We start from the raw sequence: 285972 nt of genomic DNA on the forward strand, positions 1-285972 counted from the left end.
TCTCCTAGAACACCACAACAAAATGGGGTTGTAGAGAGAAAGAATAGAACTTTACAAGAAATGGCCAGAACCATGATTCATGAAAACAATTTACCAAAACATTTTTGGGCAGAAGCAGTGAATACAGCATGCTATGTTCAAAACAGGATCTATATTAGACCTATTTTGGAGAAAACAGCATATGAACTCTTTAAAGGAAGAAAACCCAATATCTCTTACTTTCATCAATTTGGATGTACATGTTACATTCTGAACAACAAGCTCTACCTAAAGAAATTTGATGCCAAGGCCCAAAGAGGAATCTTTTTAGGTTACTCTGAAAGGTCAAAGGCATACAGAGTGTATAATTCAGAAACACTCTGTGTTGAAGAATCTATGCACGTTAAATTTGATGACAAGGAGCTTGAAGATAAAACTTCAAAGCAAGGTGAAAGTTTTGCAGAAATACAGGTTCCTGAAGCTACTCCAGAACCTGATCAGATAGCTGAGTCTGAAGATAGTCCAGAAGCTGAACCCACATCAGAAGCGCAAGATGAAGCTGCTTCTGATGAAGCACAAGATGGCTCACATCAAGCAGATCCTCCCAGAAACACATTCAAACACAAGTCTTCACATCCTGAGGAGCTAATCATTTTAAACAAAGATAGTCCAAGAAGAACAAGATCACATTTCAGACAAGTGGAGTCAATGATCGGACTAATCTCAATGATTGAACCTACAACAGTTGATGAAGCACTTTCAGATGATGGATGGATCCTAGCTATGCAAGAAGAGTTGAATCAATTTCAAAGAAATGATGTGTGGGATCTGGTACCCAAACCTCAGCACAAGAACATTATTGGAACAAAAGGGTATTCAGAAACAAGCTGAATGAGCAAGGTGAAGTAACAAGAAACAAAGCCAGGCTTGTTGCACAAGGGTATAGTCAACAAGAAGGCATTGATTACACTGAAACGTTTGCTCCAGTTGCAAGATTGGAAGCAATCAGGTTACTTCTTTCCTATGTAGTTAATCATGGCATAATATTATATCAAATGGATGTCAAGAGTGCATTTCTAAATGGTGTCATAGAAGAAGAAGTGTATGTCAAGCAACCTCCTGGATTTGAGGATATTAAATATTCTGACCATGTTTTTAAACTGAAGAAATCACTATATGGCTTGAAACAAGCTCCCAGAGCTTGGTATGATAGACTAAGTAATTTCTTAATCAAGAATGATTTTAAAAGAGGACAGGTTGATACTACACTCTTCAGAAGGACCCTTGGGAAAGATATTCTTGTTGTGCAAATATATGTTGATGATATAATATTTGGTTCTACTAATGCATCTCTTTGCAAGGAATTTTCTGAGTTAATGCAGGATGAATTTGAAATGAGCATGATGGGAGAGCTGAACTTCTTCCTTGGCATTCAAATCAATCAATGCAAAGAAGGAGTCTATGTTCATCAATCAAAGTACACAAAGGAGCTTCTGACGAAGTTCAAACTTGAAGATTGTAAAGTGAACACTCCAATGCACCCTACGTGCACCTTAAGCAAAGAAGATGAAGGAGCTAAAGTAGATCAGAAGCTGTATAGAGGTATGATTGGTTCTTTGTTATACCTCACTGCATCCAGGCCAGATATTTTATTCAGTGTATGCTTGTGTGCAAGATTCCAATCAGATCCTAGAGAATCTCATATGACTGCTGTCAAGAGAATCTTCAGGTATTTGAAAGGAACAACTAATCTTGGACTCCTTTATAGGAAATCCTTAGATTATAAGCTAGTTGGATTCTGTGATGCTGATTATGCTGGTGATAGGATTGAAAGAAAGTCAACCAGTGGCAATTGTCAATTTCTGGGTGATAATCTTATATCCTGGGCTAGCAAAAGACTAACAACTATTGCTATGTCTACAGCAGAAGCAGAATACATTTCAGCTGCAAGTTGTTGTACACAACTACTTTGGATGAAACATCAGTTGGAAGACTATCAGATAACTGCTAACAGTATTCCCATTTATTGTGATAATACTGCTGCTATTTGTTTGTCTAAAAATCCAATTTTGCATTCAAGAGCTAAGCACATTGAAATCAAACACCATTTTATCAGAGATTATGTTCAAAAAGGAATTTTAGATATACAATTCATTGATACTGAAAATCAATGGGCTGATATATTTACTAAGCCTTTAACTGTTGAAAGATTTGATTTTATAAAGAAAAATTTGAACATGCATTACGTGTCTGATTAGATGTTTGCTTGCTCCTAAATAGGATTTTAGGTTCTGAAGTTAGTTCAGAAGCAGTAGTCCATTAGAAGCTCTTTATTGAGGTTCTGAGGAAAACTCGTTTCTGATGATGACGTCAGCATCTGAAGTCCAGAAGCTGGATTTATTGCTTTCGAATAGTTGAATTAGTGGAAACGTTGGGTGTTACTTTTTAAAAGTAACTTCTGGCCCACTAACTTGGTAGTTACTCTGTGAACTTCTTACGTGGCCTGTATGTGTTGGTGTATAACTAAAAGGGCAATGATGATTTAATAGCTTTGAAAGTACTTTTCACGCGCCCCCAATTTTGTCATTAATGTTATGTTTGTTTGTCTCTTTTGAATTGCAAACGTTTTACTTTTAACACTTTGTCAATTCACACACTACTCACTCACAACAAACACATTTTGCTCTCAAACCTCTTGTGAAGTAAGTGCAAAAACCTTAGAACCCTAAATTCTCTAAATCTTCTTCAATCATCATCAAATGGCATCATCAAGCTCGCTACAAGAAGTTTCAGTATCTACTTCACGGATGGTCCCTGAATATGACTACAAAGGAAGAAGCATGAAATTGGAAGAATGGGAACTACAAGTTCAGATAGAAAATCCAGTGGATTTCAATTCTCTGACTTTTCATAAGTGTTGGATCAGGAATTTCTATGAAGAGCAAGGACTCATGCATTACTTCAAAATGTTGAATGGACCAACATATGAAGCATTGGTCAGGCACTTCTGGGTTAGAGCAAAAATTTATAACAAAGCTGCATCCATAGCTGAAGAAAGTCATATGGTTCTGCTCTATCCAGAACTGGAAGGAAAATCAAGAGAAGAAATGGGTCTTGCGCCGTTTGTTGAAGATGAAATCAGATCAAGCATCTGCGGTATTCCAGTGAGAATTGCACAATGGCACATAGAGTCTGTTCTTAAGGCTGAAGCTTCTGGATATTACTCTGGAATTGATCTTTCAGGTGCTGCTGAAAAACGCATTTGGAAAAAGCAAGCTAACTTGGTGATATACAATTCTGAGAAGGAGAAGAAATATGCTGAATTGAGCATGGAAACTAAGATGCTTCTGAAGATTCAGAATGAGAACCTGTTTCCATGTGGTGACAGTGTGAAACCAAATTTAGCTCAGAAGGTCCTTCTCCAGCACTTCATCAAGAAGGAAAAAGTGAACGTGCCCAAATATATGTTCAAGTACCTCATAGAGTGTCTAAAACAGAGTCAGCTACTGGATAAACCCTTGGTTCCTTATGGAAGACTCTTATCAGAGATTTTCTATCAAGGAGGTGTCTTGGATTGTTTAAACAGAACTCAAGGCTACACAGATCAGCTGCTGGATACAAAGACTGGAGCATTCATAAATGCTCAAACTCTCAAGAATATGAAGCTGATCACCAAGGTCACCAAGCTTAAAACTGATCTAAGTGAATCTCTTGTTGTATCTGATCTTATGAGAGATTTTCCACCCATCTGCAAACAGGATCCTATTGAAGTGCAGATGAGGTACATCAAGGAACACTATGAGGCAACCAACAAGGTCATCAGGTTGGATGAAGTACCTGAAGAAATGTTTGGTGGTGCAGTGCCTCTAGCAAAAGGCAGAAGGACTAAAAGGAAAATAACTGCAGAAGAATATCTGGAGGTTGAAAGGACTGTTAAGAAGGCAAGAGTTGCTTCTGACAAGCTCAAGATTGGTGGATCATCAGTACCATCAATTGAAGAAGCTATTGAAGACATGGATTCCAGGATGATCATGGATGTTGGCATTACTCTTGATCAACCTGCAATACCAAAGAAGAAAAGGAAGCAAGCAGTAAGGAGGACCAAGAACTTTCCTCATGTTTCTAAGAAGACTGAAGCTGCTACTAATGTGTCAGAAGCTATTGGAAAAGCTATGGAAATTGCTTCTGAGCTTCAAGAGAGGGTAATAACAGAAGCATCACAACTTCTTAAAATTTCTGACGCTGCTAAAGATGATTGCTCAGAACCCTCTACTACAGGTAATATTTTCACACACTCAGAACCTGTAGTACATGAGATATCCAATGACTCTCCTTCACCTTCTTCAAAATCCTCATCATCATCTTCAGATTCTGATGATGATATACCCATAGCTCAACTTGTTAGAAAACCAGTAAAACGCCAGTCAACATCAACCAATACCAACACAAAGCCATCTCAGTCAAACACTTATGAACCAGTTGGTCATATAATCAATGAGAAGTTGACTGAATTGGCTGTGCAGAGAGATAGAGTCATCAATAATATCTTTCGCCTTAACCCTCAACCTCTTAACATTCAACCCCTCAACATGATTATACCAGAAAATGTTGAGACAACCTCACATAAAGCCTCTGAAATGACTTCAGAAGCAACCGCTTCTGATAACGTTGTTTCAGAAGACCCCCCACAACAAAAACCTTCATCAGACAAAGCCTTTTCACCCCCTCAATCCTCACCCCCTACAACTTCATCACCCCCACAACAACAACCAATTGTTCCTGAATTATCTGTTCCTGAACAAGTCACTCCTCAAAAGACCGTTCCTGAACATTCTGTTCCTGAACAACCAGTTACTAAACCCACTCCTGAACCTGAACCTGAAACTGCCGCTCCTGAACACATTGTTCCTGAGCTAACCTCTGAGGATGATCAAAATGATCATGCCTCTGATATGGTAGTTGACCCCACTCCTGACCAACCATCAACCAGCCAATCCGTAACTACAAATGACCAATCTTCACCAAACCTACCAATTATTCCGTTAGCCCCTCAACCCTCTAAACAACCTTCACCTCCCACCATATACCTGGATTCTCAAGTTCTAAAGGATGTGTGGGAAGATATTGCTTCTGAAGTTCTCAGACTGATAGCAAGTAGAAATGACCTGGGTCATACAATAAGCTATCAGAAGCAATGGAGAGGGATCAAGGAAAGGGTCGTCAACCTAATTTCAGCGCTGCATGATTCCTGTATTGAGGCTCAAGAGCAAGCCAAGCAGAAGCTGGAAGATTGGTTGAATGGCATAGAAGAGAATACTGGAGATGTTGAAATTCTTGGTACTTGGGTGAAGAATCCACTCAGTATCAGAGGCAGAGCACCTGATGAATTCCTGCCTAAGGAGCTGCATCTGAGTATTCCTTCTGAGATCCTATAGAAGTTTGATGCACCTAACCTGGCTCTAGCTCAGGAGAACAAAGTGCTCAAAGAAGAAAATGAGAGGTTGGAAATAGTGCTAATAGAGCAGAAGCTGAAGATATCAAAGTTGGAAGCTGAATGAGCAAATAAAGAGCAAAAGAAAATGAAGCTTAGATGATTCTGAAGGCAATACGCTCCTGAAAGTAAAAGCGCTCCTGAAGTCAAGCTGCTCCTGAAGAAATAGCGCTCCTGAAGTAAAGCTGCTCCTGAAGAATAGTGCTCCTGAAGACAAGAGGTCCAGAAGCCACATCATCAGAAGCTGCACCATCAGAAGCTGCAGAAGCTGCATCATCAGAAGCTGCCTCATCAGAAGTCATTTCACCAGAAGCTGAAGATCAACTGGATTTGCAAAAGACTCAAAGATTGAAGAATCTACATTGCAAAAGCTGTCTATTGGATTCGAAAACACAGCAGAAAATTAGTGGAACATTGCAACGGTCATCTCAAAGGTGTTTGAAGGCATGTGCTTGCAATTTGGACGAAAGCGTTGACATTGTACTTTGAACGAATTGTACAACCACGTTTTCCACTACTCTGTTTTGTGTCCACGCTACAAGACAAGAAAACAGCTCCAGAATACGGCTTCGCCTGCATAGATGTTCCTTTGGATAAGGAATGGATTTCAAATTGGTTCTTCATAGGACAACAACCAAATCAGGCAAAATATCATTGGTGAAAGATCAAGCTTCAACAACGACTCTTTGGTGCGCTGGCAATTTCACAACGTCTCTTTCACACCTCTATATAAAGGAGTGAAGACCTAGAGATCTGGTAATGCAAGAACGCTGAACGAAAGACTCACAACCTTTTTTCAAGTGCCAAACCTCTGCTGAAATTGTTCTGCATTCACTTAGAATTTCTGTGTCTTAAAGTCATATCTTAGAAATTCTTAAGTCCATTGAGTCTGTATCTGATTTGTATTGTGAGCACCTCTGATTGTATATCAAGTGTTCAACCTTAAACAATTTTCTGTGTAATTTTGTTTAGTTAGGAAGTCTCTTGCAATTGTGCTTGAGCAGGAAGTCTCTTGATTGTGTTCTTGAGCAAAGGAAGTCCCTAGCTTGTGTGCTTGAGCAAAGGAAGTCTCTTGCTTGTGTGCTTGAGCAATTGTAATCAGATATTACTCTTAGTGAAATCTCCTTGGAAGTGCAAGGGGGACTGGACTACTTCCGGATTGTGGAAGGAACCAGTATAATTGCTTTGTGTCGTTCTTCTTCTCTCTCTCCGTTTTATTCCGCTGCATTTAGATTCTGATTATCACTTCAGAAGCTGTCTCGCTTAGCCTCTGATCAGTGTGTTCAGTTTTTAGGAGAAACGAAGAATTTTTCTAAAACACAATTCAACCCCCCTTCTTGTGTTTTTCTCACCTTCACACAATTGTTCTTTGAATCATATTTGTTGTGAATTCGGTAACTTCAAATCTCACATCAATGAAATTTATATGTTTTGTAGCAAATATAATGACAACAAATAACCAAAATAACCACAAACAACAAGATCTAGATCTAATCAAGCAATCTGGCGTAAAACAAAATCACAATCGAACCAAAGAATAAACACGATAAAGAGAGTAGAGAAAAGAGAACATCACCAAATAATTTTTTACCCAATTCGGTCAAATAATGACCTACTATGGGGGAGAGAGATCTCTCCACTTCACTATCAATGAGTTATTTATAAAGAGATACAAAAGGTTACAAGAAATTAGTTTCAACAAGTTCTCCAAGAACAAACCTAATTTCTACATGTTTCTCAATCTCCTCCTATTAACAAGAGACTCAATGATTTCACTCACCAAGATGTTTCCCAATTGTTTTCCAACTCTAGAATCTAACCCCCAAAAGTAACCAACCGCATTTGATTTCGTAAGGATCTTCATTTTTGGTTTCTCAAGATTCACCCAAGTTGCTCGACTCTGCACTCATGCGTTTCTCAATCATAACCTCTGCCTAAAGACACCAACGCTTTCCCAAGAGCCCCCTCTTTTGGTTCTGTATGATTCACATTTGGACACTTTGAATCTAACCCCAAGACCCTGAACTCTTAACCTCTAAGTTCCCTAAAAGTTCTCTACTTTGATTTCTATGAGATTCACAAACTCACTCAACAAATGGTAAATTGCTTATATACTCTTCAGATCCAGGAAAAATTGTGCCACGATTTGTCTGAATCGTGCAATGATAAAGCTCGTACACATTACAGTACTACACCCTTATCCAAAATTCGCGCCACGATTTTTTTCCCACCGCGCCACGATTATTCTTCCAATAGCTTCCTTGCAGCCTAAGAAATCGCGCCACGATTCATAAATTGTGTCACGATTGTTCACTCCACCACAATCACAATTTTGAGTCATTCAACAATATTCTTTTTCCTTACTGTTTCATGTTAATTTTATGGTAGGTCCTTTCCCCGGTAGCTAATTGAATTAGCAAAACTGATTTTGTTAGCGAAATGTTCAGTTAGAGTAATAAAAGTAACAGATTATCTTATTTCAACAAGCTTAAAGAAATAATTATAAATTGTGACTTGTTTTTTATTTATAATTTTTAAAGAAACATAGTCGATATTCATAACCAGAAAATTTAGAGTGTGCTTGGAAATTGAGATTTCCACGGTGGAATCGTGTGGTATCCCTGAAGCTACACCATGGAGTGGCTAGTTGATGCAGAGTGGAGGCCACTAGACGTTAATGAACTAATTGAAGTTGATACAAGGCATGGCAATGGGGTGGGGTGGGGACGGGTTTTAGATTCCCCGTCCCCATACTCAATTCTCATATACTTACCCATTACCCTACCCATACCCAACGGGGATGAGAAATTGAACCTCATCCCCGACGGGTTTGGGTATCCCCGCCCCATCCCCGTCCCTGCATTGAATAATTTTTTAAAATAAAAAATAGAAGTTTTTTTGCAACCCCTAGAGAAATGTTGTAATGCATTATCCAACAATATGCTTACTTTAACATTTGTTAGACCGATTGATTTAGTTGATCCTTTCAATATCAATGTTAGTTTTTATATTTAACATTTGTTAGACCGATTGATTTAGTTGCTCCTTTCAATATCAATGTTAGTTTTTATAACATGACAATTATCAAACAAAATAACATGGCATATCAACACAAAGTAGTTTTCTGCATTTGGGACGGGTTTGGGTATGGGTTCGGGGTGGGTACCTATATACCCGTTACCCGTCCCATACCCGTGTTTTGAAATCGGGGAAAACCCAAACCCATACCCCAACCCAGTCAAAACGGGGAAAACCCGTCATATTGGGTTTGGTTCGGGTGGTTAACCACGGGTATGGGTTTTGTTGTCATGCCTATACAAAGCAAGAACAAAAATTTGATTGGGGTCATCAATTTTAGATGATGTCCCAAATAAACTTATGCATGGTGCATTTACTTATGCTTGGTACTTTTCTTTGGTTCTGAAAAATATATTTAACTCTGCACTGACTATTTATATCATTTTTACTGTAAAATTTATGAGGACATACAAGTCTACTTTTTTCCCTTAGGAAAGTAGATTGCTATGTTTTCATGATGTTTGAATTGCGAATAGCGCTCTAGTTGTAATTGATTAAGTATCTGAGCTCACTGTCAACACAAGAAAAATATATGAAAATTGTTTTTCTTTTAATTTAGATAACTATTTTTCTCTATTTCCCATGAAATGGTATCATCTTTACATGTTAAAAAATATTCCTATGGTACAAAATGTCTCTACTAATCTATCAGTATGCTACAGTGTCAGATTCATAGCTCATTCAAGCGAGAAGTTATGTGTCGAAAGACATCTTCAGTACAATGAATGGTGAGTCCACCCATGGGATGATCATATCCAAATTCTTCTTCCGCTTGATGTAGCAATTCTTGAAACAATGGTTGGTTTAAGTATGATATTGGGACAACAAACTGCTTCTGTTTCTCTCCAACATACACTGCAACATAACCCTTTGGAACTTCTGCTGATTTTAGTGCTGCTTGGCTAGCTGTGAATGATGCTCGTCGAATAACATTTAAACGGAAACCCATATTTGAGGGAGATGAACAAACTCAACAAAGCAAAGATCTCAAAAAATTTAGAAGAATGTAACTAATACTTGAGGATGCCAATGTTTTCTGTTGTGTTTGAAGCCAATTTGTAAGTATATTTATAGTTACTGAGATTCTTTGCAAAACTAATGCCAAGCTAAATTATTGTTTGAAAGAGTTAAAGGATAAGATGATATAGCATATGGGTTGTCTAAAGATTGTACACCACACTCTCAATTTCAACCTCATATTTGTTCATGCATTAAGTATCACTTCATAATTGTGTAAACATGTTTCAGGCATGTTATCTTCATTATCAAAGTGTTGATGTCCAGCGTGTATCGACCTAAAGAACGGATAGACTAATCTGCATTATTTCAAGGGGGTGCATTATCTACCATGAAATTAATTTGATGTTGACCCATGTGTAAGTCCTCCAAAACAATACCATGTGATCTTTCATATGGACTTGTCTCCCATAGTTTTCATGACTCTCATCCATCTCGTGGCTCTCCTACAAGTTGCCGACTGTGTGTTACATATCCTTTCATTCGTCTATATATACGAGCATTTAGGACCAACACAAAACCATTCACAACCAAAAGCATTTGAAATTCAGAAACTTGAGCTTTCTATTTACTAACAAGTCTTTCTTTTTAGACCAAACTTCTCTTTTAAACACAAACATACAACAATGGGTTTCCGTTTACCAAGTATCATCAGATCAAGGGCATCATCTTCAAAAGGTTTGGACGTGCCAAAAGGGTATCTAGCAGTGTACGTAGGAGAGAAAATGAAGCGGTTTGTGATCCCTATATCATATTTGAACCAAACCTCATTCCAAGAATTGTTGAGCCAAGCTGAGGAACAATTTGAATATGATCATCCAATGGGTGGTCTCACTATTCCTTGCAGAGAAGACATTTTCTTAGATATCGCTTCTCACTTGAAATTGAATTAGATCTTTGAAGATATCATCGGACTGACGTACATATGTGACCCATTTTTGTAGCAGTTTAGTTTCTCACCTTCAGAAGATTAATCTTTTGTTGTTATCATACTTGGTTGTAAAAATGTTCATCTCAATGAGAAATTTATTAACATTATTTTTCTATATTATTTCTCCATAAATATAAATCTGTAACTCAAAGCATCTATCGGCTATATGTCAGTTTAGAATCTTTAAACGATATAATGGAAGATTCAGTTATTCAAATATAAAATCAATCCTCCATTTTGCAAAAAAATAAATAAAGTTAAAAGTAACTATCATGATTTAACGATCATAGATTGTATATATTGCAAAAAATAATCGGCAGAGAAGCACATAATTATTGGATAAGAATTGATTTAGCAACAAGTCGCTTTGGCCGAGTGGTTAAGGTGTGTGCCTGCTAAGTACATGGGGAGGCGACGAATTGTATTTTTTTTAAGAACAAATTTGATTTTGTAAAAAAAAAATTCAGTTAAAAATAGTTAACTCTACATTTTAAAATCAAATTCTTTAATGATAAAACTCAAAAAAGAAAGACCAATTTCAATTTGTGAACCCATAATTTCTTTAATGAATTTTTTCTATCTATGCTCCATCCTTGAATGATTTACTCAATTATATCAATATCAATATATAAACATATTATATTCAATAATTTTGAATTCTTTTATTTTGCCTCAATTTTCTTGTAATTCTTATTTGTATGATTTTTCAATTTTAAACTTAATGAATGTAATTGTAATGATCCATATATATATATATATATATATATATATATATATATATATATATATATATATATATATATATATATATATATATATATATATATATATATATATATATATATATATATATATATATATATATATAGAGGATGTATACTATGAGAATGACCATCTTATATGAGAATGATGAGAATAATGTATCCTCTCGTTTTTTATTTGCTCCACTTTAATATATACTGACTTTTCAATTAGAGAAAGGCGCTACAAAGGAAAATAACTTTGAAGAGCATATGCAAAATAATCTATGACTTTGTAATATGATATCGGCAAATATATAACATATATTCATTGAACATTGGCCTAAAGCCCCAAAAAAAATTATAATCTTTGTCCATGACTATCTCCCTCAAATCCTTTTTCACTTGCAAAGGAGGAAGACTGAAATGGAAATGAGAAAAAAATTGTCTTTCGTACAAATTAAGTTAAATAATCTATGTCAGCTCCTTCTACCAAAGGGATCAACACCTACTCAAACGAGAAGTGATATCTAAGAAAATGTCTTCTCTGCAAGGAATAGTGAGACCACCCATTGGATGATCATATTCAAATTGTTCCTCAGCTTGGCTCAACAATTCTTGAAACGATGGTTGATTCAAGTATGATATTGGGATCACAAACCGTTTCATTTCCTCTCCAACATATACTGCTAGATATCCTTTCGGAACGTCAACACCTTTTGAAGATGATATCTTTCTGAGCATACCAGGTAAACGAAAACCCATTCTTGTATGTGTTGAAAAAATGAGATTGATATAAACAAAGAAAGACTCAAGTTTCTGGATTTCAAATGCTTTGGGATGTAAATGATTTTGTGTTGGTCCTAAATGCTTTCAGCAATGAATATATATAGATGAAAGGATAAGTAACAAACCGTCAGCAAATGTAATTATCAGTGAAGTAGGGCCATAAGATTTTAGCCATGTTCAGACAAGAGCATATGAAAGATCACATGGTTTTGTCTTAAGAATTTAGAGGACTTTCTCAATGATCAACGTCAAATTTTGTCGTAGATAGATAATGAAGGTCCCACCTTGTTAAGCAGAGGCCAACATATAATTAATGGAGTTGAAAGTATAACCACAAACATGAAGAACGGTGTATGATGATCTATAATTATACATTGCCTTATAATCAATAACAAACTAGACATCGACATTTTCATAATGAAGAAAACATGTCTAAAGCATGTTTCCAAAATTATCAAGTACCAATTAATGCATGAATAAATATGATGTTGCAATGTTAAGACAACATCACATGATTTCTTATCCTATGTTCTCTATTATGTTACCCTTTCAAACAATCATTTTTGCTTGGAATTGGGTTTCAATTTCAAGATAACCTCAATAACTATAAATATACTTCCTCATGTTTTCACAAACAACACAAATCCTACGCTTTCTCAAGTATTCAGTTACAGTCTTGATTAATTTGAGTCCTTTTCCCTGTTGAGTTTGTTCTTCCCTCAAACAAACACAAAAATGGGTTTCCATTTACACAATATTCTAAGAGCATCAGTAACTGCAAGACAAGCAACAACAAAATCTGTCGAAGTAAGAAAGGGATATGTTGCAGTGTATGTTGGAGAGGAACACAGACGGTTTGTAGTCCCCGTGTCATACTTAAACAAACCATCATTTCAGGATTTGATGAATCAAGCCGAGGAAGAGTTTGGATATGATCATCCAATGGGTGGCCTCACAATTCCTTGCACCGAAGATGTCTTCCAACACGTAACTTCTCGCTTTTATGGGGTGTAAACTTCAACTACAAGAGACTGACATAGTTTACAGACTAGAGACATTTTTGTAAAGTAGGCATGTTATGAAATTGTAAAGACTGGAAAGAAATGAACATTAGATTCAAAAATTTGTGGAGTATTTACTTATTGTTTAATGACAATGAATCCAACTACTAAAACATCTGTATTTTTGGTTTATTAGTTAAAATATTCACTCCTGCCTTCACTTAAGGACCTGCGAAATATGAGAAATGTTACTTGCGATATGTAAACACAGATTTGTATTCTGAGAACACATGGCTCCTAGCAACATAGCAAGGGCAGAGCAAAAGATAATTTTCGATCAAAAGCAATTAATATTTTTTGTTTTGGATTCGAAATCTTGATCATACATGATGCACCTTCCCTTCCTAGGCATATTTAGAAATCAGTGACTTAAGATGAATCAGTGTGGTTTGTCTATAATTCCATATTCTTAGATATTTTAATATACTTGCCAATTAAGATGACAAATTTTTACAAAATGTAACTAGCTAGAAGAAAGGATGCAAAATACAGAGGGATAATAACATCTTGTTCTACATCTTTTAATCGACTTAGCAAGATGAAAAGTTCTTGCACATTAGTTAGCAATTGGATGCATGTTAGTAATCTGCTAGGAGCTTAAATTCAATATTGGTATTATGGTACAATGTCTGCAGTCAAATCAATGGTTTTCTTTTTTATAATACTCCATTAGCAAAACTTAGTTGCTTCGTTGTGCACGCATGGTCATGACTAAATATCTCATCATATCTTAAACAAAGTCCATTTCTTGCAATTCTGCATATGTCAGTCTTCTAAACCCCCTTCCTTTGAATGAAGAAGTTTGCCTCCTGTGTTACTTTCTTTCCCCACTTAACTTCCACCCGTAGACTGTCTAGGGGTAGACATAGACTATGATTGTGTTGAATATGGCTCATAGTCACAGTTGAATGCAGTGTAAAATAATTGTATTACTAAATCGAGATTTTGAATGAGAACGATGAAGGATGAATTAGATCTGCTTATTTCATTTTGAATGAGATTCATCATTTTTGGGTGAATGCTTCTTTCTAAAATTTATGGAAGCTTCTTTCTAAAATTTGGGGAAAACTACTAAAGGAGATTAATCAAGTTAGTGAAATTTGATTTTATTAATTTTTTTTTTTTTGTTTTGTAATTTGATTTTGAAGATTTTTTTTTAATGATCTTGAGTTTTAATTTTTCTAGGCAAGATTATGAAAATGAGGATGATGGAGAAGATGAGGAGGGACAAAGAAGATCGAAGAATTACTATTTTTAAATTTAAATTTTCCAACTTCTCGTTTTTTGGTTGTGGTCCCTCTACGAATTTTGTTATTTGGTTTTGGTCAATCTTCTTGTGTGACTCATCATCCAGGTTGCCACGTTAGCGTTGTCAACCGCGGCACATCATCCTCTGTTAGCCACGTGTACATTTTGTAATAGAAACTAACGGAAGGGATGAAAAGCAAAACGATTACAACTTACAGGATTGGTTTTGAAAGAAAAAAAAAAGATACAGGGACAAAAAAAAATATGCCAAATTACATAGACAATTTGCATGCATGTATTGGATTAGAATTCTAAGGGGTATAAAAGACCTTTTAATTATGAAAAAGTCTTGTGTTATTCAATCAAAACTCTTTGCAGCTTAAAAAAAATCTTGTGGTATTCAATCAAGAATCTTTGTCATTTTAAAAAAGTTTTGAGGTATTCAATCAAGACTTTTTATCACTTAAAAAAAATCTTATGGTATTCAAAATCATTCAAATTTTGAAGGATTGTTGAATAAATTGGATTTTGATGGATTTTGTGGGATTTTACAGTGAAATTTTAGCATAAAAAGTCTTTCATGAAAACATAAGATTTGAGTCTGTATTAAGAATATTATGATGATATAGAATGTGGTGTAGCAATTTCTTTTTAATGAGTCCATAAAATCATTTCAAATCCTTTAAAATCTTATAAATCCATAAAATCATTTCAAATCCTTTAAAATCTTATGATGTAAATTCGTTAAAATCAAATTGTAAATCCTGATAGTATAGTCATTAAAATCCTACAAAATCTTTTAAATTTCTCTAGACTTTTTTGAATTAAAATTGTCTTTTAAAATCTGCATCCAATACACCCGATAAATCCAACTAAATAAAAGATCCCAAGCTTCACCAAAAAAAAAATAATAAAAGATCCCAATAGCCCCCGCTAGCTGGCAATATATGCAACAAGGAAAATGCCAAACACGCACTCACGGGGGACAGATGTCATGTTTTTATAAGTTTGACTTTTAAATCCACCCAACCAATATGCTGAAAAATATATCTCATTAATTTTACATATCACTTTTAAAAATTTCAATCCTGAAAAAAACATTTGTCTAATTATATGTAAGTGAGGTTTAATCTTAATATTTTAATCAAATCATACTTTTTTTAAAAAAAAAATATTAAAAATACTTGACATTAAACCTCCTTCTCTTCCTTTTATTCATATTTTTCAGCTTTTTTCAATCTCACCTTTTAAATATATCTAATATTTCATTAATGTTTATGACCCAATACAGGTTCGAAGATTCTTTTTGTAGAGAAGATTCAGCTCTTGGAACACCATGTTGATATATGGGATTCCATGATCTTAAATTAACTATAACATTCAAGTCACATGAGACATGTATAAATCCTTGAGCTGTGTAAATTAAGGACCTACCACCGATCTCATTAAGTCATGTTTTATGTATTAATAATAGGAAAATGCTATTTATCTAGAAAAATAGCATCAAGAATTTTTCAAGACACATGTGGCAAGTTTTAATTGCATGATTTATTTGTCTACTTCCTATTTTTCAGTCACACCTCCTTGAATTGTGACAAATAGTGCATTGTGATTGGTTGCTCTTTATTATTGAAGAATTCTTGATGTTTTTTTTTCTAGATATATAACATTGCTCTTAATAATATCTAGCTACTTTTGTACTTAAAAAAAAAATCTAGCTACCTTCGTAAACAAGTAATTTGCTATTATCTAATAAGAAGGCAATATCTATCCATTAATTAAACCTTGATATGTTTCCCTTCTCTAGAGGAAAGTTCCTGCATCTACGACCAAATTGTTAGGCACATGCTTTACTATTTATATGTCTAGTCTCTAAATCACACAGTGGCGGATCTTAGTTGAGACCCATGGGTGCCATGGCATCCCCTGGGTTTTCAATATATACCATATTAGGCATATTATTTCAGCATGTTTTCAGTTGTTGCAGCGGTAAGCTAGCCTTACGGTCCCCCCAGTGGTCGCGGGTTCGACACTCTCGCCACCTTTTTTTACATTTTTCTCTCGTATTTACGTTTTCTATTCAAAAAAAATATGCTAGCAGGGATTCGAGATTCGAACCTGCACCCACTTGATGCTTTCAAACAATTTAAACCACTATGGCAGATTATTATTTTTTCGAATTCTTGAAACTGATTTATATATATTTCATGGTTGTTTGGCACCCCCAAAAAATTTACTCAAGATCCGCCACTGAAATCACAACGAACTTCTTAAAAATATATTGAATTTGAACCACAGAAACATGATATTATATGTCTTGTGAACCACAGAAATATTATATGTCTTGTCGTCTTTAACTAATTTGATTCTTTTGGTTCCAAAATTTATCTCTATATATATATATATACACATGTAACATACCAAAATTCTTCATTAAGTTTTCACACTTCCCATGAACTAGTCATTTTCTTCAAAGCTTGTTATCAACTTCTCTTGAAGGATAATGGCTATTCGTTTGCCTTTGATAATGCAAGCTAAGAAGCATATCCTCTGCCGCACGCTTTCAATCCGGAAAAAAGTGTCATCAGTTAATAATATACCAAAAGGGTATTTGGCTGTATATGTTGGAGAAGAGAAAAAGAAGAAATATGTTGTTCCAATATCATACTTGCATCAACCTGCTTTTCAACAATTGCTTGGTAAAGCTGAAGAAGAATTTGGATTTAATCATCCAATGGGTGGTCTCACCATTCCTTGCAGAGAAGATATTTTTGTTACTGTCACTTCTCAATTGGAAGTTTAATCATAGCATCAAATAAGTAATTTCAAATGGAAATGGACTATGCAGGGTTACAGATGACTAGAACTTTAGAAGCCATTCTGCTTTGAAGCATGTAGAATAACATAGGGCATGCATTACATGAAAATAATTATATAACATAACATAAGGCATGTAGAATAACATAGGATGTTGTCTTAGATGGAGTCTTACTAGGTTGAAGTTGCGTCCATGTTTATACTATGAATGGTGTTGGAATCCCATTGGCGTCGTTAGGGGTTTTGGGCTGCTGTTGTTATCGACTGTAGGGCTCCCTTTGTTGCTGCTCTTTTGTTTAATTTTGTTCAGGGTGTTCTCTGCTTTTTTAGCAGCCATGGGGGTCTGTCTCCAGCTATTTTTCCAGCAGTAGCTGCTGTTTTTGTGGGTGTGTTTCGGTAGTTTCTGTTTTGTGTTCCTGTGTGCTGTGATCAGTTGTAGCAGGCTTGGTGTTTGTACCTGAGTTTTAGTGTTTTGGTGCGCTACAGTATGTCTTGTGCGTGTAGTTGCGAGTTTTAATAAATATTAACCATTTAAATAAATAAATAAATAATTTCATGCTTGAAGAGTTTATCATATCTGGTCTCACCAAATCACATGATGACTAAAATTACTCAAGAGAATATATTCATAAAAAAGTTGAAGAAAGCTCTTCTAGTTATCATGGATAATGTAGTATGACTAGTCCGTATATAGACCAAATAGGTATGTACATAAAAGTGAAGATGTGAGTATTGAGCATGGTATGTCTTGAACATAACAATCAAGGAGATTGATTAAACAATAATTAAGTTCCTTTCTCAAAAATATAATATCTTCCATTTGAAGCAAAAACTATGTGGGTGATTCATGGGCCCTTGTCTCACACTAGACCACATCAAATAGAATCAAGTTAACATTTCTTTTCAACTATGCAATTATAGTCATTTATTTCAGGAAGCTAATCTGCTGGCCATATAATCTGATAACTAAGAGACTCTAAGCAGTACCATGTGAATATGTGATCCCTTGGACCTTACTAAACCCTATCATAGAGTCCCTTCAAAATTTATCAATTCTGGAATTGGTTAGCAAAGGCCCTTAAAATCTAAGAATATGGAATCATAAACAAACCATAACCAGTCGTAGGAAAGAAAGCTTATGCTGTTAGAATTAGGCTTGTGCCGTTCAACTAACTTATTAAACCTCATTTAAGAATGTGTTTTTCATATCAAGCAATATTATTAACATTTCCTAAGTACTTTGATAGACGTTTGGCAAGTGCACCAAATACTATCGAAGTAGTAAAAATATCGATCCCACGAGGACTGTGTTAATCTCAATTCAGCAATAAGGTAAATATTTAGGATGTGTAAAAGTTATTTTGTTTGCCACTAGGCAGTAGATTTGATTTGCGTAAAAAGTAAATAAACATAAAATAAAGATTTGGTTAGAAAATAAGAGAGAAAGATGAGATCAGATCCGTCGAATCCTCTAAGTTCCCCTAATTGGTCTACTGCACCTATTTGTTATGAATCCTTTTCTAATTTACGATGATTAACAAAATAGCCCTAATCAATCCCTTGAGTTAGGACCCTCTTCTTAAACTACAGCCCCTAATTCCTTAGGTGGTCTAATAATTCTTGAAGGTTTTACCGAACGTTAACCTATTATCACTAACAAACGATTATCTATTCCTAGACTAACCCTGTTTATTAGAACAATTCAATTAGGTCTAAGTTGAGAGCCATGATCAGTGGTCATTCATTCTCACGAAATCAAGTTATATGTGATCAAGATATAAAAAGCATTAAGAACAATTGAATTGAATAAACTAGAATTGAATTCATAAACAAAATAGAGTTTCACAGCAACATGTGTCAATTAGGGTTACAAAGATTCATCTCGGATCTAATCTCTAAGAGATTTAGCTACTCATAATCGAGTTTACAAATAGCATAATCAATGAAATAATTAAAACATACATGAATTGGTAAAAGGATGAAGAAATCGCCCTTCTAGCCGTCTCCGATGTCTCAAAATCGCACTTTGCTCTCCAAAATCGTAACCCTTGTTCTTCAGATTGAGTGCAGTATTTATAGAAGTCATGGGCCTGACCCATCAAAATCGCGCCGCGCCTTGTATAATGGCGTGCCGCGATTTCCCTCAAACAGGGAGGATGTAATTTTGCTTCAAAAATCGCAGCACGACTTGAAATTGGCGTGGCGCGATTTCCTTCGAACAGACTTCAATATTTAAGCTTTTTGCACTCCAGAACAGTATAAATTGCATGAGAACTCTATCAAAATGTCACAATAAGTCCCTAATATTACGTAATGACAGGATGTCATCACAACCCCAAACTTAAACCATTCCTTGTCCTCAAGGAATTTGCTTGCAACAGTGACAAACGACAGTAAAATAACAGTTACCTGACAAAACGATAGTACCCAAAAGTTCATTCTCCTTCTAGCTAAAGATGAGCTAGCTTGACTTGTTCGCATCCACCAATTCACAACTCCTCGCATCAAATTGAAACAGGGTTCTACCAGTCGACATGCAGGTCTACATATTACCATACGCTTGAAAAGTTTCTAAACATCAATCAAAGTCAATATCATTACACACTTTTGAGGTCTTTAGGGTTATAACGGGGCTTAGGTGAAAGGTGGGATATATTTGGATAAGTAGGCTACACAAAATTTGAGTTAGGCATTCCTACGGAAGTTAAAGCACAAAATTCAATCCTTCAATCATTCACCTTGTGGAAATACAATTAATGCAAAGGTACTAGAGAACATTTTTAACATTTAGGGACAATCTAGTTAGAAGTTACTCGGATTTTCAATGTTTTATCCCTTTCTTTTCATCATTCATTTTTTTTTGATACACCATTTTTGTGTGTATTTTTCATGATAAAGTTCGTTCTTTTGTTCTATTATTCTCTAGTACCCCCACCCCAAACTTAATTGGTTGCAAATTCCAATAGCAACCCCAAACTTAATCTTTAGCAACATTCTACAATGCCTTAACTCAGAAAATACATTAAGGGACAAGTCCTAAAAGTCTCTAGGCTTGTAATGTGGTTTGTCACCGAACAAAAAGTTCTAATCCTACCGGCTCACAATTGGTTAAGAAAGGATAAATTCAACAAATTAAAACAGGGTAGACTTCAAAAAGGCTCACAGGACCAAGCACTTTTGCCTCAGTGTGTAATTGACAAAGACCAATCAATAATAGAGAAACAATGCAAGTTCTAGAAATGTAGTTGCATGGAAAACTAATCTAAATATAAGTAAATTGAAAAACAAGATTTGGCAATGAACCTTATGGCTGAGATTTCTGGGAGTATGTGACTACCTAGCAACGCCGTACACTTCGCCTTTGAATCAAGTCACCCCTCCTTTAGAACTTTTGGAATACCGTTTCATCAAACAACTGTTACTAAACTGGAATAGGTCAAAAGAAACAAAACAAATTCATTAATAAAACAAGTGCAGGAGCAATTACAATAGGGAAATAAGTTCAATGGACTTCGACATAAAAAGAAAATAAAGAAAATACATCAAAAGAAAAATGACTGAAAATAAAATACAAAGCAGAAAATGCTAATCCATCAGTAGATCAGCCCATGTTCACATCATCATCCGAGTGTCCAGCCCCCAGTGTCCTCAATCCTTCAAAGATGCCATCCCCTTGATCTTGCTCGGTGGTATTGAAATCATCAGTGATTTCCCTCCTCATGCGCAAAAACTGAAAATTAAATAGTGGGTTGCCTCCCACCCAGCGCTTCTTTACCGTCACTAGCTTGGCTGATGACTATCCCTAAGGATCAGTTGATGTCTCTCCCTCTTCATTGTTTGGGAGTCCTCCTTTACGGTACCGTTTCAGCTTTTGTTCCTTACCCTTGAAAGTTCCTTGTGCACCATACTTCCTTAGATCCACAGCTTCATCAACAGGCTTGTTCCTTACCAACCCTTTGTCACAGTACCTCCTAACTCTTTCTATTGTATCAGAGAAGATAGAAAGCATACACCATTGAAAAGTAGCAGGCCCATGACGCATTCCAAATGGGATCTTTTTATAAGCAAATACACCACAAGGATTAGTGAAAGTAGTCTTAGGCATGTTGTTCCAGGTTTCCAATCCCCCATTCTTATTGTCAAGGATGTCTTCTGATGATTGATGTTGCATAAGTTCTGTGTTTGCTTTAAGTTGCTTGACACACTCTGTCACCCCCACATCTTCAACCACTTCCTTACTTTCAATAGGCTTAACAATTTCTCCTTCCATAGGGTGAATAGGTTGAGATTCAAGGGAGTTCTTTTCGACTGTTTCTTCAACAATGTCAATCCGGTAGCACTTGTGGTTCTCATCTTGGTTCTTCATTGCCTCAAAGATATTGAAAACTACCTGCTCCTTATGGAACCTCAACATTAGCTCTCCACGTTCAACATCAATCAAAGCACGACCAGTTGCAAGGAAAGGTCTTCCTAGAATGAGTGGCATGTCTTCATCTTCAGCCATATCTAAGACCACAAAATCTGCTGGGAACACCAAGTCGTTAACCTTGACTAGCACATCTTCGAGCACACCGAAAGGATAAGAGATTGACCGATCAGCTAAAGTAATGGTCATTCTTGTTGGTTTTGGTTCCCCACACTTAAGCTTCTTCATCATTGAAAGAGGCATCAGGTTGATACTTGCTCCCAAGTCACATAAAGCTCTTCCAATGTCTACCGGTCCAATTGAACAAGGGATAGTAAAAGCACCAGGATCCTTCAGCTTAGGTGGCAGCTTCTTTTGAAGAATAGCACTACAATTTTCAGAAAGTGCAATGTTCTCATCATCCTTAGGCTTCCTTCGTTTAGTCAACAAGTCTTTCATGAACTTAGCATATAACGGCATTTGATCAAGAGCTTCGCCGAAAGGAATATTCACCTGAAGTTGTGAGAAAAGTTGCATGAACTTCTTGAATTGACCTTCATCCTTTTCTTTCTTCTTTGAAAGGTGAGGGTATGGAAGCTTCACATATGATGGAATAACTTGTGGTTTGTCTCCATCCTTCAATATTTGACTCTTCGTCTTCCTCAAGATTGAATCTTCATCAATTAACTTCTCACTTTTTTCTCTCTCTATTTTTTTTCTTCCTTTCGTTTTCAACTACTCCATGATCATTGTCTTTTTCAACTACATCCTCATCATTTTTTTCAACTACATCATTCTCCTCCACCTCAACTACTTCATCAACCTTCTTTGGAGCTTTTGGAACTAAAGGTGTCAAAACCTTTTTGCTCCTCAATTCAATAGCATTACAAGACTCATTCTTAGGGTTGTCTTTAGTGTTACCTGAGAATCCGCCTTTACTTTGTTCAGCCAATTGCTTAGCTAATTGCCCCAGTTGAGTTTCAAGCATCTTCCTAGAAGCTTCATTGTTCTTTCTTTCAGCTTCTTGACTCTTCTTCATCTCTTCAAAGTTTCCTTGAGTCATCTTTATGAAGTTCATCATAGTTTCCTCAAGAGCTGATGGCTTCCTTTGTTGTTGTTGAGGAGGAGTGAGCATCTGAGAGTTCAAAGCATTGTTATTTGAGTAGCTTAGATTTGGGTGCTTATTGATGCCTGAATTGTAGTATTGATTCTGCCTTTGATAACCTCCCATGAAGTTAGCTTCTTCACTTGATCCTTCCGGAACACATTCACCGTTGGGATGTTCTTCACCACATAAGTCACATTTGATTGCAGCCACTTGCTGTTGCTTATGAGCCAAAGTGAAGCCTTGAAACTCCTTAGTTAGAGCTTCGATTTGTTTGTTCATAGCTGCTTGGTTAGCAAGGATAGCAGTTTGTTCACTCACCCCAAACACTCCTCTTTCTTTCTTTTTCGCTTCAGCACGATACTCATTTCCAGCCATGTTCTCAATTAAAGCTTGGACTTCATGATCAGTTTTACTCTTGAGACTACCTCCCGCGGAAGCATCTAAGAACATTCTAGTGTTTGGTGTTACCCCCTCAGTGAAGATTTGGAGGTATTGTTTCTCGGTGAACTCATGATTAGGGCACCTCTTAAGAAGCAAATTGAATCGCTCCCAAGCATCATACAATGATTCACCTTCTCCTTGCTTGAAGTTAGAGATCTCCATCTTCTTGTCCCAATACTTAGACATAGGGAAATATTTCTCCAAGAACTTCAGCTTTAACTCTTCCCATGTTTGGACAGTTCCGTTTGGTATTGTTAGCAACCAATCTTTTGCTCTTCCCGTCAAAGTGAAAGGAAATAGCCTTAGTTTCTTTTGTGCTTCAGTCACAGTGGCTGGTTGCACACAAAACTCGCAAGTTTCAGCAAAGCGGCTCAAGTGTTCATGAGGACTCATAGCTTCAGTCCCATCGAATTGCTTGTCCCTCAAACCGTTGAGGACAGTTGTCTTGATGTCGAAAGCTACGGGGTTAGCTGGTTGAAAAGTGTGGGTCAGTTGACCGTGATGAGTGGCTAACCCGTAGTCTCCTAGCTTAGGCCTCGGTGGTACAACACCTTCTCCTTCCATAGTTGCAGATTTAGGAGAAGAGATTGTTTCAGATTCAGTTGAGAGTGGCTCCGGTATTTGTTCTCGAACACCCGGTGGAACGGACTGAGCTAACCTTTGCGATCGGACAGCTTTCTGAAGTGCTCTAGCAGTCCTTTCAATTTCCGGATCGTACTCTAAGTCGTCTGAGCTCTGTTTACCTCGCATAAACAGCAAAATACCTTAGTAGCACTGCACAACGCAAAGTAATCAAGTGAATATGAAAACAGAAAAATAAAAAATTAAAAACAGAAAATTAAATTGCAAAAACCCTAAATTATAACGTAATTGCCTTGTTGAAATAATTCAACAGTCCCCGGCAACGGCGCCAAAAACTTGATAGACGTTTGGCAAGTGCACCAAATACTATCAAAGTAGTAAAAATATCGATCCCACGAGGACTGTGTTAATCTCAATTCAGCAATAAGGTTAATATTTAGGATGTGTAAAAGTTATTTTGTTTGCCACTAGGCAGTAGATTTGATTTGCGTAAAAAGTAAATAAACATAAAATAAAGATTTGGTTAGAAAATAAGAGAGAAAGATGAGATCAGATCCGTCGAATCCTCTAAGTTCCCCTAATTGGTCTACTGCACCTATTTGTTATGAATCCTTTTCTAATTTACGATGATTAACAAAATAGCCCTAATCAATCCCTTGAGTTAGGACCCTCTTCTTAAACTACAGCCCCTAATTCCTTAGGTGGTCTAATAATTCTTGAAGGTTTTACCGAACGTTAACCTATTATCACTAACAAACGATTATCTATTCCTAGACTAACCCTGTTTATTAGAACAATTCAATTAGGTCTAAGTTGAGAGCCATGGTCAGTGGTCATTCAGTCTCACGAAATCAAGTTATATGTGATCAAGATATAAAAAGCATTAAGAACAATTGAATTGAATAAACTAGAATTGAATTCATAAACAAAATAGAGTTTCACAGCAACATGTGTCAATTAGGGTTACAAAGATTCATCTCGGATCTAATCTCTAAGAGATTTAGCTACTCATAATCGAGTTTACAAATAGCATAATCAATGAAATAATTAAAACATACATGAATTGGTAAAAGGATGAAGAAATCGCCCTTCTAGCCGTCTCCGATGTCTCAAAATCGCACTTTGCTCTCCAAAATCGTAACCCTTGTTCTTCAGATTGAGTGCAGTATTTATAGAAGTCATGGGCCTGACCCATCAAAATCGCGCCGCGCCTTTTATAATGGCGTGCCGCGATTTCCCTCAAACAGGGAGGATGTAATTTTGCTTCAAAAATCGCAGCACGGCTTGAAATTGGCGTGGCGCGATTTCCTTCGAACAGACTTCAATATTTAAGCTTTTTGCACTCCAGAACAGTATAAATTGCATGAGAACTCTATCAAAATGTCACAATAAGTCCCTAATATTACGTAATGACAGGATGTCATCATACTTAAGTGAAGGGACGAGTGAACATTTTAACTAATAAACCAAAAAAATACATTTTCATTAAACACAGAGCAGATGTTTGAGTAGCCGAATTCATTTTCATTAAACAAAAAATACACTGTATAAACTTGTCAATCTAGTGGTAATTTCTTTTACCATCATTACAATTTGATTAGATGCCTAGTTTACAAAAATGTCTCTAGTCTACTAAACTACGTCAGTTCATTCCATGTGAAATTTATAGCCCATTCAAGCGAGATGTTATATGTTGAAAGACATCTTCTGTGCAAGGAATGGTGAGTCCACCCATGGGATGATCATATCCAAACTCTTCCTCAGCTTGACTCAACAAGTCTTGAAACGATGGTTGGTTCAAGTATGATATGGGGATCACAAACCTCTTTTGTTCCTCTCCTACATACACTGCAACATATCCTTTTCTCACTTCTACAGATTTTGATGATGCTTGTCTAGCAGTTACTGATGCCCTTAGAGTAGCATGTAAACTGTAACGCCCTCCTTTTTATTTAATTATTTTAATTAGTTTTAGAATATATTTATATGGTTGGTATGATTTACATGATTTATGTGATATTTTGTTATGTTATATGTTGGTATTTACTAGCATAATATAATTGTTATTTGGTGTAGAAATATATTTGTTATTTGTTATGGATATATATTTGTTATTTGGTGTAGAAATATATTTGTTATTTGTTATAGATATATTTATTATTTTGTGTAGAAATATATTTGTTATTTGTTATAGATATATTTGTTATTTGGTGTAGAAATATATTTGTTATTTGTTAGAGATATATTTGTTATTGGTGTATTATTATTATTAAGTGGGGGAGAGATATATTTAATTTAGAAATAAATAAGATTATGAGGAATAGAGTAGTTTTGAGGTGTAAGAGAAATAAGAAGGGGGTTAGAATAGAAAGAAGAATAAGTTGTTGGGCCTAAATAGATTTAGGAAGAGCGTTTAGTATTATAAATAGAGAAGCTTAGGTTAGAAAGAGTTTACCGGAAACCGTTTTTTGGAAAAGAGGAGAACAAGAAAGAAGAGAAGAGGAGAGAAAAGTCAAGAGAAGAGGAGAAGACCTTAGGAAAGAAGAACGCTGCCGCTGATTCAGGAATTAATCTAAGGTGAGGGTGAGACTATCTTGCATTAATATTAAGTTGTTAAATCATTAGATTACATCTAACAAGTTGGGGAGAGTTTGTGAGAATTTAAGAATTAGGGTTTTGAGAGAGATTTGATGATTAGATGATGAAAACTTGTTGAATTGATGTAGAAATTGTATACAGTCCTTAGATAACCCATATGACGATTATTGGATGTAGTTTTGAGGTTAGAACCATGGAATTGGATGAGATGTTGGTGAGTTTAAGAATTAGGGTTTAATAATTGTAATAGGTTGTTAATAGATTTGAGAACCCTTTGAATTTGCATACAGTAAGTTGATGAATAATTAGTGTTCTAATGATAGGGAAATCATAGGGTAATGATTAGGGTCAAGTTTGGAGAGTATTGGATCGAATAAGAAGTGGAAAAGATTTCCCCAAAGCGAAATCGCAGCTGAACTGCGATTTTGCTGTCAATGTGCAAAACGCGTTTTTATTGTCTCAGTTTGACAAGTTTAAGTTCCGAACTGGGTTTAGGTCTAAACACAAAAGTTGTAGGTATGGATGTTAGCTTTCTAATGTCGTTGGTCTCACGTCAATAGGATTTATAGAACTTGAGTTATGGTCAAATTACTGCACGTAGGTCACAGTGAATTTTTATGGACTTTCAGCACAACTTTTCCGAATTTAAAATAAAAACTGGTACTGATCGGTACAGAATTGGTCTTAGCCGTAAACATGAAAGTTTTAGATAATTTTGTTAGCTTTCTAGTGGCTTTGGTTTGACGTGAAAATGATGTTTAGTCTTTGAGTTATGATGAAAATACTACAGGGAGGTCTTCGCGAAATTGTACGGTGACAGCCTTCTCCGTTTCATATTTTTTTGCGTTTTGTTCATATGTTTCTGTTTTGAATTGATCTTTGTTGTAAACATGAAAGTTGTTGATATTTGTGATATCTTTCCAATAGCTTGGTTTGACATGAAAATATGTTGTGGATAATTTATTATGTTTTTACAAAGATACATAGTGAATTATTGTTAATGTTTAAATACGATGTTATATGAAGTTGTTTATGATTGATGAATATGATGTTTTAAGATGTTGTTTATTATCATTTGATTTTGTTATATTATGATATGACATGAATTATTTATGTGATCCATATGTTGTCAAGATGTTAAGATGTTAAGACGTTAAGATGATAAGAGTTGTTAAGTCGTCAAGTCGTTATGAAGTCATCAAGTTATTAAGATGTTATGTTGTCAAGATATCAAGATGTTAGGATGTCATAGATGTTCATGAAGTTGTCTAAGTTGTAGGAAGTTGAGTCCATTGCATACTCATTAAAGTTGGGGGCTTTAGGCCCGACAGCCTTGTGCTCATTAAAGTTGGGGGCTTTAGGCCCGGCAGCCTTTGTGCTCAAACTACGTTGGGGGCTTTAAGCCCGGCAGCTTTATGCTCACATGTTGAAGAGCCTAATTACGCTCATTTATGTTGTCGAATGGTACCACATGCATTTGCATATCAAGAAGTTTTAAGATGATTTAAGATGTGAAATTGTCGAGTTGTCAAGTTGTTAAGTTGTCAAGATGCTAAGATGATTTGAGATGTTAAGAGTTACATAGTTGAGTTAAGTGAGGTTTGATTATGAAGTTTGATTGTGATTTGATGATTATGATTTAATGATGATGTTTGTTTATGAAGTTGATTATGAACTTGATTATGAAGTTGCTTTCGATAAATGCTATGTTTTGATAATGATACTTATGTGAATTATATGATTATGCTTACGATTATATTTGGTGTTAGATATTGATGCTTATGATCATGATTTAAGATAAGACATTTTATGAATAATAATTGAGATTACTTGATGAAGTATATGACTAATGTAGGAAGGATAATGACACTAGTTAAGGAAGTTTAAATTATTAGATATGATTAATGAATTATAAGATGTTTAAGTTGTTGAATGTACTTTATATGATTTATAAGCTTAATATTATTGTTTGAGAAATCTCACTCCTCTGCTTGGAAATGTTGCTTTTCGTATGGGTAACTTGCAGGTAACCAGGATTAGTTGCGGTCGTGAGTGGACTCCTCACAAGTGTGTCTTAGGTGCTCTGATACGTAACGGGATGGGATTATGTCTTTACTTTCTATTCCTTACGTATTACTTTATGAATCTTTCAAGAATTGATGTTGAACTAAGTTTTATGAAATTTTATATTGAGGCCCTTGTGCCAAAGATTATTTTTATTGTTGAACTAATTTCCGCTGCGAAGTTTTGAATTACTTATGTTAAATGATTTTGAAGAATAAATTGTTATTTATTCAGTTTATGAATTTTTAAGAAGTGTAGCATTCCGTTTAAAGTTGAAAAACTCTGATTTATTTATGGAATTTTTACGTTGGGAAACGGGGTGTTACAATTGGTATCAGAGCAGGTCGGTCCGTCCGGCCAAGTAGAAGAGTCGTTGTGTCGTGTCGTCATGTTTTCTAGTTAGTAGTTATGTTTTATTATGTGATCATGTTTAACTGACTAACATTGATTTGGTTTTGTGTTTTGTTTGAAGAAACAATAATTAAATTTATTTTCTCTTGTGCTTGAATTTCGAGGACGAAATTCTTTTAAGTTGGGGAGAGTTGTAACGCCCTCCTTTTTATTTAATTATTTTAATTAGTTTTAGAATATATTTATATGGTTGGTATGATTTACATGATTTATGTGATATTTTGTTATGTTATATGTTGGTATTTACTAGCATAATATAATTGTTATTTGGTGTAGAAATATATTTGTTATTTGTTATGGATATATTTGTTATTTGGTGTAGAAATATATTTGTTATTTGTTATAGATATATTTATTATTTTGTGTAGAAATATATTTGTTATTTGTTATAGATATATTTGTTATTTGGTGTAGAAATATATTTGTTATTTGTTAGAGATATATTTGTTATTGGTGTATTATTATTATTAAGTGGGGGAGAGATATATTTAATTTAGAAATAAATAAGATTATGAGGAATAGAGTAGTTTTGAGGTGTAAGAGAAATAAGAAGGGGGGTTAGAATAGAAAGAAGAATAAGTTGTTGGGCCAAAATAGATTTAGGAAGAGCGTTTAGTATTATAAATAGAGAAGCTTAGGTTAGAAAGAGTTTACCGGAAACCGTTTTTTGGAAAAGAGGAGAACAAGAAAGAAGAGAAGAGGAGAGAAAAGTCAAGAGAAGAGGAGAAGACCTTAGGAAAGAAGAACGATGCCGCTGATTCAGGATTTAATCTAAGGTGAGGGTGAGACTATCTTGCATTAATATTAAGTTGTTAAATCATTAGATTACATCTAACAAGTTGGGGAGAGTTTGTGAGAATTTAAGAATTAGGGTTTTGAGAGAGATTTGATGATTAGATGATGAAAACTTGTTGAATTGATGTAGAAATTGTATACAGTCCTTAGATAACCCATATGACGATTATTGGATGTAGTTTTGAGGTTAGAACCATGGAATTGGATGAGATGTTGGTGAGTTTAAGAATTAGGGTTTAATAATTGTAATAGGTTGTTAATAGATTTGAGAACCCTTTGAATTTGCATACAGTAAGTTGATGAATAATTAGTGTTCTAATGATAGGGCAATCATAGGGTAATGATTAGGGTCAAGTTTGGAGAGTATTGGATCGAATAAGAAGTGGAAAAGATTTCCCCAAAGCGAAATCGCAGCTGAACTGCGATTTTGCTGTCAATGTGCAAAACGCGTTTTTATTGTCTCAGTTTGACAAGTTTAAGTTCCGAACTGGGTTTAGGTCTAAACACAAAAGTTGTAGGTATGGATGTTAGCTTTCTAATGTCGTTAGTCTCACGTCAATAGGATTTATAGAACTTGAGTTATGGTCAAATTACTGCACGTAGGTCACAGTGAATTTTTATGGACTTTCAGCACAACTTTTCCGAATTTAAAATAAAAACTGGTACTGATCGGTACAGAATTGGTCTTAGCCGTAAACATGAAAGTTTTAGATAATTTTGTTAGCTTTCTAGTGGCTTTGGTTTGACGTGAAAATGATGTTTAGTCTTTGAGTTATGATGAAAATACTACAGGGAGGTCTTAGCGAAATTGTACGGTGACAGCCTTCTCCGTTTCATGTTTTTTTGCGTTTTGTTCATATGTTTCTGTTTTGAATTGATCTTTGTTGTAAACATGAAAGTTGTTGATATTTGTGATATCTTTCCAATAGCTTGGTTTGACATGAAAATATGTTGTGGATAATTTATTATGTTTTTACAAAGATACATAGTGAATTATTGTTAATGTTTAAATACGATGTTATATGAAGTTGTTTATGATTGATGAATATGATGTTTTAAGATGTTGTTTATTATCATTTGATTTTGTTATATTATGATATGACATGAATTATTTATGTGATCCATATGTTGTCAAGATGTTAAGATGTTAAGACGTTAAGATGATAAGAGTTGTTAAGTCGTCAAGTCGTTATGAAGTCATCAAGTTATTAAGATGTTATGTTGTCAAGATATCAAGATGTTAGGATGTCATAGATGTTCATGAAGTTGTCTAAGTTGTAGGAAGTTGAGTCCATTGCATACTCATTAAAGTTGGGAGCTTTAGGCCCGGCAGCCGTGTGCTCATTAAAGTTGGGGGCTTTAGGCCCGGCAGCCTTGTGCTCATTAAAGTTGGGGGCTTTAGGCCCGGCAGCCTTTGTGCTCAAACTACGTTGGGGGCTTTAAGCCCGGCAGCTTTATGCTCACATGTTGAAGAGCCTAATTACGCTCATTTATGTTGTCGAATGGTACCACATGCATTTGCATATCAAGAAGTTTTAAGATGATTTAAGATGTGAAATTGTCGAGTTGTCAAGTTGTTAAGTTGTCAAGATGCTAAGATGATTTGAGATGTTAAGAGTTACATAGTTGAGTTAAGTGAGGTTTGATTATGAAGTTTGATTGTGATTTGATGATTATGATTTAATGATGATGTTTGTTTATGAAGTTGATTATGAACTTGATTATGAAGTTGCTTTCGATAAATGCTATGTTTTGATAATGATACTTATGTGAATTATATGATTATGCTTACGATTATATTTGGTGTTAGATATTGATGCTTATGATCATGATTTAAGATAAGACATTTTATGAATAATAATTGAGATTACTTGATGAAGTATATGACTAATGTAGGAAGGATAATGACACTAGTTAAGGAAGTTTAAATTATTAGATATGATTAATGAATTATAAGATGTTTAAGTTGTTGAATGTACTTTATATGATTTATAAGCTTAATATTATTGTTTGAGAAATCTCACCCCTCTGCTTGGAAATGTTGCTTTTCGTATGGGTAACTTGCAGGTAACCAGGATTAGTTGCGGTCGTGAGTGGACTCCTCACAAGTGTGTCTTAGGTGCTCTGATACGTAACGGGATGGGATTATGTCTTTACTTTCTGTTCCTTACGTATTACTTTATGAATCTTTCAAGAATTGATGTTGAACTAAGTTTTATGAAATTTTATATTGAGGCCCTTGTGCCAAAGATTATTTTTATTGTTGAACTAATTTGCGCTGCGAAGTTTTGAATTACTTATGTTAAATGATTTTGAAGAATAAATTGTTATTTATTCAGTTTATGAATTTTTAAGAAGTGTAGCATTCCGTTTAAAGTTGAAAAACTCTGATTTATTTATGGAATTTTTACGTTGGGAAACGGGGTGTTACATAAACGAAAACCCATTTTTGGTTCTTGTTTGGGAGAAGAAGAACAAAGAAAAAATCTCAAATGTAACTAAATACTTGATGATTCCAATGAATTGTGTTGTTTGTGAAGGCAAGAGGAAGTGTATTTATAATTATTGGGGTTCTCTTGAAACTGAAACCCAATTCCAAACGAACATAGGGTGAGATATCATGTGGTGTTGTCTTCGATTGTACCCCACCCTATCAAACAATCTCCAATACAAATGCAACCTCTTATCTGGCCATGCATTAATTGGTAGGTACTTCATAATTTGTAAACATGCTTAGGACATGTTTTCTTCATTATGATAATGTTGATGTCTAGCTGGTAAGTGACTATAGGGCAATGGATAACAATAGATCAACATAAACCATTCTACATGTTTGTTTTATCTCAAGTATTGATATGCTGGTCTCTGCTCAACAAGGTGGGACTTGCAACATCTGATGGTGATCCTTGAGAAAGTCCTTTGCAGACAACACCATGTGATCATTCATATGCTCTTGTCCAAACATGACTCAAATCATATGGCCCTCCTTTACTGATCACTATAATTGCCGACTGTTTGTTACATATCCTTTCATCTATATATATTCATGGCAGCAAACATTTAGGACCAACACAAAATCATTCACAATCCAAAACATTTGAAATTCAGAAACTCGAGTCTTCTATATTCAAACAAGTCATTCTTTTTTCAAGACCAATCTTCTTCTTTTTCTCAACACATACTAAAATGGGTTTTCATTTACCAGGTATCATCAGAAAGACATCATCTTCAAAAGTTGTGTACGTGCCAAAGGGATATCTTGCAGTATATGTAGGAGAGGAAATGAAACGATTTGTGATCCCAATATCATACTTGAACCAACCATCGTTTCAAGACTTGTTGAACCAAGCCGAGGAACAATTCGAATATGATCATCCAGCGGGTGGTCTCACTATTCCTTGTAGAGAAGATGTTTTCTTAGATATCACTTCTCGTTTGAGTAGGTGCTAACGGCTAACCCCTTTAGTAGAAGGAGCTGGCATAGATTATTTAACTTGAGGAAATTGTACAGCAGACACTTTTTTTTCTTTTCCATTTTTGTATTCCGTTGTAAGTCAAAGGTACATGAAAAAGCATTTGAGGGAGATTGTTATGGAAAAAGATTAGAGTATTACATCATGAAGATAAAGAAGAGAATGATGATAACTTGCGCAGCAAGTTACCTAACTAGATAGCTTCCTTTGTTGTTATTAGTTAGTTAATCTAGTTTCTATATCCTATGTGATTACCATTGTAATAATTGTGCACCTACACAATGCCTATATAAGTTGTAATCACTCTCATTTGATAAATAACAACAATATCATTTTCTCTATTATTCTCTCATTTCTTCTCTCATAATATGTTAATGGTGGAACGTAAGGTTGAGATACGAACACGATCAACCTTTGCAAACCTTTCCTTCAGATCAAGCCACGCAGAAATAGCAGTATCATGGAAAACGATAGTTTGAGCAATAGAATCTGAAACAGAGCTCAAGATCCATGAATGAAGGAGATGATTGCAACGTTCCCAGCAACTACGAGTGAGATCATTAGGATCAGGAATTGGAATAGAACCGTCAATGAAAACAAGCTTGTTCTTGGCCCCCAAAGCACGCTGCATGGAACGACTCCATGCAAGATAATTGGAACCGTTTAACTTTGGTGAAATTGTGAGGGAATTAGGTCCTTCACTAGGATGAACGTAGTATGGTGAATCAGACAATTTATTGCGTATCAGAGCACCTTCTATAGGAGGAAATGTCTTCATAAAGAGGACTTGAATCATTATGAAGCTTGACTGATGGATCAAAAGGTGTTGAGACAGGTTTTGAATATGTGAGACCTGAATCATGCAAAAGATCTAAACAATATTTCCTTTGGCAAAGAGAAATACCCTGCTGTGAATGAGCCACTTCTAAACCAAGGAAATATTTTAATTGACCTAGATCTTTGATTCTGAATGAAGCATGCAAGATAGAATTTATGTTTGTAAACTCAGACATGGAGTTGCCAGCAAGAATAATATCATCCACATATACCAAAAGAAGAGTGAAAGTATCAGAAGTGGATTTGGTAAAAAGGGAGTGATCTGAATTGGCATGTTTATATCCTTGAGCTAGTAATAAAGCAGTGAGCCTTTCATACCATTTTCTGCTAGCTTGCTTTAAACCATAAAGAGATTTGACCAATTTGCAAACTTGATTAGGTTTAGAAGCTTTGACTCCTGGAGGTAACTGCATGTAAACATCTTCTTGTAATTCACCATGAAGGAAGGCATTGTTTACATCAAGTTGATGAATAAACCAATGATGGATAGAGGCCAAAGCAATCACCAATCTGACTGTAGTGAGTTTTGCAACAGGAGAGTATGTGTCAAAATAGTCCAAACCTTCAACTTGAGTGTATCCTTTAGCAACCAATCTTGCTTTAAATCTCTCAATAGAGCCATCTGCATGATGTTTAATCTTATACACCCATCTGCATCCAATTGGTTTGATGTTTGCAGGTAAATCAACAAGTTTCCAGGTACCAGTTTGTTCAAGAGCAGCAAGCTCAGTCTCCATGGCCTTGTTCCAACAATCAAATTTACTTGCCTCAGCATAGGATTTTGGCTCAGTATGTGTTTGAAGGGACAAAACAAAATGAAGATGTGAATTAGACAATTTATTGTAAGAAAGAGAATCTGTAATGGGATAAGAAATACTATCAGAAGTTGCAGAAGATGATTGATTGGAAATCTGGCAAACAAAATCCTTGAGATGTGGTGGTGGATTTCTGCTTCTGGAGGATCTAGGAAGAGCAGGAGGAGGAGTAGGAGATTGAGCAGAAGGAGTAATGTTGGAAGGAGGATCCAAAGAAGGAGGGTCAATGAAAAGAGAAGGTGATGCAGGAGCATCAGGAGGAGTATCAATGGAAGAAGAAGATTGAGAAGGAAAGTACTCCCATTGGGGAGCATGGGAAGAGACATAAGGAAGAATGTGGTCATGAAAAGTAACATGTCTTGAAATGAAAATCTCTCTAGACTGTAAATCAAAAAGAACAAAACCTTTGTATCCTGATTTATAACCCAAGAAAACACATTTTCTTGCCCTAAGGTCAAGTTTGGTTCTATGAGATTGAAGAGTAGAGGCATAACAAAGTGAACCAAAAACTTTGAAAACATTGATATCAGGAACTGAATCATATAGAAGTTGATAAGGAGAAAAGTTATGTAATAAAGGAGTAGGAACTCTATTGATTAGGAAGGTAGCATGATGTACAGCATAGCACCAGAAGCTCTTAGGAAGTTTAGATTGGAACAAAAGAGCTCTAGCAACATTCAAGATGTGCTGATGTTTTCTCTCAACTCTCCCATTTTGTTGGGGAGTTTCAACACAAGATTTTTGATGCAAAATACCTTTAGAGGCATAAAAACCAGGAATAAGAAATTCAGGACCATTATCTGATCTAACAGTTTTAGGAACAATGTGATATTGGTTTTCAATCATAGTGATAAAATGTTTGACATGATCAAAAACTTCATATTTATTTTTAAGCAAAATGGTCCAAACAAATCTGCTAAAATCATCTACAATGGTGAGGAAATATTTGTGATTGTGAACAGAAGGAATGGCAAGAGGACCCCAGATATCAAAATGCAATAATTCAAATTTAGAATGAGCATGAGAAGAACTAGAAATAAAAGGTAACCTTTTGTGTTTGGCAAAGTGACAAACATCACGTATAGCTTTATTATCATATGAAATTGATGGATACAATGTTTGCATGGAAACCAATCTCTGATGAGAGAGGTGACCCAATCTAAAATGCCAAATGGCTGAAGCAGGAATTACATTGAAAGTTTTATCAGAAGGAAACAAAGAACTAGTTGAATTACAAAGAGTAGGAGAAACTTTATTGGAATGAAACAAGTGAGGGTGACTTGAAGCAGAAGCATTCACCACCAATCTGTATAAGCCATTCAGTTTTTCACCCAAACCAATCATCTTCCTTGTATTCAAATCCTAAATGACACAGCTATTAGAGGAAAATTGCACATAACATGATAATGATTCACATAGTTTGAAAACAGAAATGATATTCAATTTGAATGCAGGAGAATATAAAACATGGTTAAGATACAAGTTTGGTGAAAATTGAATGTTACCAGCAAAATGAGCTAACACAGAAGTGCCATTTGGAAGGTTAACATTAACAGGTTTAATTTTGTAAAATGAGGTAAAACTAGACAAAGAACAACAAATATGATCATTAGCACCTGAATCTAAGAGCCAATAATCAGAATCAGTTTGAATGGAACATGAAATGACACTATATATACCTGTCTGAGAAGCAACACCAGATGAATGACCTGGAGAAGCAGTGGTAACATGATTTGAGACAGGTCCAGAAGGAGGTGCAGCTGAGGAAAGTAAATTTGCTTGTTGCAACAAAGACACAAGATGATCATACTTTTCTTGAGTCAAACTGAAACTGGAACCTGTTGATACCACATCAGAAGAAGGTGTAGGCTTGCTTGCATCAGAAGTTTCAGCATTAGCCACTTGTGAAGAGGAACCACCCTTGTTGAAACTAGGGTGACCATGCTTTTGGTAACAAAATTCTATGGTGTGATTATAACGATTGCAAAAGGTACAAAACCTAGTATTGCCTTTGTTACCACCATTACCAGTCTTGCCCTTATTACCAGCAAATTTTCTAGAATCAGAAGCATTAACAGAGATGCTTGATTCATCAAGAGAGATAGGAGAAGGAAGTAAAGCATTCTGACTTTCTTCCTGAACCACTAAAGAGTATACTCTGTTGATTGATGGAAGAGGATCCATGAGTAATATCTGAGTCTTAACAACAGAGAAGGATTCATTCAATCCAGTCAAAAATTGAAGAATTTGATCCTCAACACGATAGGATTTGGCAATACGAATAGAAGCACAACGGCATTGATGAACACAAGTGCAATTAGGTATAGGCCTATGAGAATCCAATTCATCCCAAAGAGAACGAAGCTCAAGAAAATATTCCAAAACCGTTTTGTTACCTTGCTTGAGGTTATTAATGGTGGAACGTAAGGTTGAGATACGAACACGATCAACCTTTGCAAACCTTTCCTTCAGATCAAGCCACGCAGAAATAGCAGTATCATGGAAAACGATAGTTTGAGCAATAGAATCTGAAACAGAGCTCAAGATCCATGAATGAAGGAGATGTTTGCAACGTTCCCAGCAACTACGAGTGAGATCATTAGGATCAGGAATTGGAATAGAACCGTCAATGAAAACAAGCTTGTTCTTGGCCCCCAAAGCACGCTGCATGGAACGACTCCATGCAAGATAATTGGAACCGTTTAACTTTGGTGAAATTGTGAGGGAATTAGGTCCTTCACTAGGATGAACGTAGTATGGTGAATCAGTATCAGAATTGGGAGAAACATTGCGAGGCGCCATGAAAACAGAGCACAAGAAATCACAAGAGAAGATTTGTGAAAAGAATGCAAAGAGAAGAAGAAGCAATTGCGATAATACGCAAGGAAGAAGAAAGAAGAAAAACCAGCTTCACGAAGGAAGCAAAGAAAGGAAGAAGAAAGCTTCAAGGTGAAGCTTCAATGGCGGAAGCACCGTAACTGAATCGTAACTAACTTTCTCAACCAATGGAGAAAGTTATAACATCATTCTCAAAACTAGATTAACTAACCAATAAAGAAGAGAATGATGATAACTTGCGCAGCAAGTTACCTAACTAGATAGCTTCCTTTGTTGTTATTAGTTAGTTAATCTAGTTTCTATATCCTATGTGATTACCATTGTAATAATTGTGCACCTACACAATGCCTATATAAGTTGTAATCACTCTCATTTGAAAAATAACAACAATATCATTTTCTCTATTATTCTCTCATTTCTTCTCTCATAATATGGTATCAGATAACTTTCTCCATTGGTTGAGAAAGTTAGTTACGATTCAGTTACGGTGCTTCCGCCATTGAAGCTTCACCTTGAAGCTTTCTTCTTCCTTTCTTTGCTTCCTTCGTGAAGCTGGTTTTTCTTCTTTCTTCTTCCTTGCGTATTATCGCAATTGCTTCTTCTTCTCTTTGCATTCTTTTCACAAATCTTCTCTTGTGATTTCTTGTGCTCTGTTTTCATGGCGCCTCGCAATGTTTCTCCCAATTCTGATACTGATTCACCATACTACGTTCATCCTAGTGAAGGACCTAATTCCCTCACAATTTCACCAAAGTTAAACGGTTCCAATTATCTTGCATGGAGTCGTTCCATGCAGCGTGCTTTGGGGGCCAAGAACAAGCTTGTTTTCATTGACGGTTCTATTCTAATTCCTGATCCTAATGATCTCACTCGTAGTTGCTGGGAACGTTCCAATCATCTCCTTCATTCATGGATCTTGAGCTCTGTTTCAGATTCTATTGCTCAAACTATCGTTTTCCATGATACTGCTATTTCTGCGTGGCTTGATCTGAAGGAAAGGTTTGCAAAGGTTGATCGTGTTCGTATCTCAACCTTACGTTCCACCATTAACAACCTCAAGCAAGGTAACAAAACGGTTTTGGAATATTTTCTTGAGCTTCGTTCTCTTTGGGATGAATTGGATTCTCATAGGCCTATACCTAATTGCACTTGTGTTCATCAATGCCGTTGTGCTTCTATTCGTCTTGCCAAATCCTATCGTGTTGAGGATCAAATTCTTCAATTTTTGACTGGATTGAATGAATCCTTCTCTGTTGTTAAGACTCAGATATTACTTGTTATACCCTAATTTTGGACCTAAAAATACTTGTTCAATTCTTCTTTTCTTGCATTATAAGTCATTTGATATGTCTATGATCAATTGCATCTTTCTCTGCATTTTATTTCAATGTTATTTGCAAAATCCACATAAAAGGGTATTTTAGTCATTTCCTGCATTTAACTCATTTTTATCCTTGAAAATTGTTTGAGTCTGTTAAATTGGTTTGTATAAGTCCTTGTTTCAATCTCGTGTCAAAATTCATTTCAAAAAATATCAGTTGGATCATTTTTTAGTCAATTTAGCCCCTAGGGGCATTTTAGTCATTTCCTGTGTTAAGATTTCTTTCAGTCTTTTAAAAATTTGGTTGAGTCCTTTCAAATAGTTTGAATAAGTCTTTGTTTCTTTCTATGTCAAAACCCTTTCCAAAAATTGCATTTGAAGTCATTTTGAGTCAATTTTGCCCCTAGGGGCATTTTAGTCTTTTCATGTGTCAAAGCCCTGTTTAAATTCTAAAAATTGTCTCTGAGTCTTGTATAAGTTCTTGCTTTAATTTCCTGTTAAAAATCCATTTTAAAATTTCATCTGAGTCATTTTTAGTCGTTTTTAGTCCCTAGGGGCATTTTGGTCATTTCACATAATATTTCTGTTTCATTTTAATCTGCTTTGTTGTTTTTAATCGTCTCGCTTTATGTTAATTTTCAATTTACTTTTTCAATTCAATTTTAGTTTTAATTTTCATTTTAGTCCTCGTACTTTTGTTATTTGCATTTTAATCCCTTTTTAAGTCAAAGTCAAGGTTTGTTACAAGTCAAGTGCCACATGTCCCATTCCCATTGGTCCAAGCATTTCCACATCACCTATAAATAGGTCAAAGTTGGTCAAGGTTCATACAACCAATCATTTTTTACACCAATTTTATTTTTTTCCAATCATTTTTTTACACAAAATTCATAATTATTTTTTTCCCACCTTCTCTCTCCTCTAACTAACTTCTCCTCCTCTTCCACCACCCTAACCAACCTAAACCACCACTCTAACCACCCTAACAACCTCCAATCTTCATCCCTAACCTCCATAACCACCACAAACCACCACCATTTTCACTACTCAACTTCCATAACCACTAGTATTCATCACCAACATTCATCCATTCAAACAATTCCAACACAATTTCATACGAGTTCACTCTCATGTTGCTGGTTTTCTTTTGATCGAATCTGCACCCAACAAGCAAGGTTAAGCTGCGGCTCATAATACAAAAGAATCAAAGAACGAGAGGAAGAAGAAAGAATGGGTCCGGCGTGAAACCACCGTAACAACCAATCGGCCTCCGCACAAACTCATGTTATCAACAATCAACACATCCTAATTGATCCAAGCATCTCACTCGCACAAAGAATCCGAACCTGAACACGAGAAAGAGAAGGAGTGGAGTAATTCCGTCGCCGGTCCGAAACTTCCCGTCACCATCTCGTATTTTTTTGATCTAAAACTAGAGGTATCTCGTTCTTTCTCCCTTTTCTGTCGCATGTGATCACTGCTTGCTGTTCATCCACGTTTTTTTGTTAAAATTTCGAATCTGTTGGTTTAGATCTAGGTATGTATATTGGTTGTTCGGAAAATTTAAGCCTAGAAATGAATAGAGGAGGACGAGAGGATTCGAAACATGTATTTTTTTCTAAATTTGGCGGAGGTTTGAAACTCCGGCACGGTGGTGCCACCACCGGCCACCGTGCCGGAAAACTTAAGCTGGCCGGAGAAGAAACAGGGAGGAGGCGCTGCAATTTGCTACAAGAGAGAGGAAGAAGGAGCATCACGTTTGTTTCCTTCAGGAAACTTAATATATACTTCTTTCATTTAACTCTCCAACCCATGGATCTTGCTCCATACCCGCTCCAGTAACCCAGCCCATTTTCATTTTCCTGAGGCCCAATTGCCATGGCTATGCTGGCCTGCTGCTCGCACCCCCCTATGTCTGCTGCTTTTGATGATTTTCGCTGTTTACACCCCCCACGCATGTAATTTTAACGCTAAAAAATTCCAAAAAATGCACGTTTGTTTTTTTCGTTACTATTGTGAATTCTTGATGTCTATTAGTAGCTTTTGCATGATAAATCTTGATCAAAATATGTGGGAATGTGTTGTGTCCTTGTTAATGCATTTGTGTTAATTTTTTTTTTTACGTGTATTTTTGTTTAGAAATTTTCTAGGTCTTTGCAAACCTTTTCTTGTGGTAATCTTGGCCTTGTAAACCTATCTTTTGGGATGTGGTTTCATGCCAAAATTCACTCCAAGAGTATGTGTGTTTTTGTCTTGCTTTTAGTTCACTTTCTTGAAGAATTTGGAAGTTTTAATGTGATGTTGACCTTGAGATTTTGGTATAAAGTTGTGACATTTAGACATGTAATTTTGTGGAATGAATTTGCCTCTTAATGTGGTGTTTGCTTGCTGTTTTGGTTTAGTTCTTGAGGACCTTGTGTTTGGCAAATAATGTGGAACTCTTTTGTGAAATAAAAGTGCATAAAGAGCTTGAAAGTCTTATAATTTTTGGCATGATAATTTCCCTTGGTTCTCATATTTGTTCCCTTGGAATGAATCACTTGAAATGTCTTAATATTGTGAGAATCTAGGGCTTGAGTTTGCTTTAGGATTATATTGAATTTCAAGTCCTTTTATCATTTTTTTTGCTAAGATTGCTAGTTTACTTTTCCTGCAAATTACAAATAGCTTTACTATGCTTTTTAATACTAGTTTCTATATCATTTGTGCTACTAACCCTTTCATTTCATGTTTCATTCATCCATGAGCATTTCATCTCCCTCTTATATTCTTAGTCCTTACTTTCTTGCAATTTAATTTGTACAAAGATTTAGAATGTAAAACTTAGGAAATTTTGTAATATTTTTTTCTTATGCTTTTAGTTTCTTGGCAAAGAGGCCATAGAATGTATCTAGGGTGTGATGTAAAGGACAATGGACTCTAATAATGTACACCGACACAAGCACCGACACATGCACACACACCACTATAGCTAGAATATGTATGTTTAGATGTATGTTTAGGATTGTATGCTTAGATGAATGCCTAGGACTCATACTTAGAAAAACCAATTTTCCAAACAAATGTGAACAACTTCACTCAAAGCTTTTCCAAATAAACCTTGGGATCCAACATCCCATTGTATTTTCTTTTCCATTTTCTTAATCAAATTTCAAATGAAAATAATCAAACTTTGACCATATTTTGCAATTCACTAATTCAACCTCACTATTTCCTAATCTCATGCCCTTGAGGCCTCTTTCTATTCTTCAAACTCCATTTTTCAAACTTAAAATCAACCAACAAAAACAAAAACATTTTTTTGAGAGAGAACTACGGTGGATTTGATCCCTTAAACGGGTACGTAGGCAAGGAACAAAATTCCTTCAATTCAAATAAAATAAAAATTCAAAAACATTCTTCTCCCTCCAATTCTTCACTTAGCAAATTTTAGGTGTAAATAACATTTTCAAATAGCATTTAAAAATAAAGCGCGCGCGTAGAAATTAAAGACGGTTCCTATAGGTTACTATAGTCGTTATGGGTGCCTAACACCTTCCCGTAGCGAAAACAACTCCCGGACCTCGATTCTCAAGGGTTTTGCTTACTTTTTCCCTTCCCAAGAAAAAATAAGATATCACCGGTTTAAAAGGTTCGAACGTAATCAATGTTTGACACCCGAAAACCAAGATAAAACAGCTGGCGACTTCACTGGGGAGATTCGAGAGTTACGCCTAGTTTTTATTTCCACGTTTGCGCTTGTATTTTTACTTGCTTCTTTTACTTGCTTTCTTATGTGAATAAATGTTTAATTTCTTGCAAACGTGTGGGGTGAGAATATCAAAAGTCCTGCACCCGGGCTGAGTGAACTTAGGATTTAGGAGGGATATAATCGACAATTCATTCCGGGGGTTGCCTCGTGTTTTGGATTATGCGATCAATCCCACATAGCTGAGGCATTTTGGGGGTGATGTTGTCGGCGCGAGTTGTCGCGTTTAGGCACTTTGCTTCTAATTGTTCTATGACGCTATGAACCGTAGATAACCAAACCCATCCATGGCCATTTTCTAGGATGTAGTGCGGAGGCTAAACCGGGTGTTGTCTCGAGTTTTAGTCGTCACGCGATACTACACTCAAGTTAGACCTTCCACGTATAATCATGGAGCGAGGGTTGTCTCGTGACACCATGAGATACGTCGGAGAGGTTGCAACTTGGGAACCTTTTTAGAACCCGGTTACTATTATCCTAAAACCCTAGTTTCACCGGACACCGTGTCCACCCATGACTCCTCGACTTTGAACTTCAAACCCACCATGTTTTCTCCGAACTTGAACATAATCATGCATTCATGCATACATGCATACATGCATAAACTTTTTCCCATGCATTTATCGGAGGACTTAGACAAGTCATCTTTTGAACATCACGGATGTGAACACCAAGTGATACCATCTCAACTAAACCTCTAGTTTTGCTCAAGATCTTCAAATAAAACCGTGTTTCTCCGTGATGTTCACAACCACTTTGACAAGTCTTCTGACAAAACAAAAAAGAGTCTTTTCGCATTTTCATATCATGCATCATATGCATCATTCATCGGTCACAAATGGCTTCCCGTGCTCATTGTCTACCTGGTTTTGTCCGCCGCAGTCTGAAAAGTGGCTCGTGTTCGCAAAGTCTACCAACCAGATGGAGTTTATCAGACAAGATTGTACAAGAGAAGAAACATGGCTAACCTTGAGGAAGAGAATGCCAGCCCCTCCGGCCAGCCCATCGAAGAGTCTAATCTGGACGAGATTTTGAGGCTCATCAAGAAGAGCGATTATAAAATTGTTGACCAGCTGTTGCAAACTCCATCAAAGATATCCATCTTGTCTCTGCTCTTGAGCTCAGAAGCTCACAGGAAAGTGTTGATGAAAGTACTGGAACAGGCCTATGTTGATCACGAAGTCTCTGTGGATCAATTTGATGGGATAGTGAGTAATATTACTGCCTGCAACAACTTGGGATTTGGTGACGACGAACTCCCCGAAGCAGGGAAACACCACAACTTGGCTCTACATATCTCAGTACATTGTGGATCTGACATGATATCCAACGTGTTGGTGGACACTGGGTCGTCTCTAAATGTAATGCCTGAATCCACATTAAGACAATTGAGTCATCATGAAATCTCTCTGAGGGGAAGCTGCTACTTGGTTAAGGCTTTCGACGGATCTCGCAAGGATGTTCTTGGGGAAGTGGATTTGCCAATTACCATTGGTCCTGAGACCTTTCAAATTACTTTCCAAGTCATGGATATCAATGCCTCTTACAGCTGTCTCCTCGGAAGACCATGGATCCATGACGCTGGAGCAGTAACGTCCACTTTGCATCAGAAGCTCAAGTTCATGAGGAATGGTAAGATTGTCACTGTACACGGTGAAGAAGCATATCTAGTTAGCCAGGTATCATCGTTCTCTTGTGTTGAAGCAGGATCCGCAGAAGGAACGTCGTTTCAAGGATTGACTGTCGAGGGTGCAGAACCCCGGAGGGCTGGTGCTAGCATGGCCTCACTGAAAGACGCCCAGAAGGCTGTTCAAGCAGGGCAAGCTGCTGGCTGGGGCAAGGTGATTCAGATCTTGGAAAACAAGCGTAAAGAGGGCCTTGGATTCTCCCCGACATCTGCTGTTTCAAAGGGAACTTTTTACAGTGCTGGGTTCATCAACGCTATTGCTGAAGATGCTGCTGAAGGAAGTCACGTGCCTACATTTGTTATACCAGGAGGCACTGTGAGAAATTGGGAAGCCATTGATGTTCCTTTAGTCATGCATGCTTCCATGTAATGTGTTTTGTTGCTCATGTTTTCTTTGTTTTCAAAATAACAATCCTTTCGCTCTGCCCAAGGCGAAAGTGACATCATTGTAAGGGCGTGTTTGTTTCGGCATTGCCGTTATCAATAAAAGTTGTCGTCTTTCTCACGACTCTTTGTTTTTTACTTTTTAGTGCCTTTTTCTTGGAAATAATGGTAATGCCAGAAAAAACCAAAACATCTGTATTTTTCTTATTAATTTCAAAAATCTGCATAGAAAAACATTTTTCTAAAATCATCCCAATCATATTATGCAGATTGAACCATAATAAACCCGTTGAACACAGTGACCCTATGGTTCATCCAAATTTTGAATTCCCTGTATATGAAGCTGAAGATGAGGATGATGATGAAGAGATACCATATGAGATCACTCGACTGCTTGAGCAAGAAAGAAGAGCCATTCAGCCTCACCAGGAAGAGATTGAGCTTATCAACCTGGGTACTGAAGAAAACAAGCGAGAGATCAAGATTGGTGCTGCACTCGAGCCAGAAGTGAAAAAGAAGATCACTCAGCTTCCCCATGATTATCCAGATGTCTTTGCATGGTCTTATGAAGATATGCCGGGTCTAGATCCCAAGATCGTGGAACATCGGATACCGACAAGACCTGAATGTCCTCCTGTCAAACAGAAATTGAGAAGGTCTCGTCCAGACATGGCTCTTAAGATCAAGGCTGAAGTACAAAAGCAAATTGATGCGGGCTTCCTCATGACAGCTGAATATCCTGAGTGGATTGCCAACATCGTACCAGTACCAAAGAAAGATGGGAAAGTTCGAATGTGCGTGGATTACAGAGATTTGAATAAAGCTAGTCCAAAAGATAACTTCCCATTGCCTCATATTGATGTGCTTGTTGACAGTACTGCTCAATCCAAAGTGTTCTCCTTTATGGATGGTTTCTCTGGTTATAATCAGATACGAATGTCACCGGAAGATAGAGAAAAAACGTCCTTCATCACTCCGTGGGGAACGTTCTGTTATAAAGTGATGCCGTTTGGCTTGATAAATGCTGGTGCTACCTATCAAACAGGTATGACCACTCTGTTTCATGATATGATTCACAAAGAGATTGAAGTATATGTTGATGATATGATTGTGAAGTCAAGTAATGAAGAGCAGCATGTTGTGTATTTGAAAAAGATGTTTGAAAGACTAAGAAAGTACAAGCTGCGGTTGAATCCTAACAAGTGCACATTTGGTGTAAGATCTGGAAAGTTGCTAGGCTTCATTGTCAGCCAGAGAGGCATTGAAGTTGATCCTGACAAAGTCCGAGCCATCAGAGAGATGCCGGCCCCTCAAACTGAGAAGCAAGTCAGAGGTTTCCTCGGACGTCTGAATTATATTTCAAGATTCATATCTCACATGACTACCACCTGTGGACCAATTTTCAAATTGCTCAGAAAGAATCAGCCTGTTGTATGGAATGATGAATGTCAGGAAGCTTTTGATAGCATTAAAGAATACCTGTTGGAACCACCTATCCTTGTCCCGCCAGTGGAAGGAAGGCCTTTGATTATGTATCTATCAGTGTTAGATGATTCAGTGGGTTGTGTTCTCGGTCAGCAAGATGAGACTGGTAAGAAAGAGCATGCTATCTACTATCTGAGCAAGAAATTCACCGACTGTGAGACTCGGTATACAATGCTTGAAAAGACTTGTTGTGCTTTAGCTTGGGCTGCCAAACGCCTGCGTCATTATATGATGAATCATACAACTTGGTTGATATCCCGAATGGATCCAATCAAGTACATCTTTGAAAAGCCTGCTGTTACTGGAAAGATCGCACGTTGGCAAATGTTGTTGTCTGAATATGATATTGTGTACAAAGCTCAGAAAGCAATCAAAGGAAGTGTCCTCGCTGAGCATCTTGCTTGTCAACCTCTTGATGATTACCAGCCGATTAAGTTTGATTTCCCTGATGAAGAGATTATGTATCTGAAAGCAAAAGACTGTGAAGAACCACTGATCAATGAAGGGCCGGATCCCAATAGCAAATGGGGATTGGTGTTTGATGGTGCTGTTAATGCTTATGGTAAAGGAATTGGAGCCATCATTGTAACTCCACAGGGGCACCACATCCCTTTCACTGCTCGAATAACTTTTGAATGCACAAACAACATAGCTGAATATGAAGCATGCATCTTGGGCATTGAAGAAGCCCTTGATCTGAGAATTAAGCACCTTGACATCTATGGAGATTCTGCACTTGTTATCAATCAGATAAAGGGTGAATGGGAGACTCATCATGAGAAGCTGATCCCATACCGTGACTATGCAAGACGTCTGTTGACATACTTTACCAAGGTTGAGCTGCACCACATCCCTCGGGATGAGAATCAGATGGCTGATGCTCTTGCTACTTTGTCTTCCATGTTTCGAGTCAATCACTGGAATGATGTGCCCGTAATCAAAGTGCAGCGTCTTGATAGACCCGCTCACGTGTTTACTATTGAAAATATGCCAGATCAAGCTGACAAAGATGTGAATGATAAAAAGCCATGGTATCATAATATCAAGCAATTCTTGCAGAATCGTGAATATCCACCTGATGCTTCCAACAGAGATAAGAAGACCTTGAGACGATGGGCTAGCAGATTCTTTCTGGACGAAGAAATCCTATACAAGAGGAACTATGACATGGTCTTGCTGAGATGTGTGGATAAACAAGAAGCTGAGAAACTGATGCATGATGTACATGATGGTACTTTTGGGACCCATGCTTCGGGTCATACCATGTCAAGGAAATTGTTAAGAGCCGGCTATTACTGGATAACCATGGAGCGTGATTGCCACAAACATGCTAAAAGATGCCACAAATGTCAAATTTATGCTGACAAGATTCATGTGCCTCCACACGCTCTCAATGTTATATCTTCCCCATGGCCTTTCTCTATGTGGGGCATTGACATGATCGGAAGAATTGAACCGAAAGCGTCCAATGGACATCGTTTCATTCTAGTGGCAATTGACTATTTCACCAAGTGGGTTGAGGCTGCTTCCTATGCAAATGTGACCAAGCAAGTGGTTGTGAAGTTCATCAAGAATAACATCATCTGTCGATATGGTGTTCCTAACAAAATTATCACTGACAATGGTTCCAATCTGAACAATAGCATGATGCAAGCCTTATGTGAAGAATTCAAAATTGAACATCACAACTCTTCTCCGTATAGGCCTCAGATGAATGGTGCAGTTGAGGCCGCTAATAAGAACATCAAGAAGATTGTTCAGAAGATGGTCACCACTTATAAAGACTGGCACGAAATGCTACCTTTTGCCCTGCATGGTTACCGTACCACAGTGCGCAGTTCAACCGGGGCAACTCCTTTCTCTCTTGTATATGGTATGGAAGCAGTTCTCCCTCTGGAAGTGGAGATTCCATCTCTTCGAGTGATCATGGAAGCAAAGTTAACTGAGGCTGAATGGTGTCAAAGTCGGTATGATCAATTGAATCTGATTGAAGAGAAACGTATGGATGCTATGACTCATGGACAGTTGTATCAAGTGCGAATGAAGAATGCTTTTGACAAGAAAGTCCGACCTTGAGAATTCAAGGAAGGCGAACTTGTACTGAAAAGAAGAATAAGTCAGCAACCCGACCCAAGGGGCAAGTGGACACCTAACTACGAAGGTCCTTATGTTGTCAAGAAGGCTTTCTCTGGTGGTGCTTTGATTCTTACACACATGGATGGTGTTGAGCTTCCAAATCCTGTTAATGCCGATATAGTCAAGAAATACTTTGTCTAGAAAGAAAAGAACAGCGTGGTAGGTCGAAAACCCGAAAGGGCGGCCTAGGCAAAAATGCGCTTCCCGGTGGATCGAAAACCCGCAAGGGCGATCCAGGCAAAAGTTAGGGACAAAAAAAAACGAATATGAAAAAAGCTCGCTGAGATTGTACGCAACTCAGGCAAGAATGAGCGCCTCGATGAGCCGAAAACCCGAAAGGGCGGTTCATGCAAAAATGAGGTTGACAATAAAGACAAGTAACTATATCTGGCAAATCACCATCACCCCTTGGGGCATCTGCAACTGTCAATGGTCGTCTTCATCAGAGGCTTCTGTACCTGTGAATTCAAAATTTCTATGAAATGTAGCGGTCATCGTGTTCAATGTATCACCAACCAATAAAATTACCATTTTCCAAGCTTTGTAAATCCGTGAAGCCATGCCTTTGGCTGACTTTCACTCTTCTACATCAATTTGAGCCTTTCTATTGTTTGAAACTCTATTTTTCTTTCTACTTTCAATGCTATATGCAAAACATTTTCTGTCTATTTTGATAATGTTAATGTCTGAAACAAACATTTTTGAAAATTGAAAAATCTTTTTCTGTCTATTTTGAAAGCAAACCTGAGCAACAGGGTACATTTCAATGAAACATGCATGAATGAATGAGCGTCAATGCCTATTTCAATACATGTTACAAGCAGGTTACTCCCCAGGATGATCTGTGGTCAATGGCAAGAATGAAAAAATAGAATGAAAATGAAAAATGAAAAATGAAAAGCTCGCTAAGTTGAAAACCCGAAAGTGCGGCTTAGGCAAAATGAGCACCCCGCTGATTGACAACCTGTGAAGGCAAATCAGGCAAAAATGGGGCAATGAAAAGAATCTTATTCCCCGGTGAATCGAAAACCCGAAAGGGCGGTTCAGGCAAAAGTGAGGTTTGGAAATGAAAAATGAAAAGAATATTGAAAAGTATTGACCACAGATGCGAACATCCAATGATTACCCAGCACTGACACGCCTAGCAACGGCGACCTGTATCCAAGAACCTTCCAAGGGTCCTCCTTTACAAGTTTTATTGCCCTCAGCCATGGTTTTAATACGTCTCGCAACGACGGTCTCCCCAAAGAGGTTTTTCCCCTGTGAATATGTCGCAGCACGAGCCACTACGTGCCCAATCTTCCAACGTTTCGTCTATCTCTGTGAAACTTTCTCTGTCAAGTTACAAACCAATCATGCATTTCAAGCATTCATACATGCATAATCATGCATTTTATGTGCTCATATATCCAATAATCTTGCTATACCATACATACATGTTGCATATCCAACTGTCAACTGTCAAATTCAATGTCAATGTCAAATGTCAATGTCAAATGTAAATATTCAATGTCAAATGTCAATATTCAATGTCAATGTCAAATGTCAATGTCAAATGTCAATGTCAAATGTCAATGTCAATGTCAATGTCAAATGTCAATATCCAATGCCAATGTCAATGTCAAATGTCAATGACAAATGTCAATGTCAAATGTCAATATCCAATGTCAATGTCAATGTCAAAATGTCAATGTCAAATGTCAATGTCAAATGTCAATATCCAATGCCAATGTCAATGTCAAATGTCAATGTCAAATGTCAATGTCAAATGTCAATACCCAATGCCAATGTCAATGTCAATGTCAAATGTCAATGTCAAATGTCAATGTCAATTTCAATTGCCAAGCCAATGTCAATGTCAATGTCAATTTCAATTGCCAAGCCAATGTCAATGTCAATGTCAATTTCAATTTCCAAGCCAATGTCAATGTCAATGTCAATTTCAACTTTCAATTCAGTTCAAATCAATGTCAATTTACTCTCAATTTACTCTTGGGCCAACAAAAATGGTCATGTCTATTTGCAAATCAGGTCAATGACAATTTACCCTCAATTGGTATCTTGTTAAACCAGACTCTCAATTTATATCTTGTTACTGGTCAAGTGCCAGGTTCGATCCAAAAAAGAACCACTTGTACCTGCTTATATACCTATGCTTCCGGACAAACGGCAAGTTCGATTTGAAGAACAGTTTGTACCCAGCTTATGCTTTGTTATCGGTCAAACGACGAGTTCGATCTAGAAAGAAAAGTTTGTACCCAGCTCATGCTTTGTTATCGGTCAAACGACAAGTTCGATCTAAAAGAACAGTTTGCACCTACCCCCCATGATGTGGTGATAATCCAACGGCAAGTTCGATCCAAAGAACAGCTTGTATCAACCCTTTTTGTCTATAGCTCCAGCCAAACGGCCAGTTCGATCCGAAGAACAGTTTGTGTCTGTCTATCCGTTTGTATTTTCAATCAAGTGTCAAGTTCGATCCAAAGAACAGCTTGTATCTGCCTATATGTCTATGTTTTCAATCAAGTGTCAAGTTCGATCCAAAGAACAGCTTGTATTTGCCTATATGTCTATGTTTCCGGTCAAGTGCCAAGTTCGATCCTAAGAACAGCTTGCACCTATCACTTGCTTTGTATTCCTTGGTCAAGTGGCTAGTTCGATCCAAAGAATAGCTTGTACCTGTCTATTTGTTGCCCGTTCTTTCTACCTTGACGTCTATAAATCCCTTGGTGGTGTGACACAGCCCGTAGATTCCGGTTCGATTGTCTTGCATTCATAAATGAAATGTTGCATGGCATTCATGTTTTTGAAAATCTGAAAGCGTATTTTTATGTCCAAAAGCAGTGCAAATGTTAATATTTAAGTATCTTCGTCCCGTCAATTCTAAGACTTCGTCTCTTGACCCTCCGGACAAAGAAACTTAAATAGGGGCAGCTGTTATACCCTAATTTTGGACCTAAAAATACTTGTTCAATTCTTCTTTTCTTGCATTATAAGTCATTTGATATGTCTATGATCAATTGCATCTTTCTCTGCATTTTATTTCAATGTTATTTGCAAAATCCACATAAAAGGGTATTTTAGTCATTTCCTGCATTTAACTCATTTTTATCCTTGAAAATTGTTTGAGTCTGTTAAATTGGTTTGTATAAGTCCTTGTTTCAATCTCGTGTCAAAATTCATTTCAAAAAATATCAGTTGGATCATTTTTTAGTCAATTTAGCCCCTAGGGGCATTTTAGTCATTTCCTGTGTTAAGATTTCTTTCAGTCTTTTAAAAATTTGGTTGAGTCCTTTCAAATAGTTTGAATAAGTCTTTGTTTCTTTCTATGTCAAAACCCTTTCCAAAAATTGCATTTGAAGTCATTTTGAGTCAATTTTGCCCCTAGGGGCATTTTAGTCTTTTCATGTGTCAAAGCCCTGTTTAAATTCTAAAAATTGTCTCTGAGTCTTGTATAAGTTCTTGCTTTAATTTCCTGTTAAAAATCCATTTTAAAATTTCATCTGAGTCATTTTTAGTCGTTTTTAGTCCCTAGGGGCATTTTGGTCATTTCACATAATATTTCTGTTTCATTTTAATCTGCTTTGTTGTTTTTAATCGTCTCGCTTTATGTTAATTTTCAATTTACTTTTTCAATTCAATTTTAGTTTTAATTTTCATTTTAGTCCTCGTACTTTTGTTATTTGCATTTTAATCCCTTTTTAAGTCAAAGTCAAGGTTTGTTACAAGTCAAGTGCCACATGTCCCATTCCCATTGGTCCAAGCATTTCCACATCACCTATAAATAGGTCAAAGTTGGTCAAGGTTCATACAACCAATCATTTTTTACACCAATTTTATTTTTTTCCAATCATTTTTTTACACAAAATTCATAATTATTTTTTTCCCACCTTCTCTCTCCTCTAACTAACTTCTCCTCCTCTTCCACCACCCTAACCAACCTAAACCACCACTCTAACCACCCTAACAACCTCCAATCTTCATCCCTAACCTCCATAACCACCACAAACCACCACCATTTTCACTACTCAACTTCCATAACCACTAGTATTCATCACCAACATTCATCCATTCAAACAATTCCAACACAATTTCATACGAGTTCACTCTCATGTTGCTGGTTTTCTTTTGATCGAATCTGCACCCAACAAGCAAGGTTAAGCTGCGGCTCATAATACAAAAGAATCAAAGAACGAGAGGAAGAAGAAAGAATGGGTCCGGCGTGAAACCACCGTAACAACCAATCGGCCTCCGCACAAACTCATGTTATCAACAATCAACACATCCTAATTGATCCAAGCATCTCACTCGCACAAAGAATCCGAACCTGAACACGAGAAAGAGAAGGAGTGGAGTAATTCCGTCGCCGGTCCGAAACTTCCCGTCACCATCTCGTATTTTTTTGATCTAAAACTAGAGGTATCTCGTTCTTTCTCCCTTTTCTGTCGCATGTGATCACTGCTTGCTGTTCATCCACGTTTTTTTGTTAAAATTTCGAATCTGTTGGTTTAGATCTAGGTATGTATATTGGTTGTTCGGAAAATTTAAGCCTAGAAATGAATAGAGGAGGACGAGAGGATTCGAAACATGTATTTTTTTCTAAATTTGGCGGAGGTTTGAAACTCCGGCACGGTGGTGCCACCACCGGCCACCGTGCCGGAAAACTTAAGCTGGCCGGAGAAGAAACAGGGAGGAGGCGCTGCAATTTGCTACAAGAGAGAGGAAGAAGGAGCATCACGTTTGTTTCCTTCAGGAAACTTAATATATACTTCTTTCATTTAACTCTCCAACCCATGGATCTTGCTCCATACCCGCTCCAGTAACCCAGCCCATTTTCATTTTCCTGAGGCCCAATTGCCATGGCTATGCTGGCCTGCTGCTCGCACCCCCCTATGTCTGCTGCTTTTGATGATTTTCGCTGTTTACACCCCCCACGCATGTAATTTTAACGCTAAAAAATTCCAAAAAATGCACGTTTGTTTTTTTCGTTACTATTGTGAATTCTTGATGTCTATTAGTAGCTTTTGCATGATAAATCTTGATCAAAATATGTGGGAATGTGTTGTGTCCTTGTTAATGCATTTGTGTTAATTTTTTTTTTTACGTGTATTTTTGTTTAGAAATTTTCTAGGTCTTTGCAAACCTTTTCTTGTGGTAATCTTGGCCTTGTAAACCTATCTTTTGGGATGTGGTTTCATGCCAAAATTCACTCCAAGAGTATGTGTGTTTTTGTCTTGCTTTTAGTTCACTTTCTTGAAGAATTTGGAAGTTTTAATGTGATGTTGACCTTGAGATTTTGGTATAAAGTTGTGACATTTAGACATGTAATTTTGTGGAATGAATTTGCCTCTTAATGTGGTGTTTGCTTGCTGTTTTGGTTTAGTTCTTGAGGACCTTGTGTTTGGCAAATAATGTGGAACTCTTTTGTGAAATAAAAGTGCATAAAGAGCTTGAAAGTCTTATAATTTTTGGCATGATAATTTCCCTTGGTTCTCATATTTGTTCCCTTGGAATGAATCACTTGAAATGTCTTAATATTGTGAGAATCTAGGGCTTGAGTTTGCTTTAGGATTATATTGAATTTCAAGTCCTTTTATCATTTTTTTTGCTAAGATTGCTAGTTTACTTTTCCTGCAAATTACAAATAGCTTTACTATGCTTTTTAATACTAGTTTCTATATCATTTGTGCTACTAACCCTTTCATTTCATGTTTCATTCATCCATGAGCATTTCATCTCCCTCTTATATTCTTAGTCCTTACTTTCTTGCAATTTAATTTGTACAAAGATTTAGAATGTAAAACTTAGGAAATTTTGTAATATTTTTTTCTTATGCTTTTAGTTTCTTGGCAAAGAGGCCATAGAATGTATCTAGGGTGTGATGTAAAGGACAATGGACTCTAATAATGTACACCGACACAAGCACCGACACATGCACACACACCACTATAGCTAGAATATGTATGTTTAGATGTATGTTTAGGATTGTATGCTTAGATGAATGCCTAGGACTCATACTTAGAAAAACCAATTTTCCAAACAAATGTGAACAACTTCACTCAAAGCTTTTCCAAATAAACCTTGGGATCCAACATCCCATTGTATTTTCTTTTCCATTTTCTTAATCAAATTTCAAATGAAAATAATCAAACTTTGACCATATTTTGCAATTCACTAATTCAACCTCACTATTTCCTAATCTCATGCCCTTGAGGCCTCTTTCTATTCTTCAAACTCCATTTTTCAAACTTAAAATCAACCAACAAAAACAAAAACATTTTTTTGAGAGAGAACTACGGTGGATTTGATCCCTTAAACGGGTACGTAGGCAAGGAACAAAATTCCTTCAATTCAAATAAAATAAAAATTCAAAAACATTCTTCTCCCTCCAATTCTTCACTTAGCAAATTTTAGGTGTAAATAACATTTTCAAATAGCATTTAAAAATAAAGCGCGCGCGTAGAAATTAAAGACGGTTCCTATAGGTTACTATAGTCGTTATGGGTGCCTAACACCTTCCCGTAGCGAAAACAACTCCCGGACCTCGATTCTCAAGGGTTTTGCTTACTTTTTCCCTTCCCAAGAAAAAATAAGATATCACCGGTTTAAAAGGTTCGAACGTAATCAATGTTTGACACCCGAAAACCAAGATAAAACATTACTCATGGATCCTCTTCCATCAATCAACAGAGTATACTCTTTAGTGGTTCAGGAAGAAAGTCAGAATGCTTTACTTCCTTCTCCTATCTCTCTTGATGAATCAAGCATCTCTGTTAATGCTTCTGATTCTAGAAAATTTGCTGGTAATAAGGGCAAGACTGGTAATGGTGGTAACAAAGGCAATACTAGGTTTTGTACCTTTTGCAATCGTTATAATCACACCATAGAATTTTGTTACCAAAAGCATGGTCACCCTAGTTTCAACAAGGGTGGTTCCTCTTCACAAGTGGCTAATGCTGAAACTTCTGATGCAAGCAAGCCTACACCTTCTTCTGATGTGGTATCAACAGGTTCCAGTTTCAGTTTGACTCAAGAAAAGTATGATCATCTTGTGTCTTTGTTGCAACAAGCAAATTTACTTTCCTCAGCTGCACCTCCTTCTGGACCTGTCTCAAATCATGTTACCACTGCTTCTCCAGGCCATTCATCTGGTGTTGCTTCTCAGACAGGTATATATAGTGTCATTTCATGTTCCATTCAAACTGATTCTGATTATTGGCTCTTAGATTCAGGTGCTAATGATCATATTTGTTGTTCTTTGTCTAGTTTTACCTCATTTTACAAAATTAAACCTGTTAATGTTAACCTTCCAAATGGCACTTCTGTGTTAGCTCATTTTGCTGGTAACATTCAATTTTCACCAAACTTGTATCTTAACCATGTTTTATATTCTCCTGCATTCAAATTGAATATCATTTCTGTTTTCAAACTATGTGAATCATTATCATGTTATGTGCAATTTTCCTCTAATAGCTGTGTCATTCAGGATTTGAATACAAGGAAGATGATTGGTTTGGGTGAAAAACTGAATGGCTTATACAGATTGGTGGTGAATGCTTCTGCTTCAAGTCACCCTCACTTGTTTCATTCCAATAAAGTTTCTCCTACTCTTTGTAATTCAACTAGTTCTTTGTTTCCTTCTGATAAAACTTTCAATGTAATTCCTGCTTCAGCCATTTGGCATTTTAGATTGGGTCACCTCTCTCATCAGAGATTGGTTTCCATGCAAACATTGTATCCATCAATTTCATATGATAATAAAGCTATATGTGATGTTTGTCACTTTGCCAAACACAAAAGGTTACCTTTTATTTCTAGTTCTTCTCATGCTCATTCTAAATTTGAATTATTGCATTTTGATATCTGGGGTCCTCTTGCCATTCCTTCTGTTCACAATCACAAATATTTCCTCACCATTGTAGATGATTTTAGCAGATTTGTTTGGACCATTTTGCTTAAAAATAAATCTGAAGTTTCTGATCATGTCAAACATTTTATCACTATGATTGAAAAACAATATCATTTTCTCTATTATTCTCTCATTTCTTCTCTCATAATATGGTATCAGAGCTGGTATGAGAATACCAGCTCTTGTGATTTCTCTTGTGATTCATAACAAGAGAAATTTATTCTCAAATATAGAGCTTGTTTTGGACTTTAGGCCAATGTTCAATGAATATATGTTACAAATTTATTTGCCAAAATTATAATACAAAGTGACAGATTGTCTTGCATATGCTATTCAAAGTTATTTTCCTTTGTAGCGCTTCACTGCTGTACAAAAAGTACAAACTTATCTTCTAATAAACAGGGTAATATATGTTACCAAAAAATTGTGGTGATGTTACTAAATCAACTCTTAGAATATTCAATACAGAGTGTGTTTTTAATATGAAACAGAATTTTCTTATTGCTCATTAATTAATCTCAACAGATATTGATATAATTGATTAAATCGTACAAGTATGGATTGTAGATGGATAGAATTCGATCTCAGGTAGCATAGGTCTTGTTACAGTGACGACCTTGTTTAACTAGCTCAGTGACTAGCACACATTTGATAAGGATGATTCACAGTTTTTAGACTCAAGAAATAGTGAAGAGTGAAACTATGATTTAACAGTGTTTGGATAATATACCATGAATATTAGATAAGATGTCACCATTAGAGAGAGTGGGGGTAGCAGCTATAGTAGAAAAGTTGGTAGAAAATAGGCTTAGATGGTTTGGACATGTAGAGAGAAGACCCGTAGACGCCGTTGTAAGAAGAGTAGATCAAATGGAGGAGAGACAGGTTAAGAGGTAGAGGAAAACCTAAGAAAACCATTAGAAAAGATTTAGAGGTCAATGAGTTGGATCCAAATATGGTTTTTGATAGAACACTATGGCGTCATTTGATCCATGTAGCCGACCCCACATAGTGGGATAAGGCTTGGTTGTTGTTGTTGTATTAGATAAGATGTCACGAGTTTTTTCATGCCTAGACAGAGGTTTTGACTCGAGAGTTCAGATACTCGATTTATAAAAAAAATGGAGATGGTAAAGTATGTGGCTAGTCATATGCTTATAAATTGAAATTAGTCATTTTTACCGAAAAAATGTAATTAGTCATTTCAAAACTAAAGAAAAACACTTTTGTTATTAAAGAATTTGACTAAAAAATGCAGAGTTAACATTTTTAACTCAATTTAACAGTTATTATTATGTTTTACTAAACCATGACTTTTGTTCTCTAAATTCTTAACCAATAGCGTGCTTCTCTGCATATTTTTTTTTCGCAATATATTGATCACCAAGTCATGATAGTTAATTTTAACTTTCCTTTTTTTTTTTTTCCAACATGGGAATCAATTTTATAATTGAAATAACTGAATCTTCCATTATACCGCTGAAGGAGATTATAAACTGAACATATAACAATCAATTTTCATATTGATATTTAAGGGGAAGATATAGAGAAATACAGTAATAATGTTAATAAATTTCTCATTCAGATGAAGTTTATACATCCAAGTATGATCACTACAAAAGAAAAAATCTTTTGAAAGTGAGAAACTAAACTACTGCAAAAATTGGTCATACATCTATGTTAGTCTTGTCATATCCTCAGAGGGTTAACAGGTAATCAATTTAAGTAAGAAGTGACTTCTAAGAAAAGGTCTTCTCTGCAAGGAATAGTGATACCGCCCATTGGATGGTCATATCCGAATTGTTCCTCAGCTTGGCTCAACAATTCTTGGAATGAACTTTGGTTCAAGTATGATATAGGGATCACAAATCGCTTCATTTTCTCTCCTACGTACACTGCTAGATATCCCTTTGGTACGTCCACAACTTTTGCAGATGATGCCCTTTTGATGATGCTAGGTAGACGAAAACCCATTGTTGTATATGTATGTGTTGAAAATAAGATTTTGAACTCTACAAGCAAAATGACTTGTTTAAGACTCAAGTTTCTAAATTTCAAATTATGTGGGATGTGAATGATTTTGTGATGGTCTTAAATGCCTGCAACCATGAATATATATAGATGAAAGGATAAGTAACAAACCGCCGGCAGCTACAATGATCAGTAAAAGAGGGGCCATGAGATTTGAGTCATTGCCAGACAAGAGCATATGAATGATCACATGGTGTTGTCTTCAGAGGACTTACTCAAGGATCAACATCAAATGTTGTGGTAGATAGATAATGCAAGTCCCACCTTGTTAAGCAAAGGCCAACATATAGAATGGTTTATGTTGAACTATTGTTGTCCATCACCATATAGCTAGTCACTTACCAGCTAGACATCAACACTATCATAATGAAGACAACATGTCTAAAGCATGTTTACACAATTATGAAGTGATAGTTAATGAATGAACAAATACTAGTCTTTGCCCCGTGCAACGCACGGGCAAAAAGTGGTATATTGTAGTGTGTTGAATTGTTGACACTTAATACAGTAACAAAATATATAAGATACATTGACATACATATATATTTGGGCTAAAATATGGTATTGGTCCCTGCAAAATGGGCCAGTTTTGGTTTTAGTCCCTGCAAATTTTTTTTATAGTTTTTGGTCCCTACAAAAATAGGCCAGTTTTGGTTTTAGTCCCTGCAAATTTTTTTTATAGTTTTTGGTCCCTGCAAAAATAGGTCAGTTTTGGTTTTAGTCCCTGCAATTTTTTTTTATAGTTTTTGGTCCCTGCAAAAATTTTTGTTTTTGGAAATAGTCCCTGACCCCAATTATGTGATGATTTTTCACTTTTATGCATATGTGGCATATGTGTTTACTTAATAAAAAGAATATTATTTTTTATAATTTATATAACAATAATTATTATTTAATTAAAAAATAATAATAAAACAGATACAATAATTATTTTTTAATTTATAAAAGTGACAAATCATCACATAACTGGGGTCACGGACTATTTCCAAAAACAAAAATTTTTGCAGGGACCAAAAACTATAAAAAAATTGCAGGGACTAAAACCAAAACTGACCTATTTTTGCAGGGACCAAAAACTATAAAAAAAATTTACAGGGACTAAAACCAAAACTGACCTATTTTGCAGGGACCAATACCATATTTTAGCCTATATATTTGATTATATAGTTATCTTTTAATAACTAACAAATTAAATGAATACCACATCTACCGCACCATTTTAGTTCAGTACCACATTAATGTCTTTTAATCATAAAATGAAAAAAACAATGGCTCAAAACAATTATATAGATAAATAGAAGAAAAAAGTAATCAAAATAGGCCCTTGTAGACAATGCATTTGCTCCCCCATAATAACTATAAAATTATCTGCAAAATAAATTTAAGATACATCTATTTAATTTGTATAGCTTACATAATGATGAGTTAAACCTATAATATTCACATTTTAATAACTATTAATAACTTGAAAGGGTGGGGCACAATCTTAAAACAATACCGCATGCTATCTCATCTAACCCTTTAACTCTTTCAAACAATAATTTAGACTGTAATTGGGTTTTCAGAGAACCTCAATAACTATAAATATACCAACAATTTCCTTCAGATTAAACACAACACAATTCATTGGCATCCTCAAATATTAGTTACATCCTTCTAAAGCTGAGTTTTTTCTTCCCTAAAACAAGTACAAAAATGGGTTTCCGTTAAATGTTATTCGAAGGGCATCACTAAGTGCCAACCAAGCAGCAACAAAACATGTAGAAGTTCGAAAGGGCTATGTTGCAGTGTATATTGGAGAGAAACAGAAGCGGTTTGTAATCCCATTATCATAGTTGATGTATGTAATACCCCGCATATAAAAATTCAGTATCGATTATTTTATCTTTGCAATTTTTTTAAGGGAATGACAAAATGGTAATTGTGCGTAAGACTTTTCAGGGCTGAAACATAATTTCAATGGACTATGGGGAATGAAATATTTCGCTTAAAACTTACCATATTTTATCGGATATTTTAGTTTGAAGAGTGTAGAAAAGGCCATTTTGGTCATTTCTTACCTAAGGATATAAATAAGACAAAACATGAAATTTCTACACTTTTCTCCATCTTTCTCTCTCTCCCCAATTTTCAGATTTTTCTTCTCTCTTCCTCTCTAGCTCACGCCCTCTCTTCCTCTCCTCACCCAATCCACCAAAAATCATTAATTCTTCATGAAAATAGTTTAAGAGTGTCCCTTGTAGTGATTAGACCAAGAAATAAGCTTCAAAATTAATCCCTCTTCCTTCAAATCAGCCATGTACCCATCCTTCTAGACTTTGGGAAAATTTCATTTGCAAGCAAGAGGGAAAGAGTTCAAGAGAGGAAATTCATGGTGGTGTTTTGTTTGGTTGCTTGGTTCAAGGTTTGAAGTGGAATCTCAAATGGGAAGCTTATTCTAGTTAGAGTTTATTTTAAACAAGGTGAGAATCCTAAATTAAGCTTGAATTTGAATTGTTATAGATTGAATTGTTGATTAAGTTAATGGGTATGTGAATTGTGTGAGAAAGTTTGAATTTCTATGATAATTTTCATGTTAGAGTAGCTTGGTTCATGAAATGAGATAATTAGAGAATTGTTGTTGAAGATCATTGTTAATGGTTTGTTGTTGATGTAAGAAAGATGAGTTGGTGATCAAAATGGTGTATTGTTGTTAAAGGTGATTGTACTTGAACCTTATGAAAATTGGGTAAAAATTCGTATAGCATATTGGTAGTATATTCGTCACATCTCTTTCTGAGTAATATGGAATTAAGTAATTGTTGAAGTTTCGGATTCTACGCTTATTTCCCTTCAGTTCGGATATAAACTTTGCATGATTCGGATTAAGAATGGACTCAGAAAACACATTTAAAGTTTGTAAAATTCTGCTGAAATTTACTTACGGGTTTGACATAGATTTTTCCAAAATAAGCTAAAATGTGAATCTAAGTTGGGTGAATGACTCCAGAACTTAATATGTATGTTCAAAGGGCTGAATAAGTGTTTGTTTTCAAGTTGAAATGCAGAAAGTTAAAAGCAGAAAAGATAAGCCGAAATCAGTCATTTTGAAGAAGCGTGATTATGGAGCTGACAGAAGTTATTTGAGACCTAAATGGTGTAGAGAATTCAGGAAAATGCTAAGGTGAGTTCCTGTAGATAGTAAACCCTCCATTTTGGATAGTGAATTATGTCACATGAATAGTATAATTATGAAATAGTTAGAATGATTGTTCATAATTAGGCACCCTTATTAATTTGTTATAAACCCCTTTATGTTAATGTGTATGTCTTTGCTAGCACTAATGATGGAGGATAGAATCAAGGTAAAATATCCGATATATATATATATATATAATTTTGGAAAAAATGAATTTGAAACTGTGTTATTTACTTTTACTCAATACAAACGAGGTTTAAATGGTTATGCAAAGTCATGATAATGTGAATGAAATTTTATATGATATCAATGTTATAAAAGTGTTGATCATGTGAATCGGTTCTAGCAATAAAATGCTAACCAATCAAATTAATATATATCCTTATAGTAATGATTTGAAAGAAATTTTTTTTTAAAAGAGTAACACGCTAAAAAAAAATGAAAAATCTCCGTTTGCTACAACGAAGAGATAATGTAGCCTATGAGGTACGACTCATAGTAACAAATGCGAAAATGCCCGTTTGCTACAACGAAGAGATAATGTAGCCTATGAGGTACGGCTCATAGTAACAAATGCGAAAATACCCGTTTGCTACAACGAAAAGATAATGTAGCCTATGAGGTACGGCTCATAGTAACAAATGCGAAAATCTCCGTTTGCTACAACGAAGAGATAATGTAGCCTATGAGGTACGGCTCATAGTAACAAATGCAAAAAACACCATTTGCTACAACGAAGAGATAATGTAGCCTATGAGGTACGGCTCATAGTAACAAAAATGAAATAGTTACCGTCGCCACAACGAAAAGATAATATGATCTATACGCACATAGTGAAATATATAATTAATGACATGAACTTTAAGTCAAGAATTATGATTATGATTATGATTATGAGTATGTGTATGAATAAGAATATGACATTATGATAGAATCGTGATAGTATTCTAGGTAGCGATCCTAGTTATCCCCGATCGCTCAGTTGTGTAGGATAAAGACTGTATGAACCCGAAATGGGTTGAGTTTAGAACAAATGGCGATCCTAGGTTCCCTGAGATTGCCTACAACCTAGGATAGGTGGAACTCACTGAGACATCTTGTCTCACCCCAATCCCTTTTATTTATTTCAGATATTCAGGTTACTAGACAACAACATGGTTCGTGATGAAGAAGCAGAAGTCGCTGGAAGTTCACGTCAATAGTGTTATTTCAGAGGTATAAGACGAGAATTTTTTATATCTTATTCAGAGGAAATTTTTTTATTATTGTAATTTTAATGTATCCAATGCCAAGTTTAACACACATGCTAGATATCCTAGGTAATTTCTAGTAGGGGTGTTACACTTGAACCAACCATCATTTCAAGACTTATTGAGTCAAGCTGAAGAAGAGTTTGGATATGATCATCCCATGGGTGGACTCATCATTCCTTGTTCTGAAGATGCCTTTCGACACATAACTTCTCGCTTGAATGAGCTATGAATCTGACATTGTAGCATACTGACAGATTAGTAAACACATTTTGTACCATAGGAATCTTTTTTAACTTGTAAAGATGATCCCTTTTCATGGGAAATAGAGAGAAAAACAGTTATCTGAATTAAAAGGAGAACATTTTTCATATTTCTTCTCGTATCGACTGTGCGCTCAGTTAGTTTATCAATTACAATTTAAACTCTATCTGCAATACGGACATCATGAAAATATAGCAATCAACTTGCCTAACGGAAAAAAAAGTAGACATGCACTAATAAATTTCACAGTAGAAATAATATGAACAGTCAGTGCAGAGCTAAAATTATTTCATAACCAAAGAAAAGTACCAAGCATAGGTTTATTTAGGGTACAATTTAAATAACTTTTAAGTTTTATACACAGAATCAGATTTTTATTCTTTCTTTGTATACAGTAACGAACCATCTCAGGGAGATTATGGAGACATATTATATATATTATTTATCAACTTCAATTAGTTCATTAATGCCTAGTGGCCTCCACTCTGCATCAACTAGCCACTACACTGTGGAAATCTCAATTTCCAAACGCACTCTTAATTTTCAGCTTATGAAGATCAACTCTGCTTCTTTAAAAATAAAAAAATAAAAAACCAATACCAAGTTATAGTTATTTCTTTCAGCCTGTTGGATTAAGATAATCTGTTACTTTTATTACTCTAAATACTAGCAAAACTAGTGTCATTGTTGAAGTCTAACTGAACATTTCTCTGTGACAAAGGAGAATATTTCCATGGTAAGTTAAAATGTTACAAAAATTGGTCAAGTGGTCAACTATCTACGTCAGCCGTCTCTAAGTTATCACCTATTCAACCGAGATGAGATATCTAAGAAAATCTCTTCTCCACAAGGAATAGTAAGACCATCCATTAGATGTTCATATCCAAATTCTTTCTCAGCTTGGGTCAGCAATTCTTGGAATGAAATTTGATTCAAATATGATATTGTAAACAAAAACCGCTTCATTATCTCCTACATACACGGTAAGGTATCCCTTTGGCACATCCAAGCCTTTTGAAGAGTCCGTCTGATACTAGGTAAATGAAAACCCAGCCTTCTATGTCTTGAAGAAAATATTTCTCTAGAAAGTAATAGAATACAAGATTCAAGTGAATTTCAAATGGCTTAGAATGTGTAAATTTAAACTAATAAACCAAAAACACATGAGATGTTTGAGTAAACGAATTCATTGTCATTAAACATAAAATAATACTCTACAAAATTGTCAATCTAATTCTCATTTCTTTGCTCATCTTTACAATTTGATAAGATGCCTAGTTTACAAAAATGTCTATAAACTATGTCATTCTCTTTTGGTGTTAGATTCATAGCCCATTCAAGCTAGAAGTTATCTGTTGAAAGGCATCTTCTGTGCAAGGAATGGTGAGGCCACCCATGGGATGATCATATCCAAACTCGTCCTCAGCTTGGCACAATAAGTTCTGAAACGATGGTTAGCTCAAGTAACATATCCCTTTGGCACTTGTAAAGATTTTGATGCTGTTTGGCTAGCAGTTAATGATGTTCTTCGAATAACGTTTAAACGGAAACCCATTTCTTATGATTGTTTGAAGGATGAACAAACTCAACAGAGAAAAAGACTTAAACTTATTAAGGATGAAACTAAAAACTTGAGAAAGCCACTGACTTGTGTTGTTTGTGAATACAAAAGGAAGTATATTTATAGTCAATAATGCTGTCTTGAAATTGAAACCCAATTCCAAGCCTAAAATATTGTTTGAAAGGGTAAAATAATAGAGAACAAAGGATAAGATATCATGTGGTGTTGTCTTGGTGTTCCGACCTCATATTTGTTCACACATTAACTGGTACTCGATAATTTTGTAAACATGCTTTAGACATGTTTCTTCAATATGATAATGTTGAAGTCCAGCAGATAAATGACTATAAGCCAAAATTATAGATCATCATACACCATTCTACATGTTTTACTTTCAAGTCCATTAACAATATGCTGGCCTCTGCTCAACAAGGAGGGACTTCCATTATATATCTACCACAACATTTGACGTTGATAATTGAGAAAGTCCTCAAAACTCTTAAGACAACACCATGTGATGTTTCATATGCTCTTGTCTGACCATGACTCAAATCTTATGGCCTCCTTCACTGAAAATTATATTTGCCGACGATTTGTTACTTATCCTTTCATCTATATATATTCATTGCTGCAAGCCTTTACAACCAACACAAAATCATCAACATTCCAAAACATTTGAAATTCAGAAACCTGAGTCTTTCTTTGTTTAGATCAATCTCTCTTGTTTTCCCAACACATACAAGAATGGGTTTTCGTTTAGCTGGTATCTATTACTCAGTGATCATAATATCACTTAGTTTACAATTCCTTGCTGAGCAAGTTACAGCTGTTAGGGTTCTTATCATATATTGCATGCTTATGATAGGTTACCATGCACTTACAGTTTTGTATATATACCAGTTGTAATGATCAATTCATCAATAACAAATCATTTTACTCTCATTTCTCTTCTTTCCTAATATGGTATCATGCGCCTCTTCTCCATAGGAGAAAGGTTGTTACGATCCAATAACGGTTTTGTAACCGTTTTTCTCCGCTGCATTTTCTTCTCCGATCATCATTTTGATCGTTGATTCTTGTTCTTTCCGGTGTTGATTCTTGTTTTCCACCGTGATTTTTGCTTCTTGTGGTTGTTTCAACCTTGTTACGCCGTTGATTTTCACAGTTGCACCAATTTCTTGCTTATCTTCATCTTCTTCATTGAAGCTTCTTCATACTCTGTTTTTCTGCAACTTAAATTCTTCTCTGAATTTCCATGGCGCCTCGTAATTCATCTCCTGATACTGAATCTGTTTACTTAGTTCATCCTAGTGAGAATCCTAATTCTCTTTCTATTACTCCTAAGCTCACTGGTTCTAATTACATTGCATGGAGCCGCACTGTTGAGCGCTCCTTAGGAACGAAGAACAAATTAGGTTTCATCAATGGTTCAATTCCAATTCCTGATGAAGATGATTTGAACCGTTCAGCTTGGGAACGTTGTAATCATCTGGTTCAATCTTGGCTCATCAATTCGGTGTCAGAATCTATTGCACCAACTATTGTGTTTTGTGACACTGCTCTTGAGGTATGGCTTGATCTGAAAGAAAGATTTTCCAAAATTGATCGTATTCGTATTGCAAATTTGCGTTCATCAATTAACAACTTGAAGCAAGGTTCTAAGAGTGTTTTAGAGTATTTCACTGAAATGAAATCTCTTTGGGAAGAGTTATCTTCACACAGACCAATCCCTAACTGTGTTTGTGTTCATCCCTGTCGTTGTGTTGCTTCAAGAACTGCTAAGTATCATAGAAATGAAGATCAAATAATGCAGTTTTTAACTGGTTTGAATGATCAGTTTTCTGTGGTGAGAACTCAAGTTCTTCTTCTTGATCCTCTTCCTTCTTTGAACAAGGTTTACTCTTTGGTTGTTCAAGAAGAGAGTAATCATGCTTCTCTCACTTCATTAAGTGTTTCTGAAGATTCCTCTGTTCAAATTAATGCTTCTGAATCAAGGAAACCTCAAGGGCGTGGTAAAGGTTCCTATGGTAATAAACCAACTAGGTTTTGTACTTTCTGCAACCGTACAAATCATACTGTGGATTTTTGTTACATGAAGCATGGTTACCCCAATGTTAACAATAGATCCATGCCTCGTGCCAATGCAAATGCTGCTTGCCAAGAAGATGTGGAAACTGGTACTTCATCTTCTCCTAGTTCAGGTGCTTCTGCAAGTTCTTCATCTGCTGGTTTCTCTCAAGAGCAGCTTGCTCAGCTTGTATCCATGCTACAACAATCAAATTTAGTTGTTTCAGCATCTCCTCCTTCACAAGCTACTTCAAATCATATCACTTCCACCAGCATTGCAACACCTGATGCTTCTGCAGGTATATCTGCTTCTGTTTCTTCTTCCACAAGTAAACCTTCCTTTTGGCTCATTGACTCAGGTGCCAATGAGCATATTTGTTGTGATCTTTCATATTTCAGTTCATTTTATAGAATCAAACCTATGTATGTCTCTTTACCTAATGGTAATTTGGTATTAGCTTATCATGCTGGTACTGTCTCTTTCAATTCCAAGTTTACCTTGCATCATGTTCTTTATTCACCTCATTTTAGACTCAATCTCATTTCTGTAGCCAAAGTATGTGAATCATTGTCTTGTTTCTTTCAATTTTATCTTGACAAATGTATCATACAGGACACACAGTCTTTGAAGATGATTGGTTTGGCTAAACAAGTGGATGGCTTGTACAAGTTTTATCCTTCATGCAAGGCTTCAAATATTGAGTCACCTTCTGTTTCTAGTGCTTCTTGCAATGTTATTTTACCTTTCAGTTGTAATAAACATGATCATTTTGTACCCAATGATGCCTTATGGCACTTTAGACTTGGTCATTTGTCTAATCAAAGACTTTCCAAAATGTCTCTTTTGTATCCTGATATTACTTTCAATAATAAAGATACTTGTGACCTTTGTCACTTTGCCAAGCATAAGCATTTACCTTTTATCTCTAGTTCTTCATATGCTTCTACCAATTTTGAGCTTATACATATGGACATTTGGGGTCCTTTATCTGTCACTTCTGTGCATGGACATAGGTACTTTCTTACTATTTTAGATGACCATAGCAGATTTCTTTGGGTTATTCTTCTTAAAACCAAATCTGAAGTATCTAGTCATGTCCAGAACTTCATTCTCATGATTAAAAATCATTTTCATACAACCCCCAAGTTCATAAGATCTGATAATGGTCCTGAATTCAATTTACCTTCATTTTATGCAACTCATGGTATTATTCATCAAAAATCTTGTGTTGAAACCCCACAACAAAATGGTAGGGTTGAAAGAAAACATCAACATATTTTAAATGTTGGAAGAGCCTTATTGTATCAATCCAAACTTCCACCCTCTTTTTGGTCTTATGCTATTCATCATGCAGTTTTCCTTATTAATAGAGTTCCTACACCTATATTACAAAATCACTCACCTTATTTCATGCTTCATCATAAACTTCCTAACATTTCTTTGTTTAAAGTTTTTGGATGCCTTTGTTATGCTTCCACCTTACAATCTCATAGAACAAAGTTACAGCCTAGAGCTAGAAAATCCATTTTCTTGGGTTACAAGACAGGTTATAAAGGCTTCACATTATATGATCTCCATTCCAGAGAAATTTTTGTTTCTAGGCATGTGACTTTCCATGAAAATCATATCCCTTATCCTCATTCACCCTCTTCTACTTCACCTGATTGGGAGTATTTCTCTCATCATTCTCCTTCTCCTTCTGTTGATACTTCTCCTTCACAACCTCCCATTTTTGATGACATTGTTTCTCCACCTACTACTACTTCTTCTTCACAGCCATCTCCCATTGTTGAATCTGTCCCTTCCTCTTCAACTGTTGTTCCCTTTGTTCCCAGACATTCCACCAGAAATATTATTACTCCTTCTTATTTGCAAGATTATGTTTGCAATAACATTCATGCATCCACATATCCCATTTCACATTATGTTTCTCATCACATGTTATCTAACACTCATTCTTCTTTTGTTATGTCCCTTCACTCTCAATCTGAGCCCACATCATATGCTGAGGCAAGTAAATTTGATTGTTGGAAGAATGCTATGCAAGCTGAACTTCAAGCTCTTGAGAAAACTGGTACTTGGAAGCTTGTGGATTTACCTCCCAATGTCAAGCCTATTGGTTGCAGATGGATATATAAAATCAAGTTTCATGCTGATGGTTCAATTGAGAGATACAAAGCTAGGCTTGTGGCCAAAGGATACAATCAAATTGAAGGCTTGGATTACTTTGACACATATTCTCCAGTTGCCAAGCTTACAACTGTGAGATTGGTCATTGCTTTATCTTCAATTCATAACTGGCATATTCATCAGCTTGATGTTAATAATGCCTTTCTTCATGGTGAACTTCAAGAAGATGTATACATGATAGTTCCACCTGGCATTAAGACTGATAAACCAAACCAAGTTTGTAAATTGCAGAAGTCCTTGTATGGTTTGAAACAGGCCAGTAGGAAGTGGTATGAAAGATTAACTTCCACTCTCATGCAACATGATTACATTCAGGCAGCCTCTGATCATTCCTTGTTTGTGAAGAAAACATCATCCTCATTTACTATTCTTTTAGTTTATGTGGATGACATCATCCTTGCAGGCAATTCTCTTCAGGAATTCACTCGCATTAAATGTGTTTTGGATTCATTGTTTAAAATCAAGGATTTGGGCCAGTTAAAATACTTCTTAGGCATTGAAGTTGCACATTCCAAATCAGGGATTTCTCTCTGTCAGAGAAAATATTGCTTGGACTTACTTGATGATTCAGGTACTATAGGTTCCAAACCTGTATCCACTCCTTCAGATTCATCAGTTAAGCTTCATCATGATTCTGGTCCTCTCTATGATGACATTCCTGCATATAGGAGATTAGTAGGTAGACTGCTATATCTTAACACTACCAGGCCAGACATTACCTTCATCACCCAGCAACTGAGTCAATTTCTCTCTAAACCAACTCAAGTTCATCACCATGCAGCTCTCAGAGTTTTAAAATACCTCAAGGGTTGTCCAGGCAATGGTTTGTTCTTTCCCAGAAACACTTCTCTTGACCTCCAAGGATTTTCAGATGCAGATTGGGCTGGCTGTCTTGACACTAGAAAATCAATTTCTGGTCAGTGTTTCTTTTTAGGAAGCTCTCTCATTTCATGGAGGACAAAGAAGCAGATCACTGTATCCAGATCTTCTTCTGAGGCTGAATATAGAGCTCTTGCATCTGCTACTTGTGAGCTTCAGTGGATTCTGTATCTTCTCAGAGATTTGCATGTCTCTTGTACCAAGCTTCCTGTGCTTTATTGTGACAATCAGAGTGCCATTCACATTGCCTCTAACCCTGTGTTTCATGAGCGCACAAAACACTTAGAAATTGATTGCCATTTGATCAGAGAGAAGCTGCATTCTGGCATACTTAAGCTGCTACCAGTTTCTTCACAAGACCAAGTAGCTGATTTCTTTACAAAAGCTTTACTTCCAAAGACATTTCATGCCTTATTATCCAAGTTGGGCTTGATTAACATCTATCAACCTCCAACTTGTGGGGGGATATTACTCAGTGATCATAATATCACTTAGTTTACAATTCCTTGCTGAGCAAGTTACAGCTGTTAGGGTTCTTATCATATATTGCATGCTTATGATAGGTTACCATGCACTTACAGTTTTGTATATATACCAGTTGTAATGATCAATTCATCAATAACAAATCATTTTACTCTCATTTCTCTTCTTTCCTAATAGTATCCTCAGAAGGACATCATCTTCAAAAGGTGTGGACATTCCAAAGGGATATCTAGCAGTATATGTGGGAGAGGAAATGAAACGGTTTGTGATCCCAATATCATACCTCAACCAACCTTCTTTTCAAGACTTATTGAACCAAGCTGAGGAACAATTTGAATATGATCATCCAATGGGTGGTCTCACTATTCCTTGCAAAGAAGACATGTTCTTAGATATCACTTCTCGTTTGAGTAGGTGCTAACCCCTTTGGAAGAAGGATCTGACATAGATTATTTAACTTAATTTGTACAGAAGACACCTTTTTTTCTTGTCCATTTCAGTCTCCTTTGTAAGTGAAAGGCACGAGAAAAAGCATTTGAGGAAGATAGTTATGGATAAAGATTATAACTTTTTTGGGGCTTTAGGCCAATGTTTAATGAATATATGTTATAAACTTATTTGTAAAAATTATAATACAAAGTAACAGATTGTTTTTGCATATGCTCTTCAAAGTTATTATCCTATGCAGTGCCTTTTTGTACCTTATATTGAAAATTCATACTATATTACAGTGGATTAAATAATATTTTTTTGAAGATCTATATATATGGATCATTTACATTTATTAAGTTTAAAATTGAAAAATCCTACGCAATAAGAATTGCAAATAATTTGAGGCAAAGTAATAAAATTCAAAATTATTGAACAAGATATGTATATATTTATATAATTGTAGAAATCACCCAAGGATGGATCATGGAAGAAAAAATTCAATCTTTGGTAGCACGAGTCATGTTTCAGCGACGGCCTTGTTGAATGGCTCAGTTAATAGCACACATTAAATAGGGATGTTCTGCCATTTTTAAAATTAGGAAAAAGTAAAGTGCGAGACTGTAATTTAGGAGTGCTTGGATGACATGCTATGAGTACTTAGATAATGTGTCAAAATTTTCCTCCTGAGTAAATAGAGGATTCGGCTTCGAACTATGTGAGTGAAATAATGTTAAATTTTTTTGGAAGAGTTTTGTCATTTATGTTGTTTTATTAGACTTGACAGCTGTGATACTCGAATTATAAAAAAAATTAAAAATTAAAAAAAGCAGGAGGTTGTAAAATATTTGGCTAGTTCTATGTTATTATGATTGATAAATTAAGAAACTGTTATTATGTTTGAAGAAACCATGTTTTTGTCATCTAAATTCTAGTCCTGTAATTATGTGCTTCTCTGCAGATTATTTTTTTGCAATATATACTTAATTTATGATCGTTAAATCATGTAGTTACTTTTAACTTTCCATTTTTCTGCAACAGGGGGATTAATTTTATAATTGAAAAACTGAATTCCATTATATCCTCTAGAGATTCAAAACTGAAAACTTAGCAAATAGTAGATGCATTGACTTTCAGATTTATATTTAAGGCGAAATATAGAGAAACTTAGTAATAATGTTGATAAATTTCTCATTGAGATGAACATTTTTACAACAACAAAAGATTAATCTTCTGAAGGTGAGAAACTAAACTGCTACAAAAATGGGTCAATGGGTCAGATATCTACGTTAGTCCTATGATATCTTCAAAGAGCTAAATTCAATTCAAGTGAGAGGTGATATCTAAGAAAACTTCTTCTCTGCAAGGAATAGTGAGACCACCCATTGGATGATCATATTCGAATTGTTCCTCACTTTGGCTCAACAATTCTTGGAATGATGTTTGGTTCAAGTATGATATAGGAATCACAAACCGCTTCATTTTCTCTCCTACGTACACTGCTAGATAGCCCTTTGGCACATCCAAACCTTTTGAAGATGATGCCCTTGATCTGATGATACTTGGTAAACGAAAACCCATTGTTGTATGTATGTGTTGTAAAGAAGAGATTGGTTTAAAAAAGAAAGACTTGTTTGTAAATAGAAGGCTCAACTTACTGAATTTCAAATGCTTTTGGTTGTGAGTGATTTTGTGTTGTTCCTTAATGCTCGTATATATAGATGAATGAAAGGATATGTAACAAACAGTCAGAAACTTGTAGGAGAGCCACAAGATGGATGAGAGTCATGAAAACTATGGGAGGCAAGTCCATATGAAAGATCACATGGTGTTGTTTTGGAGGACTTAGACATAAGTCAGCATCAAATTAATTTCATGGTTGAAAATGCACCCCCTTGAAATAATGCAGATTAGTCTATCCGTTCGTTAGGTCGATACTAGCTGGACATCAGCACTTTGATAGTGAAGAAAACATGTCTGAAACATGTTTACACAATTATGAAGTGATAGTTAATGCATGAACAAATCTGAGGTCGCACTTGAAAGGGCGGGATACAATCTTTAGACAACACCACATGCAATATCATCTTATCCTTTAACTCTTTCAAACAATAATTTAGCTTCAAATTAGGTTTGCAAAGAATCTCAGTAACTATAAGTATACTTACAAATTGGCTTCAAACACAACACAAGTCATTGACATCCTCAAGTATTAGTTGGAGTCTTCTAAATTATTTTGAGATCTTTGCTTTCTTGAGTTTGTTCTTGACCCTCAAACAATCACCAAAAATGGGTTTCCGCTTAAATGTTATTCGGAGGGCATCATTCACGGCTACCCAAGCAGCTCTAAAATCAGCAGAAGTTCCAAAGGGCTATGTTGCCGTGTATGTTGGAGAGAATCAGAAGCGGTTTGTGGTCCCAATATCATACTTAAATCAACCATTGTTTCAAGAATTGCTACATCAAGCGGAAGAAGAATTTGGATATGATCATCCCATGGGTGGCCTCACCATTCCTTGCACTGAAGATGTCTTCCAACATATAACTTCTCGCTTGAATGAGCTATGAATCTGACACTGTAGCATACTGACAGATTAGTAGAGAAATTTTGTACCGTAGGAATTTTTTAACTTGTAAAGATTATACCTTTTCATTGGAAACAGAGAAAAATAGTTATCTGAATTAAAATAAAAACAACTTTCATATTTCGTTCTTGTGTAGTGACAGTAAGATCAGTTACTTTATCAATTACAATTTCCGCAATTTGAACATCGAAAAAAATAGCCATCTGCTTGCCTAAGGAAAAAAGTAGACATATATATCCTCACAAATTTCACAGTAAAAATAATATGAACAGTCAGTGCAGAGCTAAAGTTGTTTTTCAGAATCAAAGAAAAGTACCAAACATAAGTTTATTAGGGGACAGAATTTAAATAATTTTTAAGTTGTATCCACAGAATCAAATTTTTATTCTTCCTTTGTATACTGTTGAGAACCATCTCAGGGAGATTAAGGATGGCACACGATTCCACCACGAAAATCTCAATTTCTAAAGACACTCTAAATTTTCTGCTTATGAAGATCGACTCTGTTTCCTTAAAAATTAAAAGTAAAAAACCAGTTACAAGTTATAGTTATTTCCTTAAGCTTGTTGAAATAAGATAATCTGTTACTTTTATTACTCTAACTGAACATTTCTCAACTTCAATTACTTCATTAATGTCTAGTGGCCTCCACTCTGAATCAACTAGCCACTCCACCGTGGAAATCTCAATTTCCAAACACACTCTTAAACTTTCTTCTTATGCAGATCGACTCTTTCTTTAAAAATTAAAAATAAAAAACCAGGCACAAAATCAGTTTTGCTAATTCTAGGCAGATATGCAAAATTCCTGAACTTAACCTTAGTCATCCGAAGACTAAAATTTTCCCATTTAGAGGAAATTTTAGAGGACTTCAATTAGCTAACAGGTAAAGGACCTTCCATTAAATTAGCATGACAGAATAAGGAAAAATAATATGATTAAAAGAACAAGTGTTTGCTATTAATGCGACTTCGATAATGCCTTTGAAGCGTTATTTGGAGCAACATGCAGATAAGATGATCCAGACGATTATAACTTTTTTAGGCATTAATAGAGTGAAATTAAAATGTTGTTAGAGTGCACTTGTAGAGAAATGTTAACATGGACAATTTCTTTTCGAGAGAGAAACAATCTTTTCATTTAATGATCATCTAAAGATTATATACTGAACATTTATCGTATTGGAGCTTTTGATTGTCAAAAAGACTGTTGAGGGGAAAATTTAAGAAGATATATTCATAAATTCCTCATATATTCAGAAAGACTGTTGATAACAACCAAAGAGAATATTTCCATGGTAAGATCAACTGTTACAAAATTTGGTCAACTATCTATGTCAATCTAATCTGAGTTATCTTCATAAGATGTTAGCACCTACTCAAGCGAGAAGTGATATCTACGAAAAGATCTTCTCCACAAGGAATAGTAAGACCACCCATTGGATGTTCATATCCAAATTCTTCCACACCTTGGCTCAGCAAGTCTTGGAATGAAGTTTGATTCAAATATGACATTGGAATCACAAACCGCTTCATTTTCTCTCCTACATACACTGCAAGGTATCCCTTTGGCACATCCAAGCCTTTTGAAGATGACGCCCTTCTGATACCAGGTAAATGAAAACCCATTCCTGTATGTCTTGAAATAAAATTACTGCTATAGAAAATACTAGTAAACAAGACTCAAGGTTCTGAATTTCAAAGGGCTAAGAATGTGAGTGATTTGTGTTGGTTCGAAATGTTTTGCAATAATGAATATATATAAATCAAAGGATACATAACAAGTCGTCGAAAATTGTAATAATCAATGAAGGAGGGCCATAAGATATGAGTCATGCCCAGACAAGGGCATGGAGTTGTCTTAGATACTTCAAGTGTTGTAGTAGATAGATAATGCATAATTCTTTAACAGAAGTGGCGTATAATTGATAGACTTGTCAGTAAAACCACAAACATGTAGAATGATTTATGTTGATCTATTGTTATCGTTGGCCTCATAGTCACTTACCAGCTGTACATCAGCATTATCATAATGAAGAAAACATGTCTGAAGCATGTTTACAAAATTATGAAGTATAGCAATTAAATCATCAACAAATATGAGGTAGTACTTGAGCACATCTCATTTGGTAGCAAGTGGTAGCTTTGTATTGGACATTGTTCAAGAAGGTAGGGTACACTCTAAGACAACACCACATGCTACCTTATCTCTATGCTCTCTATCCTTCCACCCTTCAATAATAGTTTCACTTGGAACTGGGTTTTGAGATAACTTCAAACTCTATAAATACACTTCCTCTCTCCTTCACAAACTGCACAACTCATTGCATCATCAAATACTTAGTTACATCCTTCTTACTTGTGATATTTTTTCTCTGTTCTTCACTTGAACAATAAGAAAAATGGGTTTCCGTTTACATACTATTCTAAAGGGTTCAGTAAAATCAAAATCTATAGAAGTGAGAAAGGGCTATGTTGCAGTGTATGTTGGAGAGAAACAGAAGCGGTTTGTAGTTCCTGTGTCATACTTGAACCAACCTTCATTTCAAGACTTGTTGAGTCAGGCTGAGGAAGAGTTTGGATATGATCATCCAATGGGTGGCCTCACCATTCCATGCTCCGAAGATGTCTTCCAAAATATAACTTCTTGCTTGAATGGGATATGAATCTTACATTCTATCATACTGATATACGCTAGATTAGTTGAGACATTTTTCAAATAGGCATTTATTTGATTTGTGAAGTTGTAAATATATGACACTTTTCATGAGAAATGGAGAAATATTACCATCTGAATATCACATTAAAAAATATACTGTCCTCTTTTTTCTTATTTAATGACAGTGAGCTCAGTTATAACTTCACTTGTTATAGTTAGTTCTTTAGTATAAGCCTGCTTATGAAGAATAACTATGCTTATTTAAAAATTAATGCCTATCACAAGCTATAGTTTATTCTTTTATGTTAAGTCTGTTCAAATGATATGATCCATTACTTTTATTTCTCCAATACTAGAAAAATTAATGTTATTGTTAGAATCCAGATTAACTAAACCGGTTTTGCTAATTCCAGGTAGCTTACTAAAATTCTTGAACTACAATAACTTGATGATTTAGCTAAATAAACATGGCTTCGCCTGTCCTTGGAAATTGGCTTTGCGCCTATTTATTCTATAATAAGAGCTAGCTAGTTTGATGAATTTTTTTACAAATACTCAAAAACGAAAAGTTGAACATGGTTATTTTAACTAATCGTATCACCTAAATAGAAATTAACACCTAGACTTCAATTTTTCCCGAGGCTCTGTCAGACAGTTTGTTGGTAAGCACCTTTAAACTTTTAAAAAATTTCAAATCCTTTCAGTAATTAGAAGTAGATTCAAACTGACTTGCTGGTAGAACTTATCAAAGTCTTTCACTACTAGTTTTTCCCACACATTCCAAAACAGAAAAATCGCAAATATTTATCTGCAGTTACTCTACCTTCTAATGTTTGGCGTTGTCAAAATTCACTGTAGCGTGGTAGTGTCAAGTTAGTATAAAGAATCACTAATAGATCTATACAATAGATAGCATTGAAACTCAATGCTTTCACCTGAGTTGAACCACTCTTAGCACAAATCATAACATGGTCATCAGAGCCAGGATGAAGTTTCTACCACTTAAACTACCTAATGAATTCATGAATCTATCAGACGGGGTTTCATTGGAGAATCCAAAGAAACCACCTTCTTGTATTAAACATTGACGTTTGTGTCAACTTGATATTAAAAGTATCTTCTTGTATGAAGATTTAGAAGAGGAGATTTATATGGAGTAACCATCTGGCTTTATTGTTGAGGGGGAGTTTGGCCTTGTTTGTAAGTTACAAGATTCATTGTACGGTCTAAAGCAACCAGCTCGAGCTTTGTTTGGAAAATTCAACAATGTTATTCAACAATTTGGCAAGATTTGTTGTGAAGCTGATCATTTTGTATTCTTTAGACATTCATCTTCGAACAAATTCGTTTTTCTTATGTTGTATGTAGATGATATTGTTGTTACCAGTAATGAACAAGAAAACATTAAAGACATAAAATATCGTTTATTCAGCCACTTTGAAACCAAATATTGTTATTTCTTACAGAAAATATGTCCTTGATATCTTGGAAGAAACAGGGATCGGTTGTAAACCAGTTGATACACATATGGAAATGTGATGCTTTTACGAAATCAGGGAGAGTCATATCCATAGCCCAGACATATTTCGGAAGTTAGGTGGGAAATTGAATTATCTCACTATATGAGATTGAGACCATATATTTCGTTTGATGTTAGTGTTGTGAGTCTGTTTATAAATTCACCTTGTGATACACAATGTAATGCCATGGTTTTATAGAGGGACACCTGGGAACATATTTGTTTATTCAGGCGAAGGTCATACCAATATTGTTGGACATTCAGATGTAGATTGAGCAGGTGATATGAATGATAAAATCTCTACTTCTGGTTATTGTGTTCTGATTGGAGGAAATTTAATTTCATGTAAGATTTAAACAATTATTGTAACTTGTAAGGTCAAGTACGGATGCAGTGTATCATGTTATAACCCACACTACTTGTGAACTTTTATGGTCGAAGCACCGGTTACAAGAGTTAAAATTTTATGAACTAGACCTTATGAAACTTATGTGTGATAATCACTCGGTTTTGTATCTTCATCAAATCCAATTTTTAATGAGAAGACTAAATGCATAGAAGTTGATTGACATTTCACAAGAGAGAAAATCTTTTCTGGCATCATTAAAACATCTTTAGTGAACTCCAATAAGTAACTGTCCGATATTGTCGGTGACATCCATGTACAGGCTCAACTTGGCCAATGAGTAAATTCAAATAAACCATTGATATTTACAAAGCAACAACAGGATGAGGGACACTAAAGACAAAAATGACCACAAATAAATCAATATAATTAGACTGTGTTTTTCTCTGAATATTTTTTTCCCCGCAATATACACTTCATTTATGATCACTAAATCAATAAAATTACTTTTAACATTCTATTTATTTTTTGCAACAGGGGAAGTCGATTTTATGTTTGAAGTAAATGAAATTTTCCTTTTATGATCACATAGAGATTCTAAAATGAACATTTAGCGATCAATTTTCATGTTGATATATAAGGAGAAGAATTAGAGAAATATGAGAATAGTGTTCATAAATTTCTCATTCAGATGAACATTTTACATCCAAGTAACAACAAAAGTAAACATCTTTTGAAGGTAAGATGTTGGTGATTTCCAAAATAATGTAATCACTTTAGAACCAAAAGTTGTAACTCTTCATGGGAATCATTCATATACATTGGAACATTATTATTGATTGATAGATAATGAATCATGACATTGATTCAAGTGTATATGGTTATAACATTTGGCAAAAGGGTGCTTAATGAACCATAACATTGATTCAAGTGTATATGATCATAACCTTTGGCAAAGGGGTGCTTAATGAATCATAGCATTGATTCAAGTCAAAGGGGTGTCTTCTCTCATGTGAAGAGTCATATAATGCACTATAAATGCTTGTCATTTGGGTATTAGTTGGATACACAAAAAACACAAAAAAAGAACAACAACATAATTCTCCATCATTCTCTTACTCTAAATCATCCATCAATTCTCTAATGCATGAGTGAATTGCTGGAACCATAAATCTGTAAAATACTGTTAGGAGATACGCTTGGTGTGGTTGTGCAATACACGTCAAGGAACTCATAGTATCCTGAAGGGGATTCGCCGGTCATTCCTTATTGCATCCAATTACAGTTATTGGTGGGGGCGAATCGAACCTAACGGTTAGTATGGCAACCCCATACGCTTTGAGTTTACATGCATAACTATTAAACTTTTCAGGTTTCAAGTGCAGCAGCCTCTTCTCAACAATCAAGATATACAACAATCTTCGGAATTTATGTGCACACTTCATCGTATTCATCTTCGTCATCTTCTTGGTCAAGTTATTGCAGCAGACCCCCAACACAAGTTACAACAATCTTTAGGTTCGATTCATGATTTACTTGTGATTAATGGCTGCAATTTTGGGAGAGATGAAAGCTTATATTTTCATCCATGACTACGGTGAACGGTAAACAAATTCCTTTTATGAACATATGTTGTGGAAATTTATGGATAAATATTTCATATGTGATGTGTTTATGTTAAATTTACATGTGGTTGTCGATAATATATGCATGATAAATTTTGATATGTATAAAATTTATCGTTTGAAATCTTTTTGATGTTAATTTGAACATGAAATAATGTGCATATAAGTGATTACCTATTATGAAATATTTAGTGTTCTAAATGCATGTGTATAGTATCTAAGTAAATATGAATATGTTAGATTTAACATGTGGTGACATATATATACATGATTTAGAAATTGTTCAAGTGTATGAATTTTGATGAGTATAGTAATATGTTAAGAATGTTTAAACACTATTTTATTTATGAAAGTAGTGTAGATAAATTGTCAAAATATCAAGTGGTTGCTTTAATGATATTATTTACTTTGTGTAAGAGATTATTATCATTAGTATTGTGTTGATATTATATGTACATGATAATATGAAAAGTAATGGTTAATTTCTTGTTTATCATGATGTTAAAATAATTTGGGTATGTTTTGAATTATTGTAAGTTGATATATGTTCATGGAAGAAAGTCATAGAAAATATTAATGATTTTGGTTCATTGTTTATTCTTCTATGTCATTGTTTATTGAAATTTAGTATTGAACATATTTAAACATAAACTTGAATTTAACACAATGAATTTATGATATATGTATTAGTTATATGATAACTAAAATCAAAATGTTTGTGTTATATTTAATTTTATGTGGAGTATATAACTTGCATGTTTAATCCCATCTTACGAAGTTTGGTTACGACATTCTTTTATGATCAAGTTTTATTTTGCTATGTATGTTTAATGCATTCAATGTATGATATATCTTGACTAGATATAAACGAAAAGTTGAAATTCAAATTGAAATGCATGTTAAATATTGTTATAGCAAAGGTGTAATGACATAAAAGTTTGTGCATTATTACAATATACTCAATTGACAAAAGTGTGTCATGGTTTGATGATAGTTGGTGAATACTATCAAGAGTATATAAGTTGATCCATAGACATAGCTATGAGAATACAAAATCTATGTGAAGAATTGAATATTCAAAGTTTATAAAAGTTAAAAGAAAATCTTGCAATTATTTGACGAAATGATTGACAAGGAATGATGTCTTTGGAAATGATGTTGAATACATTGAAGACATTATTAGGGATGTGGTACAAACCCAAATCTAATTGATTACCAATGGTGGAAACTCAACCCACACTTGAGTAGTATCAAGTCTTGGGTTCAATGGTGAAAGTACACTATTAGAGTGATTGAAGTACTTGACGATAGATAACATCCCAAGGGGTAAAAGTACTTGGACCATAAGAAGAAAAAAGGTAGGATGAGGTTTTCCTCTTAATGGACATATAGCATATATTTGCTGGAATGCATACTTATGGGGCATTCCCGATATAGTCTACCTATGTGAGAATGAAGTTTGGCCGCTTCACGGAGTTCAAGGGTTTGACTCTTAAATTCTCATGAAAAGGGATATATGACACAAGGCCTTTTTAATGTGTCATTTTACAAGTCTCTTTATCAATGGTACCGAGATTCTATGTGTAAGTTATGCACACTTGTACTAATGAATAGTTGGTTCAAAGCTTGCCTACCATACTATTTGGGAATGAGCGAAAACTTAACTTACTAAGTAATGGTTCAAATCGCGAGATACCATTATCTGAAGGCATGGAATTTCCGGATTTATGTGATTTAGTATTTTGAAAATGGTGGGGGATTGTTGGTGATTTCCAAAATAATGTAATCACTTTAGAACCAAAAGTTGTAACTCTTCATGGGAATCATTCATATACATTGGAACATTATTATTGATTGATAGATAATGAATCATGACATTGATTCAAGTGTATATGGTTATAACATTTGGCAAAAGGGTGCTTAATGAACCATAACATTGATTCAAGTGTATATGATCATAACCTTTGGCAAAGGGGTGCTTAATGAATCATAGCATTGATTCAAGTCAAAGGGGTGCCTTCTCTCATGTGAAGAGTCATATAATGCACTATAAATGCTTGTCATTTGGGCATTAGTTGGATACACAAAAAACACAAAAAAAGAACAACAACATAATTCTCCATCATTCTCTTACTCTAAATCATCCATCAATTCTCTAATGCATGAGTGAATTGCTGGAACCATAAATCTGTAAAATACTGTTAGGAGATACGCTTGGTGTGGTTGTGCAATACACGTCAAGGAACTCATAGTATCCTGAAGGGGATTCGCCGGTCATTCCTTATTGCATCCAATTACAGTTATTGGTGGGGGCGAATCGAACCTAAAGGTTAGTATGGCAACCCCATACGCTTTGAGTTTACATGCATAACTATTAAACTTTTCAGGTTTCAAGTGCAGCAGCCTCTTCTCAACAATCAAGATATACAACAATCTTCGGAATTTATGTGCACACTTCATCGTATTCATCTTCGTCATCTTCTTGGTCAAGTTATTGCAGCAGACCCCCAACACAAGTTACAACATAAGAAACTAAAGTTCTACAAAAATTGGTCAAATATCTATGTTAGTCTTTTGATATCTTCAGAGAGCTGATTCAATTCAAGCGAGAAGTGATATCTAAGAAAACGTCTTCTCTGCAAGGAATGGTAAGACCACCCATTGGATGCTCGAATTCAAATTGTTCCTCAGCTTGGCTCAACAATTCTTGGAATGAAGTTTGGTTCAAATATGATATAGGAATCACAAACCGCTTCATTTTCTCTCCTACGTACACTGCTAGATATCCCTTTGGAACGTCCACAGCTTTTGAAGATGATGCCCTTCTGATGATACTAGGAAAACGGAAACCCATTGTTGTAAGAGTGGATTGGTTTAAAAAAGAAAGAGTTGTATATAGAAGACTCAAATTTCTGAATTTCAAATGCCTTGGGATGTGAATGGTTTTTTGTTGGTTCTAGTTGCTTTTCCAGCCTTGAATATATATAGATGAAAGGATATGTAACAAACAGTCGGCAACTACAATGATCAATGAAGGAGAGCCATGAGAATTTAGTCATGGCCAGACAAGAGAATATGAAAGATCACATGGTGTTGTCTCTAATGAATGGATATACTTCAAATGGTGTAGTAGATAGACTTGAAAGTACAACCACAGACATGTAGAATGGTTTCTGTTGATCTATTGTTATCCATGGCCTGATAGTCTACTTACCAGCTGGACATCAGTATTATTATAATGAAGAAAACATGTCTTCAGCATGTTTACAAAATTATGAAGGACACCAATTAAATCATCAACAAATATGAGGCTGCACTTGAGTACACTCTAAGACAGCACCACATGCTACCTTATCCCTATGCTCTCTATCCATCAAACCCTCCAATAGTAGTTTCTCTTGAAATTTAGTTTTTAGAGAACTTCAAAATCTATAAATACATTTCCTCTCTCCTTCATAAACAGCACAAATCATTGGCATCATCAAATATTTAGTTACAACTTACATCCTTCTTACATTTGAGATTTTTTATTTGTTCTTCTCTCAAACAATAACAAAAAATGGGTTTCCGTTTAAACTCTATTCTAAGAGGATCGGTAACAGCTAGACAAGCAACATCAAAATCAGTAGAAGTGAGAAAGGGCTATGTTGCCGTGTATGTTGGAGAGAAACTGGCGCGGTTTGTAGTCCCTGTATCATACTTGAACAAACCTTCATTTCAAGACTTGTTGAGTCAAGCCGAGGAAGAGTTTGGATATGATCATCCCATTGGTGGCCTCACCATTCCTTGTACGGAAGATGTCTTCCAACATATAATTTCTTCCTTGAATGGACTATGAATCTTACACTGTAGGATACTCACATAGACTAGATTATTTGAGACAATTTTCATTATAGGCATCTTTTTTAATTGTAAATATTACCCTTTTCATGGGAAATGGAGAAAATTTACTATCTGGATAACAAATCCAAAAAATTACTGTCCTCTTTTTTCTTGTTTAATGACACATTGAGCTCATTTACTTTTTCAGTTACAAATTTCACTAGCTATAGTTGGTTCTTTAAATTTAAGCCTGCTTATGAAGAATAAATAACTTTGCTGATTTAAAAGATAAAGCCTACTACAATAGTTAGTTCTTTAAGTCTGTTGAAATAAGATATTCTGTTTCTTTTACTTCTGTAAAATCCAGCTAAATCTTCCTATGCAACAAAACCTGTTTTGCTAATTCCATGTAAGTAATTAAAATTCTTAAACAAAATCAATAACTATTGATAATTTAGCCAAATTAATTAGGTTCGGCCTATGTCTTCAGAAACTGCCTTTGCTTCCATTGGTTAGTTTGGTTAAATATTTCACATTTATTCAGAAGGGCTCTTTCAACTCCTATAGTTTGAAGTTGATTCAAATTTCAAACTGCCCTGCTGTATCTTATGGCTCTTTAGTCTTTAACTATTTAATTTTCTCAAAACATAAAATCACGAATTCACTTCTAATGTTTGGCATGGAGTTCTGGTAATTTTCTCCTTCAAAATAATTTGAAAAACTAGATGTTATGAAACATGGCATCCATGGAAGGAATGGGAGAAAACTCAAATAATCTTTGTATTGATGATAAAATGAATATTACAAATGAGTGAATTATTCCACTATAGTACTAATACTACTTGTAACTAAACTATATCTCTAATACTAGATAATTGGCAACTGTCTGAAATTGTAGGTGACAAGTAAATGGAGATAAACCATTGTTTTTTTACAAAACAACAACAGGATCTATGACTAAAAACACAAAGAAAACTACAAATAAATCAATATAGTTAGATTCAGTGTTTTTCTTGAAGTTGTTTTAAGTTTCTATTTTTTTTGCAACAGGGGGGGATTCGATTTTATATTTGAAGTGAATGAATTTTTCATTTTATCAGAGAGATTATAAACTGAAAATTTAGCAATCTATTTTCATATTTATAAATAAGGGGAAGGAATAGAGAAATAATGTAACAGTGTTTAAAAATTTCTCATTCAGATGAATGTTTTACATCCAAGTATGATAACAACAAAAGAGAAAATCTTTTGAAGGTAAAAAACTAATTTGCTACAAAAATTGGTCAAATATCTATGTCAATCTTCTACTATCTTCAGAGAGCTACTTCAATTTAAGCTAGAAGTGATGTCTAAGAAAACTTCTTCTCTGCAAGGAATAGTGAGACCACCCATTGGATGATCATACTCAAATTGTTCCTCACTTTGGCTCAGCAATTCTTGGAATGATTTTTGCTTTAAATATGATATAGGGATCACAAATCTCTTCATTTTCTCTCCTACGTACACTGCTAGATATCCCTTTGGAACGCCCATAGATTTTGAAGATGATGACCTTTTGATGATACTAGGTAAACGAAAACCCATTGTTGTTGTAAGTGTTGAAAAGAAGAGATTAGACTTGTATATAGAAAAGACTCAAGTTTTTGAACTTCAAATGAGAGTTGGAATGTGAATGATTTGTGTTGGTGCTAAAGGCTTGAAGCCATGAATATATATAGATGAAAGGATACTTAACAAACCGTCGGCAACTATAATGATCGGTGAAGGAGATCCATAGGATTAGAGTCATGTTCAGACAAGAGCATATGAAAAATCACATGGTGTTGTCTTTAGAATTTAGAGGACTTTCTCAATGATCAACATCAAATGTAGTGGTAGATAGATAATGCAAAGTCCCACCTTCTTGAGCAGAGGCCAGCATATAATTAATCAACTTGAAGTATAACCACAAACATGTAGAATGGTTTATGTTGATCTATTGTTATATATTGCCCTGTATAGTTTAGTATCTGGACATCAAGACTATCATAATAAAAAAAAACATGTCTAAGCATGTTTTCACAGTTATGAAGTAGTAGTTAATGCATGAACAGATATGAGGCTGCTCTTCACTTGAGAAAGTCTCAATTGGTTCCAAGTGGATGCTTTGTATTGGCCATTGTTTGATAAGGTGGGGTACAATATTAAGACAACACCACATGCTATATTATCTTATGCTCTCTAACCTTTAACTCTTTTGTTAAGAGTCCCACATCGGTTAGGCGTTGCCTTACAATTTGTTTATAAGTGGGGGCAATCCTCACCTCACAAGCCGGTTTTGTGGGGTTGTGTTAGGTCCAACTACGATTTCTAATATCTTTCAAATAATAATTTAGCTTGGATAATTTAGCTTGGAATCGAAATTAGCTTGGAATAATTTCTTGGAATCATTTCTTGGAATCGAAATTAGCTTGGAATCGAAATTTCAGAAATAATTTAGCTTGGATAATTTAGCTTGGAATCGAAATTAGCTTGGAATAATTTCTTGGAATCATTTCTTGGAATCGAAATTAGCTTGGAATCGAAATTTCAGAGAAGATGAAATTAGCTTGGAATCGACAGAGAAGATGAAATTAGCTTGGAATCGAAATTTCATAGAAGATCAATGACTAATATTATAATAATTTAGCTTGGAATCGAAATTAGCTTGGAATCGAAATTTCAGAGAAGATCAATGACTATAAATATTATAAATATATTTGCTATTGCCTTCAAAAGCAACACAAGTCATTGGTTTCATCAAGTGTTAGCTACTTCCTTCTAAATATTTTTATGCCTTCAAAAGCAACACAAGTCATTGGTTTCATCAAGTGTTAGCTACATCCTTCTAAATATTTTTATATCTTTGCTTTGTTTTTCTTCTCCCAAATACGCACATAAAATGGGTTTCCGATAACCTGTTCTTCTAAGTGTTAGTTACATGGCATCCCACACCAGTCTAGTTGTCCGCACACACCACAACAAAATGGTGTCGCTAAGTGAAAATATCGTCATCTAAACGTGCCTTATTGAACAATTCTCATGCACTTTGAAAACATTGAGGTGATGATGTTCTCGCAACATCTTATTTGATCATGTGTATGCCATCCTTGGTATTGGATAATGAGATTCCACATTCTCTCTTGTTTTCTAAGCCCCCCTGTATTTTGTACTTTTTCGAGTGTTTGGATCCACTTATCTTGTTCATGTTCTATCTCCTGGCTGTGAGAAATTGTTTATAGGAGCTATCAAGTGTGTGTTTCAGGGGTACTCCAGAGTTCAAAAGGGCGATCAGTGTTGTTGTCCATTTACACTTCATTTTTATGTTTCGACAGATGTTACTTTCTTTGATGATACACCTTTCTTTGTGACACCAGGTACATCAGATTCTAAAACATACGTTAGTAATCATGTGGTGCATATTCCTCTATTTGAAAGATCTATCTCTACTCACGACCTCCATAGTCACATAGTCGTCCCGAGTTTAAGTGTTATTGTACTACTGATCAACGTCAATGTTCTGATGCTCAAGAGACAGTCCCTACCTCTTCTGGTGATTCAGATTTTGTTCATATTACTTCTAACCGTCATTATATATATAAATTTTTGAGTTATCATCGCTTGCCTCCATCTATCCCACTATGTTTTTGTCTCTATTATATCCGCTATCTCTATTCATAAGTTCATCCAGAAAGCAATATCACATCCAGGATGGCGACAAGCAGTAATTGTTGAAATGAATGCATTGGAGTCTGTGTACATGGAAGTTCGTTCCATTACCTCCTAGAAAATCTATTTTTAGTTGTCAGTGGGTCTTTGCTATTAAAGTATGTTATCATGAACAAATGGAATGGATCATACAAAAGGTCAATTGGTAGCAAAAGTATACCCTCAAATTTATGGTTTGGACTATATTGATACCTTGCAAAAATGTTTTATGCTCATCTTTCTTGTTAGTGGCTGCTATCAAACATTTACCTTTGTATCAACTTGATATTAAAAATATCTTATTTCATGAAGTCTTAGAAGAGGCGATGTATATGCAGTAGCCATCTGGCTTTATTGCCCAGGGTGATTCTGGTCTTGTTTACAAGTTAGAAAAATCATTGTACGGTCTAAAGCAATCGGCTTGAGCTTAATTTTGAAAATTCAGCAAGCTTATTCAATAATTTGGCATGATTCATTGTGAAGCTGATCGTTCTGTATTATTTAGACAGTCATCTTCAAACAAAGTCATTTATCTAGTGGTATATGTGGGTGATATTTTTATTACCGATAATGATTAAGAAGACATTAAAAATATAAAACATCATTTATTCAACCACTTTCAAACCAATTATTTAAGCCAATTGCGTTATTTTTTTGGGAATGAAGTAGCACAAACATATGAAGCTACTGCTATTTCTTAGAGAAAATATGTTCTTGATATCTTGGAAGAAACATGGATGCTCGATTGTAAACCAGTTGATACTCCTTTGGACCATAATTTGAAGCTTTTACAAAATCAGGGAGAGTGATATCCTGATCCAGACAGATACAGGAGGCTAGTTGTGAAACTGAATTATCTCACTATTCATTGTTTCACTTTGCTTGTTTCCTCTCCTCCTCTGACTCATTTAGCAAAGAATTGAATTGAATGCAATATAGCATGTTTTTTCTGTTGCTAAGGGCTTGTTGTTCTTGTTTCTTTGTAGCTCATCATAGCATGTTTTGCGGAGGTTTTATGTTGACACATGTAAATTTAGGTTTTGTACATGCTAAGGTAGTAAGCTGTGTCAATAATAACGTCGCAAACCCAAAATCTGTGAATAAGAATTTCATTATTGACATAAATGCTAATCCAGTTTTATAAATTAAAAATCAGCCAAATCAATCTTGGTTCATACGTAGTTTAACGGTTAAACCAGACTGCAAGATAATCGAAGTCAAACCAGCCGATGAACAAATGTAAGGATCTATAAATATAGATTGGTTCTTCTAGTGACAACCAAATGCTACTACAAATGAAAACATACAAGCTTTTTCCAAACTAAAACAGAAAATAAACAAAAGTGATCCACCCCCAAGGAATCAATTAAGCATACTGATTCTTCTAGACCAACTTGTAGTAACAATTGTTTGCACAGATTAGAACCTCATATCCCTTGCCACATGGACACTTGAAAGTAAGGCTTAAGCACTTATCAACCCATTCCACACTAACAGCTTCTTCATAATCATTTCCCAAATCATCCTACAAAAACAAAAATCAATTGTTCAGCTTAAAAACTATTAATCTGAAAGTCATGTATATAGTTTTAACTTGTCGTCGCCATAACTGTAACGCCCTCCTTTTTATTTAATTATTTTTATTAAGTTAGAGTCTATTTATGTGATTTATTTATTTATATGAGGTGTTAGTATTTTATTATGTGGCATTATTCTATTATTTATTAGAATATGAGAATTATTAGAGTAAGTAGATTTGAAGGTAGTTTTGAGATTAGATGTCTTTTTATGATTTAGTCGATTTATTTTGATGAGTGATATTTTGTTATGTTATATGTTGGTATTTACTAGAATAATATATATTTGTTATTTGTTAGAGATATATTTGTTATTTGGTATAGAAATATATTTGTTATTTGTTAGAGATATATTTGTTATTTGGTATAGAAATATATTTGTTATTTGTTAGAGATATATTTGTTATTTGATGTAGAAATATATTTGTTATTTGTTAGAGATATATTTGTTATTTGGTGTAGAAATATATTTGTTATTTGTGAGAGATATATTTAATTTAGAAATAAATAAGATTATGAGGATTATTAGTGTGAGTTGAATTGGGGGTTAGAATAGAAAGAAGAATAAGTTGTTGGGCCTAAATAGATTTGGGAAGAATATTTTAGTATATTATAAATAGAGAAGCTTAGGTTGGAAAGAGTTTACCTCAAACCGTTTTTTGGAAAAGAGGAGAACAAGAAAGAAGAGAAGAGAAGAGAAGTCAAGAGAAGAGGAGAAGACCTTAGGAAAGAAGAACGCTGCTGCTGATTCAGGAATTAATCTAAGGTGAGGGTGAGACTATCTTGCATTAATATTAAGTTGTTAAATCATTAGATTACATCTAACAAGTTGGGGAGAGTTTGTGAGAATTTGAGAATTAGGGTTTTGAGAGAGATTTGATGATTAGATGATGAAAACTTGTTGAATTGATGTAGAAATTGTGTACAGACCTTAGATAATCCATATGATGATTATTGGATGTAGTTTTGAGGTTAAAACCATGGAATTGGATGAGATGTTGGTGAGTTTAAGAATTAGGGTTTAATAATTGTAATAGGTTGTTAATAGATTTGAGAACCCTTTGAATTTGCATACAGTAAGTTGATGAATGATTAGTGTTCTAATGATAGGGTAATCATAGGGTAATGATTAGGGTCAAGTTTGGAGAGTATTGGATCGAATAAGAAGTGGAAAAGATTTCCCCAAAGCGAAATCGCAGCTGAATGCGATTTTGCTGTCAATGTGCAAAACGCGTTTTTATTGTCTCAGTTTGACAAGTTTAAGTACCGAACTGGGTTTAGGTGTAAACACGAAAGTTGTAGGTATGGATGTTAGCTTTCTAATGCCGTTGGTCTCACGTCAATAGGATTTATAGAACTTGAGTTATGGTCAAATTACTGCACGTAGGTCACAGTGAATTTTTATGGACTTTCAGCACAACTTTTCCAAATTTAAAATAAAAACTGGTATTGATCGGTACCGAATTGGTCTTAGGAGTAAACATGAAAGTTTTAGATAATTTTGTTAGCTTTCTAGTGGCTTTGGTTTGACGTGAAAATGATGGTCGGTCTGTGAGTTATGATGAAAATACTACAGGGAGGTCTTAGCAAAATTGTACGGTGACAGCATTCTCTGTTTCATGTTTTTGCGTTTTGTTCATATGTTTCTGTTTTGAATTGATCTTTGTTGTAAACATGAAAGTTGTTGATATTTGTGATATCTTTCCAATAGTTTTGGTTTGACATGAAAATATGTTGTGGATAATTTATTATGTTTTTACAAAGATACATAGTGAATTATTGTTGATGTTTAAATACGATGTTATATGAAGTTGTTTATGATTGATGAATATGATGTTTTAAGATGTTGTTTATTATCATTTGATATTATTATATTATGATATGATATGAATTATTTATGTGATCCATATGTTGTCAAGATGTTATGATGTTAAGACGTTAAGATGATAAGAGTTGTTAAGTCGTCAAGTCGTTATGAAGTCATCAAGTTATTAAGATGTTATGTTGTCAAGATATCAAGATGTTAGGATGTCATAGATGTTCATGAAGTTGTCTAAGTTGTAGGAAGTTGAGTCCATTGCATACTCATTAAAGTTGGGGGCTTTAGGCCCGGCAGCCTTGTGCTCATTAAAGTTGGGGGCTTTAGGCCCGACAGCCTTCGTGCTCAAACTACGTTGGGGGCTTTAAGCCCGGCAGCTTTATGCTCACATGTTGAAGAGCCTAATTACGCTCATTTATGTTGTTGAATGGTACCACATGCATTTGCATATCAAGAAGTTTTAAGATGATTTAAGATGTGAGGTTGTCGAGTTGTCAAGTTGTTAAGTTGTCAAGATGCTAAGATGATTTGAGATGTTAAGAGTTACATAGTCGAGTTGAGTCGCATTGTCGAGTTAAGTGAGGTTTGATTATGAAGTTTGATTGTGATTTGATGATTATGATTTAATGATGATGTTAGTTTATGAAGTTGATTATGAACTTGATTATGAAGTTGTTTTCGATAAATGCTATGTTTTGATAATGATACTTATGTGAATTATATGATGATGCTTACGATTATATTTGGTGTTAGATATTGATGCTTATGATCATGATTTAAGATAAGATGTTTTATGAATAATAATTGAGATTACTTGATGAAGTATATGACTAATGTAGGAAGGATAATGACACTAGTTAAGGAAGTTTAAGTTATTAGATATGATTAATGAATTATAAGATGTTTAAGTTATTGAATGTACTTTATATGATTTATATGCTTAATATTATTGTTTGAGAAATCTCACCCCTCTGCTTGGAAATGTTGCTCTTCGTATGGGTAACTTGCAGGTAATCAAGATTAGAGGCGTCGTGAGTGGACTCCTCACATGTGTGTCTAGGTGCTCTGATATGTAACGGGATGGGACTTGACTTTACTTCTATTCCTTACGTATTGTTTATGAACTTTTATGAATGAATATTGAACTAAGACTTATGAGATTTTCTGATGAGGCCTGCGTGGCAAAGACTTTTTATGTTGAATGAACTAATTCCGCTGCGAAGTTTTGAATTACTTATGTTAAATGATTTTGAAGAATAAATTGTTATTTATTCAGTTTATGAATTTTTAAGAAGTGTAGCATTCCGTTTAAAGTGGAATTACTCTGATTTTTAATTATGAAATTTTTACGTTGGGAAAACGGGGTGTTACAATAACTACATCGCAATTGCAGCCGCTTTTTCGAGGATTTTGAGGTCTCTACAAGGGCGTCACAAACACAATTTTAGTCACATCAGCCGCATTTCCCCACAATGTAACGGTTCACAACGTGACCACAAATGCAACTGCAATCGCAATTCATTCTTCAGTATGTTCCTGTCTTAAAATTTGTCTTAAAATTTAGCATTTTTACCCTTCAATATGCAGCCTCTAACTCTAACATATTACCCGCAAAATACTTGAAAAGAAGAGTATTTATTCTTACCTAGATTCGGTAAATTAAAAACCAAAGGAAAAATGCAGTGGAGGGAGGCACAACACACAGTTGATCAAATAATTTTTTTACTTCAGACGATATGTATATGTCGATAAGGGAAAGTCCAGATCCTATATAATTGAGCTGTTAAAATTACTGCACATAAACTACGATTACAAATGCAACTATGATCAAATTCAATACCTTACCATAACCCCCGGATTCTACGTAATTAAGCAAGTGCAACTAGGATATACAAAAAAATAAGAAAAAACTTATAAATTTATGAGCATAACTTGTAAGTACCAATTAAAGAACCAAACACATTGAAGATTACAATAGAAAAGACAATGACAGTTGAAGATTCAAGACATGTACCTGAGATATGACTTTTTCATCTTCAACAACAAAAGAGTCAAGAGAGTGCTCTTCTTGTTCTTGTTCTTTTTCATCCTTTTCATCTTCAGCATCAGGAGAGGGCTCTTCCCTTTTCATCTTCAGCATCAGGAGAGGGCTCTTCTTCTTGTTCTTGTTCTTGTTCTTGTTCTTTTTCATCTTTTTCATATTCAGCATCAGGAAAGGGCTCTTCTTGTTGTTCCTTTTCAATTTCTTCCTCGTCTTCCATAACTTCATCCCACACTTTCTTCATTTCTTTTAACCGATCCTTCATCCTTTTAAGCCTCTACAAAAAACAAACAAAACCCATCATTCCAAATCAAAAAAAGATTACTTTTTTAGCAAGAAACACAAATTTCAACACATACCATTGAATCAGATTCAGGGGTGGATTTTTCAGCAGAGTTCAAATAACGAGCAACTGCTTCTTTAACCTCAGAAGGATCAATAACTTCAGATAAACATCTGCTGATCGGAGGCAGAGGCTGCAAAGCAGTTGACGGCCCTTTTACGGGTATGGATTGATCCGGAAAGGTGCATGGATCAGAAACACAGCGGCTAAGAGCATTCCCGCGGAGACCGAAAGGAAGTGTAATGGCGGAGAAGCCATTACGGGTGAGATTGCTTGCGTCAAAAGAATGCTTCTTGGATGATGGTTGGTGAGCAGATGATGATGATGGTGAACGGCGTTTGAAAAAGTTGTTGTGAGTGTGATGATGAAGCATTGATGATGTTGGAATAATCATGGATTGTTTCTGTTTGTGAGGGATCAACATGGATTCTTGTTGAATCTGTAAATCACTCATTCTTCTGAATTGTTTTCTGTTTTGTTTTTAGATTTGAATTTGAACTTTGGTTGTAAAGTAAGTGTGAGTGGCAAAGAGTTATGGAAAAAGAGGGATGATTTGAGTATATATATAGGAGATGGTATATGATGATTTGTTGAGGTTTTCAAGGGTAACTGATTTTCTGTCTTCAAAATCCAATCAAAATGTTTAAAAGAAAATAAGTTTTACATAATTTGTATTTGAGAGATACAAACCAAAATGGATTTCTGGCTTGTCATGACATTTTATGCCCCTTCTGTCCACATCAGTGATTCGAAATTGATTTTTACCACTTCACAACTAGGAACATTCATACAAAACAGTCATTTTATTAAAAAAAAAAAGTGTTTCACATTTTATTAGATATGACTTGGAAATAAGTCTACTGAAAAAGAGATATCAGTCATTTGTTTTTAATGATACACACCGAGTCTAGAAATCAATTTTACCGGGGTAGACTTATTTTTGCGAAAAAATGATCATAAGATGCGAAAATCTCAACAAATTATACTTAGTTATTTAAGCCTATTGAAATGAGATAATTGCCACTACTGTCTCTCTGAATACTAGCATAATTAGTGTCATTGTTCATCCAGTTTTGCATATTGACAAGGCTCGGCCTATGTTTTCAGAAATTGCATTTGCAGTGGTTATATATTCATTAAGAGCTAATTTGGTTAAATTTTTCACATATACTCAAAAATGAAAAGTTGAACATGATTACCTTAACTAATATCTTATCTCCTAAGAAGAAATAAGCTTCTATACTTCCAATTTTTTCAGATCTCTCTAACTCAGTTTATTGGTAAAAACGGCCAGAACTTACTGGTAACACCATCAGAGTTCAAATATTTCTTTCTCATACAAGTTTATTCGCATCAGTATTTCATTTATAGTGTGAAGAACAATAAAAAAAACAATGCTTAATATATGTAACAAAAAAAGAAAGGACTAAAACAGAGGACTCAATAATGCATGCTATTTTTTAGAGTTGGGAAAAAGTAAAAAAATTCAAGAGTGCTTGGATGACATGCCAGATAAGATGTCACAAGTTTCTTCCTATCTAAATATAGGTTTCTAATTCTAACTATGTGAATGCAACAACGTTAAAATGTTCAGGGAAAGTTTTGCCATGGTTTTATTGGACTCGACAATTGAGAAACTTGATTTGTAAAAACAGAAGTAGGAGATGGTAAAATATGTGGCTAGTCCTATGTTTATAAATTGAGATTAAAGATTTTTTACAGCAAAATTGAAATTTGCCTTTCTTTTTTGAGAGCAAAATTGTTTAGACATTTCACAACAAAAGAAAAAAAAATATTATCAAAGAATTTGACTATAAAATGTAGAGGTAACTATTTTTAACTCATTTTTTTTATTAAAAAAAAAAACTAAATTTAATAATATGATTGAAGAAACCATGTTTTTGCTATCTAAATTCTATCCAATAATTATGTGTTCTCTGCAGATATTTTTTTCGCAATATATACTTCAATTATTATTGTTAAATCAATATAGTTTACTTTTAAATTTCCATTTTTTCCAATAGGGGAGAATTGATATTATAATTGAACAACTGAATCTTCCATTATATCCTCTAGAGATTCTAAACTGGACATTTAACAAATAAATGCATCAATTTTCAGAATAATATGTAAGAGAAACACAGTAATAATGTTAATAAGCTTCTCATTGTGGTGAACATTTTTACAAGCAAATATGATAACAAAAGATAAAATCTTTTGAAGGTGAGAAACTTAACTTCTACAAAAATGGGTCAAATATCTACGTCATGTCCTATGATATCTTCAAAGAGCTAATTCAATTTAAGTGAGAGGTGATATCTAAGAAAATGTCTTCTCTACAAGGAATAGTGAGACCACCCATTGGATGGTCATATTCAAATTGTTCCTCGGCTTCGCTCAACAATTCTTGGAATGAAGTTTGGTTCAAATATGACACAGGAATCACAAACCGCTTCATTTTCTCTCCTACGTACACTGCTAGATATCCCTTTGGAACGTCCACAGCATTTGAAGATGATGCCCTTGGTCTGATGATACTAGGTAAACGAAAACCCATTGTTGTATGTATGTATGTATGTATGTATGTATGTATGTATGTATGTATGTATGTATCGAAAAGAAGAGATATTGGTTTAAAAAAGCAAGAGTTGTATTTAGAAGACTCAAGTTTCTGAACTTCAAATTCCTTGGGATGTGAATGATTTTTTGTTGGTGCTAAATGCTTTTGCAGCAATGAATATATATAGATGAAAGGATATGTAACAAACAGTCGGCAGCTAAAATGATCACTGAAAGAGGGCCAGACAAGAGCATATGAAAGATCACATGGTGTTATAGCATATAATTGATAGACTTGAAAGTACAACCACAAACATATATCGTTAACCATGGCCTATAGTCACTTACCAGCTGTACATCAGCATTATCATAATGAAGAAAACATGTCTGAAGCATGTTTACAAAATTATGAAGGAAACCAATTAAATCATGAACAAATATGAGGTTGCACTTGAGTACATCTCATTTGGTAGCAAGTGGAAGCTTTGTATTGGACATTGTTTAAGAAGGTAGGGTACACTTTAAGACAACACCACATGCTACCTTATCCCTATGATCTATATCCTTCAACCCCTTCAATAATAGTTTTTCTTGGAATTTGGTTTTGGGATAACTTCAAAATCTATAAATTCACTTGCTATCTCCTTCACTAATAGCACAACTCATTGCATCATCAAATATTTAGTTACATCCTTCTTACATTTGAGATTTTTTCTCTGTTCTTCTCTCGAGCAATAACAAAAAATGGGTTTCCGTTTACACATTATTCTAAAGGGTTCAGTAACTTCTAGTCAAGCAAAATCAAAATCTGTAGAAGTGAGAAAGGGCTATGTTGCAGTGTATGTTGGAGAGAAACTGACGCGGTTTGTAGTTCCTGTATCATACTTGAACCAACCATCATTTCAAGACTTGTTGAATCAGGCTGAAGAAGAGTTTGGATATGATCATCCAATGGGTGGCCTCACCATTCCGTGTACCGAAGATGTCTTTCAACATATAACTTCTTGCTTGAATGGGCCTTGAACATTACACTTTAATATACGGAAATAGCTAGATTAATTGAGACATTTTTTTGTAACAGGCGTCTTTTTGACTTGTAAATATATTACCCTTTTCATGGGAAATGGAGAAACAGTACTATCTGAATAACAAATTCAGAAAAATTATCAAAATTTATAGTTAGTTCTTTGAGCCTATTGAAATTAGACAATATGTTACTTTTATTTCTCAAAATACTAGAAAAATTAGTTTCATTGTTAAAATCCAGCTAACAAAACCAGATTTGCTAATTCTGGTATAGCTATATAAAATTCTTGAACCAAATCAATATCTATTGATGATTTAGCCAAATTAATAAGACTCTGCCTATGTCTTCAGAAATTTCTTTGGCACCTATTCATTATATCTTAAGAGATACTTTGGTTAAATTTTTTCGCATATATATACTAAAAGAAGAAAAAGTTGAACACGATTATTTAACTAATATCTTATCTCCAAAGTAGAACTCAGCTCCTACACTTCAATTTTTTCAGAAGCTTTCTCTCTGAGTTTATTCGTAACACCTTTAAATATATAAAAAAAATTCTTAACTTACAAGCTAAATAATCATTTCAACTCGTATTAGCTACAAGATCATTCAAACATGCCTGCTACATCTTATGATTCTTTAGTCTTGCAGTCTTCTAGTTTTCTGTCACACCTTGTACTCCCAAAACAGAAAACCACAAACTTCTATTGCTTCAGTTGAACGTTAATCTGTAGGGAACAGGCACTCTTAACCTTCTTATATTTGGTATTGTTGCAATTTACTTTATCATGGAAGTGTCTCATGTATTTCTTTTAGTATAAGGAATCATGAGTAATAGATCTACAATATTAGTTTTGAAACAATTGTACATTTGTGTCGTTAATCTTTGAATAGAATGATGCTCTCAAAAGTTGTATAGTCATATCTATAATGTATTTTGAGTATTAGTAACATTCGTTAGGATAACCATCGCGTATTTTTTAATGTAGTTTTCAATATGAATTTGAAAATAATGCCCTTGGTGTCATGACTGTCTGAAATTCTCGGTGACATCCATGTGTAAACTCAACTTGACAAACAAGAAAATACAAATAAATCGTTTCAAAACTAAATTCAACAACATGGTTTATGATCCAAAACACAAGGAAGTGAAGTCAACGTAGGAATCAATAATATATAGTTTGATTCAGTATTCTCCATTCTCTAAATTCTATCCAAAATAGGAATCAATTATTTATTTTCAATGACATGTGATAGGATTTCGGAAGAAAGAGGTTATTGGTTTAAGATTAACATTTACCAGAATCAAGGGGTGCTTAATAAACCACAAGTTTTTTAATCTTCATTCTTATCCAATAATTACATTCTTCTCTGCTGGATTATTTTTTGCAATATATACTTTGTTTATGATCGTTAAATCATACTAGTTACTTTTAACTTTCTATATTTTTGCAACAGAGGAAATCTATTTCATATTCGTCTAGAGATTCTAAACTGAACATTTAGCAGATATGCTTCGATTTTCAGATTTATATTTAAGGGAAAACATAAAGTAATGACGTTATAAATTTCTCGTTGAGGTGAACTTTTTCATAAACAAGTATATGATAACAACAAAAGATAAATCTTTTGAAGGTGAGAAACTAAACTGCTACAAAAATGGGCCAAATATCTACGTCAGTCTTATGGTATCTTCCGAGAGCCAATTCAATTCAAACGAGAAGTGATCTCTAAGAAAACGTCTTCTCTGCAAGGAATAGTGAGACCACCCGTTGGATGATCATATTCAAATTGTTCCTCAGCTTGGCTTAACAATTCTTGGAATGATGGTTGGTTCAAGTATGATATAGGGATCACAAACCGTTTCATTTCTTCTCCAACATATACTGCAAGATATCCCTTTGGCACGTCCACAACTTTTGAAGACGATGTCCTTCTGATGATACCAGGTAAACGAAAACCCATTTTTGTATGTGTTGAAAAAAAAGAAGATTGGTCTTGAAAAAAAGAAAGACTTATTTGAATATAGAAAACTCGAGTTTCTGAATTTCAAATGTTTTGGATTGTGAATGATTTTGTGTTGGTCCTAACTGCTTGAAGGCATGAATATATATAGATGAAAAGATATGTAACAAACAGTCGGCAACTATAGTGATCAGTGAAGGAGGGCCATAAGATTTGAGTGATGGTCAGACAGGAGCATATGAATGATCACATGGAGTTGTTTTTATGTAGGATCAACATCAATTGTTGTAGTAGATAGAAAATGCATATAATTAATGGACTTGAAAGTATAACCACAAACATGAAGATTGGTGTATGATGATCTGTAGTTATCCATTGCCTTGTAGTTTACCAGATGGACATCAGCAGCATTATCATAATGAAGAAAACATGTCTTCAGCATGTTTACAAAATTATGAAGTACTAGTTATAATGTATGATCAAATATGAGGCACATCTAGCTGAGTTGCAAGTGGATGCTTTGTATTGAACATTGTTTGAAAAGGTGGGGTACCATCTTGAGACAACACCTCATGATATCTCATCTTATTTTCTCTATCCTTTAACTCTTTCAAACAATAATTTAACTTGGAATTGGGTTTCCAGAGAACTTTGGTCACTATAAATATACTTACAATTGCCTTCAAAAAGAACACAAGTCATTGGCATCCTCAAGTATTTAGTACTACTTTTCACAAATTTGAGATTTTCGCTCTGTTCTTTTTCTCTTCAACAAACAAAAAGAATGGGTTTCCGTTTAAACGTTATTCGACGGGCATCAGTAAGTGCTACTGCAAGCCAAGCAGCTTCAAAATCATCAGAAGTACCAAAGGGATATCTTGCAGTGTATGTTGGCGAGAAAATGAAGCGGTTTGTGATCCCAATATCATACTTGAACAAACCATCGTTTCAATACTTGTTGAGTCAAGCTGAGGAAGAGTTTGGATATGATCATCCTATGGGTGGCCTCACCATTCCTTGCACCGAAGATGCCTTCCAACATATTACCTCTTGCTTGAATGGGCTATGAATCTTACTTTGTAGCATACTGACATAGACTAGATTAGTTGAGACATTTTTTACAATAGGCATCTTTTTGACTTGTAAACTTTTCATGGGAAATGGATAAAATTTCTATATGGATAACAAATTCGAAAAATTACTGTCCCCTTTTTTTCTTGTGTAATTACAGTGACCTCAGTTACAATTGTCATTACTGGCTGAAATTTTAACTATTGATGATTTAGATATTGACTTTGCAGTGTTTATATATTAAGAACTAGTTTGCTTAAATTTTTCACACGTGCTCGAAAAGGAAAAAGTTGAACATGATTATTTAACTAATATCTTATCCCCTAAGTATAAATCAGGTTGTATCCTACACAATTTTGATTCAGATCTCTCTCACTTAACTTTCAAAACTTAGAAACATTTTTCTTAACTTACATGCTAAATAATTATTTCAGCTCCTATTAGTTAGAAGTTGATTCAAACTGGCCTACTAGATTTAACGGCTCTTTTGTCTTTCACTCTTCTAGTTTTCAGACACACTCACACCTTGCTCTCCCATCCCAAAACAGAAATTCACAAATTTTTATTGTTTCAGTTGAATAGTCATCAATAGAGAACAGTAACTCTATAACCTTCCAATGTTTGGCATTGTTACAATCTACTTAACATCGAAATGCCTCGTATATTCCTTTTAGTATGAGGAATCTGTAATAGATATACAATAGTAGTTTTGAAATAATTATACATTTGTATTGTTAATGTTTGAATGGAATGACTCATTAAATATAATGTACTACAAGTACTGGCTTGTAACACTAGTTATTCATATATAACTTTTCTTTACATTCTATCTGTCTAAATGAACTCAAAAACCGGCTGCAAAAGCACATAAACTGTCATGACTGTTTCCAACTGTACAACTTTTCTTTGTCTTTTGGGTCATCAATCTTGTTGCTGTGTATAATAACAATGGTTCATTTTGCATTTACTTGTTGCTCAAGGACAGCATTTTCGAATTCATATTGAAAAATATTTAAAAACCATATACAGGTTATATATTAAACTGAGAATTATGTATAGGGTGCTTACCAACTACCAAGGCATGTGGCCATATTTTCTTTGAATGATGCTTTTCTCACAAACAATAATGTCTCAGTCTGCATATGTTGCATGGTGGTGGTACTTGTACAGTTGGAAACAGAAGGACGTTCTGTGCCATTCACAAGTACTTGCCCTGCAAGTTGTTATGACAAAGAAAACCATTGATTTAACTGAAGACATTATAACATGCAACCAATATTGAATTTAAAACTCTATTAGAACAACCCAATTCAACACGATAAAGATACAAAAATACCAAACAATGAACAACAGTGTTTAATTTACAACGAAGTTCAACCAATTGTGTGCCTATGTCTCTGCAGGCTGCAGTTCATTTCTATTATTTTAAGTTTAGGGTTTACATTGTACAACTTGTATTTGAACAGTCGTTTTGCTCAAGCGACCTATCCACTGATTAGTAACTATGAGTCCATGACTAACAGAGTAATGGTAATGTGCAAATATGTTGTATCAACAATTAAAGAAATTTCATTTAGCTACGCCTACCTAAGGACGTTCCTATCATTTTATGGCCTTAGGCAAGTTTGAGAAAAGGCTCCTTAAATTCATAATTTTTTTTGATGTGACATGCATTAATTATATATGGCGGTTGACTTCTCAACTAGCACCCCAAGTTATCATAATAAAATGTTTTGAAATCTCAATTATGTTGACATCCCAAAACATCGTGTGCAAATGCACCTCATCTTATGTATTATTAATAAAAAATAATAACAAAACAAGAAGTTAGGAGACCAAACCAAACCCAACAAAGCTGAGTAAAAGCGATTTGTAGACATATCAAACGTATATAAAAAAAAACTAGCCCTAATAAAACTAGGATATATAGATCACCATTGAGAATCTACGATTGTTCTACAAAATATCAACAAAACAAAAAAAGCTTCCCTTTTATCAATAAGTCATAAGATTGCGGTTTCTTCGAGCATTTTGAGATGCAAAATCATTTCAAATGTCTTCAATTCCTCAAATTTATTTTTCACAAAAGTAATTGTCATATAAACAACAATAAGAAAATAGTTGATTCTTATGAATTCTTGATCAAATAATTTGTTGTAATCAAATAATTTGTTGTAATAAATATTATGTTAATTTAAATATCTTATGAATTCTTGATCAAATAATAAAATATGTTCGATTCTTGACAATTTGTATTATGTCTCTTTAAATTGTCATATTCATTTATGACATTTTAATAGTTTATGTCACAGTTTTGAAAAAAACTAGTTAATCGAAATTCAAATTATAAAATCCAAAATACAACAAATAAGCTTCAAAATATAAAATTCAAACGGGAAAAAAAATATCAATTTGAAGGGACTTGCGAAGTGAGTAAGGGTGAGAATAGAAATTCAAAAAAAAAAAAACAAAGTTCAAGGTCAGTTAGACTTAAGTCTGTTAAGGTTTGATGCCTTTTAAAGTAGTTTTGCAATAATAAAAAAATAATAAAAAAAATAAAAAGACAAGTAGGAAGATTTCTTTTTAGTCCCCCCCTCATATCTCTTTAGACCCCCTAAAATCACAAAATTGCCTTTAATAACACGTTCGGTAGAAAACTACAAGATGTTTATTGGTGATATGTATCAATGACCAGGCAAGAGAAGAATGAAATTAAAATCGGAAACAAAACAATGAAACACACATTTTTTTTGTTTTTTTGTTTGTTTTTCAACCAAGGGATTAATCAAGGAAGTTTTAATTTGGAAGAGAGAAGATCTGAGTAAAAAATTGGGAACCCAACAATGAGTTGATCTTCTTTGTAACACCCCGTTTTCCCAACATAAAAATTTCATATTAAATCAGAGTATTTAAATCATAAACGGAACGTCACATACTACTTTAAAGTCATAAAATAGATATTAATAAATATCCTTCCAGGTTCAACATCATAAAAGTCTGGAAATACGCAGCGGAAATAGTTCGACATGAATAAAGTCTTGGCACGCAGGCCTTATCAGAAAATCTCATAATTTGGTTCAATACTTATTCATAAAAAGTTCATAAAAGACACGTAAGGAATAGATATGAAAGTAAGTTCCATCCCGTTACGTATCAGAGCACCTAGACACAAGTGAGGAGTCCACTCACGAACACTTCTAGTCTTTATTACATGCAAGTTACCCATACGAAGGGCAACATTTTCAAGCAGAAGGGGTGAGATTTCTCAAACAATAATATTAAACATATAAATCATATAAAGTACATTCAACAACTTAAACATCATTAACATATCTTATACTCCATTAACTAGCATCATTAATCTCCTACATTAGTTATACACTTCATCTTATATCATCTTAATTATAGACGTAAACATCATCATATAACATCAATTACTAATTCATAAACATCAGCATACATCATCAAATATTAATTACAAACATCAACACATATATTAATCACAAACATCAACACATATAATGATCATAAGCATCAACATCTAACACCAAATATAATCATAAGCATCATCATGTATTTCACATAAGTATCATTATCAAAGCATATCATTTATCGAAAACAACTTCATAATTAAGTTCGTAATCAACTTCTTAAACAAACATTATCATTAAATCATCATCAAATATAAGTTATGACGACTCTACAATGCAACAACATCTTCAACAACAACTTAGACAACTTCAACAACAACTTAGACAACTTCAACAACAACTTAGACAACTTCAATATGCATGTGATACCACCAGGGCATTAAGCCCCCCTTCGCTAAGGTCATATTTGGACCTGTCGGGCATTAAGCCCCCATCGCTAAGGTCATAAAGAACCTGTCGGGCATTAAGCCCTCATCGCTAAGGTCATAAAGAACCTGTCGGACATTAAGCCCCCATCGCTAAGGTCATAAAGAACCTGTCGGCCATTAAGCCCCCATCATTGACTATGCAACGACACAATCTTCCTACAACTTGGACAACAACGTGAAGATCTTATACAATTCCATTAAAATGGACAACTTCTTAAATCATGACAACTTAGACCGACTTATACATCTTCACTAAGATTCAGCAGCAACAAACAGCTACAATTGCAGCATATAACAGTGTTATCATATCATCAATAAGAAATGAATCATATCAACTTAACAACATAGAACATCATAATATTATGTATCATACAATACTCACATAATGTATTCCAACATATCAACAACAATCAATTACCTTCATATCAAAGTCCAAAACATTCTTCAAAAGCAAATCAAGTTTGATCAATGAGACATAAGCCAAATACTCATAAAACACCTCAACTAAATCCCTAATACTTAAGTTGAAGTTGGGAAACCAACCATAAGTTTTTGGACTAACTTGGGATTAGTTATGCTAAGTTTTCTTAAAGTTTTCTGAAGACCCACTTGGACTATTTTCATCAAAACTCAAAATCTACACATAATTTTCTAGTCACTCCAAAGCCATTAGAAAGCTAACTCAATTATCTACAACTTTCATGTTTACACCAAGAGCTAATTCAACACGGAAACAGGTGAAAAAGACACAAGAACGCAACAATCGAAGTTCTGACAGCACGCAACGAAAGCACAACAAGCAGTCACCCATGAGGGGCTGCCTTGCTGCGCCCAGGCGTGGAAAACTGCGCCCAGGCGTGGGAAGGCAGTAGCCCACCTGCGACGCAGCTCTGTGCAGTCCCATTTTTTTCGGTTTCACCGTTTCGTCCGTAAAAACCTAACCGTTACTCCGAATCCGATTCTGTTTTTGCCTACGCGTTACTCTGTGCAGTATCATATTTTACTGAAAAATCATATTTTTAAATCTCCAAAACAGCTTATCCTAGAATCACTTATTTCTCAAAAACACTTAAAATCACTTTTTCTTAGAATCTCAACTTTTCATCCATTCTCATGTTTCTAACCATCAAACTACTTCTAATAACATTCCTATAGGATATCTAAGGTTTGTTCATGATTCTCTCATCAATTCTACGGTTCTTCATCATCTAATCATCAAAATCGCTCATAAACCCTAATTCTCAAATTCTCACAAACTTTCCCCAACTTGTTAGATGCAATCTAATGATTTAACAACATAATATTAATGCAAGATAGTCTCACCCTCACCTTAGATTTGTTCCTGAATCAGCAGCACTGTTCTTCTTTCCTAAGGTATTCTCCTCTTCTCTTGACTTTTCTCTTCTCTTCTCTTTTTTCTTGTTCTCCTCTTTTCCAAAAAAGCGGTTTTAGGGTAAACTCTTTCTAACCTAAGCTTCTCTATTTATAATACTAAAAATATTCTTCCCAAATCTATTTAGGCCCAACAACTTACTCTTCTTTCTATTCTAACCCCCAAATCCACTCACACTAATAATCCTCATATTCTAATAAATAATATTTCTCTACTAAATATATAATAATACACCAAATAACAAATATATATCTATAACAATTAACAAATATATTATGCTAGTAAATACCAACATATAACATAACAAAATATCACTTAACAAAATATATTAACTAAATTATAAAAAGACATCTAATCTCAACAAATCATATATTCCTCATATACATCATATAAATATATAAATATATTCTAAAACTAATTAAAATAATTAAATAAAAAGGAGGGCGTTACAACTCTCCCCAACTTAAAAAAATTTTGTCCTCGAAATTCAAGCACAATAGAAATTAAATTAGGCATTACTTCTTCAAACAAAACACAAAAACCACATCAAGTTAGTCAGTTAAACATGATCACATAAAAAACATAACTACTAACTAGAAAACATGACGACACGACACAACGACTCATCTACTTGGCCGGACGGACCGACCTGCTCTAATACCAATTGTAACACCCCGTTTTTCCAACATAAAAATTTCATATTAAATCAGAGTATTTAAATCATAAACGGAATGTCACATACTACTTTAAAGTCATAAAATAGATATTAATAAATATCCTTCCAGGTTAAACATCATAAAAGTCTGGAAATACGCAGCGGAAATAGTTCGACATGAATAAAGTCTTGGCACGCAGGCCTTATCAGAAAATCTCATAATTTGGTTCAATACTTATTCATAAAAAGTTCATAAAAGACACGTAAGGAATAGATATGAAAGTAAGTCTCATCCCGTTACGTATCAGAGCACCTAGACACAAGTGAGGAGTCCACTCATGAACACTTCTAGTCTTTATTACCTGCAAGTTACCCATACGAAGGGCAACATTTTCAAGCAGAATGGGCGAGATTTCTCAAACAATAATATTAAGCATATAAATCATATAAAGTACATTCAACAACTTAAACATCATTAACATATCTTATACTCCATTAACTAGCATCATTAATCTCCTACATTAGTTATACACTTCATCTTATATCATCTTAATTATAGACGTAAACATCATCATATAACATCAATTACTAATTCATAAACATCAGCATACATCATCAAATATTAATTACAAACATCAACACATATATTAATCACAAACATCAACACATATAATGATCACAAGCATCAACATCTAACACCAAATATAATCATAAGCATCATCATGTATTTCACATAAGTATCATTATCAAAGCATATCATTTATCGAAAACAACTTCATAATTAAGTTCGTAATCAACTTCTTAAACAAACATCATCATTAAATCATCATCAAATATAAGTTATGACGACTCTACAATGCAACAACATCTTCAACAACAACTTAGACAACTTCAACAACAACTTAGACAACTTCAATATGCATGTGGTACCACCAGGGCATTAAGCCCCCTTCGCTAAGGTCATATTTGGACCTGTCGGGCATTAAGCCCCCATCGCTAAGGTCATAAAGAACCTGTCGGGCATTAAGCCCCCATCACTGACTATGCAACGACACAATCTTCCTACAACTTGGACAACAACGTGAACATCTTATACAATTCCATTAAAATGGACAACTTCTTAAATCATGACAACTTAGATCGACTTATACATCTTCACTAAGATTCAGCAGCAACAAACAACAACAATTGCAGCATATAACAGTGCTAGAATATCATATCATCAATAAGAAATGAATCATATCAACTTAACATCATAGAACATCATAATATTATGTATCATACAATACTCACATAATGTATTCCAACAAATCAACAACAATAACCACATATACATTAATCAATTACATTCATATCAAAGTCCAAAACATTCTTCAAAAGCAAATCAAGTTTGATCAATGAGACATAAGCCAAATACTCATAAAACACCTCAACTAAATCCCTAATACTTAAGTTGAAGTTGGGAAACCAACCATAAGTTTTTGGACTAACTTGGGATTAGTTATGCTAAGTTTTCTTAAAGTTTTCTGAAGACCCACTTGGACTATTTTCATCAAAACTCAAAATCTACACCTGCGACGCAGCTCTGTGCAGTCCCATTTTTTCGGTTTCACCGTTTCGTCCGTAAAAACCTAACCGTTACTCCGAATCCGATTCCGTTTTCGCCTACGCGTTCTATTCGACAAATCCTATCATATTTTACTGAAAAATCATATTTTTAAATCTTCAAAACAGCTTATCCTAGAATCACTTATTTCTCAAAAACACTTAAAATCACTTTTTCTCAGAATCTCAACTTTTCATCCATTCTCATGTTTCTAACCATCAAACTACTTCTAATAACATTCCTATAGGATATCTAAGGTTTGTTCATGATTCTCTCATCAATTCTACGGTTCTTCATCATCTAATCATCAAAATCGCTCATAAACCCTAATTCTCAAATTCTCACAAACTTTCCCCAACTTGTTAGATGCAATCTAATGATTTAACAACATAATATTAATGCAAGATAGTCTCACCCTCACCTTAGATTTGTTCCTGAATCAGCAGCATCGTTCTTCTTTCCTAAGGTATTCTCCTCTTCTCTTGACTTTTCTCTTCTCTTCTCTTTTTTCTTGTTCTCCTCTTTTCCAAAAAAGCGGTTTTAGGGTAAACTCTTTCTAACCTAAGCTTCTCTATTTATAATACTAAAAATATTCTTCCCAAATCTATTTAGGCCCAACAACTTACTCTTCTTTCTATTCTAACCCCCAAATCCACTCACACTAATAATCCTCATATTCTAATAAATAATATTTCTCTACTAAATATATAATAATACACCAAATAACAAATATATATCTATAACAATTAACAAATATATTATGCTAGTAAATACCAACATATAACATAACAAAATATCACTTAACAAAATATATTAACTAAATTATAAAAAGACATCTAATCTCAACAAATCATATATCCCTCATATACATCATATAAATATATAAATATATTCTAAAACTAATTAAAATAATTAAATAAAAAGGAGGGCGTTACAACTCTCCCCAACTTAAAAGAATTTTGTCCTCGAAATTCAAGCACAATAGAAATTAAATTAGGCATTACTTCTTCAAACAAAACACAAAAACCACATCAAGTTAGTCAGTTAAACATGATCACATAAAAAACATAACTACTAACTAGAAAACATGACGACACGACACAACGACTCATCTACTTGGCCGGACGGACCGACCTGCTCTAATACCAATTGTAACACCCCGTTTTTCCAACATAAAAATTTCATATTAAATCAGAGTATTTAAATCATAAACGGAATGTCACATACTACTTTAAAGTCATAAAATAGATATTAATAAATATCCTTCCAGGTTAAACATCATAAAAGTCTGGAAATACGCAGCGGAAATAGTTCGACATGAATAAAGTCTTGGCACGCAGGCCTTATCAGAAAATCTCATAATTTGGTTCAATACTTATTCATAAAAAGTTCATAAAAGACACGTAAGGAATAGATATGAAAGTAAGTCTCATCCCGTTACGTATCAGAGCACCTAGACACAAGTGAGGAGTCCACTCATGAACACTTCTAGTCTTTATTACCTGCAAGTTACCCATACGAAGGGCAACATTTTCAAGCAGAATGGGCGAGATTTCTCAAACAATAATATTAAACATATAAATCATATAAAGTACATTCAACAACTTAAACATCATTAACATATCTTATACTCCATTAACTAGCATCATTAATCTCCTACATTAGTTATACACTTCATCTTATATCATCTTAATTATAGACGTAAACATCATCATATAACATCAATTACTAATTCATAAACATCAGCATACATCATCAAATATTAATTACAAACATCAACACATATATTAATCACAAACATCAACACATATAATGATCACAAGCATCAACATCTAACACCAAATATAATCATAAGCATCATCATGTATTTCACATAAGTATCATTATCAAAGCATATCATTTATCGAAAACAACTTCATAATTAAGTTCGTAATCAACTTCTTAAACAAACATCATCATTAAATCATCATCAAATATAAGTTATGACGACTCTACAATGCAACAACATCTTCAACAACAACTTAGACAACTTCAACAACAACTTAGACAACTTCAATATGCATGTGGTACCACCAGGGCATTAAGCCCCCTTCGCTAAGGTCATATTTGGACCTGTCGGGCATTAAGCCCCCATCGCTAAGGTCATAAAGAACCTGTCGGGCATTAAGCCCCCATCACTGACTATGCAACGACACAATCTTCCTACAACTTGGACAACAACGTGAACATCTTATACAATTCCATTAAAATGGACAACTTCTTAAATCATGACAACTTAGATCGACTTATACATCTTCACTAAGATTCAGCAGCAACAAACAACAACAATTGCAGCATATAACAGTGCTAGAATATCATATCATCAATAAGAAATGAATCATATCAACTTAACATCATAGAACATCATAATATTATGTATCATACAATACTCACATAATGTATTCCAACAAATCAACAACAATAACCACATATACATTAATCAATTACATTCATATCAAAGTCCAAAACATTCTTCAAAAGCAAATCAAGTTTGATCAATGAGACATAAGCCAAATACTCATAAAACACCTCAACTAAATCCCTAATACTTAAGTTGAAGTTGGGAAACCAACCATAAGTTTTTGGACTAACTTGGGATTAGTTATGCTAAGTTTTCTTAAAGTTTTCTGAAGACCCACTTGGACTATTTTCATCAAAACTCAAAATCTACACCTGCGACGCAGCTCTGTGCAGTCCCATTTTTTCGGTTTCACCGTTTCGTCCGTAAAAACCTAACCGTTACTCCGAATCCGATTCCGTTTTCGCCTACGCGTTCTATTCGACAAATCCTATCATATTTTACTGAAAAATCATATTTTTAAATCTTCAAAACAGCTTATCCTAGAATCACTTATTTCTCAAAAACACTTAAAATCACTTTTTCTCAGAATCTCAACTTTTCATCCATTCTCATGTTTCTAACCATCAAACTACTTCTAATAACATTCCTATAGGATATCTAAGGTTTGTTCATGATTCTCTCATCAATTCTACGGTTCTTCATCATCTAATCATCAAAATCGCTCATAAACCCTAATTCTCAAATTCTCACAAACTTTCCCCAACTTGTTAGATGCAATCTAATGATTTAACAACATAATATTAATGCAAGATAGTCTCACCCTCACCTTAGATTTGTTCCTGAATCAGCAGCATCGTTCTTCTTTCCTAAGGTATTCTCCTCTTCTCTTGACTTTTCTCTTCTCTTCTCTTTTTTCTTGTTCTCCTCTTTTCCAAAAAAGCGGTTTTAGGGTAAACTCTTTCTAACCTAAGCTTCTCTATTTATAATACTAAAAATATTCTTCCCAAATCTATTTAGGCCCAACAACTTACTCTTCTTTCTATTCTAACCCCCAAATCCACTCACACTAATAATCCTCATATTCTAATAAATAATATTTCTCTACTAAATATATAATAATACACCAAATAACAAATATATATCTATAACAATTAACAAATATATTATGCTAGTAAATACCAACATATAACATAACAAAATATCACTTAACAAAATATATTAACTAAATTATAAAAAGACATCTAATCTCAACAAATCATATATCCCTCATATACATCATATAAATATATAAATATATTCTAAAACTAATTAAAATAATTAAATAAAAAGGAGGGCGTTACAACTCTCCCCAACTTAAAAGAATTTTGTCCTCGAAATTCAAGCACAATAGAAATTAAATTAGGCATTACTTCTTCAAACAAAACACAAAAACCACATCAAGTTAGTCAGTTAAACATGATCACATAAAAAACATAACTACTAACTAGAAAACATGACGACACGACACAACGACTCATCTACTTGGCCGGACGGACCGACCTGCTCTGATACCAATTGTAACACCCCGTTTTTCCAACATAAAAATTTCATATTAAATCAGAGTATTTAAATCATAAACGGAATGTCACATACTACTTTAAAGTCATAAAATAGATATTAATAAATATCCTTCCAGGTTAAACATCATAAAAGTCTGGAAATACGCAGCGGAAATAGTTCGACATGAATAAAGTCTTGGCACGCAGGCCTTATCAGAAAATCTCATAATTTGGTTCAATACTTATTCATAAAAAGTTCATAAAAGACACGTAAGGAATAGATATGAAAGTAAGTCTCATCCCGTTACGTATCAGAGCACCTAGACACAAGTGAGGAGTCTACTCACGAACACTTCTAGTCTTTATTACCTGCAAGTTACCCATACGAAGGGCAACATTTTCAAGCAGAATGGGCGAGATTTCTCAAACAATAATATTAAACATATAAATCATATAAAGTACATTCAACAACTTAAACATCATTAACATATCTTATACTCCATTAACTAGCATCATTAATCTCCTACATTAGTTATACACTTCATCTTATATCATCTTAATTATAGACGTAAACATCATCATATAACATCAATTACTAATTCATAAACATCAGCATACATCATCAAATATTAATTACAAACATCAACACATATATTAATCACAAACATCAACACATATAACGATCACAAGCATCAACATCTAACACCAAATATAATCATAAGTGTAACACCCCGTTCTCCCAACAAATTAATATTAATAAATAAAATCAGAGTAATCACACAACGGAGTGTCACACTACTTCTCAAAATTTCATAATAGAAAATTGTCTATTTATTTAAAAACCGACATTTAAATTATCTTACAAACTGCAGCGGAATAATTCTTTAAAATATAAATTCAACCAAATTCAACATCAATAAAAGTCTTGGCATAAGGCCACAACATAATTCAACTTTATTCTAATAGCAAGTCTTTTCCAAAATATGTGATACATAAAAGAAATGAGAAGACATTCGCGACGATCCCCGTCCTAATATGTATCAGAGCCCTAGACACTTGAGCCAATCAACCTACAAGCCATCATTACCTGCACATTACCCACGGTCGAGGCAACATATACGCAGAAGGGGTGAGAAACTTATCCAATAATGATAATATATAATTCATCAAATTAATGAAAATAACAATATATCACAACATGCATCATTAATAATGTATATAAAGAATACATATAACAACAACATAATCATTTTCGGCAACAAGGTACAACAACAACAACAACAACAACAACATTATCCACAACGACACCGATAACTCGACAATTCGACAACGACAACAACTCGACAATTCGACAACGACAACAACTCGACAATGCGACAACGACAACAACAACTAATGCATCATGCAGGTGGTACCAATCTACGCGCGTTGAATGCTAAGCATTCCAGGGCATAAGCCCCCAACAATTTGGATGGTTAAAGCATCCCAGGGCATAAGCTCCCAACAGGTGAATGATAAACATTCCAGGGCATAAGCCCCCAACGGGTTGAATGATGAACATTCCAGGGCATAAGCCCCCAACAATTGTGAGTATGCAAATGGACTCAACTTGTGTATATCAACATACAACTTCAACAGCGACTGCAACAACAACATATGTGCCTAAAACAATTATGACACACTCCCCAACTTCGACATTAGACAATACAACAACGTCAACAACGGAAATCAACAACATAACATATATATAAATCAATTACATTCATCTCAAAGTCCAAAACATCCTCCAAAAGCAATTAAGTTTTGATCAATAGGACATAAGCCAAATACCCACAAAACACCTCAACTAAATCCCTAACACTTAAGTTTGAAGTTGGGAAACCAACCATAAGTTTTTGGACTAACTTGGGATTAGTTATTCTAAGCTTTCTTGAAATTTTCTGAAGACCCACCTGGACTATTTTTATCATAACTCAAAATCTACAAATCTTTTCCACTCCAAAGCCATTAGAAAGCTAACTCAATTATCTACAACTTTTATGTTTACACCTAAAGCTAATTCAAAATAGAAACGGGTGAAAAAGACACAAGAACGCAAAACAGAAAATGCTGTCACTGGACAATTTCGCTAATAGCGAAAATTGAGCTAATAGCGTACATGTTCCAGAGGGTTACGCTAATAGCGAATTTCTGGCGAGTTTTTCATCTACTGTTACGATTTTAACACCATTTTCACCCCAAAAACCCATTTTCTGATCCCCTAATCACCCAAAATGAATTAGAACAATGTTTACAGGTTCTATATACAACATAGTAACTAAAACAACATAGAAACATGCATCAAACAACACAATTCATCATATTTTCCTCAATTAACATAAAACTTCTAACCCTAAAACCAAGAACAACAATTCATCAAATTTCAGAATTATATACCATGATTATTGAAAGGAATCCCACCCTTACCTTAATTCAGCAAAAATGAACGAATAGCTACAACAATCGATTCCTTCCTAGCTCTCTCTTGGTTCTTCTCCTCTTCCTCTCCAAAACCAGTTGTTTCTCAATTGTACGTGAAAATGTTTCTGTTCTCACTTTTCTTTCTTTTACTCTCAAAAATATAACTCTTTCCTTTTCTCACTTAACTCCCACTAAACTCTCATAATTATTTACTTAATTCTCATTAACTAAAATAAATACTATTTCTACCTATTTCTATTTCTCCTATTATTTCCACAAATAATAAGACAATATTCATTCAAATAAAACACAACTCTATAAATCATATAATAAAATAGCATCACACCATATATCACATAAAATCACCCAAAACACATATTTCACATAAAATCATCTATTTAACAAATAAATTCATATAAAAATACTCACACATCTACTAAAAATAATTAAATAAAAATGGGGTGTTACAACTCTCCCCAACTTATAGAATTTCGTCCTCGAAATATTACCTCAAGCAAACAACTCAGGATATGACTCCTGCATCTTACTCTCCAACTCCCAAGTAAGACTTTCACCAGTTGCTCCTCCCCAAACAACTCTCACTAGAGGTATATCTTTGCCTCTCAACGTCTTCACTTTGCGATCATCAATCCTCAAAGGTAAAGTCTCCACCGTAAGGTTGTCTCTAACTTGCACATCATCTCTAGGAATAACATGTGAAGGATCCGCTACATACTTCCGAAGTTGCGACACATGAAACACATCATGCAAGTTCGAAAGATGTGGTGGCAACCCGACTCTATAAGCCACCGTGCCAATTCTCTCAGATATTTGATAAGGACCAATAAATTTTGGAGTTAACTTCTGGGACTTCAATGCACGACCCACACCGGTCATAGGAGTGACTCTCAAGAACACATGGTCACCCTCTTGAAACTCAAGGTCTTTCCTACGCTTGTCATGATAACTCTTCTGTCGACTCTGCGACTCTTTCATATGCTCTTTTATCATCTTGACCTTCTCTGTAGTCTGCTGAACTATTTCAGGCCCTAACGCAACACTTTCACCCGACTCAAACCAACATAAAGGAGTTCTACACCTTCGACCATATAAAGCTTCGAAAGGTGCCATACCAATACTCGAATGGTAACTATTGTTGTACGTGAACTCTATCAATGGTAGGTGACTGTCCCAAGCTCCACCTTGCTCAAGTACACACACCCTCAACAAGTCTTCTAATGATTGAATCGTTCTTTCTGACTGACCATCTGTTTGCGGATGATACGCTGAACTCAACTTCAACTGAGAGCCCAAAGCTTCTTGCAAGCTCTTCCAAAATCTCGAAGTGAACCTCGGATCTCTATCCGACACAATACTCGATGGAACACCATGCAACTTCACAATATTATGAATATAGATCTCCGCCAACTGAGCTACTGAATAGGTGATATTAATCGGAATGAAGTGTGCCGACTTTGTCAATCTATCGACAATAACCCAAATGGCATCATGCCCTCTTTGAGAGTTTGGTAAACTCGTCACAAAGTCCATGGAGATGCTATCCCATTTCCATTCCGGCACATCTAATGGTGTCAACAAACCAGCAGGCTTCTGATGTTCAACTTTCGATTTCTGACAAGTCAAACATGCATAAACAAATTGTGCGACATCACGCTTCAATCCAGACCACCAAAACAGTTTCTTCAAGTCATGATACATCTTTGTAGCTCCCGGATGAATACTCAAGCTACTTCTGTGACTCTCTTCTAAAATCAACTTTTTCAATTCATCATTATCAGGGATACAAATCCTGCCTCGGAATCTCAACACTCCTTGATCATCAACCTGAAAATCACCATCTGCATTCTGATTACTAGCAGTCATCAAATCTACAAATTTCACATCAACTTCCTGTGCTTCCTTGATACTCTTCAAGAAATCACTATTAATTTTTAACATACCCAACTGCACACTCTGAGGTGCCAATTCACAAACAAGACTCAAGTCTCTAAACTGTTCCAGTAATTCAAATTCTTTCACCATCATTGCCGACATGTGCAACGTTTTCCTACTCAAGGCATCTACAACCACATTGGCTTTACCCGGATGATAATTCAAACCAAAATCATAATCCTTCAACAACTCTAGCCACCTTCTCTGCCTCATATTCAACTCTTTTTGATCAAATAAATATTTCAAACTTTTATGATCACTAAACACTTCAAATCTGGAACCATATAAATAATGTCTCCAAATTTTCAACACAAAAACCACAGCAGCCAACTCTAAATCATGTGTAGGATAATTCTTCTCATGAATTCTCAACTGTCTAGAAGCATAAGCCACTACCTTACCATCTTGCATCAGCACACCACCCAAGCCCAACTTGGACGCGTCACAATAAACAACAAAAGGTTTATCTGGCTCTGGCAAAATCAAAATTGGAGCCGTCGTCAATCTTCACTTCAACTCATTGAAATTACTCTCACACTGAGCATCCCACACAAAAGCTTTACCTTTACAAGTCAACTGAGTCAATGGAAGTGCCAACCTCGAAAATCCTTCGATAAATCTACGGTAATAACCAGCCAAACCAAGAAAACTTCTAATCTCCGTAACTAACTTAGGAGTCTCCCACTGTGATACCGCTTCAACCTTCGATGGGTCCACTGCAATACCACTACCAGAAATAATATGGCCAAGGAAACTTACTTCACTTAACCAGAACTCGCACTTTGACAATTTTGCATACAACTTCTTTTCTTTCAGCACCTGCAACACAATCTTCAGATGTTCTGCATGCTCTTCTTCAGTCTTAGAATAAATCAAGATATCATCAATAAATACAACAACAAACTTATCCAGAAAAGCATGAAAAATTCTGTTCATATACTCCATGAACACACCTGGCGCATTAGTGACACCGAAGGGCATCACTTTATACTCATATTGGCCATACCGTGTCCTAAAGGCCGTCTTCTGCATATCTTCATCCTTCACCTTAATCTGATGGTAACCTGACCTCAAATCAATTTTACTAAACACGCGAGCACCCACTAATTGATCCATCAAGTCGTCAATTCTCGGAAGTGGATACCTGTTCTTTATCGTCACTTTATTAAGCTGACGGTAATCTGTGCACAATCTCATGCTACCATCCTTCTTCTTAACTAGCAACACAGGCGCTCCCCAAGGTGACACACTTGGTCTTATAAACTTCTTATCAAGCAATTCTTCCAACTGTTTCTTCAACTCTGCTAACTCAACTGCTGACATACGGTAAGGAGCCATCGACACAGGCTTCGTACCCAGAACAAGGTCAATTGAAAATTCGACCTCCCTCTCTGGTGGCACATCTGGAATCTCATCAGGAAAAACTTCAGGAAATTCATTCTCAATGGGCAATCTATCAATTATCGACTGACTCTCTACAGACATACGCCATCAAGGAAAACATTAAGTTTCCATCATGCTCTAACCACTTCAGCTGCTTGGTAGATAAAAATTCTGCTCCACTCTCTTCTTCAGCAGAAGAAAAGTACACCGTCTTTCTAAAACAATTAATATGCACATGTTTGTATTCCAACCAGTTCATACTAAGGGTTACACAACAAACAACAAACAGGACAACAAGGACAATACAAAATTGCCACACGACATTACTAGGCTCGACACGACTCTACTAATTGGCCGGACGGACCGACTTACTCTGATACCAATTGTAACACCCCGTTCTCCCAACAAATTAATATTAATAAATAAAATCAGAGTAATCACACAACGGAGTGTCACACTACTTCTCAAAATTTCATAATAGAAAATTGTCTATTTATTTAAAAACCGACATTTAAATTATCTTACAAACTGCAGCGGAATAATTCTTTAAAATATAAATTCAACCAAATTCAACATCAATAAAAGTCTTGGCATAAGGCCACAACATAATTCAACTTTATTCTAATAGCAAGTCTTTTCCAAAATATGTGATACATAAAAGAAATGAGAAGACATTCGCGACGATCCCCATCCTAATATGTATCAGAGCCCTAGACACTTGAGCCAATCAACCTACAAGCCATCATTACCTGCACATTACCCACGGTCGAGGCAACATATACGCAGAAGGGGTGAGAAACTTATCCAATAATGATAATATATAATTCATCAAATTAATGAAAATAACAATATATCACAACATGCATCATTAATAATGTATATAAAGAATACATATAACAACAACATAATCATTTTCGGCAACAAGGTACAACAACAACAACAACAACAACATTATCCACAACGACACCGATAACTCGACAATTCGACAACGACAACAACTCGACAATTCGACAACGACAACAACTCGACAATGCGACAACGACAACAACAACTAATGCATCATGCAGGTGGTACCAATCTACGCGCGTTGAATGCTAAGCATTCCAGGGCATAAGCCCCCAACAATTTGGATGGTTAAAGCATCCCAGGGCATAAGCTCCCAACAGGTGAATGATAAACATTCCAGGGCATAAGCCCCCAACGGGTTGAATGATGAACATTCCAGGGCATAATCCCCCAACAATTGTGAGTATGCAAATGGACTCAACTTGTGTATATCAACATACAACTTCAACAGCGACTGCAACAACAACATATGTGCCTAAAACAATTATGACACACTCCCCAACTTCGACATTAGACAATACAACAACGTCAACAACGGAAATCAACAACATAACATATATATAAATCAATTACATTCATCTCAAAGTCCAAAACATCCTCCAAAAGCAATTAAGTTTTGATCAATAGGACATAAGCCAAATACCCACAAAACATCTCAACTAAATCCCTAACACTTAAGTTTGAAGTTGGGAAACCAACCATAAGTTTTTGGACTAACTTGGGATTAGTTATTCTAAGCTTTCTTAAAATTTTCTGAAGACCCACCTGGACTATTTTTATCATAACTCAAAATCTACAAATCTTTTCCACTCCAAAGCCATTAGAAAGCTAACTCAATTATCTACAACTTTTATGTTTACACCTAAAGCTAATTCAAAATAGAAACGGGTGAAAAAGACACAAGAACGCGAAACAGAAAATGCTGTCACTGGACAATTTCGCTAATAGCAAAAATTGAGCTAATAGCGTACATGTTCCAGAGGGTTACGCTAATAGCGAATTTCTGGCGAGTTTTTCATCTACTGTTACGATTTTAACACCATTTTCACCCCAAAAACCCATTTTCTGATCCCCTAATCACCCAAAATGAATTAGAACAATGTTTACAGGTTCTATATACAACATAGTAACTAAAACAACATAGAAACATGCATCAAACAACACAATTCATCATATTTTCCTCAATTAACATAAAACTTCTAACCCTAAAACCAAGAACAACAATTCATCAAATTTCAGAATTATATACCATGATTATTGAAAGGAATCCCACCCTTACCTTAATTCAGCAAAAATGAACGAATAGCTACAACAATCGATTCCTTCCTAGCTCTCTCTTGGTTCTTCTCCTCTTCCTCTCCAAAACCAGTTGTTTCTCAATTGTACGTGAAAATGTTTCTGTTCTCACTTTTCTTTCTTTTACTCTCAAAAATATAACTCTTTCCTTTTCTCACTTAACTCCCACTAAACTCTCATAATTATTTACTTAATTCTCATTAACTAAAATAAATACTATTTCTACCTATTTCTATTTCTCCTATTATTTCCACAAATAATAAGACAATATTCATTCAAATAAAACACAACTCTATAAATCATATAATAAAATAGCATCACACCATATATCACATAAAATCACCCAAAACACATATTTCACATAAAATCATCTATTTAACAAATAAATTCATATAAAAATACTCACACATCTACTAAAAATAATTAAATAAAAATGGGGTGTTACAATAAGCATCATCATGTATTTCACATAAGTATCATTATCAAAGCATATCATTTATCGAAAACAACTTCATAATTAAGTTCGTAATCAACTTCTTAAACAAACATCATCATTAAATCATCATCAAATATAAGTTATGACGACTTTACAATGCAACAACATCTTCAACAACAACTTAGACAACTTCAACAACAACTTAGACAACTTCAATATGCATGTGGTACCACCAGGGCTTTAAGCCCCCTTCGCTAAGGTCATATTTGGACCTGTCGGGCATTAAGCCCCCATCGCTAAGGTCATAAAGAACCTGTCGGGCATTAAGCCCCCATCACTGACTATGCAACGACACAATCTTCCTACAACTTGGACAACAACGTGAACATCTTATACAATTCCATTAAAATGGACAACTTCTTAAATCATGACAACTTAGATCGACTTATACATCTTCACTAAGATTCAGCAGCAACAAACAACAACAATTACAGCATATAACAGTGCTAGAATATCATATCATCAATAAGAAATGAATCATATCAACTTAACATCATAGAACATCATATTATTATGTATCATACAATACTCACATAATGTATTCCAACATATCAACAACAATAACCACATATACATTAATCAATTACATTCATATCAAAGTCCAAAACATTCTTCAAAAGCAAATCAAGTTTGATCAATGAGACATAAGCCAAATACTCATAAAACACCTCAACTAAATCCCTAATACTTAAGTTGAAGTTGGGAAACCAACCATAAGTTTTTGGACTAACTTAGTTATGCTAAGTTTTCTTAAAGTTTTCTGAAGACCCACTTGGACTATTTTCATCAAAACTCAAAATCTACACCTGCGACGCAGCTCTGTGCAGTCCCATTTTTTTGGTTTCACCGTTTCGTCCGTAAAAACCTAACAGTTACTCCGAATCCGATTCCGTTTTCGCCTACGCGTTCTATTCGACAAATCCTATCATATTTTACTGAAAAATCATATTTTTAAATCTCCAAAACAGCTTATCCTAGAATCACTTATTTCTCAAAAACACTTAAAATCACTTTTTCTCAGAATCTCAACTTTTCATCCATTCTCATGTTTCTAACCATCAAACTACTTCTAATAACATTCCTATAGGATATCTAAGGTTTGTTCATGATTCTCTCATCAATTCTACGGTTCTTCATCATCTAATCATCAAAATCGCTCATAAACCCTAATTCTCAAATTCTCACAAACTTTCCCCAACTTGTTAGATGCAATCTAATGATTTAACAACATAATATTAATGCAAGATAGTCTCACCCTCACCTTAGATTAGTTCCTGAATCAGCAGCAGCGTTCTTCTTTCCTAAGGTATTCTCCTCTTCTCTTGACTTTTCTCTTCTCTTCTCTTCTTTCTTGTTCTCCTCTTTTCCAAAAAAGCGGTTTTAGGGTAAACTCTTTCTAACCTAAGCTTCTCTATTTATAATACTAAAAATATTCTTCCCAAATCTATTTAGGCCCAACAACTTACTCTTCTTTCTATTCTAACCCCCAAATCCACTCACACTAATAATCCTCATATTCTAATAAATAATATTTCTCTACTAAATATATAATAATACACCAAATAACAAATATATATCTATAACAATTAACAAATATATTATGCTAGTAAATACCAACATATAACATAACAAAATATCACTTAACAAAATATATTAACTAAATTATAAAAAGACATCTAATCTCAACAAATCATATATCCCTCATATACATCATATAAATATATAAATATATTCTAAAACTAATTAAAATAATTAAATAAAAAGGAGGCCGTTACACCCCCTCCATACAAAAAAAAAAAAAAAAATTGGACCCCCTACAAGGTTGGGCCCTAGGCCGTTGCACCACTGGCCTATGCCTACGGTCGGCCCTGCACCTACCATACCCATACATATCGTCATTTTAGCTTAGCATGTACATATATGGCATCAACAAGTGTTTATAGGTGGGAGCGGTCCTCATCTCACAAGTGGTTTTTTGGGGTTGGGTTAGACCCAACCACAATTTCTTTGATGGTATCAGAGATTATCCAAGATTCATTGAACCACCTGCTAAGAGGCTTCCGCAATCAGACCACTCGGTTCATGCTTCAGGTGTTTATTCTATTAGAACCTTTGTTGGGGATCTGCTGCAATAATTTGAGACCAAGAAGATGAACATGATGAAGAGTTCACATAAATTCCAAAATACCTTTTAGTTCGATTCGACCCCATCAATTATGCCAACCAGATGCAAAAGAGTATATCGGCGAATGGATATTTTGGAATCGTTGATGTGACTTGCACATTCACACTAAGCGTATCGACCAATGATAGTTTACAGAATAAAGTTCTATCAAATATTCTCTCGTTTACTAGAGAAAAGAAAGAATGATTTAATATTATTTTCGACAGAATTTTAACCCACAAGAATGTGATGTTGTTGTCTATTTTTCTGAATGATTTTCTGCCTCCAAAATATTTCTATTTATAGAGAAACTTATGTTCTTTTCATGAAAAGAGCAACTATTTGGAAGAGTTTTTATGTGAATAGACACAATGGTTAGATTGCTCCAATAGTCAACCATAACATCCTTTCGATGAAAGGTATCTATTAATTTCTTCATCGCAACTTCCCAAATTTATATTTTGAAAATTACTCTCACATATTCCTCGACGTGAGGGATGTGTTAAGAGTCTCACATTGGAAGTGATAAGTGGAGACAGTCCCCACCTCACATGTCGATTTTGTGGGGTTGTGAGTATCCATAATGATAGTAAACTTAGAATGTTCTTAAATGCAGGCCTTATATTACATGAGATCCACATATACACATCACTTATTTATAATCTTTTCAATAAAAGTATATTATAAGGATTCAATACTCTAACCCAACACCTAAAAAAAAAAAAAAATCACTAAATGAAAATCAGGTGTGCACATCCCTTATTTATAAATTCTCACATTTGTGAGGTGGTGGGACCAACATATATCTTTTCTTTCTTATTTTAACCGTGGAACCAACATGCCATAGAGGAGAGATATGGTTCTTGTATAGGTGAGAGTGACTAATAGGTACCATTTTTTTCCTCTCTAATGAGGGTTTTATTGAGTCCCTGTTGGATAAATAAATGACTCCCCATTGGAAATGTTTTTAGTCCCAACAAATTCTAAGACATCGGTTAAACAATAATTAAGTTTCTGTGTGTACAAATAAATATCTTTCCTTTGAAGCAATGAGTGTGTGGTTGATCTACAAAGACGTGGTCCATTTAGTCTAACAAAATCTCTTGGGATTCTTGATGGAGACATATAAGGCTACAGCAGGTGGTGGTTCATGAGACCTTATCTCTATCAAATACCACATTAGCCATTCAATTCCGTAAGTACTGATATCCTTACATGCATGTACCATATATAAATACGCATCTCAAATATGTCACAAAGCATCATATTTAAAAAAAATAATAATACTTAAATGTGATATACAAATTCTTTGTTGAGAATCATTATATACTTGTGTTGTGTAACATAAAATTAAAGAGAAGTATGGGTTTTGGTTTATTTGGTGTGAAAAGAGGTAGAGAGGTAGTGCCAAAAGGGTGTGTTGCAGTGTATGTTGGAGAAAATATGAAGCGGTTCGTGATTCCTATTGGATGCTTGAATCAACCTTCATTTCAAGACTTGCTAAGCAAGGCAGAGGAAGAATTTGGATACCATCATCCAATGGGTGGACTAACCATTCCTTGCAGTGAAGATTCTTTCTTAAACATCATATCATCAGTTATCATTTGATTCTGAATAGAGACTACACATTAGTTTTGAGTTTTGATAAACTACTTTGTAGATTCTTTTTCCCCTTTTATTTTTATGCAAAAGTGGAAAATGCAAGGGCACAGAGTTTTTAGCTTAGTTTTTTTATCATTGATCATGAAATTTATGCATATTTTGTGGAATAAATTAAATTGAGTTGTGTTATTCTTTATTCAAAGAAAAAAACGAACAATTTAGTTGTGTTATTCGGCCCATATTTGGCGAGACAATCTGCAACTTAATTGGCTTTCCTGTAAACATACATGGGTCTAGCTGGTGGTACCTGATTCATCCTAAATGTTAAGAGTCATGTGAGTATGGGTATTAATGCATCTCTCATGCATCAACTTAATCGTAATCTAGGAGTCTGCGTACACTTGAATATTCCTAAAACCTCTGCTCCAAGCAATCTTCAATTCGTGTAAAATCACCAAAGTTCAGTTTCTAGTACAGAACAGAGTAATTTTTGCACCAAAACCAAATATAAAGCTCTCGTCATCATCTCGAAGGATGTCACTGAGGACATTAGGTCATATATGTTATTTTGTTAATTGTTTTTATGCATTTTTAGTAGAGTTCAGGTGATTTTAAATGGTTTTGAAGCGGACAGAAAATGAGGAGACAAGGAAAGCAACACTCGTGTAATATCCCTCCATAAGATTTTTTTAAGGAAGGGGCAGAATTGTAATTTTGCCACTCAAGATTTTTTTTTTTAAGTGGAAAATCCACAATTTTCTACATTCTTCCACATCATTCCAAATTTTTCCTCTTCTTCTCCTCTCTCACTTCTCTCTCTCGTCACTCACCCTTTCCCCCTCAATCTTCATTTTTCTCAACCAAATCCTTAGCAATTCAACTCACATGTTTGGATTAGTGTTTTTCTAGCAACTTGAAATGAGAAATATGCATCAAATTCTATTTTCCCTTCCTCTCTAACCGTACATCAATATAAGAAAAAGAGAGTTTTTGTCTTTCAAATCCTCAAAAACATCACATTGATGTCTTCCTTCAACAATTGGATGTGGCAATTTTGGGAAAAATTTCACGGTTGGATTAGTGAGAAGCTAAGGTAACAAAGATGAAGGCACAAGTGGCTATTGGGAATTAAGTTGAAGTATCACGGAGAAATAAGAGTTGTCAGATGTTTATTGGTGAGTTCCTTAGTAAACCTTCCATTTTGAGTAGTAGAATTGTGCCCTATGAATGATTCATTTGAATAGAAATTATGAGATAGTATGATTATTTCATAATTATATGTGTGTTTATTCTAAAATCTCTTGTATGTTAATATGTGTGTTTATGTTAGTATGAATATTGGAGGAAAATGCTAAGCAAGACAATTGATGTAACGATTACTTTTGTTCACAAGTCGGTTAGTTTAGGTTATCGAGGTTTTCCCACGTTTGATAACCTAGAGGATTGTTTATATTATTTATAAGTGATAATTGTAAGAGGATTTCTTATATTATTTATAAGTGATGATTTTAAGAATAAGAGATTGGATAGTAATGTTAATTGTGCATAGTTAATTGATGCATATATGCTTATAGTAAAGAATTGAAAGAAAAATTTGAAATGCATCTTGTGAGTAATATGCTCACAGTGAATTATAGAAAATCGCAGAAAAATGGAAATGAGGAGAAAAATTGAAATGAGTAACATGCTCATAGAAAAAGAAAAAAAAAGAATATATGGAAAAACCGTTTGCTACAACGAGAGATAATGTAGCCTATGACGTACGGGTCATAGTATACCGTTTGCTACAACGAGAGATAATGTAGCCTATGACGTACGGGTCATAGTATACCGTTTGCTACAACGAGAGATAATGTAGCCTATGACGTACGGGTCATAGTATACCGTTTGCTACAACGAGAGATAATGTAGCCTATGACGTACGAGTCATAGTATACCGTTTGCTACAACGAGAGATAATGTAGCCTATGACGTACGTACGGGTCATAGTATTCCGTTTGCTACAACGAGAGATAATGTAGCCTATGAGGTACGGCTCATAGTAACGAATGAAATGTATAATTAATGATATGAAATTTTAAGTCAAGAATTATTCTAATATTATTGAAAGGAGATAATTAGAGAATTTTGTTTGATGATCATTGTTGTAGGTTTATTGCTAATGTAATTGAGATGAGTTGGTGATCAAAATGGAGTATTATTGTTAAAAGTGGTCGTACTTGAACCTTATGAAAATTGGGTAAAAGCTTCGTATGACATATTCGTAGTATATTCGTGATATATCTTGTTGTGTAACCTGGAATAAAGTAATAATTAGATTTTTGGATTCCTCATTCAATTCCCTACAGTTTGGACCTAAATTTCATGTGATTCCGATTAGTAATGAACTCGGAAAGTGCGTTTGAAGTTGGATAATTCTGGCTGATAACAGGTTTTTAAAACAGGATTTACATCTTGGAAAATGTTAAAAATATAGACGAAACTCTGTCGAAATTTCAGTGGATATTTATTTTGAAATGAAATTTAAATTGAAATTTTTATGTATTATAGTTGTCAAGTTTGATTAATAGGCTTGCCGGGCTAGAATGATCTAGTTCGCGCGCCGGTCACGATGATTGTTTTTGGGTCGTGACAACTCGTGTCACGATTTCTGTACACCGTGACACGATTTTTAACCAAAATTGAAGAGCTTCATCTCGTTAAAAATCGGGGCACGATTTGAGGAGCGTCTCAAAGAATTTTGAATTGGAGTGTGTAATCGTGGCATGATTTTTTAGCATCGGGACACGATTTTTCAGTTACTGAAATCAAAAACGTTGCTATGAATGCATAACAATTAGCCTAGATGCAGAGAAATTAAACTACTGCTAATTCAAAGAATGTGAATCCAAAAAGAGCTTTGAATTCAAGCACATGTTATAGTATTTGAAAGATTTTTTTAGCTGTCTATTGTCTTCATTTTTTATTATCATTAAGCAAAATTTGTATCCAATAGGAAGAAATATAACTATATCTAAGGCATCAATATAAATATTAAAGACATATCAAAATAGAGGTCATCCCCAAAAACCAATTGAGACAATCAACTTCTTATGAATCCAAAATAAAAGTGCAGAAACTTTTTATAAAGTAGAAAGGAAAAAAAATATATTGTCTATAACGGCTTATTAAAGCTTATTTCCATTCTACTTTAATTTGAAGGAGGGAAGAAAATGGCATCAGCGGTCCTCTTTGAACGGAAGAGCTTCTCAACTTCTGGATCTACATTGAAAGCAGCCTGCAGAACCGTAGGCGATAGCGCCTTCCACACCGAAGAACTTCCGGCCATGTGTGTAAATACAGGACTGCAAAAACAACAATCATAACCAGTAAGTATAAGAAATAACAAACAACAAAAGGATAACATGATATGCAATTTGATTAACAAGAAATAACCTAAAGGTAAGAAAAACTCACTTAGGGGTGGTGATGATAGAAAACCACTCCATTCCATCATTGTCAGCAATCTTCGAGACGACGAAAAACCTTGGCACAATGAACAAATCTCCAGCCTTCAAAGTTGTCTCCAAAACTCTCTTACCATCAACACCAACAACCTGAACACGGCCGCTCCCTCTAACAATGTAAGTAACCTGTAGAGCAGAATCGCAAGAGAAACCAGGAGAGCACATGGATCTTCCATCAATCCTCACAAGGTCAGCTCCTAAACCAACCTCACCAACCAAAGGAAGGTTCTTGGTGTTCAAGACAACAACCCTTCCACCATTCTTAATATCAACATCCAATGGTGCCTCCAAACAGTTCAAAGCCATGCCTTTCTTATGCTCCTCTTTAGGCTGAGGAAGGCTTATTTTTCCGTCAAGCTTCACAATCCCTTTAGCAGATTGCTTTCCAACAAGAGTCTTCACATTGTTCTCGTCTAAGTCCCAAGCTCTTCCCACAAACTCAGTTGAAAATCCAGTAAAGATTCCGTTAGGACCAGTCAGGAAAAAATAAGTAAACTCACCGGCTTTGTGTGCTTTTGAAGTATCGCCGAGGAACAGAACAACCAACTCAGTGTCCTCTTTGTTGTACCACCATGTCACAACACCAAAAGGGAGTGCTAAAGCATCACCCTCCTTAATTGCGACAACCTTCTCTTCTGATTCAGGTAGCACAATTCCAGCAACTCCACTTCCTGTATCAACAAATCTTCACCATTAAGAATCTCAACAATTCTACTATACTATCAATATTGGTAATCCCAATAGCACTATGAATTATGAAATACAAACTAAAATACTCAAAACACAAAAAGTTAAAATTGAAACCACCATGTATGAAACAATGTTCTTCAAAACCGTATCACAAAAATAAAATCAAACAAGAATTTTTAGAATCTCTGCATGCATATTTAGAGCCAGCTTATTATAGTTTTTATCATGAAAATATCACCTTTTTTTAAACAAAATAATCACTTTTAGAAAATTCCATCCGTTATTTACAAATTTTAAAAAGATGAGAATCTATAAAAATCTAAAAACTACTTCAAATTAGTTTTTTTAGCAGCATCTCACAAAATCATTTTTTATAACTGAATTTTGGAAAGAAAAAGAAACTGACTTTTATTTTGGTATGCAAACACAAAACAAATTCTACTTAATAAAAAAAATCTCTAGATTACTAAGTATCAAAATCACTTTTTTTTGTTTATAATTCATAACAAATAGACCCTTATAAAAATCAATCAAAAATTAATGAATAAGATCTATGAAGCACCTATATAGACACATAAAACTTTGAAAAAGTAAATTAACCGAATGTTATTATGTTTTGCCATGTTGGTGTCAGATAATATAGTTGACGGTGTTCACAAATTTAAATTGCTATCATAACCTCGATTAAGTGATCAACACAAAAACAAAACAATTAAAAACAATCAATCTGAATCAAAATTGAAAAACAAATAATTATCATCAAATAAAAATAAAATAGAAATAAAAAAGACGAATTAGATGAGGAAAGTTTATTTACCTTGAAGAACATAAGCAACCTTGGAAGAATCAGAATACCTCGGAATAGCAAAACCATTCTTCTGAAGAGCTAACTTGGCAGCACCAATGTTACCTTCACGTAACATAGGAAGCTCAGAAGGAGACCAAGCATAATACGATCCACCATCGCCACCGTACACTTTCTTAGCCGATTGAGGAGAAAGATCGATATCCATAGCAACAACACAAAAATCGAACGATCACACGAAAAAGCAAAGGAAATATTTTGAAGAGAATAAATTTTGATGTGTTTTTGAGTGCATGTGGTTTGGTGTATTTATAGGTAGAAGTGTAACAAACTGCATGTGTGAAGATAGTGTTAATCCGTAATTAAAACTCGTCATCATCCAATACTGAGTTAGTAAATTACGATAGGGTTAAACTAAATAATAATATTTTTGAAAGATAAGTAAATAGGTGAATTTAAATTAGGATTAGGATTAGGATGTTGTTACTCTTATCCTTTTTCTGTTTTTTTTATTGTTTTTTAATAACTATATCGTTTCTTTTTAATTACAACACTGATTAAGAAAACTAAAAATAATATGTTTGCATCGGATTCAATTCAACAATATTTTAACTTTTAAAAAGTTAAATTCATCAGTTTTTATCATTTTTCAATGCAATATTTTTATTTTTATCCTCTTAATCAATGTTTTAAGGACACTCTTTAACATTTCCTTATAACTTATTAAAACTCTACAAAAACGACTAATTAATGCAGAATGAGTGTGTAGATGCAAAAGTTATGGTGCATAAGGAAATCCTTATGCACCGTGCATAAATCATTCACAACCATCAGATCCAGTGTACATGTGTAATAATCCTATGTTTCTCCTCTCAAACTACACCAAATCAAGGAATAAAGAAAGAGGTATAAGTGAAACATAAGTTAAAATGTTTCTCTCTCTAAATTATTTTAGAGAGAGAAGCTCTGCAACAAAGGTTATCTTCTCCGATCAACATTAAAACGCCGGCGCGGTGGTGGCCGGCCCAACAGGGCGGCGCCACCGCGCCGGAAAATTCAACTTCCTTTTTTTTAAAACTGAAGACACTTTCTGACATCCTTTTTCGCGCTGGTTATGAATATGGCCTTAGATTTTTCAAAAACTCAACGGTTTGTTCTAGATCTAGAAAAATAGATCACGGTTTTACATTTCCTTTCTTCTTCTTCTTCTTCTTCTTCTTCTTCTTCTTCTTCTTCTTCTTCTTCTTCTTCTTCTTCTTCTTCTTCTTCATCTTCTAGATCTAAAACCGGCTTTGTTTTGTACAGATCCGGTTTGGATTGTGTTGTGATTGCTTGAGTTCGGATTTGTTGTGTTATTCTAGATGATGATGCTTTAAAAAGGTTGTTGTTATTTGTGAGATAAGGAAAAAATATTGATGGAGATAGTGTTGTTCTTGAAATCAAAAGAAAAAGATTGTTGCTGAAAATTTTTATCTGATGATTGTTTGCTGGAAAAGTGTTTGATGGATTTGTAGTGAAAGCTCAAAAAATGAATTGCTGGAAAATATTGTTCATGTTGTTCTTGCTGGAAACCATTCCCACAACAAAATGGTTTTGGAGTACAACTCACAGAAACCATTTCCACAGCAAAATGGTTTTGAAGTACAACTCACAGAAACCATTTCCACAGCAAAATGGTTTTGGAGTACAACTCACATAAACCATTTCTTTCCCCATCCTCCAATTGTGTTAGTCCAAAACTGAATGATGACAATGACTCTAGGTCCTTAGTTTTTTTCACCTGCTGGAAACCATTAAGTATATCCAATGGTTTTTGAGTACAATTCACAGTAACCATTTTCACAGCAAAATGGTTCTGGCATAATTTCATGTTTCATTTTTTATTACATGTTTTCATTTTATCTAAGACATGTTGAGTTTTTTACATGTTAGTGTAAAAAATTTCTGAACTGGAGCATTTTTCTTTGTTTTATTAAAATGATTTTAAGCATTTACGTGAACAATTAAACTGAAATTTCGATTGTCAAAAAAAATAAAAAATTAACTAAACTGTGATTCACGTAAATGCTTCAGGCTACCAATCAGACCAATTATCACTACTAATGTGAGAAAATAGACAAATATTAATTAGGACATTATGAAAACAAATTAAATTCCGTAAAAACAAAATAAATGGTAAGGAGATATTAATTGTTATTAGAATTAAGCTTTCACTTGGGTGTAGAAAGCAATTATGTTGGGCTACCTGTTAATGGGCTGAGATTTATGCACGGTGCATAAGGATTTTCCTTATGCACCATAACCACACCCGTGGGGTGTGAGCTGTGAACCGTAGGATTATGCATGATCTGATGGTTGGCAAGTCCTTATGCATGGTGCATAAGTTATGGCTTATGCACCATAACTTTTGCCTTTTAGTGACATGTCGGCGCATGTTGGCTAATTCAGTCTGTATCGAATTTTAAATTATAAAAAAACTAATATGATTAATTATTAAAATAAGAATAATACCAAAAAAAATTAAATCATTAAAAAAAAGGGATCAGAATGAGGGAACGTAATTGTAACCAAAAAGAATGAGGGAACGTAAATCCTAATTTGTGAAATCCTTAATTTCATTTATCCTCATCCACCTTCCTTTCGAATCATTCTCTTTCTCTTTTGCGTTTTTTGTTTTTGTTCTTCAAGCACATCAAACGCCATTTGTTTAGGTTCATCCTCAATCTTTCTTTAAGCAGAAAAGGCATTCGAAACAACCCTAATAAGTTTTTGAATCCCCATACATTTTCATTTTCGTATAAGCACATCAACTATTTCGTTTTCGTTCATTCACCTATCAAACATGTTCAATTCTAATTTCTCTTACTCCAGTCATGAATTCCAACTGCAGCAGCTATTGCATACAAGCTTGACAAAAATAAGTGTTGGGGAGAAGAATGTGTTTATTTTTTATTTGAAAGTGTTGTGTACAAGTGTGAGTTATATGTCTCATATCGGATAGAAAAGTGGAGTTTGAACATTTTATAAGTGAGAGAACCTATAAACCGATTGCCATGAGGTTTTAGGTATAAGGGGGCGTTTGTTTGAGGGTTACAAAATTTATTCCCAGGTATCAACTTTCCCAGGAATGTGAGAGGTTAAAATTTTATTCCCAGGAAAATATAGAAAAAAGTGTTTGGTTAATTGTTTAATTCGTGGGAACTTTTTTTAAAATAATTCCTGGGTACAGGTAAAATACGTTTGGTTTGTGATGTAGAATCCTGGGAATGAACATTATAATTACACAAATGCCCTCATTGTATAAACCATAAAACTAACGTGTATTAGTGATCCTTCTTTACACTCCAATTTGCTGGATTGTAATTCCATTCTACTTTTCGATACCCATGCAAAATCAAAATTGTGAAAACAGTTGTTTGACATCCCTACCCAAATGGAACATTATCATTTTATCTATGCATATTTGTTTGGATCTTGTTGTGAATGTATTCAAGGAGGGAGGTTGGTTTCTTTACATCATTTCGTAAACGGAACTTATAATTATAGGTACACATAGCTATCTATACTCATGGTTGGAGAATCATAATGTGTTAATAAAAAAGTACTCAACATAGAAATGATAAGTTATAAAATTTAATTTAAGTGGGAATACAAATTTACCAGATCCTTAAAGTTGATTTGATCTTGCCAGCAAGTTCAATAAGTTCATGTAACCTCTTTAATTAGTTGCTACTTTGCTTAATTGTATAGGATCCTGTATATTTGATGCACGCTGTGATGGTAGTCACATGTTTAATTGAACATATATTGTTCATCCCAACTATGTACGATCTATTAAGCACAGATACGGACTCCGACATCAGACATGACACAGACAGACACACCGACACTGTTAATAATTGGAGAAAATCATATAATTCGGTATAGTTATAAGTGTCGGTGTCGGACACGACACATGTCCGACACTAGGACACGCCTAATCCGATAAGTGTATGTGCCTCATAGTGTGCGATCGATGTAATGCTTAATGGTCCCCCTTATGAATCATTCAGCTTATAAGATTAAAGAAAGTCAGCATTATGTTTGGTGTAGCTGCTCCCACAACAAGACATATAATATAGTGTTGAGCAATAGCTTCTATGATCCCTTTCTAGATATCATCCTTCTCAATCAACAATTTAGAGACCTGTACCTACACAAATATGCTGTGTAATGTAAACAAAGTCTATGACCAGAGTGCACATGAACCTAAATTGAAGAAGATAAATTGGAATTCTCCCATGAAGAAAGTTGGCACAAAAAATGGTCAAATTTATTTGAGCATGACAATTTTTGCGTATGTTTGAAAGATGGAATAAAGTGCACAGTTTTAATGTTTGAGGATTTTATTGCACATTTTTAATGTTTGAGCACTAAAAGCACATGATCCTAATCCTAAGTTGGAGGGAGTAAATTGGACTTTTCCCTAAACAAATACAGTTAGACTACAAATTCAGTGCCAGCAGATAACCACATACATAGTAAATAGCTTGGTAATAGAGGTAAAGAAAAAATAAAAATATACCCTGCTGGGATCAGAGTGAGGATGTATTGGTCAAGGAGTTCATGCATTGTTTGACTACCATGCTCTTGGAGATCAAGAAACAAGCTCATTTTTTAGAGTCATACAATAGATGTTGCTACAATCAGTCAACAAATTATGCAGAAATCAAATGAAATTGTTCAAGTGTTTTATATGTAAAACAATGTGCAGTCTGTCACGGATTGCAGCAACATACCAGCACAAGGTATTGATAAACACTCGTCCAAGCACAAGGTATACCCGGAAACGCACAAGAAGAGTGCAAACAAAACTACTGAAGCAGCGAGATAGTAGAAACATAAAAGAAAGAAGGAAAGAAAAAAACCAGCCAAAGCAGGTCGAAAACAACGCATAAACCTGCACTGAAAATTGGACATACCAGACTCAAAACTAAATGAAAAGCAATAGGATCCGCAAACACCTAAAAAATCATAAAAGTATGGAATGGAACTGCACAAAATTGCAGATCCGACAGCAAAAACAAGGCTGAACCTACACTGCTCTTTATGTCATCAATGATTTGAAATCAGCCCCTAACAATAAGCTGCAAGCTTCAGTTTCACATGAAGCTTCAAGTAATGATAGAATCTTATAACAGTTTCTGAATAACCCTATCAACATTATAAACCACAATACAACAGTGCTAAAAAGAGACACTAGAACATCATAAAATACTCTCTGCAGCAAACAAACATCAACAAAAACCACAATACAACAGTGCTAAAAAGAACACATGGCAGCAACAAAAAAAAAATGCAATTAAAGCAAAAGCAAAGTTGGTACATAACTGAAATGAAACCAGAAAGCCTTCACAGACACAAATTTCCTATAGCCAACTCAGAACCTGCACAAACCACTCTGATCTAATTTCCAATTCTGCCAAAGAGTGACAACAAAAATTATAAACCAGGTAATTGAATAAATTTTACTACAGCCACAACCTGTTGAAATAACACTAGCCACCACTGATGTTACACATAAACTTAGAATCAGTTATGTCCCCATCTTCACTATTAAAGAAGATTGCAAAATCCACAAGAACAAACTAAAAAATGACACTAAAAACTAGCTACAACATTATGCATAAACTGAAACCAATATGAGACCAGCAAAATCACTTTTTCAAAAATAAATCAAAAGTTGCACTAGTAACATATCCAATAGAGTAAATAAATTTAAAGCATAATCGAAGTCATTGCACAACTAATAAAGACCATAATAACGGATACAACTAAATAATAAAAGGAATTAAAGACAGTGGCTACTGAGTTTTTTTTACGAAATTCGAAAAGCATTGAACATTCTAAATTCTACCTAGAACCATTGTTACTCAAAACAATGTCCACAAACCGCTTCCTCAATCCAGGAGTATCCATTGTGAAAAAATAGTCGCAAAGGTTATTGTCTTTGGTGATAAGCATACCAGCCATTACCACTTCTGCATCGGATAATCCTTCAATTTCTTTTAAAATAGAGACAATCTGGTTCCTCCTATCAGCTGTGTGTTTTTCGTGCACAAAACAAGAAGTAAAGACTTGTTTCATATTCTCAACACCATTAGCATAAATCTCACCCAATTTGTTCAATGAATTTGACATGCTATCAGAAGCATCATCATTATACTTTACCCTTTTTCCCCCACGCTTTCCGGTCCTATGATTAGTAGAATCACGTGGAGGTTGGTTTGTTGGATTTGATCCCAGAGCAATAGTGTTAGCTGTGGGTGTTTCTGGCACCTGCGACTCAAAATTCTCATCATCATCATCATTCAAATTAATTCCTGATCCGCCTTCTTGTGTTGATTGAAAATTTTCCCTCTCCATCTCAGTAGGCATATCACCAATGTCTTCTGATACATTACCAGATGCTTTATCTTTTCCAAATACAGTATCCAAGCTCTTATAGTGTGGAAATGGTTTTCCAAACAAGCCAATTGCGGTAGGGTGAGACTGCGTTAAAGGAAAAAGTGTTTAGAAATATAAATTTGATGCAAAAAAAATTATCATGAATTTATCAATTGTGGAATAGTATGTTTTATATTACCTTGCACCATTGACGATAAATCTCCTTCTCTACTACAATCATCTTTTCAGCATCATTCCACCCAAAACCACTTGCACCTGGACCCAACATATCTTTGATTGCAGAATATTGTCTTTTAAGCAGTTTCACTCTTGATTCAATATGTGGGTTAGCTTTTAGTGTGCAACCTGGGAATTTGTTGTGAATATATTTCTCCAATGCTTTAGTATACCCAGGTTTAAATGAGTTTGCATCAGCCTTCCAACCCTCGTCCACTAATTTCAACAAACCTTCCACTAATACTCCATCTTCTTCAGGAGTCCATTGTCGCTTTGTGCTTCTTACATTTTGATTTTCAGACGACCCGTCCATCTATTAAACAACTCAACAAGTGCGTGCATGTCAAAATATATAAGAACAAAAAATAAATAAAATCATATTAAAAGCACATATTTTACAAATAAAAACTCATAAAAAGAAACAGATTTGATTAATGAACCTTTTAAATCAAACTCAACAGTACATTGAAAGTAAAAATTACAATCAAATTGAAATGTCAAATAAAAAACATGAAAATTTTCAATGATTTCCACCTCTCCACCTATTAAATATATCTAATGAAAAACTATCTCTCCATTGACTCCATGTCGTGCTTGGCTCCACCGTAGTTATCATGTCACCGGACATGACTTCATCAGAGAAGTCATCATCTCCTAAATTCAATTCCAAAGGATCCAATGTCATTTCTTTGCGAATATGATTATGTAGAAGACAACAAGCTGCTATTATTCTTCCTTGAGTTTTTACAGGATAAAATGACTTCTCTCTCAATATAGCCCAACGTCCTTTCAAAAGTCCAAAACATCTTTCTATTACATTCCTAGCTGAAGAATGTTTCATATTGAAAAATTCTTTAGGGGTAGATGGTTGTAATCCATTCCTCCACTCACTAAGGTGATACCTTTGACCTCTATAAGGAGTAAGAAATCCTTCTCCATTCATGTATCCAGCATCACATAAATAATAATACCCTATCATAAATAAAACTGAAGTTAAAATCCATAAACTATGCAAGACATGTTTTATTTTTATATTAATTTATACTATTGTACCTTGAGGAACCTTTAAACCATTTGGTCGAGAAATAGCATCTCTAAGGACTCTAGAGTCAGCAGCTGATCCCTCCCAACCAGGCAAGACATATATGAATTGTAAATCTGGTGAGCATACACCTAACACATTTGTAGCTATCTCACCCTTCCTTGTTCTATATCTACTTTTGTCAGCTTCCGGCACATTGACCTTGATGTAAGTGCCATCAAGAGCTCCTAAACAATTTTTAAAGTATTTCCATCGTTCGTCTGTGTTGCCCTCCAAAATTGGTTTAGGTTGTTTTAACAATTCTTTATGACACTTCAAAACTGCCAATAATACATTACTGAAATGCCTACTAATCGTTTCACCAGACCTAACAAATTGTCTTCTAATCATTCTATTCTTAACATGATGTGCCAATATATGTAAAAACATGGCCACCAACTCCTCCACACACATGTGTCGAGTAGGAAGCAATCCACCAATAACTTGCAACATGTCACATAGTTTATGGAAAGCAGCTCTATCCATCCTTGTATTTTCAATGCAAGCCAAATCACTTATGTAAATAATTCTACGAAAATGGACTTCTCTAATTAAACTTCTTTCATAAAAATCCCATGACCTTTTTCGCTTTTTTGAACGCTTACTTAACTCAAGGTAGCATAACACAATTGTCATCAGCATAAAGTAATTCAACATCTCCATATATATCATAAACATTGCTATAATTTTTTTCTTCCTTTCACGTATTTCCATCAAATGTGTCATGATTAAAAACAAAAAATTGCTGCACGTCATAATACTATATTAGAAACATAGGAATTACATCATATATAACATTCTAAACAGAGCACTAACATCCAAATATATAGTGATTCCAAATTTGACAAATCTCACTTTCTTAGATAATATTTCACACTTGGGAATATCATATATGGATAATATTAAGAAGTATAAAAGTTGAAAAAAAATGCTATATGCTTAATTTTCAGAATCAGAGTTCTATATACTTAACGATTGGGATTATGAGCACTTTCATACTCCACATACATATATAATAACTATTTTCTTTTTTCACTTATTTTATAGGAGTTAAATTCTGATATATATACTTCATAGTTAATACACTTTAAAATCTACAATTTAAAATTCTGATACATAATTTTCTCGTACTAGCATTTTATTTGAGTATTAAATCTACAATTTAAAACAATTGAATCTGTGCATGACTAATTCATTAAGTAACAAAGCTGGGTTAAAATTCTCACAAAAAAAGAACAAAAAGCAAACAGATAAATGACGCGACATCAGAGGCAATAAGCAAGCAGAGAAATGACAAATTCATTTAGTAACAAAGCAATAAGCAGCATCAGAAGATAAAAAAAAACAGAGAAATGATATAAATCACCAAATCTATGTTGAGTAATGGAAGAATTAAAATGAAATTAGATGGTACCTTGAAGAGAAGAGTGAAATCCAAAACCCAAACAACAAGAAGTTGATGAACACTACAAAGATCATGGGTTTCTTTTTTTATAGAAGATCATGGGTGAAAAAATTAGCGGGAATAGCAGAGAAAAATTTAGCGGGAATGGCAAGGGCAAATATGGTATTTTATTCAAGATCATGGGTTTCATTTCCTGGGAATAAAACTTTCCCAAGCTATCTCATGGGAATAAAAGGGATGGAAAAAAGGGTGAACGTGGGGAAGAAATGGGGGAAAACGTGGGTAGATGGCTTTCCTGGGAAAATTGTATTCCTGGACATATTTGTGTGGTTCCCACTTACCAAACAAAGGAATGTTGAATTCCAGCCTTAGATTCCTTGGAATTATTTTTGTTACCCTCAAACAAACACCCCCAGTGTGGTGTCTCACTCATTTGTATGGATGCTCTGGCCTAATTGTGGGTAGTCCCACGGGCTTCCCCAGACCCAAGAGCGAGAGCGAGGTGGTACTTTTGATGTTTATCTTCTCACTATTGAAGATGGTATTTTTTTAAGTTAAGGCTATTGCTGGTGGTACATCTCTTGGTGGTGAAGATATTGATAATAGAATGGTTAGTCATTTTGTTCGAGAGTTTAAGAGAAAGAACAAGAACTCTTTATGAAGGTGTTGATTTTGCACAAACTGCCATTGAAGTTGATTCTCTTTATGAAGGTGTTGATTTTTACACCAAAATTACTCGTGCAAAGTTTGAAGAACTTAACATGGATATGTTCCGAAAGTGTATGGAGCATGTGGACAAATGTTTGAGAAAAGTTGGACAAGAACTTTGTTGTTCTTGTTGGTGGTTCAAATAGGATTCCTAATTCATTTCAATTTTATTCTTTTAATTCTTTTCTTTAACTTAATTAGTTTTTTAAAATTTTTATAAATGACATGAAAGTGTTATTAATGACATGAGAACTGAATTAGCCAACCCACACTAACACATCGTTAATGAGAGCGACAAATCACCAAATGTGATGGAAGACTAAAACTAACCCAAGGAAGGCAAAACAAGGGGACTAGAATGGTAGTTTCAAAAATGAGGCTAAAATTTTGATTAAGTTAAAATAAGAAGACCAAAATTTCATTTAAGCCTTTTTTTTTTTGACAAAATTTAAGCCTTATATACTGGAGAAAGTTAGATCAAAATAAATAAATGTATTTAGTTCAAAATTTGATCAAATACTTATTGATATAATTTTTTTTTTCCTTATATATAGAACCAAAGGAGGAATTATACAAATTTTGATGGTACCACACCGCTTAAATATAAGGTTATAACTTATGATATTTTCTACCATCATTCTTTCATATCTGTTGTTTGGTTGGGTGATCGATCTTTATCCCTATAAGCAAAACTAATTTAAAAAATTTCTTTTAAAACAAATATTTTCTCTCTAAAAAATGTTTTATGAAAAATTATAGGTTACTTTTAAGAAATTATGGATAAGTTACTCACAATCAATTAAACTAAACATACTCCACTAACTTTGTTTTTAGAACTTTTATGTTTGATATAGTTAGTGGAGTACATCTGCCGGGTTTTTGTTTGATTGTGGATACATACTCACAATTTTCTAAAGATAACTTCGGTCTCAATTTATTTTTTTTATTTAACAAAATTATTTTACAATAATATGGATATACAATTAAGAGAACATTAAGACGTGTTGTGGTTTCTTAAAAAAAAATAGTAAAAAATATGTGTTAGTGTTTGACTTTTGGGTAGTGCATAATAAATACTTTTTGGCATAGTGGATTTTTTTGTTTCTTTATCAGGCATTATTAAAATTCTTAGTTATTTTTTGGATTTTACTCCATCTTGACTTTTTTCTCCTTAAAATAGGTTGTCCTTAATTGTTTTATAAAAAAAATAAAGGTTGTACTCAATTGATTGCAGTGTGCGAGCATGTGGTGGAAAGCTAAGAAGCATAACTACAACTTTTGTGTTGGACGTGAAGCCCGATATAGACGATTTGATCGTCAAAATGCAAATTATTGTAGTCGAGGAATTTTTTGTGGGTTGACTCATTTACTCATGTAATTAGTTGTTGTTATTAGACTAACTAACATCTTTAGAGCCACCCTCTTGGTTAGACCTTCTCACTAACCTAGGTTAACCTATAAAGAGATTATAAATATAGTATTATGTTTGCATAATCGTTTTAGGTATTGATGCTTAATCATATATAACTCATTTTTGCACTTTAGTTTACTGTAAGATATTGGATATTTTGAAGTAAATTTAAACGCTTGTTTTGATTTATTTTGTATGGATTCATAGCATTTAGAACACTTAGTTGTAAGTTTGATTGAACTTGATAGATTAATATTGGTTTCGTCACGCTTGTTTCATAATCATAGTTAATTCGATTTTGTAATGATTAATCCAATAGGGATTCTTATAAAGTTAATCGATGTTTAATTGGTTAATTTTATAATCATGCAAGATAATAGTTATGAAACAAATACTATATGTATATGTCCTCATGAGCTTAACTCAACTGGTAATGATAGTGCATTATATATGTAAGGTTCGGCGTTCAAATCCCGACCACCACCCAAAAAAATATTATATGTCTACATGATAACTAGTAAATAGAGAAATCTATGTCTAAAATCTATGATATATATATATATATATATATATATATATATATATATATATATATATATAGAAAACTACCTTTTTCACCACTTTTGAGCTGGATTTTTCTTTTTAAAAATACCCTCAATTCTCAATACAAATAACACATGTAACAAATAGATAAGAATAAATTTAAATATTAAAACAAATGTAACAAACACGATATGAATATATTTTTTTCCTTTATAATTTAAAAAGTGTAACAAATTAGATGAGTATATTTATACTTACTTTTTCATCATTCCAATTATACTCTTAAACAACTTTTTCTATAATAAAATTGTTGTTGGTGTCATTGAAAAAAATTAGATTATATTTTTTTGTTATATTGTATTATTGTCGATGTCGTTGAAATAGATAATCATGGTTAATTTGATTTTTTATAACTTCAAAGCAATAAACATTTATATTTTTTTAAGTTTTAATCAAAATTTCATACAAAAAAACACCGTTCATAATTTTCAAACGTTAACGCAATAAAAAGAGCGGAAAGACGGGCACTCAAGTGCCCGTCTTTTTGCTAGTTAGAGATTAGAGAATACCACAAATTTTGGCAGTATCCTATGTCCCTAATTGAGTTAATACTACTGTTACTTGGAAATCGGTAGACATGTTGGTAACCTGAATTTGGTATCAAAGAAGGCTATTGTAGAGTGAATTTGGTTTCTTGAAATCCATAATTAGAAAATAGAATAATAAAATATGATAAGTACAAACTGATCATTGAATTTTGGAAATTTAGAGGTATATCTAAAATTTCAGTAGACAAAAGTTAGAGAGTAGAAAAGATACAGTCATGGACTATAGATAAACCATGCATCAAAGATAGCAAAACAAAAGATTTTGCTATAGACTGATAATGTGTTATTCAAGGGATTAACTAACCTCAATTCTAAGTCATTGTTATTGTGCAGCTCCCTATGAAGGGAAGCTACCTCGTGTATGATTGGGACTTTGACACTCCAAATCTTAAATCTCTTATATGTATCAAAACAATGGGAAATGTTAACGAGTGCCCCGGGACACTCTTTAAGAGCCTAAAGTAGTAACTTTCTTTGAAAACTTATGTATTTAATACAGTAGAAACACTTTAAATTAATACTCGGTAAATTAATAAACTCTCTAAAATAATAAATTTGTCCGGTCCCGACTTGGGCTAATGTAAAAAATTGAAAAACTCGATAAAATAATAAGATAATAATTTTTTAGGATATCCCTTTATAATTTTCAGTCCCAAGAAAATCATAAATTAATAATTCATAGAAACTGAACAAAATATATTACACTCTATTGAAATATGATTCAATAGTTGTCTGTTTTCCTTTAAGTTCAAAAGTCATTATTGATTTCCAATGCATATGAACACAGTAGTTACTAATTTACGTTGAGTCTCAAGGTTCGCTGCAACGTAATTCTAAGAGGCATAGACTAATTTGCCTTTTTGTTTAGTATGTACAGTATAATTACTTAAAAACTCTTTAAATTAATAATTATTAATTTATCGATAAATTAATAACTCTCTAAATTAATAAATTTCTCATGTCTTGACATTATTAATTTATACAGTTTTAACTGTACATTGAAAATTGAATTGTTTGACTTTTTTAAAGAATAACTTCCTAGTTTAGAATGCTTAAAGAGTGCCCCCGGGACACTCTTTAAGAGCCTAAAGTAGTAACTTTCTTTGAAAACTTATGTATACTAAGGTTCTGCCCTTGCTGGGATTCATGGGAACTATTCGTGTTTTGAAATTTATCAGAACATCAAGTCTATTTTTTCTTATACTAAGGTCGGACTACAAGGAAGAGTGAACATTCTAACATAGAAACAAAAGGTAAACATAGGAGCTGCTTTAAAAGTGAAATTCATTGTTATTATTCATCAAACAAAGAATGCATTCTCAAAATTTATCATTCAAGAATGCATTCTCAAAATTTATCATTCTTTTGATAATTACATTTCCTATCCCTGTAGGGTCTTTACAATTTGATAAGATGTCTCATGTTCAAAATGGATCTAGTAAACAGTAAACTATGTCAGTCTCGTACAATAGTGTGAGCTTTACAAGCGGGGCAGTATGTGCCGGAAGACATCTTCGGTGCAAGAAATAGCGAGGCCAACCATTGGATGGCCATATCCAACAAGTCTTGAAATGAAGGTTGTTTCAATCTGTCACTGAGTAGTAGTGTCAGCAGCAGCCACAGTAGAAACCATTGAGTCCACTCCACAGATATTTCGTCCCCTGCAAATTTTGTAGTATCCTTTCTCTCCCCAGGTTTCACCCCACGAGTTTTTAACGATCCAATACGGCTTCTCCTTCATATCAGCTCCAGCTCCTGAACCATACCCCACAAGCAAAACTCCATGATCTAATTTCCTAGAACATATGTATGGACATGATATGCCTCCAACATATGTTTGCATGTATACTGCATTAATTGCAACTGCATATGTGAACATTGAATTAGATAATTATAAGTAAAATAATAGTAATAAAAAATTACAATTCAAATTGAAGGGACTTGTAAAGTATTAATCACCTGCAAGAGGTCCATGTTTAACAAGATTGGCAGCAATTTGATCGTCATCGACTGAAACAGAACTAAAATTTGCCGCCACCGATCGTGCCATGTTTGTCTTGTAATAAGTATAGTCTTCCACTCGCATGAGACCACCAGATTTTTGAATGTACTCATGATCACAGTCAACGTGCTGTTGCTCACTAAGAGTGACAAGCTCTCCGGTAGAGAGGAAGTGAGCACCTTCAAGTGCACCAATGGTGCTGAAACTCCAACTCGAACCACACAAACCCTAATTCATAATTACAAACCCAAAATCAAAATTTAAAAAATTTAAACAAATAACAACAACAATAATAACCATAATTAGAAACAATATATACCTGATTCCAAACAGGGGTAACCGCTCCTTTTTCTCGCCAATCAAAATCACGAGGAAGGTTCTCGGTGGAAAGAATAGGTGCAGCTTTTGCATGTCTCGGTAACCCTACTCCTTTTAATCCCAAGATGCTATTACGAAACTCTCTCGGAGTAAGATCGGAGAATCTCGTAACACCGTGAGTTGCAGAAGGATCCATTATGCCATGTCTCTTAGCACGGTGAAGGTTAGACTTGAAGACGTTGAACCTATAATCATGTTCTTCTTTGGAGGAATAAACCTTACCAAACCTATGTTTGAATTCATTAAATTGATACTCAGCTCCTAATCGCACTCCACCCTTGTCGACCACCTGCTGGATTATTGGATCTTCTCCGACGTTTGGCGTCGAGAATGCCGAGACGGAGAATGCCGAGACGACAGAGAAGAACAGGAAAAGGACAGAGAACAGCATGAGAGTTTTGTTATGATTCATCACGACTTCTTCTTTCTGAATTGATCGTAGTATGGTATGTTATGATATATGTTAAGTTGGGTGGTGAGTGAGTCTTTATTTACGATTACGGATAAAAAGGGGATAATAATGAGTGATAACAAATAGATGCATGACACGTGGAATTAGTTTTCTGTTAGAGGAAATTGATAGTTAGGATATTTCTAGGTTGTTGCTTCATGTCGGTGTCATGTGAATAAACTTCCTTATGGGCTTTTAGGTTGCGAATTTAGCTTTGATAACAAAGAGATGCATGATACTGATAATTAGGATTTTTCTAGGATATTTTAAGGAAAATTATATGCTGAAGTCATGAGAATGACTTTTTGATGAAGTTAATCCTATGGCTAACCATTGATCATTTGTGTATTTAATTCATGACACTTCAATTTATATGGTATATTGTATATTTGCTCATACGGTGTGTCATTATATCTTTATTTATTGTAATTGTGTCCCTGATTAAATCAAAATTAAACATTTTTATTGTATCCAAAACAAAACAAAAAATTACGATTTTAGTTATGTTCAAATCAACGACTTGAAAGTACGTTATTAATTTTACGATTTGTTCATGTTCATCATTTGCTTTCATCTCTGAGCTTGTTCATCTTCATCATCAGTTCCTTTCATCTCTGAGCTTTTTATCTCCTTTAACTTTTCATCATCAAAATCGTAAATCTTTTGAATCCATTTCATATGCAAATCATACTCGTTCCAAACCTTCGAAGTCGTTCTTTAGGATTCGCAAATCATACCAGTAACCATCAAAATCGTTCTTTAGGGTTCGTAAATCTTCGAATCCCTTTCATTCATATGCTCCACCACCAACCATACCTTTAATCATCGCTTCTGTCCTTTGGTTTCGAACCTTAAAGAACGTTTCATCCGCTCGTTCTTCGCAGCTACTTCGGAACCGAATTATTCGCACAACATAAGATATAAGATTGATTGTTGTTATGTTTATTAACCACAATTTTTCAAAAAAAATCATTTTCTTGACTACACCATACAAGCACCCTTATTTTAAAAATATAAGAATATCAATATGACTATTATTTCTGTCATGTAACTATACTGAATTGAATGGTTAGGTGAAAACAACTATAAATACATTCATCTCAAATTAACCATTAACCGTATAAATTAATTACATAAAAATAATCACATTAGATGATAACTATATGAAACACATATAGTTATATTAAAATTATTATGAAAATAAATAAAAAGGTATTAATTTAAAATTTATAGTGGTATAATTCAATATCTATTGTTTTAGAACTACATATTATTTCTCTAAATAAATAAAAATTATACATATTTTAAATTTCTCAAGTTTCCATCAAAAATATCCTAAAATAATTTTATATAATTTAGTTTTCATTAATCGTTTATTAAAATTATCAAAATTAGAATTTAATTTGAAAATAAAAGAGGAACATGAGTGGGAGTAGAGACATCAATTTATATCTGTAGGTGGTGATTATGAAGGGGACTATCTCATTTGGGGCTCCGAAGACGGAAAATGATTCTTGGTGAGGATGGAAACGGGAGATAAAGTCCCCTAGAGGGTATTTAGATATGACGATGAGATCTTACTCTCCTCCATATAGGTACCTTGTCCAATCTAGAAACGTCTTATGACTATAAATAGTCTTGTCTCTTTTAATATTATCATTCATTCTTCACTTTTTATTCCCGCTACAAATTTCTTTCTTAAATTTAATTTTGAGAGTGGGTTATGATATCAGGATCACCGTTCACCACTCATATTATCTTCAAAATTGGTTTTTACGTGGAGATAGTACGGTGGTCAACACATACTTTTGTATCGATTACAATATGATTTATGGGTTTAAGTTAATTTCGGGTTGTAGTCTGAAAATAGCCAAAAAGCAGTTCATATTATATAACCTTAACGGGGGTATTTTTGGAATTTAGTAGAGAACATGAGAAGAGAGTATGGTGGAAAAAGAAATTGTCCCCACTTTTTAGGATGTAGTTCACTTAGATAAAAATGAATTTACATCGACATTTTAATTAAATATATAAACTAGTAAAAGGCTTGTGCAAAGTGGCGTAACATTTCGGTAAATATATAAAACAAGTATTCTATGTTTTAAATTATATGTCACTTTAGCCAATTCACGTAAATTAAGAAATGTAGCTATTTTACAAAAAAAAAATGTCCTTCATTAATGATATGGAAAACATAAATTAGAAAGAATTAAAAAAAAGATAATGTAATGAGTAGTAAATGAAAAAATAAGAAAATAAGCATTGTTTTGTCAAAAAAGAAAATAAGCATTGACAATTTTTTTTTTTTTTGCTAAGCCAGGAGAATAGACAGACATCAAGAAGAGTCGTCGACATCCCAACTAGGTTGACACCCCGAAAACACTCATATCCTCTACCACCAAACTCAAAAAAATTTATTAAAAAAATAGAAAAAGTTATATACAAACGGGGAACTAGACCAAAACCCTCACACAAAAAAAGGAAGCAAAAATAAAAACATCTACGCGGATATATAATTAAGCAAGCCAACTTTATCCCTAAAGAAATCCCCGCGAACATCTTGCGGCAACTCAGAAAGCCAAACTGCACCCTGAAGAGAGTGCCCCATATTCACAAGCTTGTCAACACGAGTGCCCCATATTCACAAGCTTGTCAGCACAACAGTTGCCTTCCTGATAGATATGCAAAGATATAATCTGAACACCTAGCCAATGCGCATTATGCCACCTGTTTCGAAGGGAATAATTAACCTCAATACTAAGTCACTGTTGATGTGCACCAGCCTGTGAAGGGAAGGTACCTCTTAAACACAAATTTCTTATCTATTTTTATGTAGTTTATTAGACTTTTTTTTTTCTTTTCAAATCTATCATTTCATGTTTTGTCCTATAAAAAAATATTAAGGCCCTGCCCTTGGTGGGAATCACCTGTATTATTCTTGCTTTACAATTATTCTCATAGCAAGTAACCTTGCTCATATTTCGCAAGCCCTAATTGCAGAGAAGATTGAATATTTTAACTTATAGACAAAAACAAAACAAAAGAACACGAAGGAGCTACTTGATAATCAAATTCATTGTCATCTTTCATCAAACAAAAAATGCATACTAAAAATTTATAATTCCTAATGTTAATTTCATGTCCTATTTCTTTAGGGTCTTTACAATTTGATAAGATGCGTCATGTACAAAAATGTATCTAATTAACTATGTCAGTCTCCTACAATTTTGTGAGCTTTATAGCTCATTCAAGCGAGAAGTTATGTGTTGGGAAGACACCTTAGGTACAAGGAATGGTGACACCACCCATTGGATGATCATATCCAAATTCTTCTTGAGTTTGACTCAGCAAGTCTTGAAACGATGGTTGGTTCAAGTATGATATGGGGATCACAAACCTCTTCTGCTCCTCTCCTACATACACTGCAACATATCCCTTTCTCACTTCTACAGATTTTGGGGTTGGTTGTCTAGCCGCTACTGATGCCCTTAGAATAGTATGTAATTGAAAACCCATTGTTTGTGCTAGTGTGTGAGAAGGAAAACAAACTTAACTAAATACTTGAGGATGCCAACTTGTGTTGTTTATGAATGCAAGAGGAAGTGCATTTATAGATATTGAGGTTCTTTCGAAATTGAAACCCAATTCAAACATAAATTGAAATTGCTGTATGAAAGGGTAAAATAATAGAGTGCATAGGATGAGATATCGTGCAGTGTTTGTCATAGATTGTACCCCACCCTTTCAAACCATGTCTAATACAAGTGCAACTGCAAACTCTAATTTGTTCATGCATTAATTGGTACTTCATAATTTTGTAAACATGCCTTAGACATGTTTCTTCATTTTAATAATGTTGATGTCCAGCTGGTAAGTCATTATCTACTTCACATAGTTTTAGACATCAGATAAATAGAAATCATACATATATACACCATTCTATATGTTTGTGATTATACGTCTGTTTTATTGCAAGTGGTTCAATTATATATTTTCTGTCCTCTACGTAAGGAGGTGGGACATGCATTAACTATTATTATGACATTTGATGTAGAAAATTGAGAAATCATCTAAAACAACATTTCTCATCTAAAACAACACCATGTGATCTATTATATGCTCTTGTCTCCCTTAAGTTCAATGGATCCCAATGGCCCTCCGTCACTGATCTTTCAAGTTGCCGACTACTTGTTACATATCCATTAATCTATATATATTCATGACTGCAAGCATTTAGAACCAACACAAAATCATTCACAACGCAAAGCATTTGAGATTCAGAAACATTCATCTTATCTTTCATTTTTACACTAATATCTTCTTTTCACAAGTCATACAAGAATGGGTTTTCGTTTACCTGGTATCATTAGAAGGGCCTCAAAACAAGCATCTTCAAAAGGCATGGATGTGCCAAAGGGATACCTTGCAGTATATGTTGGAGAGGAAATGAAGCGGTTTGTGTTATCAATTTCTTTGTTGAACCAACCATTGTTTCAAGAATTGTTGAATCAAGCTGAGGAACAATTTGGATATGATCATCCAACGGGTGGTCTCACAATCCCTTGTAGAGAAGACGTTTTCTTAGATGTTACTTCTCGTTTAAATCTGTGCTAACCCTTCAGAAGGAGGAACTGACATAGATAATTTGAGGCAATTTTGTACACTAGGCTCTAACATTATTTAGGAAAATTTTCAATTAATTTGTATTACAAACTTATATGCATAAATATAATATAAAGAGACATTTATCTTTCATATGCTCATCTGGGTTATGCCTTTTAACTTTTCTTCCTATTCTATAATTCATGAAGAACACATTTTACCTATGAAAGAAGCAAAATGTTTTATTTCAAAACCATCTGGGAGCCTATGCTGTTTTTGGATCAGTGATAGTTTTGTTGGATTGTTAAGTAATGTCACGACCCGAAATTCACAATCGTGACCGGCGCACGAACTAGAACATCCTAGTCCGGCAAGCCTATTAACGACACTAGACAAACTATAATTTAAACAATTTCCAAATTGACTTTCACTTAAAATGATATCCACTGGAATTTCGACAGAGTATCCTCTGTATTTTGAATATTTTCCAAGATTTTTAATCTTGCTTATGAACCTGTATTCTCATCCAGAGTTCCAAAATGACATATTCGTATATTTGTACATCTGAAACTAAAACATTCTTAGACTCCAAATAGCTGCAGATAATCTGATTCAACATATACATAAACAAAAGAGACATCCATCAATGAAGCCTACCAAAAAGAGTTACGCGGCTGAACTCGAGTCCACTAGCAGCTTTCTACTTAGCTGCTTGGAAATCTGAAGAAAAAAAAATAGAAAATGAAAGAGTAAGTCACAAAGACTTAGTGAGAGACAACAACCACCACCACTAGAAGGGAAACACACAAGGGCACAATTATTTACTTTTCTCAATTCAAATTTTAATTCACAAAGTTATTAAACGTATAAAAATATAATAAACTCACAATTAAGTGTACCGTGAAAATTCAGAAATCTTTATAAATTTATCAAACAAATAAGACTATACCAAAATTCCAATGTCGTAAAGAAGTGAACCCAAATCCACAACTTCAAAGAAAATATAGAAATCGCATCTAATGAAAAAGGAATCGAAATAATCAAATCCAATTGGAATATAAAACCAAATTCCATTTAATAATACCAAAATAATCAACTTTAAAGAAAGTATAAAAATCCAATTTTAGTGAAACTATTCAAAAGGGTGAATCGAGAACTAGCTCCATCTCGTTGATAGCCCTCTCCTCCTAATGGTGGCCTTTCCATAGGGGCGGCTCCATCTAACGGATAGCTCTTTTCTCTCGACTCAAAACAAAAATGTTTTTAAAGTATAGTAAACTCAATTTAGCGAAAATAATCAAAATGGGTGAATCGAGAACTAGCTCCATCTCGTTGATAGCCCTCTCCTCCTAATGGTGGCCTTTCCATTGGGGCGGCTCCATCTAACGGATAGCTCTTTTCTCTCGACTCAAAACAAAGTGTAAAACATTTTCAATTAGGAAGTTTACCTCTCATTGATAGCCCTCTCCTCCTAATGGTGGCCTTTCCATAGGGGCGGCTCTATCTAACGGAGTAACTTTACCTAATTGAAATCTCATACTAGGTGCACCTAGGTCGTCGTTTTTATAACCATAATTTTCAAAACACCATTCTTAAAACGTAATGCTAAAACCATATTACACAACATAGTGAAACTTATTTCAAAATATGTATCATCAAAACTCGATCGAAAATCTACTACTTATAAACATAAGTAAATCCAAATTCAAATCCAATTCAAAATCCAAATCGCGTACAAATTAATATCAAACCTTTCGAAAATGCATATTTCAAAACCACGTTTCACAACATATCAACACAACTACGAAAATACATACAATCAAATTCTCCGTTTCAATTCCTCTACTTTATAAATCACAAGTAAAATCCAAATCCAAATCCAAATGGAGCGCATATTAATATCGAAAATTCCCAAGAACATATATTTCAAGACTGTGTTTCTCCATATCTCAAAACTCATGTTATAGTATATGCAACCAAACCTCAATTTCAATATTTTGCTCAATAAGTCATAGATAATTCCAAACAGAGTATAGTTAAATTTGATGACTTTAAAATTATATAACAATGACGAGAAAAATGTTCAAAGGGTGTGTTCCCCAATTTGATAAACACTTTAACATATAGAATCAACAAAATATCGATAATAAGGATAATTAAAATAAATGATAATGATCGTCATCAACTCACAAATATGACGAGTCAACTTCGTTCCTAGCAATGCCTTTCGAAATAACCACCGGAGCAGTCCTCACCAAATCTGAACATGATACAACAATTTCAGCTCTTTAGGAAATTTATTTTAAGACCACAACACCAATGGGTAAGGAATTGAACAAAACCGCCAAATTGACAGGCTTAGGATTTGAAAGGGACTAAAGAAAATCTAAGATTTTACTATTAACACTAATTCCACTAATCATCTAAAGCTAGATATCAACTCTAAAATTTATGAATCATAGAACTTTACCTCAAGGAACACTAAAGAGCACACCTTCCATGAGTGGGTATTCCTATCCTTTCTTATAGCCCACACCCAACTCAAAACTCTATCCAAAAGCACTTGTAAGAGTATGAATTAAAAGCTTCGATTGAATGTGTCAAGTTTTGTTAAAGTGTGAGATAAGTTTGAGATTTGATGGCTTGAACAATATGAGGTAGAAGAATGGCATGGAGCCATGGAGGAGAAGGATGGATCGGTTAGGAACAAAGAAAAAGGAGAAATGGAAAAGTGATATGGAAGGTCAGAATGAGAAAGAAAAGAAAATAAGGAAGGTTCTCGATCCCCCCTGTTTTATTTATTTCATAATTGATTATTATTATTATTATTATTATTATTATTATTATTATTATTATTATTATTATTATTATTATTAACTTAAAAAAAATAGATATGAAACGGTGCGTTTCAAGTAACCTTTATGTAATATCACTCATTAGTTGTACCTGATATTTAGTAAGAGAAATCAATTACTTTGATTGGTTCAACTCATTTTGGAAGGGAAGAAAGTGGATCAATGGACCAGTGGATTAGGATCCACATTATTCTCTGCCACAAAAAGGACAGTATCATAGCTTAGCCTCACAGGAGTTATGATGCATCATACGTTTTGAATGAGAAAAAGGAAATTAACAATGTTTTTGTGCAGGATAAGAAAGGAAGCAACAAAAATGAATTTGTGCCTTCATTTGTGCACAACTTTCTTAACTCTCTTCTTCAATTTCTTGATGTTTTATGTTATTACTACATCTAGCCAAATCCTCCACTGTTGGTGAGTGGATATTGATAGATATTTTGTTAGTATTTGATTTGGATCCTTTTAATATGATTAAGAGCAATGTAGTCAGGATCGAGATCCTACGTAGGATCGGTCAGCCGGTGAAAGAACGTAAACACGAGGAACGTAACACGGTTTGTAAGTAGGACCGGAAGGTTGTTGATATAGTTGAGAGAAATAGATAGAGAAAATTGAGGGAAAACAGAGGAACCAAGCATAAAAACAGAGATAATAGAGGAAAAACAGAGGAACCGAGCAACAAAATAGAGAAAAACAGAGGAAACACGGCAAAAAACAGAGGAAACAAAGGAAAAATTGCAAAAAAACAGGAAACAGAGCAAAACCGAACCAGAGTAAAGTCAAAGCACGGTCGAGGTGCTGTGGCACGTAAGATTGTGCGATCCTACGAGCTAGGACTCGATCTTGGCTACATTGATTAAGAGTATTATTTTTTTTCAGTTTTGTCGGTTAATTTCATACTTAACTGGGAGTGATCATCACCCTTAGGATGTTTTACAATTCATATGTAGAATGGAAGTTTAACGTAGAATCCTTTGAGATAGAATGTCATTTGATTCTTTAGTCTAGCAATAGTTATAAAATACAGCTGCATTTTTAGATTACCCTTCTCAACGCCTTCTCTTATTTAAGATCAGCTAAGGAATAAACGATTTTATATAAGGTTAAAGGTTTAGTTACATTAAGATTATTTTTATGTTTTCACCATCTATTTATTTCCACTTAACAATTTAATATTTTGAAACAGTTGATTCATGATGTGGTATGAGAACTTGTATGTTTAATTTCAGACTTATCGAACAAGAGTTGCAGCAGAACAGCAGGTGTTATAAACAGTATAAATAATAAAAACAAAGAGATTATGAAAAAAGGTGGCTGTTTATATATATAATTTTTCGAGCAAAAAATTAGATATATATAGAAATTCGTTGAAATTTGACAAAAAAAGTCAAATATCTATGTTTGTAACTATCTCAATTCAATGGCTTTTCCTCTTAGAAAAGAATGAAAAATATAAGTGTCTACTGTACAATTTGTATCAACTAACTAATATCTATGTCAGTCTTCTTTCGTAAGATTTATTTAACACTGAAGCCGAGAAGAGAGTTGTAAGAAAGCATCTTCACTGCAGGGAATTGTGAGACCACCCATAGGATGATCATATCCAAATTCTTCTTCTGCTTGATGTAGTAATTCTTGAAATGAAAGCTGGTTCAATATTGAAATGGGAATCACAAATCGCTTCATTTTTTCTCCAACATAAACTGCGAGGTAGCCTTTTGGGATTGCATCCACAGCCTTGGAAGATGATGACCTTCTAATACCAGATAAGCGAAAACCCATATTGTTAACTATTATGAGTTGAAACACACTAACAATGAATTCAACAGCTTGTGTATGAAAGAAAGAAATATTTGAATTTGTATTTTGTGAGTGACTTGAATTGTATTGCTGCTTAAGAATGTCATAATGAGTATATATAGGAGGAGTCTTTGTGGAAACAATTCATTGTGTGGTGTGTAGTGATTTGTGAACTATTATTTGATGGGGTCTAGTGAGAGACAAAGGCCAATGAGATGTCACATGGTATTGTGTCATGGTTGTTTAATTATATCAAGGATTACTTCACACTTCAAAACTCATGCCAACTTAGATCCCCCTTTAGAAAAGACTTTACAACCAATTCTTACAATTGTAGACCACCCTTTGAAGTGCAACCTCATAATTTTGTAAACATGCTCTAGACATGTTTTCTTCATTATGATAGTGTTGATTTCCAGCTGGTAAGTGATTATAAGGCAATGGATAACAATAGATCAACATAAACCATTCTACATGTTGGGCCTGCTCTACAATGTGGGACTTGCATTATCTACTACACCATATGATGTTGATCCTTGTGAAAGTCCTCTGAAGACAACACCATGTGATCTATATCCTCTTGTCTGGCCATAACTCAAATCTCATGGCCTTCCTTTACGGGTCATTGTAGTTGCCGACGGTTTGTTACTTATCCTTTCATCTATATATGTATATTCATGCCTGAAAGCATTTAGGACTAGCACCAAATCATTCACAACCTAAAGCATTTGAAATTCAGAAACTTGAGTTTTCTTTTACACAATATTTTCTTTTCACAAGACATATAAGAATGGGTTTTCGTTTACCTGTTATCATCACAAGGGCATCAAACCAAGCATCTTCAAAGGGTGTGGATGTGCCAAAGGGATATCTTGCCGTATATGTGGGAGAGGAAATTAAGCGGTTTGTGATCCCAATATCATACTTAAACCAACCATCATTTCAAGAACTGCTGAATCAAGCTGAGGAACAATTCGAATATGATCATCCAATGGGTGGTCTCACTATTCCATGCAGAGAAGATGTGTTCTTAGATATCACTTCTCGCTTGAGTAGGTTGTAGACCTTCAAGAAGAAGGATCTGACATAGATTATTTTAGGCAAATTTGTGCAGAAGGCCGTTACTTATTTTTTTCATTATAGTCTACATTCCACCTTTTGTCAGTTAAAAAAACAGTAAAACAACTGAGTGAGGTGATTAGGGACAAATAGATTATGATTTGTTTAGGAAATTTTTCAATGAATTGATTACAAACTTATATGCAGAAATTTAATACCAAGAGACACGTTTATCTTCCATATGCTCATCTGGGAATGGCTTTTAATTATTTTTTTCGGCTCCATAATTCACGAGGAACAAATTTAACTTACTACGAATGAAGGAAATATGCTTTTTGTCAAATTTAGCTGGTAATCTATACTGTTTTTGGATAAGTAATAGTTTTGTTGGAATGTTACGTAACCTCCATGTAATAGCAATCTCAATCTCAGTGCCGATTTTTTATCAGTATATCCACCTTGTTTTTTTGCTACGAAAAAGACAATATCTACTGGTTTTAGTTAGTCTTAAATTTCCGGTATGTGCATGATGTAACTTTTGAATTTACAAAAATTAGATCAAATTAGTACTTTACAAGAACTAAAAGGAGTAGAAGAACTAATAAGTAAGGATTAACACACTCAAGAATAAACTCGTACACGTGGTTAATCCAAAGATTATTGTAAGCAATGGATGGTTTATACTTCATTATTTGTAGGGATTGATCACCCTTAGGATGATTTACAACTTCAATATTGATAGAATGCCATGTGATTCTCAAGTAATTAGAGATAGATTTGCAGTAAAACAGTCATCTCAATATAGTAGTATATGTATGACTTTATGAATTTTGAACTGGTAATAGAGATATACAATATATAACCGTTTATTTCGTTTTAGTTAACAATTTAAGGTTTTGAAAAAGTTGATTCATAATATGGTATTATAACGTTTATGACGAAGTCTAGAGTTTGACCCTTGAAATCCTTATTCTTATAAGAAAATAAGTTAATTTAAGAGCACAGTGGTGTATATTTTAAAAATCTTATTAAAACCTTAATTGGCTAACCATAGTTCTTAGTTGTCTTAGAAATTAGTTTGAAATAAAACAATCAGCTCTACCTGTGCTACACTCTTCTTTCTAGCCTTAGAGATTGTAACACCCACGTCGTGGCTTTCGATATCCCGCCAGTTGGATACGAAAGGTTCCCGCCAGTTGGAACGGGCACTATCCGTAAGGATGACCCCACGATAATAGGAGGAACCGAATCACATCGGAATGAGAGGGATCCGGAGGCCGTGTAGGTATGGGACTACATGGTTGAAGGAAGACTTATAAGAATTGTTAGGTACTACTCATATCAACAAGATGCATCTTCTTTTCGGTAGCTCAATCCATAGGAACTCCACAGTTAAGTGTGCTTGGCTTGGAGTAGTACTAGGATGGGTGACCTTCCGGGAAGTTTCTCGGAAAGCGTGCGAGTGAGGACAAAGCATGCTGAAAAGACTCGTGTTGGTTGATGGGGTTAGTCGGCAATCCTGAAAGCAGACTGGGATGTTACAAAATGGTATCAGAGCAGACCTCTCCCAGTACGGTGTGGTTCGAGGACGAACCAGACGGAAGCTGGTGGGCATGTAACACCCACGTCGTGGCTTTCGATATCCCGCCAGTTGGATACGAAAGGTTCCCGCCAGTTGGAACGGGCACTATCCGTAAGGATGACCCCACGATAATAGGAGGAACCGAATCACATCGGAATGAGAGGGATCTCCTAGTACGGTGTGGTTCGAGGACGAACCAGGCGGAAGCTGGTGGGCATGTAACACCCACGTCGTGACTTTCGATATCCCGCCAGTTGGATACGAAAGGTTCCCGCCAGTTGGAACGGGCACTATCCGTAAGGATGACCCCACGATAATAGGAGGAACCGAATCACATCGGAATGAGAGGGATCCGGAGGCCGTGTAGGTATGGGACTACATGGTTGAAGGAAGACTTATAAGAATTGTTAGGTACTACCCATATCAACAAGATGCATCTTCTTTTCGGTAGCTCAATCCATAGGAACTCCACAGTTAAGCGTGCTTGGCTTGGAGTAGTACTAGGATGGGTGACCTACCGGGAAGTTTCCCGGTAAGCATGTGAGTGAGGACAAAGCATGCTGAAAAGACTCGTGTTGGTTTGTGGGGTTAGTCGGCAATCCTGAAAGCAGTCTGGGATGTTACAGAGATTCTTCTCATTGCAATCCCAATCACACTTATTAGACAAGTGCAATCCCAATTACACTTATTAGACAAGTGTAGCAGGAGAACAACAGATGTTATAAACAGTGATAAAACAAAGATAACATGCAAAAAGATGGCTGTTTATGTATATAAATTTTTCGGGCATTAGACAAGTGCAATCCCAATTACACTTATTAGACAAGTGTAGCAGGAGAACAACAGATGTTATAAACAGTGATAAAACAAAGATAACATGCAAAAAGATGGCTGTTTATGTATATAAATTTTTCGGGCAAAAATAAGATATATACAGAAATTCATTGAAATTCGACCATCAAGTCAAATATAATGTTCATAACTATCTCAGTTTGATGACATTTCCGCTTAGAAAAGAATGAAAAATGAAAGTTTTTGCTGTACAATTTGTCACAACTAATATTTATGTCAGTCTTCTTTAACGAGATTTAGCAGTGAAGCCGAGAAGTGAGTTGTAAGAAAGCGTCTTCACTGCAAGGAATTGTGAGACCACCCATTGGATGATCATATCCAAACTCTTGCTCTGATAGGCATGAGAATTCTTGAAATGAAGGTTGATTCAATAATGAAATGGGAATCACAAATCGCTTCAATCAGAAAATTGGTTTGTCAAATTATTGTTAAACAACTAGGAAATAGGTTTGTAAAATTATTAAATAATGAAATTTGAGATAAGGGAAGACCACATTTTGTGACAATATCCTATCTAGTGTTACTGTTACTTGGAAATCGGCAGACATGGTGGTCCAAGTGTTGTGCCAACAACTTGATTATTCAATAATCCAGCAAGAAAAATCCACTGCTATAAAGTAGCTATGTGAAATCAGCACTTCCTCCCAGTAACATAAGTAGTGCAAGAAGTCCATCAATTATGTAATCCAAGCAAGAAAAGTTTAAAATGTTGTGTACATTGCTACTAATTAACAACCGAGTCTCATATAGACATCATAACTCTAATTTGGAGTATTTTGTTGGTATGCTAAATTTCTTTGACCATACAAATATATTTTTAATATTGCCAAGCCGACGTCCTGTTTTGTTTTCCTATGGACTTACTATGAAGCACTTAAGATACTTAAGATACAAGGCAATCTGTGAAGAGATTGGATAAGTAACTTAAGGCTAATAGATGTAGAAATTTTGGTTTTTCGAAGCACTTAATTTTTTTTTTTTTCCTATTTTATAGCTACTTTCATTGACCATCAGCCCAAGTAGCACTAGAATCTGCTAAATACAACCTCATCGATGAATTTTGGAAATTCCGAGGCAAGTCTAAATATTTAGTAGACATAACTTAGAATAGAAAATATAAAGATGCAAAACTCAATACTACTAAGTCATTGTTAATGTCCACTCTAAAGGGAAGGCAATTCAATGCACTGTTGGCTATATTATCTTTCACATCAGTCGTCGGAAAATGTTCTTGTTCTGCCCTTGCTGGCCATCATGCGTTTCATTAGTACTTTGAAATTTATCAGAACACAAACTTTGTTTTTCTTATAGCAAGCATATTCTGTAAATAAAGAACACATAGGAGCAGCTTGAGTAGTTGAATTCATCGTAATCAAACAAAACACACATACTTGTTATATAGTAATTTGTTTTCTCATTTCATTGGAAAAGGGGAACTTTACAATTTGATATGGTTCCTAATGTAAAAAATGTCTCAACTAATCTATATGTCAGTTTCCTAAAATCTTACATTAATGTAATATTTCATAGCTCATTCAAGCGAGAAGTTATATGTTGAAAGACATCTTCGGTGCAAGGAATGGTGAGGCCACCCATTGGATGATCATATCCAAACTCTTCTTCGGCTTGACTCAGCAAATCTTGAAACAATGGTTGGTTCAAGTATGATACGGGGATCACAATTCTCTTTTGTTTATCACCAACGTACACTGCAAGATAGCCCTTTGGCACGTCCACAACTTTTGAAACTGATCGGCTTGAAGTAAATGATGATGACCTTCTAATGATACCAGGTAAACGAAAACCCATTGTTGAGTGTGTTAAAACTTGAGAAGAAATGCTTTTTTTTTTTAAAAAAAAAAAAAGAAAAAAAAAAACTTGAAGCAAAAACCAAGTTTTTGAAATTTGAATGGTTTAGGATGTGAATGATTTATGTTGGTATTGCAACCATGAATATATATAGATAAAAGAATATTGAAAAACTATTGGCTACTTGAATTATTGGTGAAGGAGGGCAACCATTGGCTACTTGAATTATTGAAAAACTATTGGCTACTTGCAACCATGAATATATATAGATCTGACATAGACTATGTGCCACTATGGTATAGTATTATTTAGGATTGGTCATAGTTTCTACAGGGAGACAAGAGCATGTACAAGATCACATGGGATTTGTTGCGAATTCGATGAAAAACTCACACCAATAACAACTTGATGTGTGGAGCAAGGGATAATTAAGCAACCAAAATCAAAGTGTATGGAACAATTATAATCACAAGCCAAAAGTAGAAAACAACAGCGAGAGAAAAGGAAGAGAGAACACAAAGAATTTGTTGACCCAGTTCGGTCTAAATTGACCTAGTCTGGGGGAGAGAGCAGCCCTCCGTTCCACTATATGATGAGTAACGTTACAAAAGAGATATCAATGGGTTACAAGAATAAGTCTCCCGCCTAATTCTACCCAAATCCCAGCCTCTTCCCGTAACCAAGAGACTCAATCCTAATAGTGTTTCCCAAGGTGAATCAACCCTCAAAACCTAGTGTTTGTTCCAAAGAGAAACTCTATACAAACCCTAGTTTTGTTGTTGCCTTTCTAAACCCTTGTTTCAGCCCCCTCTATCTCTCAAGGTTTACACTGATACAATGTCTATATTTATAGTAAAAGAATCCTCAATAAAACTGGAACAAATCTAGGCCCAAAAATACGTTTCTGTTTTATTTTCTGCTGTCAAAATCGGCCATCGTGCTCACCAAATCGGCCACCGATTTTTACAGAACCAACAGACAAAAAACAGAGTCCAAAATCGGCCACCGTGCTCTGAAAATCGGCCACCGATTTTCTGCTACCAGAATTCCAATTTCTTCAATTTTGAGGCACTTTCACAACAGGATTGTCTAGAGGTTTATCCCAAAGATCAAATGTCATAGTAGATAAAACAAGTCCCACCTTCTATAAACAAAATAAACAGATTACCCTACCTGAAGTATCCATGCAAGAGTTCTGCTATGTTTAAACAACTCTTGATACTTACATATTAGGAAGGCAGGGACCGTGAAATTCTGGTATGCGAATTTCACGGGGTTTGTCTTGCAAAAATATAAATTGTGGTTCATAATGGCTCATGATTTTGTGTTCTATAGCCGTGGTCCTTCTTAAGGTTTTGAAGTTGTACATGTATCAGATAATTAATATAGCAACATTATTTGTTGGCTATTGGCAGATATGTTATAAGCGATGAACAAGACGTGAACTACTTTTCTCAGCAACTCGATGTATTCGAGTAATCATTTAATGTGTAGTATTAGAGTAACTAATTCTTATAGTTATAACCGATTTCATCAAATAAAATGATAAATAAAGAGGTCAATGACTGTGCACTGTCAGTGTATTAAATTTTACATTGTATTTCAATTATAGATCACAATGTAAAGCCTAATGCGTAATACTCTTGCATGGTTTTTTACATCCCTTCTATATCAAAGAGAAGAAAATCATCATTGGAGAAAATGAAGTGTTTTCAAGATCATCTCTCAACCACACAGGCCAATGAAATAAGATAGATAAACACATACTCCATCCCCAGATTATTAAATTGCATAATACATTGTTCATAGCACATAAATGTGTTTAAGAAAACTTCAACTGAGAATTAAAGTGTGTAGGGTCCTAACCAACTGCCAAGGCATGTGACTACTTATAGGCAATTTCCACCTTACAACAATGTCTCATCAGTTTTCAATTAAATTATATGTTGCGTGGTAGTACTTGTGCAGTTGGAAACATTGGGGTCTTGATGAAGACTTATACAATCAAAAGGACTTTCCGTGCTCTTCACAAAGTACTTGTCCTGTAAGCTGTTATGATAAAGAAAGCCATTGATTATAACTGCAGGAGACATAATTACATGCAACCATTGGATTCAAGCCATTGAGATTTTGGGGGGAAAATATGGTATAGAAGCCATTTATGTGATTTCTCTTAGCCCAATGTCATGAAACCAAAAATCGCCTCATGACAGAATAGTGGTATCATAGCCGATTGTTTGACTAAAGGTGACTATCTCCTTGTATCGAAAGTCTTCTTGATAATGGAGGTTAGTTAAGGCCATATCCTATTGATACTGTGTGTCAATGGCAGTAAAAGTTTATGTGGATGAAAGAACAAAGTGATTATTCTAGCAGTAAATATGTGGGTGACTCATCTATAAAGTGGGCCATTATTCTAAAACATCTTGTGGCTCTGAAAATCTATAAGGCAACACCATGTGGTGGTTTGTGAGCTGTTGTCACTCACTACAGCCCATCATAAATAAGTACTGATGTCATTCAGTAAAATAATTTACCTTGTTACTGAATTGTTTTTGTGCACCTGTTTCTTATGAAGGGAAGGTACCTCATGTATGATTAAGGCTTTGGTACCCAACATTTGAATTTCATGTCTGTATTATGTCATTTTTTTTAAAATAAAAATAAAAATGGAAACTTAGGTAAATTTATCATTCACCTTTGTTCTAGGAAAATTAGTTTTGATCTGCCCTTGATAGGATATATGTTCTTTTTTTCATGTATGTATTATGTCGTTTTTAGATTACTAAGTTCGTTTTTCCTCATAGTAAGCAACATTTCGCATATAGTCGAACTCATTTCGTAAGTGCAATAAACCAAAAACATAGAGGAGCTGCTTGGGTAGTCGAATTCATTGTCGTTAAACAAAATTTATATACAATTTATCAATCTAATGGACATTTTTTTCGCATCTTTACAATTTGATAAAATGCCTAGTTTATAAAAAAAAAATATCTCTACTAAACTATGTTAGTCTATTTTGGTGTCAGATTCATAGTCCATTCAAGCAAGAAGTTATATGCTGGAAGACATCTTCGCCACAAGGAATGGTGAGGCCACCCATTGGATGATCATATCCATGCTCTTCCTCAGCTTGTATCAGCAAGTCTTGAAACAATGGTTGGTTCAAGTATGATATGGGGATCACAAATCTCTTTTGTTTCTCTCCAACATACACTGCAAGATATCCCTTTGGCACGTCCACAATTTTTGAAACTGCTCGATTTCCAACAAATGATGCCCTTTTGATGATACTAGGGAAACGAAAACCCATTGTTGTATGCGTTCAAACTTGAGAAAAATTGGTTTTATAAAAGACTTGTAAGCAAGAAGCAAGTTTTTGAAATCGGAATACTTTGGGATGTGAATGATTTGTGTTGGTCCTAAATGCTTGTAGCCTTTAATATATATATATATATATATATATATATATATATATATATATATATATAGATAAAAGAATATTGAAAAACTGTTGGCTACTTGAATGATTTGTGAAGGAGAAAGATTCTGCAAAGGAGACAAGAGCATATACATGATCACATGGAATTGTCTTAGATAATACACCAACATATCACCCCACCAAAAAACAGGCTTACCAATGCAAGAGAAAGTTTAATTGACCTTGTTAGTTGTTACTTATTTAGCAATGCAGGGACCACAAAGTTCTGTTCTGGTATGCAAATTTAATGGAATTTGTCTTGAAAAACTATATAAAATGTGGTTCATAGTGGTTTATAATCTTGTGTTCAATATTGGTTCTCTTCTTTCCTAACATAGTTTCTGAGACATCAATCAAGTCGCACTCAAGCTTTTCAAGTTGCACATAAATGTACTATTTATTTATTGTATTTAATTGGTTGCAATGTCAAATACAAAAAACATATGAGATGTCTAAAGCATGTCTACCATTGGATTAGCTATAGCAACAAATTCCAGGTTTCTTTCACCATTGCAGTGTCTATAATTTCATGGTTGTTGAGTTTTCTCATCACAAAGTGGGGCATGTGCATGTTCTTCCATTTATCTTCATCTAATGCTTGAAAATGACTTCTATAAGACAATGCCATGTGATCCCTTGTCTCTTACTAGGCCCTATCCCAGCTCATCAAAATACTTTCATTGGCTAAGTGGTTTGTACAGGCCCTTAGCAACTATATATATACATTATTCTTTGAGTTCTCAATCACCACAAATCTTTTGCATCATAAATCATCAGAATTCAAATATTTCTTTCTCATCCAATCCTCTAACATAATCAGTATTTTTTTTTTTTTTTGTGCTACCATAAAAAAACAATGGGTTTCCGTATAGCCAGTATTATCAAAAGGGCATCATCTTCCAAAACTCAAGGATCTAGCAAGGGATATGAAGTTCCAAAAGGCTATCTCGCAGTCTATGTTGGAGATCAAATGAGGCGGTTTGTGATTCCAGTATCATACTTGAACCAACCATTGTTTCAAGAATTACTAAATCAAACAGAAGAAGAATTTGGTTATGATCATCCAATGGGTGGTCTCACAATTCCTTGCAGCGAAGATGCTTTCTTAGAACTCACTTCTCGCTTTCATGCAAATAGAAATTTAAATAGAATAGTTGAGGCTACTTTGTACAGAAGGCAAAAAATCTTCATTCTGTTTTTTCCATGTATTAACCATTCCTGTGGAAATAGGAAATGTTTCCTGAATGAGAATGTTAATAACACTATTTTGTTGAAACACATAGCTTTTGCAAATTTTATTGAATTCTAATATATACAGTAGTATCATGAACAAGTTATCAAATAGTAGTTTACATAAACCAAGCTATTCAGTATTTTTAATAGGGATTAAGTGAAATGATTATTTTGGAGATATTGACCAAGTTACTACTTGATAGCAGTTGTGACTTGTGACTACTGCCTTATTGTATTTCAAAATGTAACATGAAACACACCAAACAGTTGCCCTGAAACAGCTTTAACGATTCTTTTTGTACTATTTATTTCCTGCTTTTGGCATCACTGAGTTTTGAATAATTATTTTCAGTTAACTCGAATTGTTGTATCTAGCTCTGCTAAAGTAATAATTTTTAACTCGGCTTCGATTTCATTTGCTGATGAAATATTTGGAAGATATATTAATCTAGGTATTGACAATTGGAATGCTACAAAGAAAGTGTTGATGTAACACACACAAATAGTGTTTTCACAAGGACAATTTGGATGTAATTTGCTACTCAGATTCTGACTTTGCTGGCTGTGTTGATTCTCGCAGATCAACATCATTCTTATGATGGCTGATGGAGCTATTTCGTGGAGAAATATTAGGCAAACTTTGGTTTCTACTTCTACTAATTTTAGTTTCGTCTTAAATTTCAGTATGTGCAAGAATTATTTTTTACTTTCAAAGCTTAGATCAAATTAATACTTCACAAGAACTAAAAAGACATAAAGAAGAATTATTAAGAATTTATACACTCAAGAATAAACTTGTACAGATGATTTATTCAAAGATTAACTTTTAAGCAATGATTTCATAATTCAATCCATATATTGAATAGAAGTTTAATGTACGAAACCTTTGAGATAGAATGTCATGTGATTCTCTAGTTTATGAATAGTCATTAAATCCAAGTACGTGTTTAGCTTATCCTTCTTAGGCTCTGTTTGGTAAAATTAGTTGATAGCTGATAAGCTAGCTTGTAGCTTTTAACTGATAAGCTAGCTGATAGCTTTTAGCTGATAAGCTAGCTGTTTTATCTTGGTTTTCGGGTGTCAAACATTGATTACGTTTGAACCTTTTAAACCGGTGATATCTTATTTTTTCTTGGGAAGGGAAAAAGTAAGCAAAACCCTTGAGAATCGAGGTCCGGGAGTTGTTTTCGCTACGGGAAGGTGTTAGGCACCCATAACGACTATAGTAACCTATAGGAACCGTCTTTAATTTCTACGCGCGCGCTTTACTTTTAAATGCTATTTTGAAAGATGTTATTGAACCTAAGAGTTACTAAATGAAGAATTGGGGGGAGAAGAATGTTTTTGGAGTTTTATTTTAGTTGAATTGAAGGAATTTTGTTCCTTGCCTACGTACCCGATTAAGGGATCAAATCCACCGTAGTTCTCTTTCAAAAAATGTTTTTGTTTTTGTTGGTTGATTTTAAGTTTGAAAAATGGAATTTTGAAGAATGGAGATTGAGAGGCCTCAAGGGCATGAGACTAGGAAATTGTGAGGTTGGATTAGTGAATTGCAAAATATAGTCAAAGTATGATTATTTTCATTGAATTTTGATTAAGAAAAAGAAAAGGAAAATACAATGGGATTTTGATCCCAAGGTTTATTAGGAAAATAGTTTGAATGATGCTTGTTTATATTTTTTTTTGGAAAGTTGATTTTTTTCTAAGTATGAATCCTAGGCATTCATCTAAACATACAATCCTAAACATACATCTAGACATGCATATTCTAGCTATTTATCTAAAGTGGAGTGTGTGCATGTGTCGGTGCTTGTGTCGGTGTACATTATTAGAGTCCATAGTCCATATTACATCATACCCTAGATACATTCTATGGCCTCTTTGCCAAGAAAATTAAAAGTGGCATAAAAGTAAAATATTACAAAAGCTCCTAAGTATTACATTCTAAGTCTTGGTACAAATTAAATTGCAAGAAAATAAAGGGAAAAAGAATATGAGAAGGAGATGAAATGCTTATGGATGTATGAAACATAAAATGAAAATGGGTTAGTAATACCAATGATATAGAAACAAAATGACAAGTGCATGATAAAACAAATATAACTTGCAAGTAAAGTAAACTAACAATCTTAACAAAAAAAGTGATAAAAGGACTTGAAATTCAATATAATCCTAAAACAAACTCAAGACCTAGATTCTCACAATATTAAGACATTTCAAGTGATTCATTCCAAGGGAACAAATATGAGAACCAAGGGAAATTATCATGCCCAAAATTATACAATTTTCAAGCTCTTTATGCACTTTTATTTCACAAAAGAGTTTCACATTATTTACCAAACACAAGGTCCTCAAGAACTAAACCAAAACAGCAAGCAAACACCACATTAAGAGGCAAATTTATCCCACAAAATTACATGTCTAAATGTCACAACTTTATACCAAAATCTCAAGGTCAACATCACATTAAAACTTCACAAAATTCTTCAAAAAAGTGAACTAAAAGCAAGACAAAAACACACATACTCTTGGAGTGAATCTTGGCATGAAACCACATCCAAAAGATAGGTTTCAAATGCCAAAATCCCCTCAAAAGAATTCGTAAAACTTGAAAGTTTATATGACGACATTTTAACATGAATCAAGACATTGAATTGACAAGGACACGAGATATTTTTCTACGCCTCTAATCAGTTTTTAATAAGCAAAAATTATCAAGAAACATAAAAAAACATCACAAACTAATAGTAATTTTCTGGGAATTTTATCATAGAAAAATCATGCGTAGGGGGGTGAAAATAGCAAAAAGATCATTGGAGCGCACAGAAAGGGGGGTGCGCAAAGCGAAACCGGAACATTTAAAGGAAAGCAGATGGTCCTTGCACAAGCCCGCGGGTCATGGGCATGGGGCGGTTCAACCCATGGGTTAGACCTGAATTTCCTTCCTCTTCTTAGAACACACCTGCGGCACAGACTCCTCTTTTTCTCTCAATATTTTCAAACTTCTTCTCCTTCTCTTTCCACGTACACTCCCTCCCTCACAGTCCTAAGCTTCGTCTTCCACAACCAAATTCCGGCGGCGGTTGGCCGGCCAGAGGTGGTGGCGCCGCCGCCTGGACTTCCTTCTTCTCCAAACTAAAGCAGCATCGCTGCAAATTCTTCCTCCCTCCATGTCTTCTTTTCGCAAAACAAACTTCACACACGTACAAAAACCATCATCTCTAGATTCAAGCACTCACGTCGGTTATTGGTTAAAGCAAATTCAAATCGAAAGCAAAACGACGGAGAACGAACGCACACAACGCCGTAAACGAATTTAACCAAGAACCGACGTGAACGTAAAAGCAATAACAGAGTTTCACGTGAGCAGCAATGAATTGGACCTTTCTTCCCTCTAAGATCAAATTCGATGCTACTTGTTCAAAGAAATGCGACGCAGGTGCCGGAATTACGATCAAAAAACGGAAATTGCTTCGAAGGAAAAGAAACCAGGTGTGAACATTACCTCTTGTTTCGGTTCTGCTCCTGTGCGTTTTGGCCTGCTTCGCCTCCTTCGATCTCGACGACACTCTCTTTCGCCTCGTCCACTTGCTGGTTCGATCTGCTTCTGTTCCGATCAGATTCGTTGCTAGATTTCGATTCGAAGCTGTTGATTCCGTTCCAATCTTCGTTGATTTTCTTCAGGTTTGGAATGTTGAAAACGAGTTGGATTGAAAGAGTTGATTGATGAATTGATGAATGTGGTTGTTTGATTTGGTTTTGGGACTTGAATGATGAGGATGATGGTGGATTATGGTGGAGGATTGTGGTGGTTTGAAGAATGGAGGTGGTTAGAGGTGGAGGAGAAGTTTGTTATGGAGGTTTGGGTGGTGGTTGAAGGTGAGAAGAGTTAGTTAGGGAGGAGGAGTGGTGGAAGAAGGTTGTTGGAAAGTTTGTTATGGTGGTGGAAATTAACCACGTGAGAGAAAGAAAAGAGGGAAAAGAAGAAAATTTTTGTGACTTTTTTGTGGGATTTTGTAAATGATTGGTGATTCAAATGAATTGACCCTTTGACCAATTTATAGGCTAAGTCTTTGACCTTGGACCAATAGGATAGAGACATGTGGCAATAGACTTGTAACAAACTCTTAAGGACCAATAGCATTTGGACACATGGCACTTGGACTCTAACAAACTTAAAAGGGATTAAAACGTAAATAACAAAAGTGCGCGGACTAAAACGAAAATTAAACAAAAACCGAATTGAAAAAGTAAATTGAAAATTAACGTAAAATGCGACGATTAAAAACAACAAAACAGATTAAAACGAATCAGAAATATTATGTGAAATGACCAAAACGCCCCTAGGGACTAAAACGATTAAAAACAACTCAAATGCAATTTTTAAAATGATTTTTTAACAAGGGATTGAAGCAAGAGCTTATTCAAACAAATTAAAAGACTCAGAGACAATTTTTTAGAATTTAAGCAGGGTTTTAACACATGAAAAGACTAAAATGCCCCTAGGGGCAAAACTGACTCAAAATGACTTCAAATGCAATTTAAACATGGATTTTGACATAGAATTGAAATGAAGACTTATTCAAACTATTTGAAAGGACTCAACCAAATTTTTACAAGACTGAAAGAAATTTTAACACAGGAAATGACTAAAATGCCCCTAGGGGCTAAATTGACTAAAAAATGACTTAACTGATATTTTTTGAAATGAATTTTGACATGAGATTGAAACAAGGGCTTATACAAACCAATTTAAAAGACTCAAACAATTTTCAAAGATTAAAATGAATTGAATGCAGGAAATGACTAAAATACCCTTTTACATGAATTTTGCAAATAACATTGAAATAAAATGCAGAGAAAGATGCAATTGATCAGAGACATATCAAATGACTTATAATGCAAGAAAAGAAGAATTGAACAAGTATTTTTAGGTCCAAAATTAGGGTATAACAGCTGCCCCTATTTAAGTTTCTTTGTCCGGAGAGTCAAGAGACGAAGTCTTTGAGTTGACGGGACGAAGACACTTAAATATTAACATTTGCACTGCTTTTGGACATAAAAATACACTTTCAGATTTTCAAACAAACACGAATGTCATGCAACATTTCATTTATGAATGCAAGACAATCGAACCGGAATCTACGGGCTGTGTCACACCACCAAGGGATTTATAGACATCAAGGTAGAAAGAACGGGCAACAAAATACACTTTCAGATTTTCAAACAAACACGAATGCCATGCAACATTTCATTTATGAATGCAAGACAATCGAACCGGAATCTACGGGCTGTGTCACACCACCAAGGGATTTATAGACATCAAGGTAGAAAGAACGGGCAACAACTAGACAGGTACAAGCTGTTCTTTGGATCGAACTTGCCACTTGACCGAGAGATACAAACAAGAGACGGGTACAAGCTGTTCTTTGGATCGAACTTGCCACTTGACCGAGAGACTACAAACAAAAGACAGGTACAAGCTGTTCTTTGGATCGAACTTGCCACTTGACCGAGGAAATACAAACAAGAAACGGGTACAAGCTGTTCTTTGGATCGAACTTGCCACTTGACCGGAAATATAGACAAAAAGGTAGATACAAGCTGTTCTTTGGATCGAACTTGCCACTTGATCAATATCACAACATGTAAGTTGGTGCAAACTGTTCTTTGGATCGAACTTGCCGTTTGACCGATAACAAAACATAAGCAAAGGGTACAAACTGTTCTTTGGATCGAACTTGCCGTTTGACCGGAAACATAGACATATAAACAGGTACAAGTGGTTCTTTTTGGATTGAACCTTGCACTTGACCAGTAACGAGATACAAATTGAAAGTCTGGTTTAACACGATACCCATTGAGGGTAAATTGTCATTGACTTGATTTGAAAAGAGACATGACCATTTTTGTTGGCCCAAAAGTAAATTGACATTGATTTGAACTGAATTGACAGTTGAAATTGACATTAGCATTGACATTGACATTGACATTGGCATTGACATTGACATTGACATTGACATTGACATTGACATTGGCATTGACATTGGCATTGACATTGGCATTTGACATTAACATTGACATTGACATTGACATTGGCATTGGCATTTTGACATTAACATTGACATTGACATTGACATTAGCATTTGACATTAACATTGACATTGACATTGACATTGGCATTGGCATTTTGACATTAACATTGACATTGACATTGACATTAGCATTTGACATTAACATTGACATTGACATTGGCATTTGACATTAACATTGACATTCGACATTAACATTGACATTTGACATTGGCATTTGACATTTGACATTTGACATTTGACATTTGACATTGACATTGACTTTGAATTTGACAGTTGACAGTTGGATATGCAACATGTATGTATGGTATAACAAGATTTTTGGATGTATGAGCACATAAAATGCATGGTTATGCATGTATGAATGCTTGAAATGCATGATTGGTTTGTAACTTGGCAGAGAAGTTTCACAAAGGCAGACAAGACATTGGAAGATTGGGCACGTAGTGGCTCGTGCTGCGACATATTCACAGGGGGAAAACCTCTTTGGAGATACCGTCGTTGAGAGACGTATCGAAACCATGGCTGAGGGCAATAAAACTTGTAAAGGAGGACCCTTGGAAGGTTCTTGGACACAGTTCGCCGTTGCTAGGCGTGTCAGTGCTGGGTAAACATTGGATGTTCGCATCTGTGGTCAATGCTTTTTTAATATTTCATTCTTTCATTTTTCAATTTCAAACCCCATTTTTGCCTGAACCGCCCTTTCGGGTTTTCGATTCACCGGGGAGTAAGTATTCTTTTCGCTGCCCCATTTTTGCCTGAATTGCCTTCATAGGTTGTCAATCAGCGGGGTGCTCATTTTTGCCTAAGCCGCCCTTTCGGGTTTTCAACTTAGCGAGCTTTTCATTTTCATTTTTCATTTTCATTCTGTTTTTTCATTCTTGCCATTGACCACAGATCATCCTGGGGAGTAACCTGCTTGTAACATGTATTGAAATAGACATTGACATTCATTCATTCATGCATGTTTCATTGAAATGTACTTTACTGCTCAGGTTTGCTTTCAAAATAGACAGAAAAAGATTTTTCAATTTTCAAAAATGTTTGTTTCAGACATTAACATTATTCAAAATAGATAGAAAATGTTTTGCATATAGCATTGAAAGTAGAAAGAAAAATAGAGTTTCAAACAATAGAAAGGCTCAAATTGATGCAGAAGAGTGAAAGTCAGCCAAAGGCATGGCTTCACGGATTTACAAAGCTTGGAAAATGGTAATTTTATTGGTTGGTGATACATTGAACACGATGACCGCTACATTTCATAGAAATTTTGAATTCACAAGTACAGAAGCCTCTGATGAAGAAGATCATTGACAGTTGCAGATGCCCCAAGGGGTGATGGTGATTTGCCAGATATAGTTACTTGTCTTTTATCAACCTCATTTTTGCATGAACCGCCCTTTCGGGTTTTCGGCTCATCGAGGCGCTCATTTTTGCCTGAGTTGCGTACAATCTCAGCGAGCTTTTTCATACATTTTTTTTGTCCCTAACTTTTGCCTGGATCGCCCTTTCGGGTTTTCGATCCACCGGGAAGCGCATTTTTGCCTAGGCCGCCCTTTCGGGTTTTCGACCTACCACGCTGTTCTTTTCTTTCTAGACAAAGTATTTCTTGACTATATCGGCATTAACAGGATTTGGGAGTTCAACACCATCCATGTGCGTAAGAATCAAAGCACCACCAGAGAAAGCCTTCTTGACAACATAAGGACCTTCATAGTTAGGTGTCCACTTGCCCCTTGGGTCGGGTTGCTGACTTATCCTTCTTTTCAATACAAGTTCGCCTTCCTTGAATTCTTGAGGTCGGACTTTCTTGTCAAAAGCATTCTTCATTCGCACTTGATACAACTGTCCATGAGTCATAGCATCCATACGCTTCTCTTCAATCAGATTCAATTGATCATACCGATTTTGACACCATTCAGCCTCGGTTAGTTTTGCTTCCATGATCACTCGAAGAGATGGAATCTCCACTTCCAGAGGGAGAACTGCTTCCATACCATACACCAAAGAGAAAGGAGTTGCCCCGGTTGAGCTGCGCACTGTGGTACGGTAACCATGCAAGGCAAAAGGTAGCATTTCATGCCAGTCTTTGTAAGTAGTGACCATCTTCTGAACAATCTTCTTGATGTTCTTGTTAGCGGCTTCAACTGCACCATTCATCTGAGGTCTATAAGGAGAAGAGTTGTGATGTTCAATTTTGAACTCTTCACATAAAGCTTGCATCATGCTATTGTTCAGATTGGAACCATTGTCAGTGATAATTTTGTTGGGAACACCATATCGACAGATGATGTTATTCTTGATAAACTTGACAACCACTTGTTTGGTCACATTTGCATAGGAAGCAGCTTCGACCCACTTGGTGAAGTAGTCAATTGCCACTAGGATGAAACGATGTCCATTGGAAGCCTTCGGTTCAATTCTTCCGATCATGTCAATGCCCCACATAGAGAAAGGCCATGGGGAAGATATAACATTGAGAGCATGTGGAGGCACATGAATCTTGTCAGCATAAACTTGACATTTGTGGCATCTTTTAGCATGTTTGTGGCAATCACGTTCCATAGTTATCCAGTAATAGCCGGCTCTTAACAGTTTTCTTGACATGGCGTGACCCGAAGCATGGGTCCCAAAGGTACCATCATGTACATCATGCATCAACTTCTCAGCTTCTTGCTTGTCAACACATCTCAACAAGACCATATCATAGTTCCTCTTGTATAGGATTTCTCCGTCCAGAAAGAATCTGCTAGCCCATCGTCTCAAAGTCTTTTTATCCCTGTTGGAAGCACCAGGTGGATATTCACGATTCTGCAAGAATTGTTTGATGTTGTAATACCAAGGCTTTTTATCATTCACATCTTTGTCAGCTTGATCTGACATATTTTCAATGGCGAACACATGAGCGGGTCTATCAAGGCGTTGTACTTTGATCACAGGCACATCATTCCAGTGATTGACACGAAACATGGAAGACAAAGTAGCAAGAGCGTCAGCCATCTGATTTTCATCCCGAGGGATATGGTGCAGCTCAACCTTCGTAAAGTATGTCAACAGACGTCTTGCATAGTCACGGTAAGGGATCAGCTTCTCATGATGAGTCTCCCATTCACCCTTTATCTGATTAATGACGAGTGCAGAATCTCCATAGATGTCAAGGTGCTTAATTCTCAGGTCAAGGGCTTCTTCAATGCCCAAGATGCATGCTTCATATTCAGCTATGTTGTTTGTGCAGTCAAAGGTTATTCGAGCGGTGAAAGGAATGTGGTGCCCCTGCGGAGTTACAATGATGGCCCCAATTCCTTTACCATAAACATTAACAGCACCATCAAACACCAATCCCCATTTGCTATTGGGATCTGGCCCTTCATTGATCAGTGGCTCTTCACAGTCTTTTGCCTTCAGATACATAACTTCTTCATCAGGGAAATCAAATTTAATTGGCTGGTAATCATCAAGAGGTTGACAAGCAAGATGCTCGGCAAGGACACTTCCTTTGATTGCTTTCTGAGCTTTGTACACAATATCATATTCGGACAATAACATTTGCCAACGTGCGATCTTTCCAGTAACAGCAGGCTTCTCAAAGATGTACTTGATTGGATCCATTCGGGATATCAACCAAGTTGTATGATTCACCATATAATGACGCAGGCGTTTGGCAGCCCAAGCTAAAGCACAACAAGTCTTTTCAAGCATTGTGTATCGAGTCTCACAGTCGGTGAACTTCTTGCTCAGATAGTAGATAGCATGCTCTTTCTTACCAGTCTCATCTTGTTGACCGAGAACACAGCCCACTGAATCATCCAACACTGACAGATACATAATCAAAGGCCTTCCTTCCACTGGCGGGACAAGGATGGGTGGCTCTAACAGGTATTCTTTAATGCTATCAAAAGCTTCCTGGCATTCACCATTCCATACAACAGGCTGATTCTTTCTGAGCAATTTGAAAATTGGACCACAAGTAGTAGTCATGTGGGATATGAATCTTGAAATATAATTCAGACGTCCGAGGAAACCTCTGACTTGCTTTTCAGTTTGAGGAGCCGGCATCTCTCTGATGGCTCGGACTTTGTCAGGATCAACTTCGATGCCTCTTTGGCTGACAATGAAGCCTAGCAACTTTCCAGATCTTACACCAAATGTGCATTTATTAGGATTCAATCGCAGCTTGTACTTTCTCAATCTTTCAAACATCTTTTTCAAATACACAACATGCTGCTCTTCATCACTTGACTTTACAATCATATCATCAACATATACTTCAATTTCTTTGTGAATCATATCATGAAACAGAGTTGTCATACCTCTTTGATAGGTAGCACCAGCATTTATCAAGCCAAACGGCATCACTTTATAACAGAACGTTCCCCACGGAGTGATGAAGGACGTCTTTTCTCTATCTTCCGGAGACATTCGTATCTGATTATAACCAGAGAAACCATCCATGAAGGAGAACACTTTGGATTGAGCAGTACTGTCAACAAGCACATCAATATGAGGCAATGGGAAGTTATCTTTTGGACTGGCTTTATTCAGGTCTCTATAATCAACACACATTCGAACTTTCCCATCTTTCTTTGGTACTGGTACGATGTTGGCAATCCACTCAGGGTATTCAGCCGTCATGAGGAAACCCGCATCAATTTGCTTTTGTACTTCAGCCTTGATCTTAAGAGCCATATCTGGACGAGACCTTCTCAACTTCTGTTTGACAGGAGGACATTCAGGTCTTGTCGGTATCCGATGTTCCACAATCTGGGGATCTAGACCCGGCATATCTTCATAAGACCATGCAAAGACATCTGGATAATCATGAAGAAGCTGAATAATCTTCCTTTTCACTTCTGGCTCAAGTGCAGCACCAATCTTGATATCTCGCTTGTTTTCTTCAGTACCCAGGTTGATGAGTTCAATCTCTTCCTGGTGAGGCTGAATGGCTCTTCTTTCTTGCTCAAGCAGTCGAGTGATCTCATATGGTATCTCTTCATCATCATCCTCATCTTCAGCTTCATATACAGGGAATTCAAAATTTGGATGAACCATAGGGTCACTGTGTTCAACGGGTTTATTATGGTTCAATCTGCATAATATGATTGGGATGATTTTTAGAAAAATGTTTTCTATGCAGATTTTTGAAATTAATAAGAAAAATACAGATGTTTTGGTTTTTTCTGGCATTACCATTATTTCCAAGAAAAAGGCACTAAAAAGTAAAAAACAAAGAGTCGTGAGAAAAACGACAACTTTTATTGATAACGGCAATGCCGAAACAAACACGCCCTTACAATGATATCACTTTCGCATTGGGCAGAGCGAAAGGATTGTTATTTTGAAAACAAAAGACATGAGCAACAAAACACATTACATGGAAGCATGCATGACTAAAGGAACATCAATGGCTTCCCAATTTCTAACAGTGCCTCCTGGTATAACAAAAGTGGGCACGTAACTACTCCCAGCAGCACCTTCAGTAATAGCATTGATGAACCCAGCACTGTAGGAAGTTCCCTTTGAAACACCAGAGGTTGGGGAGAATCCAAGGCCCTCTTTACGCTTGTTTTCCAAAATCAGAATCACTTTGCCCCAGCCAGCAGCTTGCCCTTCTTGACCCGGAGAATCCTGAAGCACCGGCACAATCACACATACATCACTGACGGTCAAGTGTTTGTCATCCATCAGACTCTGGATATCATCTTGCACCACACGACAACCCATGGGATTTTGCAGACATTCTGAACAAGAATCATGATCATGTTTGAACAAAGAGGCCTGGCAGAGCTTGACATGCAATGGCACCAAGGGGGTAACGACATTGCGGACATCCAACATGGGATCCTCTTGAGGAACGGGAATCCCTTCAAAAGCCTCAATCATATTGACAGCAGCATGGTTTGGAAGTGGATTGCCGAGGACATGAGGAGCATTATTCTCAAAAGTCAACCGTCCCTTTTCTATTAGGTCTTTCACAATGTACTTCAGAGCAAGGCAACCCTCAACGTCATGGCCTTGAGCACCCTGATGAAATTCACATGTTAGATCCTGTCGGAACCTGGGAGGCAATGGATTAGGCGGAGGCCTGCCTGGTCTAGTGACACAGTGTCCTTTGGCCAGTAGAGTTGGGAGCAGCTCACCATACCGCATTGGTATTGGTGGAAAGGAAGGTTTGGGTCGGGGACCCTGTTGTTGCTGCTGTTGAGCAGGAGGCTGTTGTTGCACTTGCTGAGCGATGGCATTGACGGGCACTGGTGGTTGGCCCGGTGGCAGAGGATATTGTTGGTAGAATGGCGGGAAGAAAGGATGTTGAGAGTACTGCATGTAATGATAAGGCAGAGGTAATTGTGTGGCAGCTGCAGATGGGTTACCAGACACCATCCCTACATCAGATTCTTTCTTCTTATGATGACCATTACCATACTTCTTTGATGCACTGTTTGAAGATTCACCTTTCTCTAGGACAATAATACCATCTCGGACGGCCTCCTCTAGACGCGTTCCCATTGTAACCATATCAGAGAAGTTGTTTGGGGCAGAGACTATCATTCTCTCCTTATATTCCTTCTTCAGAGTCTTCAGGAATGTCTGTGTTAACTCTTCCTCATCAAGTCGAGGAGAAACACGGGCAGCTGCCCCTCTCCACCTCTGAGCATATTCTCGAAAGGTTTCATCTGATTTCTGAGACAAGGCTTTAAGAGAGTCTCTATTTGGCCTCAGACGAGTGTTGAATTCATATTGACCTTCAAAAGCAGCAGCCAGATCCTCAAAAGTACGAATGTTATCTTTGCTCAAACTAGTGTACCAATCTGCTGCATCATCTGTCAAGCTACTCTGGAAGCAATGGATCATTAGTGCATCATTGTCTGCGTAGTTAGCCATCTTTCGGACATACCGGATAACATGGTTATGTGGGCAAGAAGTCCCATTGTACTTATCAAATTCTGGCTCTTTGAATTTCTTTGGAACCTCAAATCGAGACACCAAGCATAGATCACGTGCTTTAGCAGGAGCACCAATGTTTCCTCGGCTAGCCTTGACCTCACGGAGTTCTCCAGCCAACTCCATCAACTGTCTTCTCATAGCTTCCATTGCGGGATCTTGTCCACGCGGAGTATCGACATCAATTACCTGTTGCACAGTGTGTACAACAGGGTCGGTAACAACAGTAGTCACCTGAGGCATAGCAGTGGACACAGGAATCTGTCCTTGACCAGCAAAACCAGAGACACCAGCAGCGGTATTAGGAGAATAGTAAGCTGAGAGACCATAAGGACGCCCATTGGGCATAACAAAACGAGCATCAGTAGCCACAGTAGATAGTGGGATAGACGGAATTGCTTCAGTAGAAACTGGGACAGATGTGGCTGGTTGTTCTTGTGCAGCCAGCAAAGTAGACATAGTGTCATGAGCCTTAGCCAAGTCTTCTTTCATAGCAGCCAATTCGGCACGGAGCCGAGCATTCTCTTCTTCAAAGTTAGCCATGATCCTTCTCTTGTGAAATCTTGTTTGGTGAATTCTATCTGGTTGATACACTTTGCGAGCACGAGCCACTTTTCAGACTGCGGCGGACAAAACCAGGAGGCAGTAAGCACGAGAGAAGCTTTTTGTGACCAATGAATGCATATGATGCATGAAATGTGTAAATGCACATGCAAAAAGATTCTTTTTACGTGTTATCGAAGGGTTTTTAGACAAATTAGAAACTTGTAAACATTACTAAACAGCGATTAACACGAACCGGAAACAAATAACCAACATATAGTTTTACAAGACGATTCCCTTTGAAATGCTAAGCCAAGGGATAGACTTTGAAATGTAAAACAACATAAACAACTGGAAATAACAACAGGAAAAGAAATCCTCAAGCATAGGAAGTGGAAGCATCATCCTCAGACTCAGACTCATAGCTGCAGTATCGTGCATAGAAGTCACGGGCGCCCCTAGCCCTCTTGGAGTCCCTCATAAGCATCATATCTTTCTCTTCAATCTCTCTCTTAGCCTTAGCTAACTCTTTCTTCAGGGTCAAGACCTCATGAGTCTGCTGCTCACCCTTTCCATCCAAAGTCATGATCAAGTTCTCAGCCTCATAATATCTAGCTCTCCACTGATGCTTCTCCCGACTCTCCATAGCTAGATGCTCCTGATACATCTCCTGGGTAGGTGGGAGTAGAGGCAAAGGCATGGTAGGAATAGTTGCAGACACATATCTCATAGAGGGGTAAGGCGTACCAGCCTCCTCAGCTCGGTTTATCACCCACTGTGTATAGGCCTCATGAGCGATACCGGACCTCACACCCATATGCTTCACCTCTTTCTTCCGAAGCTTGGTCCAAGCTTGCATGAAATCTTCTCTAATTCCGGTGGGAGCATTGGAGTAGTGAAAGAAGTAAGGAGCTGTAGCAAGATGGATGGGTTTATCTTTCATCGGGAAACCAAATTGTCGCAAAGCAAGCTCCGGGTTATAGTTGATTCCACCCCGGGTACCAAGAAGAGGTACATTAAGAAACTTTCCACCACCCAAGATGATTTCCTTGACCTTAGAAGCGGGAGTGAGCCAAACCACTTCATTAGGAGTGAGAGCCATAATCCTCTGTGAAATAGACCAATTCCTCGGATTGTCGTGGAAAGACTGCGGAAGGTGCGAAATAAACCACCTATAGAGGAGAGGCACACAACAAAGAATGTATCCACGACCTTTGCTGGACCGATCGTGAATAGCATGGTATGTGTCAGCTAGCAAAGTAGGAACCGGATTCTTGGAGTGGAAGATCATAATAGCATTCATGTCCACGAAGCCATCAAGATTCGGAAAGAGAATAAGCCCATAGATGAGAAGTGCAAGAATAGCCTCAAGAGTGTCCTGACAAGTGGTATTGAGGTTGGCTTTCCCAAGAAGATACTCTGAAGTGAACCCTCGGATATGTGCCTTAGTAACAAGATTCTTGGAGACATCGGTGGTCCTGAGATAGAGATCTTTAGCAATAACCAATGGAGGAAGAGGATTTTCAGGTCCTGAGAAAGGTATCCCCTTAGCAATAGATAGACCTGTCAAGGAAGAATAAGCCTCTAGAGTAGGTACCAACTGAAAGTCTGGAAAAGTGAAGCACCGATACCCCGGATCATAGAATTGCACTAGAGTGTGCACAAGCTTCTCATCCACATTAGTATGAAGAATAGGAAGTAAAGCCCCGTAACGACGTCGGAAACCAGTCGGATCCTCAATCTTGAGTGCCAAATCTCTCAAACTAGCCAAATCCACCTCCTTGAACTTGTAGGATTTAGTCATCTTCATCCTACAATGTTTACAAATTCAACTTGTCTAAGCCCTTCGATAACAATGCATGTCAAAAAGGTTTATGCATGAATGCATGTATGCATGAATGCATGTTTATGTTCAAGTTCGGAGAAAACATGGTGGGTTTGAAGTTCAAAGTCGAGGAGTCATGGGTGGACACGGTGTCCGGTGAAACTAGGGTTTTTGGATAATAGTAACCGGGTTCTAAAAAGGTTCCCAAGTTGCAACCTCTCCGACGTATCTCAGGGTGCCACGAGACAACTCTCGCTCCATGATAATACGTGGAAGGTCTAACTTGAGTGTAGTATCGCGTGACGACTAAAACTCGAGACAACACCCGGTTTAGCCTCCGCACTACATCCTAGAAAATGGCCATGGATGGGTTTGGTTATCTACGGTTCATAGCGTCATAGAACAATTAGAAGCAAAGTGCCTAAACGCGACGTACACGCGCCGACAACATCACCCCCAAAATGCCTCAGCTATGTGGGATTGATCGCATAATCCAAAACACGAGGCAACCCCCGGAATGAATTGTCGATTATATCCCCCCTAAATCCTAAGTTCACTCAGCCCGGGTGCAGGACTTTTGATATTCTCACCCCACACGTTTGCAAGAATTTAAACATTTATTCACATAGGAAAGCAAGTAAAGGAAGCAAGTAAAGATACAAGCGCAAGCGTGGAAATAAAGACTAGGCGTAACTCTCGAATCCCCCCAGCGGAGTCGCCAGCTGTTTTATCTTGGTTTTCGGGTGTCAAACATTGATTACGTTTGAACCTTTTAAACCGGTGATATCTTATTTTTTCTTGGGAAGGGAAAAAGTAAGCAAAACCCTTGAGAATCGAGGTCCGGGAGTTGTTTTCGCTACGGGAAGGTGTTAGGCACCCATAACGACTATAGTAACCTATAGGAACCGTCTTTAATTTCTACGCGCGCGCTTTACTTTTAAATGCTATTTTGAAAGATGTTATTGAACCTAAGAGTTACTAAATGAAGAATTGGGGGGAGAAGAATGTTTTTGGAGTTTTATTTTAGTTGAATTGAAGGAATTTTGTTCCTTGCCTACGTACCCGATTAAGGGATCAAATCCACCGTAGTTCTCTTTCAAAAAATGTTTTTGTTTTTGTTGGTTGATTTTAAGTTTGAAAAATGGAATTTTGAAGAATGGAGATTGAGAGGCCTCAAGGGCATGAGACTAGGAAATTGTGAGGTTGGATTAGTGAATTGCAAAATATAGTCAAAGTATGATTATTTTCATTGAATTTTGATTAAGAAAAAGAAAAGGAAAATACAATGGGATTTTGATCCCAAGGTTTATTAGGAAAATAGTTTGAATGATGCTTGTTTATATTTTTTTTTGGAAAGTTGATTTTTTTCTAAGTATGAATCCTAGGCATTCATCTAAACATACAATCCTAAACATACATCTAGACATGCATATTCTAGCTATTTATCTAAAGTGGAGTGTGTGCATGTGTCGGTGCTTGTGTCGGTGTACATTATTAGAGTCCATAGTCCATATTACATCATACCCTAGATACATTCTATGGCCTCTTTGCCAAGAAAATTAAAAGTGGCATAAAAGTAAAATATTACAAAAGCTCCTAAGTATTACATTCTAAGTCTTGGTACAAATTAAATTGCAAGAAAATAAAGGGAAAAAGAATATGAGAAGGAGATGAAATGCTTATGGATGTATGAAACATAAAATGAAAATGGGTTAGTAATACCAATGATATAGAAACAAAATGACAAGTGCATGATAAAACAAATATAACTTGCAAGTAAAGTAAACTAACAATCTTAACAAAAAAAGTGATAAAAGGACTTGAAATTCAATATAATCCTAAAACAAACTCAAGACCTAGATTCTCACAATATTAAGACATTTCAAGTGATTCATTCCAAGGGAACAAATATGAGAACCAAGGGAAATTATCATGCCCAAAATTATACAATTTTCAAGCTCTTTATGCACTTTTATTTCACAAAAGAGTTTCACATTATTTACCAAACACAAGGTCCTCAAGAACTAAACCAAAACAGCAAGCAAACACCACATTAAGAGGCAAATTTATCCCACAAAATTACATGTCTAAATGTCACAACTTTATACCAAAATCTCAAGGTCAACATCACATTAAAACTTCACAAAATTCTTCAAAAAAGTGAACTAAAAGCAAGACAAAAACACACATACTCTTGGAGTGAATCTTGGCATGAAACCACATCCAAAAGATAGGTTTCAAATGCCAAAATCCCCTCAAAAGAATTCGTAAAACTTGAAAGTTTATATGACGACATTTTAACATGAATCAAGACATTGAATTGACAAGGACACGAGATATTTTTCTACGCCTCTAATCAGTTTTTAATAAGCAAAAATTATCAAGAAACATAAAAAAACATCACAAACTAATAGTAATTTTCTGGGAATTTTATCATAGAAAAATCATGCGTAGGGGGGTGAAAATAGCAAAAAGATCATTGGAGCGCACAGAAAGGGGGGTGCGCAAAGCGAAACCGGAACATTTAAAGGAAAGCAGATGGTCCTTGCACAAGCCCGCGGGTCATGGGCATGGGGCGGTTCAACCCATGGGTTAGACCTGAATTTCCTTCCTCTTCTTAGAACACACCTGCGGCACAGACTCCTCTTTTTCTCTCAATATTTTCAAACTTCTTCTCCTTCTCTTTCCACGTACACTCCCTCCCTCACAGTCCTAAGCTTCGTCTTCCACAACCAAATTCCGGCGGCGGTTGGCCGGCCAGAGGTGGTGGCGCCGCCGCCTGGACTTCCTTCTTCTCCAAACTAAAGCAGCGTCGCTGCAAATTCTTCCTCCCTCCATGTCTTCTTTTCGCAAAACAAACTTCACACACGTACAAAAACCATCATCTCTAGATTCAAGCACTCACGTCGGTTATTGGTTAAAGCAAATTCAAATCGAAAGCAAAACGACGGAGAACGAACGCACACAACGCCGTAAACGAATTTAACCAAGAACCGACGTGAACGTAAAAGCAATAACAGAGTTTCACGTGAGCAGCAATGAATTGGACCTTTCTTCCCTCTAAGATCAAATTCGATGCTACTTGTTCAAAGAAATGCGACGCAGGTGCCGGAATTACGATCAAAAAACGGAAATTGCTTCGAAGGAAAAGAAACCAGGTGTGAACATTACCTCTTGTTTCGGTTCTGCTCCTGTGCGTTTTGGCCTGCTTCGCCTCCTTCGATCTCGACGACACTCTCTTTCGCCTCGTCCACTTGCTGGTTCGATCTGCTTCTGTTCCGATCAGATTCGTTGCTAGATTTCGATTCGAAGCTGTTGATTCCGTTCCAATCTTCGTTGATTTTCTTCAGGTTTGGAATGTTGGAAACGAGTTGGATTGAAAGAGTTGATTGATGAATTGATGAATGTGGTTGTTTGATTTGGTTTTGGGACTTGAATGATGAGGATGATGGTGGATTATGGTGGAGGATTGTGGTGGTTTGAAGAATGGAGGTGGTTAGAGGTGGAGGAGAAGTTTGTTATGGAGGTTTGGGTGGTGGTTGAAGGTGAGAAGAGTTAGTTAGGGAGGAGGAGTGGTGGAAGAAGGTTGTTGGAAAGTTTGTTATGGTGGTGGAAATTAACCACGTGAGAGAAAGAAAAGAGGGAAAAGAAGAAAATTTTTGTGACTTTTTTGTGGGATTTTGTAAATGATTGGTGATTCAAATGAATTGACCCTTTGACCAATTTATAGGCTAAGTCTTTGACCTTGGACCAATAGGATAGAGACATGTGGCAATAGACTTGTAACAAACTCTTAAGGACCAATAGCATTTGGACACATGGCACTTGGACTCTAACAAACTTAAAAGGGATTAAAACGTAAATAACAAAAGTGCGCGGACTAAAACGAAAATTAAACAAAAACCGAATTGAAAAAGTAAATTGAAAATTAACGTAAAATGCGACGATTAAAAACAACAAAACAGATTAAAACGAATCAGAAATATTATGTGAAATGACCAAAACGCCCCTAGGGACTAAAACGATTAAAAACAACTCAAATGCAATTTTTAAAATGATTTTTTAACAAGGGATTGAAGCAAGAGCTTATTCAAACAAATTAAAAGACTCAGAGACAATTTTTTAGAATTTAAGCAGGGTTTTAACACATGAAAAGACTAAAATGCCCCTAGGGGCAAAACTGACTCAAAATGACTTCAAATGCAATTTAAACATGGATTTTGACATAGAATTGAAATGAAGACTTATTCAAACTATTTGAAAGGACTCAACCAAATTTTTACAAGACTGAAAGAAATTTTAACACAGGAAATGACTAAAATGCCCCTAGGGGCTAAATTGACTAAAAAATGACTTAACTGATATTTTTTGAAATGAATTTTGACATGAGATTGAAACAAGGGCTTATACAAACCAATTTAAAAGACTCAAACAATTTTCAAAGATTAAAATGAATTGAATGCAGGAAATGACTAAAATACCCTTTTACATGAATTTTGCAAATAACATTGAAATAAAATGCAGAGAAAGATGCAATTGATCAGAGACATATCAAATGACTTATAATGCAAGAAAAGAAGAATTGAACAAGTATTTTTAGGTCCAAAATTAGGGTATAACACTAGCTGATAGCTTTTAGCTGATAAGCTAGTTGAAGTGTTTGGTAAAATTAGCTGATAGCTTTTGCTTTGAATAATAAGGGTAAATATGGAAGAAAAAATGAGAAGCTAAAAGCTATAAGCTCAAAAGCTACTTGAAGTAGCTTCTGAAAAATAGCTTATAAGCTCCTGAAATAAGCTATAAGCTCGTTGTACCAAACAGAGCTAAGTGTTACCAAACAAAGCTTTTTTTGTCAAATGAGCTTATAAGCTAAAAGCTAAGAGCTAAAAGCTCTTTTTTTGGGTTTACCAAACAGAGCCTTAGAGTTTTCTCTTATTTATAGTCAGCTTAGTAATCTGGTATTTAGTTAAGGTTTACTCCCTCCGGTCTCAAATGTAAGAAACTTTTCACTTTTTAGATTCATTCAATAAATAATGTATGTAGTCTTTATTATAGACCACATACATCATTTATTGAATGAACCAAAAAAGTGAAAAGTTTCTTACATTTGAGACCGGAGGGAGTATATAACAACATTGTGTTTTTATAAATTAAGTCTAGGGTCCTTACCAACTGCCAAGGTATGTGGTCACATATAGGAAATTTCCACCTTATAACAATTATAAAAATATCTCACCAGTTTGAATTAAATTATATGTTGCATGGTAGTACTTGTGCAGTTGGAAATAGTGGGGTCTTGATGAAGACTGTACAATCAAAAGGACTTTCCGTACTATTCACAAATCACAAGGACATGTCCTACAGACATTATAACATGATACCAATATTGAATTTAAGTTCCTATGAGACCAATGACTTAATAGTAATGTGCAGATAATGTATCAACTGAAGAAATTTCCTTGAGCTGTCAGTGTCATACCAGCATTTTAGCAATGCATTATTTATTAGGACTAATCAATATAGAGATCAAAGAGATGTTGTTATGTGGAATGTCGGTAACAGTCTCGTATTGAATGGAAAAGTGGATGTTGAGCATCATATAAGTAATGTGATTCATATATCTGACGTATTAAGGTTTTTAATGAAGATATGATGTCCAAACCATTTATATGGTGATTTCTCAAGATTCCCTCGTGACTCAACAGATGGTAACAGTGATAGATGTTGTGGGTTACCTACCATTCAATAAATATGTAGGTGACTCATCAACAAAGTGGGCCATTATTCTAAAATCTCTTGTGACTCTTGATGAAAATCTATAAGACAACACCATGTGGTGGTTCATCGGTCATTGTCTCTCACTAAATCCTATCATTTAGCCTACAGAGTAAGTAGTAACCATTCAATTGTTTAGATAAGGATATCCTAATAGGCACCAAAGAATGAGGAATGTGTCATTAAGTGGAATAATTGACCTTGTTACTGGCATTGTTATTGTGCACTTATGAGGGGAAGGTGCCTCATGTATGATTAAGGCTGTGGCACCACAAAATTTTAATTTCATGCCAAAGTTCTGTAGTTTAAAAACATAACTTTGGTAAATTTATCTTCATTTTCACCTTTTGTCCTAGGAAAAATAACTGTGTTATGCCCTTGCTAGGAATCATGTGTTACTCCTGCTTCGAAATTTGTCAGGATACCAAGTCCCTATTTTTCTTATAGCAAGCAATGTTACTTATATAATCATATGTAGTATGTTCTTAAGTGCAATAAACCAATAACAGAGAGGAGATATTTGAGTAGTTGAATTCATTGTCATTAAACAAAATATATTTGCTCTATAAATTTGTCAATCTAATGGTCATTTTTTCGCATCTTTACAATTTGATAAGATGCCGAGTTTACAAAAAAAAATATCACTACTAAACTATGTCAGTCTCTTCTGGTGTTAGGTTCATAGCCCGTTCATGCGAGATGTTATAAGTTGAAAGATATCTTCGGTGCAAGGAATGGTAAGGCCACCCATGGGATGATCATATCCAAACTCTTCCTCAATTTGACTCAGCAAATCTTGAAATGAAGGTTGGCTCAAGTATGATACGGGGATCACATACCGCGTCTGTTTCTCTCCAACATATACTGCAAGATATCCCTTTGGCACGTCCACAGCTTTTGAAGCTGATCGGTTTGCAGAAAATGATGCCTTTCTGATGATACCAGGGAAACGAAAACCCATTTTTGGATGTGTTAAAACTTGAGAATAAAATGGTTTTTAAATAAAAACTTTTAAGCAATAACCAAGTTTTTCAGATTTGAATGGTTTAGGATGTGAATGATTTGTGTTGGTTCTAAATGCTTGCAGCCTTGAATATATATAGATGAAAGAATATTGAGAAACCATTGGCTACTTGAATGGTTAGTGGAAGGATATACTGTAGTATAGGATTAGGATGGAGTCATAGAATCTACAAGGAGACAAGAGCAACATATATAAGATCACATGGGATTGTCTTAGAGGTCTACCCTACTATAAAACAGACCTATTCAAGGAAGAGAAAGTTTAATTGACCTTCATACTTAATTAGGAAGGCAGGGACCGCAAACTTCTATTCCGGTATACAAATATTATGGAGTTGGTCTTGCAAAAAAAAAAAAAATGTGGTTGATAATGTCTCATGATCTTGTGTTCAACATTTATTATCTTCTTGCCTCCTAACACTGTCTCTTAGCTGCTAATAATCAGGTCCTATACAACATTTATAAGTTGCACATAAATCTGATATATATTCAAATGGTAGATGTATATTAGCTCATTAGCTGCATTGTCAATTAGAAGAAATTACATGTGAGATGTCTAGAGCATGTCTACCATATTGGATTAGTTATAACAAAATGCAAAAATATAAAACATGGTTCATAGTTGTTTGTGATCTTGCTTTCAATATTGGTTCTCATCTTGCCTCCTAACACTATTTCTGATCTATAATTCAGGTCCTACTCATGGTTTACAAGTTGCAGACATATCAGATAATAGTTGGCAGATGTATATTGTGCATTGTCAATCTGAAGAAACACGAGATATGTCAGTAGCATGTCTACCATTGGATTAACTATACCAAAATGCATTAACAAACATCAGGTCTTTTTCACCAATGCATTGTCTTACCATGTCTGTTGGCCATTATCTCAGAAGGTAGACATTTAGCTTCATCTAATCCTTGATAATGACCTCTATAAGACAATACCATGTGAACCCTTGTCCCTAATTAGACCCTATTACAACCCATCAAAATACATTCATTGGTTAATTGGTTTGTTGAGACCCTTAGCAACTATATATACATTATTCATTGAGTTCACAAAGCAACACAAATCTTTTCCATTCTGAATTATAAAAATTCAAATATTTCTTTCTCATCCAATCCTCTGTCATCATCAGTATCTTTTTGTGAGGAGCGATAAATAATCAAAACAATGGGTTTCCGCATAGCAAAGCTTATCAGAATGCCATCATTTTCCAAAACACAAGAATCTACCAAGGGATTCGAAGTCCCAAAAGGCTATCTTGCAGTCTACGTTGGAGATCAAATGAGGCGGTTTGTGATTCCAGTATCATACTTGAACCAACCATTATTTCAAGAATTACTACATCAAGCAGAAGAAGAATTTGGATATGTTCATCCTATGGGTGGTCTCACAATTCCTTGTAGCGAGGGAGAATTCTTAAACCTCAGTTCTCGCTTGAGTGAGCTGTAAATCATGCTAATGGAGATTTAGATAGATTAGTCGAAGCTAATTAGTATAGAAAACCTTTTTTTTTTTCTATTGAAGATTTTTTATTGTTCCGTCCATGTATTAATCATTCCTACGGAAATCAAAATGTTTCCCGAATGAGAATGTTAAATTGTTAATAACACCAGACATTGTTGAAACACTTGCAGCTTTCTTCATCACTCAATGAAGTTCTAATAAAAATCTATACATTAGTATCATAATTCTGTTATCAAATATTGCTTCAAATCTAAAGTTTTTCACTGATAAGTCTTTCAAAAAAAAAAAAAAAAAAAGTATTGTAAAAATAGTAGAAAAAGAAAACTATACATAAACTTCAAGGCTCAACTGTGAGGCATCTCCCAAAGATATACACATCTACAATAAAGGTGGACTTGATTAGAGGAACATGCAGTCCATATGCCAGTAGTTTGAGGTAATTGCTCTATCTGCCCCCATTTTTGCTTGAAAATCCCCCCATTTATCGGAAGTAAATTTCCGATGGTAAGTTTTCTCGGAACGCACCGGTAGGCATTTTTTTGCGAAAAAAATTCGGATTGTAGGATCCGATGGCCATTTTTCTCAAGTTGAGCAACTTCCGGGGGTCTAAACAGTCATCTCCATAGTTTGAATGTTAGACTTCTTGTTTTGATTGTTGCTCTTTTGACCCTCCATAAATCCGCAAACCATTCGAAAGATAACTTTTGAACAACATTTTATGTGTTTTTAAAACAGAATATTGTGTTTTAGGATAAAGAGCAAATAAAGGGGTCAAAAGAGCAACGATCTCATGTTTTTGTAAATTTTAAATTGGGTTCTTATAGTCTCTATTGCTTTAGTGGCAATAGCCCAACTAAATAAGGATTAGAGTTTTAGGATTTCTATTTGCACCCCTTTCTTTAATACATCCCTCTGCCTCTTTCATATTTCTTTTTCAAGATTACAACTGCACTTAAATATTTTGATTAACACAAAATCCATGTTGTTGGGTAGTTAGAAGAGCGCAGAAGGTAGCAGCGGATTAAAAGTATACATTGGAGATTCAACGGGATGATCAGGCGTGAATGCTTTTGGAGTGTGGGGTAGCTTTGGCTACCCCAAAAATTTTATTCTTATTGAATGACTAAGTAATTATAGTTTGCTACCTAAGCAATATATATTTAGCTACCTCAAACAAGTTTTCTTGCAAAAAAATAGCATAAATAAAAAGGTTAAAAAATTATTACATGATTAATTAACTTGTCTTATTTTGACATTTCGGTCTCTACAACAATTATAGAGAAAGCATTTTTAGAAATAAAAATTATTAATAGTCAAATAAAATGGATGATAGTTTAATGCACGTATCTTATTTGTTTATGTTGAAAAAAATTGTTAGTCTATTTAGAAATTATTCAATTATAAATATATTTGACTCCTTGAAGCCTAATTTTATAGAGATTAAACATATTGAACCCTTAAATTTAATATATAAAGTTTAAAAAAATTAATTTTTCTTTGCCTCAAAAAAATTCTTCACATTTGACCCCCTCACAAAAATTAGTCAAACTTTGCCATTGGGGATGATGTTAGAGATGTGATGGCCCGACACGAGAGATGCGATGGAATGACGCCGAAGATGCATAGAGCTTTGGTGGTTCTAATGTAGATAGATGTAAGTTTTCTGGTTCAAAAAAAAAAGGATTAGTTTAATTTCTTCTTAATAAGTATTTGTGTATGTACCTTTTTTCTTTTCCAGTCTGTTTGGTTGAAGAGAAATAAGAAAGAGAGAAAGTGAGAAGAGAAAGCAACTTTCTCTAGTTTGGAATGAAGAGAAATAGGGAAGAGAGATTTAAAAGTGGTGGGACCCACCACTTTTTCATTTCTCCTCACACTAGCGAAGAAAGGCAAGAGAGAAAGTTCTTAATTTGGTTGTTCCATTTTTGCCCTTGTATTGAAATATTATATTCTCATCTTAGAGTTGCTGCAAGTTGTAATTCTCAAAACATGAAGTAGAAAACTCAAAGATGCTGGAGATAACAGAAAAATAAAAGTAAACGAACTTAGAGGTATTGGTGTCCAAATTGGAGGAAATTCTCTCGCTCACTGTACATGTGAATGATTTCAAATAAAAATTTATCAAGCAAAGATGTGGAGTGGAGAAGCACTAGAGCAGTCTGAGAGTGGAAGACAAGGATGCATATAATAAATAATTAGTGCTTTCATTTGGATATTTATTCCTTTACTTTGTTTCCCCTTTGTTTCTCTTATTAAAAAAATATGGGCTGCTATTATAATTTTTTGTTTAAAATTAGAAATAAATTAATTCCCTCTTCGTTCAACAATTTTTTTTAAAATTAATTAATAATAATCTTCATCAATCTAATTGAAAATTGAATCAGGTTATTTAGTAAATTCACTATGAATTTAATAAGAAAATTAAATTAATTTTGAAGGTTTTTTAATCAAGGGTATTTTGGTACTTCTAAAACTAATCAACACTTCTCTCTTCCCTATTTCTCCTATCTTTCTCTTAAACCAATCAACACATCAAATCTACTCTATTTCACACATCTTTTTCTCTTCTCATACTCTCTCTCACATATTTCTCTCTTCGCAACTTCTCTTCCGAACCAAACACACCCTTCATGTTTGATGGAGTTGTTGAGCATATTTGTCATCTTATATATGTGTGTTGTGTTTATCATTTAACTTATTGATATCTTGTGGAGTAGTTGGAGTTCAAGTTTGGGTCATTCGTCTCACTTCGACTAGAATGAACTAAATTAATTTATTTATAAGAGATGTAACTTATATTTCAACGCCTTCAAGGATGTTGTGTGAATATGTGCTCTTGATAAAATCTCTTAGAGAGTCTAGTCATTAGCTCATTGTTGCTTTCGAATCCCCAAAACTTATCAACAAATGATATTAGAGTCTTGGTTCAAGTAGGTGGGAGAGCAAGAGTTGATCCAAGTGTAACATATTCTTTCATCAGAAGTTTTGATGGTGTTGTTATGATGTGTGTTTTGTTGGTTGTGTAAGTATGATGATGTGGGTCATGAGGCGTTTTGATAATATTACTACTTCGTTGCATAACTTTTGCATATTTCAAACATAATAAGAAAAAATGATAAACGAAAGATAGAGAATTGTGGTTTTACTAATTTATTCTTATTAATTATTGTTGTTCCCTCAAAAAAATTTAATTATTGGTGTTTTTTATGATCAAACATACAAAGTAAAGAATAAGGGGGAATTAATCACTTTAGTCCCTGAATAGGAAAGGAGTGGTCACTTTAGTCCCTGAATGCAGAGAAATTGCAAAACAGTCCCTGAATGTAGATTTTGTTGGTCAATTTCAGGGACTAAAATGACGAACGGAGTCTACAGTCAGGGGACGAACGGAGTCTACAGTCAGGGACTAAATTGACTAACAGAGTCTGCATTCAGGGACTAAATTGACTAACAGAGTCTACATTCAAGGACTATTTTGCAATTTATCTGCATCCAGAGACTAAAGTGACGACTCATTTCCTATTCAGGGACTAAAGTGATAAGCATTTGAAAGAGATTTACATAATATTGAGAATATCCGCGTTGGTGTGAGTTGATGGTGAGGCTAGGGCGGAGCATTTGACAATGATCTTTTGTGGACACGATGGAAAGATAGGACCAAGGTGGAGATATTGAAATTAGGGTGCATCTAAATTATTGTTTTATAAATTAATTTATAATTGTCATTTTTTAATTTTGGTTGCTATTTAATTAATTATGGGTTGAATGATCCTCTAAAAAAAATTCTACTTGAATGATGTCACCTCATTTAAAATATGTGACATCATTGTTTTTAATTACAGAAATCTCATAGACTAATCAAAACTACTGAATGATTTTTTGTCAAAAAAAGAAAAACTATTGAATGATTTTAAAATGGAGGTATATATTGGCTTTGAGAATATATTAAAATAAAGGGATCTAAACAATAATTAAGCCATTTTTTAAAGGTCAATTAATTACAGAAAGAAATATGGCTTTCCAAAAGTTAAATTCGAACGTCAACATTATTCCAATAAACTATAACAATATAGTATATATCATAGTATATATCATTCAACTCATGGAAGGTGCACATTCCCATATCCAGCCATACTAGTTTGCTGCCCTGCCTAGTTTCTGGATTGGTCGAGAAAATCAAAAGAACGTTTAATTGAAAGAAAAATCTAAAGATCATTATTATATTTTTTTTAAGTAATATAGTGATTAGAAATTTATCTTTTTAAAATGAATCAGTGAAGTGTTTGAAGTTCGAACTCCAACCTCTAAATATATATATTTTCCAATGCTTCAACCGGGACAAAATCAAAATAACATTATTAATTCTTTCAAAAAAAATAACATTATTAATTAATAATTTACTAATTATTTATTTTAGTTGTCTATTTTAAGACATTTATATAAACAAGTATATACTAAAATCATGGTTTTTCTGAACTCACATTAAAAAAAAAGAACTATGAAACTAAGGGAAAGCCTAAGGACCACAAATAGAAGAAGAATTATCTTTGATATTACTCTAGCATACCATGTTTTCTTTCATATTCCTTATCTATTTCTGTTCATTCCCAATAATATGATCTACAGTATCTCTTTGTACTCTTTCACAAGTTGCCAAATCAGGGGTGACCAACAGACCATTATTCTACGAGAGTTGTTAGTTTTCTTTTCATAGTATGATTATGTTTATATGTTTAATTGTCCATTAAATTTTAAACAACGGATTGTGGACCGCATATTGACTTAACCACTTAGAGTGTAGTCAAATTAAATATACATAGAAAAAAAAAATACATGAAATTAATTGAAATATGACCCAATGGTCCTCCAAGCAGGAGTTCGTACTTCACATGCAATGTTGAAACTTTGAAAGCATATCTTATGCAATCACGTGGAAATTAAAGTGCTTTTCGTTTTAAATTTTCTACTACAGTGATTCTATTATTGGACCACTTTATGACTTCCAAGGAGGATGAGGAGTACTTGCAATATTTTGAAGCCATGAAGTTAACTAACTTGCAAATCATGTTTTCTTCATTTCTCAGCATCAAATTTGGAGCACTATTGACTAAATTGTCATTGAGAAAAACCAATGTCATTTCGGTTAAAAAGGAATAAAAACATATTAATGTGTGCCGTTCTAAGGAGACAAAAATTGAATGAATTGTGTTTAAATTAAAAGTGAGTTGAATGTGAAGTTATTTCTACTAGGATATATACACGTAAAAATGAGTTCAACAATAAGTTTGAGTGTAAAAATCATATGTAAAGTCAAAACTATAAATTGTAACTTAAAGACAAAATGAAATTATGTTAACATCATCCTAACATGTCAATTAATTCCTTGTATCACATTTCACCTTTGGGTTTTCTTAATGGGAAACCAAACATATTCTTATTAATTCCTTGTATATCTTGATTCACCTTCGGGTTTCCTTAATGGGAAACCAAACATATTCTTAATTAGTTTTCAATTTTGAAAAGAGGGGGAGGGTAATTGTTGCATTACTATGCAGCAGTGTGAGCTAAGTTATATCAATATCAATCCAACTTGAGGACCTATTTTTAGCTTATTTGTAGAAAGTAAATAATGGTGCCTTGCTACTAAGAGACGTCCATGAAATTTTGGGCACATTGTACAAACTAAGAAAATAATGTTCTATTAATATATATTTTTGTGCTTAATTGCTTAAACTGTAGGCAACATATGCATGAGTCTGAAAGGACTATAATGGACGGTTAAAATCTCCCACGAGTTTTAACATATGGTTAACTTATCTCATTATAGAAAATATGCTATTTAATATACCTTGTAATTGTAGATTGCAAATAAGATTTATATAATTTCAACTTAGTCAAATTTCTCTTAGTAGACGCCACAATAAAATAGATAGTTTATATTATTTTATAAACTATCCTTTTTTTTTAAAAAAAAATCAAATTGTAGAGGAAAGGAGAGTTGGATGTTTTTAACGAAAATCGTGTTAGAACATCAGAAAAAGGTAAAAGGTTAAAGTTAAAAAGACTCATAATTTTGTGAACCTTTAATCTTTGGCCTAGAAGTTCCTAATAAATATGAGCCCTTAAACTTTTGACATATAAAAACTAACTTTGTTATATTTAACCTGAGAAAGTTCTATCCATAATCACAACAGAGATTATAGTGGTGAAAAAAAAATGCCAGTAAGGATAACAAGTCTAAATTCAAAGCTCCTTTGAATAAGTAGACCAGGGCAACATATTTTCAAATCCATGTTGGCATTATATATCAAGAACGTGCCAATGATAAAAAAGGCAAGATTTTCATTTGTTTAAAGCAAGTAGCAAGCTTATAGCCAATAAGTAGTGTAACTTTCAACAAGGGCCACATTTTCTTTTTGGGCTCCAAATTATAATGGGCCCACATGTTTTGGTCCAGATTAGGCATTATCATGTGAAACTACTATACTCCTACACCTGACATGTTCCTAAACATTCTTCATGGTTATCACTTATCAAGCAATATTATTTAATGTATTAAAAAAAATTAACAATGCTATAGTATTTGGTACGGCTTGACACACTATATATATTTATAGAGATGACAATTCAATTCAAACCTAAGTCTTCTCTACCTAAATCTTCTCTATCTTTAGCATTAAATATATTTCAATCATATAATATTTTCAAATTGATCCCTATCTAGCTTTCTTCATCATGAAGACAACAAGTAACAGATTTGTGGGGATTGTTCAAGCTAAACAAAAACTCCAGAGAACACTTTCACAAAGAATTAGAATGGCTTCATCAGTTGGTGATGTACCAAAAGGGCACTTGGCAGTTTATGTTGGAAATGACCATAAGAGGTTTGTAATTCCAATATCATATTTGAGTCATCCTTTGTTCAAAGATTTATTGGATTGGGCTGAAGAAGAATTTGGATTCAATCACCCTATGGGTGGTCTCACAATTCCATGCACTGAAGATTACTTCATTAGTCTAACTTCTTCTCTTAATTATTAATTGTTCAAAAAAAGGATATGGGTGATCAAATTTGACCCATTGAACAAAAATATTGATTATTTTTATTTTTTATTTAATTCACCAAAGTTAGATAGGAGGAACTAAATCTGGTCTATTCAACTAATGTTGTACCAGAGATTCACCTCAGTCTAATAACATCCCAATTCAGGTGATGTACTCATGAGTTGTTTTGGCAATTGAATTCGAGCAATTTTCTTGTCTTGAGATGTAAACTGAAAATTGCAATGTAACCCTAGCATTTACCATTCAAAGTATATAAAAAAACCTGGCATTTATCTTGTTGAGTTCCTACTGATAATTGTTTTTAGGTTATTATATGCTCTAAAAAATTTGACTACAAGAAAATTAGTAATTGCGGTGGTAAAATTTCTTACGAGTAAACCATCAAATTGGTTGTCTTTGTAAGTGATTCTCTAATTAGTCTCCGTCTTTATTAATAGTTGATGTCTTTGTCAAAAGTTTCTCAATTAAGTCCCTCGTCATGTGAAAAAACATAAAAATATGGGTCTAATTGAGAAACTTTTGACAAAGACAGGGACTATTTTGAAATATTGTCAAAAGTTTCTCAATTAAACCAAGTTTCTTTGTTTTTTTCACATGACGAGGAACTTAATTGAGAAATTTTTGACAAAGACAAAGACTATTTTGAAATATTAATAAAGTCGGGGATTAATTTAAGAATCACTTGCTAAGACAGAGACTAAATTGGTAGTTTAATGTAACTTTTTTATTATATCAAGGAGTAAAACACTACCAAAAATATACATATTATTCACTGATCGTAGAAAGATACTAGCAGGCAATGGCGGTTTCACCGCCCGGCGACCCCAGGCATGCGCCCGAGCTTCGTCCCAAATTTTTTGCAATTTCCTATGTAAATTTCTCTCATTTTCTTATATAAACTCATATAAATTGGACAATTGTTTTAGATTTTTTGATTATTTGCTTGTAAATTCTTATGTAAACACTTATAAATGTGTTGCAATGTTTTTTTGCCTATGCTTTATAATAATCCTGACTCCGCTACTGCTAGCAGGAAAAGAAGAAAAAAAAAACTCTCAAAAAGTGTGTGTGTGGATATTACGGACTTAAAAAACTTTTAGATGGCGGCTTGAGACCAACACTCATTGTTGGCAAAGAAAATAAATTCAAATTAAGTTTTTTGGGTAAAAATTTAAAAAGAAATAGAGATTAATTTTATGGTTAATTTCACTTTTGCTCTTTCGTTTCTATTACGCTCACAAAAATAGTCTCTTCATTCTAAAATCCTACTCTTTGGTCCTTCTAGCTAGTATCACATTTATCTAGATTTAGTTTCAACTCAGATTTTTTACCCTAAAAATGATAGTTGTTGTCACAAAAATTAAGTTTTTGTGAAAATGTAATGGTATATATTATTTTTTTTAACAAACCAAAATATGATATATTAAACACCACAAAAAGTCACCTCCTCGGTACAATTTGTCCGAGAAGAAGCAAAAAGTTAAAATGCACAAAACAATTAACAAATGTCCATTAAAAAATAAGGCACTAATAAAAAGGAAACAAAACAATACAATTAGCTGACATCCAAACAATCAAAGGGGCATTACCACCAAACAAGAGAATCAAGTGAAACAATTGCAGTCTTATGTTTCAGCCACCACAAAGACAAATATTTAACCTTATATCAAGCAAATGAGGCATCGACTTCTCCTTATGATTAAAACCCCGCTCTTGTCAGATAATCTACATACAGGTAAACCAAATTAATTGCAAAAAAGATCGCCTCACTTTCAAACCCCTGACAATATAACATAATGATCGAAATGATTCAAAATAAAACGAGGGTCTATCGAAGAGAACCCCAACCAACCACATATATATATTGTTATTAGTGAGTGGCATAAATACTATGTAATATTTTATGACTGCCTATTTATTGCGTACCAAACTCAAACTAGGTTTCTCAAAATATGACCATTAGAAATACTCTTAATGTGGAGAGAATCAAACTTAATGTTAGTTAGACCAAATGTTCGTTAACATGAATGAATGTGGATCATAAACATAGGATCCCCTGCCTGCTAATATAACTCTGTTTTTATTGGATTAAGATTGCTACGTGACTGCTCACCTTATCCATTTCTCTACAAAATTGCAATGAACCCTTCATTAATTTGCTTTCGACCTATTAAGATTTCAGGTGTAGCTAGCGCCCACATTCTTGTTTTGTTTGTCGTCATCTTTTTCTTGTTCCATTCGTGGTTTTCAACTGATGAATGAGAAAAAACATTACATGTGTGCAATGTTGTTTGTGGCGTGCTAAATTAAGAGAAAGAGGCTAGAATTTTGAACATAATAATAATTGTCACGTTGGTAGCTAGGTTGAATAGATAGAAATTGGTAATAACCATGAATAATTGACCAATTCATCTTCATTATTAACATTCATGATTTATCAAATCAAACCACTGACGTCAACAACGTGGCCACTTCAAGAACATGCATCACAGAAAACAAAGTAGTTTTTTTGTGAAAAAACTGTGGGCAATCTAGTTATTATGTGAAGCGCCATGTTGGACCTGTTAAATGCATGATTCAAACTAGTGTCTTACATTATTAATTATATAGTAAAATAAAAATACTTGTGTATATACATGCAAGTAAGTATATATATAAAATCATGTATGATTCAGAATTTGATAGAAAGCTCTTCAAAAAAATCGATATACAACTACTAGCTAGCAAGTGTGTTTCAATACAAAAATATATGGGTATGTGTATGCTTCTAGAGATGATTCTACATGCAGTGCAAATGTTACGACTACGGTCTCAATACTACACAAAGCATCAATTTTCAAGACAAAATTCCAAGAAAATAGGTCATCATGTTCCAAAAGGACATTTTGCGGTGTACGTAGGTGATAAGGATGATGAATATATGAGGCGGTTTGTGGTCCCATTATCCTTGTTGAAGGAACCTATGTTTCAGGCCTTCTTGTGTTGTGCTGAGGAAGAGTTTGGTTTTGAACACCCAATGGGAAATATTGTTATTCCATGTTCCATTCATTATTTTGTTACTCTTACTTCTCGTTTCAATGTCTCATAAGTAAGTTCAGTCACATGATCTTAACATATATAAGTATATATTCCACACTAATTCTCTATTTGTATTTCATGTATATGTATATGATATGTGAGAAAAATAAGATCGTGTATATCTCACTCATTTGAAGTGAGTAATTATCATTATATGAGCATGTATATGTACATAACATATGTATTAATGGTTGATTTTTGTCATTAATTTTTTTCTCTTAAGGTAAATTACTATTTAATTGCTTTTAGATGAATGAAACTAATACTCCAAATGTCATTGTATTCATAGTCATCCTTCTCTTCTCATGTTCATTAGTAAACGAAGAGAAGCGGCATAGGAAAATGTAAAATAATACACTTTTTGCGGCAGAGCTCATGCAAATGACGTAAATATGTAACAATACTAGTGTGTGTGTGTTGGATAAATGTTTTTTATCATGGTTTTGGTGAAGCAATACTAGAAAAAGAAAAGAAAAAAAAAAACATGTAAAATTGTTGGGTGGGTAGTGGCTATAAAGGGGGGAAATAAAGGTTTGTAAATGGGCTTGGCTCGTCTTGAAAGGAAAAATAAAACCTTGTTTGTCTTATGAGAGGGAACCATATAGTTGATTAGTCATGGAGTCAAGATTCTCTTCATTTCTAGAAAAAAATAGTTTTATATTTATGAGAAAAATAGATAGATATAAGTGTAATATTGGCAGACTCCGTTTTATAAATATTTTATAAAAATAGGTTCCATCAATATCACATTTATGTTTATCTCTTTCTTAAATGAAACTATTTTTTTTTCAAAAAAAAATTAAAAGAATCCCACTCAAGAGAAAACCGCAGGCAAGAAAAATAAGAAACATAGGCAAAGACCTAATGAGTAAAGATGAAAAATAGGGTTTCAATGGTGAATGGTTGTACGGTAAAGTTCTTATGTTTATACTATGATTTTAATATGTTGTTCTTAATACTTGAGTTTGTCATTATGTATAATTTTAGTAGGGTTTTTCCTAGATTACCTTTAAAGAATGACGGGCAACTTACCCATTAACCAATAAAAATGAGTCTTTGTTAATAGGGTCAATGGTAGTTTATAGGTGCCATTTGAAAATATACTTACGTGGTCATTGGTCAATGTATTTTTAAATGGGTAACCTAAATGTCACTTTTTAGTATTTGTTTTGTCTTCTCTTAATGATGATTTGTTATATCAACTTTTGAGAAATCGCTCTTTTTTCTATGGCAAATGTTAACTTGTGCCCTAAGGGCACATGTTAAGGAACTCATTAAAGAAATATACGCATCAAAAGTTGTGTAGTCAACTTCTAAAAAGTTAAAATATCATGTTTTCCAATGTAAAATTTCTTTTTTTGGATTCCTTAACATGTGCCCTAAGGGCACAAGTTAACATGACCCTTTTTCTATTTGGTTTGATTATTGTTTCCGAGTGTTACTAGGAAGACTTTGGTATACCTAATATTATATTATAGTGGAAGGTTTACTAGACTAAATCATGAGGTTTGCTATTGTGATCGGTAATTGTATTTTGTTGTTTGTATGTTTATCTATTTATGTGAGGACATACCGTTTTTACATAGACTATTATCTCTACTTCAACAAAGTGGTATCAAAGTCTCTTGTAACACAAGGTGATCATATATTTTATGTTGAAGTATAATAGTTTGTTAGTAGCTACTTTTTTTTTTTTTTTTAATAAGTTAGTAGCTAGTTAGTTTATTGATTATCTACTAGCTGTATATATAGAGCATTTCATGTACCTATTTACCATCTTTTTTTATCGATATAAATTCTAAGGAATTTTTCCTTCTATCAACCTCTTAAAACTTATTTTTCCTATGAGATGGATCGCCATCTCATTGATCATGTGATTTGTAACATGGTACTAGAGTGATATTGTGCTTATATTTCTGCTGATGAAATTGATATGAAGAACATTATTGAACTTATGAGTTATGATTACAAAGAAGTTTATTGCAGCATTTGAGGAAGGGTAATTAAAATATTGATATTGTTTACAAAATTTTGGTTGCATTCTTCCATATATGCTACCAAATTGAGTTTGGAGAAACATCATCTTTGTTATTTGTGTCTTACCAACATAGAAAAGAGTTCTACCGTAATTCCAATAGCAATTCAAACTTGATCTAAGTTAATGTAGCTTATGGGAAATGATCTTCTAAATTGACACCGTAAAACTAGTTTTTAAAGAAAATTAATTACCTTCAAACTTGAGATCAACTCAAAACTCCTTAGAATAACTTTTAGGCTCCACAGATTCTCCCACATTTCTTCACCCAATAATATTGTGTAATTATTTTTTTTAAATAGAAAAACAATTTTTAGTAATCAAAGGCGAGACCGAGAACCCAAATCAAGAGCTAAAAGGGGTATGACAACTTCAGGAGGGGGGTGTATGCCCCAATTACAATTGGGTTTATACATTTCAAGCCTAGACAACCCATCAGCTACATAGATTCCTGAAAATTGCTCTTACCCTTTCAAAATTGTTCGTTAATTGTCGCGGGCACCTTTAAGATCGGCTGCATCAACTAAAAAGGTTGATTGAACCGGTCTTAAAATGTCAGCGGCAATTAACTACCGCCGATACAAGGGAATAAACAATTTTAAAAAGGAGAAGAGCAATAAACTAGTTTCCTGTTCGGTGAACAAAACAAAATTCGACCCTAGGAATTCTCGAAGCGGTGACCTTGCAACAACGGACAATGTCGTTTAATGGTAAGGAGGAGAACTGCTAAACTCTCAAAGGGAGGAAAGATTCTCTTCTATTAAAAATATTTTGTCATTATCATATATGTGCATGTCACATATGATGTAATATTGTTGATCATAAGCCACCTGCAAAAGTGCCATTCTGAATAGTATCTTTTTACTAGTCCTGCAATCCACAAGAGGGACACATTACTTATGCGATGTATAGCATCCATTTTTTAATCCAATGCAAGACTCTTACTCACTCTCTTGACATGCCAACATCTCATTGAACTCTATATTGGTTAGTCGTGATAAATAATGCACTCCTAAAATGACAGTATGACAGCTAAAGGGAATTTCTTAAATTCTTGATACATTATCTGCAAATTACTATTAGTCAATGGTTGCATGTTATTATGTCTTATGCAGTTAAAATCAATGGCTGTATTTGTCATAACAGCTTGCAGGATTAGTACTTTTTGAAGAGCACGGAAAGTCCTTTTGATTGTATAAGTCTTCATCAATACCCCAATGTTTCTAACTGCACAAGTACTACGAATGACACAATATATAATTAAATTGCAAACTGATGAGACATTGTTTGTAAGGTGGAAATTGCCTATATGTAATCACATGCCTTGGCAGTTGGTAAGGACCCTACACATGCACACCAAGGATTTTATTGTCCCAACTCTCAAGAGCACATTAAAGTAATTATATACTACATAATAGTTTATTTTTGTTCACTTTTATTTTCTTCATATTAATGTTTCTTAAACACATTTATGTAGTTTAAAAATCTGGGGATGGAGTATGTGTATCTTGATCTGATTTCGGTTGCCAGTCATGTGTTTGCGACATGATCTTGAAAACAATTTCATTTTCTCCAATGATGGTTTGCTTCTCTTTGATATCTAGAAGGGATTTAAAAAACTATGGAAGAGTTTTGCACATTAGGCTTTACATGGTGAGCTATAATTGAATGACAGTGTAAAATTGTATACACTGACAGTGCACAGTCATTAACCTCTTTATTTATCATTTTATTTTAGTTGATGAAATTGGTTATAACTATAAGAATTAGTTACTCTAATACTACATGTTAAATGCTTACTCTAATAAATTGAGTATAGCCGAGAAAAGAGGTTGATGCCTTGTTCATCGCTTCTAACATATCTGCAATAGCCAACAAACAATGTTGCTATATTAATTATCTGATACATGTACAACTTCAAAACCATAAGAAGGACCGGCTATAGAACACTTTGACCACCATGTCTGCCAATTTCCAAGTAACAGTAACATTATATGTTGCTCAATATTTACTTTTTTATACAATATGGAACTTCTAACTCACACTTAACACAAATACATGTCACACACTCACCTATATATTGTGTGTATGTGTGTAGGCACACATTATGATTCAAGAAATCCTTTGAAAATACGATTTTGACCACCCCTTTTCATTCTAGGATGACTTTAATTTGGTGAATTTAATATATTAAAATGGTCACAATATGTTTCAAGAGTTATTTCTACACTATAACTCTATGAATAGTGTGTAGATCCTATGAAATATCTCTGAAGAGTGTAGCTCTTTTTTAAAGGGTTAAATATATTTTTGGTCCCTATAAATATACCAACTTTTCATTTTAGTCCCTCTAAAATTTTCCTTCAATTTTTAGTCCCTATAAAATTTTCAATCACTACTTTTGGTCCCTATTTTAAAGTAAAATCATATGTAGAATTCATATTATTGAATAAAAGTTTGCAAAAAAATTCATAATATTATAAGAATCTCTCCCAAAAAAATTTAGAATTTTTAAAAAAAACATGAATTTAATATGAATTTTTATATTTTTTATGGTTAAAAATTCATATTAAATTTATGCTTTGTTAAAAAATTCTAATTTTTTTTGGGAAAGATTTTTTCAATATTCTACACATTTCTGCACAATTTCATTAAAAAAATACAAAAATTAAATTTAAAATAGGGACCAAAAGTAGTGATTGAAAATTTTATAGAGACTAAAAGCTGAAGGAAAATTTTAGAGGGACTAAAACGAAAATTTAGTATATTTATAGGGACCAAAAACATATTTAACTCTTTTTTAAATTTAGAGGTCCTTTTATTTCTTGTGTTTATCTTTTCCATTTTAGGTTGTCGTTTTCTTGAGTATGCTTTGTGTTCGGCTAATATCTAGTAATCTGTTGGTTGTTTCAAAAACAAAGAACCACCTCTCTAAAGTAGGCATGATTACTTCCAATTTATTTGTATTTTCATTTCAACTAATAAAAAAAGAGAATATAGATCAAATATATACCTCATAATTTTTTAAAAGAATTCTACCAATTTTAGAATTTTTTTAAAATGTGTAAACATTATTTTTATTGTCTTTGAAAATGCATTTTTCCAGTTTCTGTATTCTCTCTATCACAATTGTTACTATGCAAGTCTTCCATGTTATGGTTAGCAATTTCAAATGATTAGAAGTTTTAGAAGAAAATATTTGTCGATAATGAAAATAGCTAAAAAAGTTCTGGCGAAAAAACAAATATCCACTAGTGTAAACCAATTTAAAGTAAGAGATTGTTTAGTAAATATCCCTCAAACTATTTGTTATAAAATAAAAGTGGGTTTAAGTCTGCAAATTGGTGCAAGTTAATAAATATGTTTTAATGAAAATTACTAAAGTAGCCCTCAAACTATTAGTTTTAAATAATAAAGATGAAAGATATTTTTATCCAAATAAAAAGGTGCACTTTTGCTAACTTGAACCTTCATCTTTTTGTTGGTCTAAGTTAGCAAACTCATGTGTGTACACACAGGTTTATATCTTATAGTCTTGCTCAAAAAAATATCTTATAGTCAACATTTGTCAAAAAAAAATGCTTACAGTCAACATTGTAATATATTACATTGACTAACACTTTAAGTAATAATAATAATTATTTTTTAATGGAATATATTTTTTTTGTATTTCTTTGAAAGGAATATTTTGTTTATGTTTAATAATTTAATTTGTTCACATTTGGTTGGCTTGAAGTTAGTATTATTAATAGTTATTTATTTTTTGTGACTATTGATATTTTATTAATTAATAGTATTTTTCATAAAATTTCTTTATATATACATATTTTTAAATTTTATAGTCAAGATATATAATATATTATTAATTTACTCTTTTTACCAAAAATGGCAAACACATCCAATGATTTAAATTTTTATAGAAAATATTTTTTATTTTTTTTAAAAGGAATAAGTTTTAATATTTAATATTATACTTTGTTCACATTTTTTTGACTGGTATTTATTTTTTGGGTCAAATGACTGGAATTCATTATTAATTGTTATTTATTTCTATGGTAATATTTAATATTTATTTCTATTGTTTAAAATTGTATATTTAATATTTCTATCACATTAACATGTCATCAGTTTTCATATAATAATTCATGGTTAATATTTCCATTAATTCAATTTCATACTGCTTAAAACAAAATTATAGTAAAAAAATAATTATATAAAATTGGAAGGACGATGTATTAAATTGTGGTATTATTTTCCTAATTTTTTTTATAATACATAACTTGAATTTTATTTAGTATTTATAAATTAAAATTATATATCATTAATTTGGTCAACAAAACAAATTGGTATAATGTTATTTTTATAAGTTAATAAATATTTTCATTAATTCAATTTGATACTACCAAAAAAATATATAAACTGAAAATATATATATATATATATATATATTGGGAAAAAATCCACTGCAAATTGATTAAGACGGGTATACCTAGTCTTTGAGAAACAGCACATATGAAGAACATATCACCTTTTAAATTACGAAATTATCTTTAAACTTATATCATTAGCATGTGCAACCAAAACTATCTAGTTCAAAATGTCAGGAAATAAGCGCGCTCATGAAGTGTCTCTCAAAGATGAGGAGACCAAAAAAAAGGTAAACAACATGCGAGAGCAACCCGTAGACAACGTTGGTAAGCATTTTTATTATTTCTTATGTCAATTATGTAATTATTTCTTCTTGCATTTTCATATGAATTCCTATGATTTTTTTTCATTAGTGATCATCATTTATTTATATATTTTAATTATCTTACTTATTGTTTTCATCGGGATCGGATCAAATGTTTTCATCTGATAATGAAGAAGGAGAAGGAGAAGAAGAAGGTAAAGTTGATGATTATGACAAAGACAACGACGACGACGATGATGATGATGATGATGATGATGATGAAGAGCAAGATGAAGAAGCAAATGATGAAGTTGAAGAACAAGATAGATCCAAATAAGAAGAGTATGTTAACCCTCATTCCTCGTTTATTATCTCGCATACTATGTCATTTACTGTTTTATTCTTAATCATTTATTCCCCCTTAAAAAATTTATGCGGATTTTAATTGCTCCCTGTGATCTTAAAATAAGAAAATAAAGTACATGTATTTGGTATAAATTTGGATTGAATACATGTGCATATTTAAGATCTAACGATGTATTTGTATCTTTTGTATGTTGTTTCTTCGAGGCAGCTGAGAGTATCACTATGGTTTTCATTTGCGTGATATCATGCTTAATTTTTGGGTTGTGTGTGGTTTTTTTATTAATTAGATTATAATTACGCAATAGCATGTCCATGGTATCAATGCCAACATCTATTTTCAATGAATTATTTGCAAATCTTTCTCAACATATTATTAGGTGTTTCGTCTGATTTTATCTTGACACAAATATCATTTAGTCCTTAACACATTTTTAAAGTTCAATTTAGTCTTTAACACTAATTATGTACTTATTTTATTTTTACGGTTAATCCTCCAGTTTTCATGGAAAAGGAACTCTGATAATTCGAAGTTTGGTTGGGAGGTAAGTAAAATTGAACAAGAATTATTCCACCAAGGAATTGAAATCAGGTTCTCTTTAACAATTCGTCATTGGTAGAGCTTATTAATCATTTGAGCTCAATTACTTGGTTTGAATATCTCTTCTAACCAAAATTTGAACCTAGGTTAACCATGTACGTTTTAGGGAACACTACTATATCCAATGAACCCAACCCGCGTTGGTATGTTTTTATTTGTTAATCTTTTAAATAATTATTTCAATAGGATAATAAACTTTATCATTTTATTATATCTCGGTCAAAGTTGTATCAAGTGGTAAGGACTTAAATAGAATTAATAACGTAATATAAAACTCATCTTTGACTTTATCTCTTGCTAATTGCCAGACATGCATTGTTTGTGAGTCTGAAATTATTTATAAATAAATAGATTTATGGATATTCTATTTTTATACTACACGTTATTTACAAAATATATACAAAATGTTTTCTCACTTTTATAGTTTAACAAGATTTATGACGTGTAATTAATTTATTCAACTGCATAACAACACCCTTAAGAATATGAGGTTTTTTTTTACCCCTAAGAAATCTAACAATGTGAGATCGTGTCATCCTACTGTTCCCAAACAGAACAATAGTTAACTACAAAAAGTAAAAAAATACTACATCTTAAAATAGGTAAATATAAAAATGTGAAAAAGTATAAAAATAGAATATCCTTAAATATACTTATTTCGTTGTTGGGAGGGGGTGCATTTAGATTTCTTAGGGGTAAAAAAAAAAACCTCATATTCTTAAGGGTGTTGTTATGCAGTAGAATAGAATGATTACACGTCATAAATCTTGTTAAACTGTAAAAATGAGAAAACATTTAGTATATATTTTGTAAAGAATGTAAAGTATAAAAATAGAATATTCATAAATCTATTTATAAATAATTTCATACTCACAGACAATGCATGGCTGGCAATTAGCACGAGATAAAGTCAAAGATGAGTTTTATGTTATGTTATTAGTTATATTTAAGTCCTTACCACTTGATATAACTTTGACTGAGATATAATAAAATGATAAAGTTGATTATCTTATTGACGTAATTCTTTAAAAGATTAACAAATAACAACATACCAACGCGGGTTGGGTTCATTGGATTTAGAAGGGTCTAGTCTCCCCTAAAACTTACATGGTTAACCTAGGTTCAAATTTTGGTTAGAAGAGATATTCAAACAAAGTAATTGAGATCGAATGATTAATAATCTCTACGAATGACGAATTGTTAAAGAGAGCCTGAGTTCGATTCCTTAGTGGAATAATTCTTGTTCTTTTTTACTTACCTCCCAACCAAACTTCAAATTATCAGAATCCCTTTTCCATGAAAACTGGAGGGTTAACCGTAAAAAGAAAATAAGTACATATTTAGCGTTTGTTCCTGCTACAGATAAGATTATCTATAGTATAGGAATTTATGAAATATAAAAAGTAATAATAACTTATTGTATCATGTCATAATCACAAAATACAAAAAAAAAAAAAAACTATTAATTTCTGAATATAAATATTAAAGTAACTTTAAATAGATTTAGTTTTTTGTGTATTATTAAAAAGTAATTAAATTCTTTACAACGATATTCATGGAAAGCTAATTGTGCTTTCACACGTGTCACTTCCAAATTTGCATATATTTAAAATAAAATAGATATATAAAAATAAAAAATAAAAATTTGTGCTTTGTTAATAGATAAATAAACATTTTCTTCAATAAGAAATAGATAGTACATATAGTTTTAAGATATTTTAAAATTTTAAAAATATGTATATTAGATTAAAGTAAAAAGTAAACAATCAAAACAAAAAGTAAAATAGATTGCGTTTGAAATATTATTAATATAATAATAAACTATAGTTGTGTGATTGTGATGCCTATGTAATGCCTACGAGTAAAGTGTACATAGATCCTATGTAATACCTTTAAATTTGTATATATTTAGAGGTCCTATGTTGATATGTAAAAAACTATAGTTTGATACCTACGAGTAAAGTGTAGATAGATCCTATGTAATACCTTTGAAGAGTGTAGCTCATTTCTAAATTGAGAGGTCCTTTTAATTTTATGTGTTTATCTTCTCCATGTTGGGTAGTTGTTTTGTATATGGATTGAGTATGCTTTGTGCTCCGTTAATATCTAGTAATCTCTTTGTTTTGTTTTGTTTTGTTTTGTTTTTGCCACAAGTAATCTCTTTGTTTTGTATTAAGGCATGTTTACACTCAATTTATATATATTTTCATTAAACTAATAATAAAAAAAGAGAATATAGATCAAATATATACCTCATACTTTTTTAAAAGAATTCTAGCATTTTTAGATTTTTTTTTATATGTCCAAACATTATTTTTATTGTTTCTAAGAATGCATTTTCTTCAGTTTTCGTATTATCTCTACCACAGTTGTTACCATGCAAGTCTTCCATGTCCTTGTTAGCAACTTAAAATGTCATTGTTAGAACTTTAAAAGGACTAGAAGTTTAAGAAAATGAAATGTGAAAATATTTTCATAATGTAAACGGATCCTACATTCTAACATGAGATTGAGTGCCCTATTTGCCTTGGTATGTAGTTTATAATCAATGTTAGATTTCCTTAATTATTACTGCAAATATGGTACACTTTACTGAAAATTTTGTTCTAATGAGAAAATATAACAATAGTTGATCAAATTCAAATGAAATGGTCAAAATGTTGAACAACCCAATTAATTATTAGTTAATGAGAAAATCTATGGTTATATTTATACATTAAAATCGATAGATTACATCGTTCAACACCGTTAAAAACGTAAAGGATGAATCTGCGAACAAACTCACAACATCCAAGTTAATAGCATATAACGGCATAATGCCTACAAAAATATATGATAAAATAAAAGTGACTGGAATACTCATGCCTCCGGATCTGCAACGTTGACGTCCAAATCTTTTATTGAATAATCGATCTTTGAATATGAATTAAATAAACATCGCAACAAGACGGGAAATCAAACAACGTCGCATAAGATGATGAACAACACACCACCACACTCATATAACGAAACCACAAAGAAAAGACCTAGATCTATGTGAAACTCACTTATTTAGATTGAAATAGAGAGAAAAAGATGAAGAGGGGTGATTTAAGGTCAAAAATTGACCCAAAACCACCCCTCAATAAAGAAGCTGGAAGAGAAAACATAGAGAGGAAAAAAAACTAGGGTCGGCTTGTTGGAGAGAGAAGAAAAAGAATTTCAATAGAAATTTAATTATATATATATATATATATATATATATATATATATATATATATATATATATATAGGGCAATGCTACAACACACCTACCAATTTTTGTGAAGGTGTGTTTTAGCATTGAACACCTTCTTTGTTTGGACAAAACACTCCAACTTTCCTTTATTAAAACAAGTTAAATTCAAGGGTAAATATGTAAAACACAATTTATAATTAATATTTTTTTATTTCAGCTCTTCTTTCCCTTCTCGTAAGAACAAAATAATCTTTCAATTGTATCCATCCAAATCTTCACCGCCGTATCACCATGCCATCGCCACTATCGGATCCTCCATCGCCAGAATCCTTCAACCCAGTCCTTCATCAACCGCCATCAACAATGAAATTTGTGATGTGTTTTGTTTCATTTCGATGACCACTGTTCCTTATGTTCTATCTCCAAAACATGACCACCACTCTTCGTCATCCAATTACAATCTCCTATGGTTGTGTTTTGTTTGTACCTGTAAATCTGATGTTAATTTGGTTTACAACTGTTCAATATTGTTATATTATTGTTTATTATGTTTGGTTGGGGTTTGTTCCATACAAACAAAACAAAAAAAAGTTGCTTGCTTAAAGGAAAGTGTTTAACGAAAGCACACAGACAATTGAAATTGAAGAAGAGAACTTGGTGTATTAGAAAAATGGAAATACATTGCTAAAGGGTATGGGTTAGAAACCCCAATTTTTCTCTCCCAGTACCTGCATAATGTCTTTGATTGGGGGAGGAAAGATTTTTTTGTTCTTACGAGAAGGGAAAGAATTTCGACCAAAAAAAGAGAAGGGAAAGAAGAGCTGAAATAAAAAAATATTAATTATAAATTGTGTTTTACATATTTGCCCTTGAATTTGACTTGTTTTAATAAAGGAAAGTTGGAGTGTTTTGTCCAAACAAAGAAGGTGTTCAATGCTAAAACACACCTTCACAAAAATTGGTGGGTGTGTTGTAGCATTGCCCATATATATATATATATATATATGTGTGTGCGCGTGTGTGTGTTTGTGTGTGTGAAATAACGTTGTAATAATTGGACAAAACATTGCATTAAGAGTAATATATTTGTTTTTAATGGAAGTTTTTATCAAAATGTTGTAATATACATGAAATAATGTTGTAATAATGGAAATCTCATTCACAACATCTGTTTTAAGTCTAGCTTCACGATATTTACTTTTGAGAAAGAAATTTTTTTAAGGAAATTCTTTGTTCAAAATTAGAGGCACAATGAGGTTACAATGATGGTATTTATAGGTAGAACCAATAAACTCTAGATGCACTTTAATTAACTTCTCAGTTAATACACATTTTTCTATAATTAAAAATATTTCCATTTTTTTCTATAGATATCTCTAAATAATTATATGTGTCTAAATTTTAAATTATTAATAATATTTCTCTCCCTTAATTTAAATTTCTCTTCTTCACGTGGGGTTCTGCTCATTTTGTGCAAATATATCTCTAGTGTTAGTATTATATCTTCATGTCCTTTAACAATACACTCGAATGGTAGCTCAATGTAGAAGCTTTCTTCAATATATCATTTTTGGGTGCTGGCTTCACATCAGGTTGATAACTTTTTCACATTATTTGAATGTCTGCATAAATTGGCAAACAATCTATGTACATGTGGGAAATAGGTGCAAAAAAATCTTCATAGTTGCCTCCATGCTTTTGTTTCTTTGATTTGTTCACCCCTTTGTTTGTATTTATTAAAATACCGTAATTAGTATGAAATCTTCAATGTTACCATATGATGATGGTGGATTGATCGGCCCACAAAAATAGGTATTCACAAGTTTGAATGATTTAGTCTGGTTTAATTGCTCTTGATGTGATTTGTTTTGGAACACATTTTTAGCTTGATTTTCTTAGACAACTGATTTCGATGATCGATTGAAGATTCCTTTTCACCATTTTTTTCTGTCATATCTCTCCTCATACTAAAGTTTATGTGGTGAAAGCTCATATACCAACGTTATGATTCACCTTAGACACTCGTTCCCAAATATTTTACTTCAACGATTCTTTATGTTGAACAAAAACTTTATATTTTTGTGACATAAGAACCTTGCAGTAAATTATTATTTTAATTTCTTAGCTAAAGATGTTTATCTTTAATGATAATTCATATCTTTTCGCAAGAAGTTGACTCGAACTCAAAACATTACCCTTTAATTTACACACACGGTAAACATCATGATTCTCATCTTCGGAAAATATTAGAATTGTACTTTTCCCCTTCAATTTTCACTTTTAAGGAGTTTCCCAATGACATGTTTCAATCACCTTTTGATTAAGCTCATAAATTTATATTTCCATCAACACATATGATTGTTTGCACCATTATCCAAATATCACAAACTATAAATATCCCTATCATTTTCACGATCGACTATTTAACTTCACCTAAAAAGTCATTCTGATGACTTCACCATAGAATTTTCCTTATAAGATTTGGGTCGAGGCAACGAAAGTAATATAAGAAAGTGTATTGAAAAGAGTTTGAAAAAGTGGTGGGACTCACACTTTGGAAATGGGTTCCCTTAAAGTGGTGGGTCATACATTTGTTTCATCCAATAAGAGAATGAGTGTTGAAGAGAATGTTGAAAAGAGAGTGTCCTTAGCATTCCTTCTTATGATAAAACAAGTCAAATCCCAAAATATTATAAACTCTCCCATACGCCTATTTGTTATTTTGATTTTCTTATTATTATATGTTTTGCTTTAAATTTATTTATATTTTGATAAAATTCAAGAGATACAGTATTTCAGTTTGCATTGATAAGATATAATTAACATATATGCGAGGATCTAGCTCTATGATCTTATGTGCCAAATGCCAATCATACCTACTCTGACAGTTATAAATTGTATCATGTACTCCCTCCGTTTCAAAATGAGTGTCGTTTTAGGTGTTTACACACATATTAAGAAATACAATGATTAAGAGAAAGAGAATGGTTATTTTACCAAATTATCCTTATTAACTATTGGTTAGTTTTAAAAGTAATACTTTGGAAGTAGTGTGCAAAGTATTAATTGGAGGGTACAATTGAAAAGAAAAAGTTATTATTGCATTGGAAACTAAAAACGACACTCATTTTGAAACAAATTTTTTTGCCTAAAACGACACTCATTTTGAAACGGAGGGAGTAGATGTTTTCCTTTGGCATTCTGACGAAGATTATATTAGCACATTTTTTTTCATATCTTAGCACATTAATATGGGAGATGAATATATATTTTCAGTCTTTTAGTTTTCTTTTTGAGGAAGTTTTAGTCTTAGTTAGTAATTGAATTTTTCGATTTTCTTCCTTTTTGTTTTTTTGCATTACAAGTGTTATTTCCTGCAACTCTAAGTAGAATATGGATTGAAGTGTTTTTTTCTTTAAGTAGTGACTATAAATTTCACCTCTTAAAATAAATAAATGAAGAATTTAAGGTTTGACTTCGACTCATGTATACTGTTACGTCTTTGTCAATTGAGCAATGTTCGCGGGACTACGTTCATGGGACTGTTATCTTTTCCTTTTATACATGAACTTTTACGCAATCATATCACTATATTTTAAATTAGAAAAAAAGATTAACTTACCATGATAGTACCTTATTTTATTAATATTTAAGATATCTATCTAATATTAACGCAATGAAGTCTCTTAAAATAGTTCAAAAAAAAAAAATATTGATGCAACTGTGTAAGAAAATTTTCTTTGAACATTGTAACAAAACTTTGCACTACATGTATATTGTCTTTACATTCTTAGAATATTTAGTGTATACACACACTAGTATAAATTGGCTTATCGATGGTTATAAGCTATAACATGTGTCAAACCAAATTGCGTTTTGTCATTTCAAGTATTTAGCAGTAGTATTTGGTCTCTTCAAACTTTGAATGAACAGACCTAGGTGATTTTTATAAGCATATCATATGTATGTTTTTCCCTTTCCTTTTTTTATTACTGATTTCCTGGGTTAAAGAAATTTAATGTATAAATTTGACCATTTTTTGCTTATTATTTGGTGCATTTTTTTTATCTAACAATGATATTTAAACACCATCCTTCAAAAAAAAATGATATTTAAACACTTCTATTTTTCATACACTTATTCAATATCTCTTTTTTTTTTTCTTCATATCTCTCTATTTCTATCTTATCATTAAATCAACGTCAAAAAAAAAAAATCTTATCATTAAATCAGCACATATATCACATCAATTTCTTTCTCTTTTTTCCTCTTAATTTAAAGGTATATACACCCACATAAAGTATACACAAAATATTTTCCTTTTTTTACATACAAGAATTTTGGTGACTCAAGTCTCGAAATTTTTTAGGATATGAGCTGACTTCATAGCCTTTAATTTAGAGAGTGCTTAAATATCATTCAACAAATAGATCCTAACATCGAGTGGAACATTGCATGTATGTTCTGATATTCATCCAACACATTGTGTATATACTTTGATGTTGGATAATATAATTAAGTGTATGTTTGATCTTGTGGTGAGAATAAATGAGTTGAAGGTAAAATGGTTGTATTTGGATACCTCTAAGTAAAAATGATTTAAACTTTAAATTTATTGTAAAAATCAAATCTATAATCAAAAGTTATAAATTCCAATTTTAAGTAAAACTGGTTTTATTCGAAAACAATCTAACATATCAAGATCGATTCTAGTGGTCATTTCATGTCATCTGGTTAGAAAACAAATCAAAGTGACAACTAACCACGAGGGGCGGGGGCCATCCTTTTTCAGTTTAAGGCACTCGGTTTTGTACACTACACTGCCAGTGTAACACTTCTTATCACCAACATTATTTGAAAGGACGATTCCAATATAAACAAGTACACTTTTGATGTGCAATTTAGCTTGCTCAACAGATATTCAACAAAGCATGTGATTCTCTCATGAAAGATTTTTTTCACATGGATCCCACAACCTGGTGTCAGCAAGAATTCCACAATTAGTTTAGAGATTAATTAATGTATGATTTTATGGCTTCCCACTTGGTTTTCAAGCTCTAAATACAACACTGAAATTTAGCTTGAACCAACCATTATTTCAAGAATTACTAAGTCAAGCAGAAGAAAAGTTTGGATACAATCATCCCATGATGGTCTTACAATTCCTTGCAAAGAAGATGCATTCATAAATCTTAGCTTACAACTACATACCTTGTGAAACATTAATTCATATATAATATAGACTAGAATAGAATGAAAAAGAAAATGTACTACGTAATTATGTATGTACTTTATAATACAATATTCACTATTCCTTGTCTCGAAGTTTCTAACAATGGGAGACCAAACTCTTTCACTTGTCACCGTTATCACTTTTCTTGTTAAGGATTGAGTTCATTGTTTCTAACGTTAATCATAGAGTATGATTTTTCGGCATAAATTTTTACTACCTTCTTGTTTACGAATTGTGCTCGTTGAACCTTTGCTTTCGTCTCAAAAAGTGAGATTAATTCAATTGGATCATGTGTGTCTAAGACAAGGTCAATTGTCGAGCCCTAGTGAGAATTAGCTAAATGAGTTAAATGTGCAATTGTTAAATCGATCTTAAAAGGAGAAATAGAAACACTATTAAGGTGCTGTGTGCTTTACGAAATTATATGTGAATGATATGTGTATGCATGCAATATGTAATGTGTGCTAAGTGTTAATGTGAATTGTGATATGTAATATGTAATGTGTTAATGTGAATTGTAATAGATGTACCAAGTCCTAATACAAGAAATATTAGGATATGCAAAAGTGTACTAAGTGTTAATTCTCACTACGATCGGATTATCAAGGAGTATCTTGAGCCGACCAAAGGGCAAAAGAGAATGCCAAGGGTTTGTTTGGAGGGAGGGTTTAAGAGGGGAAGGGAGGTGCATGTTAACTTTTTATTTTTAAATTACAAACACTATGGAATGTTTTTAAAAAAGTTAACATATTAACATGATGAAAATTGCTGTTCACACATTAGAGAATGCTGGGACACACATGTAAAATACGTTTCCCCTCGGCAGTTAACTACCGAGGAATTTGAAATCCGGCTGCAGTTAACTGCCGAGGAATTCCTCGGTAGTTAACTGCCGAGGAAAGCATTTATGCAGACAGCAGGTCCTGCATTAATGCTAACCCTTACCAAGCCGTTTTTAGGCCAGTTTTGACCTGTAATTTCACCAGAGCATTTCCATAGGCAATTCAAATTATACAACAATGAAACTCGGTCATAAACAAGAAAAATACAATATCTTTTACATTTGTCCATAATTAAATCAAACCGACATTTGGTTCAAACCACACAAAAGTTTGAAATTCATCAAAACGGAACATAGTGTCCATAATCAAACAACACATTACAACTCATTACACATCATTAAATTAAATCCCTACTTACATTCATTACAATTGCATATGGAATGAACATATATATATAATACATTATTTTCCACCATATTCCTAAACATAAATCCGACGTCGCTATCGTCTTTAATAATCCAAGGCATATAGCTTGCTGTTTTCCATGCGAATTCATCTCTATCTTCTCCTAGGTCTATCATTGGCATTAGAGCAGACAAGTGACGTGTATATTGATTTTCACCAAGATGCTCAAAATAAGTGTTAAGTTGTGTCTTCAAATCATCAATAGAGTCTGTCGGTGTTATCATAACCTTAACCGTCTTTTTAAACGAGCAATACCTAACACGACCTTCAATTCTTGCAACCTCTGACATGTTTCACTTGACAAAAGCTTTAACAAAATAATCATAGATTAGAACAAAATTAAATGGAATGTAATAACGAATAAATCAAATGCGTAAATATTAATAAGCTATAAATAAGTATTGCACTAGTTTCAAGTCAATAAAAGTCATATTATCATATATATCAATATCAATTACATAATGTTACTTATATATTGGCCACAAAAAAGTTGGCATTACAATTTTGACCCCAAAATATACGTCGAAGTAATTTCTACCCAAAAAAAGGACTAACGCCGACAAAAAAATCCCTTGTTAAAGGCCAAGTGATTGGAGAAGATCAAGTGACATAAAATCTTCCTCATCTTCCGCAATAACTTCAAATTGTTGCTTTGGTTTTTCGGGAGTGTCCAACAAAATAGGCGCCGCTTTGTTTGATTCCTTTTGTGGTTTTGGCGGTTTGTTTCCACTTTCAATAGCCATGAGCTTTCGGAACAACTCATGTTGATCCAAATACTCATCTTCCCAAGTCACCGCATCTTGTTTCTTGTGATTGTGCCACTCCGTAGATGATGGAGGTAGTGGACAACCATTCCTCAAGTAAATAAGCACAAAGTGATTAGGAATTACCCCAAGGCACATGATGGGAGTTTTTTGCTTACCCGGCGGTGGTGGCCCTCTTAGTGGAAAAAAAGATTCCGAGTTACCAACTTCAAGATTTGTCAACACAACCATACACCTTTTGTAATAATTGGCAACAATGTGCCCCATGTCTGGAAAAGTCAACCACTTATCAACAAGATGTGCACAACTTTTTGTATTTGCGGGAGGATGTAAGCCATTTAAAATGTAGTTATAACGATCCTCACCCGCAAATACTTCAACATAATCATCTCTATGATCTTTCAATTCTTGAATAAGATGTGTACGAATCATGAGATGATTTTGTTCGGTTAAGCCCATGAACTCGGCTATAGCCCGGAATCCACAATGTCCATCGCCAATAACATCCACCACTTTTTCAATAAATGGAAGCATGAAGCGTTGCATATAATCAATAGGCCTCATAATCGGGATAGCCTTAGGCTTTGGATACCGAGAAGGTGGTGGAAGTGGGGAAATTGGTGCTTTACCAAGACGAGCACCTTTTTTCCTTTTATATGATGATGTTGTTGGTGATGGTGACGGTTGACTACCCGGATTTTGGGAATCAACAACCTCCCAAGAAGAAGGGATCCGACTAGTGGATGTAATTCTTCCTTTAGACCTCGCAATGTCCACTTTTTTCTTGGCTCCCTTGGTTGTTGCTTTTTGTGGTGGTGGAGACATCATGGTGGTTTCAGGAAATGCCAATTGCCGCAAAGCCTCCTTGACTTCAAGCTTCATTTGGAAAGGGAGTTTCTTGAGACGTTCTACAATACCCTTCAACTCATCATCCACCGAAAAACCAAGTTCATTACTTTCTTCTCCCATGCGTAACCTTTGTCAATGGTGGTGTATCTCATCCAATAAAATTGGCTTTTCTTCAAGGAGTTTAGTTGCAATTTCGCATGCACATGGTAAGCCGTAAGATGTCCTTTGAACACGACCACAAATTTCCTTGTTCATGCACAACGTTTCCCTACAACGTGACTCTTCCATAGCAATGTTGTCCAAAGCATATCTAGACACATGACCACCTAAGCCGGAGTACAAAGTGACATCTTTGAATCTATGTTCTAACACGGTAACGCTCTGACCAAAGGCTGTTTGTATCGCAGTGTGTTGAAGCAACAACATGTTATGTATTTTCTCCCAACAAGTACCCAAATCACCCACACTATTGTCCAAATATTTCTTCACCAAAGCATGAGCCGAGGTTTTCCTCGGTACTAAACTACCGAAGTTTTCCTCGGCAGTAAGCTACCGAGATTCCCCATAACAGGGTTCTATGTAACTGACGTAGAAACCCATTGCATAATAAAAAAATAAACCGATTAAAATGCTCAATACCTGTTTTTTTACGTCAAAAGTGTGTTGATACATCCTATGCTTGATGCTTGAATCATTTTTGAGCAAGATTTGATTAAAAAAAATGTATTTTTGAGCAAGATTTGATTAAAAAAAATGTTGGATTTGGGTGGATTGAATGAAGTTTTATGGAAGATGATGAAAATAGTGTGTAGGGAGAGCAGGTGACTGTTTCATCTGATGAAACAGTTTTCCTCGGCAGTTAACTACCGAGGAATTCCTCGGCAGTTAACTGCAGTCGGATTTCAAATTCCTCGGTAGTTAACTGCCTAGGGGGCAAAAACGTATTTTACATGTGTGTCTCAGCCTTCTCTAATGTGTGAACAGCAATTTTCTAACATGATAGACAATCATATAATACTTCAATCACACTTAATTTATTTTAAAAAAATATGTTATATAGTCCGTAATTTAAAATAGAAGAGTAAACATTCCTCTCCCTTCCCTTCCTAAACCCTCAATCCAAACACACCCTAGGATCTATGATTTATTTGATAACCCAAAAAAAATTGAACAAGAGAACAAAAAATAGTATGATGAAAGTATATTATTTAAATTGTACACGTAATTAAATTAAGAGTCTTGCCAACGAATTTCCTCAAAAAATATTTTAAAGATTTTAAATTAAAAAATTATTCTTAACAAAAGTTAAATACTTCAATTTCCAATTCATTAAATGCATACATTTTCATAAAAATTTATTGTTTATTATGTTTAAAAAATATCCAAAACACTCGTTGACATTTCCCTTAAATTAAATCAAGGTTCTAGCTTTATTATATGCGTCAATCATACCCACTCTGACAATTATACAGTAGATATTTTCCTTTGGTATTCTGAGAAAGGAGATAGTCTTGTGTAGGCACAAACATTTATGCATAAAATTTAGACACCTACATAAATCAAAAAAATTAAAAGATAAATAAAATAGTCACATCAATTAATATCATTTTAATCCTTTTCTTTTTAATTTTTTTAGTTTCATAGGCGTGTGTCTAACATATAATATTTAATGTTGTGCCTAATTAAGTATTTCTCCTGACGAAGATTCTCTTATCAAATTAATATGGGAGATGAATATACACTTTCAGTCTTTTAATTAATAATTAACTTTTCAATTTTGTGCCTTTTGGTTTTTGCATTACAAATGTTATTTCTTGCAACTCTAATTAGAATATGGGTTGAATATCCATCCAAGAGATTCATCACAGTATTGCAGTTTGGATTGATAAGGTTATTTTATCAGGGATGGACTGATAAGATATTTGTGCGAGGATCTAGCTCTATTTTCTGTGCTACCTTATCTGGCAAACATTTATTTTGGTGAATTCTCTGACAATATACATTGTACCACGAAGATTATCTTATTACATGAATATGGGGGGATCAATATCTTCTTGCAACTCTAATTAGAACATGAGTTGAAGTACTATCTATCCATAAAGCATACAAAATTTCCCCATCATTCAATTATATTTTATTATATTTTTTTATTAAAAAATATATTAACTTAGCGTGACAGTAACTTATTTTATTATTGTTTAAAGTAGGGGTGTTCAAAACCGAACCAACCCAATAGAAAAACCGCAAACCAAACCAATCCAAACCGAAACCGCAAAAAACCGCACTTGGTTTGGATGAATTTGGATGACTTTTGCATTGAACCGCGCGGTTCGGTTCGGTTTGCGGTTTGCATATCAGCAACCGAACCAAACCAAACCAAATCGCAAGAATAATGAATATTACTTAAATATGTACTAGCCCAATTACATAGCTCACGAATAATCTCTTTTGATTCAATTTTTCCATTGTTGCACCATCAGGTTCGATTCTAATTCATTTCCATCTCTTTCTATTCATTTCCAGTGATGAATTTGTTTCCTTTACTTCCCAATAATTTGTTTCATGCTTATGTTTCTTCTTAACTTTACCTATTTTGATATAAGTTTTACTTAATATTTTATCATATAAACAGCAAAATCAAATGTCCTATGTTTATTTTGTAACAAGTTGGCAATATTAGAGTTAATGTAATATACAAACCGAACCAATCCAAACCGCATTGGTTTGGTTTGGATGACTTTTTAAAAATCAACCGAACCAAACCAAACCGCATGCTTTTTTATCTCGCGGTTTGGATGACTTTTAAGCTCAAAACCGAACCAAACCGCACCGCGAACACCCCTAGTTTAAAGTATCTTATCTATTATTCATGCAATCAAATTTGATAAAATATCTGTGTAAATTTTTTTACACTACTTATATATTGTCTTTATATTCTTGGAATATTTAGTGTATAATAGTAAACTAGTATGAAACGGCTTATCTAAGGTTAACTTATACTAACATAACATGTGTCAAAATATCTTAGCCTTTTGGTTTGGCCAATTTCCTTTTGTCATTTCAAATATTTAAAAGTAATATTGTCTCTTCAAACTTTGAATCTGCAAATTAAACCTTTGTATATATCTAAAAGAAAGTTTTTTTATTTTAAAAGAAAGTTAAACCTGTATGATTTTTTTAAGCATATTATATGTATGTTTTTTTCCCTGTTGCACACGAAAAATAAACTTTACTTTTTGACTGGAAAATTTTAAATAAAATAATGATAGTAAAAAAAAGTATTTATATTTATCAAAATATGTTGAGCTCTCAGGCCTAAAATATTTTTTGGATGACTAAAAAAAATCAAATAACACAAAAGTATGACTTTTTATTTAAATAGTTTTCTAAAAATACATGGACATTGACATTCTCAAAAAGAAATATCTTACTCGGCTTGGTACTATCATAGGCTACAGTCTAGTTTTTTTTTTGCTAATGCTAAGAATTGATTGAAAACAAAAAAGGGACATGAACCAACATAGAAAATAAAAGCAAATATTATTCACCCTAATTCTCACCTTAATTTTCATAATAAATCTAGTTCCTTATAAGACGATCTGACTTATTCTCACCCTAATTATATTTAAGATAAAGAGATTTGATTCGTCGCACAAATATTTTTGCATTTAATTACCTTTTTTATTAAATTGTAGAGGTGAGTCAATTTGGTCATACAAATTGGTCCTTAAAATTAAGGGTCGTCAATCAATTCAGTCATTTTTTTCCTAACAAAGAAAAAAATATCATATATGAAACGCTTAGATGGGAAATATTTATTCAAATTTGCTTGGGGCTTCTATGCATATCTATTTTGCATTAGAAGTGGATTATACAAATTTGTATAAATCATTTTGATTATAAAAAGTTGTTTGATTCAAGTATAAGTGGAAAGTCTCAAGTCGACTATGAATGTGTTGAATGTTAAATGCATAATAAATAAGATAGACTACTCATGTACATAACACCTTCAAATTCTAGGTAGAGATCAATGTGACTCTAACTCTCTTTTAGTTTTGGAGCATTGACACTTTTTCTTCATCTAGTGCTCTTCGTACTCTACAATAAACAGTATCAAAGCCCTACTTAAGCTTGATGGGGGAGCGAAATCTTGGCGTTGAATCCATGTATCGAAAATATTTTTAGGGATGTTGTAACGAGGCACTCCATTGATAATAACAATTGTGCAAGTATAGGATGATGAAGACTCTTATTTGAAGGAGAGATTATTTTATTAAAATTTGAGTGGCGAGTCTCAGAACGACTACGAATGAACTGAATGTTTGATATATAAGATAAATGATCGATATACCAAATTTCTTAAAGATCTTTGATAGAGACGCGGTATTTCAATCATGTGTGGTATAGAGCATTGATTATGTTGTTGCTTCTAACCTTCTCTTGACTCTCCAACAAAAATCAGTTTATCTTTTTATCCAATCTTCATGCTTTAGAGTCTTTTCCTATCACTAGTTAGAACACAAACCCAACTACCCAAGTGACAACGAACCACGTGGGCCCTGTCATCCTTTATCAGTGTACGGCACTCGGTTTTGCACACTCTGTAGCTCTACCTCTTTATCATCACATTCATTATTTGAAAGGACGATTCCAACATAACTGCGCTGGCAGATATAAACAACAAATGTGGAATTTAGCTTGCTGAACAAAGCCATGTGATTCTCTAATGAAATATTTTTATCACATAGGTCCCACAACATTGTGTCAGCAAGAATTCCACAATTAGTTTAGAGATTAATTATTTAATGTAATAATCGATGGCTTTCCACTCGGTTTTCAAGCTATAAATACATCACCACAATCCTCACTCACTCACAAAACACAACATTTCCATAACAACTCAAGTACATTCAACTCCATTCAACATTTCAGCTAGCTACTAGTAATAGTACACAACTCTTTCTCTTCATTTCAAACCTCTCAAGGGCTATTATTAGATCATCATAATAACATCATGGGTATTCGTTTGCCGTTTATGGCTCTTCAAGCAAAACAAATATTCAAGTCTACCTCAACACAACAACAGTCCAATGTTCCAAAGGGACACATAGCAGTCTACGTTGGTGAGTTGCAAAAGAAACGGTTTGTGGTTCCAATATCATACTTGAATCATCCTACCTTTCTTGACTTGCTTAGCAGAGTGGAAGAAGAGTTTGGTTACAATCATCCAATGGGTGGTCTCACTATTCCTTGCAAAGAAGATGCATTCATCAATCTTACCTCTCAACTACGTGCCGTGTGAAAGATTTCTATATTTTTTATATACTAGATTAGAATATAAAATAAAATGTACTATGTAATTATGTATGTACTATATATAATTCATATTAGACTACCATTAATATTATTCACTTCATTTTTTTCTATTTGGGTTTCTCCTTCTAACTTTAATCTTCTTGACCAACCTATACAAAATGTTGTATATTGTTATATAAAATATAATGTTTCTTCAAGAGAAGCAAAATTGTCATGGTAAATGTAGTTTCTGTTTCTCTTGTTCTACTGTAAGCTGAAAAAAGTTTGCTATTGAAAAGTTCAACATCAATAGTTCAGTTGCTGGCATTTTGTATAGTTTCGCCACATTTTCTTCTCCTTACTCTTCTCCGCAATCCGAATGGCTAGGTTTCGCCACATCTTGTTCCATGTGTGCAATAGGTGAGAAGCTTTCACTTTTCTTTTTTCTTCTTTCAGTTGGAAAGAGAAAAACATAATGGTAGTGACATGACAATAGTTCATACATGTAAACGAACAAATCATTCTCAAATTGTCTGATGTTACATATATAGTGGAAGAACTTACAAATATCAACATCAAAATCAACTGATAGATTGATATACATATTTTCTTTATATACCTATTTTTTAGTATACACCTAGAGAGTTCTTGGCAAAAAAGTACATGTAGAAATACACACACATCCAATATCAGCATCTCTATTATCAAACATTTATATAATCCGCGTTGCAAAGGCCACATCGGTGATCACAAGAACAAGATCTGTGCCGTCTTATATTCAACCATGGTGTTTTCATCAAAATGTACTCGTGGAGATGTCCAACACTTTCCCTGCTCTTAGCATTCAATGGCCCCAGCACTCAAGAAGGCATCATCTACAGCTTTCTTGGGTCTAGATTACTCTTCTACTATACCATTAGGATGAAGGAGATTTCAACTTCTATTGAAAAAACATTAACGATGGTAATCGATGCATGTACACTTAGTCCAGAGATAGATTTCCAGTTCGAATGTTTCGTTGCTGGTTGCTAATATTTTTGCCGAGCCGTAATTGGGATGAGCTCCAATCACCTTGGAAACCGCCGAATGGCGATGCAAGCTTTGGCTGATACCATTTTATCAAGCCCAGACTATTTATTCTAAGTTTCCCATTTGATTCACTACCCTGGTAAGGAATATGAAGCCTTCTAAACAATGCTGCAACTGCTTGGCCACCTCTGAAGTCAAAACATTGCATATTTGTCATACATAACAATTCTTAAACAATATTTTATCTAGACTCCTTGTGCAATTATACTGAAAAAATGAAAATAGTTCACACAAGAACACCTAAGATCATCTTCCATTATTTCAGCCACATAAAAATCGGTCAGACATTTATGACAAATTCTCCTAAAAACATAATGCAAATTGCAAAAAGATTAAGATGAACCTGCAAGTATCAAAATCGTACCAGGGATAGTAAATGACCCACATACTTCAAGAAAAATTGAAAACGAAACTTGAAATTTGAGTTGCTCGGGCATGGACACTTAATACTAACATGTGGATAGGCCACCAAAGTAAATAAATCAGTAAAATATAGTTGTCCCAACAATAACATCTAGATGACAGTTGCACAAATATTTCCATATTTGATTTGGCAGTCTACAAATGAAACATACTTCTGCATTTAAACATAGGTGTAATCTTCTGGATCAGAAAGTTTGATTAGTAGCTCATATTTTAAGCTTGAACAAAATGTATTGTTGCAGATATGAGGTAACAATATGAATTTAAAAAATGCTGTTTGTGGATGCATTTGTGATTGACTATTCTCACCTTTCTGCAAGTATAATAATCTTTTCCCCATCTGGAGACACAAGTTTTGTTTCTTCTACAGGCAGTAAAATGATTATATTGGGTAGTTTTGCACCTGAAACATTTTCATGGGGAACAAGCAAAGAAGTCAGTAGGCTATAATGTAAACAATATTTTCCGCTGCACGCCTATTGTTGGGTTAATAACATTTTAAGTAGTAAATGGAAACCATTCATTAATCAGGTTTATTTAAAATCTAAAACTTAATGTTAAAACAAAAACAACTACAGGATGCGAACTAGCATTATCACCAATTGACAAATAAAAAATGGATCAACAAGTGAGTGATCAAGCTTAAGAATTAGAGTGACTGGGCAAACTGTTATAAAAGCAAAGCTTTGTTCACAATCTTTGCTGCAAAGTACTAGAAAACAAGCCCTTATATTGGAAAAATCATTAGGTAGAAGGAACCGAAAAAAGCGCACTAGGGTGGTGGAGAGACTAACTTGTATGTGTAATCCGGTTAACAAAATGTGGATAATAATACTTGAGCAACACAGTCTTTTTAATCATATGTTGTTAGCTATTCCTTTCCATACAACCGTTAAAAGGTTTTAAGAAATGAAAATGGCAATTTTCACTATACTAAACATATTTTTATATCCAAATATCATAATCAATTCTCAATTTAGCTATTTATAAATAAATTTTAACATATATCTCACGCAAGAATTTTAAGGAAAGAAAATAGATAGAGGATATAACCATTCTATGAAAGAAAACTTCATTATAAAAAAGTACAACATACATAATGCAGACTGACAGTAATATAGACGATGATATTACCTGCTGCTAGTCGATGCTTGAGACCTTTCAAAATAGTTAAGAGGTATACCTGGAACATTTACATGGATTTAGGGATATGAATTTCACAATTACAGCACCTTAAATATTTATCTACTGCATATGAGTTTACATCTTCAAATTTGCAAATATTCCATAAATATATCACGTTAGAAAGACCATAAAAGTGAAGATGCAGAAAAACAAGAGGCTATTGTTATTTCCAACAATTGGATCCATTATTCAAACTCACTCATAGGTAAACATATTCCCGTATTTGTAGTGGGTATAATAACTTCAATGAAATTTATCGCTTATTAATAATAGAACATAGTAAGCATATGTAGCCTTAAAAGATTTTGGGCTGGCCTTTGGTATGTCTTTGTGTTGGAATATCAAGTGTGAGTAAGAAGTCTCACATTGGATAAAAATGTGAGTGCTGAGCAACATAGAAGCGAGGGGGCCAATATATCTAATGTGTTGAGGTTTTGGGAGTAGATGTGATGTCCAAACCACTTGAGTGATTGCTCTTAGCCCTATTTGATGATCCCTTCATGAGTCATCATGACCCAACACCTATCCATCCAAATACCTTTAAACTGATATATACAATACTGTACTTTTTAAACAGGGAATAAAACTGCGGGCGGAAATATTTTCCCAATTACAATTGAGGTAATGAATTCCACATGCAACTACTCTCTTTCTTTGGTGTTTGACAGTTAAAATGCATTCTTGCATGTAACATAAATTATCATTGCAGGAGTATTTTAAGTTTTAGACACGCTCACCTCAGCAGTAAAAGCATCCATTTCTTTAGCATCGATAACAATAGGATTCATTTTAAGTGATACAGATGGAACAACTCCATATGAAGCAGCTTCCTACATGATTAGAACAGCAGCATACGATATCCAGGCACACTTAGCAACAAAAGGACACAATAAAATTAATATAATTAGTTTCAGTTCCATATTCCATACTGACCTCAAGTATTGAAAAAGCGCGAGGATCATATTCACCAAACCCATCTATCAACGAACAGAGGTTTGAAATTTTTGAGCTTTCAGCAGTTACTCCCAGGTTCTCAACAAGTCTATTTTTCACATATGTATCATAAGGGAATTTCAAGCATCCCAGAACTTGTGACAATATTTGACTTGTAGGCTTTTCACCAGCTCCTATTGTTTCGCGATACACCATTAAAGCCAGTGATGTCCTAAGAGTAAAAAGCAGCATTAGAAACTTCACAAAGAAAATAACCTGGAAGAGAAGGCCAACTAAATTAATGGTTATAACAAATAAGGAAAGGAGTGATTCACAGATTTCACTTATGTTACTAATTCTTATTTTCTTCTTCAACAGAGTTTTTTTGACGAAATAAATGGGGGAAAATGGATCACTTCAACAAAATAATAAATATCTTTGAGGGGATAAAACACAATATTAAATAAATGCAATAGTTTTACGAAAAAAAACAGTACGCTGACGTACCTAAATTGAAAAAACAAAAAAGAATGTCTCTATATATAAATAGTTCGTATGACAGAGAATCGTGTATTAAAAACAGTTGCAGAAATTATATAACAAATACCATTCATTATTAACTTGTGGCCGCCCTGAGTCAAAAGATAAAACAGTTTCACCAACAAGACAAGCCTTCTCAAACCTCCGCAGGCACATTCCTTTCAAAGAAATCAAAGTACTATCAGAATTAACAAACCATGCAACTCTCAAGGCATAATATATGAGTAGATTTAGGCCTCGAAACTATCAGAGTCTATGATCTTTTTCTTTAACTTCCCATCAAATAAAGAATTAAATTGATAACCAAAAAGCTGTTAAAATCATGAGTAATGCATTTTCTTTTATAATTAAAGGGGAGGAATAAGGTTCACCATATTGCTGTATTGTGAAAGAAAAAGTCGAACGTTAAATATAACTTCAATTTCAATGTACTTGCAAACATCACTTAGTGAGACAATAGTCTTACGATAATGAAGCTCCAGACGAGGGGAGGTAAAAGCAGAAGTAACACTGGGAATCACATACTTTTTAAAGCAAGTAGAAAAATAATCGATAAATCTGACAAAATCCTACAATACTCACCAATTATGCATCGACACATGATGAGAGTAGGTGCTGCACCATCCTTTTTGGCTTGAGAAAGGAGCATTTGAGCAGCTTCCATATCATCCTTCCTACAAAAGCAGGCAGAAAATAAATGTCCAAGTAAGAACCCAAACTAAATCATTAATTTGACAACACATCCGCATAGACCACTTACTTCTCACTTGCCACTATAAGTATTGAGAATGTGATACTGTTTGGGCACAATCCTAATCCTTTCATTTCAGATAAAACCTCCAAAGCCTTCTGAAATTGATCCCCATCACCTGTACGGAACTCACAATGTTTTAAAATCCATTTTTCTAATAAACAACTATACCTAAACAATGCAACTGCACACATCAGGGAGAGGGGGGAACAACTGAAGAAGGGCTAAAATTTAAAATGAAGTTGGAAGTAACCTTATTTCAGGCAACACTAAGGTAGAGAGGGTTTTCTCCCATGTCATTAATTAAAAGGAAATGTTTTAGAAAAAGAAACGTTAGCCAAAGTCAAGTTATCTTTACATTTTCAGGCTTGTCCTTATCAAATCTAAATCACTTAAAGTATATTCTTGCATATTTAATGCTACTTCTGGGTAATAGTTTCAGTGATCGTGCTTTTGGTTTATTTACAAGGTTACCAAGGGTTATTTCTTTAGTTACAAGTTTAGTTACTTGTATAAAAAGGTGTTCGATAAAGAGGTTGACAAAGTTATCTCTCATTTTCTGTTTCTCTCACTCTTTCCATCTTATTCTTTCTCTGCTCTTATTTTCCTAGGGTTATTTTTATGTAATTATGCATATGTATAAGCTTTGGTTTTGTCGGTTATACTTATATTAGTAAATCAACGTGGATTAGTTAATTGTATAAATAGTGGCCAGCTTCCCTGTCTTCACTTGTCAACTCTTGGTCCCCTAACTTTAATTAGTCCTAAAGTCAGGCAATAACTTATTAGTTATCGAAGAATGAATGAAGAATAATTTCTAACGAATCTTTAACTTTAGCACTCATGTGATTCATCTCTTCGGCCTCTCTTCACCATCTTATCTAATTTGATTTCTCTCAATAAACTTTCTCTTCAGATGTGTTTACTAAACCAATTAACTTGAAGTTACCCAATTTCACTAACCCCTGCCACTTTCCTTCAAATTTAGTTACTTTTCATATGAAATACTTCTCAAAATCATTTACCAGCATCCTAAATCAATCACTTAGTGTTGAATCATAAACATCCTGAATGAATGAAAATATGAAATAATAAATAACTAAATGAAAAGGAAAAGGTCAAACTTACAAAGTGCAGTGAGCAAAGCATTAACAGTTGAAACTGTTTGCACCAATTTAAGAGATTTAAGATATTCGTATAGCTCCAATGCTCTCTGCCAAATTTTTGCCTGGAACAAGAATTTGCCATTAATTACATTTTAAAGCAGGGTGAGCTCGTTACAGGAAACAGGAAACAGAAGCATTGAAATAACATAAACTAACATGGAAAAGAAACTTAAAAGCATGCTGTAGTTGACTTAAGTTGTACCTATACTTCATATGCTACAACAATTTCTCTAAAGTATTTATCTTAGGGTTCTCAGATTAAGAAGTTTAGTTTTGTTATCTTTAGCTTCTAGAAGCAGGGTCGTCAACGAGAACAGAAAATCCTTAAATACTCGCTTAGCGGATAACATCTTTTATGCCTGCATATTTCTTGTCTAAGATCAGTAGCTAGAGTGCCAGTAAAACCTTTTCATTATAGTGAAACCTATTTCTTATAATACATATTCAATCAAATAAAAAACCTAATAATAGTCATTTAACTGAACTGAACCAAATTTTCCTCAATTAAAGGCATAATTTAAAACTAAAAATAATTTCATGTTATCTGTTTTTAATACATAAGCAGTATTTAAATATACTTTATTTCTAAGTATACTTTCAATCCTTATCAATTCTTTTCCTGTACATGCAGATCCTGATTTCACTCTGTTACTCGGCAAAATCAATTACCCAACTTTTTGGGTTGAACAACTAGAAGATGCCGGGGTAAGACCAAACTCATTACTTATTAGCAATGATTTCATTTTTCCGAGTCTAAGGAGAGGCAGTGACTTAAAATGGTTGACAGTGAACCATGTGTTTCATCTGACAAATATATTACTTACTATCTTATAAAATAGCTCAGATTACCGGTAACTATTAATTTTTGGCCAAATACCTCCGTGGGTCCTTTAAGTTTCACGTTTGTTTCAGATAGGTCCTTTAAGTTTCTAAGGTGTCAGATAGGTCCTTTAAGTTTCTAAGGTTTCAGATAGGTCCTTAACGGAGGTTGATAGAAGGACCTATCTGAAACAAACTCGAAACTTAAAGGACCTATCTGAAACCTTAGAAACTTAAAGGACCTATCTGACACCTTAGAAACTTAAAGGACCTATCTGAAACAAACGTGAAACTTAAAGGACCCAGGGAGTTATTTGGCCTTAATTTTTTTAGAAGTTGCAAGCTGACCCCTAAACAAATATGGGTGAAGCCTCTTATTTTTGTTCCTTGCTCGATCCTCCAAGCACTCTAACTCGTGCACCGTACAATTATCGTCACAGCTTCTGCCACTTGCATGATCAAGAAGGCATTCAACTTGAAATCGCCCAGTTTTGATTTAGGAGCAGCCCTGGCTCCAATTCAGACTAGGGGAATCCAAAGCGGCTAGTGAAGAAGAATCAAATGAGGGTCGTAAGACTTTCCCTCCAAAGATATTCATTCTTACAAATGGGGGAGACACAGCATCATCGCATAACAACAAACTCAGCAGGAGAGGGAAATCTAGGTTTGCCTCATCGCAATTAAGGAAATATGTAAGTGTACATCACTATTGTGAAATCATTTATTGTTTCAGTGATAGAATGTGTACGGTAAAAACGCAGTAAACTCACTGTCATGGAGGATACAAAAAGCTGTGACTATTTGTACTTGACCGGATATGGTAAAGATTGCATCCCAATGAAAGAATCAAACTTGCTTCTCTCCAACCCAATTGATAATATCTTGAGCCTGGTTTGTCTGTGTCTAGTGCATTAGTAGCTATGCTTATAAATCACAACACAGGCAAGATGGTGATGATTCTAGTGCATTAGTGATGGTTTGTCTGTGTCTAGTGCATTAGCACCCTTTGAATGTTGAACAAAGACTTGGAAATTTGGCTCTGGGGTTTGCTGGATAGTATAAAATTTGATTGGTGTGAAGCCAAACGTGGTAAACCAGAACGATTTGATATCTAAGTTTGCACACAGTGTTAACAAAGCAATGGTGGGCACTTATATGCCATAAGAAAAATAGGGAACACTTAAATCTAGTAAAACAAAAAAGAAATATCACCCTATAATAGTAGGTTAATTTTTATGGCTCGTGGTGAACTATATGTTTTGATGGTTCTGATGGTTCACTTATACTCCACCTTCATTTTCCTGTGCGCCAATTTTGATTTGGTTTTTCCTTTATACATTTTACTTGACCAAACATACATACCTTGCTACAGGCGCCCATCAATGAGCTATATGTCATTATTCCAATCTGTACTCCTTCTTTCCGGGCTTGTTGTAGTATATCAAAGGCAGCCTCCAGCTTTTTAGCATGTCCAGCAACATCTATTAGTGCACTCATAAACATCTGCAAGGTGATTCAATAACTTCTGTAAGCAAACAATGGTAGAGAAAGGACAGGACACTACACGCAAGAATCGATTCAAGAAACCACCATACAAATAAAGGCAAATTTTAAAAATTCAAAAAATTAAAAAAAAAATGAAGATGTAAATAATCCATAATCACCCAAAAATTCAAAAACATAATACCTCATCAGGGAGCACCCCTTTCCGGGTCATGTCGTCGTATACACTACGTGCAAATTCCCAATCTCCAGTTTGACTACAAGAATTAATTGCAATTGTGTAAACTTCTGAAGATCCCTTTATATTATATTGCTCTATCATCTTATACACTTCACGTGCTCGTTCAACCTATTGAAATGTCATCATTGTTAAGTATTACATACATTTCATGAAACATAAGAATTACTCCAAAAAATAGATTTTCATCCTTTAGGGAAATGGAGGAAGAAAGATCCACACCTGACCAGCCTTTGCACATGCCTTCATCAATGTGCCAAAAGTTACGTGGTCTGGCACAATAGGCTGTATTTCAGCTTCCATTTCTGCTATCACATCAAAGGCACGAGCCATTGCTCCCGACTGTGCACATGCAGCTATAAGTGCATTGAAAACAACACGATCTGCCTTCACATTCTACTGCATAAAAATATTTCATCAGTATGTACTATTAACAATTGTAAGAGGAACTCGACAAATACCGGTGACACAATATTTTATTAGAAAAAGATGCTGCAAATATTGTACCTTTGACCTCATTATCCCATAAGCACCAAATGCTTTAGCTACTTGACCAGCTCTAGCACAACCATCAATAAGTGCCCCGTAGGTATGAACGTTAGGTTCCACTCCAGAATTAACCATCTTGTGAAACACCTAAGCATGCATATTAACATTTTTTACTACATATGGATTTAGAGAAAATATAATTAAATATAATAATATCATGCTAGGATGAATTAATTAACAAATCCAAGAAGAGAGGCATTGTACTTCAAACATTAGATCAACTTGTCCACTCTTGCCACAAGTTGATATTAGAGTGGTATAAAGTTTGCAATCAGGATCTAGTCGAGCATCCTTAAGAAGCTGAATAACTTGGAAAGCCCCTGAACGCACAACACACATGTCATGCACTGGAAAGGTGGAAAAGAAAGAACCTTTTGGAGGGTAACCAGCATCATTTACCTTCTGAATCTTGGGAGCTTGCACACACTGACATAAGCATATTAAATGTACTCAATGTTGGATTTGGAATAAGCCTAACATAATCAAAGGCTTCATTTACGGCTTTTTGTTTCTTGCAGATGTTGAAAAACTTGGCATGATAAACCTATAACCAGTGAATATGACACATAAGAGAAATCCAAAATTGAAGAACAGAATAGCCGGAAACAACCATAAAGATGCATGTACCTTAGTCATATCTAGTAAACCCTTCATTTCCATATCTTTAAGCAATTCTACACATTCACATAACCTAACAAAATCAATATACTTTAAGATTAGTTTTTCAAGCTTTAGATCCGTAGTTAAGAGACGAAGGGAGGAGTTTGACAACATTGTTTCATTCAAAGCAAATTTGCTACATTTATAAAATTCTTATAAGATTTATCTAAGGACACTTTTATGTTCTTTGGCTTTCATTGGAGTACCTCCCAGCTTTTAGCAAGTTATTATACTTGCTTAGATGCTTTGAAGGATCAACTTTCAGACCATCGTGGACCCTGATTTGATCATTTCTCTGATCAACATGCACCCTGACGTGGGAACTCTGGGGCAAAACATTGTTATTATTGTGATCCATATAGTTCCTTTCCAAGTCTCTCACATATCTGCTGGCTTTCCTCAATTTTTTACTTGTATGTTGTGGGGGATAGCCTTCCTTGTGACTGGAAACTTTAACTGCTCCTTCAACGTACTCTGAAACAACAAACATGATTTACATTAAAGTTTTCTAAATTTTGATTGTTCATCATGATGACATTATGAAAAGATTTGCTACATCATCAATGAAATGATATTATCTTGCGTTTTCTTTTATATAATTACCTGCATTTTGTAGAGAAATATCTGCAGATAATCCTAATCCATCCAGGCTGATATTTCTTATAGCTGATGACAGTTCTGTGCTATTCACAAAAGAAGTACTGGGAGATAATGACTTGATACTACTCAGGGGTGTCATGGATTCAGATGCCAAATTATTGTCATCATAAAACATGTACAGCCCTTCCCTAACAGATTCACCAAAGATGACATTGCTTTTGAAGGCATGAAGATCAATTTTTTCTTTAGTATGGCCATTGATTGTATCAAGTGCTTTGTCTAAACCAACAGAAGAAGTGTTATGCTCAGGTTTGACCTCACTCAAAGGCAACTCAAGAGCAGAGTCAGCAACATCTTGACTTTCTTCCACTTGTAAAGTCATTTCCTCAGCAAAAGCTATAGATGCCAATGAATTTGATTGGAAAGTCACAGACAAAAAAGGCTCCTCTAATACCTCAGAACTGTTACCATTGACACTAAAGGAACCGTTACCATTGACACTAGAGTCAAGAACAGATGATGATGAATCTAATGTCCGAGTCTTCATGGCTGTTTCCTGCACCATAGAAGATTGCAAAAATTGAAGGTGGACCTCTTGGTCCTCAAAAACATGGTTGTCCTTTCCGTTGAGATCATTTAACTTCCCAATTTCATTCAGTGTGTTATCCCTTTGAAATTCTGGAAAACCAAGAATCTGGTTATCAATGACCTGGTTCGCAACATTACTTCCTTGTGGTGATAAGGCATATTTTGCATGTCCCTGTGTCAGTAGTAGTGAAAATGTTAAGACGGTCTTATTAATATATAAATAGAAGTATAGAACATATTCAATATGTGATCAATTCAAAAATACTTTAACTAAGCCAGAGAAGGAAACACTAGAATACTATGAACATTAAAGCTCTATTTGAGAAGGAATTTTTTTTTAGTTTATAGCTTATAAGCTCACATGACCAAAATACATCTGTTTAGTAACAATTTTTTGTCACGAACAGACCTGTAGTTTTTTTTACTGGCTTATAGGCTCTGTTTTGCTAAAAATAGCAAATAGCCGATGAGCTAGTTGATTGAATTTGTAGTGTTTGGTAAAATTAGCAGTTGAACTAGCTTATACATATCAAATGACAAAAGGGGTAAAATTGAGGGAAAAAATGATAAGTTATAAGCTTTTAGCTTATCAAAATAAGCTATAAGCTAGTAAAAATAAGTTTTAGGCTCGTAAGAAAATAATATTACCAGACGAGTTTTCAGTAACACAAGCTTATAAGCTATAAGCTGAAAAACTGGCATTGCCAAACAGAGCCTAGTGTTTTTCGATAAGCAATTCAAGTAGCTTTTGAGCTCATAACTTATCATTATTTATCAATTTTATCCTTCCTATCTTATTGAAAAAAATTAATAAATATTAAATAAATAAAAAAATTATATCATTTCATATTGATGAACTAGTTCAAAAGCTAATTTGATCAAATACTACAAATTCAACATATTAGTTTAGCTTATCCGTGTTATCTGCTATAAGTTCATTCGCTATCAACTATTTTTTAGCGAACAGAGCTAAGCAGCGACATTGTAACAGCAAAATATCACCATAACGGAAAACTAACTTTAAACAATACGAAAATCAGAACAAAAATGCCGCACTGAATTCTAAAAAATGATAAAGAAGAGTATAGAGTGGATTAACTAACCTGGTTGATATTCTTCTTTTTCTTATTGTTAAGAGTGAAATGAATCCAAGAAACAGCAGATAACGTAACAACAACGACAACGACAATAAGCTGAGAGTTTAAAGCAGCCTTAAATACAAACCGAGGAGAATGAAGACGAAGAAGTCCTAACTTGTTCCGTTTATTTCGAGAACGAAGCGACGAAGCTGAAGCTGAAGATGTAGGTGGTTTGAGACTGTGGTTGCAACCAAGGAAACTTGTACGGGAAGAAGAAACAAATAGAGGAGAAGTTAATCTGAGAGAACGTTGGTTGCTGAAGAGTTTGTTAACATCCATGGATGAAGAAGAAGGAGGAGAAGAGAGAGAGTAAAGAATGAAGCATTAGCAGGAAGAAGAAGAAGAAGAAGAGTGTGAGACTTGAATTGAAACCAGAGGTAGAGAAACTAGTTGTTAGTGATGATGGATATCCTGTTTTTAGATGACGTGGCGCGTTTTTGATTTTCCGTTAATCTGTGAGCCACCACAGATTCACTCCAACTTGCTTCTCTTGGAAAATACCGTTAATCATGTAATAGATAGATCAAATTATTAGTTCTATTTTTGCATAAAATATGAAATTCATTGCTAATTCTGTTATAAAACATGAAATTACTTGCTGAATAATATTTGATAACTAATCCCCTAAAAAAAATATATTGGATAACAATTATAAATAAATTATTTTCATTCACTAAAACAAGTTATCATATAACACGTTTATCAAAGGTCATCATATATACACAAGAGCGCTTAGATGAGATGGAATGAGACTCTTCTAGTTTAACCAAGAGGTTTGAATTCAGCCTTGGGCAGCAGTTAAAACTCCTAGCGAGAGCCGCCCATTTAGGTCTCACAATGCTCAAGGAATTAGTCTTCGCACTTGCGCGCGGAAGATACATAGTTTACACCAAAAATAAAAATATCGTCATATAAAATAAAATTTCTGATTTCGTAAAAATTAACTTATACTGTTAGCAAATAAACTAGTTAATAGCTATTCAATAGCGGATGAATGTATAGTAGACAATCAATAAGTTAGCGGAAGGAAAATTTAATTTGTACGAATATTTTGTAAAGTTACTGGTTAGACTATCTCATAAATATAAAATGACAAAAAAAAAAATCAATAAGATAATACGAGAAAAACGATGTTATAAGATATGAGATCAAATTATACTTGATGTAACTTGTTAAAAAATGTTATAAGTTAATAAATAAAATAAGTTCGTTCTAATTTATAGTGATAGTTACATGTCTCATGATCAAGGTTGTTTGAGGTTTTGTACTTATCTGAGTTTTTTTAATACATATTAAGGTTAGTTACTGGTTCAAATATGATATAAATTTGTATTTTTTTGGAAGTGGTTGGAATGTGTTCTTATCTATTAATAGGTGTTTGGTTCACACGTCCTATTGCTGCAAATGCTTGTCAAAAAAACGTTTGTAACTAATCTTCTAGAGGATTTTGGTTTATTATTAGGAATTGTAGGTTTTTGGTTCGAAGATCTATACATTTAAAAAATAATTGTTATCAAAGATCTCTGTTTTAATAATATCATGCTTTGTTGGATAGACATGTTTCTTTCTGGTCTTATGTTTTCTTCGAGCTTGGTTTGACATATTCATCACACTAGTACAACTGTTTGGTATGACTCGTGTAAACCCGATCATTTTGTTTTTTTATCTTTACTTAGTCGAGGGATGCATTTATATTACTCCCTCCGTCCCATATTACTTGACCTATTTAGAATATTTGCACTATTCATATAACATGCTTTGACTCTATTTTTCTACTAATATATAAAAACAAAATATAGCATATAAGATGTTGTTGGATTCGTCTCGATTAATATTTTCAAAATATCAAATTTTCGTAATTTTTTCTACTAGATTATTAAAGAAATTTAAGTTTAAAATTGTGCATTGGCATACGTGACGGAGTCAACTAGGTCAAGTAATATGGGACGGAGGGAGTATTGTTTATCTACATGACATTGTCATAATTGGTACTGATCAATGGAGAATGCTCCGGTTGAAATAAAATCTTTATAATCAGACTAAGACTTTACTTTTTGGGTATTTAGTTAGCCCAATCCAAAGATATTCTTTTAGTTTTACAAAGCAAATATGTTACGGATATTTTTGAAGAAAAAATTCTATCGAGTGTCAAGCTAGTTGATACTCATATAGAACTAAAAGTCAAACTCCTAACTAATTAGGGTGAGCTCCTATCAGATCCAGGGAGATATGAGATTGGTTAAAAAATTAAGGGAAATGTCAACCGGTGCCCCCAAGACACTGATTAAGGAAGTAAATATAGTAATATGACATTGAAAATTGTGTAGTCAACTCCTCAAAAGTTTAAAAAGTTATATTTTTAAATTAAAACTTTCTTTTTTTGTCTTCCTTAACCAGTGCACCGGAACATGGCCCAAAAATTAACTATCTCACGGTCACTCATTTTTACATTTTCTTTGCAATTAATGTGGTAAATCGATTCTTAAATTCTTCTTACTGAGAACACATAAATGGAGTATTCTAGATTCTAACATACAACAAAGATGGTCTTGAAAAAGGTCACATTTAGGGAGATAGAGGACATAATTAGATAATTAGTTACTTAACTGCTGATTTGACATGTTCACCCATTGATAGGTGATCCACTTCTTGTATTGTGTATTGATGGAGAAAAATTGATATCTTAAATGAGTAAGAACCAAAATGTAATTGCAAGATACAACGTAATGGATACATGTCCATTATATTAAAATGTAGAGGACAAAAGTAGGGGGAATAAAAAAATGAGGGATAATAGAGAGTAGAGGAACACAAACAATGGATCGCCCCTTTAATTGAAGTGAACGTGGGTGAAACTTTTGACTTGTTATTAACTTTATGGTGGATGAAAGGTTTACATTTGAGTACAGTTCATTTTAAACTAGATTTTAAGCGAGAGGTTAACTCATTCCACGATAGCAAACAAGATGATTGTGAGTTTGTTACTATCATTAGTAGTTCTTGGTGTCTTTTTAATACTTTTTATAAGAACTTTCATGTAAAGTTTATTAAGAGGCATAACTATGACTTCGCTCAGGTTATTGTAACAGTACACATCCTCACCTAATTTCCAAATTTTCATTGATACCTTTATGTGTGTACTCAACCTAATTTTATAAAAGAAATGCATAAGCGCCTTTAAGTAAAAAAAATGGGAAATAGGGTAAATAATTGAAAAATAAGAGACACTAACAAGTGTCCTTAAAATATTTTATAAGATATTTAAAATAGAAAATTTATCTTGAGATTAGTACATTCAACAGATTAAAACATCAAAAAATAATTTTTCAATTGTTTTTATTTTTTAATCCTCAACAAATGCTTAACAAAACCATAGAAGAATTTACTTGTCCTCACACAAATTATTGAATGCCAAGTAGTTCAAAGCTTACGATGTTAACATCATGTCATCACATTTTGTTGAAAAAATATTTAGGCACTAATTCCTGATTTATTTGTGTGACGATTTGTTTTTTTGAAGTTAGATTTTTTTTTTTTGTAAGTGACGTGGCTATTGCATGTGACAAGAATGATAATTTACCCTTTCGTGCTAGCATTACTCTATTCAAAGGAATTAGGTAGAAGTAGCTATAGTTAACAACAGTGAAGAGGTGTGAATAGAAACCAGACACAACACACACTTTACCCTTTACGTTCTTGTTCTTTGTTTTGTTTGACACTTTCATTTCACTTTACCCATTCAACGACAATAGAAGCCATGGATAGGCTTCTATCTTCTTCCTCTTCTCTCAACACCAATCTCAAACCCTTCACTTTTCTTCCTCTAAAACCTCGTTTTAATTCTTCAAGATTAAATTTTTCCCCTTCAAACCGTTCTTCCTTCAACTGGGTCGCTTCAATTTCTCGTAACCATGAAAACCCATCTCCATTTTTGTCTGCAACTCCCCTTTTCGTCAAACCCAACAACAATTCACTTTCTCATGTTGCCAATTCTGATAACCCTATAATTGAATCTCAACCTGTCGATAAGATCAATGCCAGTGATTTCAAAAAACCAAAGGTGTGTGCTTTTTTATTTTATTTTATGGCCAAGTACATAGAGTTTCGTTGTCGTTTTGATTCTGTTTTGTTTTGTTTTAAAGTTGATTTTGTTCCATTGTATGAGTAGTGTCTTGAAGAATATAATTGTGCTTTTTTGAATTATAAGAATCTTCACTTGTCAATTGTCATTGGTATTAGGGAATAATCTTTGTAGTTATTAGTATAATGCTGATTAAGAATTTATTATGTGAACATGGTTGATTCCTTTACCCTTTTGTTTAACTTTTGAAGCAGTTTTCATTTTTTGGATCTATTGCTCCTTTTTACTAATGTGATTATTGACATTAGTCCGTTTGGATTGGCTTTTTTTTTTTAGCTTATGACAAACAGTTTATGCAAATAAATAAGCTTTTATATATTATTCATAAGCTTGTCAAGGTAGTTTATGAAAATACAACTTATGAAGATACAATTTTAGTTAGGGAGAACTTATGAATAAACATAAAAGCTTATTTACTTGGGGACTCTTTTATAACTTAACAGATATCAATACATGTAGATTTTCACTTGAAAGTTACTTTGTTGAAGTGGGTGATTGTGACACAAGGCCTGTTTGGCTTGGCTTATTTGAGTTAACTATTGGAATAAGCAGTTGTGAGGTTGTTTTGAAGAGCTTATGAAAACAACGCATGGCATGTCCATAAGTTGTTTTTACTTTTCAGCTTATTTCCATAACCTCTCCGCAATAGTTTATAAAACAGTTTGTAGCTTATATGAAAACAGGGTGACTTTAATTTATCTTTTGTCGTAGAAATAACTTATTCATAAGTATGTATATGATAAGCTTTTAATTAAGTCGTTTATTCTATTAGAGTGATAGTTGTTTATTGTAATTATTATTGCCAACTGATACTGCTGTTGTTGTATTCATGATAATTCTTTTTTGGCTGAAAGTTACAAGGGTTTACATTTTATAGATCCAATTTACAATTTAATTTTCTTTTCGATGTTTAAACTTTCCAATAAAACTTATAAAGTCGTCCTTTGTGCTTATTTTTTTTCCTCAGGGAATAACAGTTCAGACATTTGTAATACTCTCTGCTCTTGTTGTGCTTTTAGTTCAACCAGTTTTTGCACCAGCAGCCTTTGCAACATTTGCAAATGCTGCCAAGACCAGTGGTCCTGCCACAACTGCAGTTGGGGGAAAACTTATCCGTACCGAGCTCCTAAGTAGTGCTTGGACTGGTTTCTTTGCTGGTTGCTTGCACACATTATCAGGGCCTGACCACCTTGCAGCTTTGGCTCCGTTGTCAATTGGTCGTACTCGAACGGAGAGCGCCCTCGTTGGAGCCCTTTGGGGTTGTGGCCATGATGCTGGTCAGTTAATCTTTGGCTTAATATTTTTGCTCCTAAAAGATCGACTTCACATTGAGATCATCCGAACTTGGGGCACCAGAGTGGTAGGCCTTACCTTGCTGGTAATTGGTGCTATGGGAATTAAGGAAGCTTCAGAAGTTCCCGCCCCAATTGTTGCCTTAGAAAACGGTGAAAGCGGTGTCAGCGCCTATGAATCACTCGATAATCCTGTAGCTGGAAAGAAGAAGATTGGTTTTGCTACTTTCGCCACTGGAATAGTTCATGGATTGCAACCAGACGCGTTGATGATGGTGTTGCCTGCTCTTGCTTTGCCTTCTCGCGTATCCGGTGCTGCATTTCTCATCATGTTCTTAGTTGGAACTGTAGTTGCAATGGGGAGCTATACAGTATTTATAGGATCATGTAGCCAAGCACTAAAGGATAGAGTGCCTAGAATAACTGAGAAACTCACTTGGGCTTCTTCTCTTATAGCGATAGCCCTTGGGTTTGCCATCATCATTAGCCAGTTTTTTGGGTTTAGTTTGTATTGATTTCACACTTTAGCCAACGGGGAATTTTTATGATGATCATTTGTGTTACGAAATAGTAGGACGGTTAAGTTAAGAGAGAAATTTTATTGTTTGGAGAAAGTTTATAATTCATGCAATATGTGATGTTGATTCCTATGGTATTAATTAATTGAGTTTGCTGTTTAATGTATACGACTCTGGTAGGTTTGATTATTCTTCACCTTAGATCTATATAGCTGTCATATTGATATTATTAAGATTTCAATCGATATATTGCAATATTCTTATTAAAAAAAATGGCTATTGCAATATTCTGTTAATGCATGTGTTATGCCTTGGAACTCAAATACTGCAGTTCCACTTTTTTCTCGTGTCCTTATATGCAATGCATCATTCTATCCCCAAGAAACTGTTCCAAAGCATATCTCAAACCCCACATGAATGAAGTCTTGTTTATTATGTAGCTTGTCTCTTCCCAATTTCATAAACCTACATTGATTCCAAAACACCCCAACGGGCCGGACATCCACGCCATTGGGAGAGTGAATAAACAAATAACCTTACGCCTTCAAAAAGAATAAGTTTAATTTTTTAAACAACTTCATGGTCCCCAAGATAAACTAAAAACTAGGGAAGTAAATAATAAGCTAGTTCTCTTATTAATCTTAACATGGCTAATAAAAAGATACTTGTTTATCTTAACCCTCCTGTTCCCAAAAGAAATAGTAACAATATAATATACATATACATTTGCTCCAATATATAGTCCTTAAGCAAAATGAATATTACGACATTTGTCAAACCACGCCTTACATGTGTTTGCTTTCACAAGTCATACTGTCGGCAGAAAGAAGAAAAAGACCAAATCAAAATTAGTTAGTTATAATTAATGATAACATAGATTTGAATTTTATTCCAAAAGCACCCGGATATTGCATGGAAATTAAGCATGTACGTTTCACAATGAATAACATGTAAAAAGAATTGAAATGTCAATATTATTGAACAATCAATATTTCTGATATTAACACAATTTTATTTCTTTTCTTGTGCGAAAGGCAAGAGATAGTATAAATGTTACTCAGTTTTATCCTCTACATTTTACACCGAATTTTTTTAGTGTGAACATCCAAATATGTGATTACCACACTTCAAAATCATTGTTAAAAAATCATTCAAACACACAAAATACATGCCGTTACTAGAATGTTTTTTTTTATCTCACAAAACCAACCCTAGAATCTCGCAAGAGTTATATATATCATACAATACATGAAAATTCAGTTGTTTTACTAAACCCTGCAAGCCAGGTCTCACCCTGCAACAGGAAATTACAATAACATTCGCTGTGTGTAAAATATACGCGCTTATTCAGTATATTCCAAACCCCAAAACAAAATAATCACAAGTCATAATTGGTGTGACATTTCCCCTGGTGCAGATAATATTGACAGACTTTAATTGATTAGGAAGGAATTCAGAACTGAACAAATATGTTGTAGTGTGATGAATAATGAACACAAAAGGCAACAAACCTTGTGCTATTGAATTGTTGGCTACATGCACGGCTGGATTTTCTAATTCAGCATCGTTCCCTTTCACTATTTCTTTGATTACAAACATTGTAAAACTGAACAATTCAAGCTCAATTGCCATCTAGGATATCTAGGATACTAAAATTTAACATTTAGCTTGGTACTAGAAGGCAAAGGCAAGGACTTCGTGGACATAGAATAAACATCAGTGCTTGTGTTTTTTGTCGATATCATAAAGCACACACATGTCTGCTGCTGTCTTCATCTGAAATCATATGGTTGTATGGAAGATTAAAATGCAGGACTTAAGCCAATGAACAAATAAATTCAAAAGGATTCGATAAACACCTAGTAGGTGTAGCTAAATAAATAATAAACAATCAATTCTTATTCCCAAACTTTTGTTATATGGCTAAAATGTTAAGAATGAAACCTTACAACTTTGTTTGGGAGTTAAGAAGGGGAAGAGAGGATAGTCTCTCACCTTGCATAGGGGATTTATTTTTCTTCATAGGACTTAAACCTCCAAATACGGAAGAACTCAAAATAAATTGGGAGAGGACTTTGGATGAGAACAATGGAGAATTTTGGAGGGATTTGAAAAATTCTCCAAATTATCTTCCTCTTTTTATAATATATACTCTCAAAACAAAGAAAATATTACATCATAAGTCTTCCCTTCCCTTACCCTCCAAATACACTCCCAAACAAGGTGAGAGATTTTCCTCTCATCCTCTTCTGATGTATCTCGGAAATATAGTCTATGAAAGATAAATTAACTAGAACTTGAGCAAAAGCTCTTACAATAGCAAAGTGAAAGATAAATTGTAGAAAGGAAATGATTCCAAACTACCCTAGAGCTAAACGCCTGAAAGAAAGAGAACACTCTTTCCTTGCCTAACCACAATGGTTCCTAGCAATAATCTTGCATACCCACTGCCATTCACCCACCTTGCCAACTAAGCATCCTAGCCCACTCTTTAACTGCCATATAACCGCACCACACTCTGTATTACATAATAGCCCCTTTTCCCTTATCCCTCATACTCAGGCCTCTATCATCTTCTCCCCTCTCTTCCCTTCCTAACTCCCAAAAAAAACCTTGACGTCAAGTCATAATATGAAGATAATAAGGTCTGGTTGGGGTTCAGTAGGTCTGCTTTGCATTCTTATTTTTCTTCATTGTCTTGTGGAGAATAGCAAAAGCAGAGGAAAAGTTGTTGAATGAATAAATGACAACACGGTGCTATTCGCTCTAAAGAGGGAACTAGTAAAGGGCCAAACTCGAGCCTATTGTAGACAGTCTGGTATCATTTTTTTGACTCAACCCGAGCTCCAGTCACATGGAAGCAACTACAATCATTGGACCAAGGCTTCCCTCTTCGCTTAAAAGGATGGTATTCCATATTAAAAAAATACGAACAATTTAGTACTACCATTTTTTCTTGGGATTCCGATTTTCTTTTTCTCATTATAGGATGGGGTGATCAAAAACTAAATATACACAGCATTTCATTATCTAAAATATGCAAAATAAATACACCATGTACGAACCTGAATAACATTTATAATTTGCTTGGTTGCCCATCCAAATAAACTTGTGCCGATTAGGAAAGAGATTAAGCTTATCTTTTGTAAATTACTTGATAAAACCTGAAAATAGAAACAATTAAGAACTAAGATGATCAGAAGAACCCTCTAAATATCATGGATAATGGGCCCATTTGTTTAAGATTATAAAAAAAAAAAAAAATCATTTTTGATACTTCAGTTATGTTATTGTGTAAGCTTTTTTGAAAAACATTTCGTTAAAAAATGATTTTCATGTTGAAAATTAAAAGCTATTTTGAATAGCTTTTGAAGAAAGTCATTTTTAATAGAAGAGATAGAAGTACAAAATCAAATAATTTTTTAGGTGCCAAAGCAACGTTAATAATCATTTTGAAACAAACACGATAGTTTATGCTTTTTGAAAGGAAAAAAAATTAAAGAATAATCGTTGAATTATTTATATCAAAATCACTTTTATTCTAGAGGAGTGCTATGGACACTCTTTTTAACACTCTCTCTAACACCCACTCTCTTATTGGATGAAATCCATGTGGGTACCACACATTGGAAATGGATCCCACATAAAGTGGTGAGACCCACATGGGTTTCACCCAATAAGAGAGTGAGTGTTAGAGAGAGTGCTAGAAAGAGAGTGTTCCTAACATTTCTCTTTATTCTAATCTATAACAAACAAGAGGGCGCGATCTAAAAAGCATCAGAAGCACGGAGAAAATACTAACATCCACCAATGTCTCTGTTTGATTCTCCGCAAGATAAAACAAGATTAAGTAAAGAACCTGTAGAATATAAAGGATAAGAAACTAAGAAAAACAATATTAACAAAGGTTTTTAAACAAAATATTAAGATGACAGCATAACAATTACCTCACATGAGACACAACAGTAAGCCATAAACATCCTATTTCCATAATAAGCCCTGAAAAGCCAGTTGGTGCTGTCTTTTACATCCTTATGACTGGCTTTGCCAGCCAAGAAAGTGCTGCATTTAAAGTAAAAAACCAGCTCAATAAATTCATCAAGATCGAATCCAGTAACTTTAGAATCATGCAAATTTGAGTTAGGGGAAAAAAAGAACAGTTAACTTACAATACCTGTACATTTGAAACCAGTGGCTGCCAATGTCTAAGGCGAGCAATGACAAGAAGATCAAACCAGGCCTTCACACAAATTCAGCCCAAAAGTCAGGTGTACAGGCTTAAAATCATAGCGACTGAGGAACAGCTCGAAAGGAGATATATCTTACTTGTATAATTGGGATAGAACTACAAGAAGACAAGCAGTGCTAATCCTGTAATTAAGAAAACTACATTAATTCAAAGCACACAGGAATCAAACAATACACAGAATTTCAATCAGTATTAATCAACATATTTCATTGGCTAGCATGTGTCCTATTACTGAGAGTGAGAAGGGAACAAGAACGAGAATAACCTGTCGGTTACCATATCCAGCACAGCTCCAAATGTTGACACTGAATCAAAAAAATAACATAACAAGTAACGAAAAATGCAACATTGTATAGCGGCTTATTAAAGAACAGCATCATGCGATAAACCATTGTGGCGTCGTGGAGCTATAAATGCTTGATTAATATATTGGTTTATTGTGTGGAATAATTACATTTAAAAAAATTAAAAATAATAAGTACACAGAGACAGGAACTTTCCAAATTGCACAGTAAGGATATGCTATAACTATAGGTTTGCCTTATAATGGTGCTTAAACATAAAAAATTAATAAAATACCAGCAGCATGATTTGAGCCGAAGACCTTTATGTTGATGTTTAATTATACCGTTGAAGCCAACCTTTATTAGCATACAAGCCTTCCTACCATTTATTTTGTTTATTTTTATTTAATACTCACTAACTATGAAGCATGGGTACTCCAAACATGGAGAAGTACCGGTACCGGGTACGCACCCGTATTGGGTACGCGTATGGTACTCGTAACTTAGTATTGAACCGTACCTATTTTTACTTAGTTATTTCGTCGTAGTTGGTGCAGCAAACACGTACGGGCGTTGAAAAAATAACCAAAATTACCTTGCTTTAATGAAAATAGTAGAGGGGATGCACAAAAAAAATAAAACTCTCAAGCAACATGATGATAGAAGTGTAGTAATTCACTTGAAAAATCTTTTTTTAATGTTTTATACCAACGTACCCGTACCTTCGTTTTTAAAAATTTGCCGTATTACGTACTGGTACCGGTACCCGTACCTATGCATCATAGCTCACTAAAGTCCACCCTAAGCAATGTTTCATGAAAAAATGTAAAATTCAAACAATCAACAGAATGCTGTCATGGACTCATGGGAGAAAAACATGGCAGCTGGCACTCAAGAATGGAAAAGGTAAATCTGATCACAGATTTAAATTTTAAATGCTTCACATACAAAGATCTAAATGAATTCCATCTGTAATGTTCACTCAGTTAGCAAAACATGGTAGCTGGCACTCAAGAATGGAAAATGTATATATGATCACAGATTGAAATTGTATATGCTTCTCATACAAAGATCTAAGCGAACTCCATCAGTAATTTTCCCTCAGTTTCAAACAGATTTTCAAGTGTTAAGATCCAAATGATTTTGAAACATTCAATAATCAGGAAGTGTTTCAAAAATCAAGTTTAATCTGCTTTCACAAAACAGAAGGCAGCTAAGAGTAAAGATATTTAATACAGGATCACATTCAGAACACTCTAAACCACAAGGAGTCAGAAAATCTAGTCATCCCTTAATTATTGACCAACTTTTGCTCAAGAATGTTAGTGTGATGAATGTGGATGCAATCGGATCATAGTGGACATACATAAATTGTGTAAAGATTTTTCTTAGTCAACTATTGACATTATTTACAATCATCAATAGAAACTTATTAGTGGTCTGACATCAAAAAATTATACCTTGGTTGAATCTTCGTGCACACCAGCCATCCACAGCATCGCATACAAAGCTAGCAACACAAATTCAGCCAAATTATACACGGACCCCGTTATATTAAAGAAGTAATAGTTCAATAGAAGGAGAAAAAAATCCATTAAACTGTATCCCACCTGAAAAAGTAGAGAATAGGGAAAACGATTTTGTTTCTTAAACACAAAGAGAAGGCAAGACAGTTCAAAAGAACCCGGATGTATCCTGCACCATCATGGACAGTCAAGAGTTAAGACATTGTATTCTTGGAACACTACGAGCAAGAACATGATAAATCTCTTGAACAATCCAACAAATAAAAACAGGGTTACACAGCTTACAACAATAAACATCTTTTGTTTACAAAACTAGTTGCTAACACATGGCATAATCCTTGTCAAAAACGCATGGTATGACCCAATAAACAGTCCCAAAATGGCCTGGATAAAATTTATGTATTACTCAGTCTATCTATCCTATATTGGAGTTTTATCCCAATATATCTATCAATACTAAGGTCTTGTTTGGATAAACAGCTTAATTAAACACTAATAGCATAATCATTTACCATATAAGATATTTGTATAACTAAAGATAAAATAAAGTCAAACAATTTTAATATAAGCTATAAGTTGTTATCTTAAGTTAACCCGTTGAACTTATGAGCATGTCATACGTTGTTTCCATGTATTTTCTCAGAGAGTCTCACAAGTGCTTATGACAGGGGACAAACTCAAATAAGCTAATCCAAACGGACCCATGGAATTAATAGACAACTTTTTCTACAAAGTATCATAAACATGAGAGAATTAAAAGCATAATAATGAAATACCCACCAATGATATTAGGAATGTACAGGTAGACGGATAATTTACTGGACCTTGGCACCGGTTTCTTGGCCATTGAAGCTTCTTATACCCTAAAACTTGACTATTAGGTATATAAAATTGTCAATATAAGTATACACCTGCACAAATAGTTTCCGGTGAGAAATCCAAAGTCTTCACTCCCATCTCATTTCATGCACATATAAGTATATAACCACAACATAACACTTCATAGTAGTATCGACACTTCTGATCGAAGGCGTCCAACACTGACACGACACGAACAGATGTGATTAGATTGGATTGTGTCATTTTATCAAAATTTTCAACGTGTCGTGTTTGGTGTCGGAAGCATAAACATTAGAAATGAAATAGCCACAACTCATTAATCAGCTATATTTGATAATAAAAAACATATGCAAAAAAGGGGGCTAAATTGTCTAATCCTATGTTATGAATCACAAATCGAATCCAATGATTATTAAAAATGGACGGAGTTTCTTACGGTTAGTGGCGGCCTTGGGAACTCCGGCGAGTGGAGTTCAGCGCGACTCCGAATGTTGATTGAGATTGGAAGGGAAGGGAAAGGGAAGGGGAAAGCGATTTATTCTTGAAAAGGAACTCGATTGCTCTTCTGATTAGATTTAGAATCTCATCTCTTTAATCTCTTTTATCATAAAAATAATTAAGAATTCATTTCTTCCCTCTTTATACTATTATTTTGCCTATTTGAACACTACCACTAGGAATAGGGATATATCTCAAGGTTTTTAATCGTTAAGTACGAGTCATTTTTCCCCTAAAAAGAAAAGCACACTCATCATTTTTTTTTTTTTATGGTTAATTAAAAAAGAAATTGGAATAAAAGAGGGCCAGATAGAGCCCAAATAAACAAAACCAAGATAATCCAAATTGAATCAAATATATTAAATTAAAGTAGGCAATATTTTATCTTATTGTAAAAGATATGATAGAGAGATGATATGATATTTATCTTAAAAAATAAAACGATAAAATATAAGTTAAGATAAGAATAAGATGAAATATAGACATGATAACAATTATTTTATAAATCATTTGTTTAATGAAGAAATGATAATAAACATGATTATATTTAAATAAATTAAATTATTTGATATAATTTAAATAAAAAAATGTAATACAGTCTCTCAATCCCAACTCCACCATTCATAGTATAACCATGGATACGCCTTTAGCAGACAAATACTCTATTTCCATGGAGTTACTTTAATCTCTTCCGTCCTCTAGTGATAACTTTGAAAACATTTTCATTTCTAACTTTTCAAATAACTCAAACGATGAAATGACGAATTAGAAAATAACCCTTCTTTAGTTTCTTGTTTCCTCACCTCACCTATAAGATAATCAAGTTGCCCAAATAATACATATAGATACATTTCAGATAGGTCCTTCTATCAACCTCCGTTAAAGACCTATCTGAAACCTTAGAAACTTAAAGGACCTATCTGGCACCTTAGAAACTTAAAGGACCTATCTGAAACAAACGTGAAACTTAAAGGCCCAGGGAGGTATTTGGCCTAAATTAAAAGACCAAAAGACCAATTGTAAAAATAAGAGATCAATATAAACTTTTAAAATAAACTAAAGGACTGGATTGACCGATTTTAAAGTTAAAAGACCAAACTCTCTTAAAATAAGTTAAGTGACAAAAATAATATGTTAGCCTAGATTTAATCACTATATTATTTTTTTGAAGTAGATTTAATAAACTATATTGAAATCACAAGTTTTTATTGAGACATGAATAAAGTTGTTCCACGTCACAATTAAGCCACCAGACCTGCCCCACCAAAGGTAGAACAATCTATGAATTTGTGATTGATCAAATCATTAGAAGAAAATAAAAAATCTAAAATCATACATCATTTTTTTGTTTTCTATTACGAAGACTATGTCAGTTTTGCTAAAACTCTAGGATTAAAGATTGTTGGATTGTCATTCAATTGAAATAATTCATGTGGGTGAAGTGATGCATATTAATTCTCGAGTTATTGGATTATTGATATTGTGGTGGTTCCATATCCGATGAGACGAGAGAGTTATGAGCGGATAGGAGGAAGAAAATGACAGAGAGTATTGTCGGTGAGGAAAGAGAGAAAACATAGAAAGGGAGGATGATGAGAGGGGAGGTTTGACTTTTGAGGTGAGGACAAGAGGCCGCGACGGTGGTGGTGAGGTTTGAGAGTTTTGTTTTCTTTTGATTTCATTAATAATAATAATATTATTATTATTTATTTTGTTTTTGTTGGACCAATAAGAGATCGACACATAGGAGGTGTGTGATAAAAAAGGGTGTCTAAAATCCTTAAAAAAGTTGTTTAAAGAAAATTTCTCTCTAATTCAATATTAAAGAACCTTAAACTCTTTTTCAAGTTGTTTAGTGGTTTAAAACGTCAAAAAAAAAAGTTGTTTAGTGGTTTGAACTTACACATTTTAAATATGAAGAAGTGGAATGTCTGGAGTTTGAACTTCACCTCATGCATGTATTATGCATTGTTCCTACCAACTGATTTAAGTTCATGGGGATGTAAAAAAGTGATTTATGGATAAACTTTTTTTTTTTTAATTGTGTTAAGGTGATGAACTCTTTTTTTAATTGTGTTAAGGTGATATGGTATTTTAATATTTATTGATTTGGCATGCTTTTGTGGGTTGTACGGTGGCGCATGAGAGTTGGTATTGGGCAGGGCTTAAGACTATACTGCAACCGCGAGTTGGAACTGTGAGCAGTTTGGCAGACTTTGTTTTTAATATATGTCGTTCAGAAAGTCGAGACATTGCTGGTCGGGTGGCTTTACTTCTTTGGCAAATTTGGGCTGCACGTAATGATGTCATTTGGAATGACGCTCATCATACATCAACGAGCATTGGGAGGACAGCACTAGATGCATGGCAGCAATGGCAAAATGTTCACAAACAGCCTTCACCACTGGTTGTACAACACGAGCAGAGTATAGTGCAAGGTAACAATTCAGTTTGGGAGAAACCGAGCGAGACGTGGTTGAAGTGCAATGTAGATGCCGCGTTCCATGATCGTGACCATATTACATCTTTTGCGTGTTGTGTTAGAGACTCCCGCGGGCAATTTATTCGGGCTAAAACAAAATGGAAGCGGGCAAATATGACAGTTTTGGAGGGGGAGGCATTAGCCTTACTCGAGGCCCTTCACTTTGCTGATGCGAACAGATGGGACCAGGTTTTGTTCGAGTCCGACTCATCTACTCTAGTGCAAGCTTTATCTTCTCCGGGTCATGGTGATTCGGAATTCTATGCTATTGTTTCTAGGGTGGAGTTTAGTATGGGAAAGGAAAGTTCTTTCCCATCATGGGAAAGTTGAACCACAACCATAGATTTAATAATTTTTTATTTGGATGGCTGAGATTTGTGACCTATTAATGGCTCTAACTTGTTGCCTGATATTGTGAACTGCAACAGTGGACCCCACCAATTGATTAAACAACAATATTTCATTTGGCTTGACTTTTATTTTTTCATTTAATGTTTTTTCAACTGGTTTTTTTATTAAGCATCGGTTATTAAAAAAGCTTAACCTATTACTATGTTGATTAAGCACATGTTAATAACCACCATTTTTTTACCTTTCAGAGAGAAGGAAAACGAGCATCAGATCAATCTATTGATTGATTCCAATGTTTCCCAGATACATACAAAAATAGATCACAACATCAAAAAATCCAAAATTTGATAAATAATCCGAAAATTTAAAATTGGAGAGTATGAATCATGTTAAATGGTGATAAAGGTTTGAATCTGGGTGAGAAATTGGATTTAGGAAAATAAAGAATTCAAAATTGAAAGAACAATTTAATCTTCTCTGATGGTGCATGGGGTATTTGCAGCCATGATTAAGGTTTTAGCTGAGAGGGGATTGGGGAATATGGACTTGTGAGAGGGCAAGTTTCTGTTGCTGCATATCTAAAGCAGCGAAGCCAGATGAGAGAAATGGAAAAGAAGAAGCGTGAGTGGGTTTCTTCGTTTCTGGGTAGATGGAAGAAGCAGGGAAAGAGATGAGGTTATACATGGAAAGAATTGATGTGATGCAATAGTAATTAGAGGAGGTACACTAGAAAAAACAAACAACAATAAAATACAAATTTCAGTTTTTTTTTTCTTTTCTGAAACAGGTTGCCCACCTACAGGTGTCCTGGAAAAAGCAACTTTTTCCCATGGTGGGAAAGAAGTTTGCTTTCCCAGGTTAAATGGCACCTGTTTCTAGTATTATTTATTAGTTATCTTTACATTCCAACTTCGAGGTGAAGTTTGTTAGGAGACAAGCGAACATGGTTGCTCATAGCTTAGCTAGGGCGACCTGTTCTTGGGCTAGTCACCGTATTTTTTATTCTTATCCTTCTTTTATTGAACATTGGTTGATTAATGATAATAGTTAGCTTTATTTCTGTAAAAAAAAAAAAAAAAAAAAGCTTAGTTAAGATGTGGATAACGGTCTTGACCAAAAAAAACCTTATAACTTGACCAAAAAAAAAAAACTTGACCAAAAAAAAAAGGATGTGGATAACGGAAACGGATACGAGTTCATAGATAATTAGAGGGTACAGATCAATATTTCTATACACGGTATATATGCATTTCAATGTCGCCCTAGCTGAGCTCCACTTGTTTATATCCGAAATCACTTATTAACAATTATTGTGCCCCTAACCACATGAAATATACTTGATACTTCCACTCGTCCATCATATAGACACAAAATTACTACATCGACGATTGTCATTCAATACACAACAGTGCAAGACATGATGGTTACAATTGCCTAAGAAACATAATCATCACATAATGGACCTTAGCTCAATAATAACCTACCAAATTGAATGATCAAATCTTATCATATATGAATAAATTAGTTGAAAATTCAAACTACTACACGTTATCATAGCAACGGCAGTGGTTAGGACATGCATGTGAAGGAAGGCCCACTTATAAAAACTAATTATATCTTTTTGATTGATTAGTATTGTTAATGATGAAATCTGGATAAGTTTAATTGAAAAAGAAGGAATGGAACACCATACGTTAGTTAATTGTTGGTTACTGAATTTAGGTACATGCGTTCCTTACTTCCTTCCTTCCGGTTTCCTCATCTAGTAACATCAAAATCTATGCCACACCATATCCTTAGTCATAGAAAAGTCTCTCTTTCCCATTATGGAGTATTTGACCATAGCCCCATGACATTTGACGTTGAAAACATCACATTAAGACAAAAATAATCACCGACTTTATTTTGGATAATTACCGTTTTAAACCAATAATATGACACGTGGACGTGTAAGATTTAGAATCCTTAATTACGTTGCCGGATTCTTTGTTTAATCCTTACTCAATCATCTCTATAAATATAGAATGTAAGTAGCAGGACTAGTAACATAATATCAAAACATTATCAGTTCATCACTTATCAATTCTATCAAACAAGTATACAACATCATGGGTGCTCTTGATCACATCTCAGACCTCTTTGACTGCTCTCACAGAAGCTCTAGATACAGGAAGAAACGCAGGCAATTCCAGGTAACACAAAATTACTCAACTCCTTTTAATTCTATTAATTTGTATTCCATGTAGTTATTGATGGCACATATTCACGCAATCAACATATCGGTGACTATTTATGAGATTGAACTGTTCATATTTTATGCTTAAAATTCCTTTCTTCTTCAAATAAATAGTTTTGATTTTTGGGTTAAATAAGTAAATGACCCCTTATAAATATACTAACATTTGATTTTAGTCTCCATAAAATATTTCTTAGGCTTTTGGTCTCTCTAAAATTTTTCATCTATGAAATTAGTTCATGCTCTACATTGAGTATTACACTAGAGCAGAGACTAATTTCATAGATGAAAAATTTTACAATGACCAAAAACCTAAAGAATATTTTAGTGGTCTAAAATCAAATAGTGGTATATTTAGGGTGACTATTTACTTATTTAACCCTTGATTTTTTAATCAAAATCCTCATTAAAATATAAATTGTTCCATCTCGATCTAATGACCACAAATATATTAAGCAACCTCAATTTTAGTTTTCGAAAGAAAAAAGTTGTATCAAATTTGGACCGTTTGATCTCGACTCAAGCACCCATGTAATGCATCCAACTTTAGGCAATCCAAATTCATATCTCAATATCACATGAATTCATTTCCAATATGTAGGTAACAATTATAATATATAATTGAAGTGATTAACTAATGAGTTATATTAATTATGCAGACGGTTGAGGTGAAAGTGAAGATGGATTGTGAAGGATGCGAAAGAAAAGTGAAGAAATCAGTGGAAGGGATGAAAGGAGTGACACAAGTGGAAGTAGATCGCAAAACAAGCAAAGTAACAGTCACAGGCTACGTGGAACCTTCCAAGGTGGTGGCACGCATGTCTCATCGTACAGGGAAAAGAGTTGAGCTATGGCCTTATGTTCCATACGATGTTGTTGCACACCCTTATGCACCTGGTGTTTATGACAAAAAAGCACCTTCTGGCTACGTTAGAAACGCAAATTATGATCCAAATGTTTCAAATCTTGCTCGTGCTAGTTCAGCTGAAGTTAGATACACTACTGCTTTCAGTGATGATAACCCCACTGCATGTGCCATTATGTGATGCGACAATGACACCACCACCTTCATCAATCATAGTTTCTTTGTTGTCTTCTTTAATTTACTTTTGAATTAGTTTGTTTTTTTAGGGGAATATTAGTTTGCTTTTATGTTAATATTATTGTATTGTACTTAATCCTAAAGAAAACAGTGTAAAATAGGATTAGGGACTAGGGAGAGGGATGCTTCCTTTCTCTTTTTTGATTGAAAGGAATGTTTTTGCTTTTCCATATTAATTAATTAGTTAATGGATATGTATCAGATCATGATTTTGGTTCGATGAATTTTCTTTAGGTGTGCTTGTTTTTTATTTGCCCAGCCTTAATGCTTTTGAATTATAAAAATAAAGATAAGTTTTTCGACCGTTTGACTGTGATCAAGTGATTGTCGATGTCATAAATACGTGAATGTGTGATCCAACGAATGTAGGGAATCCACATACGTCTTTTTCATTCTTCCAACAAAATTCTTCAAAAAACAGTAGCTTGTCAATATTAGATTTGGTTTGAGATGCTTTAAATGATTTTGGTCTATTGTGTTTTAACATTCTTCTTTGATATGTTTATGTGAAAATGACAATCTTTGTACATCTTCTCCAAGTAGAACTAGTGGTTAAATATGCGCAATGCTAAATATCAAGAAAGATTTTATCAAGAAATTGTCCCGAAATTAATGTTAGCCAATAAAATATCAGCCTGGCCAGAAATCATGGGGTAGTGGGTGTTATGTATTTTTTTTTATGAAACTTTAATAAATAAGATTGAAATCTAAGGGTGATAATTCTGCCATGTCATTCTTCAATTCATCAAGAAAACTCATTCTTGATATCTAGCATTTTCCGTTAAATATTCAGTCTTAAAGGTTTCCCTTAATATATTTAATTCTTGAACAGTTATTTGATTTGATTATGTCTTGTGTTTTTATTGTATATTTTTCTTTTCAATATTATATTCTCTTTGAAAAATTAAGAGTTGTTCCTATATGAACAAGTTGAGCCTACCTCTTGAGCAGGAGGTTCACGTTGGTGATATGATCCATTGCGACTACTCGTACGCTCTTCTCCAAGAAGGTGGGGTGCTTACAAAAGACACTTAGACGCCAATGTAAGGTGATGTTCTAGCAGCAAGTAGCATGCATATAAAAGTGAGATCACACCTATGCGTGAGACACCTATTTATTGTGATAAACTCTATGTTGTTGTTGTTCATACTCCTACAACTTGGTCCAATCCTTTACAGATCCAATCAAGTTTGTTTAAAGTAATTGATTATGAGATTGGAGAGGGCGCCTATACCCGATTTGAATGAGCTCCCTAATAGGAACAGTATATTAATCATGTGATAGTTTGTTGGTACCTATGGAGATGCAAGAGGCATAGTCATGTGCTGCATTCAGGTATGAGACGTGTGATATCCCTTAAGGTGGTGTAAGAGGTTTGATCATGTGTAGCACCATGCTATAAGATGAGGTGGTCACCTTATATGGGCTTGGATATATTCATAGTATTGAGAATTATGTCATGTTCATGATGTACATTCATTTTGGACAACCAAGAGGGTGAGCGACACTAAAGTCTCCAATGGAGATTGAATATGAATTATTATGCAATATCCAAGAAAGAAATGTTTTCTAATATATCTTTTGTGTGTCCTTTTTTATATATACTTACACTTTTATCAGATATAACATGTTGCCAAAGGATTAGGTAAATGCATGTCTTTGATGTCTTATGTTGTAAATGTTAATTCATGTCTATATCTTACACATTCTAGGGTGATAACATGTCTATAGATTCCTTGCCATGTCTTCTAGATGTCAAAATATACTTTCAAGTGTCAACTATAGGCTCATGCATACAAACATGCCATGGTAAGGCAAGTGTAAATCTAACATTGCGTGTCATCATGTTTTAGATGATATTGAGCCTTAAATGCCTACATGTCCATACATTATATCACACTCATTCGCGATTATATAATAAATGTGCATGACCTTTGTTCTTCTTATGTATGTCCTGTCCTTCTTGATTTCAACTACTCACTCTTTCGTTGCTTATGTCTGCGCGTTTGAGAAAATGCAATTTATAGGTCATGGAAGTCATATGTCCAAGTTTCCATGTATGCTCGAAACCTAGGATTTTTGTACCCTTCTAGGTGACTCAAATATGAGAAATGGATAACACTTAGGCTGTGTTTGGATCTAGAGAAAGATTAAGGAAAGATAGAAGAAGGTAAGAAAATGTGTGGAAAGATTGGTTTTCCACCCTTTGGCAACACTTCAAAAAGAAGAGGAAAGAAAGTTTTGAGATGGGACCCACGCTCAAAACCTTTCCTCACTATTTTGTACGGAAAGATGGAGGATCACCGACTTTTAGAGGGAAAAGTCAAAAGTACCCTTGCTATAATAATTATATTACTTTGTTGAACAAGCATTGTAATACAAGCTGTGCTTCTAAATTGCGTAGCGTGATGTTTCGAACAAAAATGTAACAAATATTAGGTAAATTCCCTCAAAAAAAAAAAAACAAATATTAGGTAAATTAAAAATTATTAATAAAATATATTTAAATGTGTAGATAACATAATTAATTTAAAATAAACACATTTAGTTAGAACTTTTAAGGTTATAATTGTCATTTTGCAAATATACATATCTTTCTTTCCTCTCACAATCTATTCACTTTCTTTTATACCAAACAACTAAAATAATCATCTCACTTTCTTCAACCATTCTTTCCTTCTACTATCTATCCTTTCACTTTCTTTCCTTTAACTTTCTTCGCTAAACCAAACATAACATTAGGTTTTAAAAACCTAGGGTTATATTGGCTTAAATATGTAATTCGTCCCAATAAATATGGGTCACTTGAGTTTTGGTCCATGTAATTACTAATCATTTCAAACAAACCCTACAATTCCTAATCAATTTCAATATGGTCTCTAAGCTAATTTTTCTGTTGATGTGGCATGTTTTTGCTTACGTGGCCAAGAGGACTAGAATAAAAAGCAGCATTGATTGGACATAAATGCCCTTTATCGTTCCATGCAAATAGGAAAAGTAAAAAAAAATAAAAAATACTCTAATGTCTAAAAGAACAAAATGAAAAGGTACAAATCTTCATCTTCTTCATCATCTCTTCCATGAATCTTCAACAAAAACGCCAACGCTTAAATCCAATATCCAGAAATTCCCTAGCTTCTTCTCACTCACCTAATAACCTGTTTCACACGTGAGAAGAAAAATATAAAATTCAAAAGCCAACATCAAAGATGAACCAAAAATCCTATTTCTAAAAATCAAAACTTTAACATTCCATGAATCTTCAACAAAAACGCCAACGCTTAAATCCAAAATCCATAAATTCCCTAGCTTCTTCTCACTCACCCAATAACCTGTTTCACACGTGAGAAGAAAAATATAAAAGTCAAAAGCCAACATCAAAGATGAACCAAAAATCCTATTTTTAAAAATCAAAACTTTATCATTGTACAACAACTCTTTAACCTCAAAACCATGTATTTTTCATTGTTCATTCTCTTTTTCACAATTCTCACTTTACGGACCACTTTAACTTCATCCCAAGTGTAAGAAGATAACATAAGATATTTATAAGGACCAATTTTTAATACACCATTAGTCATAACCATTCAACACCATAACCAACAGAAACACTTAATAATACAAAATCCAAATTCAATTTAAATTCCAATTACTCCAACCAACATACCCAAACACAAGAAGGATAGATTGAAAAAAGGAGAATGAAGAAGAGTATATTGAAAAACGGTGGCATTTATGGTGGGAATGTCTCTTAATTTTCCCATGATGGGAAAAACTCAAATACACCATTGATATATTATTAAAATATTGGATGCCTTGGATATAAGATTGGATACCTTTTGTACCTTTTGTATTGTTAATTTTAATTTATTTATGAATGTGCCCCTCTATTACTAATTATTATGCATTTATATATTTATATCAAAGATTTATTTACGGATCTAAACGTGGCCTTTAATTTTCAAACTAACTGAAATGCTTTGATATTTTTTACGTGACAAATGACAATTACATTTTTTATGATATAGTTTGTGATCCCTCAAAAAAAAATGATATAGTTTGTGATTGAGTTTTAGCAATTATTTTTGACAGATTTGTTGTTACAATTTTGTAGTCTTTTAACGATAAAATAATTAAATAATAGTAAGAAAAAGGGTTTATCAATAATACTATGTAAATCTGCTTTCTTTATGTAAAAAACATGTAAAAAAAGTGTATTAGTAGTATTGAATACCTAACCAAAGATTTGTTTGATTAATAATTGTTTGTTTATCAATAATAGTATGTAATATACCCTAAAAAATAATGTAATATGTAATATCCTCTCAAAAAAATACTCCCTCCGGTCACATTTATAAGCAAAAAACAATTTTTTAGGTACATCCAATAATTAATGTATCTAATCTATAAATGTGACCGGATACATTAATTATTCAATGTACCTAAAAAATCATTTTTTTGCTTATAAATGTGATCGGAGGGAGTATATCGTAAAAAAAGTGTCTTAGTAGTATTGGAGGCTGAGACCGTGACTGAGAATTAGAGAAGAGGATGAAATGATACAGTCTTCACGGCAAAACAAATTCGTTAAGTCGCAGAAAAATAATAAATTAGAAATAATTGGAGGCTGGAGTTCAAAACTTAACAACAATTGTATTTTATTTTTTTTTTGTCAAGTAGCCCACTGCTAGAGAAATTCACCTTTAAGATGAATAACTGGGATGTCCGAGGTTCGAACCCCGGCTCATGCACATATTGTGCATTATCCCTTAGCAAATGAGCTAAGCTACACAACAATTATCTTTATGAGTGCTTAATTAAACAACAATTAGACACATTTCTGGAATAATAAAAAAGAGAAATGTTAGGGACACTCTCTTTTCAACACTCTCTTCAACACTCATTCTCTTATCGGATAAAATCAATGTATGACCCACCACTTTAAGTGGAACCCATTTCCAAAGTGTGAGACCCACCATAATTTAAGCCAATTAGAAAGTGAGTGTTGGAGAAAGTGTTGAAAAGAGAATGTTGTTAGCACTCCTCAATAAAAAATTGTATATTTGAGAAGGTGAGGTGGACAGATGGGTTAAGAGAAAGGTGAACAAAGTGTGTACGGTGGAAATTGTATTTCAGTTTTTTTTTTTTATTGTTGTGCTTAAAGATAGAATATGTTATTTTATGGGGTGAAAAATTCAATTTGAAAACAACCGGAACCAACTGTCCATTGCCAGTCAAATCCACTTTCCCATGATGAGAAAATTAAATGTCTTTCCCACCTTAAACGTCACCTTGAAAAACACTACCCATTTTGGCTTTCTTACCATCAAATCTATTGTTTTGTTCAATGTATTTTCTCGAAAATGAGCTCAAAGACCATATTGAAAGCATAGTTTTAAAAATCGGATCGGTCATCAAATTGTCATGGTTATTGGGTCACTGGGTCAGTGGTCGAACCACTGAGTCACTGATCGGACCGCATGAAGAATCAGATGGTTTGATAGTATCACTCAGCTTCTAAAAAATATATTTTTTGTATTGAACTATGTTAGTCTATAAAAAAATAACACTTATAAAATGTTAATAAAAATAACTATATAGACCTTAATTTATCGCTTTAATTTAATAATATTTTTTAAGTGTGATTTAGTGAGTATATAGCATTCATAAAAGACATGTATATATTTATAAAGAAAACAAATTTTAATTACAATTTAATGTTCTTGTAAAAAAAATATACAACTTAATGTTTTATAATCAAATTAAATATGGGTATAGCTATATAAATAATACATGTAAAAAATGTTATTAAAATACGCCTAGCTTAGTGGCATAATTTCTCCAATTGGCACTGGTTTGGATTCCTTGCTGACCATATTTATCATGTATTTTTAAGAAAATTAAAGAGCTGGCTTCTTATCCATTGAGCTGCTTTGTGCCGGTTTTCGCGATTATGTATCTGGTTCGCGGTCCAGTTGGTTAAACCGACCGGTCTGGTTCGATTTTTAAAACTATGATTAAAAGAGATTAATAATGACGTGGTTTGTTTGAAAGGATTAGTAATTATAAGGACCAAAACTTAAGTGACCATTATTTGCAAGGACGGATTATCTGTTAGATAACCTTTGTGATTGTTTGTGTACTTGAGTTGAAGTGTAAAATGTTCCATGATTAAGCCTCACTTTTGAAAATAAAGTTGATATGTTCTATGTTCATTTTAGGCCCCGATGTATAACTAGACTCTAGAACTGTCATATTTTATTTTATATTTCAAAATGGAATTTGAGTGCTAATTAGTGGTATCAGATTTCAGTCTCTCCAATTAAGTCAACCTTGCGTCAGTTAGAAGTCATACAATATCAGTCAAATTTCTCGAGTCAGTTGTACCCATGTTCGTATTCTTATGTTAAATGACAAATTATTTGGAAAATGTTCATACAAATGCATGTTAACCAAATAATTGTTGCAGTGTAATGCTAGTACATTTCTTATCTCCATGTATTTAGTTTGAAGCCTAATTTTTGTTCGATGAACTAGTGATCTAAAAGATCTGTGAATATGTGCTATGTGTGTTTATAGTCTGAAATTCGTTAAATGTTATCCTTGACTGCATATGAAAAGTTAGACCGAGTTTGATCAAATGTATTCATGATTTATTGATTGTTATCATGTGACTCGAAGAGTTAAATATGTCTAAAAGATAGAAACTCATATAGACATTCACTAGAGTACACCCACTCAATTTTTAGATGAAGTATTTTGTAGGTGATTATTAGAATTTTATAAAATACACCCAAAGTGCATGCTTACAAAATAATTCTGCATAAAAACTAATGAGTGTATTCTAGTATTAATTATCTTCATGATTCAAGAAAAAAAATATTAACTAGTTTTTTAAATATAAATTATATCTTTTATTTACACCCCTACCACGATTGAGTGGATCAAACTTAGCAGTGATATGAGCTAAAAAATTTTGTCCAACTGGTTAGTTTTATTTAACAATAAAGACTTGAAATATTTGCAAGCATCTAACAATTGTCAAGTTGAGGCTGAACCAAAATAACAACATTATTTTCTTAATATCAAATAGCATTTTTTTTACAAAATAAAAGAAACAACATGAAACTAAATTAAACTCATAAATATCAAATTGATAATCATCATAGCATAGATGAGCTATTGTAGTAACTTTTTTGACAGTAATATCAATTTTAAATCAAATTCTGAATCTCGATAATACCCTTCTTTGCCATTCCACAAATTGGACAAGTTTGGAGTAAAGCATTACATGCTTTGCATGAAGAGAGATGCCTACATGGCAAAAATAAGACACCAAGAGTGTTTGTCTTACACTTTGAACACAACACATTGTGTTCACGTCTTACACGTTTTTCAGCTCTTACTTCTTCCTTTTCACCACAACTTGATTCCGCATCCTTTTCCATCAACATCCTTACTCTCTTTTCCTCCTCTTCCAACTTGGTATGCAAAGTTATTACCATCGCTCCCCTTTCCAGAGCTATTCCCTTCAATTCCCTTTTTTCTGCCTCTAATCTTCTTAATAGATTTTCCAAATCTAGTTTTTTCTTTGCAACTTTTGCAATTTCTTCATTCTTTCTTGTTAGAATTTGTTGCAAATACATTTCCATGCTTCTAAATGTAGCCACTTGTTGCTCTGTATGATGTTGTAACATGAATTTTATTTGATCATTCTAATACAAAAAAGGTAATTAGAACGGATAAAGGAAAATATATTTTCAAAACCAAAATAAAAGAATAAATAAATAAAGTTAGAAAAAGATTCATGAATTAAGAGCCTCTTGAAAAGTTCATCTCAAAGAGTTAAGGCTGGTTTTATAAAAATATATTATTTTATGAGCCATTCTCTCTTTTAAAATAGACCTTGATCTCAACTCATGATACATATCAATTTTAACCTGTATATTGATGAGCTCGTGTGTTTCCTGCATTTGTTTCTCAAAAAGAGCAGCAAGGGCAGGAGAAATTAAGATGTTTGAAGCATGAACATGGGAATTGATAATGGGAACAACGTTCCCTTGCCATTGTTGTTGATTTTGTGGTGGTTGTTGTTGTTGATATTGTGGAGGTTGAAGTTGTTGTAACTCTGAGAGTCCACCTAAGTAAAGGTCATTGACATAGAAAGGAAATCCATTATTTCCGTGAGAGGGTGGTTGCATGGCCATTATTTCAGAACCAACCTTGATGAAACAAATGCATAAACTATATTTGATTTAATTTAAATGTTTTAAGGATGGTTCTTCATAGTAGGGAGTGATTTTTTTTATTGTACATGTTAGTGGTGGTCAAAGACATACATGTATATATATACCAACAAAACCGATTAAACAAATAGTACTTAGGAGTATATCTTGGAAGTTTTTGTTAATATATGTTCCTAAATTACTTTTAACTTTATATAATATTATATATTATTTTTTGTATTTCTATATGTATGCCTATCCTTTGAGCATTAAAATGGGTGTGGGATGCGGTAAGCAACAACGTACCCCATACAAAATTTGTGGCTAAACGGACCATAGATTTTAAAGACGTTTGTATGAGTCAACTTTCATTGCGTATTAGAGAAATAAAATACACTCACAAATATTTGTCTGTTTCTTTATTTAAAATGGGATGATTAATTCAATTTAAGACCTTATTTATTGGCGAAAATAGTAGTCTAGAATATACTTTTTTTAGTCGTTTCTTCTTCTTTTTATGATATATTTTTAGTCGTTTTCTTCATTGGTAATAAGCGCACACGAATTCATAGTTATAGATTTTGTCCCATGTTAATGTTATTATTATGCACACATATGTTATTTCCTAGAAACAAACCAACTCTCAATATTACTCTCTCATGTTGTAGTTTTTAACACATCAATAGTAAATATTAACTTATTGTATTAATAGGGACTCATGCTATAATTCAACAATCAGCGGCGAAGCTCGCAAAAAATTTATGCAGGGGCCAATTATAAAGAAGATTTGTTTTTGAAAACAGACGTATTAAATTTAAGGGTTTAGGGACTAAAATTAAGGACTAAAATTAACAAATCTTAGAAACTTAACATTAAAATCGCTATTTGCAAGAAATGTAAAAATAGCTATTTTCATCAATAACTGCCTGTTTAATAATAGATTAATGTCTTTTCAAATGTAAATAAATAGGTTATTTGCAAGAAACTCATTGTCCATTTAACTTGTTTATGACTATTGTCTTGCTAATTTTTATTGTTGAAAAAGGTTTCTCTATTGTTGTTATTGAGACCGAAAGTATCAAACCAATACAAATAAAGCTATTAATTTTGTAGTAGTTTTTTTACTTTATTGTTTATGTTAATTTTTGCAACTAAACTTGTTTGGGGTAGCTCAATGTTTATTATTTAGGGTAGCCGGATATAAATACATACCGACTAATTCAGGAATAGTATTTTTTTTGGGGTAGCCAAGGCTACCCCTCCCATATGAAGGGCTACGCCCCTGTCAACAATAGTAAGTTTTGAACACATTTCTAGACCTAAAAACAAAGACACAAAATAATGTTATAAAATATTTTGATCGTACCTGATCAAAATGTGACTATCGGTGCAGTTGAATATGGTGGTTGTGTGCCTCTGCTGGTTGACTGGAACGACGGAGTGTGTGTACCTGCAGACACTCTGACACTCGAGTCAGTATTGAGTCAAAAAGGAGGGTTGAGAAAGTAAGAAGATTTTAACCTTGTGGACGGCTGAGAATCCCCTTTATATAGAGAGTGGGTGCTGCAGAAGCCGTTGTTCGGCACAAGTTGTGCTCGGCAGTTACGACTTCGTGGAAATCGTAAGCGTCAAGCGAGATTCGCTAGAACGTGGGGTGGACGTTACTCTTTGGTTTGAATGAGTCTTCGGTTGCTCCGAGCACCCCCTCACAGGGAGGAGGTGTGTTGTGAGTAATTTACCAAATGTTGGATTTGAGTCATTTTGTATTGGGCCTATGTAAATGAGCCTTTGAGCATTTGCTCGGTCGAGAATATATTTAAAGGATCATTGTTTGGAGAGAAATTTTCTTGAAACTAAAAACAAAACTTAATATATTTTTATAGATAGAAAATTTACTTAACACTATATTAAAAGATCAATTTTAAAAGTATAAGTTCAAAAAAGAATTAAAAATGAGAATAACATGAGAATGACTCTTCTCCCATCTGTTTATGCTCATTCCCGCCCTACGTGAGTTAACTCACGCTATACACGAGCGTGAGTTAACTCACGCTCGACTACTTTGACGGGGATGAACAAAAAAAATGGAAGAAGAGCAATTATCGAATAACATATCGATAGAATGATAACGGGCTTTGGGAATTTGTAGAAGAATTGTGCAGCCCAGAAAAGCCCAAGCCCAGCCCAGCCCAATCCAGCAAAAGTGTATGTTTTTGTCACTATAAAAACCAGTGTCTCATTTCTCAAGAAGCATTGGCGCGAATAGGGTATAGAATTCTTGAGAAAAACAAAAATGGCGGAAGAATACGAAACCGAAAACGAAGCAGAGGTTGAAGAAGAATTCTCCGTTTGGAAGAGAAACACTCCTCTTCTCTACGATCTCTTCATCTCACACCCTCTCGCATGGCCTTCCCTTACTGTTCAATGGCTTCCTTCACCTCCTCAACCCCACTCCAACTCTTCCTTTAACCTCCACAAACTCCTCCTCGCCACCCACACTTCCGATGAAGAACCCAATTACCTCATGCTCGCTGAATCCACTCTCCCCGGAAACCCATCTCAACCCGTCATCGCTGCAGATCCTGAAAACCCTATTCTTCCAAAGGTTTTTGATTTTTTTTTTCTTGTTTTTGTTTTATTTGTACCAACTGTTTGATGAAATGCCTGAATGATGTTTGTTGTTTGTTTTTATAGGTGGAGATTACTCAGAGGATTCTTGTTGATGGGGAGGTGAATAGGGCTCGGGCTATGCCACAGAATGCGAATGTTGTTGCTGCGAAGACTTGTAATTCAGAGGTTTATGTGTTTGATTTTACTAAGGAGAGAGGGGAGGGTTGTAATCCTGATTTTAGGTTGAAGGGTCATGAGAAAGAAGGGTATGGGCTGTCTTGGAGTGGTTTTAAGAATGGGTATCTTCTGAGTGGTTCTAATGATCATAAGATTTGCTTGTGGGATGTGTTTGGTGCATCTGAAAGTAATGTGCTTGATGCTGTTCATGTTTATGAGGTAATGATGAGAATTGATTTGATAATTGGTGTGTTTTATTGGTCTTGTTGTGAGGTTAATTTCTGTTTTGATGATGAAATTGTCGTTGAACTTGTGGTTTTTGTGTATTAGGGACATGAAAGTGTGGTTGAAGATGTGTCTTGGCACTTGCATAATGAGAATTTGTTTGGGTCTGGTGGAGATGACTGCAAGTTGGTAATTTGGGATTTGCGGACAAACAAAGCCCAGCATTCACTCAAACCCCATGAAAGAGAGGTAATGGTGTTACTTCATAATATTTGTTGTGTAGGCTAGGCTATTCTTCATCAAGCATATGATATGGTAGAATTGCATGCTGTCTATCAATTAGAATTTCCTTCATTTATGACATTATGAGAACCAACCCAATTGGGGCTTTGTATGCTATGGTTTTGTCAAAACCTGCAATGAATTTGGACCATGATGATTATCATTTTTCTTATACACGGTGTTTGATGATGATTGATGTTTAGCCCCCCGAGGTTGCTCAATCTGAGATATTTTTAGTAAAAGAAAATGCCTATTAGAACATACTGTCCAGGAGAAACTCACCATCGGAAGTTAAATTCCAATTAATGGGGGGCTTTTCCTGCAAAAATGGGGGCCAATAGAGAAGTTACCTTGTTTGATTATGTTTTCAGTTTTTGTAGATTTTTACTGCTTTCTTTAGTTTAGCTGAAACAGTGAAACATACTCGTGACCTGATGTCTGTTTGTATTTTTGCTGGAATATCATTTGTCACTGACAGTGTAATGTTGTATGCTCGTTTTGAACAGGTGAACTTTGTTTCTTTCAGTCCGTATAGTGAATGGATTTTGGCTACAGCATCTTCAGACACCGACATCGGTCTCTTTGATTTACGGAAGCTTGAGGTGCCACTGCATTTTCTAAGTAGCCACACGTACGACCTTCATCTATCACAGATTCATATTGTGTGTTTTTCTTTATATTACTATCTTGTAGTTGATGGATCAACTAAGTATTTTTTGACCTGTAGATTCGATTTTGTATGTGATAACTGATAAGTTTTTAGCTTTGGAAATTCCAGTGCCTTTTACTCACGTATTTGGTTTATTTTTCAATGTGTAGAGATGAGGTATTCCAGGTAGAGTGGGATCCTAACCACGAGGGAGTGTTGGCATCTTCTAGTGCTGATAGAAGGCTAATGGTTTGGGACCTTAACAGGTAAAAGAAGACACTCCTACGGAATTCTTTGTTTCTTTTTCTTTCTGAGATAATTGTTATGTTTAAGTTATTCTACTTCTTTAAGTTCAATTTTGATTTTGTAGAACATAAACAGAGAATTGAAATAGGTCTTTTAACATTTTACCATGCTTTATTTTCATGATGACTCAGGATTGGGGATGAGCTGATAGAGGGAGATGAAGAAGGTGGTCCTCCCGAACTACTCTTCTCTCATGGAGGTCACAAAGGAAAAATATCAGATTTTTCATGGAACCAAAACCAGCCATGGGTAATTTCAAGTGTAGCTGAGGATAATTCTTTCCATGTCTGGCAAATGGCTGAAAGCATCTACAATGATGGCGATGATGACAACAATTGGATGGGTAGTGACCAGCACTAACTAGAAGAAGGCTCAAAGGCGACAGTTTTACAGCCATTGCTTTGTTGTTTTGTTTGTATGTTTTGTGAACATTTGACTTCACCAGTTTTATGTTGTTATATGTGAATGTATTGTGCTTGTTGAAACAATGGTGGTGGCATCATATTATAATCGTCAGAAGCTTTCATTAACCAGAACAGATGTATCAAACGTGAAAAGGTATTGGTTTAACAAACTAAAGTAACAAAATCCACTGAGCTTGTTGAAACTTATTTTTATTGAATGAACAAAATCTCAGAAATTGGTGGAATACGATATTTTGTGTTTCTCTTTCCACTGTGAATCCTTCAACCTGCATTGTTCTAGATTCCTTGTCCCAAGCACCATGATTTAGACAGGGTCACAATCCACGAAAACCGCATGTTAGCCAACAATGGATGTTGCAAGTGAATCTCGTTGATTGGTGGTGACAAAGGTGTCGATAATGTGATTAAGCTGTGCGATGAGTGAGAGAAAGAGGAGAGAGAATATGCAATTTGATCTAGTGTATGTGATTGTATATGAAAGACATAACTGAGTCATCGTCTTAGAAACCAAAGGGACTTCTTAGAAACCATATTTTCCTTTACCACTCATCGCTTAGCAAGAAAGACATCTACTGCGTCCCAGGGCAATTTTGAATTCAAGGACTACCATTAGGGGTGAATGTACACATTCCCGAAGTCTTATTAAAATGTACTTGGCTTAGACATCCCAAGATGGAGAATTTTATAAACATCCAACATAGCTATCCTAACTTCAACCTCAAGACAAGGTTGCTTTTAGTGGAGGAGGTAGTGTAGAGTCCAAAATAGAAAAAAAAATACAATGGCAAAGGAATACGTCGGGACTGAGGGGAACATACAACTCAATGAAATTAGCCTCTACAATTGCACGCGGATGATACTGGTTTACAGAGAAAAGAATGACTGTTATTAAAAGTTTTTGTGATATACAGATGAAATAAAAGTCAAACAATATTATTACAGAAGGTAAGATATAAAACCGACAATGCAATTCAATGTTGGTAGACGGGTACGAGTTTCATCTCCCTCAGCTTAGCCACCCAGAATCTGATACTCTTAAACGTATCAGCATACTCAAAGAACCCATAATCCTTACTCTTGTTCATACTAGATACATGTTGAAACTCAAACCGCAGAACTGGCACCGTTGCTTCAAAGGAAGCAATTTCCTGCAATTTGGTCTTATGAAGCCCATATTCCTCGACAATCAAGTCCCAAATCTCACCCTTATCACGCATTAACTCCACCAAATCAAACTCTTCCTTGTCATTCAACTCCACAAACTTAACATCAAAAACCTCACTAAGCAACATCCACATACTCTTCCAAGTGAAAACATCGCCGTTTGTGCAATTAAACGCTTGGTTCTTAGCATCTTCTGTAACTGCAGCCCACACATGTTGCTTTGCAAGCACGCCTACATCCGTCATATCACAGAAATGCTCCCAAGTGTACCTGTTTCCTGGATAACGAAAAGGTAATCCTAAATGGCGACATATGGCAGCATATACTGCTAGCTTCATTAGCATGTTGTGTGCACTCCTTGGTGACATACCTATTATGATAGAGGATCGATGTATTGAGTATGTAACCGAAGGTGCATAGGATGTAACGAGATCCTCAAGCACGTAATAGAAATTTGGGTAAGGGAGTCGTGGCATATTCTCATGAAAAGGTGTTTCGTGGCATATAAGTTTGGTGGACCGAACCGGATCATGAACTGGACCCATGTAATGTTTGGTTCCGGTTTGGAGTGTTATATGGGTGAGAGAGGAAGATGGAGAAGATTTGAGGACGGTGAGAACATTAAGAAGCATGGTTTTGTTAACGGTGATGTTAACTTCTTCATCACCTACAAACTGGAACGTGACCCAAAAGAGGTGGGTGACTTCTTGGGATATTGGTAACAGCTTGGTATGTGTGTCAGCTGAGTTGACAGCGTCAAAGGTGATGAAACCATCAAGGATGGAAGAAGGAAACCAACCGTCGGCGGAGCGGCGAGCTGCACCGTAAACTTTCCATGGGCCTCCAAGACAATCAGGCTGCTTCAAGGCTTTGGCTAGGCTTAGCCCAGCCATTCCTGTTACTCCAACCACCAGTGCTACGGAATTTCGTACATTCATCACTTCAGTGTTATAATGGAGAAAAACTTAGTAGCGGTGTCTGTTTATATAAAAGCATTAGTGTATTGACTGGTGATTAGTGATGTTACCTTGCAACTAATTATATATATTAAAAAAAACAAAGTGGATGGATATACTAATGGAATCTGGGTGTTTTTTAATCCTTTATCACCGATTGGCAATTGGATCTGCGTTGACAATACCTAACACCGATTGGCATTTGATCTTTGGTAATCACCGATATAAAATACTACGATTTAAATACTACCGACCCATTTATTTCAGACATAATATAAGAGCTTTACACGATCACTTCATCGCCATAAAACATCTAACTACGCCTTAACATGCGGTTTCTGAGGGCGTTTACACCATACCCATAGGTGGCCGTGGTTATCTCACAGAAAGAAGAGACGTAAACATCTCCAATGCTATAACTATAATTGGGTTTTTAGCATTCTTTTAATTGGTATGAATGCTTAACACTCACTCTTTTTAACTCCAATACACTGCTACAATTCACAATTCACTGATACAAAAATGGAAACAAATGATAAATTTGAAGTAAAAAAAGTTACTTATTAAAGTTTCAATGCATTGAATGTACCATTTCCAAGACAAAATTTACTATTGATTTTTCTTAAATTTTTTTAACAACATCAGAGTTGAACTAGGAATTTTTCGTCTCCCATTCATACATATGAGAATATGTTTGCCCTATTGCAAAAAATTGTTCACAACTAACTCTAGTTTTCCTGCGATTGCCTAACATTCCTAGACCTCAATGGAACCAATCCAATCACAGTAAATTCAAATGAATAAAAAATCATTTAACTTTTTTTTGTTGTTGTTTTCAATAGGTTCTCTCCACTTAAAATTATCCTATCCGAAACACTTTTTGATATTAGACGGATATCAAACATGCACTAAATCATCAAGCGAGTCTCATTCTCTATTCAGGTGAAAATCCATCGCAAGTCTTTGTCTTTCAACTATTCTAACAAATCATTTCTCAACAAATACATCGTTGTTAACCACTTCACCACTATTTATTTGTAAGGCGCTGGCTATTTTTCTCATTATACAATGGAAAAGGCATACCAATCTTGATGCCAACTTTCCTTCATCTTGAAGACACACTTTGCTGTATAAATTATAATACGTTCATTAAGCAACTTCTTTTAGGGTCAAAATTCCATATATATTAAGAAACCAGACAGCATAGTGCAGGAAAATTGCAACAGATTTTGTCTACATCGGTCAATGGCGAGCAGCATTCTAAGTGAAAGATACAATCACGCAAAGTTTTATTAATCATGCCAAGCCTAAAGGTTCAACATGAGGCTCTTTAATTAGCGAAATCATTTCATGTCGGTTTCTCTAAGAGCAAACAAGGAGATATGCTTCCCATCTCACTTTAACGGTAGCAAAGTTCCATTGTCAACCGAAACAGCGACTAGTGTTCTCAAACACAGAATAAGTCACTTGCTTGTCTTAACTTGTTAAAGACAAAAACCAGCAGAGACAATCTTCAGTTAGAGAACAACAGTTCCTTCCGGAAACAAGCTAGTCAACCCTTCTCCAGCAAAATGCTAAAGACATAAGTAATCTATCATATTATTCAGAAATGCATAGATTAAAAGAAAGAAAAAATTGCCGGCAACCACATAACCAATTTCATTGTTTTCACTCACGAGTTTATATTATACAAAACGACATTGGTGTCTCACCTGTCCACAGCACAAAGTACTGAGATGAAAACACACCCCTTCTTCCCCAAGTTCTGTAATCCAGAAATATAAATTTGTGAACTCAGAAAACTTGAATCGCCACTTAAAACATCATCTCATTAAACAAATAAAAGAACTATTCAAATGTTTAGCACATTTGAAACTGAGTCAGCATAAAAACATTTACCATGCTAGTTTAACTAGTTCATGCACAACCAAAACACCATGAAACTTAATTGCATAGGAAAGCACCAACCTGTTTCAGCAGCAAGGACATGCTGACTACAGGTCAACTACTGTTTCTGCATAATACCTATTTATCAACTACTAATATTCCATGGTAGAATAGCCATCAAAACCATCATTGCGCAGCAGAGGGTCAAAAAGGAACAATGATTTTCAAAAGTTACTCCAAGGATAACTGATGCTGCAGCTGGTAACAAGTTATTGGCAGGATATATTACCATGGAGACAACGAAAGGTCGAAAACCACCAACTTATATATTATTCATCCGGCTTTGGCTGCACGAGACCCCCCTGTTAAATAAAGATCTGTTAGACCATTTTAAAGGATGAGAAGCAAGAATGAATAAGCAACTTCAATGCCCTAAAGTAATTACACCAGAGTCAATCACAATTGCTTTGGAAATAGCGATACAAAATTATATTATCAAATTTTCATTAAGAAAATCTAGTCTCAACTTTTTCGTACAGTGGGAAAAAATGTTCACTATAATCATTCAAGACTTCAAACCTTTAAATTTCAATTTCTCCAACCTACTGGAAGATCTTGTCATAATTTGGAACCACTTGTTAACTCATACATATATAAAGCATCTGGTCCATACAAACTAACAAGAACTCTATAAGTTGGAATACTAGTACTAATAATTACTAGACTCCCTTTAAAATCCGGAATGAGCAAGGGTAACATTCATCATCTATAAAACACAGCAATCAGATTTCATTACTAGAGATAAGAACAGATATGTATTTTTAGCAATTAAACAAACAAAAACAACAAAAGCCTTTCCATATAAGGCAGAGTCAGCTACATGAGTCAATTTTAGCAACTAAACATAATGCAAAAACAAATAAGGGTTATTGAAATTGATGCTTCATCTCTGAAGCTCTTTCTTTGTACTAAAATTCTCACTCTCAATGTTTTATAGTGTTTACAAAGCAAAAATCAAACAACGAGACAAACAATCATCATTGGATCCCAAACCATGACAAAAAATGCTAGGATGATCAAAACACAACATGCAGCAGCAATTAAACGAAATCAAATATAAGTATGAACTAAGTTTTAAAAAACAATATTTAACCCTTTCTAGTAGAGTATGTGCATAATCAGTCATCACCTTTTCTTTTACTGGAAGCTTGAGAATTGACATTAGACAACGTCGGTCCACCTCCACAACCACGAAGATCCTTGAGCCCCAAATTCTGGCCTCCCATACACTGGAGACTCTCAAACTCACAACCATCGAATCCATCCTCATTCGGCGACGCCACTTCAGCAGCAATCTTCCCATCTGGACGAAGGCAATATGCCCGATCATCACACTGCACATTACAAGGGTTCATCACATGAGAGCCAGGCAAATTCATCGCGGGATTCACATTCGCGGGTTTCTGATACGGAAACGACCCAATTTCCCCTTCAATCCTCCCCCTAATATCAACCAACAAACACTTCAACCTCGCAACTTCGGCCTCCAAAGCAGCCTGCCCTTGCAACTTCCTCATCAAATGCTGATTCAAAGCCCTCAATTTCATGACCTCATCCTCCAACGACGCAGCCCTAGCTTTCTTCTTCTCACGATACTTCTTAACCGCCTCTTTATTCCCAACCGGTCGCTTCTTACTGGACTTCTTCTCAGCAGATTCAGCAGTATCATCAGTCCCAACCTGATCATCTTCAGCAGGGACAATCTTGGTGTGAACATGATAACACGTGTGAGTGTGTGAAAAATCAGGACCAGGTGGGTTACACGTGTGGGTATGAGTACAGGCGTGTGTATCCTTCAACAATTCATCAAAAAAACTATCCATTGAACCACTTGTTTGAAATTCAGCCATGTTTGGACTCGAAAACACGACTTGATTTGAGAAATCAAGTTCACCGTCTTCCATTTCGTGAAAATCAAACCCTAATTTCCCAATTCAAAATCCCAAAATTAACCGCTAAACCTGATTAAAAAAAAAAACAAAAAAAAGGAGCTTGTTAATGCAAAAGCTAAATCGGCGAATTGGAATGTGTAGTTACGATAATTGAATTGGAAAAAGTATGAAAGAATTGAAAAGTGAAAATTGAAAATGAAACCCTAAATTGACTGACATAGGAGAAAAAATGAACGTACCAGGTTGAAGCGATAATTGAGAGAGAGAGAGAGAGATTCGATGACTTGATTTTTTGTTTGATTGGTTTTACTTTTGTGTCTTAAATGGAAAACAATTTATACGTATTTCATCATCATGTGATAGCAGAAAGGACCAGTATAATATAACATTTGATTATTGCTGTAGGTCCCAGCCGTAGGGATGCATAGTCACATTACATACACGCCGAATCATTAACCTATGGTAGATTAAATTAAAATGAAGCACTATTTCCTTTTATTTTTGATAAGAGGACTCTGTAAATTTATTTAAAATGTCTCCATTGTAGTATTGTATTTTGTGAGAAGAGAAATGCTCTTGCTTACCAAAGACAATGGTAAAATACTAGATCAACGAATCTGATCCGTTATTTGCAATGTCAACTCATCATTTCCATAAAAAACCAACTTGGCACGTTTTCTATTATATTTCCTTGTATTTATGTTTTATGTTGTTTTTTAATTTACATATGAATCAAAGACAACATGTAATAAGTTGCCTTGTTAACTCTTTTTGAACACGAAATCAATCCACTAAAAAACTACATTTATATACATATGAATGCAACATTGTTATGCAAAACATTTAAATTCTTTGTAGAAAATCAACTGATTGATTGTCAAAACATTTTTTTTTTTTTTTATGTATGGTTGATTATCAAAACATGTTTTCTTATGTTTGACCACTTTATTTAAAGTTGTTTTGAGAGTTGTTTATCCCACAATAAAAATATTATTCAAAAATGATTCAAAATTGGTAAAACAACTGTTGGTAAATTGAAATACTTTTTCTTTTGAAAAATTGTAAAATACTTTTAAGATCGATAGTCACTTTGGAGTTTTTTTTCGTAAATGAAACAATTTCTTTTAAGATCGAATTAAGTCGTCACTTTTGAGTTTTTTTCTTTATTTTTGGTCAGGCACTTTTGAGAATTTATATCAACACTAAACACCGAAAACAGGAGGAATCTTATCAAAGGCCATACATAATGCTGAAATTCGTAAAACTATTCACTGTTTAACTTTTTCTTCATCTTTTTCCCTCAAAAAAACTTTTTCTTTATCTTTTATATGTACAATAATAAAATAAAAAAGCAATGGCTTGGGTATTTTTTAATTATACAATTGACGGGTCTACAGTAAAAAGAATCTATTTTGTATTTTCTACTTGTTCACTATAAGCAAAACGAATTCTCTATTTTTCTTTTTGACAAGATCTATTCTCTATTGGTTGGTATATACAATACAACCAAGATTTCTTAGGTCAGGGTATATCGAATGTAATAAAATAAAATACCCAGGGGTTAGATTAGGACACTATGCATGTTTATTTAAAGAAAGTGGGGGACTTGGTATTAAAATACTTAAGTTGTTTTTTTTTTTTTTTATCAAAAAAAGAAGAAGCTTGTCTTATCAAAAATATAAAAAAATAACCTTAAGTTGTTTTTTGTCTACCAAAAACTTGAGTTGTTTAATTAATGTCTATTTGGAAAATAAAAATGTAGGTTCATCATAGACCATAGTGGATGATACAGCTAGTTGGAAAGAAAAAAAAATGCTAGTTGCTAGTATTACAATTGATAATCCTTCTATTTATTTATTTATGATAATGATGCGTTGTTTTGGTTGAAAGATATAAAATAGATTAAACTCTTGCCAAGTGTTCATTCTTTTTTCTTTATTTTTTTGTTATAAAAAAAAAAGATTAGACGTGGGAATAAAAGTAAGTTCTAGTTAAAATAATGGATTGGTCCTTGCGGCGCCAGCAGTGTATGTTCCCAGGGTTGTTCTTCTTGTCTGAGATTGAGAATAAAGAAGCTCTTATTTTTTTATGTGAAGAGAATGGAGGGTTGTGGTATGGTGGAAATGAAGGTAGTGATGATTTGTTCGATGATCTTAATAAATTGATTGATGATACTATTTCTTTATTCAAAAAGGTTAATAACATGTTTCGTGTGGTGTTGATTTTCTGCATATATTGCAGAATCTTAATTAACTTTTTCATTTTGGTGTAGTATAGCCCACTTAAGTAGTTGATTATGATTTGATTTTTTTTTACGTAAAAGAGTTGAAATATCTCTTATATTTATTATATAGTATGATAATTTTGTTTATATATTCGTATTTTATACTATTGTAAATGATGAATTGATGATAAATCCGTAAACTCAATCCCCTTACAAATTGTTTGCAAATTGTTCCGATTCTTTTGAACCGAGTGAAGACCTAATACTCTATGCCTAGAATCCACTATTGCTATTAAGGTTCAATAATGTGTCTGCACGCTGGTGCGGTCTATATGCATTGGTAAAGAGTTGTCACACATAATCATACGTTCAGAGTACCTTTAATCCCTCCATTTGATCCAACACATTGCCCGACCATCATGCCACAATGGCATCTGACATATCCATGTCCGGGAGTTCAAAAACAGGGTACACACTCTCATTCTAAGAAATCTTATCAAAGTTCATTGAAACCTCACTGGCTTGAACGATGGAGGATCTTTGCATGTACATCCCCCATTTTTATGAAGGATATGCTCTAACCATCGCGAACCACTGTAACAGTTACTTCTAACCCCCTCCGACCAACTCATCCATTCAATGACAAGAACATTGGTGTCGTATGTGGGAACAAAGTTCTAAGAAGCTCCTTCCCGAAACCTCTATATGTTATAACTAGCTAGAAAATGTGTGAAACAGCTCAGAAAAAGCAAGCCTAAGATATGGCACCTCAGTCTCATGTCAACCGTCGCCATATTAGAACTATTGACAACCCTCGTAGTGTGTGGGAGTTCTTTTTAAATAGCTAGATCATTGACATGGGACGATTTTCAGACCCGTTCAACACAAAAATCTAAAAAGGAAGCTCGAAGAAATGATTGAGGAAGCAAAGGACCATCGTCCGACCTATCCAGTGGGATACATGCCATGTAGGCAAGGGTGGCCTTAAGCAGGAGCCGAGAGGGCAACATCCTCGGGGACCATAGTTCCAAGGGCACCAAAATTTTATATTTTACCTATATTTTTTTGAAGGAATATTTTATCCATATATAAATATATTTAAAGAGAATTTTATATTATTTAAATTATGTAAAATACTTGCTAACAAAGTTATAGGGGCATTACAAAGTCAAAATTAATAAATAAATATGATTAAATAAAATATTGAATAAAATATATTAATTATATCCACAATTGAGACACTAAAAATTTGACTCTTAAATTTTTCATTCTCCATATCATTATTCAAATTTTGTTGCCCCAATTGTGGATGTAATTAATTGATTTTATTCAATATTTTATAGTGGTATATGAATATAAACATTGAATTATGATCATGTGTGCTATTATGTAAAACATCTCTCTTTAGTTACTAAATTCTCAAGTGTCGAGTGTAGACTTTGGAGCACGGAACCTAGTGTAGAGCCACTTTGTTCATATTTCAAAGATCCTTAGTCATGTTTTTTTGCACAATGTCAAATGAAGATGTGCAATAATCTTTCCGTTCATTTCTTTTATCCTTGTGTATTTTTTGTTAATTTTTTTATAGGGGAACCATCTCATGATTCACCCAAGGCATCCAAATTCAAAGGACCGCTATTGAAATAAACACCACATCTTCACCAAAAACCATAAAATATTAACTATATGAGTCTTCTTACTCATTTGGATATGCTCCTCCTCAAACAGAAGATTATTTTCATCCAAATACACTTGAACCACTATTGACACTCAACATCAAGGGAACATGATGCCTAACCACCACCACCACCACCACCACCGAGAGGACCTTTAATACAAGGAGTCGATCACCTTTAATCAACCATTGAATGTTCTACCACTATGAGATCATGATTGGAGTCCAGAAAATCATCACATTAGACCAAGAGAATTCACACAAGTAGATTAAACACCACATTCTTACTCAAAGTTGTAAGACATTAGATGTATGAGTTATATCACTTATATGATGTGCAACATTCAGATTTTCATTCAGTGTGAGACTTTTGTAACACCCTCCTTTTTATTTAATTATTTTAATTAGTTTTAGAATATATTTATATATTTATATGATGTATATGGGGGATACATGATTTGTTGAGATTAGATGTCTTTTTATAATTTAGTTAATATATTTTGTTGAGTGATATTTTGTTATGTTATATGTTGGTATTTACTAGCATAATATATTTGTTAATTGTTATAGATATATATTTGTTATTTGGTGTATTATTATATATTTAGTAGAGAAATATTATTTATTAGAATATGAGGATTATTAATGTGAGTGGATTTGGGGGTTAGAATAGAAAGAAGAATAAGTTGTTGGGCCTAAATAGATTTGAGAAGAATATTTTAGTATTATAAATAGAGAAGCTTAGGTTGGAAAAAGTTTACCTAAAACCGCTTTTTGGAAAAGAGGAGAACAAGAAAGAAGAGAAGAGAAGAGAAAAGTCAAGAGAAGAGGAGAATACCTTAGGAAAGAAGAATGCTGCATTCAGGAATTAATCTAAGGTGAGGGTGAGACTATCTTGCATTAATATTAAGTTGTTAAATCATTAGATTATATCTAACAAGTTGGGAATAGTCTGTGAGAATTTAAGAATTAGGGTTTTGAGAGAGATTTGATGATTAGATAGTTTGCCTGTGAATGTTGAAATTAAATGTCAAGGATGTCATTTTTGAGTTGGATGCCAAGTTCGTGGTTGATAGTTTCCATTCTTCTTAGGTTATTTTTTCGAGTTTGGCACACTGTTTTAGAGGATTTTAAAATCTTGCTTAGTCTTAATTTTAAAAATTCTCATATTGATTATCTAAGAGAAAAACAAATGTGGTCGCTCACACGTTTATTAGGATAGCCATATTATACACAACCCTCAATTTTATCATTATAGTCCTATATGTATTGAACCTTTTATTATTGATGAAACAAATTTCCATTAAACTGTACAAAAGTACAAGTCCTTTCTATTTTCCTTTTTAGCTTCACTGTACTAAGTACAATTTAACTAATGATAAATAAGGGTGTTAGAATTGAAAGCAAAACTAGTTAAAACTCAAAGACATGCTGCATTGATCTTTCAAATTCTCACTGTAGTTGTGGTCTGTACTACTACATGATGTACTGTCATCATCAACACCAAGTAATGCAAGAGATAGGTGTAACTCTGTACTTGAATTTGGATACACTTCATCATCAATGTTTTCTTCATTTTCTGAATACTCATTGAAGCAATATTCATCTTCATTGTTCCCTTTTAGGATCTTCAGTATCTGTACATAGGAATGATAAACTTTAGGAGCTGAAGGTTTTCAAAATATATAATTGGTAATGTGACTTCATATTGAAAATTTGACAACTTCACTGTAATTTATTATTAGATTTATTTGATATTTACATAAACAAGTTTTATTTATCCATTACTGCGATTAAATTATTGGATGCATGTGTAAAAAATGTTATTACCTGATTAAATTTAGGACGAAGTCTAGCAGCCCGTGCGATGCATAAAGACGCTGCCAAAACCATTCTTTTCATTTGAGTCTCATCAAACTTCCCTTCTAATTTTGGGTCCAACAAACCGTTAATATCCCCACTCTCTATTATTGGTTTTGCCTGAAAATGAAATAATTTTTCATCATTCAAATTTTATATATTCTAAAATAAAAGCATATTTATCAATATTTCAAAAATCAAACCCGATAGTTGAAATCACAATTTCGTATCAGTTCGAACAATTTTAAACAATTGAATCGTGACTCGGAGATTTTATCGGATTAATAAAAATTTATTCTAACTGAAGTTAGGTCTTACCCAAGCTACCAAGCTCTCCTGTCCTTTGCAAGGTTCAGAGCTGATTGGTTCCCTACCTGATATTAGTTCAAGTAGTACTACGCCAAAGGCATAGACATCTATCTTGTCACTAACTTTTCCATACATGAAGTATTCAGGAGCAAGATAACCAAATGTTCCTACTACATCTTCTTGTGTCAAAAAGGATGTTGTTGTTGGTCCCCATATTGCAAGTCCAAAATCAGACAACTGCAACAAAAAGGACAAAATTATCGTTCATGAGTGATAAAGTCGATTTTCTACATAATGTTTTACTTTGATTGACTGAAAGTCGTATCAACCAAATTTAGTCTCGACAACTTTCAAAAAGTTGTACGATGTCTAAATTTGGTTGTCCAAAAATCATTTCTCTTTACAAAATGGTTATTTCAATGTTAAAGATGTCAAAAATTTTGATTACTTGTGGCTCAAGCTCCTTGGAAAGAAGAATGTTTGAAGACTTGACATCTCTATGTATGACATGCTTCGAAGCTTCTGTGTGTAGGTAATCAAGGGCCTCAGCTACTCCAACAGCTACATTAAATCTCACTTCCCATGACAAAAGAGATCCATCCTTGTTCTTTCCTACATCCATTTATAGATTCATATAAGCTTTGCTTCCGTTTAAAGGAAATTTATATGATGGTTGAAAGGTGAAAACAGAAAATGAACTCAAACTTTTACCATGTAGATTTTCCTCTAAGCTTCCTTTAGGGAAATACTCATAAACAGATATTAAAGTATTGTTCTCTACGCAAATTCCAAGTAGTTGAGTAATGTTTTTGTGATTCAATGATGATATTATTTCCATCTCGAAGGCAAAATCTTTCCATGCTTCTTTTGATGACCGCAATACTTTAACTGCAATTGGTTTTCCATCAGGGAGAATTCCTTTGTACACACGGTTGCTTCCTCCTTTCCCAATCAAATTTTCTGCAAAGGAACACAAGATTGTATTAATAAAGCACAGTCTGCTTATCTACGTTACATCATATGACATAGTCTTCATCTATCTTTTATCAACCGATTGCACGAGTACAATATGCTAGTTTATTTAAAAATCGAGCAAAATGATATTAAGAATCACAGTTCCGACCTGAAGAGAATTGACTGGTACAAAACTTGAGAGCCTCAAGGCTGAGCCATTTGCAATTGAGTGAATTTACATTTAATATCCCTTCTAGGCCTTTTGGGAGTACAACTGATGGAGGTAAATGATTTTTGAAGCTCTCATCCTCAAGAAGGTCACTTATACTCCTTTCGAATGGATTTTCGTCTGAGGAAGATGATTGAGGACTACTACGTGGTGAACGATCTGGTAAGCTCATTACCCATTGTACTACTGAAATACCCCTTCCATGATGACTTTGTGAGATGTCTGAATTCGATTTACGAAGCAGAGGCCATCCAAGCTTCCGCTTCGAAGGATCGTCTGCAAACATGGATATCGATCGTGACTTTTGCCTTTCTGATCCGTCAAATGTTTCTTCTTTCGATTCCTTGGTGTTTTGGTGTGGTGATTTCTCACTCAGGTTATCTATGCTTGTTAAACTTGGTCTTGGATCCAATATAAGACTACCTGTCACGAATGGAAACAAAACTTTACAATACTTTCTTTTTCCACTGACTCACTAATGATATAACTTCTTTATAAGACTGATATTTAGAGCATGTTTGAATTGGTTGATTAAAACTTATCTAGCTAGCATAAGCACCTGTGAGCCGGCTTGATAGAACTTATGAAAAAAATTTAAGAGATGTCTATAAGCTCCTCAACATTGTTTATAAAAACAACATATAGTTTATATGAAATTTTTTGACTTTATTTTATCTTTGTTGTGGAAATAACTTATACACAAGCACTTATATGATAGACACTTATGCTATAAGCGATGAATAAAAATGTTTATCCAATCATGGCCTAAGCCTAATTAAGGGCACAAATATGAACCTGGTGGTCGTTTATTATTGCACCTCCCGAAGACGATTCTTGAATCTTGGATGGCAAGAACATTGGTGGTGGGTGGAAGACGTTTGGCGCAATATTTAGCCGTGGCAGCTTTACCTCTGCAATTGAAACATGTTTTGAGTCTTCTAAATGAACCAAACCAGGCAAAACAAACCATAAAAACCAAATAACAAAATTTTCTGAAATACAATCTCCACATACCCTACCACTAGAGCCAAAGCACCTTGGTCTTTTGCTTCTCTAACAAGGATATTTTTAATGGACTTTCCCGTTATGATTTGACTAGAAAGACCAACCTAAAAATCCAAACAATCAACATATATTTTCCAACCCCCATTATTGAAAAGAAAACAAAAATAAGGTGGAAAAAAAAAAAGGTTTACCTTTTTCACATCACACAAGCCTTCATAAACCTCTAAATATCCATCTATTAGGCTCTTGTTTTTAGAAACATAATCTGCATTGAAATAACTTATTTCACTGCTAAGAAGCACAAAATTTACAATACATAAGGGGAAAACGAATCATAGTAGGTTTGACAGAATCACGACGAGTCATCCGGTTCTGCAAAACCGCGATGACTCACCGTAATTATGTCAAACTCACAATGATATCAAACATGCACATAGAAGTCCTGAACTTTACCTGAGCTTTTAGTTTTAACTACATGAACAGCAATAACACAATCACCAGGTTCAGCAACTTTAACAAGAGCCCAATTGAGAAGCTGTCTGCTATGGCTATCTATTCTAATCCCAACCAACACAAACCTCTTTTCAACTGTCATTGTGTTCTGTTCTGCCCTTTGTTCAATCACCAAAACTCATTCTCTGCAAAACATAACATCTGTTATGTTTGAAACTTCAATCTAACACATGGAAATATTAATGTTGTGAATGTTAATAAGACATATTTATGTTGAGAGAGAGAAAGAGATGGGTGAAAAGGACATTGAAAATGAACATCACATGACCTATTGAATGTAAATAACACCACTAAAAAAGAACATAGCATTAAAGTATTGTAGAATAAGACAATAAAAGACAAATAAAAAAAGTACCTAAATGTTGTATGAAGACAACATGCATGCTTTTTAACTGAATGTACCGCATAATTACATCAACAATTCTACCTGCTTCAACTAAATTATTTTTCTTGAATAGAATAACGAGGAGACAAATCATGTTTTGAATATGTGTGTTGTTGAATTGTTAGATTAAACAAGATATGTTAAAATTGGAAAGTAATGAAAAAACATGAAGACAAATGAAGTGTCGGTAATGAAAAAACATTGCCGCGAAAAGCAAGGATAACGAATGTGTAGATTTTGTTTGTCTAATGTTTGGTTTTATTGTTTGATTATAATATCTGTAACATTAACCACAAGTGAAGATTTGTTAGTAGAGTGTGAACAGACATTTTCGCGGGAACGCTTGATATCCCTTCATGTTACATGAACGGATGAAACACTATTCAACGAATATCACGGAGCTCACAAACCATTGCATTATATTTCACCTCATTGCTTCCAATGAATCATTTTTTTGAACAACCAATGAATCATTTTGTTTGCAAGGTTAGTTAGCATGTGTTGGAATTTTTAATTATTTATCTTAAAGTATTATTATGTTTATTAACTAGTATTATAATTATTTCTCCTTCAAAAAAAAACTATTATAATTAATTCACTAGTTTCTCTTTTGACTACACATTTCCTATTACTAAACGTTATATTATTACTAGACGAGATGACAAAGTCATCATAAACTCACACACGAAGTGGAGGTACCGGGATTCGAACACCGATCATGACGTCCGGCCTAACAATTTCGACATTTTTGCTAGTTGAGTTAGGACTTATAGTAGGACCCTATTAGACTTCACGAATACATTTGTTAACTGTAATTTATAATCGTATGATGATATTCGTTTTTGTCCATTATATGGTTCAAATAGGATAAACACAAGTAATAATATATTTATGATTTCTATAATATTCGTTTTGTCAATTATTCATTTAGGATTTTAAAGATAATGACTGTCCAACCGCTTCATAAAGTTTATGATTTGAAGAAAAATAATACAACCGAAACATATTTCATGATAAAAGTTGTTTTGCACTGACTTATAAAGATTTATATATTTTACCAATGTGAAGAGTTTAACTAATAGCTTGTGGAGAAGATAGGATTCTCTAGAGTTGGGTTGGGGGCCTAATTCTAAATCTATACCTCATTCCTAGCGGAATCATTAAAATTTTAGGCAAAATGTCCCCTACAATTTACAAGCATGACAAGCAAATACTCTACAATTTCATACTTAGTGCAAAATGCTCCTTATTGCAAAAATTGTTAGGTGGTTTACATTTCTTTTATGACGTGAGCGTAATTGGATGCATGTGATGTGTAAAAAACTTGTTGTATTTTTCTTTTTTTAAATAGTGGTATGAATTTGTTTATAGAACTAAACAAACGAAAAGGACCAGATACCTTAAAGTATAGTATGCTTTATAGCAGCCACCGCTAGCTCAACAAGAATGTAACAGTTGAAGAGATTCCGTGTAACAAATGAAAATGTCACTTTGAACATGTTTGTTTAATAAGGTTGATTGGCAATAAAATCAAAGTTGAACACGTTAAAAAAATCATATTCTATTACAACCCTCACTAATCTAAAGCCTAAAGTATTACCTTTCAGGTTCAATACATGCCACGATTTTTCTTTGTCAAACCTTTTTTCTTTGGTGAGAAAAGAGACTAATAATCTTTTGCATTATCTGATATTAGGTACAACAGAAAATGTACGTTTTTGTTTGGTTTGTTGTGACTAGAGTTTAGCCTTTTTCTTATCGATTTGTCGAATAAACGGTGATGCATACGTCATAAAAATAGAAAAAAAAAATAAAAGCATTGTATAGTTGAATCCACTAATGTCATAGTTCCATCAATTTCTTTTCCTCTAAAATTAGATGTGATCCGTGCATAATTGCTAAGACTAATATCTTGAGTTTTAGAATTCAAATGAACAATGTACTTTTAAGAGTTTTTAAAAAGGCTGCCACATATTCATACTCGGATTCGAACACAAAACTTTGATTAAATTAAAAAAAGAATATGTCATCTTGAGTTTTTTTTTTAAATTATATTCCTTTTAATAAAAATGAAGGAAACTTAAGAAGAATAAAATTAAAAAATATAAACATCAAGCAGTTCAAGCCTCACAATCGCAAACAGTGAATATACAATCAGGTACATCACATGATGAGAATGATGTTATATATGGCCTACTCAACTACGTCTTTTTGGAGTATTATTTGTTGGAAGAATATTGATGGCATGAGCATTATTATTTTTTGAAATAACGCCAACAATAAAAATAGCATTAGATGCTGTCATCAAGAAAATCCATGCAGATTTGCTTCTTTCAAATGGCATCACTGATGTCTAATATTTCATTTTAGTACCTTCTTTCTTGATAAAATTCATTCATAAACTTTTAATACTGTTAGCCAATATATTTTACTAGCTGTAATAAATGTGGTCAAAGTATAGTTGATCTAGATTTAAAGAAGATTCGAACAGAGTGTTGTATTGAAAGCAAATTTAGGTTCGAAGATGGTAGAAGACTTCGACAGAGCAGTTTTCGAAGGTGGTTATCAACAGTTATTCTTTAAGTCAGTTTGTATTTTAAGTTTGTTTTCAAATAAGCAAAACTGTCGACTCGTGGCAGTTGTAGTTTGAATTTCAAAGAAGTGTAGTTATTTCTAGACTTAGTATAAATAGTAGTTTTTCATAGGAAAAACGGGTCACAATTCCATCATACAAACTTACACTCAAAGTATCCGTATGGAAGCGAGAAACGAGTCACAAGTTGCAATGTATGAATCTGTGTACCAAATTTTGTTTAATCAATACAATTTACCTTTTTTTCTTTAAGTGTTCTTGCACTTTACTTTATTAAGTTCGATTGAGTTCAAGTGGATTGAATTCGATTGTTTTTATCATATTTCTTATATTTTCGACACCAGAGACACAGAATTTCTAACAACAAGAACAAACACAATATGTCCTAAGATTTACTGGTTGATCTTGCAAGTTACCATTTGTAAACCAGCGGTTGTTTACGAAAATCCAACGTAAACAAATTGGCACGCCCAGTGGGACTGTTTGTGCTTTTTGTTTATAGTTTTTGTTAGAGTTTCTTTTAATTCTGGTTTGTTTTGTTGTGTATGCAATTAAGAAACAAGAAATTGCTTTTTAATATGACACGCGCTAACAACCAAAAGAAAACAAATCCAACATCTTCAAATGAAGATGTGGATCAAGTGACGGTTGAAGATGATGTTCCATCCCCAGAGAATGTTAGAACATCACAGGCTGTTCCAACTAGTAATACAGCCACTCAAATATCGTCTCAGGCCATGCCTTCGATAGCCACAGTAATTTCTCAAGCCATGCCTTCGATGGTTACCCAAACTTCCCATGATTATCCAAATAATACTTCTATTCAAGGAGTTTGGGATCATAGATCAATGCCATATGGTATGCCATCATCATTGATGCAAGGCTTACAAACTAGTGGTAATATGTTTTCAGAAAATTTAAATGTTTCATTACCACAACTTTTTGGTCCTGGGGTATCTACCACATATAGAAGTCCCCAACAAAATTTAACCAATGCTTCTATGGCTGCCATTAGGCAAACTATGGAAGAAACTAATCATGATATGGTTAATATGATGACCCAACAAATTGGTACTGTCATAAATCCTTTAATTCGAGACACCAGCACTAGTTATCAAAGGTTGTCTGATCAAATGGAAAGAATTGCTAATTTCTTTGGCGCTCCACCAATCCAAAATACCCAATTGCCTCAAAATCGAAATTTGAGGGCAATTGAAATAATTGCTGATGAACCAGTGGTTCGAAATCATGAAAATATTGTCCAACCACAAGTAGTACAACCACAAGTTCAGGCAGAACCTGAAAGACAACCCATTTTGGTTAATAGAAACCAAGATGCCGATCAAGTGGTTTTACAAGCCCGTCGAAACAATTTCGATGGTCAGAATAATATAGCGGGTATTGTCGAGGCTTTGTTAGCCCAAAATGGTTTTAATATGGGTTTACATAGACCAAATTTTGTGTCTCCTTTGTCTGAGTATGTTTTAGACGCTGAATTGCCTAGAAATTGGAAAATTCCAAAGTTTACCAAATTTGCTGGAGAAACTAATGAATCTACTGTCGAACACATTGCTAGGTTTCTCATGGAAGCAGGAAATATTGCAGAAAATGAAAATTTGAGAATGAAATATTTCCCAAGTTCTTTGACAAAAAATGCTTTTACTTAGTTTACAACTTTACCTCCTCATTCAATTTATAGTTGGAACCAATTAGAAAAAGCCTTTCATGAACAATTTTACATGGGTCAATCTAAGATTAGTTTGAAAGAATTGGCCAGTGTTCGACGTAAAAGTCATGAGTCAATCGATGATTATCTCAATAGGTTTCGTCTCCTTAAGGCTAGATGTTTTACTTCTGTTCCAGAATATGAATTGGTCGAAATGGCTGCTGGTGGCCTCGATTATTCTGTTCGAAAGAAATTAGATACCCAGTACTTAAGAGACATGGCCCAATTGGCAGACAGAGTTCGACAAGTTGAAAGACTTAAAGCTGAAAAAACTAGAACTCATAACAAATTTCCTAAAAAGGAAAAAATTGCCTATATAGAAACAGGAGATAGTGAACCCGAATTCGATTGGGGTTTAGATATCGTTGAAGACAATGATATAAACCTAGCAGAATTAAAAGATGGACCTCCATATGCTTGTAAAATGTTGAGGCCATCCAATGGAAAAAATCCTGAAGATCCCAAGAGTGACAAATATCCTTCTAAAACTTATACTTTTGATATTACTAAAAGTGAAGAAATTTTTGATCTTTTAGTTAATGATGGCATAATATTAGTGCCACCTAATATGAAGTTGCCTCCTTTGGAACAAAGGAAGAAAAGAGGATTTTGTAAATTCCATGGTTTTTTAGGTCATAACCTATCTCGATGTACTCGTTTCAGGGATTCTGTACAAAAAGCTCTTGATGAAGGGAGGCTGAAATTTGGAGAGAAATCAAAACAGCAAGTGGATGGAGATCCTATGAAAAAGGCAGAGTCCATGTTTGCTGATGTTTCTGCCAATGTGGCAGAATCCATGTTTGCTGGTATTTCTATCAATATGGTGGAAATTTCAGAGAATATTGATGCAGAAATGGTTACCGAGGACCATCAAATTGAAGAGCCAGTGGTTACTGAAGATCAATTGGCCAAGGAAATGGAGAAAGCATATCCAAAGGCTGAAGAAGATTTGGTTGATTTTTTAAACCGATGTAAAATATCTAACACCAATGCTATGCTTTGTCCTCGATGCAGTGCAGTGTTCGATAAAGAAGCTGCGAAATCAGTTGAAGGATATCAACCTCAAACAAAACGTAAAGGAGGGTGGTTCGAGAACCGTTCTAAATTTGGCTTTAACAAAAGAGGTGTTCCTTACAAGATGAAAACTTCAGAGAAGTATCAAGTGAAGAACCATAAGAAGACGTTCGTTCCTTCATCGAAGTCTCCTATTGATACTTGGGTTTTCTCTGGGGGCAAGAAAACTGGTCATTCTGCGCCTCCAGCACCACCAACAAAATGGGTAAAAAGAGCTGTCAAAGTTCCAGACCAACCAGAGAGTTCTAATCCTAACAAGTATGCTTACAAAAATAACTATAAAGGTAAGAATCCTATGACTAGAACTCAATGGCGCCGTTTTCAACGCCAGAAAAAGGAAGGAGTTTTGAAAGATGTCACTAATGATGACAAAAGTAAGGGAAAACAACCAATAGTTTTCGAAATGGTTAAAAAACCAGCTACTGAAAGAATTTTCCCTCCATTATCTTCTGCTTT

The 285972-nt window shown here is 34.3% G+C and overlaps 42 protein-coding genes, 4 long non-coding RNA genes, 1 other non-coding gene and 4 pseudogenes across 51 annotated transcripts; 24 read left to right on the forward strand and 27 right to left on the reverse strand.

The window, feature by feature from the left end:
* Positions 1-9077: 9077 nt before the first annotated feature.
* On the reverse strand, positions 9078-9776 carry LOC146931214 (auxin-induced protein 15A-like). Its single transcript, XM_085702702.1, has one exon. It carries the CDS (start codon positions 9495-9497, stop codon positions 9219-9221), a length of 279 nt encoding a protein of 92 aa, XP_085558828.1. The 5' UTR covers positions 9498-9776; the 3' UTR covers positions 9078-9218.
* A 175-nt stretch (positions 9777-9951) lies between these two features.
* Positions 9952-10611, forward strand: LOC146931215 (auxin-induced protein 15A-like). Its single transcript, XM_085702704.1, has one exon. The coding sequence runs from the start codon at positions 10192-10194 to the stop codon at positions 10456-10458; it is 267 nt and encodes an 88-aa protein (XP_085558830.1). The 5' UTR covers positions 9952-10191; the 3' UTR covers positions 10459-10611.
* Positions 10612-11493: 882 nt separating this feature from the next.
* On the reverse strand, positions 11494-12103 carry LOC146931216 (auxin-induced protein 15A-like). Its single transcript, XM_085702707.1, has one exon. The coding sequence runs from the start codon at positions 11999-12001 to the stop codon at positions 11738-11740; it is 264 nt and encodes an 87-aa protein (XP_085558833.1). The 5' UTR covers positions 12002-12103; the 3' UTR covers positions 11494-11737.
* Positions 12104-12592: 489 nt separating this feature from the next.
* Positions 12593-13181, forward strand: LOC146931217 (auxin-induced protein 6B-like). Its single transcript, XM_085702703.1, has one exon. The coding sequence runs from the start codon at positions 12761-12763 to the stop codon at positions 13037-13039; it is 279 nt and encodes a 92-aa protein (XP_085558829.1). The 5' UTR covers positions 12593-12760; the 3' UTR covers positions 13040-13181.
* A 3565-nt stretch (positions 13182-16746) lies between these two features.
* LOC146931218 (auxin-responsive protein SAUR21-like) lies at positions 16747-17725 on the forward strand. The gene has a single exon (XM_085702699.1). The coding sequence runs from the start codon at positions 16838-16840 to the stop codon at positions 17135-17137; it is 300 nt and encodes a 99-aa protein (XP_085558825.1). The 5' UTR covers positions 16747-16837; the 3' UTR covers positions 17138-17725.
* A 5444-nt stretch (positions 17726-23169) lies between these two features.
* Positions 23170-23276, forward strand: LOC146931219 (small nucleolar RNA R71). The gene has a single exon (XR_015009218.1). It is a non-coding gene; the product is annotated as a small nucleolar RNA R71 (small nucleolar RNA).
* A 1873-nt stretch (positions 23277-25149) lies between these two features.
* LOC146931220 (auxin-induced protein 6B-like) lies at positions 25150-32002 on the reverse strand. Its single transcript, XM_085707642.1, has 2 exons — positions 31999-32002; positions 25150-25631 (listed from the first exon to the last, which is right to left on the reverse strand). The coding sequence occupies exons 1-2, from the start codon at positions 32000-32002 to the stop codon at positions 25351-25353; spliced, it is 285 nt and encodes a 94-aa protein (XP_085563768.1). The 3' UTR covers positions 25150-25350.
* A 533-nt stretch (positions 32003-32535) lies between these two features.
* LOC146931221 (auxin-induced protein X10A-like) lies at positions 32536-33157 on the forward strand. Its single transcript, XM_085702706.1, has one exon. It carries the CDS (start codon positions 32742-32744, stop codon positions 33003-33005), a length of 264 nt encoding a protein of 87 aa, XP_085558832.1. The 5' UTR covers positions 32536-32741; the 3' UTR covers positions 33006-33157.
* Positions 33158-38959: 5802 nt separating this feature from the next.
* LOC146931222 (uncharacterized) lies at positions 38960-43166 on the forward strand. The gene is made up of 2 exons (XR_015006623.1): positions 38960-40277; positions 40371-43166. It is a non-coding gene; the product is annotated as an uncharacterized LOC146931222 (long non-coding RNA).
* Positions 43167-57740: 14574 nt separating this feature from the next.
* Positions 57741-58452, reverse strand: LOC146931223 (auxin-induced protein X10A-like). The gene has a single exon (XM_085702713.1). It carries the CDS (start codon positions 58160-58162, stop codon positions 57905-57907), a length of 258 nt encoding a protein of 85 aa, XP_085558839.1. The 5' UTR covers positions 58163-58452; the 3' UTR covers positions 57741-57904.
* Positions 58453-60316: 1864 nt separating this feature from the next.
* Positions 60317-63020, forward strand: LOC146931224 (uncharacterized). Its single transcript, XR_015006622.1, has 3 exons — positions 60317-60681; positions 61256-61382; positions 62528-63020. It is a non-coding gene; the product is annotated as an uncharacterized LOC146931224 (long non-coding RNA).
* An 8668-nt stretch (positions 63021-71688) lies between these two features.
* On the reverse strand, positions 71689-72102 carry LOC146931225 (auxin-induced protein X10A-like). The gene has a single exon (XM_085702710.1). It carries the CDS (start codon positions 72100-72102, stop codon positions 71842-71844), a length of 261 nt encoding a protein of 86 aa, XP_085558836.1. The 3' UTR covers positions 71689-71841.
* A 613-nt stretch (positions 72103-72715) lies between these two features.
* Positions 72716-73229, forward strand: LOC146931226 (auxin-induced protein 15A-like). The gene has a single exon (XM_085702700.1). The coding sequence runs from the start codon at positions 72811-72813 to the stop codon at positions 73087-73089; it is 279 nt and encodes a 92-aa protein (XP_085558826.1). The 5' UTR covers positions 72716-72810; the 3' UTR covers positions 73090-73229.
* Positions 73230-74315: 1086 nt separating this feature from the next.
* On the reverse strand, positions 74316-75356 carry LOC146931227 (auxin-induced protein 15A-like). The gene has a single exon (XM_085702709.1). The coding sequence runs from the start codon at positions 74732-74734 to the stop codon at positions 74474-74476; it is 261 nt and encodes an 86-aa protein (XP_085558835.1). The 5' UTR covers positions 74735-75356; the 3' UTR covers positions 74316-74473.
* Positions 75357-75375: 19 nt separating this feature from the next.
* LOC146931228 (auxin-induced protein 15A-like) lies at positions 75376-75901 on the forward strand. Its single transcript, XM_085702705.1, has one exon. The coding sequence runs from the start codon at positions 75508-75510 to the stop codon at positions 75769-75771; it is 264 nt and encodes an 87-aa protein (XP_085558831.1). The 5' UTR covers positions 75376-75507; the 3' UTR covers positions 75772-75901.
* Positions 75902-81565: 5664 nt separating this feature from the next.
* LOC146931229 (auxin-induced protein 15A-like) lies at positions 81566-82261 on the reverse strand. The gene has a single exon (XM_085702712.1). The coding sequence runs from the start codon at positions 82106-82108 to the stop codon at positions 81851-81853; it is 258 nt and encodes an 85-aa protein (XP_085558838.1). The 5' UTR covers positions 82109-82261; the 3' UTR covers positions 81566-81850.
* A 416-nt stretch (positions 82262-82677) lies between these two features.
* LOC146931230 (auxin-induced protein 6B-like) lies at positions 82678-83283 on the forward strand. The gene has a single exon (XM_085702701.1). The coding sequence runs from the start codon at positions 82814-82816 to the stop codon at positions 83090-83092; it is 279 nt and encodes a 92-aa protein (XP_085558827.1). The 5' UTR covers positions 82678-82813; the 3' UTR covers positions 83093-83283.
* A 953-nt stretch (positions 83284-84236) lies between these two features.
* LOC146931231 (auxin-induced protein X10A-like) lies at positions 84237-85098 on the reverse strand. The gene has a single exon (XM_085702711.1). It carries the CDS (start codon positions 84658-84660, stop codon positions 84403-84405), a length of 258 nt encoding a protein of 85 aa, XP_085558837.1. The 5' UTR covers positions 84661-85098; the 3' UTR covers positions 84237-84402.
* Positions 85099-87895: 2797 nt separating this feature from the next.
* LOC146931232 (uncharacterized) lies at positions 87896-93442 on the reverse strand. The gene is made up of 4 exons (XM_085702714.1): positions 92599-93442; positions 92419-92516; positions 92213-92321; positions 87896-88327 (listed from the first exon to the last, which is right to left on the reverse strand). The coding sequence occupies exons 1-4, from the start codon at positions 93034-93036 to the stop codon at positions 88187-88189; spliced, it is 786 nt and encodes a 261-aa protein (XP_085558840.1). The 5' UTR covers positions 93037-93442; the 3' UTR covers positions 87896-88186.
* Positions 93443-94729: 1287 nt separating this feature from the next.
* Positions 94730-95407, reverse strand: LOC146931233 (auxin-induced protein X10A-like). The gene is made up of 2 exons (XM_085702718.1): positions 95175-95407; positions 94730-95142 (listed from the first exon to the last, which is right to left on the reverse strand). Exon 2 carries the CDS (start codon positions 95137-95139, stop codon positions 94879-94881), a length of 261 nt encoding a protein of 86 aa, XP_085558844.1. The 5' UTR covers positions 95140-95142; positions 95175-95407; the 3' UTR covers positions 94730-94878.
* Positions 95408-95748: 341 nt separating this feature from the next.
* Positions 95749-96343, forward strand: LOC146931234 (auxin-induced protein 15A-like). The gene has a single exon (XM_085702717.1). The coding sequence runs from the start codon at positions 95886-95888 to the stop codon at positions 96162-96164; it is 279 nt and encodes a 92-aa protein (XP_085558843.1). The 5' UTR covers positions 95749-95885; the 3' UTR covers positions 96165-96343.
* A 1373-nt stretch (positions 96344-97716) lies between these two features.
* Positions 97717-98259, reverse strand: LOC146931235 (auxin-induced protein 10A5-like). The gene has a single exon (XM_085702719.1). The coding sequence runs from the start codon at positions 98131-98133 to the stop codon at positions 97876-97878; it is 258 nt and encodes an 85-aa protein (XP_085558845.1). The 5' UTR covers positions 98134-98259; the 3' UTR covers positions 97717-97875.
* Positions 98260-98408: 149 nt separating this feature from the next.
* Positions 98409-99426, forward strand: LOC146931236 (auxin-induced protein 15A-like). Its single transcript, XM_085702716.1, has one exon. The coding sequence runs from the start codon at positions 98918-98920 to the stop codon at positions 99200-99202; it is 285 nt and encodes a 94-aa protein (XP_085558842.1). The 5' UTR covers positions 98409-98917; the 3' UTR covers positions 99203-99426.
* Positions 99427-122450: 23024 nt separating this feature from the next.
* On the forward strand, positions 122451-125258 carry LOC146931237 (uncharacterized). The gene is made up of 2 exons (XR_015006624.1): positions 122451-123971; positions 124947-125258. It is a non-coding gene; the product is annotated as an uncharacterized LOC146931237 (long non-coding RNA).
* Positions 125259-125846: 588 nt separating this feature from the next.
* Positions 125847-128077, reverse strand: LOC146931238 (glutelin type-D 1-like). Its single transcript, XM_085702722.1, has 3 exons — positions 127810-128077; positions 126253-126973; positions 125847-126140 (listed from the first exon to the last, which is right to left on the reverse strand). The coding sequence occupies exons 1-3, from the start codon at positions 128003-128005 to the stop codon at positions 125987-125989; spliced, it is 1071 nt and encodes a 356-aa protein (XP_085558848.1). The 5' UTR covers positions 128006-128077; the 3' UTR covers positions 125847-125986.
* A 5509-nt stretch (positions 128078-133586) lies between these two features.
* On the reverse strand, positions 133587-137096 carry LOC146931239 (uncharacterized). The gene is made up of 3 exons (XM_085702721.1): positions 136956-137096; positions 134423-134773; positions 133587-134328 (listed from the first exon to the last, which is right to left on the reverse strand). The coding sequence occupies exons 2-3, from the start codon at positions 134771-134773 to the stop codon at positions 133690-133692; spliced, it is 990 nt and encodes a 329-aa protein (XP_085558847.1). The 5' UTR covers positions 136956-137096; the 3' UTR covers positions 133587-133689.
* On the reverse strand, positions 134873-137094 carry LOC146931240 (uncharacterized). The gene is made up of 3 exons (XM_085702720.1): positions 136956-137094; positions 135514-136286; positions 134873-135432 (listed from the first exon to the last, which is right to left on the reverse strand). The coding sequence occupies exons 1-3, from the start codon at positions 137018-137020 to the stop codon at positions 134981-134983; spliced, it is 1290 nt and encodes a 429-aa protein (XP_085558846.1). The 5' UTR covers positions 137021-137094; the 3' UTR covers positions 134873-134980.
* A 4387-nt stretch (positions 137097-141483) lies between the features above and the next one.
* Positions 141484-143367, reverse strand: LOC146931241 (cysteine protease RD19A-like). Its single transcript, XM_085702723.1, has 3 exons — positions 142538-143367; positions 142176-142446; positions 141484-142079 (listed from the first exon to the last, which is right to left on the reverse strand). Exons 1-3 carry the CDS (start codon positions 143006-143008, stop codon positions 141808-141810), a joined length of 1014 nt encoding a protein of 337 aa, XP_085558849.1. The 5' UTR covers positions 143009-143367; the 3' UTR covers positions 141484-141807.
* A 2763-nt stretch (positions 143368-146130) lies between these two features.
* On the reverse strand, positions 146131-146694 carry LOC146931242 (auxin-induced protein 6B-like; annotated as a pseudogene).
* A 694-nt stretch (positions 146695-147388) lies between these two features.
* Positions 147389-147802, forward strand: LOC146931243 (auxin-induced protein X10A-like). The gene has a single exon (XM_085702724.1). The coding sequence runs from the start codon at positions 147389-147391 to the stop codon at positions 147659-147661; it is 273 nt and encodes a 90-aa protein (XP_085558850.1). The 3' UTR covers positions 147662-147802.
* Positions 147803-151805: 4003 nt separating this feature from the next.
* On the reverse strand, positions 151806-153252 carry LOC146931244 (auxin-induced protein 15A-like). Of its 2 annotated transcripts, none has more exons than XM_085702726.1 (2): positions 153114-153252; positions 151806-152988 (listed from the first exon to the last, which is right to left on the reverse strand). In XM_085702726.1, exon 2 carries the CDS (start codon positions 152287-152289, stop codon positions 152029-152031), a length of 261 nt encoding a protein of 86 aa, XP_085558852.1. In that variant the 5' UTR covers positions 152290-152988; positions 153114-153252; the 3' UTR covers positions 151806-152028. The 2 variants fall into 2 exon arrangements, with proteins under 2 accessions (XP_085558852.1, XP_085558853.1); XM_085702727.1 differs by having other exon boundaries at positions 151806-153026; positions 153114-153233.
* Positions 153013-153606, forward strand: LOC146931245 (auxin-induced protein X10A-like). Its single transcript, XM_085702725.1, has one exon. It carries the CDS (start codon positions 153098-153100, stop codon positions 153368-153370), a length of 273 nt encoding a protein of 90 aa, XP_085558851.1. The 5' UTR covers positions 153013-153097; the 3' UTR covers positions 153371-153606.
* A 3585-nt stretch (positions 153607-157191) lies between these two features.
* On the reverse strand, positions 157192-157941 carry LOC146931246 (auxin-induced protein 15A-like). Its single transcript, XM_085702729.1, has one exon. The coding sequence runs from the start codon at positions 157607-157609 to the stop codon at positions 157325-157327; it is 285 nt and encodes a 94-aa protein (XP_085558855.1). The 5' UTR covers positions 157610-157941; the 3' UTR covers positions 157192-157324.
* A 2561-nt stretch (positions 157942-160502) lies between these two features.
* Positions 160503-161055, reverse strand: LOC146931247 (auxin-induced protein 15A-like). The gene has a single exon (XM_085702730.1). The coding sequence runs from the start codon at positions 160920-160922 to the stop codon at positions 160641-160643; it is 282 nt and encodes a 93-aa protein (XP_085558856.1). The 5' UTR covers positions 160923-161055; the 3' UTR covers positions 160503-160640.
* A 664-nt stretch (positions 161056-161719) lies between these two features.
* Positions 161720-162610, forward strand: LOC146931248 (auxin-induced protein 10A5-like). The gene has a single exon (XM_085702728.1). It carries the CDS (start codon positions 161947-161949, stop codon positions 162397-162399), a length of 453 nt encoding a protein of 150 aa, XP_085558854.1. The 5' UTR covers positions 161720-161946; the 3' UTR covers positions 162400-162610.
* A 21406-nt stretch (positions 162611-184016) lies between these two features.
* Positions 184017-184560, reverse strand: LOC146931249 (auxin-induced protein 15A-like). Its single transcript, XM_085702732.1, has one exon. The coding sequence runs from the start codon at positions 184456-184458 to the stop codon at positions 184177-184179; it is 282 nt and encodes a 93-aa protein (XP_085558858.1). The 5' UTR covers positions 184459-184560; the 3' UTR covers positions 184017-184176.
* A 500-nt stretch (positions 184561-185060) lies between these two features.
* Positions 185061-186149, forward strand: LOC146931250 (auxin-induced protein 10A5 pseudogene; annotated as a pseudogene).
* A 6473-nt stretch (positions 186150-192622) lies between these two features.
* LOC146931251 (auxin-induced protein 15A-like) lies at positions 192623-193331 on the forward strand. The gene has a single exon (XM_085702733.1). It carries the CDS (start codon positions 192726-192728, stop codon positions 193029-193031), a length of 306 nt encoding a protein of 101 aa, XP_085558859.1. The 5' UTR covers positions 192623-192725; the 3' UTR covers positions 193032-193331.
* A 2351-nt stretch (positions 193332-195682) lies between these two features.
* LOC146931252 (auxin-induced protein 10A5 pseudogene) lies at positions 195683-196286 on the forward strand (annotated as a pseudogene).
* Positions 196287-212172: 15886 nt separating this feature from the next.
* On the reverse strand, positions 212173-212372 carry LOC146931253 (uncharacterized). The gene is made up of 2 exons (XR_015006626.1): positions 212243-212372; positions 212173-212212 (listed from the first exon to the last, which is right to left on the reverse strand). It is a non-coding gene; the product is annotated as an uncharacterized LOC146931253 (long non-coding RNA).
* Positions 212373-219995: 7623 nt separating this feature from the next.
* On the forward strand, positions 219996-220540 carry LOC146931254 (auxin-responsive protein SAUR24-like). Its single transcript, XM_085702739.1, has one exon. It carries the CDS (start codon positions 220129-220131, stop codon positions 220414-220416), a length of 288 nt encoding a protein of 95 aa, XP_085558865.1. The 5' UTR covers positions 219996-220128; the 3' UTR covers positions 220417-220540.
* A 369-nt stretch (positions 220541-220909) lies between these two features.
* MRL1 (Pentatricopeptide repeat (PPR) superfamily protein) lies at positions 220910-232971 on the reverse strand. The gene is made up of 19 exons (XM_085702737.1): positions 232557-232971; positions 230869-231625; positions 230472-230739; positions 230233-230296; positions 230005-230149; positions 229810-229925; positions 229564-229692; positions 229279-229452; positions 229003-229167; positions 228678-228818; positions 226459-226558; positions 225340-225448; positions 225162-225253; positions 224647-224737; positions 224040-224271; positions 223844-223936; positions 223056-223104; positions 222231-222324; positions 220910-221626 (listed from the first exon to the last, which is right to left on the reverse strand). The coding sequence occupies exons 1-19, from the start codon at positions 232869-232871 to the stop codon at positions 221392-221394; spliced, it is 3369 nt and encodes a 1122-aa protein (XP_085558863.1). The 5' UTR covers positions 232872-232971; the 3' UTR covers positions 220910-221391.
* A 3286-nt stretch (positions 232972-236257) lies between these two features.
* LOC146931256 (chloroplast protein FOR GROWTH AND FERTILITY 2-like) lies at positions 236258-238709 on the forward strand. Its single transcript, XM_085702734.1, has 2 exons — positions 236258-236652; positions 237701-238709. The coding sequence occupies exons 1-2, from the start codon at positions 236350-236352 to the stop codon at positions 238538-238540; spliced, it is 1143 nt and encodes a 380-aa protein (XP_085558860.1). The 5' UTR covers positions 236258-236349; the 3' UTR covers positions 238541-238709.
* A 1243-nt stretch (positions 238710-239952) lies between these two features.
* LOC146931257 (putative CDP-diacylglycerol--inositol 3-phosphatidyltransferase 2) lies at positions 239953-246123 on the reverse strand. Its single transcript, XM_085702735.1, has 11 exons — positions 245879-246123; positions 245383-245513; positions 244687-244771; positions 244537-244586; positions 243058-243097; positions 242870-242914; positions 242718-242783; positions 242491-242605; positions 242346-242402; positions 241609-241707; positions 239953-240319 (listed from the first exon to the last, which is right to left on the reverse strand). Exons 2-11 carry the CDS (start codon positions 245447-245449, stop codon positions 240260-240262), a joined length of 684 nt encoding a protein of 227 aa, XP_085558861.1. The 5' UTR covers positions 245450-245513; positions 245879-246123; the 3' UTR covers positions 239953-240259.
* Positions 245861-248752, forward strand: LOC146931258 (uncharacterized). The gene is made up of 2 exons (XM_085707643.1): positions 245861-245879; positions 248181-248752. The coding sequence occupies exons 1-2, from the start codon at positions 245861-245863 to the stop codon at positions 248750-248752; spliced, it is 591 nt and encodes a 196-aa protein (XP_085563769.1).
* A 2049-nt stretch (positions 248753-250801) lies between these two features.
* Positions 250802-252331, forward strand: LOC146931259 (heavy metal-associated isoprenylated plant protein 26-like). Its single transcript, XM_085702740.1, has 2 exons — positions 250802-250965; positions 251669-252331. Exons 1-2 carry the CDS (start codon positions 250882-250884, stop codon positions 252053-252055), a joined length of 471 nt encoding a protein of 156 aa, XP_085558866.1. The 5' UTR covers positions 250802-250881; the 3' UTR covers positions 252056-252331.
* A 6927-nt stretch (positions 252332-259258) lies between these two features.
* Positions 259259-260419, reverse strand: LOC146931260 (BOI-related E3 ubiquitin-protein ligase 1-like). Its single transcript, XM_085702741.1, has 2 exons — positions 260052-260419; positions 259259-259826 (listed from the first exon to the last, which is right to left on the reverse strand). The coding sequence occupies exons 1-2, from the start codon at positions 260316-260318 to the stop codon at positions 259326-259328; spliced, it is 768 nt and encodes a 255-aa protein (XP_085558867.1). The 5' UTR covers positions 260319-260419; the 3' UTR covers positions 259259-259325.
* A 2169-nt stretch (positions 260420-262588) lies between these two features.
* Positions 262589-265121, forward strand: LOC146931261 (WD-40 repeat-containing protein MSI3-like). Of its 2 annotated transcripts, XM_085702742.1 has the most exons (6): positions 262589-262941; positions 263031-263342; positions 263454-263597; positions 264137-264261; positions 264450-264545; positions 264717-265121. In XM_085702742.1, the coding sequence occupies exons 1-6, from the start codon at positions 262630-262632 to the stop codon at positions 264943-264945; spliced, it is 1218 nt and encodes a 405-aa protein (XP_085558868.1). In that variant the 5' UTR covers positions 262589-262629; the 3' UTR covers positions 264946-265121. The 2 variants fall into 2 exon arrangements, with proteins under 2 accessions (XP_085558868.1, XP_085558869.1); XM_085702743.1 differs by lacking the exon at positions 264450-264545.
* Positions 265122-265831: 710 nt separating this feature from the next.
* On the reverse strand, positions 265832-268431 carry LOC146931262 ((S)-8-oxocitronellyl enol synthase CYC2 pseudogene; annotated as a pseudogene). Its single transcript, XR_015006627.1, has one exon. The product of XR_015006627.1 is annotated as a (S)-8-oxocitronellyl enol synthase CYC2 pseudogene (transcript).
* A 502-nt stretch (positions 268432-268933) lies between these two features.
* LOC146931263 (basic leucine zipper 23-like) lies at positions 268934-271277 on the reverse strand. The gene is made up of 3 exons (XM_085702744.1): positions 271209-271277; positions 270207-271038; positions 268934-269379 (listed from the first exon to the last, which is right to left on the reverse strand). Exons 2-3 carry the CDS (start codon positions 270979-270981, stop codon positions 269351-269353), a joined length of 804 nt encoding a protein of 267 aa, XP_085558870.1. The 5' UTR covers positions 270982-271038; positions 271209-271277; the 3' UTR covers positions 268934-269350.
* A 4846-nt stretch (positions 271278-276123) lies between these two features.
* Positions 276124-280348, reverse strand: LOC146931264 (protein kinase STUNTED-like). Of its 2 annotated transcripts, XM_085702746.1 has the most exons (11): positions 280094-280348; positions 279679-279863; positions 279417-279490; positions 279235-279329; positions 279016-279131; positions 278161-278643; positions 277749-277997; positions 277486-277649; positions 277047-277274; positions 276699-276848; positions 276124-276505 (listed from the first exon to the last, which is right to left on the reverse strand). In XM_085702746.1, the coding sequence occupies exons 2-11, from the start codon at positions 279818-279820 to the stop codon at positions 276278-276280; spliced, it is 1929 nt and encodes a 642-aa protein (XP_085558872.1). In that variant the 5' UTR covers positions 279821-279863; positions 280094-280348; the 3' UTR covers positions 276124-276277. The 2 variants fall into 2 exon arrangements, with proteins under 2 accessions (XP_085558872.1, XP_085558871.1); XM_085702745.1 differs by lacking the exon at positions 280094-280348 and having other exon boundaries at positions 279679-279919.
* Positions 280349-285972: the final 5624 nt, after the last annotated feature.

Source organism: Medicago sativa, chromosome 4, assembly GCF_051527215.1.
Source record: "Medicago sativa cultivar Bolivia chromosome 4, Bolivia_mono, whole genome shotgun sequence".
In the NCBI taxonomy this organism is placed as follows: Eukaryota; Viridiplantae; Streptophyta; class Magnoliopsida; order Fabales; family Fabaceae; genus Medicago; species Medicago sativa.

Bases quoted from the DNA above. Each gene is read 5' to 3' on its own strand.
- LOC146931214 (XM_085702702.1), bottom strand. From the start codon at position 9,497: ATGGGTTTCCGTTTAAATGTTATTCGACGAGCATCATTCACAGCTAGC.
- LOC146931215 (XM_085702704.1), top strand. From the start codon at position 10,192: ATGGGTTTCCGTTTACCAAGTATCATCAGATCAAGGGCATCATCTTCA.
- LOC146931216 (XM_085702707.1), bottom strand. From the start codon at position 12,001: ATGGGTTTTCGTTTACCTGGTATGCTCAGAAAGATATCATCTTCAAAA.
- LOC146931217 (XM_085702703.1), top strand. From the start codon at position 12,761: ATGGGTTTCCATTTACACAATATTCTAAGAGCATCAGTAACTGCAAGA.
- LOC146931218 (XM_085702699.1), top strand. From the start codon at position 16,838: ATGGCTATTCGTTTGCCTTTGATAATGCAAGCTAAGAAGCATATCCTC.
- LOC146931221 (XM_085702706.1), top strand. From the start codon at position 32,742: ATGGGTTTTCATTTACCAGGTATCATCAGAAAGACATCATCTTCAAAA.
- LOC146931223 (XM_085702713.1), bottom strand. From the start codon at position 58,162: ATGGGTTTTCGTCTACCTAGCATCATCAAAAGGGCATCATCTGCAAAA.
- LOC146931225 (XM_085702710.1), bottom strand. From the start codon at position 72,102: ATGGGTTTTCGTTTACCAAGTATCATCAGATCAAGGGCATCATCTTCA.
- LOC146931226 (XM_085702700.1), top strand. From the start codon at position 72,811: ATGGGTTTCCGCTTAAATGTTATTCGGAGGGCATCATTCACGGCTACC.
- LOC146931227 (XM_085702709.1), bottom strand. From the start codon at position 74,734: ATGGGTTTTCATTTACCTGGTATCAGAAGGGCGTCATCTTCAAAAGGC.
- LOC146931228 (XM_085702705.1), top strand. From the start codon at position 75,508: ATGGGTTTCCGTTTACATACTATTCTAAAGGGTTCAGTAAAATCAAAA.
- LOC146931229 (XM_085702712.1), bottom strand. From the start codon at position 82,108: ATGGGTTTCCGTTTTCCTAGTATCATCAGAAGGGCATCATCTTCAAAA.
- LOC146931230 (XM_085702701.1), top strand. From the start codon at position 82,814: ATGGGTTTCCGTTTAAACTCTATTCTAAGAGGATCGGTAACAGCTAGA.
- LOC146931231 (XM_085702711.1), bottom strand. From the start codon at position 84,660: ATGGGTTTTCGTTTACCTAGTATCATCAAAAGGTCATCATCTTCAAAA.
- LOC146931232 (XM_085702714.1), bottom strand. From the start codon at position 93,036: ATGAGTGATTTACAGATTCAACAAGAATCCATGTTGATCCCTCACAAA. The intron at 92,517-92,598 runs GTATGTGTTGAA...TGTTTTTTGTAG, and splicing joins CCCCTGAATCTGATTCAATG to AGGCTTAAAAGGATGAAGGA. The intron at 92,322-92,418 runs GCCCTTTCCTGA...GAAGATGAAAAG, and splicing joins GAAAAGGAACAACAAGAAGA to GGAAGAGCCCTCTCCTGATG.
- LOC146931233 (XM_085702718.1), bottom strand. From the start codon at position 95,139: ATGGGTTTTCGTTTACCTAGTATCATCAGACCAAGGGCATCATCTTCA.
- LOC146931234 (XM_085702717.1), top strand. From the start codon at position 95,886: ATGGGTTTCCGTTTACACATTATTCTAAAGGGTTCAGTAACTTCTAGT.
- LOC146931235 (XM_085702719.1), bottom strand. From the start codon at position 98,133: ATGGGTTTTCGTTTACCTGGTATCATCAGAAGGACATCGTCTTCAAAA.
- LOC146931236 (XM_085702716.1), top strand. From the start codon at position 98,918: ATGGGTTTCCGTTTAAACGTTATTCGACGGGCATCAGTAAGTGCTACT.
- LOC146931238 (XM_085702722.1), bottom strand. From the start codon at position 128,005: ATGGATATCGATCTTTCTCCTCAATCGGCTAAGAAAGTGTACGGTGGC. The intron at 126,974-127,809 runs GTAAATAAACTT...TTGTTGATACAG, and splicing joins GGTTGCTTATGTTCTTCAAG to GAAGTGGAGTTGCTGGAATT. The intron at 126,141-126,252 runs GTGAGTTTTTCT...TTGTTTTTGCAG, and splicing joins TCTATCATCACCACCCCTAA to TCCTGTATTTACACACATGG.
- LOC146931239 (XM_085702721.1), bottom strand. From the start codon at position 134,773: ATGGACGGGTCGTCTGAAAATCAAAATGTAAGAAGCACAAAGCGACAA. The intron at 134,329-134,422 runs GTAATATAAAAC...CCTTTAACGCAG, and splicing joins TTTATCGTCAATGGTGCAAG to TCTCACCCTACCGCAATTGG.
- LOC146931240 (XM_085702720.1), bottom strand. From the start codon at position 137,020: ATGATCTTTGTAGTGTTCATCAACTTCTTGTTGTTTGGGTTTTGGATT. The intron at 136,287-136,955 runs GTACCATCTAAT...TATGACGTGCAG, and splicing joins ATTTCACTCTTCTCTTCAAG to CAATTTTTTGTTTTTAATCA. The intron at 135,433-135,513 runs GTACAATAGTAT...TATTTATGATAG, and splicing joins TGGTTTAAAGGTTCCTCAAG to GGTATTATTATTTATGTGAT.
- LOC146931241 (XM_085702723.1), bottom strand. From the start codon at position 143,008: ATGAATCATAACAAAACTCTCATGCTGTTCTCTGTCCTTTTCCTGTTC. The intron at 142,447-142,537 runs GTATATATTGTT...ATTATGAATTAG, and splicing joins TTACCCCTGTTTGGAATCAG to GGTTTGTGTGGTTCGAGTTG. The intron at 142,080-142,175 runs GTGATTAATACT...TCACATATGCAG, and splicing joins TAAACATGGACCTCTTGCAG to TTGCAATTAATGCAGTATAC.
- LOC146931243 (XM_085702724.1), top strand. From the start codon at position 147,389: ATGGGTTTTCGTTTACCTGGTATCATTAGAAGGGCCTCAAAACAAGCA.
- LOC146931244 (XM_085702726.1), bottom strand. From the start codon at position 152,289: ATGGGTTTTCGCTTATCTGGTATTAGAAGGTCATCATCTTCCAAGGCT.
- LOC146931245 (XM_085702725.1), top strand. From the start codon at position 153,098: ATGGGTTTTCGTTTACCTGTTATCATCACAAGGGCATCAAACCAAGCA.
- LOC146931246 (XM_085702729.1), bottom strand. From the start codon at position 157,609: ATGGGTTTTCGTTTACCTGGTATCATTAGAAGGTCATCATCATTTACT.
- LOC146931247 (XM_085702730.1), bottom strand. From the start codon at position 160,922: ATGGGTTTTCGTTTCCCTAGTATCATCAAAAGGGCATCATTTGTTGGA.
- LOC146931248 (XM_085702728.1), top strand. From the start codon at position 161,947: ATGGGTTTCCGTATAGCCAGTATTATCAAAAGGGCATCATCTTCCAAA.
- LOC146931249 (XM_085702732.1), bottom strand. From the start codon at position 184,458: ATGGGTTTTCGTTTCCCTGGTATCATCAGAAAGGCATCATTTTCTGCA.
- LOC146931251 (XM_085702733.1), top strand. From the start codon at position 192,726: ATGAAGACAACAAGTAACAGATTTGTGGGGATTGTTCAAGCTAAACAA.
- LOC146931254 (XM_085702739.1), top strand. From the start codon at position 220,129: ATGGGTATTCGTTTGCCGTTTATGGCTCTTCAAGCAAAACAAATATTC.
- MRL1 (XM_085702737.1), bottom strand. From the start codon at position 232,871: ATGGATGTTAACAAACTCTTCAGCAACCAACGTTCTCTCAGATTAACT. The intron at 230,150-230,232 runs GTACATGCATCT...CACTGGTTATAG, and splicing joins GTTTACTAGATATGACTAAG to GTTTATCATGCCAAGTTTTT. The intron at 225,254-225,339 runs GTAAGTGGTCTA...CTGCTTTTGTAG, and splicing joins CTTATAGTGGCAAGTGAGAA to GAAGGATGATATGGAAGCTG.
- LOC146931256 (XM_085702734.1), top strand. From the start codon at position 236,350: ATGGATAGGCTTCTATCTTCTTCCTCTTCTCTCAACACCAATCTCAAA. The intron at 236,653-237,700 runs GTGTGTGCTTTT...TTTTTTCCTCAG, and splicing joins GTGATTTCAAAAAACCAAAG to GGAATAACAGTTCAGACATT.
- LOC146931257 (XM_085702735.1), bottom strand. From the start codon at position 245,449: ATGGCCAAGAAACCGGTGCCAAGGTCCAGTAAATTATCCGTCTACCTG. The intron at 244,772-245,382 runs GTGGGTATTTCA...ATGATGGTGCAG, and splicing joins GTACATTCCTAATATCATTG to GATACATCCGGGTTCTTTTG. The intron at 242,915-243,057 runs GTTATTCTCGTT...TCTTAATTACAG, and splicing joins CTGGATATGGTAACCGACAG to GATTAGCACTGCTTGTCTTC.
- LOC146931259 (XM_085702740.1), top strand. From the start codon at position 250,882: ATGGGTGCTCTTGATCACATCTCAGACCTCTTTGACTGCTCTCACAGA. The intron at 250,966-251,668 runs GTAACACAAAAT...TTAATTATGCAG, and splicing joins AGAAACGCAGGCAATTCCAG to ACGGTTGAGGTGAAAGTGAA.
- LOC146931260 (XM_085702741.1), bottom strand. From the start codon at position 260,318: ATGGCCATGCAACCACCCTCTCACGGAAATAATGGATTTCCTTTCTAT. The intron at 259,827-260,051 runs GTTAAAATTGAT...TTTTTGTATTAG, and splicing joins ACGAGCTCATCAATATACAG to AATGATCAAATAAAATTCAT.
- LOC146931261 (XM_085702742.1), top strand. From the start codon at position 262,630: ATGGCGGAAGAATACGAAACCGAAAACGAAGCAGAGGTTGAAGAAGAA. The intron at 262,942-263,030 runs GTTTTTGATTTT...TTGTTTTTATAG, and splicing joins AAAACCCTATTCTTCCAAAG to GTGGAGATTACTCAGAGGAT. The intron at 264,262-264,449 runs GTACGACCTTCA...TTCAATGTGTAG, and splicing joins CATTTTCTAAGTAGCCACAC to AGATGAGGTATTCCAGGTAG.
- LOC146931263 (XM_085702744.1), bottom strand. From the start codon at position 270,981: ATGGAAGACGGTGAACTTGATTTCTCAAATCAAGTCGTGTTTTCGAGT. The intron at 269,380-270,206 runs GTGATGACTGAT...TTTATTTAACAG, and splicing joins AGCTTCCAGTAAAAGAAAAG to GGGGGTCTCGTGCAGCCAAA.
- LOC146931264 (XM_085702746.1), bottom strand. From the start codon at position 279,820: ATGACAGTTGAAAAGAGGTTTGTGTTGGTTGGGATTAGAATAGATAGC. The intron at 279,132-279,234 runs GTATGTGGAGAT...TTTCAATTGCAG, and splicing joins GCTTTGGCTCTAGTGGTAGG to AGGTAAAGCTGCCACGGCTA. The intron at 278,644-279,015 runs GTTCATATTTGT...CATTCGTGACAG, and splicing joins CAATAATAAACGACCACCAG to GTAGTCTTATATTGGATCCA.